This window comes from Neodiprion pinetum, chromosome 3 (genome assembly GCF_021155775.2).
Source record: "Neodiprion pinetum isolate iyNeoPine1 chromosome 3, iyNeoPine1.2, whole genome shotgun sequence".
Lineage (NCBI taxonomy): Eukaryota > Metazoa > Arthropoda > Insecta > Hymenoptera > Diprionidae > Neodiprion > Neodiprion pinetum.
The window spans coordinates 43,083,616-43,370,247 of NC_060234.1; the positions used below are offsets into that span (position 1 = coordinate 43,083,616).

The 286,632-nt window shown below is 40.1% G+C and overlaps 22 protein-coding genes and 6 long non-coding RNA genes across 50 annotated transcripts; 12 read left to right on the forward strand and 16 right to left on the reverse strand.

The window, feature by feature from the left end:
- Window positions 1-9,539: 9,539 nt before the first annotated feature.
- LOC124215603 (protein FAM151A) lies at window positions 9,540-19,566 on the reverse strand. 2 transcript variants are annotated; one of them, XM_046619189.2, is made up of 5 exons: window positions 19,356-19,566; window positions 11,801-11,938; window positions 11,388-11,614; window positions 11,157-11,305; window positions 9,540-11,071 (listed from the first exon to the last, which is right to left on the reverse strand). In XM_046619189.2, exons 1-5 carry the CDS (start codon window positions 19,414-19,416, stop codon window positions 10,690-10,692), a joined length of 957 nt encoding a protein of 318 aa, XP_046475145.1. In that variant the 5' UTR covers window positions 19,417-19,566; the 3' UTR covers window positions 9,540-10,689. The 2 variants fall into 2 exon arrangements, with proteins under 2 accessions (XP_046475145.1, XP_046475146.1); XM_046619190.2 differs by lacking the exon at window positions 19,356-19,566 and adding an exon at window positions 14,893-15,021.
- LOC124215610 (uncharacterized) lies at window positions 19,544-29,688 on the forward strand. Its single transcript, XR_006882403.2, has 4 exons — window positions 19,544-19,919; window positions 20,462-20,520; window positions 20,645-20,894; window positions 28,951-29,688. It is a non-coding gene; the product is annotated as an uncharacterized lncRNA (long non-coding RNA).
- LOC124215596 (protein croquemort) lies at window positions 25,016-51,157 on the reverse strand. 5 transcript variants are annotated; one of them, XM_046619175.2, is made up of 10 exons: window positions 51,073-51,157; window positions 38,885-39,196; window positions 37,109-37,272; window positions 33,129-33,273; window positions 31,670-31,873; window positions 30,731-30,942; window positions 29,484-29,826; window positions 27,234-27,307; window positions 26,108-26,339; window positions 25,016-25,450 (listed from the first exon to the last, which is right to left on the reverse strand). In XM_046619175.2, the coding sequence occupies exons 2-10, from the start codon at window positions 38,999-39,001 to the stop codon at window positions 25,295-25,297; spliced, it is 1,647 nt and encodes a 548-aa protein (XP_046475131.1). In that variant the 5' UTR covers window positions 39,002-39,196; window positions 51,073-51,157; the 3' UTR covers window positions 25,016-25,294. The 5 variants fall into 5 exon arrangements, with proteins under 5 accessions (XP_046475131.1, XP_046475130.1, XP_046475129.1 ...); XM_046619174.2 differs by lacking the exon at window positions 51,073-51,157 and adding an exon at window positions 49,468-49,600; XM_046619173.2 differs by lacking the exon at window positions 51,073-51,157 and adding an exon at window positions 44,578-44,979.
- A 1,430-nt stretch (window positions 51,158-52,587) lies between these two features.
- Window positions 52,588-65,246, reverse strand: LOC124215594 (protein croquemort). 7 transcript variants are annotated; one of them, XM_046619171.2, is made up of 11 exons: window positions 61,799-61,861; window positions 61,408-61,471; window positions 59,536-59,640; window positions 56,524-56,653; window positions 56,240-56,403; window positions 55,944-56,085; window positions 55,468-55,677; window positions 55,148-55,359; window positions 54,769-55,063; window positions 54,459-54,532; window positions 52,588-54,289 (listed from the first exon to the last, which is right to left on the reverse strand). In XM_046619171.2, exons 3-11 carry the CDS (start codon window positions 59,610-59,612, stop codon window positions 54,010-54,012), a joined length of 1,584 nt encoding a protein of 527 aa, XP_046475127.1. In that variant the 5' UTR covers window positions 59,613-59,640; window positions 61,408-61,471; window positions 61,799-61,861; the 3' UTR covers window positions 52,588-54,009. The 7 variants fall into 7 exon arrangements, with proteins under 7 accessions (XP_046475127.1, XP_046475122.1, XP_046475120.1 ...); XM_046619166.2 differs by lacking the exons at window positions 61,408-61,471; window positions 61,799-61,861 and adding an exon at window positions 64,673-65,246; XM_046619164.2 differs by lacking the exon at window positions 61,408-61,471 and having other exon boundaries at window positions 61,799-62,501.
- Window positions 65,247-65,414: 168 nt separating this feature from the next.
- On the reverse strand, window positions 65,415-68,898 carry IFT57 (intraflagellar transport 57). Its single transcript, XM_046619185.2, has 7 exons — window positions 68,405-68,898; window positions 68,047-68,328; window positions 67,564-67,732; window positions 67,254-67,362; window positions 66,908-67,104; window positions 66,650-66,794; window positions 65,415-66,550 (listed from the first exon to the last, which is right to left on the reverse strand). The coding sequence occupies exons 1-7, from the start codon at window positions 68,560-68,562 to the stop codon at window positions 66,384-66,386; spliced, it is 1,227 nt and encodes a 408-aa protein (XP_046475141.1). The 5' UTR covers window positions 68,563-68,898; the 3' UTR covers window positions 65,415-66,383.
- Window positions 68,899-71,130: 2,232 nt separating this feature from the next.
- LOC124215609 (uncharacterized) lies at window positions 71,131-80,944 on the forward strand. Its single transcript, XR_011176691.1, has 2 exons — window positions 71,131-71,269; window positions 79,884-80,944. It is a non-coding gene; the product is annotated as an uncharacterized lncRNA (long non-coding RNA).
- On the reverse strand, window positions 71,225-76,814 carry LOC124215600 (XK-related protein 6-like). The gene is made up of 4 exons (XM_046619183.2): window positions 76,363-76,814; window positions 72,269-72,590; window positions 71,930-72,088; window positions 71,225-71,844 (listed from the first exon to the last, which is right to left on the reverse strand). Exons 1-4 carry the CDS (start codon window positions 76,645-76,647, stop codon window positions 71,360-71,362), a joined length of 1,251 nt encoding a protein of 416 aa, XP_046475139.1. The 5' UTR covers window positions 76,648-76,814; the 3' UTR covers window positions 71,225-71,359.
- Window positions 77,095-79,584, reverse strand: LOC138190668 (uncharacterized). Its single transcript, XR_011176690.1, has 3 exons — window positions 79,073-79,584; window positions 78,858-78,911; window positions 77,095-78,769 (listed from the first exon to the last, which is right to left on the reverse strand). It is a non-coding gene; the product is annotated as an uncharacterized lncRNA (long non-coding RNA).
- On the reverse strand, window positions 79,601-81,791 carry LOC124215604 (uncharacterized). Its single transcript, XR_011176692.1, has 4 exons — window positions 81,484-81,791; window positions 81,125-81,268; window positions 80,211-80,659; window positions 79,601-80,118 (listed from the first exon to the last, which is right to left on the reverse strand). It is a non-coding gene; the product is annotated as an uncharacterized lncRNA (long non-coding RNA).
- Window positions 81,792-93,929: 12,138 nt separating this feature from the next.
- LOC138190637 (uncharacterized) lies at window positions 93,930-95,492 on the forward strand. Its single transcript, XM_069134411.1, has one exon. The coding sequence runs from the start codon at window positions 93,930-93,932 to the stop codon at window positions 95,490-95,492; it is 1,563 nt and encodes a 520-aa protein (XP_068990512.1).
- Window positions 95,493-100,277: 4,785 nt separating this feature from the next.
- On the forward strand, window positions 100,278-101,615 carry LOC124214454 (uncharacterized protein F54H12.2-like). The gene has a single exon (XM_046616726.1). It carries the CDS (start codon window positions 100,278-100,280, stop codon window positions 101,613-101,615), a length of 1,338 nt encoding a protein of 445 aa, XP_046472682.1.
- A 3,321-nt stretch (window positions 101,616-104,936) lies between these two features.
- Window positions 104,937-109,877, reverse strand: LOC124215597 (XK-related protein 4-like). Of its 2 annotated transcripts, none has more exons than XM_046619180.2 (4): window positions 109,265-109,877; window positions 106,039-106,360; window positions 105,705-105,863; window positions 104,937-105,621 (listed from the first exon to the last, which is right to left on the reverse strand). In XM_046619180.2, exons 1-4 carry the CDS (start codon window positions 109,631-109,633, stop codon window positions 105,137-105,139), a joined length of 1,335 nt encoding a protein of 444 aa, XP_046475136.1. In that variant the 5' UTR covers window positions 109,634-109,877; the 3' UTR covers window positions 104,937-105,136. The 2 variants fall into 2 exon arrangements, with proteins under 2 accessions (XP_046475136.1, XP_046475135.1); XM_046619179.2 differs by having other exon boundaries at window positions 109,109-109,874.
- A 2,072-nt stretch (window positions 109,878-111,949) lies between these two features.
- On the forward strand, window positions 111,950-112,896 carry robl (dynein light chain roadblock). The gene is made up of 3 exons (XM_046619193.2): window positions 111,950-112,107; window positions 112,171-112,249; window positions 112,360-112,896. Exons 1-3 carry the CDS (start codon window positions 112,105-112,107, stop codon window positions 112,569-112,571), a joined length of 294 nt encoding a protein of 97 aa, XP_046475149.1. The 5' UTR covers window positions 111,950-112,104; the 3' UTR covers window positions 112,572-112,896.
- Window positions 112,897-113,140: 244 nt separating this feature from the next.
- On the reverse strand, window positions 113,141-117,377 carry LOC124215599 (XK-related protein 6). Its single transcript, XM_046619182.2, has 4 exons — window positions 116,493-117,377; window positions 116,077-116,419; window positions 115,785-115,937; window positions 113,141-115,332 (listed from the first exon to the last, which is right to left on the reverse strand). The coding sequence occupies exons 1-4, from the start codon at window positions 116,868-116,870 to the stop codon at window positions 114,836-114,838; spliced, it is 1,371 nt and encodes a 456-aa protein (XP_046475138.1). The 5' UTR covers window positions 116,871-117,377; the 3' UTR covers window positions 113,141-114,835.
- Window positions 117,378-118,198: 821 nt separating this feature from the next.
- Syx16 (syntaxin 16) lies at window positions 118,199-120,737 on the forward strand. 2 transcript variants are annotated; one of them, XM_046619186.2, is made up of 5 exons: window positions 118,199-118,660; window positions 118,785-119,003; window positions 119,258-119,465; window positions 119,953-120,218; window positions 120,343-120,737. In XM_046619186.2, exons 1-5 carry the CDS (start codon window positions 118,580-118,582, stop codon window positions 120,550-120,552), a joined length of 984 nt encoding a protein of 327 aa, XP_046475142.1. In that variant the 5' UTR covers window positions 118,199-118,579; the 3' UTR covers window positions 120,553-120,737. The 2 variants fall into 2 exon arrangements, with proteins under 2 accessions (XP_046475142.1, XP_046475144.1); XM_046619188.2 differs by having other exon boundaries at window positions 118,799-119,003.
- Window positions 118,588-120,877, reverse strand: LOC124215607 (uncharacterized). Its single transcript, XR_006882399.2, has 2 exons — window positions 120,672-120,877; window positions 118,588-118,895 (listed from the first exon to the last, which is right to left on the reverse strand). It is a non-coding gene; the product is annotated as an uncharacterized lncRNA (long non-coding RNA).
- LOC124215598 (T-cell activation inhibitor, mitochondrial) lies at window positions 120,855-125,322 on the forward strand. Of its 3 annotated transcripts, none has more exons than XM_046619181.2 (9): window positions 120,855-120,989; window positions 121,154-121,329; window positions 121,418-121,532; window positions 121,777-122,168; window positions 122,813-123,125; window positions 123,216-123,316; window positions 123,359-123,520; window positions 123,609-123,740; window positions 124,054-125,322. In XM_046619181.2, exons 2-9 carry the CDS (start codon window positions 121,307-121,309, stop codon window positions 124,286-124,288), a joined length of 1,473 nt encoding a protein of 490 aa, XP_046475137.1. In that variant the 5' UTR covers window positions 120,855-120,989; window positions 121,154-121,306; the 3' UTR covers window positions 124,289-125,322. The 3 variants fall into 3 exon arrangements, with proteins under 3 accessions (XP_046475137.1, XP_068990615.1, XP_068990614.1); XM_069134514.1 differs by having other exon boundaries at window positions 121,231-121,329; XM_069134513.1 differs by having other exon boundaries at window positions 120,889-121,153; window positions 121,231-121,329.
- On the reverse strand, window positions 124,788-125,792 carry LOC124215608 (uncharacterized). Its single transcript, XR_006882400.2, has 2 exons — window positions 125,310-125,792; window positions 124,788-125,238 (listed from the first exon to the last, which is right to left on the reverse strand). It is a non-coding gene; the product is annotated as an uncharacterized lncRNA (long non-coding RNA).
- On the forward strand, window positions 125,538-129,959 carry Ced-12 (engulfment and cell motility Ced-12). Of its 2 annotated transcripts, XM_046619162.2 has the most exons (7): window positions 125,538-125,909; window positions 126,222-126,512; window positions 127,116-127,544; window positions 127,626-128,042; window positions 128,140-128,577; window positions 128,677-128,983; window positions 129,104-129,959. In XM_046619162.2, exons 1-7 carry the CDS (start codon window positions 125,778-125,780, stop codon window positions 129,265-129,267), a joined length of 2,178 nt encoding a protein of 725 aa, XP_046475118.1. In that variant the 5' UTR covers window positions 125,538-125,777; the 3' UTR covers window positions 129,268-129,959. The 2 variants fall into 2 exon arrangements, with proteins under 2 accessions (XP_046475118.1, XP_046475119.1); XM_046619163.2 differs by lacking the exon at window positions 127,116-127,544.
- Patsas (palmitoyltransferase Patsas) lies at window positions 129,838-134,118 on the reverse strand. The gene is made up of 9 exons (XM_046619172.2): window positions 133,885-134,118; window positions 133,389-133,639; window positions 133,140-133,257; window positions 132,509-132,634; window positions 131,967-132,412; window positions 131,178-131,427; window positions 130,925-131,097; window positions 130,553-130,718; window positions 129,838-130,472 (listed from the first exon to the last, which is right to left on the reverse strand). The coding sequence occupies exons 2-9, from the start codon at window positions 133,565-133,567 to the stop codon at window positions 130,266-130,268; spliced, it is 1,665 nt and encodes a 554-aa protein (XP_046475128.1). The 5' UTR covers window positions 133,568-133,639; window positions 133,885-134,118; the 3' UTR covers window positions 129,838-130,265.
- A 1,209-nt stretch (window positions 134,119-135,327) lies between these two features.
- LOC124215605 (protein phosphatase 1 regulatory subunit 42) lies at window positions 135,328-136,960 on the forward strand. Its single transcript, XM_069134515.1, has 5 exons — window positions 135,328-135,443; window positions 135,600-135,834; window positions 135,943-136,065; window positions 136,198-136,335; window positions 136,454-136,960. The coding sequence occupies exons 2-5, from the start codon at window positions 135,600-135,602 to the stop codon at window positions 136,582-136,584; spliced, it is 627 nt and encodes a 208-aa protein (XP_068990616.1). The 5' UTR covers window positions 135,328-135,443; the 3' UTR covers window positions 136,585-136,960.
- Window positions 136,936-164,774, reverse strand: cora (erythrocyte membrane protein band 4.1 like coracle). Of its 5 annotated transcripts, none has more exons than XM_046619157.2 (15): window positions 164,698-164,774; window positions 154,244-154,422; window positions 153,985-154,132; window positions 153,532-153,826; window positions 153,066-153,404; window positions 152,829-153,001; window positions 152,434-152,576; window positions 150,543-150,629; window positions 149,775-150,008; window positions 143,245-148,134; window positions 142,769-142,876; window positions 142,293-142,403; window positions 141,735-141,839; window positions 140,947-141,156; window positions 136,936-140,880 (listed from the first exon to the last, which is right to left on the reverse strand). In XM_046619157.2, the coding sequence occupies exons 2-15, from the start codon at window positions 154,403-154,405 to the stop codon at window positions 140,701-140,703; spliced, it is 7,185 nt and encodes a 2,394-aa protein (XP_046475113.1). In that variant the 5' UTR covers window positions 154,406-154,422; window positions 164,698-164,774; the 3' UTR covers window positions 136,936-140,700. The 5 variants fall into 5 exon arrangements, with proteins under 5 accessions (XP_046475113.1, XP_046475112.1, XP_046475114.1 ...); XM_046619156.2 differs by lacking the exon at window positions 164,698-164,774 and adding an exon at window positions 164,282-164,421; XM_046619158.2 differs by lacking the exons at window positions 150,543-150,629; window positions 164,698-164,774 and adding an exon at window positions 164,282-164,421.
- Window positions 164,775-167,706: 2,932 nt separating this feature from the next.
- LOC124214083 (centrosomal protein of 104 kDa) lies at window positions 167,707-175,213 on the forward strand. The gene is made up of 16 exons (XM_046616074.1): window positions 167,707-167,995; window positions 168,997-169,161; window positions 169,370-169,581; window positions 171,370-171,556; window positions 171,703-171,914; window positions 172,007-172,217; window positions 172,449-172,596; window positions 172,658-172,787; window positions 172,882-173,108; window positions 173,251-173,520; window positions 173,603-173,816; window positions 173,929-174,107; window positions 174,256-174,401; window positions 174,518-174,619; window positions 174,707-174,832; window positions 175,003-175,213. The coding sequence occupies exons 1-16, from the start codon at window positions 167,956-167,958 to the stop codon at window positions 175,071-175,073; spliced, it is 2,640 nt and encodes an 879-aa protein (XP_046472030.1). The 5' UTR covers window positions 167,707-167,955; the 3' UTR covers window positions 175,074-175,213.
- A 523-nt stretch (window positions 175,214-175,736) lies between these two features.
- Window positions 175,737-180,944, reverse strand: Nsun2 (tRNA (cytosine(34)-C(5))-methyltransferase Nsun2). Its single transcript, XM_046616075.2, has 11 exons — window positions 180,523-180,944; window positions 179,770-180,252; window positions 179,587-179,671; window positions 179,233-179,395; window positions 179,054-179,161; window positions 178,744-178,931; window positions 178,458-178,602; window positions 178,045-178,374; window positions 177,566-177,933; window positions 177,310-177,486; window positions 175,737-177,158 (listed from the first exon to the last, which is right to left on the reverse strand). The coding sequence occupies exons 1-11, from the start codon at window positions 180,586-180,588 to the stop codon at window positions 177,007-177,009; spliced, it is 2,265 nt and encodes a 754-aa protein (XP_046472031.1). The 5' UTR covers window positions 180,589-180,944; the 3' UTR covers window positions 175,737-177,006.
- Mulk (acylglycerol kinase-like protein Mulk) lies at window positions 180,894-183,579 on the forward strand. Its single transcript, XM_046616076.2, has 8 exons — window positions 180,894-181,335; window positions 181,435-181,554; window positions 181,738-182,128; window positions 182,294-182,409; window positions 182,583-182,770; window positions 182,904-183,044; window positions 183,135-183,268; window positions 183,435-183,579. Exons 1-8 carry the CDS (start codon window positions 181,226-181,228, stop codon window positions 183,555-183,557), a joined length of 1,323 nt encoding a protein of 440 aa, XP_046472032.1. The 5' UTR covers window positions 180,894-181,225; the 3' UTR covers window positions 183,558-183,579.
- Window positions 183,580-185,237: 1,658 nt separating this feature from the next.
- On the reverse strand, window positions 185,238-189,613 carry l(2)dtl (lethal-(2)-denticleless). Its single transcript, XM_046616359.2, has 8 exons — window positions 188,992-189,613; window positions 188,347-188,591; window positions 188,081-188,261; window positions 187,714-187,942; window positions 187,317-187,522; window positions 187,004-187,206; window positions 186,695-186,911; window positions 185,238-186,429 (listed from the first exon to the last, which is right to left on the reverse strand). Exons 1-8 carry the CDS (start codon window positions 189,032-189,034, stop codon window positions 185,720-185,722), a joined length of 2,034 nt encoding a protein of 677 aa, XP_046472315.1. The 5' UTR covers window positions 189,035-189,613; the 3' UTR covers window positions 185,238-185,719.
- On the forward strand, window positions 189,210-194,586 carry LOC124214192 (uro-adherence factor A). 2 transcript variants are annotated; one of them, XM_046616358.2, is made up of 4 exons: window positions 189,210-189,504; window positions 189,593-189,660; window positions 189,752-189,854; window positions 190,181-194,586. In XM_046616358.2, the coding sequence occupies exons 2-4, from the start codon at window positions 189,593-189,595 to the stop codon at window positions 193,634-193,636; spliced, it is 3,627 nt and encodes a 1,208-aa protein (XP_046472314.1). In that variant the 5' UTR covers window positions 189,210-189,504; the 3' UTR covers window positions 193,637-194,586. The 2 variants fall into 2 exon arrangements, with proteins under 2 accessions (XP_046472314.1, XP_046472313.1); XM_046616357.2 differs by having other exon boundaries at window positions 189,210-189,660.
- Window positions 194,143-196,297, reverse strand: LOC124214194 (thiol S-methyltransferase TMT1A-like). 2 transcript variants are annotated; one of them, XM_046616360.2, is made up of 3 exons: window positions 195,727-196,297; window positions 195,402-195,664; window positions 194,143-194,930 (listed from the first exon to the last, which is right to left on the reverse strand). In XM_046616360.2, the coding sequence occupies exons 1-3, from the start codon at window positions 196,001-196,003 to the stop codon at window positions 194,667-194,669; spliced, it is 804 nt and encodes a 267-aa protein (XP_046472316.1). In that variant the 5' UTR covers window positions 196,004-196,297; the 3' UTR covers window positions 194,143-194,666. The 2 variants fall into 2 exon arrangements, with proteins under 2 accessions (XP_046472316.1, XP_046472317.1); XM_046616361.2 differs by having other exon boundaries at window positions 195,368-195,664.
- Between the last annotated feature and the right edge of the window lie 90,335 nt (window positions 196,298-286,632).

The window sequence follows — 286,632 nt, forward strand, 5'->3', positions numbered from 1 at the left end:
GCTTCGGCGCCATTCAAGTTCTGCCAAGGTCACCTGACAGACGAATCGCGAATTCACGGCTACACCGCAACCGTGCAGAACTCTCATTCGGGTCCATTCATTCGCTCGTTCATTCACTCACTCACCCATTCACTCTATCGCACGTGTCGTCGTAGTCGGTGTCAAAGTGCCGCAAAGATAGAAAGCTAGAAGCTATAATGCGCGGAGATCGCGTGGCTCGATTCGCGCGTTGATTTTTTCACATTTCGCCCGAGTTTCCTGCATTCTACGTCGATGCCTCGCGCGTAATTTATATATAATATAATAATTTATATAAAAATGAAATCTTACATTCGACTGAATCCACATCTTCCCTAACGGTAAAAGTTAATAATACGTTCGACTTGTATTGCATATAACTAATATACATATGTAATGAAAATACCCTGCGATATTGAAGGTTCCAATATCGTGTATATCTCTTGTCATAGGGATTCGAGCCTTGTGCGTTACAATTAATAAAGGTATGCCGTCGGCAGTACAATATTATTATAATTTAGCGCTGTATAAACATATATGTATACATAATGCATATAATGGGCTCGGACAGCTGGCCGATAAGCTCGCCGCTCTGTCGTCTGTTCCCCGGTAAAAAGACGGCTCAGAACCGAGTTTTGAATAACGTTCCAAAAAGTTTTTAAACACTGCAGCCAGAGCTGCTCGGATTACATCAGCGCGTGCACCGAATATCTTGAATGCTTGCACTCTGTGAACGGCTGCTACTGCAGCTTTCATAGATCGGCACGAGTCTATTGAATAGTTTGCCCTTTTCAACCGCACCTAGGGAATTGGGTTACTAGCGTTTTTGTTGAAATACGGAATCGAGCATCTGACGCACGTCTTATTACCAAGTTTCAGATTCTGGGAAGGCAGCTGCTGATCTTCAGTCAACAGGACCAAGTCCATTTTTCACATCGCTGCTAATGCAGAAAACTAACGCAGGTCTGCAAGACAACATTTTTTTTCAGTCGCATGGGATGTTATCGGTAAATATTGCGTTTTCGAGTGTGCTGAATACAAAAATGACCAACATTTCCCTCCATCACGTACAGTATTCTTGCAAAATACATGGCATTTGCATAAAAAAAAAGCATAACAATAATGAAAAGACCACCATTTTATTACAATAAGCAAAACAATGTTTCTTATAAAATTAAACAAACAATTTCTCTATGAAATGCATTTACATTTCGTGTTCATTCCTTTCGCCTGTGAAACCTCTTCTTCTTCTCTGATACACCTCAGAACACGCTTCTGCTTTCCGTTTTCTATCTCTCTGTTTCTATTTATTCCTGAGTCTCACACTAATACATATTAAATTGTAGTAAGAAATCAGTTTTGCACAGGATTTTCATAATCAAGAATAGGATACCAAATTTCGAGTTAAACGGGAGTTTAACTCTGAATGAAACTACAAACACGAGTTTAACAAAAAACCTGACGTGATGATACTTTTTTAGTATTTTTCCAGGTTTCAGTGAGTGAAAATATATGATAAACAGTATAAAAAACATGTTCAGTTTTGCAGTTGCAGACGTGTGTAACCACGGAATGGAGCTTGATTCACTAATAATAATGCCGAACCGCTTCATTTTCAAGTTGTGTCTCTGATGCTGATTTTTTGAAAAATTATCCAGGTATTCGTTGAATGATTTCAAGAAAAGACAAGCGGAAAATATCGACCGGTCTGTAGGAAGAATGCGGAAATAACAAGTTTTGACAGACGCGTGTTTATCTTGAAAAAAAAGAAACCCTGAGATGACCCAGCCGAGTTTTCTCAAATTCTGACCAGTTCTAAGTTTAACGAAGCGAACCAAACGGACCAAATATCATCTGAATCGTGCCACGCGTTTCCAATTCTCATCGGACAAAGAAACGTACGTTTTTACAAAGAACTCTACAAGTTACGAACAACAAAGTTACAAGTTATCTAGTTTAAAATCATCAAGCCATTCACATACACACACGCACAGCATAAATCTGTAAATGATATATCGAAGGTAATTGATTAGACTTTAAAACGTTGAAACGAAGTGAAAACTCAACTTTTCATACGATGTCTGATTGTAACAACTTCTCGTCTCCTCTGAATCCAGAGAAACGTAATATCGAAAGAATACCGTGAACTACATTCGTCTCTACAGCGTATAGAAATGAACTTGTGCAACAGCAGCACGATACTCTCTTATCTACGACGACGCAGCTTAGGACGTTGATTACTGGACGTAGATCGCAGCATACAACTCATGATCCCGTCACCTATAATATATAACACATTGCACACACGGTGCGTTTGAGCGGTGAGAAGCAAAGAGAATAGATCCCGTCCCATACATCCTCTTTAGATGAAAGTGCTTGAAGAGGACCGCGATATGTACGTCCGTATACCTCGAGTCAGGCACGCGTGTCTACGAAGCTATAAGACATTCTAGACGCGGCACTTATGGTGTAGATAATACCTATAAAGGGCGAACAGCGATGGAGGTGACCGAGTGATAATTGCGCCCGATTTGTCATCGTCGGAACAAAGGGCGGAGATCGTTAACAATGCGAGCTAAAACAGCGATTAAATCGGCCACGCTTATCGGATCGGCCCGATCCGGTACGAAGCTGAAAAGCGTCTAATTTCACGGGCGTTTTGCCGTCGAGCCGCCGAGCTATGAGCTGGAGACTCGAACGGACGAACTGTTGTCCAAGATAAATAATGATGTTCGAATAAATTAGGCTTGTTAATGTTGTTTGCTGTACCCGCGGGATCGAGGAACGCCAAGGAGTCCTGTTGATTGTCTAACGCTTCGAGGCAAAATTCCTCATTTTATATAACTGTATTTTTCACCACTACACGTTTTACTGTACTTGCGTGTTACTTGTTGGGATAACACGTCTTACTCTTTTCTTCCTTTGTCGTTGACACGTTTTTTCGTTTTAGAAAAAAAAAAATCAACCCGCACCGCATGATCTGTACACAGTAGGGTGTTTGGGAGAAAAATAATTTTCTGTTTTTCACCGTGGCAAAATATATGGGTTTTATGTTATGCGGAAAATTGAGCTCTGTTGATTTTTCAATTTTGTATATTTTTTTTTTTTTACATTTATGAAGAATCGTGAATAAAATTTTTTTTATTGCTTACAACAATCGTAATATCAATTTACGTCGGTAAGGAGACCCACACTTGTAACATTAAGTCTCCGGTTGATGTTTGAGAAGTGTATCTGACCGTCTTTTCATTATTAATTCAATCTCGCAAGATATAGTTGTAATCTAACATAAACTTTTAATTTAGGAGAATAATATTCTCAATTGATACATCGTTGTGTTATGGATCGTGATCTTTGGGTTCAACCCATAAATGTCAAGTAAGAAATAATAATTGAAGTGCTACAACGTGTTTCTTCGCTAATTAAAAAAAAAAAAAAAATGTAAAAAAAGTGATTTTTGAGATGAGCGTGATCTTCCACCAAACGGAGAACGCTAATATATTGACAGAACCTTTCTTTTGACCTAAACAAACTTTTTAGGGATGCCACGGTGAAAAATCGTGAATAATTTTTTTCTGAAACACCCTAATACACAGTCATAGTTATTGTCCGACACCTATAGTGGGCGAATACGATAAATCGTTTGCTATTACCACGCTTTGGACTAATGATAATAATTTACCGGTCAGCCTGGGCGTCGCTGTTCATTTTGCAATTAGTTATGACCGGCATTAGCGTGATAATATAATGCACTTAAGCAAATGATGGCCGTATATAGTAGCTAATTATTAACCTGTTAAGCCGTTGGCTAAAACACCTCAAGAAGATAAATCTTCATACGTCTAAAAACTTAACGCGTTACCGATTTTCCACCCGATCGATTTGTCTACTTCACTACGTTGCAGCCTTGAATGATGCTTTCCACGACGATATCCGGGTTTGCAGCTAACGAATGGATTTATACATATTTTTTTTTATTTTTCATACAGATTCTACCAACGATAGGAATAATCATTTTTCCGGACTTCACAGGACTATCGATCATATTCACTTTTGCTCGAACCGTTGCCGTCTGAGAGTGTTCTGGCAGATGTAGAAACGCTTCGCATTTAGCAGACGAAGCGAAAAATATGATGAGGTATACGTGAGTGAATGATAATAAAAAAAAAAAGAAAAGAAAAGAATAATAAAAATGGAAAAAATTCACCAACATTTAGTTCTCGCCGATCAGGCCTGCGGCTATGGGCTAAGAAGAACCTCCGGCCGCTGTTAACCGCAGGCGTAAAGATACTTACTCGGTTCCAACGTGTGAAATACGCTGCGACTTTTAACTGATCTCCGCAATTTGGGTCAATGCGCGGACGACTCCGAGAGAAACGCCCTTCATGTTCCTTCGATGTACGAGTTTCAACCTATTGCCAAAGCTCCCGGGGTTATCAATAAAGATTATGCTTGTAGGCCGCGTCACCGTTTCAATAGTTGGTAAGTACCAGACTAGACGATGGCCACGTTACGAGCAGCCTGCAGCTGTTGTTCCGCATCGTGTACGTATTTCAACCGATAATACAACTCGAATTGTTAATCTAACGGTTCTCAGCAATGCGATCGTCGTGGTACGAAGGAAATTGTACACACAAGCATCGATCGGTGCGGATTGGCGGTTAGAAATAAAGAAAGCAATCCAACGAATAAATTACGTACATATAATCTAAGAGGGCGATGTTCCGGATCATCTCTCTGTTTAGGTACCTTGTAACGATATTATTCGAGCCATCGTCGATACGGGAATACTGCAGCTGGCACGTGTCGGATCAATCTTGAACTCTCTCGCAAGGCCTCGAATAAACGCCAAAGTGAAAAATGATATCGCACAAAATCGCTGCCAGGTGTTGAACGGCTTTTAGAAAGCCATTTCCTGCGTACACGATAGATCACTTTGTACCTGCCTAATCTCGTCTTCGAAATTGTCCGAAATGTAAATTCGAACGAGCAGTACCGCTACTTGCGGAACTGTGAATAAGCTGCTCGACTACTCGTATTATGTCCCTTTATTTTGTGAAGGAAATTCGAAGTCTGAAGAAACCACGGTGCTTCATACGTCGTTCGTTATCGGACCGAAATTTAAAATAATTATTTATGTATCGTTGATCACCCTGATCATTCGCGCATGTCGTGCTTACCTTACGAATGTTAGGAACTGGAAGATATGTCATTCATGTTTTCCAGTGAAAAATCTGTGACGAATTCAAGGTTATTAAAAATAGAATATTTCCAGGACTATTGAAGGACAAGCAAACTTCAAGAAAATTTCCAGGACCACAGGACACCCTGTGACACTCCTGATATCCTGGAGTAGCGAAAAAGCGGTCTCTTTACTGTACCTACTCAGAGCCAATCGTCTGAGAAACATATGAAGCAATAGAAAGTTTCCATCAACAAATGCATGTTCAGTGATGAAATAGGTAAAAAATCGGATAATCGATGGATCTTCGTAGCGCGAAATCCGTGTAGGTATACAGGCTGAATATAATGCAACGAATGAAAAGGCAAACATCCGTTTGCGGTAGGAGATGCGAACGAAACCCGTGGCACTGATAAACTAACGTTACACGGACATGTTTCGATCCCAAATCGATGTTCCCATCCTGAGGAGGAAGAGTAATCGTGAGAAGCTGAAATGCCATCAGGCGTTATAGGCAGATGTTGCGCGTGTTTTAGCCGCAGGGTGTCTCGGCCATCCGGTCAGCGGACAAAGTGAAGTAACCTTTGACATTGGATCGAAGAATGACACCTCCCACGTCTGGTTCTATTCGTCTCGAAACGAATCACCTCTTCTTCAATCTTCGTCGTTTCTCGCCGAGCTGGATAAATTTTTAGGTCGCGGTTTCGTCCGACGCGCTGCACCAAGCACGAGAAATTATTTACTTTCCGTTGACTTGTGCAACGACGCACGCTCGTCGACTTATCTTGTTCGATGTTGATTAAACGCGCGCTTACACACTTTGATATGCAGCATCGATGCCGGAATTAAGGGCCGCCATAGTTCAATATTCTGACCGTTATCAGGCCGGCTTGCACTTTCCGACTTGGTACTGGTACTGACCTCTCGATCAAATACCTCCGCCGAATCGGATCATCGTTCGTAGGTTTTCTGGGCATTGAACGATCCGCAGAACCGCTTCAAAAGTGAAACTCATCATGCGCAACTTATCCTCGTAGGCGTCGGTGGATCGAAACTTGAAGACGATTGCCCAATTTTCACTGGAAGATTTGAACTCGCGTTCTTTTCTCCAGCTCCGATCTTCACCAGGTTGATTTCGCAGGTTTGTTCGTAGATCGTATTTAAATTTGTCTGTAACTATCATCGTAATACAACGTATAAGACACTTGGCAATTGAATCGTAATAGAAAAAGTGAGAAGATAAGTGAAAAGTGAGATAAAGATTTATTAATAATGATTCAATTATGGCTGTGAGCCCAACATGTTAACCTCCGGGCGAATGGAGCTGATACGTAAATATTATATAACGATGCTCCTCGGGCGATATTAAGAAAGTACGAGCGCATTAAAGACGGATCAAACATTATACAAAGTAAAATATTACCATAAGAATAGCATCCATACCAAGCGAGTAGGGAAAAGGTTGTGTGAAATGTAGAAAGTAGGATAAATCAAGCCTGAATGTACCTTCACAACCTTCAGGCTCGCACACATGAAAGTATAGATTGCCTCTGGAAATGGCATGAAGGTAACTATCATTCGAGTCTTCGCATGAAAAGCAAATAGGTAAAAACGCCCATTATTTCCTACTCTTGAACATCACGGTGATAATTCAAAAAGGGCGTACAATATTTTCTTTCAATATTTAGCTTGAAAATATGTGTAAGGAGCGATTGGCAACGCAATAAAAGAATTTTAAAAAATTATACGCTCTTTTGGCATTGTTCTAGGCATGTAACGTACCTGCTACAATTCCATCACGACGAAAATGCCTCGCAGATCATAGTCGTGGACCACTTGTCGTTAGCGTTGAATACATGAACCACCCACTGACCGCAAAAGCAGCGGTTTTTCTCTCTCATAATTGTTTTCTCAATCCTTGCGGTTGTGTAATGACGAGGAAAGTATAACTGCGAGTCAGTCGGAAGAGTTTCGGGGATCTAAGCGTCGTTGAAACGTAAACAAAACGTATAACGTTTGCCTGAGGGAGCCGCGTCGCGGCGGAAGAGTCTTGAACGTTGCTGTAAAAAAGGTGCAGGAAGAAGAGGAAGAAGAAGAAGAAGAAGTTACCCCTATCATCTCGTACAAAACCAACATAGGGATTAACCGAGTCTGTAAAGCGCAAACAGGGGAGGCATGGTGTCGGGGCAGACAGTGCGGGCAACGACGCGACACTCACAATCAGCCTCCTCAACTTTATCCCGTGGGACAGGTTACGGTTTGTCACGTTTATCCCGTTTCTCCTTCGCAGCCTGTGCGCCTTATGTCTATGTGTACGCTCTTGAAACTTTCGTTACACGAGGATGTTAGTGTTGTTTCGAGCAACGTTGCCTGCGCGTTTGTTTTCCCACATTGTCTCACTCCAGCTATGAAGGGTGCCACCATGTCGAGCTTCCGCCGGTTATCATCCACCTCCAACAATTCGAATTAGACACTGGTCCGTCGTTCCGTCCGCACCAGACTCGATTCGGTAAAATCCCAGGAGCACCCCACAGGACCCATCATGTAATTGAATAAGGCGAAACAATGCGCGTACGCTTTGGTTGAACCGATCGGAAAACATAACCAAGGTGACGTCATATAATAGGCTTGATATTTTCTCATTCAGTGTTTACATTATTATTTTTGCAACACTTGACCGCAGAAATTTGCATTTTCAGCAAACGGTATGTACGGAAATCAATAAATAACCTCGAGTAACCTATTTGCGTGATTTTTGTGACGTCATCTTGGATATGAGCAGACTGATCGAAAATCGGTCTGTAACAGATGTGACACACCTTATTTCCTTACATCGTGACAGGAACCAAAAAATGTTCGTTACCTCTTACAGTATAATATGTAAAATCTGGTAGAAAAAACGATCGCTCTGAATCAGGGTACAGCCGATTTCCTCTGATTTCCTCTCTTTTATTCTCCGTGACCGCATGCTACGCGTCCAAGGCCCTCCTTCAGATTCTAACAACGGCTTACCTTCAAAGGTGACCGCTGCCGGTCAAGCACTGGCCCATAAACAGCGATCGCCTTTGCCGATACACATGCAGGATACAATGAAGGGCTCGACGTGCGTTGGCGGCGAAATGTTCGGGTGAACCCTCCGAGGTGGGCGGAGGGCGGGGAGCTCGTCGTAAGAGCCGTGTGACACGTGTATTCCTGGACACGTGCTACCCGGGAGAAAACCTGAGCGGTCATCGTCGAGGAGGATTACTTATGCTGAGCCACCCGGTCGGTCGAAGAAATACCTGTTTCCAGGCCATTCGTCAGGCCCTGAAACGGGGACCGAACAATCTGGTCGTCTCGGGCGCCGCCTCGAAATTACCGAATCTGGCTAATGGATCGGTGAGTTATTGAATCGCCGAATTAATCCCTCTCGATGTTGAGCAATTGCAACAGTTGGCGACTGGATTTAGCTGCTGCCTAAATTCTTATCGCTCGGCGATGCGGAGCTGTTCGGTAATTAATACCGTCATATTATCCACTCGATTAATATGCGTGCTTTTAACGCACAGCCCCGCTGATAACGCTAATGAAAATTGGCCGTTACGTCGTCACAGTCGCGTTGGCTGTACGCAGCGTTGCGTTGCTTCAATAAAAAAGTAGAAAATTAAGAGGTAATACTTGTTAGGTATTAATTCGGAAACTTGTTCCAAGGGTAAATCGATGACGCTGAAACGAATGGTGATAATAATGTTTCAACCAATCCCCGAGGTCATTACAAAAGAAGGGTTAAACGGTTCAATTCCGATTCTAATAACTTTGTATAAAAAATGTGTCAAATAATAGTTCTTGGGGGAAGAAAAAGCGTAAAAAAGTACCCTATGTTCATCTTCGTATCTTCAAAAATAAGGGAGAAAAAAAAAAGAAAAACCATTCAAATCGGCGAGCAAGGGGGGGGGGGGGGGGGCGAAAACCTAAGTTTCAAATAATAAAAAAAGTATTAAATTCGTATGTATGGCAGATTGTTTGTTACGTATTTCTTACGTAAGAGTTAGTCTAACTTTGTTCAAAAATAAATTCTCACTCACATTTTTTTCGCTTATTTTTAAAGATACGCAAATGAACATGGGACACTTATTTCCTTTTGGAAATATGGTCTCGGGGGTTGATTACGAAATTCTTAACACCATTCTATTCGGCGTCATCAAATTACTCTTCATTCAATCCTAAAAAGTACTACCTTTCATGCTTATTTATTGAAGTATAAGGTGAGGTCGCAGAGCTCAAATGCTTTCCACAACCTTCGAGCATCTCTGTCTTCGATTTGGTTGTGACACACAATAAGTATTGAGAATAGTGCGAATTTCGATGCTTTATGTCCGTCAAGGGGTGAAAATATATTGACAATTACCGTGAAAAAGTGTCGTCGTCTATATCAGCAGACACTTCTTAGAGGAAAGAATCTTTGGTGATTATTCTAGTTTCATAATTACAGGGTATAAAATAATTTTTATAGCACTACACGCTTACGCTATCGATCTTATACATATTCCTATGCATAACTTATAAGTATATAGTAAATGTACATCACACGTGTGACAAGCACGTCAACAAAGCACTTTTGTGTGTAGATAACATACAATATTTACTAAAATTAGATCATGTATGTAGGTATAACATGTATTTCTTGTCTTGGTTTTATATTTGCGTATTGTAATAGAATGTATATGTGTTGTATAACCACAATTACGATATTACGATGCACTCGAAATTCATGATATTGAATAAAGATGATATTGAGTAAAGAACGTATTGAAAAATCGGGTGAAGTTTGCCGAACGATGCGCAAGACTTTTATAACAAATTGAAATACCATACAAATTTATCAGTTAATAAAAGGACCAAAATTCTAATAACAGTCGGTGATTTCGATCTGACGACAAACACGAAGTTTCTTTTGCTCGTTCTCTTTTTCTACTCAAATTTTGTGAATGCAATGTATCTTTATATGTGGCCGGACAGTAACGTAAATAAATAAATAAATTCGACATAGAAAATATCGCGATATCGCGAATCCTGATACTCTTTATACCAGTTCATTGCTTCGACACTTATTACACATTTGCGGAATTCACAGTAAGATTTGATTGAGTGTTTAAAGTAATTGATTGCCGAAATTTATCATTCTTTCGCAATAGAGTAAGAAGTGTAAAAGGAAGGAGTAGTCCGCTTGTATTTAATCATTAATGTAAAATGGTATGAATGGTATGACAACTGAAATTTATGTCAGAAGCTTCTTCGCATAATATTTTCAACCAGAATCAAAATCTTATTCTCAAAAGCGGCAGTTCTCACCGCATCAAATACATCGCGGTTGATCTGCAATAAAATGCTTATCGTGCAAACCTGCAGACTCGAATCGATTTTCTGCAACCTGAGAACGTGAGACATGAAATTACTTTCGTCGATTGCGAACTTGATCTCCATTATACATTGCATTCTATGCCGCACGTTCAGAAGAATTTTGCAAACAAGAGTGCGGCTAAGAGGGTGCCGAAACAGATCTTCATTCGAGAACTTGTAGAAGATTCGAGATGCAAACGATTCATAAGCTCCTCCGGTACATCGATGTAGACTCTTGATACGCCTATCTTTTGAATCACCTCGGAAAGCTTTACGTCATCGACGGTGTCGTTGTCGCTTGACCAAATAGTCACGGTCGTCCCGCTGGCAGATTCGTTGAGTAATTTGTCTATCGCGTCCCAGCTATTCGCTACAAGACCGGCCCGCATAGGGTAAGTTATTGGCTGACTAACGTTCTTGATAGTATTTATCATCTCCTCTACGTTGGCTTCGGAGTAACTGCCGTCGATAATATTGTAGTCGGCGCCGTACCTGAAGCAAGCAAAATCAAATCCTGTAGTGAACCGTCGATGATTCTACACCGACAAAGTTTCCGTAAAAATGAATCTTTTGGTACCTCGTCTTCCATCCGAGCGATAACGTGGCGTTTGGAAGGGTTCCGGCCGCCAATGATAAAAATTGCGCAGCGTCCACGGGCTCCCCGTTCAAAGACGAGTTCACCGGTCCGTCGAGAATATCCGCGTTCAGCCAGACCGGAAATGTCATCTAGGAGGAGAATGGTGCGATATGTTATAGACACAGTGCTTGTTTTAGCGTACCAACTTCTGCACGCTTTTTCGAAACTTACATTATTCATGAGTTTCTGGAGGATTACGCAACTAGCATTGAAAGCTTCGAGTGACTTGAAATCGAGCTTGGCCCCTTTACTTTGGTCCGCCATAACCTGACTCAGGAAATCTTCCAGGGATAAATCACTCGTATTAGCTGGTGGATGCGCCATCACGGGAAGTTCAACCGTGGGCTCTGACTCCAAGGTTCCCCAAACGACATCTGCCTCGAGCATCATTATATCGCCTTTAAAACAAGTTACACGCTTTAATTAAATACCCATATTCTCACCATGATGCAGCTATCGACTGAAATTGGATATATAGCCATGTTAAATCTCGGCAATCAAATACTTGGAAGATTTTTTACACATTTTCCTTCCGACAACTTCAAGTATATGTATAACAGATGTATTGTAAGAGTTGACGTTACTTGAATTGAGAGCGTTCGTTAGAGCTTGCTGACTGTTGACGGCATGATCCCAGGTTACTTTTGTCAGGTTGCCCTCGATGCCTTGGAAGAATTCGGGAACCGATGGTAAAATAGAGCTTCTCGTCGATGGCTCCTCTCCTGAAACAGAAATAAATTTATTTAGTACAACCTGTACGGTAGCTTCATTCACGTTGCTTCAGGTGGCGGAGAACAATACAAGCGCGAATAGATCCTGAAGACTCTTGACCCAGTATGCAAATCAACCGCAACCGCAACCTTGCTCTAGGTGCAGAGTACATTCAGAAGGACGATACGGTTCAAAATTTGCACATATGGTATTATTCCCCGGTGCAACAATACATATGAGACATGAAAGGCTGTATGCAAACATTTACATACACTCGGTGTAATGTCAAGTAGCTGTCATCCAGTCGGTAAGTTTATAAAATTCCTCTCGGAATGCGGATGAAATCGAATAGATTCCAACTGTTCTTTCGATTGATTTTCAACTCAAAATTGTACGCTGATTTTCTGCAGGCGTTTAAATTCGCGTGCCAAATTGTTGACCGTAGAGGTATGTAATATTTTCTTTCTTGACCTTAGGTACAAGCAAGAAATCCCAAGTTGATCACACCGATTTGATTACTTCCGTAATATGTTATAGTAAATTAAAAACTAAGCAGCACGTATTTTTTTTAACTGCCATTAAACACTGTAAGGGGGTAAAACAGTCCTCCGAAAAAACTTATGTCAAGGGGCGATTTTAAAGTTTTTTTTTTTTTTTTTCAATTACATTTTTTATTTCTCGTTATGAGAAAGCTTTTCCAGTTGGATTGATTAAAAAATATTACGATCTTTTGGGTGATACTACAAAATCGCCCCTTGACACGACTTTTTTAGGAGGGTAGTTTCACCCCCTCAAAGTGTTTAATGTTAGATAAAAAAAAGTACGTGTCGCTTAGTTTTTAATCTACTTTAACATATTACAAAAAGAAAACAAATCGGACAGATCGACCTGAGCTGCCTTCCTTGTTAGTCAAGTTCTCAGTTACAATAGGCTAGACGCTATTTATCGCTGAGAAGATATATCGACATATCTCAGAATTCCCTTTTACTCCGTCATGTTTTTCGCAAAACAACTTTTTCCTTCTCCATTCATTCGCACTCTTATTCCCTGCACGAGTTTGCTTCGAGATGGATACAGCTGAAGCTTATGCTTGCGATAACTTTATATGAAAATAAGCCCGCGGTATAGCGTTATTGAGAATTAAGCGTACAGGCACAACAGCATCATGCAGCAAGGGGCGATGATGTTGTCATCTACAGTTTTAGTCACGACCTTCGGGGGCGGCTCGGGTATCCTGAAAATATTCGCGAAATTGCGCGCAAGCTGAGCTATGTTTAGGCAGACCCGACAACCTGCAGCATATTGCCTTTGGCTGGCCGAGATGCCATTATACATATAGGGCATTCCATACCACTTCGACCTGGGTCGGATCCTTTATCTCTCAGATTGGATCCGCGATTTTTTATACAATTGATCTCACTTTGAAAGGCACTTCTTTTTTTTAATTTTTTCGTATTGGATTAGAGTTTTCTACGATTTTTCGATTTAAACATCTGAAACAATTCTGGAAAATCGAGTGTCGGTTATGATTTACGAGAAACATTTTACCATAATAAAGTGACTCCCACTTCAAAGTTTTTCAACGTTTTCTTTTCCGGAATACGCTTGAAATCAGTAAGAGGGAAAAGTCTCGCCACTCCGGCTCCATGTTTAAAAATTTTGATACCTGACACACGATTTTTCAAAATTTTTTCAGATTTTTAAATTGTGTCGTTCGAGGAAATCGTTTTAAAAAATTGAAAAAATTTCGAATCAAGTCGGAAAAATTTCAAAAAAAAAAATAAAACAACGGAGTACCTTTCAAAGTGAAAAGAATCGTATAAACAATCGCGGGCCCAATTCGAGAGGTCAAGGGTTAGACCCAGATCGAAGTGGTATCGAATGCCCCGTATGTACGGTAGACAAGGTATAAGCACTGTTGATTACACTAACTCGAAGACAATCAGCCTTTGTCAGTCGAGACCAGAACCGCTGCTCACGGCCTGATTGTTCCGCTCGTATCATTTCGGTCGAAAGTGTTAATTCCTTTAATCAGCCCGGCACAGCAAGTTGTATAACGAGTTTATTGTGCGTGGGCGCTTGAATTTTGACGGCTTTGGAATTCACGAATTTCCAAGTACCAACGCACACTTGACTTCTCGCCCAGACGTTTCGTCATTATTGACGTTCTGCATGAATAGTCTATTTTTCGAGCATTTGTGCCATAATATTTATACATCGGTTTCATATATATAAGGTAGTGCATTTACAGTTCCTGGTCAATTGCTGAGAATTGCACGTTTTGCACGCGGCGTGTTTTCGATCAACAACATTGCAGCTGTCGTGCTGTTATACCGACCTTGGTGACGGTCGTTAATTGTACAATTTACCCGGCTATGTTCTTTTACATAATGGATACATTCAACAGTTCATACAACTAATAAAATGGCCAGTGCTCGCTACAAGTGATCAAAATTGTTAGAAAAAAAAAAACATTTGCTAGCTCTGTCGTTAAGATAGTGAAGAAAAGCTACTTTTATCAGATTCTAATATCAATATGTTGTACAGCATGAGCGTGATTCTCCTACGTTTAAATTGTCGAATGACAAAAGGATATAAATTCTGCCTCCTCACAGCTTCGTGTTAAAGACTAATACGACAACCTGCAATTTTCATAATTCACTCGAGTATAATAGCATCGTCTTAGAAAGTAGACCTAAATTAACCCTGGATAACTAATAAAGACTGATAAAAAAAGAACTGATGACTACGTTTTGCAGCGGGCTTGTTTTTTCACCCAGTTTACAAAAGGCGTGCGATACAATTCCCCGGAAGGTCGCGCATGCGCCGTGAATGAGAACGCGTTGGACGAAGGCGTTATCGACGATCAACACGTTTAGCATGCCGCGCGTGACAATCGCACGCGATACCGACGGAGCAACGAGCGAATTCAAGGTGTACCAATTTCAACTTCCCGGTGACTTACGTGACGAAACAGACATCATTAGGGTTTTCCTGTTCTCCCTTCTTCCGTTTATCACAGTTCGCGATACTCGTAACAAAGCCTTCTATACGCTTAGATCCCGGCTACCGCCAACGAAAAACTGTCGATCACGTTACATCATCATGTCCGCTCTCTCATCTGTTTTACTTCCATTAGGCACCCGAACTAACGCGAACATGCCCGATTGCGTTCATCCTGGTTTATGACGTAAAAAAAAAAACAACAGAGGTTCGAAAATTCAAGTTTTGAGCTGTCAACATTACGAAGAAGTAAAGCTGATAGACTGATATAAAACGTCACCAGTTGAAATGAATTTTAATATTCGGTATATGTCGTTGGGAGGTTACAGCTGGACGGCGTGTCATAAACGTGATCTCAGATCTAGGATCACGACTATGAACCGTAGAGCAGAATTCCAGCACGTGAGTATCGTGCCAGACAATTATCGCTAATCAGTGACCACAGGAGATTGGTAGATAATTTAAAACGTGCAAATCGCCTGTTGACTATTGCTGTATCGTCGGTTTTATTCGATCAAAGGTCAGCTATCCAACATTTATAAGCTTGGTATAGCCGTCGATGTATTATATTTATGATCCAAAGCCTGGACAAACAAACTAAAGTGATAATTTATCATTACAATTCTTTGTTATCTCATTTTGAAGCGCCTAGAAGTTGAAATCGGTTACCTCCTATTATCATGGATAGGCCAAATATCGGCGCTGATTTACGTTTCATTGTTCGTCCGACGCGAATGATACTTGATGTATTCCGCCGTGGGATTCTGTGACTAATTAACCAGACGACGGGAGTATGCGATTTAATTTGACCGGAAACGGAAGCGGAAACACCATTCATACCGCGATTATGCAAAAACCACAAGATTTTGAAGCGAAAAATTTCTAACTGTTTAATATTATATATTATACATATACAATTTTATATTATTATATAAATACAATATTTACTCTCAGTTCCCAGAAAGAAGTATTGAACCATGTATAAAATACCTCTAATATAAATAACTCCGTGAACAACTTGACGCCGGAGTTTATTGTTTCATCGTCGGTTCACTCCAGGAGTTACATGATGGCTCGTTAATGTTTATAACGATATAAATGGCGCGAACCGCAGAAGATTGATTTAATTGCAATATAGATGGTCACAGACGATATAATAATTCGAACAGCGTTATACGCACGTGTCTAAGCCTAGGGACTCCGCGCGATTTTTTGAAAACGATCGGGAAATTTGATTCACGTTGTAAATGCATAATAATTGTAATCGCGAATAATGTGGCGTCTGCAAATTATTGGCGGATAGTTATTATAGTTTAAAATGAGCCTGAAATGGTTCATAGGCTCTAAATTGCTTTGAAAATTAGACGGAGGGTGAACCATAATTTCTTGCACAAGCTTCAGCAAGTTTGAAACAGAGATCTGGTAATTTTATCGTACGTGTGAATATTACTTAGCCATTCACAAACGGTTACTTATATCGTTGCAGCGTGTTCGAATAACGTGAGTTAACCGAGTCGCAGTTATTCATCAAGAATTAAGAACTCAGTCTTGTCCCTTGTATAAGTGTTGAAAAAATGCTAAATTTCACATTTTATAGCTCTAGAAAGTTTCGGTAAAAGTGTGATTTAATCGTTGTAATAAAGATTCCGAGCAGATATTTCACTGCCACGATCTATTCTTCGTCATATCCAAGTTCAAAGTCTTTACAAAGTTATGGATAAGAGGATAAAACAATTTCTGTCGCATATTTGTTCAAAATAGTGACTGCTAATTAGCCATTTGCCATTAATAACATATTCCGTAACGATATGCAGCCACGAACGACTTTTGTACAAGAATCTTTCAATCCCATATACGATTATCATAATCATTTAAAAAGAAAGTGCAAAAATCGTCATTATAGCAATGAAATGACGAAAAAAAGTTTTTGTTACAACGATTAACTTTCGAAATACAACGACTTTTGACTTTTATGATTTTTTTTTCAGAACCTTCGGAGTGTCCCCTCGCACCCAAATTAATTTACATTACAGGTCTTTTGGCAATAGATACCCATAAGTTTTTTCATAACGATCCGTCAATCGAGTCTTGAGATAAAAAATTGTGCGCGTAAAACGTAATTTCTTACCCTCCGAAGAGGACGAGGAGATTTATTGAGTAATGAACCACTTGGCACATGTTTTTCTGACCTAAGAAACATTTCTGAACGGATAGTTTGAAAATCCGAGATGAAATGAAAATTTGAGACAGGGGCATTTGACACCTCTTAACCAGGGATACTTTTCTTCGCGATCAGTTGAATACCGGATGAACGTCACACCGATTGCGACTCTACGTTACGCATCGCGTAGAAAGAGGCGTTATCGCAGTTTGAATAATTCGCAAAACTTATAAATAAACCGACTATCACACTGTGTTAACAAACGGGCGGGATCGGTGGATGTAAAATAAATGCAGACACTCGTTAGTTTTTTCTAAATCAGGAAAATAAAAATCAGAGCAGCGTTGCTTTCCTGTATCTCATTACTCACTAAACTCGGGCTGATGCGTTTAAGCCGTGCCTGATTACGAGTTGAAATTGAAGTGATAATGAGCAAATGCATGATTATCTTTCGTATACACCTCCGGCGTCTCTACCGGGATGTGGTTGTGACACAACCGCTGCTGAAGGCAGGGATTAAACCTCTTTGTTCATTATCTTCAACTGTCGAGTACTTGGCATTTGATCATCTCGACTTAATCTGTACACTAATAGACCGATATCATATACCAGCAATTTATCGTCCAAGTACACGCCTGTATAAATTGAACGAAAATAATATTGAGATGAACTGTTGCGGGGATTTTCCCCCACGAATTTCAACTCTATCAATGTTTCATCTCATTGTCAGGCTCGTTATCCTTGAACAGATATTTAAGACAGATTTGGTTTTTTTGAAAGAATATCTATTTGATATGTGATCAAGATGACGTGGTGGTTCGGACGTAGAGAAAGCAATGTGAAACTTTCACGATGAAAGAGAAGCAAAATCGAGGTATTTGTTTTACTGAGGAAAAATGACAGATCTATTTCCATTTGTTCAGTTTTCTCCATACGTTATGAATACCCAAAAATGGGAAGGTATTTTTTGATACTTTATTTGAATAATGATTTCTTAAACGAAACAACGTTTCAGGGGTACCATACTACTTTGTAATTTCTTTTTTTGCCTCTTTTCTTTCGTCGGCTTAAGTGCTTCCTTAATTATGCAAAAATGATACCCAAAAGTCTAAATGTGAGGGAACATTTTTTAAATGGCCGAAAAGTCGATTTTTCGAGTGAGGTCACGATGATTTGCAGGTAATTTGAGAGCGAGCTTCGAATGCTCATTTTTTAAGTATTGAGTTTAAATGCGTTTTACTCAAATTTATGATTTTCATTTTTACGTTGACCGATCAACTTCAAATTTTAATTGTAGCTTTATAATGACTTTGTCTAGTGGAGTACGTAGGATTGATGAAAAATTTACCGATTTTACGACAGATTTGTGTTTTTTCCTTCAAATTGACGCCATTCTTGTGAAAATTAATATTTCTGGAAAATTTTACGCACTTCACTAGATTTTGGCATCATATTTTCAATTCTTTTTTGTTTTTCGTTCTAGATTGCAAATTGCGACTTGCAGGTTGTCACGCATGGAGGTCATTTAAAAAAATAGAGGAAGTTTCCTTTCAACAGCCACTTGACTACAATTTGTTTTAGAATAATTTTCAAAAAATTCTATCTTGTACTTCAAGCCTTGTATTAACATGTATGAAAAGCAGAATTAAAAAATATTAATTCGTTTTTCTCAAACAAATTGGAGAAAATGACCCTTGATTTCGTGTAAACAAATTAAAATTACCCCTTATCGCAAAGGTTTAGATACTTCTCCTCACTGTTTCAGACGAGTAACCTAATGTAAATATTCACACAACGAGGAGAAAGACGTGTTTGGTTCATCTTGCTTTAACGCGCCTTTAAACGTGAGGTAGTACCGAAAACGTTGCAGCATCTTTTTGTTTTTTATAGCACGAAATCTAGTTCAAGTTCACAGCAAGAATAAACAACCACCGGCGCAAGTTTTCAAACTGGTCACTATCGATTTCGGAAACTCCGGACCTTTCCAAATTCATGCAAAACGAAATTTAATCTTCAACATCAATAACAAATTGCGCCCAAATTCCCAATCGTGAACTATCGTGAAATTAGATTGAAAAACCTCGTTTTTTTCCACTTATAATTACACATTTACACGCGATTATCATAAACGAACCACAATTCAAAATTCGAGATTCGAGATTCAACGATCTAGTTATCGACGCAATCGCTTCAACCGTTTCAAAAAATAATAATTGCACTTCTCGGTTGTTATTAAATTCCAAGAAGAGAAAAGAACAACTCACCAAGCGTCGAGGCGGAAAAGAGAACAGCGATCAAGGTGAAAATGAGCGTTGCCCGCGTCATGTCGATGGTGAAGATGGAGACTGTTAGTTAGTGCGGACACGACTAGCTCGGGGGCCGAAATGCGACTGACTGACCGAAGTGATCGAGTGACGAGCACAAACGAATCGGGCGAGAGAGCGACAAGTATGACCGTTAGCGGTTTCGAAAAGAGCTTCTGTCCACTGCGTTCGCTGAGGCTTATCTTTCTAGTCACATCGCGAAAGCCTGGCGATTGGTCGAAAACCGTTCAGCGCGGTTGATTATTCGATTTTAAACTCGGCGCCGATGCATTACGGGTATTTCGCGCATGCTCTTTCCCCCCTTTTTGTACCCAAATTCCAATTTCCAAACGGTGGGCATCGGCAGGAATTTACCGACGCGCTGCGCGCGCTGTTTTCCAACCCCAACCCTCGTGACTTAGGAATGAGCCATTGACTCATGCCTGATAGCGCCGAATGAGTGTTCCTCGACACCTAATGTTCCTGACTCAGAGGGAAATTACCGCATCCTAAGGAAGAAGTAAGGTTAGTGTACCGGTTGTTGACTCTTTCCCAATTATTGACATTTTTTGGTTGCAATATCTGTTTGATCTTTACTTCTAAATTTATCAAAAATTAAATTTTTAGTGTCTAACTCTCTAATAATTCGTTTTATTCATCGAAAAATTCACAGTTTGTGCCGTAAATTTATAATTTTCGAAAATACAAGGGTCAACAATTGGGTCTAAGCGTGTTAATAACTAGTACTGTTAGCTCGTGGCTATCTGAATATCTCTTCGTAACGGAAATTTTCGAGCATTGGCGTTAATGCAATGAAAGCGATTCGTTTTCGCGTTCAACCGTTTCTTTGTGCCTTGTACGGTACGAAACTTGTGAGTCTTCGCAGGACAGAATCGTTTCCATACCTTCGGAGAAGAATAGTCTATGAAATTTTCAACGGTTCTTAGAAGTGAATACAACCTTTCGCACTCAGGTAGTATTTTTTTCTGGCAAACTGTAGGAGAGTGTGTAATATATACGTATAGGAGGGATATTTTAAAAACTCACATTGGCGAATGATCTTTCAGCTAACGTTTTACGTTTCGAGTTCTGCCGCAAACTGCGACCAAAACAGAATAACTCGTAGGTAAAAATTATTGTATAAAAATGTTTATAAGAAAATCTTTATTTGAGATTCAGTTATACGTCGCGATAGTTGTTGGTGCATTTTAGAAATCTGGTTGTACATCCGAATAACGATATATGTATAGGTACATGAACGAGGCGGAAAAAAAAACAGGAAACAGAAACCGCTGCTCGAAGGAAAACCAGCGGCTGGTGGGTACGAAGAAAACCGTACGTGGATCAAGCCCCAGATATTTGAGTGGAAATTCAACCGCTCTGTAAATCGGCGCAGCAGCTGCAGCACAAAAAATTTCCTCACCCCGCCAAGCGGGTCAGTTATTTACGTAGTATTCTTTGGTGGAGCTTCAAGGTCAAATATTGAGTGTATAAAACGTGGTGAGTTTTATTTGTAAGAATAAGCCCATGTGCAGTGAATGCGTTTCAAATTCAGCTAAATCGTTTAGAAAAATTTTCACTTCACTTGAGATGCACATGCTGGTTTGATGTGTTTCAAGCACGAGGCCACGTGACCGATTTAAGAGTGCTTACGAGAATCCATCCCATTTTTTCTTTATAAATTGGTATGACTCGAAATTTTTTTGTGATATGATCGGTCTGACGTTAATAGGTGCGCTATAGTTAACTAGGGCCGACAAATTATTCCACGATTTAATAATCGAATAATTTGTAAAACATAACCTCAAAGCCCGTCTCGCAGCCAAATCAACCGGCGAAAAATGTCTACGATATTTATTCAGCCTTACAACTGGCTAACCAGAGCGTATAACTTTCTGACAATAGCAGAATCATTTTACAAAAAATTCTCAATCGATTTGAAGTTTTTATTTTCCCGATTTTCGTAGATCGTACTCTTAAAATGGTCACGTGATACCATCCTCACACACCTTAACGCTTTTATGCACATATTTTACCTCACATGCGATTCACTTGAAATTTCGTATGTATTGGCTTTTGGGATCGCTGATTACGAATCTGAACTCGAAATTTGAAAATTCAAAATGGCGAATCCAATATAGCGAACAAACAAAAACAACAAGAAAAATTTTTCGGCGTGTGTTAAATTTGTGTGAAAATTCGCATTCGGATTTTGATGGTAGATTAGCAGAAAATACTTTTTTTCTTGAAAATGTACGAACTTTTACCATTTGTGCTATTTTTGCAATAAATAAATAAATAAATTTCATATATTTTTTAGACTTGGAAATATTTCAGGGACCATGTAGGACCAAAAAACTTGGGGGTTGTTGCCAAAAAAGTAGTTAAATGAATAAAAAGCTGCTGCTGCAAAAAAAGGTGGGACGCTGAGGATCCCAGCGTGAATTAAAGGGTTAATGTATCGATAACGTTATCGGCGGTGTGATAATATGTGAACACACAGTTGACTCGTTTACAAATCATTGCCACAAAAAGGGATCGAGATGCGACGCGCCGCTGCTATGGACATCGAATTTCGCGGCCAACGCCCACTACTTTCATAAACGCGTGCGTGACGCTCGTCATCAGCATGATAAAGTACCGATGTCCAATTAATTTGTTTTCGAGACCGTTATACTCAGTCTGCAGACCCAAGGACGCGATCCTTGGACCTGCAAAAAGGGGAATTCGCGTGTCTGTATAATATCTATAAGCATAAGACAGTTCGAAAATGAGAATACGCGGGGTGAGAATAATACGAAAATAAGAATCTATAGCCTCGCCTTACGCAAGGTGGCTCCTTATTTATACCGCCATAAATCGATACGGTTTTGTACAGGTTGTATGTTACAGATCAATCAAGTTCGGTAGTACGTCAGCCTCTATACATACATTACATCTGTCCATCTTTCTTATCAAAATGTGACAGTCGATCTTCTTGATAAAATAATCGAACACCCAGTATATATATTTCGAGATAAGATTTCAACATTAAATCAGCTATCGTATTATTTTAAGGTGAAGATCAGTCTGAATAGTGTTGTTTGAAAGTTTTGAGTCTTTCTCAATTTTTATCGAGATCAGAATAGTTTTACAGGTTCCACGAACGGTGCCGAAATTTCTGTAAAACACAAAATGTGTCAATTCAAATATTCTAGTGTAAGTTTAATACTAATGAAGAAGATAAGTTCAGGTAAAAATTCAATACTTTTATTAAAATTCGTAGTAAAAAATTCTACTGATTCTTCCATATTTTTTCATGTTATATCACTGTAATATAATATATTTATTCATCTTATTTTTGTATATATCTTCTTATTCTATCTTCGGTTTGCTAATAAGGCTACATGTGAGAGATTGTAAAGAAAAAAAATTAAGATTGCAAACACAGTTCTACAATTCAGGAAAATCACGACAATATTGATTGAAAAAAAAAATTAAATAGTCGACATCCGACTGTTTCTTCCGGAATCGTGAAATGGCTCGTATCATGCGGCATGAAAGTGAACTTACGCTAATCACAAATAATCATTAACCCCAATCGTTTACAGTCGTGAGTATAATTTAAATGCACATTAGAAATGCATTGTATCTAAGGGAGGGCAACATTTGAGCGATGGGGTCATCAATTATCAATCACTGCGTGATAACTTGTGGTTTTCCGCGTCATACGAAGCCGTTTATAATCGCTCTAAGAAGTCATCGGAGTATCCTTCCGAAACTTCTTAGCATCGTGACAAATTTCATCCCTAATCGAAGCTATGAACCGTTGTCTTTAACCTGTTTACCTATAATAACAATCGTCGTACAAGCAGGTGCATGCAATAATAAGGGTGCGAGTACTAAACGCCCGCTTATCATACGTGTGCACAGACATGATGTACGAAAATAAATGCGATAATTGACGACGGTTACATAGAATTGAATAAATCACTATGTCTAAACAAAATTAAATTATCAATTATCCCAAACAACCCTATTTTTTCCTCAGTCTGAGGTATGGCATTTTGTTGTATTTTTCTTGTTTTTGTTCTTTCTGAAGAACTCGCACACAGCTGAACATTTTTTATACGAAAACGTCTGCGTAATAACAATCACAAGAAAATTTTGTTCAACGTACAATTAATTCGAGGCTGGCAGTTAATTTATCGGTTATGCTCTATTTTGGTCCATATTTCAATCCATTTGTTCTGCCAACCTTGAACCTGACCCTCGTCTCGATCAAACGACGCAGTAGAATACCTTAGATATATCGTACAGAACATGTATACAGTTTCATCCAATTTTGCCACACATAAACGATACATTCGGTACCCTGCATGTAGGAACAATTTTAGACATGTTAATGACATCAATAAAAATCCTATCGATGACTGCGGTAACAATAGTGATAATAAGACCGACGTAAAAGTAACAAATTTTACCTGTTACATCAAATGTCAATAAATCATCCAGGCAATTATTGCTGAAACGATAAAAATTACAAGGTCACGAGTCTTCACCGATTCTGATTATGGAAATTGAAAGCAATAAAAAATAAATAATAATATACAAATAAAATACACACCAAACTTTGAACAATCAAGACAGCAATTTTTCTAAAAATTAAGAAGCACGCGTGCCCGTACATGCGGTGAAAAATAAGTAAATGAAAAATATAATGTCCGAGCGCATAAATTCGAGGACGCTTTGTTACTTGTTAGCGTGGTGGGATATAATTAGTACAAATTAAATGTAACTTAACCTGGCCATGAAAATAAGACTCGTACTTATAATTCACTTACACGCATGAATAGTGTCCGTGTTGTGCAAACAAATGGCAAATTGTTTACAGGGACTAATTTTGACCGCACTGTCGCTGTTGCACTGCGAACAATTACTGGACGCTTCAACGAAATATTATTACGTATCGCGTCCTGCCTAACTGTACGCTTTCGGCTGTACGATAGCGTGACAAAAATATTGAAGCAATGAATTCAGGGTGAAACCAATTGGTGCTGAATGAGAAAGACAAAAAAAAAAAACAAAAAAAAACACGTTCAGACCGTTGGACAAGATTTTGCGCCTATTGGTCGCTGTTACATTATTTTGACTATGTCAACTCTCACAATTGGACTAAAGTGTCGAGATACATGGTATCGTTCTACAATATTACTGTCTGCAACACTCATTCCGTTTTGGATATTGAAGACAAAAATTGACTGAATTATGTCTCAACAACTTGAATTGATTGGCGAAAAGGTAGTACGAATTGATATGGTTGAGATGAAAAACGATATTGTTTCCAAAGACATTTCAATATCCGCATTTCCATAAAAAAAAAAAATAATTCGGTAGCGAAAAAATGTGTCGTCACTGTATCTTCCGATTCAACTTGAAATTGCTCCAGACGTTGACGAGAACTTGTTGAGTTGAACATTTGTCGACAGGGTCTGATTAATTTCATACAGTTTTGTGGAAGCGGCACTGCATTACTGTATAAAAGATCAGTGACTAATTGGTTTGCAAAATGATGGCCGAAAGAAAGAATTTTTTTAAAATTAACAAGTAAGTTGATATCGAAAGACCCGAAGTTCAAGGAGCTTGATCAACTTGGTTTAGATATAATTTAACAACGCAGGTACAATTCTGTCGTAATAACTTATATACAATTTCATTCAGCTGTATCTACAACCGCACGATCATTCCGGAATTAATTACGTATATTCACAATAAGGCGAAACCTACCCCCCGTATTAAGTCTTGGGCGTAGGCCATTTATCCAGTATATTATCACCGCGGTGACGTAAGAAGAGATAAATAATCACTTTGGGTAAAGCACACAGTCCGGGCGATGTTAATCACCGTTTTAAACCTCCCCGTTACAAATCCTGCAAGTTATCTCCGACGAGTTTCGGATACAGCTGCCGGTTCAGCCGCGTTTGGGCGTCGCGTTCGTCGGTGGCTACCGTCGTGTCTAGATAGATAAGCTCCGTCTTCTGCCCTGTGGGAACCGTGAATCCAGCCGACATCGGTTTCTGAAAATTTGCAATATTTAACATTACGGAGGGAAATTGGGATGTGTACGAGGGGTTAATCACTCATCGATTTGACGATTTCAAAAGACTTCAAAAGATTACAACACACTTTATGGGATTTCGAAGGAATTTTCAAAAGATTTCAAGAGATTTCAGACGATTTCAAAAGACTTCAGGGATTTCAAAAGATTTCAGAGACTTCAAAGGTTTTCGAAGGATTTCAAAAGATTATAAGAGACTTCGTGGGATTTCAACGGATTTTTTCAAAGGACAATTTCAGAGATTTCTATAGATTTCAGAAGATTTCAAGAAATTTCAAAGATTTCAAATATTACATACGATTTCAGGATATTTCAAAGATTTCAAGAGAATTCATAAGATTTCCGGAAAAGTGTACATCAGATTTCACGAGTGATTTACCCTTAGGATGTACATATGCCATCGCGAAGTCCAGGACTTTACGGGAATAGACAATTCATGCTCTCGCAGACTGACACTAGTACATTCATTAGTAGGCTAGATACACCAGTGAATGAGCGCTTACAATGAAATACCGTCAGCGGATGACAACCGTGTTAAAATCACTAAGTACACTTATACTTTACTGCAGTTTCTTTGTTATCGGTGGCTGTTTATTCACTGGTGTACGGTCATCACATTTGACATTGTCATTACCACGTCTACTCTGCCCCGCTTGTGTAAGCAGTGGAGAACGCCGGCGGCAAGGACGATCAGTGATCCAAGGACGAGTATGGCGATGCTGGTGTAATGTCCGAATTTCGAGAGTTGGATAAGTAGCCTGAGTGGAGGAGCCAACTCTTCCGTAATACCGGCGTGCTCGTTGAACCAGAACATCGGGAAGTACGTTCTTGGCACCCCGCTGAAAAGGCTGCATACGCAGTGAGCGAAAATATTACAAAGAAAGTTTTATTGGGCGATCAGTCTATGGGTTTGGGTTGGTCATTGAAATTGGGCTTTTCGTCCAAGGTGTAGGTATGTGATTGCAGACGGTCTCTGCTAGCATCACTCGTTCCCGCGAATGATGGTCATTTTGTAATTGCTTCGTAATATTACGTAGCTCCACTTTTCACTCGTTCGGCCATGTAATTCATTAATATTTCTATATCTATAACACGAATCTAAACGCGCTGCAAGGAGTGCCAGACATAGGCGAGCCACGGCCGCACAAATTATAGAGTATCGTAATGCTCAGGGACGAAAAACACGATTTCTGGGTCAGATCAACGTCTCACTCTCTGTATTAGGTTGTGTAATTGATCAATCGAGCGTTAACATTTTCACCTATGCAGGAGAATGTTCGTGCAAAATTTAAAAAATAAAGTTGCTCATTTTGCCAGTTCTTGTGTTACAGACTTTTGCGTTTCACAAGAGACCCGGATCCTCATCAGAGTCAGGAACCGGACATGTGCGAGTAAAACTCGCGCCCTAAGTTTTCCCTACAAACTTAATTCTTTTTTTCATGCAATATTACTACAAATTAACTATTTTCGAACTTTCTAATTTACTTCTGCTTTGAGATCTTGCTTCTCTCCAAATTTCATAATTCTAGGTCAACCGGTAGTACGCTGATTGTCTTGACGGACGGACAGACGGACAACGAAGTGATTTTAAAGGGTTCCGTTTGTTCCTTTTGAGTTACGGATTCCTAAGAATCGCTGCATCACGTGTCTGAAACATCAGTTTCAACTTCGATCGTTTTAGTATCATTATCCGTAACTCGAGTGACAGCACATTTGTATAGATCTTTAACGTAGTTACCTACCTTAGGGAATCTGAGGGCTGAAGGAGGATATTGACTTGTAGACGAGCTGCAACATCGATGGGTATTCCAGTTGTCTGGAACAGAATTTATCGTAATGTTACACTATATGTTAATACATGCATGGTATACTCTCTAATCAAGTTTTCCCGAAAACCACCTTAGTGGCATTCAAATGGACGTTCCATTTTACCGCGTGAATAGTAACAGTGGTCAGGATAATCGAATACTATTTCGGCAAATGAAGTTTAATGGTCGGGTTATATATTAAAAGTTGAAGGATTCGTCGCAAGAGGCACAGTTTGAGACAGTGTGTAATCGTAGCTTGTTTGCGAATGTAACTCATTACACTCCTGTATTAAGCCATTTAGATCGGACCCGGCCGATCATTAGAATGATATGAAGAAGTCATATATTTTTACGCTAGAATAATTCGTAGAGAATGCAAATTCGAAAATTTCAGGTGACTTGAAAAATTAACGAGGGAGCCAGGAATCGAAATTTTCGAATTTGCATTCTCTGTTATATATTAGGTGTAATGAAATGAATAACCTAGCATTGTTCTACGACGCAACAGCTCTTGAAACCGATTCTTTGCGACGTTGGACAAGCATATCTGAAGTCTCATATCCTGTGGTTATTCTCGTGGACTTCCCCGCGACTTTTTTCCGCTTTTCATATTCGTAGATGGACATGTAGCAGTATAATAATTATCAGCTCGCCATTCGTTCTCTCCCCACACGTTTCAGCATTATCTTTCTCACTCTTTCGCCCAATTGAGTCTGTTTCTGATAATACTTCGGCTGACGGTTTTCTCTAATTACTGTTACAGAACCTCGAATTCAACAATGTCTTGAGCTTCGCGTTACGCATCGCCGTTTCCTTCGCTTTGACCGATAACAACGTTTCCGCTGGAATTCGTCCCGCACTGCCTTTCGCCTTCTTTTCCAAACTGTACGTTCTCCATTCTCACGCCAGCCATCCTTTTTCCATTATCTTATCTTATCTTACCTTTCTTGGAAGCTGAGCGCTCTTCTCACTACCTACCCGACTCGCATTCCATCTTCTTCTACTTAAATCTTCCTATCTAACCGCACGCATCCCTAATTTGTCCTGTATTGCAGACCGGCCATCGTATACAACCTGCATGATTTTTCCGTACGGCGATAGTCGTGGCTTTTGCCTGTTAGTCTTTTTTTATTTTGTTTTTTTTTTCATTTTTATCTAATTTATATTTCCGGATACGCGTTAAACTTTTCTGCCTAAAATTTTATCTTTATAGTGCTATATTATTCCCGTGTGGAATACATCCTCACAGAGGTGGAATAAAACCGATGGACGAGAACTATTGAACGATGCGTTAATTTCAGTTAATTAATCCTCTCTTATCTCTCTTTTTGTACTTCCAAATATCCATAAGTACAGAGTACAGTACAGAGACTTGACTGTATATCATTTTTTCGCAATCATATGCAAGAAATATGACACGTTTAAAATTTCAAGCAGTTACTGATTATGCGCTGCTATTTTTAACTTCTGCAGAGCGTATCATCAATCGCATACAGTTGTCATGCATTTCCTACCACTGTCGCTTCTATTATCGTCACAGCTTTAACAACGCACTTGAGACTGTAGCAGACCAACGTTCATTCCTAATATACGTATGTATATGCAATGTTGAATGGATTCCATTGATGCAAATATTTTCTTTATGTCCCAGAATTAGGTCTCCAGGTATGCAAAAAACTGTCAATTCAACAGACACGCGTCACCGTGCGGCTCAACAATGACGAATAAAATAGATTCTGCACGGATGAGTGTGAAGTTTGGAAAATGAGTTCAGACAAGTGCTGTAATTAGGCGAGTGAGATATTGCCCATCTGTACGTTTGTCACACGCTATTGTTTTGCAATACCCGTGGCGGAAAATTTGCTTTTAGAGCAACAAAGATTAGATCATTTAGACTCAATGACGCAGTGCGTAAAATTGAGTTAGTCGACAAAGCGCACGCGCCAAAGTGAGCCTCGGTTTGTAAAATCTATCATTCCGGTTGTGCGCATGCGTCAACATCGTTTTACCTCACTGTTTGGAAATGGGAAACTTTACGCACGCTTCACAGGCTCTTCAAGCGGGTTTTGGATAAAAATATGAACAAATGTAAAAAAATATAAACATAAAATGAAGATGAAAATATTTCGCGGCGCACATGTCAAACCAGCCATGCTATGCGCAGAATGAATAAGTGCGACTCACCGGTTCTAGCGTGATGTGAAATCCGTGTTTTTCGTCGTCGGGGTTCATTCCGGCGATTTGTTCGCGAAGGATGGGATCAGCCTTGTGGAAATGCGGCAAACTGACGAAGGCTGGCGCCCCGTAGCGACATGCCGTAACATTGATGAGGCCTGAGGGAGTGCATTCGCCATTGCAAAAGCACTGACCTACGTTCACGACGTCCGGATCCTGGGACTGAGAGTTCGCCTGCCTCTTGGTGTAACGCCTCTTCGTACTATTGCTCAGGGTCTTGTCGCCGATAACGTATTGCTTACCCTCGATACCGTTATACGTCATCATTCCATTATATTCGTAAGTAAGCGGCCTGGATTTGAAAAAAAATGTGATTGTTGTAATAGTTCACAGTAAACAGTAACGCAGATTTGCATCCGACAGCGGATTCTAAAAACGCTAGAAGACATAAATTGTGGAGTTGACTGATCGGTCTATTGTAGTCATGTACGGAATATTAGAACACTTAACAATTAGAGGAAGAATTAGACAGTTGTTGTGTAACATTTCATTGTACACGAAATTTGGCATGAGTTTTTAGAAGCTGTGGTGAAAGCCTCGAGCCTATCTTATCATGACTTTGATATTCGTTAGATGCACGCGGTTTGATGCTGGAAGCCTTCGTTCGTTGCATGATCTTATCATCTCCCACAATCACGTTATGATCGAGCTTTGCATTATTGCAGTGACTGACGTAAGTCAGAACTAATTACTCTGTATAGTATAGAATAAGAAGAGGATGGAGGGTCAGTACACTCTGCAAAGTGAAAAGTACTGCGAGCTAGTCCAGAATATCGTGCAGTCAATTTATCAAGATGTTCAGTTTCGCTAATCAAATTAGATGACTCTTGCACTCGTAGTACGGCTGTACTTACAAATCATTTAACGTGTGTATTGGGATTGTCACATTGCAACGTGTGATCTGGTGGAAAAAAATCAAACTAATAGAACCAGGCAGCAGGCTGACAAATGACCGTTGATCGTCTTTTTCGCGCGTGGAACAGCTAAATTATTGATTACGTTTAATTAATTTATGTGACATGAGTAATTTGAAACCCTAAGAGTTACGATTTTCCTCCGTTAAAATTAAAAACTTAGGTTATGTGGTGATAAAATGGCGCCAACGACCAGGCTGTGACGTGTGATGTGGACATTTTCTAGTATTACGAGTTACATGCAGTGATGAGATATTACGCCACACATTGATGGTTAACCACCTGCAAATATCGGCTGAGAAGAGGGTGATTTCATCGAAGTTCCTGTCAGGTGGCCAAAATTCTCCAGCACTTCCCTCTACCGCATTGCATGGTGCATCATAGAACGACGTTGTATTTCTGTAATTCCAATTCCGCAGAATACCGATATTCATGATGCTGTCTTGACCGGTCGCCATATTGAAGTGGCCGTCGAACATAGTAGATTCATTTCTCTACGAACAAAGTAATTCCTCATTAAAATTTATGTATAAAGAATGATTGTGTAACAGCCGAATGGTCCGTTGTACTGCTACAGTGCAATACGCATGCGCTAAAATCCGAGAGCAGTTGCTTGTCAGGGTGACCAACCGTCATAAATTCAGATGACGGATCGATGCGACGTTTATAACAGTTTGACAGCTGTCGGTGTTGAGCACAACTACCGCTGACAAATGTCGAAATCTTTGAGGTTACGTTCATGACGGTTGGTCGCCCTGGCAAGGATCTGCTCTTGGATTTTAGCGCATGCGTATTACATCGTAACAGACGACGGACTATTCGGCCATTAGATAACCACTCTGTATCTGTTGTTCCTCCAACAATCTCTCCACATTTCGTTGCAAAAATAGATCGGTCAGACTTACAGTCATTTTGTAACGTATTCTGGGCACTCAAAATCGATGAGCAGACGAACACCACATGTAGCTCACAGATGTAAGTAAGGTTCTTATGCAAATGTGTTTGTGTGAATTGGAAAATGAATGATCATAAATAAAAATGCTAACGTAGAAAAAAGATGAAATTATCGTAAACTCAACGTTGGAAACCTTGATTAATCGACCGCAGTTCCGTATAGTTCATCCGTAATGCGGATTACATCGCGGGGTTTGCGGCAAACTTTTTTGCAACCTTGTTTTTTAGCGCTCGCAAAAAATAAATATACTGTGAGGTAATAGCTACCATGTAGAACCATCCGAATTTATCGAACGGCGGAAGGTCGACAATCTTGGAAATTTTCCCCATGTTAATCAGAGTATCTTCGTAGCCGGTGAAGAGAAGCTCATCCACGGTCTTGGTCAAGTGGATGTGTCCGATTTTTATCAGCATCAGCTCGAACATCGTATGCCAATAAAAGGCCCAGTTGCGAATTCTGTGCACCGCCGACTGCGAAACAGAATAACTTTTTTCATACCGGGAACGTATTAAGTTGGTAGCAATGAAAGAAAGAAGGAGGAGAAAATCGAGCATATTATACGATTCCAGACCTTTGTAATTCAAACTTACGTCCGGTTAGCGTATATTTTTTATTTTTTTTTATACTTGTAGTGCCAGAGAATCTATGTATACGATATTTCACACTGATATTAGGCCAAAATTGCGACACATTTTTGTCGATTCGTACGGAAGTTTTAAGCCTCCAAATGCCGCCCGTCCTTTAAGGGTTGATCAAAGATTGAGAATATTGGAAAATTCGATGGGCAGCATTTTGTCAGGTTTACCCATATTCAATTGTTGTTATTCATGAATATTATAATCTGTCATTATTCGTGTGCATTACAATTTTCGCAGAATATCAAAATGACGGTTTAATATCAATTATAAATGCATATGTCGATGTAATCGCGCTATTAAAGATGTACTGACTACACATTCTCAACCGGAAGTAACTCTCGTTGATAATACTGAATACTTTGCAATAAGCTTGAAATCGGAAAAAAACCAAACACAATAAAGACGATGAGTAAATTAAATTTGAATAATAATAATATACAAAAATTATCAATAAATTGTTTAAACATAGCATTGCTCAACGAATTTTTGGGGAATGTTTTTTTTTTTTGTCATGCAAAATGAATTCGTTCACTTTTCCGTTACACACGAATTTTTAAAGAATTTTCTCATTGTTTTGATATTTCCGTTTTCGAAAGTTGTTAATCTTAAAAAATGAAGGAAACATCGCAAAATTCGAACAAGTTTTCGTGAAAACGTTGTACATTACAATTCAGAAGTTTCCGGGGCATTGAATGAACAGTTTCGTAAATACAGCCTTAACAAATTTTGAAAACGAAAATTTCAAAATAATGACATTTTTTTTTTTTAAATCATGTGTATTCAGAAAAATTAACGAATTCATTTCACACTACAGAAAAAAAAAAAAAAAAAAAAAAAAACATTCCCTGAAAATTTTTTAAACAATGTTTTGTTCAAACAATTTATTGATAATCTTTTGGCATTATTATTATTCAAATTTAATTTTCTCATCGTCTTTATTCAGGTTGATTTTTTCCCGATTCTTATATTATATTGAAGTATTCAATATCGTCAACGAGACTCCCTTTTGATTGAGAATGTATAGCCAGTGCATCCTTAACCCATATCAGTACACCATCAGCTTAGAGGCATAAAACCAGTTACTCACTAAAGCGACAACATTTAGCTGGGTAACATTGTCTTTCAGAGTTCCGTTGCTCCTTTCCACGTCAAAGTACCAAGTCCGTTTTAGATCGAAACTGACCGTATCGTTCTCAGGATGGAAAACGACGTTGACTTTCTCTCGTCTTTCTCTAGATAATCAACAATGAAAAGGTTGTTATTCTCAGCGTTGTAAATGGGTTATCGATACCGCCTTTTCAAACCAATGTCTTCGTCAACGTCAAGCCAACCATCGCTTAAAAAACACATTTACATACTCATTTTCTCTTACCAGTTGTCGGCTTCAGCCGCCTGCACGCATCACTTCACTTTACCGAATTTTCGTTACCGTATAAGATATGAACTACGACATTTGACCAACGATTGCATATCTTTTGAAAAAAAGTTGAACATAGTAAGACAAACAATGACGATAAAAACCGAAAATTAAGTGCTCACGACTATTCAAAGTTCAGATGAACGTCCTCTTATCCCGGCGGAAAGTGTCAGGCTAAATCGTGATAGGGCCATTTCTTGATTGCGACATTGTGGAGAGAGAGCGTGATATTTTTTCCAATCTGAATTTAATGATCATTTTTTATTACACTCGACCAATGGCTCGTCGACAACGTAACAGTTAGTGGCAGATAGCCACGTGAAGGAGGGTTGTCATCGATTCGGATAAAACCGAGCACGAGAGAGTAAACAGAGTACTTCATCATTTCCAAGACACTTTTTGACACAAAATCGTGAAAGAACTGGATAAAATGCAGTTTTCTCCATGCTGCGAAATCGAAATTTCAATTGGAAACTTGTGCAGCAAGTGCGGATGAAGTAAATTATATAACTTGTTTACCAATCTTTGAAGGCTGACGTCGAATTCATCACAACGGACGAGTTACTTGCTATCATCGATTCTTAAATTTTACCCAATCGTTTGAATCATCGCTTCAACATCTCGTTTCAACGCGGTTATTTGAAGTATTAAATAGATTAAAACTAAAGTATTCATTTCCATATAAAAATTTGGCGTATATTTTAACGTGTTTATTTTGATTGACAGGAATGAAGATGAACGAATGATTTTGTTCCTTTCTTTGGTCGTAAGCCTGCTTAAAAAACGTTTTTAATATTTTTTAAATACAGTCTTCGTTTCAAGTTTAATGAAATAATATCGTGAAATCATTTATCAGATGGATATTTATAGTTTAAAAAGGACAGCACGTTGTACGACGGCCAGTTGACAATCATATTCAGAGCTACTGCAGGCGTGTATAAGGTACCAACTTCGAGACGGCCTACATCTCTTGATTGGAATTGATTTGAAAATTGCGAGCTGAGCCTACGATGTAAGCTAATTCCAACATTTGTGCCAGCCGGTGCGTGTTTACGACAAGGAACGCGGCGTGATAAGAGTTTCAGAATCGCTACAAAATCCAATCCACGTTCGTATGATGCATACGATGCAGCCTTTTGTTTGAAAAACTGTGCCGCGCTCGTTTTCACCACGACTTCGGTAAAGGCATCCTCACTTTTAATGTTTTAGAATGAATTTTCATTTCGGCTATAGTGCAATGATTCAAGTTTTACTCGATTTCCTTATTCACTTTATACTTAGGTATCGTTAGATAAGAACCGAATTAGGATCTGACTGATTTCGACTGGACGATTTCAAAACTGTACAAATGTGTTTTCTGTACATACGGAGAGTTGTTAAATGTTCGAATAAATGTAATAATTTCGTTTTCAACGTAAGAACGAGCCAAAACGGGCAATTTCGATTATAGTAGGAACGGGTTTGGACTGACCATGAGACAACCTTTCAAACTCTTTTTATACTGAAATAATGATACTAACAATTATAATAATAATAATAATAATAATAATAATGATAATAATACTGACGTAATGAATCTATCCAATCTTTAAAAAAACTTTACCATATTTGACCTGCTTCTATGATTAAGATACAGTTGTTAGTCAACTGACCGTGGACTAATCATCAGCGACCATAAAAGCCTCGTATTATCAATTGTTATGAACCTCAGTTCAACCATTCTCACGATATCATAATTTTTATTTTCTTATATAATTTATAATAAAATTGTAAAACATAGACTTCAGAGCGTCGAGATCTCGTGGAAACTCAATCTTTCATTTTCGAGGTGATTGGAATAATTTCCTTTTCTAATACCCGTCACTTTTTTTACCATCATTTGTAGGAAAGCGGAACGTACATATAATTCTCAGCTCGTGTATTGATGCAAGAAAATAGTCAAGGGAAAACAGTATCAATGAGGTTGAGTCAAGGTGCAAGGTGGCCTATGCACTTCCAGAAAATCCCCGATATTTTACGGTGACACGGATATACCTGCTTATAGGTGCGAATTTGAACGATTTTCTTGCTATTGGAAAGAATGTCTAAATTCAGTCAAGAGTACTGTGGAAGATAAGGTAAGTATATCAAGTTATTGACCCTACTTTTTTTCCGAAATTATAAATCAACGGCACAAATTGCGAACTTCCCGATTACTAAAACAAATTGCTAAAGAGCTAGACGCTAGAAATTTGTTTTCTCGTAATTCAAGGACCAAGCATCAAACGGATACAACCAAAAAAGGTCGATAACTGGTAGAGTTACCTCGATGACGTTTTGGCCTAGACGTAATTCGATGTGAACATAGCTGCAGTTTAGTCGTCTTAACGATCATTCGATTCGTCAAATTACCGTCTATCTAGAGGCTCACCTATCAGCCACGAGTAATCCTCGTCGTCGAAAAATTTTGTAATTAACAGTGATAACTTTGTGCGGTAAAACTACTTCAAAAGAGGCAAAAAATTCAACGGTCACGTGTAAAGTAGCGCACAATCTATATTTCATTGTTAACCGACAACGAGATGAGAAACAATCGAATTATTTATCACGAAAGAAACGATCAACGTACGACATAATAATCGAATTTCAAACCGCGATGGCGATGGTGTTTAACCGGCGTTGCAGCAGTTTCAAATTACCTTCGAAGGTATCAGATCTCATAGAGCACACCTCTCGGCTGCACCTCGTGCACAGTTTCGGCTTTTGACGTAGCTTAAGAAGGCGCCTAAAAAAAGCTCGGTAAGCTGGTTCCAACTGAGTTCAAAATCTTTCCGAAATTGAAACCTATTATTTGCACACTGCGTGGAGCTCGGTAACCGATACAATCATCGACTAACTTCCGACGACGCTTAGTTTTATTCTCACTTTTTTCATGCAAAACCGCAGGCGAAAACATAAGAACAAATAGCCGCGATATCGGTCGTCGGTTACGAAATAGACACACGAGAGTCGCTGAACTGGCCGCAAATATTTTTTTCGCGTCGTTCAAGTTTCAGTGTCAACTGCGCAGTAAGTTGCACGTGATGCCTGGATCGCGATACATTCGCTAAACACGTAAGATCCGCTGAATTATATTCATTGTAACGCATAAGCGTCCGTGGATGTTTGAAAAATGTTATTTCAGGCGGACATTCTTACCTAATTAACTTGTTAATCGCGTTCGTTAGGTAATGGTATTTGTTTTTTTTTCTTAAATCAGAAAAAACAGACAATAGTATAAGTTATCGAAATTATACCCGGAGAAATTTTCAATCACGCAAAAGTGCAGGACCCGTATCGTGTCTAGCATCAACAGGTTCCTCGGTTTGCGAGTTATTCATACTTTATTTCTTTTTATAAAGACAGTCAATAAGGACTTTGAATTGAATTTGTTTCTTTTTCACAGGAGGCAAGAATATTATTTAAAATTGATGATATTTGACGTACTGATATATTATACCAATAACTACTTGTAATATACGTGTAATCACGCGATTGACGCAAATCTGACGTAATACCAGAATGGCCGATCATTCGATTTTAAACAAGTTTCACGTGTTAAAATCTGTTTGAATTCGGAGCCAAAAGCTTGAGAGATTCGGTACCCGAAACGAAATTGAAGCGATACTCACAAGAAAGTGTAAGGCCCGAGTTGAACGAAGCTCGGCTTCTTCCCCGGAGTCCTGATTTCCTCGGGATTCGTCCAATTGAAGAAATAAATCTCCAAGTGCAAGGGTATCGTCGTTGAATTATTCCAGACGTCGAAGCTCGTCGAGGTCGGCGACAATGACAACTCCTGAAAATGATGGAAAACGAGAATTTTCACAATGATATTCGTACGATTTTCGTCAAGTGCCTGCAAACAGCTCTTAAAATGCAACGTGAAAAGCTTTGAAAAAAAAAAAAAAAAAAAGAAAAGTTAAAAACAAGCAAGAAAATGCAGACAGCAAATCGTTGACTGATAAGCATTCACACGAGCATGTATTCAAATTTCGTTTCTCTTATGGCAGCGTTTAATTGGAGATTTAATTGCATTAGATTTCTCGAAGCGCGTTTAATCAACGAGTCGCACGGATTCTACCGTATGGATTTTCGCCGACAGACTCGACGGACAAATCTGCCGTAAACGTGAAACGTGCAAGCGTGCGGACGACGTAATTTATTTCGCAAAGAGTTACGTCACCGCAAAGGCTTAGAGCAGGATGGATGGGGTAAAGGGAATTCGATAAACAGGGGTTACATAAGAAATGCGATGAGTTTTTCATGCCAGCATTGTAATCTTGTCGCATATATGTATATGCACGATATACCGGCACTGTTATAGGTGATAACAAACGATTAAAATAGAAACTAATATCGACAAGCATAAGCCATGCGGACAATATAAATACAGGTATTTCCAACGCGCAAATTTTGCGTCAGGCTTCATAGATTTTTACTTTCGATGAACAGTCCTTGATCTTATCTCCGTTCGAAACACGTAACGTGTAATATTATTTATATTACGTAAAGAGTGACCGTGCCTAAATTTTAATACTCATCAGCGAAACGATTCGAACATAAAATCACGACGTATGGATCTATGAATACAGGAACACGATGATTGCTGTGAATCGAATCGGAATTCCATGATCAATAAGAATTAATCACTGGTTGAAGTTTTAAATTGAACAGCATTCGTTAGACTCCTGGAAATTAACCATATTTTTTGTACCGAAAACTTGTTTCCTTCAAGTCGAGGTAGGCATGCTTCTCTTGAAATATGCGCAATATTTCAAAAGATACGATAACTGTTAAACATACAAACTTCGTAAAGTTTTTGCAAATTTTACGCTGACCGTGCAGATTTGGAAATCATATCGATCATTTTATAATGGGAAACTCCAACGAGCTCAAAGAATTTTCGTAACCTTTTACGACTAAGCTCAGAACCAATTTTCACGTGAGCAATATTTTCAACGCAATGAAATCAATAGCGGCATTGAAACGTTTCTCGCATCATGTCCGAAATACTTCGCATCTAATTCGCGCTAGCGGGTATTCGTATTGAAAGATCAAGATGTAACCAAAATGTGAAAACAATTGTGAAAAGACGAGAGCAAAGAAAGCGACACTTGCTTGGATCGTCATTGCGAATAGACCCAACTTTTCAATTTTTCATCTACCGTTACACAAGTAAATAGACATTGAAGCATCATCATCGCTACAGTACCACACCTTTAATACAAAGTAGGGAAGACCGGAGCAGGTAAAAAATTCGATAAACTACATACATGTATTGTTTTTACCCAATTGTTTGTAAGTCGTGTAATACATACCTATACGTACGTTTTTATTGGCGTTCTACTTCATCGTACGTGTAATTCCTGAGTTACGAAACGGTAAAAATGGAAAAAGGGGGGGCATACCTTGCTCAGAAGTCGAAGAAACACGACGGGCCAGAAGAAACAGAGCAGAGCGCCAAGGGAGAGAAGAAGCGTTCCGAATATCGCCAAGGTGAGAGGTCTCTTCCTGGAGGGCGTCATGGCTGCAATCCCAGGGTCCTCGACTTCCTTCGAATCCTTCGGCTCGATGGCATCTGCGAGTGTCCGATGAGATGGCCCAGCTTGCGTGCGTCTCGGTGTCGCGTCGCAGGGTCGAATCCAGTTTCAGTTCCCGACTCGGAGACCCTGCTGGCTTTGCTCCCACTACCAGATAAGCCGGAGCTTTGATTACTCCCCCTGAGACGCGATTATCGGTTGGTCAATATTCGGCGGGCAGACGTAGCGCCGGATCATGCGCACCGCCCTCGGCGTCTTGGCTTTGCGGGATTGGCGACAAAAAAAAAACAAAAAAATCGGTTTTCGGTTTTTACACCCATTAACGACGCAGAACGATGTATCGATTTGTGGGATTGACGTACGGATTTGTATTTAAATGAATAAATTTGGATTATATACTTCGAATAACAATAAAAATCTTCATTTGCTAGTCTGAAAGTTTGCGCATGTCTTTTTTAGGTTGACAAACAAGTCTTGATGTTTCTTTCGGTGGATAGTATTTAAGCAGCGGTTAGCAGCGGGCTGATGTAAAAAACATACTTCATCTAATAAAACTAGTTTGTATTTTATTAGTTACGTCGAAGAAAGCAAAATTTCACATCTAGTTATCGTTGTCTTGATTACCGCGTGCCTATTTGATATAATTATTGAAAGTTAAATGAATATTTTTGCTTGTAATACAAAAATATTTTCAATCGAACTGTGAATTATAAAAAAAAAAAATTTTCCGCCATTAAGACCACGTACGTAGGTGATGAAATTTACAAAATTTTGGTTTCAAATGCACCGTTTCAAAAAAAAAAAAAAACCCGAAATAATCGATTAATCGATTCGTGTTCGATACATTTTTTTTTAGACTCAATCAATCGATGCCATCGCTACAGTTTATCGGAACTCGTGTATGCATGTACACTGTCCGACTGCCGCATCTGGTTGTGTAATTCCTTAATGAATAATTATTGTTTATAAGTGGATGCCGTCCTGCGGCTGACTAGACAGGCGAACGTTATCTTTCGTGGTACTCCGAAAACACTTATTAAGTATCCCTGAGTATCCGACAACTCGATCATCGTGTGCCTGCCTTTTTCAAATCTTTGAAAGAAAAAATTCACACTTGAACGAGTCTTAACGCGATGAAGTTGGACATCCTCAATATTTAACGATCCACAAGTTCAGGAAAACGTGGATTACGTACCTATTTTGTCTCCTGAGATTCGAACCTTGGAGGTGAATTATTTGAAATTTTGTATATAATTATACCAGTTGGAAAAATGACGAACAAGTACAAGAAATTTATTATAAGCTTGAAGCGAGTAAATTACAAAAACCTTTCATAACTACCGTGCAAACACAACTGCAAGCACTTTGATTTTCCAAAATTTCAAACAATCTTGTTACTCACTAGAGGAAAGTAGCCGGGAAAATAGTTGTTTTTTTTTTTCGATACTTTTCATCGCCATGAAAACGAAAAAGTTTGTCGGTTTATCGGACAAGCTTCCGGAATTATCTCGAAAACGGTTGGACGAAAAATCTGAAACTGACGGGAGTTGAAAAATTGAAAAACACAAAAATTTACGACAAATTTTTGGAATATTTTGTTCGTAAAAAGCAATTAATGAGGAAAAAGTAAAGGTTTGGCGGTAGAACATTAAAAATAGATGAATTTCCAATTGAACCGGAAGTTCAAATTGAACGGGACTTGGCAATTTTTCATGCCCATCATTTCGTTGTAAAGCCGTCCAAGTTTGAAATTTTTCCATCGCGCCGTTTCAGAGATCATCACAGGAGTTTGTAAAGGAAATTAATGAAAATCATTTTCGACCGAAAGCAATACTTTTTTTTATATCACGAAAGATGATGTAAAGTAAAACGTGCAGTGAGGTACGATTTGTTTACCCACAATCGGACTGGATACCGCGACATCAAATCAAGCGATAATTATGACTAAGTAAAGAATTCAGCACCGATGATAAACGCGAAAAATATGCGGGGATGATTTATGAAAATAAGAAATACACGAAAGCCCGAATCCAATGCAAATATCGCAATTACAGAAATTCAAGGGGACACGATTGATCTCTGCAAGTTCGTATAAGTTTGTCTTCGGGGTTATCTGAGAATGGTAATGTTGCTATTTCGGAACCTGTATTGAAAGAAAGAAAGAGAAAAAAAAAAACATCCACCTTTCGCGTACGCAATTATATTTACAAATACGAAATTATACATATAATTAAGGATTACATCTTATCTGCGTTTCGCGATCTTTTCGAACTCGCGACGACAAGAATTTAACATTTTGAGGAAGAACCATTATTTCGCGATTTTAAAAATGTTGAGATTCGGTAAATCGTGATAGAACAAGACACACTCGTATTTTGAAATCTAATTATCTGCAAGGGTATTGAAAATTGGAAATAAGTGAATTTCTTTCCAATGCTTTGCTGTGATAACGTTACCAGTTTTATACTCGTGAATTTTCATGGTAATTTTTAATGTCCTTACTTTATTGAAAAAGAAGTCGCGTGTAAATGACAAAGCTTATCACAATGCGTTCCAATTATTGTGACCAATCGTCATTCCTTACATAATTTTGGGAGAATTTATTGTTTTTTACGACAATCGTCTCAGTCATTTGGACAGGAGGACTGAAACAATCGCAGCAATTACTTTATGCGATTAATAATCCAGCAGCAATGCCTCGATGCTCGATGTCTGTTAAGGGTTTGACTGGCTACACATTCTCAACCAAATCTGAGTCTTCTTGATAATATTGAATACTTTGTGATTAGATCAAATCAGAAAAAATCAACCGCTATAAAGACGATGAGAAAATTAAATTTCAATAATAACATTGCCCAAAGCTATCAATAAATTGTTTAACAAATTTTTAGGAAATGATTTTTCTGAAAAATGTGAATATTTAAAGAATTTTACTTATCGTGAATTTTGAGCACGATTTCGTAAAAACGTTTTAATGGAAAATTCAAAGTAATGAGAAAATTCTCTAAAAATTTATATACATTCAGGAATATCAACGCATTCATTTCAGCTGACGTTGTTAAACAATGTTTTGTTTAAAATCTTTATTGATTACTTTTGGACATCACTATTACTCAAATTCAATATTCTTATCGTCTTTATTCTGGTTGAATTTTTTCCGATATTCATCTTATAATAAAGTTCATCAATATTGTCGACTAGATTCACTTTTGTTTGAGAATGTACATATAGCCAGCATATCCTTAACAAGTTCATAAATTTCCTGCTCGTATATATTTTCAGCTAATGCATCGAAAACCCGAAATAAATAAGATACATATACCTAGATGTTCAGCTATGTCCGAGTAAAAAATTAATCGAACTATGATGAACGAATTCAGGAAAGGCACTCTCTTGATTGGGACCAAACTAAGGAGAATAAAGGCTGTCTTCGACCATCGTACAATTGAAAATTTGTTAATAATATTTGACCCGATATCATCCCTCATCTACGCGACAAGAAGATCTACCTGCGTTTCGTTTACGCGCAATAGAACGGAAAATTTTTCAATTGTGTTATTCTACCGATAAATCATGCAACGAACGTCGGAATAATTCTATACCCAATGACCATCGCGATGAAACAAAAAAAGAAAAAAAAAACACACACACACACACACGCAACAAACAGTAATCTAAGAGTGAGGTACGGTGGAAAAAAGAACACACGTCCTATCAAGGCAAACAAGACTGAAGTAGTAACTGATACGGTGGCATGACGCTGGTGAAAATAAAGAAAAGGAAACCCGGCGATGAAAGAAATGGTATGGAAAGAAGTTGGGGATGAACGTTTCGTCATAATCATGAAACACCATTAATCGTTTAAAAACGCAGCAAACCGCCGCACCAGCAATAAAATGACGTTGCATGATGTTTGGTAATTCCATTGGATGTAGATTACACTACGCGATATGGTGCTAGGATTGAAAACGAACAGGCTTACCGCTATTTGTTCGTTATCACACTTTATGGTCAGTATCGAATAGAATATTCCAATTATTGGGAAAACTATTGTTTGCATTATTACCTACGTGGAAAGTGAATCGAGGATATCTCTGCACTTTTACTTATCTTCCAGAATTATTCCCAGCGAGTCAAGTCCCTCTTTAACCCGTCAAAACTCTCGCAGGTCGCGTTAGATTATCTCGCATTATTCTCTACATTCAGACACAACAATTAGCTAATCTTTTTCAGATTCACGGACGACACTCGTTGACGTTAGACTGATAAATTGTCACTTCGAGATTTTGACGAAAATTCTTCTTCTTATTGTTTCATATTTTCAACGTAATGGTATTATTGTCGCTCAGTCCAGGTTTGTATGTTTAACATCGAATTGACGTCAAATGTCCGACGATAAGTGTCAAATTTAAGAACTTAGTTGTACGAAGTAGCGCAAGGGGTGCGAGAATCGACTCTCATACGTCTCGGCTCTTCGTACAATTTGAAATTCAGAAAAAAAAATGTTAACGGCAAAAATGAAGTGAACGGAGCAGAGTATTTGAACAGAAAATTACATACACAACGTGTACATCAATAGTTGAGAAATCCGGCGATGCAATGACGCCATCTTCGTGTAAAAGTGTGAAAAGTATGGTTGGTTGTTGCTACGATTATTGTATCAACAAATTTCACTTCATCTATATTTGTTCACAAGTATTTCTTCGATACGTTCTACGTATCGGAGATAAATTATTGTCCAGATAAACGGCACATCCGGGTTGCAGCTACTTATGGGTATTTGTACCGATTCGTGAAAATTCATAAAAACGTTATAAAGAGATACCGGCTTGAAATATGAGACAGTAAACCCATCTGACTCTCATATCAATAAACGTACCGCTAAACCAGGGCAACAATTACAAGACGGTAAGACATAAATCACGATACGGTGAAAACCAAAATGTCCGACATTTTCACACGAACGAAGCTATTGAAATATTGCGTAGGAAATATTCCAGAAAAATATCATCGGCTTACTTCCGGTCGCTTTAGATTTAAAACGGGATCAAATATCGGCAACATTTTTTCAAAAGTATATAAGATGAGGTACAACAATTCATATTGAACAAAAAGTTACGCAAATATCCTTGTTTATGTCTATCTCGGAAAAATAATATAAAATAAAGTGAAGCTACAATTGTGAGTTTTTTTCAAGTGCCAACTGTCTTTGAAAATTAACGATTCTAAATTCCGTATTTTAGCAAGATTTAGTGTCAGAGGAAGAGTCAATAAAAATTGTGCAAGTTAATATCTTCTGTTTCAATTCCAACCTTTCTCTTGCAAGTTCCAAACTCGAAATTCTCTGAAATCGAATATTCTAATCGGTAAAACGGCGCCGAAATTCTACCTCGAAACGATGCACAGAGTGTGAAATTTTCAAGGAATAATGACGTTTCAACAACGGCCAAAAAACGAACTCAAGATTGACTGAAGAAATTAGCTTGGTATAAACAAGGAAATAGCAAGCACCAAAAAATTACAATCGAATAATCCAAATGTAAATTGTCCCGTAAAATTACCTTGTCACGAATCGTCGATAAACGAATTATTGTCACCTCAATTTATACCGACGTCCTGGAGATTAGCGGTTCAGAAATTCAATTTATACACAATAAATTTCAAGCGAAAGTTGCACTACGGTTAATTTATCCAAACGCATTCACTCGGACTTCAATCAACCGCGAACAAACTCCGTTGACCATCACAGAGCCACAGCAGATCCAATAAATTCGCGCGTAAAAGTTTATCTGAACCTGTGGCATGTGACCTTAGCGGCGCACTGGCACTTGAAATGGCTAGGAAATTGACAATGACAGGCGGGTGAATTGCTCTCAACAACAGAGAGAATCGTGAATTTTGAACAGCGTGGGAGGAACAAAGAGAAGAAAGGCAAATTAGATGCCCCGCGAGAGCCGGAAACCTCTGAGAGACGCGCGACTGTTGCGCAGTTAATGATGTCTGGAGACTGTAAGATCACGTACGTGATCCAGGATTGGTTCACGAATGAAAGAAGTTTCGGTTCACGGACTGGTACCGGTTCTACTCGTGTATTTTTAGTGACAATTCTAATTCTAAATTAACCGTCCTGAAGTGACGGCTAGCCTTAGGCCCTATTCACACTTAACACCAAATGACTGCAGCAGTGCATATTGCCAATAAATATGTCGCGTTTGATCCGAGTATTATTACCGAAGGGTATCGGGCGGAAGATCACGAGGCTGAAGTTGGTAACGTTATTGTAATGATTGACGTCTTGTAATTTTAAGAATATCTGAAATACGGTAAATTATAATAAGGCAAAATGGTAATTCATATTTTCGAAACTTAGCCGCTTCAAAGTCACTGCGAAATTCGAAATGTAGTCATACAAGGGAGTTCTGCGCGCAGATCCCGATACCAACATCTTACCGACATCCTTAGCCGCTTCACAGCTCAGACACAAACCCTTTTTCCGACGATCGATAAAGTCGACCGGAGTAAGGTTACCCTCGGCTGATAAAAGGGGTTTGTGTCGGAGTTGTGAAACGGCTAAGGATGTCGGTAATATGTCGATATCGGGATCTGTACGCAGAACCCTCCTTGTATTACCACTTGCAAAAATAGTAATTTTTTCCCCCAATGTTTCGTTACAACATCCCCTTTGACTATGAAGAGTATATTCACTTTTTGCAAACATACCTGGTGTTTACCTCGGAATTGAAATGAGAATTCCACGCGTAACAATCGGTTGAAATTAACCGATGATCCATGATGAATTTGCTACACTACGGATCATTTGCATAAAAAAAATGTATGAAATCGAATTTGCTCTTCGAACTTCAACGGGATGATAAGATCGGAAAGAACTCGAGAACATCACAATGACATTTTAACCTTCATCTTGTATTTGTCACATGTGATCTTTTTTCTGTACTATCTAAATAAGTATAATTCAGACTAATCAGTTAATTGAGTACATACAGATATTTCAAGCCAATTACAGTTGTTAATTAAACACACACTGTTTGCGAGAAATAAAAGTCGTTTAATCTACTAAATGTGCGTTCACGGGCGGCGAAATAAAAGCACATTTAGTCGATTCAGCGGCTTTTTTCTCTCGGTGCAGGATTAACAATGACTCGTCCGCTTTTTGATTAATGTTGACAGATCTTATAGCTCAAATTTGCTGTAGACATTTTAGTCTCTTTCCTAATTTCCCTTCCGTTATTTCATGCATCGATTAGATTTCCATCGACGTCTTGCAGAGATTTTCGAGCTTATACAACACATTTAAATTTTGGAATAACGCGATCGGCGATAATTTGTTTTCATATAAAATATTACGATAGATGAAATTGGAAATGGAAATTCACGGCAAATTGGAGGAAACTTTTATCAAGAGTCGTTAGTCAAAAACATTTTTGGGGGTAGAAAACCTTCAATTTGTGCGAATCTTTATACCGCAACTCTTTGAATATTCAAGCTTTGAATGTATTTTTCTTCACTTTTCATTCTTCCTCCTGAAATGAGGATCTAACGAGGTAAATTTTCTCCAACAATGAAAGATGTAAGAAATGCATACCTAAAACCTCTACATTTTTTGAAACTCTTCCTGCATGAGAGAAAAATTTCTTGAAATTCCTGTAAACGCCCCCGTAATCTCAAACGCCCAAATCGTTCCTCTTTAAGCAAGATCCGCAGTTCTTTAGCCTCGTGATTTCAGCGTCAGGCATGAATGGATGCGTTAAAAACACATTCGTTAATCCTTGCACCGAGGCATAGTTGCATTTGACCTTTGATGGCGGAGCGAGAACTGCAGAGAAGCAACGCACATGACCTCAGGTTCTGATAGCTTAATTGTCTGACTTTTTCATTTCTCATTTCGTTCACGGAGCGCATCTTTCAGTGTAGATATGCAATCGGGACTTACACTTGCAGGCACGCATGGAAGCCCAATCGCCTTTGTGAATAATACAGAGTTGTAAATAATGCATTCAATTTTTTAACGCAATGGCATTTCCATCAATCATTAATTTTCATTCTGATCCCATTTTTTGAAAAATGACATTCTTCAGGGGATGTAGCGGAAAAACATGGGGTCTGAAAGTAAAATTTTATTCAAACAAAATATTCAGTTCGGTTCGAAGTATTATAAACAAAAATTGTGAAAAAATTCACAACCCCCCCAAAGGTGATTTTTTTCTTCCTAAAGTAAGAAAAAAAATTAAATTTTCGTCAAGTATTAATTACTGTTTCGAAACTATTAATTGCTCATCACTTCTGTGAAGTCACGAATAATTTAATCAAATTCAAGAGAATTTTACTCATGATTTTGTTCAATGTTGCAAAGAAAAAATAAAAAATTACATTACAGGCACCAATGTATGAAACAACGGATTAAAATCAAGAAAACTTTGATCGTTTATAAGAAAGAAGAAACTATTCGCGGCTTTGTGGAAGCGATGAGACATTTCTTCGCGCCGGTTAAAGTTTCTCAAAGTCAAATAAAACTAACTGATTTCGTATCATCAAAGACACACGGTCAGTGATTTTTTTTTTTTTTTTCTTGTATTAACTTTCTCAGAAGTGCTATAACTCGATAAACATATGCAGAACTGCGATGAGAGAGAATTAATTATACGTTTAATTACGAGCTGGTAATTACATTTCCGCGCAATGATTGCTTAGTTAAATACGTAAACAAAAGCGGGCGATGACTTGAAATAATATTTATTTTTGTGCAAATTATCTCGCATTTGAGCTGCCCAATGCAGAATATGTGAAAAATGTGATCTCGATTACAAATTATCAGGTTGAATGAATACAGGTTGTTAATTATAAGCCTCGGTTTATAAGTTATCAGGTCTACTAAATACATGGATATTATTATGCATACACAGAAAGAGCACACGATAAAACGAACGGGCGTTGTTCTTAACGTCCGTATAACCAGATCTCACAACTGCACAAGTGAAATAATAGTAATTAACCAGTTAGCAAATTGGCAAAACAATCGTCTTCAACCAATAAAGCCTTGAAACATGCGCGTCTCGTCAACCTTCGACAAATTCCGGACAGTCACGAGGTTAATAGTTAAAAATCCAGTCTGACAATCATAAATCAGTGTCGAAAATGCAACGTTCTTAGGTGATTATTTATACTTTATACCTGCAATCATTAAAGAGTCCGTATAAAAAGGGTGTAAAAAACTAGTACATGTTCTTTCATGTAATACGTGACGTCAAAGGAATTTTTATAAATTTCTCTATAGTCTTTTATAGCAGCTGCACAGCGCATAACGAAATACAATAATTGTATGCAAGAAAAAGCTTAGAGATCACAGATCCCCGGATACAATCATAAATAAAAGGTAACGCGATAACATGAAATTATCAAACGTACCATGATGACGATTCCGGCATGCATTGTAATCAATAATAAATACAACCGTCGATAAATAAGAAACATTAATTGATCTAAACAAGACTATAAAACGAATTCATCGATATTTGTTACATTGAATATTTATATGCCCGAAAATGAACTACCAGCAATCATAATTTCTACGGGATAAATAACACTGTGCAACAGTAAAAAAAAATACCAATATCTCGAACAGTTATTCACATTAGATGTACCTAGTAAACAGATGAAAACAAAATTATATTTAGATACGACCTCTTAATACGTGCTCAATACATAGAAAGGTCAAGTTTTACTTTGTGAACTCTTCGCAACACTTGTTTGAGGGTAGTCATAAAAATATATCTGATGCGTACAAAATTCATGGAAACATTTAGAATACTTATAAATCTACAAAATGCCGCGCATTTGTGTTAATTTTCTTGTCTTATTTGGTCGTGTTTTTTGGTCAATTTACTCCTAAAAATGAAGAAAAGTAAGGCCAATTTCCCCGTTGCTTGAGGAGTGTTGTGAAGCATATTTTTAAATTGTAATCGAAAATCAAGACAAATCGTTAAAGAAAAATATAAGTTTTTTATCGAAAAATAAAGTCTTCTGTCGCTTAATTATGTGATTTGAAATAAAATCCCGTAAATGCTTTTCGCCGTGAAACCTGACGTGATGTGACAATTTTATTTATAAACGTCAATGGACTAACATAATTACATTGCTGTAAATCCAATGAAAAAAAAAAAATTAATTAGTTTGTTTTATAGCGTGATCGTTAATGCAATTTACGTAAAACTTACGCTCGAAGCCGATTACGCAAAAAAAACGAAGATTAAAAAATATAAAGATTAATAGAGTTGATATGTTAATAATCTTCATAATTGCTATTAATGACCTTATTTTTTGTTCGTTTGTTTTCTGTTTTCTCTCTTTTTGTTCCTCCTTACGGACTCACGGATATGAGATGTAAATGTTTTGGAAAAAATTTTTTTTCTTACTTTTTCATAACGAATACGTACTTAATTTCGGACTGTAATACCTCGCTAATTGAATCGGTTTGCAATATCACTGTATAAGTAAACACACTGATACGAATTAATAGTTTCGAGCGCAGGTCCTCCAGCACAGAGAAGATTATAGCACTAGCTTATCGCGATCAACTCTCGACTACCAGCATTGCTCAATCACTGTCTTCTGGATCCCTTTGTGGCAGCACAGATCTTGTTTGAAACTGATTGGCTCCGATGCTTGAGCCAATCAGGTCAGCAAATCAAAGATACTTTACAAGTGATTTTCAGTCCCTTTTTTTTTTACATAAAATCTTTAAAGTGATTGGCCTCTGTTATACTACCAGCACTTGTTGCAACTTTGTAACTGAGTGTTTCACTACACGAGCACTATATATGCATATAATTAGGGTGGTCCTTATTTGAGGGTAGGTACAATTTTCTTTGCGATCTGTTCCGAATCATTAAAAAAAAAATCTGTGTAAAGTTTCAAGCCTCTACCTCAACTGGAACACATTCCTCTAAGCTCCGAAAGTTTTAACTGTAAAATACATCGTTTTTATAACCAGTCATTTCGTATAACGCATGACTTGGTATAAATTATAAGAGACCGATTTGAAACTTTGCTGCGTATAATAATAGGAAAAAACCATGAAAATATCAAAATTTATTTGTATTTATTTTAATTATTTACCAAAGGAGATATATTATAAAATTAAAAGAAATTTTCAGACTTTGTTGCTATCATTATATGCAACAAATCTGCCAAGTTTCGAATCGGTCTCTTAATTTATGCCACAGTCATACGAAACGAGATAAATGAATTTTAGGTATTTTACAGTTAAAACTTTCGCAGCTTATATGCACGTGTTCCAGTTGCCGTATCTTACGTATTTTACAAATTTTTTTCTAACTATTCGGAACAGATGTGGCGGGGTGTCTCTATTAAAATTTTACAGACCCCCAAATAAGGACACATATATATATATATATAAATATGTGTGTGTGTGTGTGTGTATGTGGGGTGGGAGTATGTATACGAGTCAAGACTAAAGGACAAGAATAAAAACACAAGCGTAGCGTTCGATGTGTACAGAAAGATTGAAAGGTAATAACATCGAGGTATGGTATGGAATATCTCGGGCAAAAATTTTGTCGCGATATTTAAGTGAGGTAATATTAGTGACTTAGCAAATATTTACACATAATTGAAAGTAATTCAAAATATCATATAATAACATTAAATTGTAACGAATCGTGAGAGAATAAAAGTTGGAACGATAGTTTGAAAATTGAAAAAAACCAATATGTCGAAGTCCATTAATCCTTACACAGCACAACGACATGTCAGCGAACTGATACGACGTGCGGCGTGAATTCTAGGAAGCGATATCGCAGTATGCATTATTGATGATATTTATGCAAATCCGCACCGCGCTCTTGTCCGACGATCGGAATTACACAACCTGCGTAACCAACCCCGCGACCTCGATTATGTCCCTCCCCCCCTCTCGTTCCAATTACCAGCTTCGACTGCTCCACGCGAGAACAAACGCGACGCGACTCCGCAGCTTCTAGATTTTAACGAATATGAGAATTAATGCGCAAGGTACGTACCTTGACACGTCTTTCGTTCCTCGTCCACCTCGCGAAGCCCCCTAAGTGTTCCCTTCCTGTAAATGCTGTGTGGTAACTTCCCCTCGACGTCGCGACGCCGCCGTCCTGAGCAAATAGCTACGTTACGGCACACACGCACACACGCGCGATTTCATAACTGCGTCGATGGTCTTCGACGAAACTTGCAGAGGATCTGTATCACCGTGATCACCGTGTACGTTGACCACGTTCGGTGTAAATCTATGCTCGGCGTGTGTGTATACACACTACAGATAATTAATTTACCCATTCATGCCAGTCGTACAATAATAATAACACGGGTGAACGCGAATTTTGAGTCTGCGTTATAGATGTCGAATTTTTGTTTCTATCGCGTAAGTAATGGAAGAAAAATAGTTTTATTAGATAAGGTTTGCTTTTTTAGATAACAAAACGATACATGTTACGAATTTTAAGAAAAATTACATATTTTCTCAAACATTTATTGAAAATAATAACTAAACAAACTTTAGTTTCGCATTTAAATCACTTGTATTGAAAAATTTTTATGCGAAATTGAAGTTTGTTTAATTTTTTTTTACAACCAATTTTTGAGAAATTAGGTAATTTTTCTTAATTCCGAAATATCGTTATGGTTTCTACAAAAGCGTACTTTATCCAATATAACTATTTTTTCTTTTATTATTTACATGGAAGAAATCAAAATTTGAAAAATCGTGTTGACCAGTCATGTTTATCAACGTAAAAGAGCTAAATGCAAACTTTATAAGTAATAAATAAAGATGATGGTTATTATACAATGTATCGAATCACAATTTATTTATTTAAATACCAACTAATAGAAAAAAAATGTTGTTCAATCGATGGACGCCTCGCCCACTGTCTAATAAATATAAATTATTCTTCAATATTTCGAACGTAGGTTTCGTAATTTTGAATTTCACAATATGGTTCGACGATAGTAAATTTCGCAAAGAAGTTTGCAGAGTGTTAATCAAATCATTTTTTCTAGCAGGAATTGTCACTACGCTATTCGCATTTCAGTGAAACGATATGATTACTACACAAAGCTAATATTTTCGTACATCTTGATAAAATAGGTTATTCGGTGGCGCTGATTTACGACATGATAATCGGGAAAATTTGGGGCAAATCGGGCGTCAAAGCTCAAGATGCTAATTTTGGAGAAATTTGTTTGTATCCAAACCATATAAGAAATATCGAAAACAACGAAAAGAAAGTGACATAAATGGAACTGTATAATCGAGTTGGTTTAGATTCAAGTATAAAGTCTAAAGTAGTAATAATGAGAGCGAAAGTGAAATGTTAGAAGAAATCAATGAGCCGTACCAAAACTGACCAGGATAAAATCAAACTCTGTTAAGAACATGCAACTGAGTGTGAAAATATACGTACATGCAAGCCTGTTGAATTCTAGAAAGGTGGACAACGTTTCAGATTCTCTATGAGTATTAGTTTCGTACGAGTAATATTAATGTATAGAAAAAATGGGTGTTATATTTGTAAATAAATACATATTTTTATTTCAAACATATTTTATCACAATAAAAAATAGTTGACATATGTGCGAATGGCCTACTCTATTAATTCGCCATTCCAAGTCGTGGGAATATCTTTTTACTTGCTTGATTTTTCTCCCCTTTTCGGAGGTTTTCTTCTCTTGTGTCTTCCCACGGAGTATTGAACAGTCAGAATTAAATATAAGTAAGCAATAACGAGTACTGGTATATATTTTAACCTAATGTAACTTAGCAAAGCCCATTAATACGCAAAATTCATACAGATTTTCGACACCATTAGAAGAAAATCATCCGCACGTTCTCACGACTTCAACGATAACGGCACTACAAAAGTAATTGTATTTGGGCAATGGGCAATGTGTAACAAAGTCGGTAAGCTCTATTTTTAAATGATAAAAATGATGTACATAAGTCAACGTAAGAATTTCGAAACTTATTCGATTGACAGTATAACTGATTGATTAGTGTAATAATCAAGGGTTGCCATGTCGAAGACAAATCTTTTACGTACTAAACTGAACCGGGATGAACACTCGTTCTGGTCAAAAGCTTCGTTTTGAACGAGACACCTACAGTAGGTACACTGTTTACTCCTCAGGCACTTGTCTATCACATGGGATGCATTACATAATGCTATTGAAAAGAGTGTTCACTAGGATGGTCCTTAAAAAGGTCATTTTTGAATTGCGGTCGGCTCACCGCGCAAATTGACGCCACATCATTCAAAAATAATTCCCTAATTTCTTCAGATTTTTATCTCAACTTTAATCCGTGCTCCAAGGAGAATGGATTTCCATAGTGAACCCTTTCAGGGTAACATCAAATCTACCAAACAGATTTGGATGAAATTTGGCATAGGGAGGTTTTTTGGATCACTGATTTCGAATCTAAATTTCATCTAAATTCGTTTGGTAAATTTGATGTGCCCCCGAAAGGATTGAATGGAATCCACCCTCTTTGGGGCACAGGCTAGAGTTGAGATAGAAATCTGAAAAAATTATGGAATTATTTTTGAATTATGTGGGGTCAATTTGGGGGTTAAGCCGGTCGAAATTCAAAAATTACCTTTTTAAGGACCACGCTACACGATTCACTCATATGTAATCAACTGATTTATATTTACAATTGGTAAATTTAAACAAAAATTTTTTGACTTCAATAGATTAAAATATCATTACGGCGTCCTAATATCCGGATAAAATTGACCGTCTAATACATATTCAAATTTGTGTAATATCTTAAAGCTCATCATTTCCACAAGTAGGAGCTCAAGCTGCATCGTTCTGAAGTATTGCTTGTTCTCTTCGTGTGTATATTTACCAAAAAGGTGTCTAACATAGTATGTTAAACAATTAAAACTCAAAGATGTTTAATACGCTGTAAAAATGTTTTAACATCACGTTTGCACTGGGTCAGACTTTGACGGATTGTTGGAATCCTCGGCATCTATTAACGACTGATTCTCTTCACTTCGACATCTTCGACAAATACACAAACAGATACCAATGGAAAGTAGCACAAGTCCGATAGCACCTATAATAGTGAACCCCACGTGGCCCAACATAGGAAGCTTGAGCAGCATTTTCATTTGGCTTGCCAGCTCCTCTGATAATTGAGCTTCTTGGCTAAACCACAGCATCGGAATATACGTTTCTGCTGGGATGCCAGTGAGCAATCTGAAAATAAACACACAATAAACACACTCAACTAAAATCAACGACCTACCCAACTTAAGGATTTTATTTATCAATTATCCTTTTTATTATATTCATCTAATCTTATATTAACTAAGGAATATCAAGATGAAGTCTAGTCTATTCGCAAGCCAGAACAAATTTTACTCACGCTATTCCATTTACTGGTTCAACTAGAATATTAATCTGCATCTGCGCTTTGACATTGAGTGGAATTCCCGTGGTCTGAAATATTCGTACACATGTTATACATCGATGAATGTTTTCATAGATGGTAAACCGAACATTGAGAAAATCTTGAATTTAGATTGATGAGCTGCAAGTGAAAAGGGACTGAATGACAGTATAATCAAAACTGTACTTTATGAAGTATCCCCTGTTTCTATTTATCCTCTCAATGAAATCAAAGTAATTTCTATGGTGTAAGGTTGTTATTAAATTTGCATTTGCCAAATACGCACTGGTTCTAGAACCATTTCGAAGTTGTATTTTCCTTCTCTGGGCTCCATTCCGGTTATGGCATTAGCATAGTAATCGTCCGCCTGATAAAAATGTGGCAAGCTAACGTAAGCAGGTGCGCCAAATCTGCACTCTGATACATCCAGCATTCCGCTTGGCTGGCACGGTTCTTTTACACAATAACAGGCTCTGGATGGGACTGTACTACCATTATCGAACGTAGCTCTGTCAGTGATGTATCTGTGCCCTTCGACGTTTAAGATTTTGGTATCATTAGCACGCGACAATACTAGTGATCTGAAATGTCGATCCAATAATGTACGTTTTATCAGATCTTAAATGGTGTGGTAAAATAACTGATAATTCCATTATGACACCCACGTGCAAATGTCTGGGGCAAATATCTCTATGCTTTCGTCACGGTCGACTGGTGGCCATAGTTCCCCAGTCGTCCCCCTTATCATGCTGCATTCTCCACTCCAGAAATCGGTTCTGTTCCTATAATTCCAATTTTCTAATACCCCTAGATTTAACACATCTTCCACGCCAGTATGCATGTTAAACACGCCGTCGTACGTGTCTGAAAGATTACGCTGCGAAATTGAGAAAATGTTTTTTTAAATAAAATTCTTGAATCTATGTAGCACACTAGATTTCCAAACCAAATGCATGGCATAGATTTTTGATATAAAATTGCATACCCCATAGAACCATCCAAACTTTTCGAAAGGAATATTGACACCAGGGATATCCAAAGTGTGAACAAAATCAAGAAATGCGTTGGAATACCCCTCGAACAGAAGTTCTCTTGCAGTCTTGGTGACAAATAAACTCTCTCCAAATCTTTCCAACATAAGGTTCACTGCCAAGCGAACGGCGATATTCTCATTTCGTACAAAGTTACCGACTGTCTACAAACAAGTAAATAAATTAATGCAACTGCCAGGATTGTAACATGTTCCTGACTTATTGTTGTCATCAAATATTGTCGGTTAATTTTTTTTTCTGATTTTTATCCTTATTCTTCTTATGAGCATGCTAATCTAAAATCTTTTTTCATACATCCTTCTTTTTGTATACTATAGCGCCCCACAGCGCTTTTGCAAAAGATTACCCGGTACACAAATCTTTACCAAACTAAGAATTGCATTCTACAGTAACCTGGAAATAAACTTACCACACCGATAACATTTAAATTTGTTATCTCATCATCAAGACTTCCATTTGACATGGATTCATCGAAATGCCATATCCTCCGCTGTTGGAATGTTATTGTCCCATTATCGTTCCAAGTCTGGTTCACTTTTATATGTTCTTCTCTGCCGCATAAAATGAAATATTCAAAATTTTAATCAATTATGATAAGTGAAGCAACCAGTTGAAGTAAGCAGAGATTATTTCGTTCTGGCAGGTCAAAAATTTTTTAGTTATAAATTGAACATAGGTATCTGTACGGTCTGTGCGTTGAGTTACCTAAAAACATAAGGGCCCATTTCCACGAAATTAGGCTTTGTAGTAGCGTTATTAGAGAACTCTTCGGTATTGGTCCAATTGTAAAGGTGTAATTTCAGATACATAGGAATCGGTGTCTCTTTCCACATATCATAACTCGTCGACGTTGGCGTTAATATTAATTCCTGGAATTAAATAATCATCTCATCGATTTAGGTATACGCACTAATTTAAAAAAAAAGACAAAGATTCCAAAGGTATCGAAAATTCGCATAAAAATTCAACAGTAAAGATCAGCAACTCACCTTCAGGAGTATATGATTGAATATCCTCATCCAAGATAATCCAACTACGATACCTCCGATTAGCAATATTGCCCCGACTACGTACAAAATTATTATCGCTGTTTTGGATGGTCGCATTTTGGCTGGTTTGCTGGAACAAAGAAATTACTAAATAAATTCATGAAATTCATGAAAATGCAACAATCTCTTTGACCTGTAATGACAAAAGCTACGTACTGAATTACGACGAGATACGAAAACACAGTCTCAAATCGTGCCATTGTTATTACAATTTTCAATTAGCACATGACATTTAAAATTAGAAATGTCTCACCGTAATACATTCTGGTTTTTATTGTCATCGGCAGCTCGCCGAGCTCGATAATCCGCTAAAAGAGGAACGGTCGACATCGCAGAATCGTTTTGTTCACTACAAATTTTAATTCCTTCTCGCGTCGGAACTTCGCGTGTTATCATTGATTCTCGTTAGGTTCAAAGTTGGGCAATCGATATCCGATTAAGCGATATTGAATGAGTTTTAACTGCTACATATAGTTTTATTCTGATTCATACTAAAGCTCGCACACGTGACCTATTCTTACAATGGACTTGACACCGTTACTGTATTTTTACGTATCACGGCACTGTAAATCGCGGAGGAAGCTCCTGCCTCTGCATTGACGTGCTGTAAAAGAATACTGATATGATAATCGCATATCGTATCAAAGCGAGGCTCAAGCCTGACCGCAGTTTGACATCAGTTTGGTAAAGGCAGATAGTGCTCAGCTTGAGATAACCAATTTATCCAAACCAACGTGAGTCATACGAACAGCCATAGGTCAACAAATGTGTTTACAATAGTCGAGATAGGCCACCGCTAACGTTTACTTCTGTTTAAGAGTTCAAGTGTCCGTCCGTAATTCTGTAAATTTCAGCATCTGTCGGTAAGCGAAAACGCTGTAGAGTTTTTCTTGTCGATAAGTAACGCAGTCGGGCCGGCATTACAGATCGCCTACTGATCGGTCATAATTGTATATGTCGCTGGCTTACTACTCAATTTTTTTAGCCATAAGGCTTGCTCTCGTTTATAGACTAGAGTAACTCAATGCTTGCGCTCTGGATTCGAAACTTCAAAACTTCGACTCGAATAGACTCATGTTTAAAAGCTAAATTCAGGCGTTGCCGGAAGAATCAACGTCTCAGGCAAGTGAAGTATGTGTTTGTAAACTGTGTTCATTTCGTTCATTTAGTATACATCTCAATATTCATAATATAATAGATCCGTAACGTATATCATTGTTTGTCAATATGAATTATCTTAAAGATCGTCAAATATCAAATGAATTCAATCATTTCGAGTAGAATGGAATTTTTTTCCGTAACCGGTTCAGCATTTTCTACAGGAACGTAAAATAATTCAGTATTCTCCACAGGATCACGTTTACAACAGAATTAAGCTTTACTCCAGATCTCGAGACGAAACTGATTATCACGGTCATGCATCATAATTGACAATCAGTCGCAAGACTTTGAAATTAATGTTTAACTTTGACATTTAGCTTTTCCAATTGTTCAATTGCAACAAATAGTGCTAGATAGTATTAACATTAATGAAAATAAGATTTGTGGCACCGCACAATTAGTTATGTACGTTTAGAATTAATGGACTGAACAACTGTGACGTTATAGTTACTTTTCTCCAATTAATTACTATTGTTGAAAAAACACGACAACATCTTCGGTGGAATTATTGTGGCATATCAGTTATTTTCAAGTTTGTTTATAAGTTCTTTCATCGGTAAACAATTTCAAAACTTTATCCTAGTAAAGTAATTATATCTGATTATGGCGTAAATAGTGACATTGCTGTTTTATCACTCCGGCAAATAGCCTAGGGTTACTGAATATAATTTGTCTTACGAGCAATTAACGAATTCATCAAAGTATGTCACATTACATAATAACTGATGAAGTTTTCCAGACAAGCTTAGGATGGGCTGATCACTTTTCCTATATCTAGATGATATAGATCCGACTTGTCTAATATAAGTATACCATTCCGCAATAAATCTGCACAATTTTGCAGGCTTGCAATTATTTGAATAACGTAACTTAAATACCGGGTGTCCCATTTTAAACTTACGCCTGATTTATCTCGGAAAATACGACTCCTATCGAGTATTGAGTATAATGAAACTTTTAGAATTCGAAGGGGGACGTTCAAAAAAGAAATTTATTTTGTTTAAAAATAAAAAATGATGGCGTTAAGATGGCCAACATTTATCGTTTTAAACGCAAACATGACGTTTGTTTCACCAAAAAATTTGTCAAATCAAAACGAACAACTTTTGAGAGAAAAATTTGACCATTCACGTCCATCTTTGGTGCGCGTGTGCGTGCGGAACACTCACAAGGATTGCGTCTTTGCGGCTCGCTGAATGCTGAATGGGGGAATATTTGAACACCTTTAGAAAGTGTTCAGAGTACACTTAATTACATGGAGGCTTTGGAGTCTGAAAAGACTGCGGAAGTGACGAGCCGCAGAGACTTAATCCTTGTGAGTGATCCGTACGCACACGCAAACCAAAAATTGTCCTCACCTAAAAATTGTGAACTTGGATGGGAAAATTTTTCCCACAAAAGTTGTTCGTTTTGATTTGACAAATTTTTTGGTGAAAAAAACGTCGTGTTTCCAGTTGAAAAAAAAACATGTTGGCCATCTTAACGCCGCCATTTTTTATTCTGAAGCAAGATAATGTTGTTTTTTTAAACGTCCCCCTTCGAACCCTAAAAGTTTCATTTTACTCAATAGTCGATCGGAGTCGTATTTTCCGATGTAAATCAGGTGTAAGATTAAAATGGGACACCCGGTATAACGATGTGAATTTGACGGAAGTAGTAAATAAAATTATGACCAACTGTAATTAGTTCAAACATGCGTCAAACATTAATCATCGCTGTAATCACGAAGCAATTGCCTCAAATTTTTACTCCGATGTAATCGGATAAAGTGCAGCTCGATGCATATCTTACCCATTATTTCCTGCAGTTCCTGAGTCTTTAGGTGTTGCTGCCGCAATTCCTGCACGCGCTGATACTTCCGTTGTCATAATCGATGGTTCTTTCGCGATTTCTGAACTACAGCAAATAGAAACTTCACCATATTATACCGTGTCACAAGTGATGATTAATGACGTCACGTTTCATTTGCAAATAATTATTAATCACTGGTATACGTAAACGATCGCGACGTGTCACGATAACTGAGTGTAAGTATATTGATATAAAAACACGTGGAACAAATCGTTTGCATTCAGACTTTCGTCGTTATCAGGCTAAACGCTGCTATTATATAGCCGACGATCGAAATTCATTGAAAACGGCACATAGTTTGTCGAGTATTGTAAAAAATTCACAAAACCGGTATCTAAAACCAACTGACACCAGTTTTATTGAGTGAAAATTGATTTTCGATACTTTGCTTAATTCGAGTAGGCAATCTAATTATACTCGTAGTATACATATATTTAGAAGAAAAAAGACTTCTCAAAATACGAAAGATGAATTGCAAGCACGATACGAGAACTGAAGAACCGATTGAAGAAAAAAAAAAGATAGAAGTAGAAAATAGAAATACGGTTAAACGTAAAATAGTCGAATGAAAGGAAACGTTAATTCCAATAGTTCGTAGCAGACATTTAATCATTTCAAATGGCGATTTACTTGCAGCAGAAAAAGTTTATTTTAAATAAGATTTATTACTATTGCGACAATCAGACATTTTTTTGAATCAATGAATTATCTGCTAAGGACTATTGAAACAAATATCATCATGACATTTGTTGGATACAAATATTTCGTTTTTTTTCTCAGTGTATAAAGTCAATGAACCAACATCAGAAAAATTATTGTTATAAATTACAATTTTTTCTAATTAGAAAAGTTCACCGTAGTCCAAAACGAATATGAAAAATAATACTGCATGGAATAGTAGCTTGAGGTGATAAGCAGAAACTACAGATGGAACAAATGTCAGAGATACGTACAGCAATGGAAATTTCCGACCGGCCTGTAAAAGCTGCAGATATGTACTGCGAAACTTGAATTTTGATTATAACTAAAAGAGTTCGCGAACAGCGAATTAGTTCCTTAAAATTGATGAGGGAAAAATGTCATTTTTTGATTCATATGCCGGCTTAAATATATCGTTTCACGAAGAATACCGGTACTGATAGTTTATCATTGAAATCCGTGGACGGTTAAACTGTGAAATACATTATGCTTAAACCTCGACGCCTCTTCACAGAAAATCTGTTATTGCCATTTAAATGCGTGTTTAAAATAATTCGCATTTCACGAACAAAAAGTAAACAAGAACACAATTAGCCACGTATCTATTATCATTAATTATTTCTGCCACTCGAATATTAATAATTCCAATATTTCCGTACTATAATCCCAATACGACCAAATCCTTACGTCCGACATACAGCTCGTATCCTCTGTTGTAGATTCAAGAACACGGGTCATTGCAATAAATACTTAAATATTTTCAGTTGTATACCATAATCAGTATGAACAAAACCACCGAACCAGCCGTTGCACAATGAATAATTTTGCTATACAATAATCGTTATTACAAGTTATAATTTATTACAAACCGTAAGCACATATATATATATATATATATGTACATAGGTATATGTATCGAATCTTGCAATAGTGGATTCACGTTTACGATAACCTTGAATGCAAACGAACGAAATCGAAAAGGGTATACCTATGTATTTGCTGTACATGATCGATCGAATAATAATGAATCACAAACTGGGTTCAGTTTCAATGTACGTCAAATACGTTATCTACAATTACTAATTACGCTTGTATAATGACATTAATTCTTACCGCTTGTGAAGTGAGTCTCTTGTATATTGTGATGTAATAATGCAGCATATTGCTACAATTAACCCTATTCGAAAATGACCGTGTCTCGAATCATGTAATGTTATGAATTGTCAGATATACTAGATCAAGAATCGTTGTATAGACAACCGTGTATGATTTTTGATCTAGTATATTCGATGATTCGTGCTTTTGATAATTCATTACGTAATTTTTTTTTTCTTTGTATTCTCGTCTCGAATTTACAAGATAAATCATGTAATAATTAACACGTTGATTTCCGTCATAACGTTTTACGATTCATCATACATGAACATACTCAGCCAGGAAGCTCTTACAGATATATTATAATCTTACGACCATGAATACATTATCTTATTACGATTTGCCTTACTTGACGGAAGATGCGAAAATATTGTTATTTGTGTTGATCGTCCGCAACTCGACTGACCCCTTCTCGGCCAGCGCCATTACTTATGATGAAATTTTTATTGCTGATACACCAAATTTGCTTTATTATCGATCCTTGGATAGAGTCAGATTGATAATTTTGAGTTGCATAATATGCCGGGATTGTAGTTATCTATTTGCGATGAGACTTTTTCAGTAAGTGCCGCTTTACCGCCCGATAACATCAACACGAGCAAATTTTTTGATGTATCACATGTCTGCAATGCGGCTAAGCTTCACAGCGTCGGCTGATCTCTGTTATTCTTGCCATGTGATTGTGAGTTTAAATAAATTATGGCAGAACGGGGGTTTAGTCGTAAAAATACACTTTCTCATCTATATCATCAAATATCGAGAACTTGTCTTCGGCTTGGTTCAGTCTCAAGACGTTCCTATTCAGAAAATCGGTTTCGTTTTCGATAACTGGACACTTTCAACTGCAAAGAAGACCGTGTCATACGCGTATAAAGGCCGTCAACATCACCGCACGAGTGAAAACAAAAGAATCGATATACGTCATATTTCTGCAAGGCGGATATTGTCAAACAGTCAAGAGTTCCGTTTCATCCTTCGTAAACACGGCACGTACGCAAGCAAGTATTCACTCTTCGGTGAAACGTACACGCATCGACTGCTGGGATTCCAAAATAAAGATCCGCTTCTGGTTCTCTCTATATTATTCTTCCCTTTCTTCCTCCCCGTCGTTCGAGGTGTAACGTACATGCATGTATGCAGTGTATAATATTAAAGTCATCCGATAAGACGGTCACCATAATCGACAACAACGACGATCCTCAGCTACAAAAAACTGGGTGAACGGAGATATACGACCGATCTCGACGGAGAATTACTACTTCCACATGATTTCACGATCTCATGCCGCTCAAAGTCCGCAGACGATCTGCCTTCGTTATAACGCTCTCTCGTTTCATTTGCATTCTCGTAGCGTTACAAATTTGGCGACTAATCGCGGCTTGAACACGACCTAACGATGTTAAGTATCCCTGGTCAATTCATGAGATAGAGATGCGTGTATCACAGATGTACGCGTTATCAACTATACTCATCGTCAGTCTTTAGGCTCGTCATTCCGTATCTACCGCACGCCCTCGTTTTCCGGCTCTGCCTATCGATCCTTTTTTTCCTCTCTTTCTTCGTATCTTATTCGAAGTGAGTACCCTGGTGAAAATAATTTTATAAATTCGTACGAAAATTTTTACCAACTTTTAAGGAAATTTCTTTGCAACGGTGTAGGATTTGGATCGACTCGTAGTTTTTGAGCTCAGATTTCGTAACGATTCTTAGTTTTTCGTACTTTTTACAAAAGCATGAATTTTTTTGTAAATCTAAGTTCAAAAACTACGAGTCGTTTGAAATCCTACACTTTTGCATAGTAGTTTTCGTAAAAGTTGGTAGAAATTTTCACAGAATTATTTTCACCAGCTTACATAATACGCTGTGTGAAAAACTTTTGTACCTATGCTCGATACTTGGTTGGGAAATTGATTTCAACAATTTCTCGAAGGTTTCGGAGCACGTCGTCTCGAAATTAAAATATGTTTAATGAATCACGTTGCTGTCATTGAGAGTGACTCGAGTATCACGCGATCGTGACTAATTAACTCCGACATTGTGCAGAAAAGAATTAACGCATCTAATACATCGGTCGTTGGCCGATATTGTTATACTTTGTGAAGTCGAGAAAATTGTCTTGAAGGTTAATCATCGTAACCCTGATTAAATTTCAATCCATATACAATGCATGTGAAAACCTTCGACAAATTGAGAACTTATGTATATAATGAGTTTTTAATCGATAATTATAATCACTTTTCCTATGAAATTGATACTTGGACATCGGCGCATCTTTCGATCCATTTCAATGTCAAGAAATTGAGCATCAGATACGGATAAAAATACAGATATATATCACTTGCGTTAAAACATTTTTACAATTAGAACATTTTATTTATAGTCCTTCCGTATTAGATATCGAGCTCTTGTAGCGTATAAACATTATTTTAAAATGAACACGTCGAAATTACTTTCACCCGTTTATGCAGACGACGTCGTTTATACGCATAATTAATACATTTACTTCGCAATATTTTTTCAATCGTTTCCCGAACGACATTCGCCACAAGTAGCAACACTTCTATCATCAGAAAATTGTTATACCAATTCAAATTGTTTTGTGTTGACGAAAAATTTATATCGATCGTTTCTCAGCCGTGCAGCGAAGAGAAAGCTGTATCATTGCGACACATACATACATGTGAATAGGTACGTATTATTTTATGCGTATGTGGCAGAAACTGTGATATTATAGTTCACAGCGAAACGGAAAAGTGAAAAGTTTCACATCGAATGATCTTCAACGCAATAACTAGAAAATTCCCATACGTGTAAACGCTGCAAGCGTGAGGCATCCAGCGTGTTATTTGTCGTGAATGTTACGACTCTTGCGGTAAAATAATTGACAAGAAAAAAACGCGGTTTTCTTAATTTACTGCACCGTCGAGAACTGGATAAATATACAGTGATAAAAAAAATAAAAAAAAACTTCAATCAGAATACACGGAACAGCGCAAGAGCGCGTGACGTCCCATATCAGACAGTTGCGCGCTTTAACATAACAAGTTCATTATACACAAACCATAATCGCTTAGATATGATTAAATTGTAATTTATAATGAACCTGCCAAGGAATGGTATACTTTATATTCAACTGTAAGAACCGCTTTTAAAAACTTATCGTTAGTATTATTACAGTCTAATGTCCATCCACCATTATTTTCGATTGTCGATCATTTATTACCTGCGGCGATAGTTGGACCGCGTAAATCTTGAGGGAGGAAACGGTAGCTTCGATTAATCCGAATTACAATTGGACGAGGAAAACCACGGGGAAGCTTTATTGCTGTAGTATAATTATCTACACGTCGTTTTACGGTTTTCGCGCACTCGATTTATAAGCACCTCCAAAGGATAGTTGCAAAACAGCGACAAGAGAAATGTATCTGTACACTCGGAAACCGCATCACTGAATGCTTTCGTAGCTCGTAAAAGGAATACGAGAATTAGTGATTTACACTGCTTACGAGCGGGAGAGAGCGTGGAGAGAGTGGGAAGTTGAGGAGGGTGACTTATGTCTGAATAATATCTCAGGGCCAAAATCAAACTGCAGTAACTAAAAAAATTTCGTTTCTTCGACACTTCCGTCAAAACTTATGTAGTACCATTTAATACTTTAATTTGAACATATATTCGTAAGGAAACTTTTTTCCAAATGTTACGGTTTTGGTTTCGGCATGCGATATGTATCTATACGGCGATACTTTGATGGGTGATTGACTGCTCGATCTCAGCACGTTCCCGCGTTTATGTAATCAAAAATATAAAAAAACTGTAAACCCAAGAGACTGCAGAAAAAAAAACAATAATTCAATCAGAACTATGAGTGAAAAAAAAACAGAGAAAACAAAGAAAATGAACGCCCAGTTACGAATGTGTTAATATGGCGATTTACAAAAAACGTAAAGAACTTTTTTAAAATACAAAGTTTTGCAGGAATTATGGCTATTACACAGTATCGGAAGCTGTTTAGGGTTTGGTATCTTCTAAATAGTTACACTCTAAATACGAAAACTAATAATTTTTGTGACAAGTGCGCATAAAATAAGGATGTCTTGACGAGCGTAAAACACTAGTGCGTAGAAATTGACTTTTAAGCACTAGTTTCATCAAAATTTTAGTATATTCTATCCACTGCTACTAGACGCAACGGAATAAAATTTGGTAAAAGATAGGTAATCATAGATTTATAACTAAATTTAAAACTGCGAGTTCGGAACTTTGTCATAATTTAATTTACAAACCTAGTTTCGATGCTTGATGCATGGCTATAGTGTTTCACAGCAAAAACTTCGTTCATAACTCCTACAAGTGATCGGTTATCGTATAACTTTTATGTAAAATATGAGCGGCGAAAGACTGAGAATCATTAATTTAATAAATACATTTATGTCAAAGGAATGATAACAATTTATGCTGACTAGTTTATAAGTTGCGATGTGTCTTATTACTAACCGTGCAATGATCTTTACCTAGACACGGTTGTAGTTTCCGTTTATAGTTATAGCTTATCAACTATTTCGGTGGGATCTCAGGTACTGATAACGGTGGTGAACAAGGCACTATGATAGCGTCAAGGAAACGTCTTTCGGATTAATTAATAGTGGCTATGATCAATTTGTTTTCCGTTCTTTTTCACCCAGAGATTCAGCTACCGAAAAAATTTTCTTCAGACATATTATGGAACGAAACTAAATACTCAATAAGAGAAAATGAATAATATGCAGATATGCTGTTTGTAGTACTTCCATTTCTAATACCAAGTATGAAAAACCTAGGTAATAATCCAAAGACAGTAATATTAACTGATCGGATAGAAAAGTTCCCCCGCAAATCTTTCAGTCGCACACGAAAAATATGCACGAACTTTAGGTATCTATGACCTTGAATTTTCCTCAAATCATCAACGAGCTGCTTGTACTGTTCATATCTTCCTGAAGTTGAGTACGATCACGAACTCTGGTGCACATCAAGCTGTATTCAAGAACACCGATTCTGACGTTCATCTCCGAGATTTCGTTCTTCATTTTTGTAATCGTTTTTTTGATATTTATCAAGGGAGCTGCAGGAAGAAAGTTGAAAAATTTTTTTACATCCACACTCAACGATCCATAATTAACTAATTCAAATTGTTTAGTATTGAACTGCAATTGTTACTTACTTCCATCTGTCATGCTTGATCCTCTCTCATCCATTTCTCGCTTAACTTGCTCTAATTCGTCAGTTAATTTATTTAGAGTTCTCGTTCTCTCAGTCACTCCACCACTGACGTCTCTGTACTGTTCCTTCACTTTCGACATTTCCTCCTGATCACAGAGACAATGCCAAATGATGAAATTCAGTAAATACCTCTGTAGTCTTTATGGCTTGTGTGAACTTTATCACATTGTCTTAGATCACAGTAAATCCATTTGCTTACTTGCAATGTTTGAAATTCGTTTAGGACAGGCTCCAGTTGTCTGTTTACATACATTTCTCGTGTTTTTATCTTATCCAACGTACTTGCTATGTCGGAATGCAACCTCTCTAATTGGCTCTTTGTATTGCCAAGATTCGCATAAATGTTTGACCGATGTTGTTTCATTTGATCCAAGTGAGCTCTCCAGTCTCGGGAATCTGTAGATGATGAACTTTTTTTATTACGAAAGTTTTATATATTTCTGATACAGAAATTGAAATAAAAAACGTTTAACAACCAGGAAAGGTTTTGAGAAAAACCACGTCGCTATACATGAAATCAATCAATCAATTATTTGAATACTTACCAGTTTTTACAGTTACCTTCAGCTGAGGTAAGACTCTCTCTAATTCGAGTTTCCATTCTTCCATGTCTGTTTTAGACTCAAGGATATTCTCCGGCTTCTGAATGTCAAGCTACAAAATATTGTATTAAAAAAATTAGGATTTTTTTGCATTCAATTTTCCATGCACTTTTATTTTTTTTTAATCATAGCATTTTCGGTGAAATCATTTGAGAGGTAACAGAATGCATTTACAGTTTTTCTGTCGACCATCTAAATTGACGCTAATGTACAAATAAAAATTTGTCAAAGTCTGAATTAGTTTACTAATTACCATATTTTGTCCATATAATTTAGTTATGTCATCTACATGTAAAACGTCATCCTCGTCCTCCTCCTCATACTCAGCCAACATTTCCTCCTCAACTTTTTCCAGTATCAACTCCGCATCGTCATCTTCTATCTCAGGTTCCGGTGTAGGATCTTCTGGGGGTATTTCAACTCTGCATCAATAAAGACACTTGAAATATGCGATCTACTTTCATCCGTAGTGTTTCAAGGGAAACCACTTTGGGCTTTCGATTTGGCATGTTGACTATCATTCGTGATAACATTACATAGAATAAATGGAAGCATATAATTTAACGTATTTGTGAAATCTGAAAATTACAAAACGAAAGGCAGATCTTTGCAGGTTTGATTTTAAACTAGAGCACCCAAATACAAAATGATTAAGACCATGAATCAAACATTAACAATGCCCTTTGAAATAATAATGTAGGTATAATTCAAGCCTGTTCATATCATTCCTGCTTACTTTTTCCATTTGAAATTGACAATTCTGATAGCCTGATCAGCGAGGCAGTCCAATACATAAATAGCATGCTCGCCAGCGCCCTGCTTTAATTTGTTTGGAGGAAATTCGACGGCAACGTCGATAGCTCTGAGGTGATCGAGAATCATGGATATAGTTGAGTTTGGATCATCGTATTCCTGCGGCTGTTCAAAACTCGTTCCACTTTTCCTTATCAACCAGGCAGCAAGCGAAGTAAACATGTAAAACTGCTCCCCCGAATTGGTCGCAACAACAAAGTAATGCCTGTTGGATTAATATCGCATGGTGAAAAAATTACGCAGGCAAATGAGTAGGATCCTAGTTAGTAAGAAGACCGTACCTGTTTATAGGTTTCATTTTCATATTTTGTACGAATTCAGTGTCGTAATTGAGGATTTTCAACTTATCAATTAAATCCTCCATGCGTACGCTGGGCGCGTAAGCTGCGCTAGGCGCCGTCGCATCTTCAATTACGATCTTTGGTGTTTCCCGAAACATTTTCACCTGTTATCAAAATATGCGGACGTTCCTGATCGTTTTGCTTTAACCAAGTCCGTGGCTTTATCTGGCTGTCAGTAAATGTATGACAAGTAAACAAACTCGCGTCGTTTGAGGATCGGGATCGCAACTTCGGTGGCTCTCTTTAGCATGAAGATAATGAAGTTCGCAACGTAATCCGCGTCGGTAAGACTCCTTTCTGTCGGATTTGTCGGTTTCACGCTTACCACACAAAATATCACTGACAGTGGAGCGCGTACGATTGCTTAGAGCATACACCATGGAGAAAGCTTGGCAGCGGAAAAAGCATGGAAAGTGTCCCCGAGTGCGAAAGAGAGGAAAGCTAAGACTCCATGTATGCGTTGAGCTCCGGCAAATGCTGCGGTGACCAATCAGGAGCCCGGCGCAAGTCCGGCAGCGGCAACCTCCGGCACGCCGCACCGCACTGCGTTGAGATCAAAATATTTTAGTTTTTCCGCAGTGTTACGTGCCAGCCGGTATCCACGGCGGCGCCCTCCCTACGCCCTACCTGACCAGCGTGCAGTTACCATAAGAGAGCCTTACGTGCTCTTACCGATAGTCGTAGATTAATACTAACACACATAGTCACCATCATAACGTCCAAATTCTTATATCGATAGTCCTCATACGCTAGATTAACCGTTATTTTATCAGTCATATTCATAACATACATGGTATATATTTTTTCCCATTTAACCGTTATACCTTTCAACATTAGCTTTCACATAAAACCTTTGATTTACGATCTCAACCGTAATAACCCAAAGTAATAAACACCTGCAGTAATTAAGATAATCGAGTAGACTAAACACCGGAAACATGGGAAGAGAAATCACGGATAATTCACAAATAAAGAAACCCCTATTCCCAGAATCCAGGATAGCGCCCTTATTTTAACGATAACAAGACCAATCAGCGATTCGCCGCTTGCTTCTCTAAACCAACTACCTCGCGCTAATCCACCACCGAGATCTCATGCACGAATCAGAAATCTTACCCTCAATTATTTCATCATCCTTAACCAATCATCCGAGACCCGCGAGAAACCGCGACTCCTTTTGAACTCCTCCTACTTTTCCTCTAATTCAACCTCCCCAGAAAATAGAATACATCAGAAGAACTTCAGACATCATAGAGAACAGATCAGATCTCTACCAAAATCCTAGAATAAAATCAATATAAGTCGTTCAGAACCTTCGAGACTTGTGACAGTTTGTCACTGCGATAGTGATTAACACCAATCTGTACCACGATTGTAAACCTGCCATCGAGAATTGGAAGGAGACCGTTAATAAATGTGTAATTAACCCAAGTGTTGTCATAAACAATTATTTCAATCACGCATAGTGATGGTTGGCACGAGCCCTACCTAACGAACTTTCAGAATTGTAGGCGAGTTCAACGAGAAGATCTGAGGAGCTGATCAGCGGATTCCCGAGATTTACATACACCAACTACGTAAGTCAGGAGAACGATTTAAATCACGCGGCGAATCAGAATCGACTCGAAACGTTCCTCTCGGAACATAACAGCAGTACCGCACGTCATTCGGCTAAAGTCGAGAACCTTCGGGGCCATTCGGAATCTGGCAAAGCTCAAATCATGGCTCAAATAATAGTCAACGCGACGTAGGTTATGTCGTATAAAACAGTTTATGAAAACAAACCATCAATAACATCAATTAAAGATTCCACTGTGGAATATAATTGTGATGACGTGAATGAATTTGTAATTCATTACGTGAGAAACCGCCCGGAATTATGCGATAGAGTATTCCTTTCTTTTAGGTAATGTAGCTATCGTTTGTATACATTTTTACGGCGCATCTTCGATTTCCGTACGTGGCGTGGCGCTAAAGCTGCCGCGTGCATGGAGTCGCCTTCCGCATGCGTTTGCCGGAGCTCAACGCATACATGTAGTGTTGGCTGAAGACAGAGAAAGCTGGAGAAAGGTACTCGTCTTACTATTCCCCTCTCTCTGCCGTCTTCAACCCTTCCATGGTATATGCTCTAAGATGTTCATCATGTGCACGATCTTACTTATCATGTGTATTCTTTTTAGTTCCCCCACCGTAGTCCTTACCCAGGTTTTAACAATATTTCAGAACATCGAATGCAGGTATAGTGAGATAAACACAAATCAAACTCTTATTTAACCGTGACGGAAGGTGTCCGGATTCATGGAATACGTTTGAATCGTAAGTAGACTACGTATCAATCTCTACATTCTAAATGAACGCCCATATTTTGTAGATATTATTGACCTAATTGTAAGAGCGTAACTCGTTGAAGTTAGTAACGTTATCGTAATGAAACATTGGGGAAAAAAATCACTATTTTCCTAATTTTACAATGATTTTGAAGGAACAAAGATTTTGAAATATGAGTATGTTTTGTATTATTACGGTTTACTGAATTTCAGATAACTCGAAAATCCTGAAATAACGGTTTTTTCTCAGCCTGAATCGTTACTATAATATTACTAACTTCAATATAATGAATATGCGGTGTTGGAATCATGTATGCTGTGTCGTCTGTGTTACGCAGTTAGCTACCTTTGAAGTAGATCGTGGGAGTTGGGAAGCATAATTGTTCGTAGATAAGAGATATGAAACCCAACAAAAAACGATATATAAAAAACAAAAAAAGAACAAACTTTATTCAGTGTGCTGACATAGGTGATGAAGGTATGTAATATTGTTGACAGAATGAAAAGTAGATTTCAAATTCAAAAATTAGCAAAGATTGTCTGCACTGAATGTAATATTAACAGTGACCTATACTGGGCAGCATGTTACTGCGTAACATTTCACTTTTGGATGGACGAACATATAATATATTAACATAGCAACAATGCCAGTAATAAATAATAAAATAGAGAGAATACGAAATATATACAAATATGTCACTGAAAATTCATCAGTCGAACTGCCAAAATATATGTCAAGTATCAACACTGTTCCATTTTGCAGTGTCATTAGCACGTAGTAAAAGCAGTACCTAAGGAAAGTGGACCCTTCTTTGAAATTTACTAAAGTGAACGTATAGACTACAGCTAAGACGGGCGAAAAAAGGAAAGTCGACAAGTCTAAATGTGCCGGTTCGGTTAGTTCAGATCTTGTCAATTCACGACAAAAGTTATGCGCTCCATCCTTCTGACTGTATATCCAGTAAGTCCATGATATCCAATTAAGCATGCAACCGAGAAATGTGGATAATGGCCATTGGCTTGCTGCAATGGCGATTAGAAGGATCCGAGCCCCTTGAATATTGATGATCAGTTTATTGTAAAAAAAATACGGTATAAGTCCCAGTTTCATCTCAAAGAGGATCAATGATATTCTTACCAATTGTACCCGAATACCACAGCAACATGATACCCAGCCCGAATATAGTTATTCGATGCTTATCCGGTTGGGCCGAGCGCACCGCGCATTGATATCCTATCATATTCGAGGCCAGGCTGATCACGGTAAAACACCAAAAAAAGATCGTCGAATGTATTTCTGCAAATTGAAATATCAATCAGTAGGGGTTGAGTAAAACAGAAAAACTAATAAAAGTGTAAATCAATCTCTGTAATTTAGATTATAGCACAAAAACATGAAGAGTAAAATTTCATACGTTTGATTGATAAAAAGTACACTAATTAAGAATGACATGCAGCTCTGAAAGGTAGACCATACCAGAATCCGAGCCTTGATTGAAGAAAAGCGTCATTTTTAAAATGAGCAGTAATGCTGAGAACAGAAAACTTCTAATTACGATGAGCAGCGTTAGATTTACATTATCCTTGACCATTGCATTATAGTAACGAAGGTTATCCTCATTCCCGTTGATTCTGTACATTCGGATTTTGACTCCATAATACATGCGTCGAATGCAACGTAAAAAAATATCTGCTTGTAATAGAACAGCCAGCCAGAGGAATGGTACCTTCAGGTTGGCTAGTTTTTCCCAACATCCTCTTTTCTTACGTTCATAGTCAGTCTCCGAAGCTGGTGTTTCCTAGTGAATGCAAATTATCAATGAAAAAAATATACACATTTTCCATATAATTTTTTTTTTTTTTTTTTTATATATCAAAGTTCAAACTGTCACTCGGGTCACACTGCCTTATCCAGCCGATGTGCATATTTGTTTATAAGATGATATTTAGGAATATTTAAAATTTGAAGAAATCCTTCACCGATGATAAAAGAAATTTTTATTTGATCGAATTTATGTAAAGCTTGAAAAGAATGTGTGACGTATTTATATGAAAAAAAATATATAGTAAACGAATCCCTAAATTTCCGCGAAAACCCCTGCTTATTCCAGAATTTCAGAATTCCATGACATTTCTACGTTTGCCAGAATTCCCTGACCAGTGGGCACCCGGTATTTCCGACATCTTCGAAATCGTCATTTTGATCAAGAATTTTCAACCATCTTACGACTAGATATATTCCTCCAAAAAGCACCTCTGATGCAAAAACATTTGGCCAAGTACATTAAATGCCGTGCGTACAAAAATACCTTTTTTAAGCAAACATGTACGCATTCAATCACTTTATCAAAAAATCTCATTTCACAAGAACAGTATAAACAAATGAATATCCTGTATCGGCAAAGATTCGAATTTTGTACTATTTTGAACGGTAACAGAGACCGTGGGCGAACTTGACGGCAGCGCCAAATCGACAGTATTTGTCCCATTGGCGCTACTCGACTCGTGCTCGGTAAAGTAATATTTAGGAAGGTATAGTCGAAACATTCTGTCCCGGTTACCCAAGATTTTTTGCGATTCCCGTGCCATCTCTAGAAGACTGCTAAAATTCTGTTGAACCGTCCCCTCGTCTCTCACCGTCGTCTCAGCCGACAAACTGTCAGCTGTGAGTTCAAAAACTATCAACTAGGAAATGTGTTTTTTTTTTAACTAAATTTTATGAATGCACTTCCTAACGGATACATAGGCATTCGTTGAAACTTCAGCGACTTTTGTCCAGAGCCCTTTTATTTACAATTTAGTAGAAGTTTTACCTCCAATAAGCTCGCCGCGCATCGCATCTTGGATAACCGGGGCACTTGTCCTTGCCACTGATCTCTACACCTTCCTAAATTGGCCATCGCACGAAATCCTATGCGGAAATCTGGCTGCGAAATTTTTGATTTTGTATACTATGATGTTATCACATTATTTAGGTGTCAACAAAAAGATATCTTAAGTATGAAAGATCTCTGCCTTTAGTTGATAGGGGTTTTCGTAATTATTAGATTTAGCTTCGAAATTTTCCAGTATAATTAAACGGTTGAAAAAATGCCTTTGAAGAAAAATTGCAAACACGAATTTCGATCAGAAATTTTCTGAATTTTTCGAACATGATGATTTGTTTATCTCTTCATTTTCCGCGCGAAATTAAAAAAAATCAAATTTAAAATGCCTATCCCACCATATCCCCCATAGTTTTTTGAAAATCGTATTTTTATTTTCTGAAAACTCGGAAAATTTTCGATGAAAATCATGTCTAAAAATTTTCTGCTCGTTTACCTCCAAGTCACAGTTTCGGCTTAAATAAAATTTGTGGACTTAGCCGACTTGTCTTTCAACATTTTTCACTGATATTATACACAGTGACATAGGAGAACATAGTAGAATTGACATTTTAAGTTTTACATTTTAATTATGCTGAAAATGAAATGTGAAAATGAAATTAGCATCGTTTTCGAAAGTCAGCAAATTTCCAATCGAAATCCGTGTTTTCAATTTTTGTTTTATAAGGCATTTTTTGAACCGTTAAATTAGAATTGAACATTCCGAAGCAAAATCTAATAATTACGAAATCCCCTATTAATTGAAGTCAGACATCTTTCATGCTCGAGGAATCTCTTTGATGACCTCTAAATAATGTGATGAACTAATCTCTCTATCTAATAAAAAAGTTTCAAACAAATGAGCAGGTAGAAAAAGATTATAATAACAATAGTAACAAAAAGACTATAATAACAATAGTATAAAAAAGATTATAATAACAATAGTATACGCATGAAGTTGGCGGTGGGGTGAGATCCCGAAAACAAAACAAAAAGCATCTAGCAAACCCTTTGACAGCTGTCATCGGCTGTTTATGACAGTCTTTGACAAATATCTTTATAGGTATCTGTTTCTGACACGCAAAAAATGAATATGCGAACGAAAATTATTAAGATGATTCCCGACGGGAATTGTCTTTTTCGCGCATGGCGTATTGTGTATACGGCACTCAAGATCGACACGCAGAGGTGAGACTGAGTATCGTTTCAAATATAGCGGATAATTGGTCTACATTTGCGGCTTTTATTACAGGTAATGAGTCAAACGGTGCTGTGATTAGGTCACCTGGTGATTACAAATCACATATGAATAAAAATGGAATATACGGGGCAGAAGCAGAATTAGCTGCAGCTGCGGACATTTTTAAGATACGTTTAATCGTGTATTGCGAAGAATAAATTCATCCACACCGGATCGGATCACAAAATGAAACACAATTCTCGCTACTCTTCAAGGGCGACGAAGACAGTGGACACTTTGATGTCTTGCAGAACCAAAATAAAATTCAGATAGTGAGTAATAAGTATGAAAAGTAACAATCAAATAATAGTAAATCTAAATATATCACCAAACAGTCAAAAGAACAGCCAGGATTTACGATGACAATGGAAAAAGGACGAGTTTCAAGCAGCAGACAAGGCGATGAAGATGGTGGATGGTCGGAAGTATCACAAAAGAAAGAGGAAAATAAAATTGTAAGTGCGAAGAACCAAATAAGCCACAGAATAAGATCCATCAAATATTCGTATAACCAGGTAAGAGGACGACCAGGATCGATGTTGACCACAAGAGAAAGAGGTGTTTTGCGGAATGAACAGCAACGCAAATATAGAGAAAAAAATAATATAAAGACGGTGATTTTGGAGAATAACCGGCAGAGCGGTAGTAAAAATAATTCAACGAAGGGTGTCGAAGAATTAGAAGAATCGATTGTGATTATTGATTTGGAAAATGAATCGAGAGGACGACCAACCAATGTGATGCACATAGAAGAGCGAAAAATTAGACGACGGGAACAGCAGCGAAAATATAGGGAAGCGAACAAAAAATATCATACTGGCTTTTCAACCAACGAACAGAAAGGAGGAGTTTCAACCAGCAGACAAGGCGATGGAGATGGTGGATGGTCGGACGTATCACAAAAGAAAAAGGAAAATAAAATTGTAAGTGCGAATAACCAAATAAGCCAGAGAATAATAATAAACAAATATTCCTATAACCAGGCAAGAGGACGACCAGGATCTATGTTAACCACAAGAGAAAGAGGTGTTTTGCGGAGTGAACAGCAACACAAATATAGAGAAAAAAATAATATAAAGAAGGTGATTTTGGAGAATAACGAGCAGAGCGGTAGCAAAAATAATTCAGCAAGCCAAGGAGATAGATCGATATCAATAGAGAAGGAACACCAATTTTCAACCAACGAATGGAAGCTTAGATTGATGAAAAAAAGATAAGTAAGCACAGAAGGAATTGAAGTGGACAGCAAGTGCAGACCTGTCATCAAATCAACATGAAGGAATTCGCCTGTCTACTAGACAATGCGTAAGGAAATAGTGAGGCGCGAAGCGCGCAGGGGCGAAGCCCCTAGTAGAAGAAAAAGAAAAAAGAATCAGGAGGTCGGATTTGCGTGCAGGATTCGGTGAAATGGTCTAACTATTACCTTACGTTCCCCCCGTGCAGCAGCTTCTGGAATTCGTGACTTACCACGTCGGAATACTGCATTTTTGCACTGACTCCGGCAGTTGCTACCGAGTTCAGTATGATCAGCCCGATCAAAAAAATAAGTTCTATATTTTTATTCGATGTCGAATAGTTGATGATATGATAAATATTTATGCCGAAGTGGATCACATAACCCACAATGGACCAAGCATTAGATATCAGTGTATAAATTGTAACACCAGGCGTTTCTTCAGCGGTGTCATTTGATGTTGCGATCTTTGTTTTTTTCTGAGGTGCTTTACTGTCGTTTTCTTCTTCGGTTTCCATGGTTTTCTATTTTTCTTGTCGTATGTTGAGCTCCGCTTGTACTTTATTGCGTTTTCGAAAGAACACTCCAGAATATTCTGCGAGCAGTTCCCGCGCTCTTGGAATTCTGCCTGCGCGGTCTCGGCATGGTGTTCACTTCCGGTGTTGATATGACATCCGGGACAATCTTTTGAAACTATACATACAATGCGCATGCGCGAGGTTTATCGGCTGCTCGGGCAGGCTGGCCACTCCGTGCTTCCGCTGTCAAAGTCTGTTTGTGGCGTCGATGTAGTTCATACAAATTTTTGAGATTAGAATCTCAAACAGTCGAGGTAGTGACTGGTAGTGACTCGGAAAGTTGATGCTAATGCTCTTTGAAAATTGGCTTCATTCGACTGAAATGAGAAATCTGTTTAAATGTTGGGTGCTTGGAAGAAACGCAGCAGGTAGGTAGGAACACTTTATTTGATCACTTTTATTATTTCTTACATTAGAAATAACAATGAAATTTTTTTCTTTCAACAGGTGATACGGCCAGAATAATTACATCTCTAATGTTTACTGTTATCTGCCTGTTCAATTTATCACACGTACAAAAATCATCGCCACTTTCAAGCGACTGAGCAACTTTCTCACTCTCTTGTGATTTCAGGTGGTAATATTGAATTTTATCACTTTTGAAAATAAGACATTAAGCCGAGCGTTCAGGAAATTTTTAATATCTCACTATCTGTAATAAAACTGTGAATCTTTTTTTTCTCGAAAATAGTTCAACAAAATTTACAAATAGTCGATAGTCAATGTATTTCTTCCGATCAATGAATTATTGCTACTAGTATTAAAAATTTTCTAATGATCATCAGAATTCATTTCGCAAATTTTCAATGATTTTCGATTAAATAAATGAAGGGAACCTAATACTCAAATTGAAAATTCAACTAATATTAGATTTATTAAAATGATTTTGCATTTCATGTTAGTGCGGTTCGAAACAAAGAAAATCTAATCTGAAGCGCAGAACTCAGGAACGTAAATCACATCCTGTGACACAAGTTGAAAATCAACTTTCTCAAAATGCGCCCAAACATCACAATTAGCTTCAAAGACAATCGTGTTTTAAAGTAATGTCAGAACATTATTACGAGGACACAGACTTATCAGATTCAAGATTGTGTCCCTTGTTCCATCAAAATAGATGAATATCTGGTTTTTAACGAAGTTCATGAAGATTTTTTTCCAAATAATGTTATCCGATACAATATCTTGTGCATAGTCCTCCGAACATCACCTTGTAACAAGGATATGTGGAAAGAGTCCCTTTGTTGCAGGAACCATTAAAAAATTCTTGGTATTCAATTTGTGCTACTGAATATCTTCTGCGTTTCATATTCCATTTCCAATCTCTAAATGAGATTTTTTTTGCTCAAGACAATGCTAACATAAAACGCAGAAATAATTGCGGTGAATAGAGATTCACAAGCTTTCAGTCTTAGCGTAGGACCCTATAAAGAGTGTGAAATTGAATTTGGTTATAAGTTGTCGTGCAACTAGCTAGCCAGATGACACCGTCAACTAAGATTAAATTTAAAGACATTTTTAGATGAAGTTATTTAACGATTCTAGATTTAGATTGATTCAGTTTGCCTCACAAAATTCAACCCTACAATCTAATTGAGGACTTGAGAAACTATTTATCTGAATTTAATGCCAAAGAGAGTGAAAGTAAGCGTCAAAATAAGATACCAAATTAAATGGTATAAAGTTTGAAAAACAATGCTGGTCAATAATAATGCTTGAATTACAATGGTGCACAGAATGATTTCTTGGTAGAATGAATTGGCAGCAACGGTTGACTAAAAAACTTATCGCTATTGGCTCGATCAAAGTGAAATGATGGGATATTCAGCCATTATGATCTGTAGTATATCCCGCTCTTCAATTTTGCCTCAACTGATGTTAAAAAGGTCGCCATGGCCTGATGAAATTTACTCTGGAACCTGATGTCTGACGGAACAACCAGGTTCGATGATTATAATGATTGCACCGCTCGAGAAACCAGGATCCTTGCCACCTGAACGTTTTAACTCTCAGGTAAGGCATAATTTTCCTCGTGTTAATCAAAGTTTAAACTTCGAGCCTGCTGAAAAAAAAAAAAAACGAATTTTATCATTGAATCCATGTTAAAATATTGTAATAGTCAAAGATCACGTAATTAAAAATTTACGTACATGCTTCTATGGCTGACAAATTTAGTCCCGCTTTGACAATGAATTATTTCGTACCTGAAAATATTAGAAGCTATTATTATCAGACAGGATCTTTTGGTATTTTTGGATACAACTAATTTCCAATAAAATGCACAATACATAAATCGTTAATGAGACGCATTTTTAATTTGATTTAAATAAAGAATCTGTTCACAATAAACGTTGTTTTTACTTACCTACCTGTTTGTCCAGACTCCCACTTGTTAATGACATTTCGCATTGAATTTCAGATTTTTTCTTTCAATAAATAACATCCAATTTCTGTATCATTTGATATTTGCTTTTCCGAACAAGTTTTATGCGTGCTCGTTTTTAATAGCTTTGAGGAAGTTCTCACAGTGCAACTTTTGAGCTCCTTTGTAACTCAGCCTGAATAGCTCGCAGGAAGCTCTACCGAGTACCGAGTTTCTCTGAAAGTACTGTGAGCTATTGATAAATCTCACCTACTTGTAATAAATGTTTCATTATTCGTTGAGAACGTTTCATGTGAAATTCATTGTCCCTTCCCATCTTAATTAATTTTTTTATCCGACTATAATTCTTTTCCAAGTTAACACTACAAATTGACACCAACTTGGAAAAGAATTGTAGTCGGAAAAAAAAAATTAAGGTAAGAACGTTTCATGTGAAATCCATTGTCCCTTCCCACCTTAATTAATTTTTTTATCCGACTATAATTCTTTTCCAAGTTAACACTACAAATTGACACCAACTTGGAAAAGAATTGTAGTCGGAAAAAAAAATTAAGGTGGGAAGGGACAATGGATTTCACATGAAACGTTCTCAACGAATGATGAAACATTTATGACAAGTAGGTGAGATTTATCAATAGCTCACAGTACTTTTAGAGAAACTCGGTACTCGGTAGAGCTGCCTGCGAGCTATTCACGCTGAGTTACAAAGGAGCTCAAACGTTACACTGTGAGAACTTCCTCAAAGCTATTAAAAACGAGCACGCATGAAACTTGTTTGGTTCAAAAATTTCAGAGCGCTCTGGGGACTTATTCAAATAAGTTCCCTGGGAGCTTCGTTGGAGGTTTCTGCTGTCTGGGTGTCTTCGCAAGTCGTTCTCTCTCGCTGGTTGACTCGGCTCACGTCAGCTCCCTTCGGTTACACAGTGGCGTTCCTCATTCAGACGGCTCACACCAGCCGTCCATCGATATCACGAGAGACGATTAGATAAAGATATCGCGGTATACTCGACGATCGATCCATCATCATCCTATACACCAAAAATTGTTAAAGAAGGATTTATTTTAACAAGGCAGCTATTTTTCGACTATTTTTTCTATTATTATAGGCTGTGATTCGTACCTATCGTAGCCCATATTTTCTCCTGGATGTTCGTTGGAATGCTGAGTGCGGATTAGTTGTAATTATAACAAAATCGGTTTCCGGTTCTTTGAAGCTATCGCGATTCGAGATGCCGACCCCACCCTCCACATCTTGGTCTAAAGGCATCGGGTTTTGGATCGTTTGGACTTTCGGAATTTTAAATCCCATCCGAACGAAAGTGCACATATTCTTAAAATCCAAGAAAGTGAACATGTGTACTAAAGCTAGGAAGGCGCAACAGAAGAGCAGAGCGACATCTCTCCAGGCACTCCATGATGAGGCTTTGTTTCTACAGCTGAAGAGTTCCATAATTTCGCAGTTTACGTTACAGATGTAAATAGTCCATATCATCCATATGAAAACGATGAACAACAAAATGTATATTGGCCATTTGCACACTATAAACGTGGTCGCTGATATCCAGCAGACTGAAACATTAATAATAATCTATTGAGTACCAGTTTTTTTTCACCACCGATTAGTAAAACAAAATTTCGCGTGTTGTCATCGTTGATTTCAAATCATGCTACAATTTAGACTTTATTATCAAAAAGAGCCACCTTCAAAACTTCCGGATACTTGATTTTATGGATAAATGCTTATTCGAACCTCAAGAAACTTGAAAATGCTACCCTCTGTATGGAGGATTCCTAAAAAGGACTATCCGACTTGAGTGAGTCGAATAACTGACATGTTGAACGATAGCATAAAACCACTAATTTAAACCATGATACAGAGAAAAAATTTAGAGAGTATTATACAGTGTTGACCGTTCGTGACGTCACAACTTTTTCCACAGCCAACACAGAAGGCAAAAATTCAGGCCTGTGCTTCGTACAACAAATGTGATAAAAGTATAAAACTTGAAATTCACATACATTCTGTTTACTTACCAATGCTGATGTAACATTGCAGCCAAATCCGGAAAACATACCATTTATTTAGTACAGCTCTATGAGAACGACCCGAATATATATAAAGATAATAGGCTTGCGAATCCACAGCGACAAATATTAACGCAGTCATTCTGATCCACACTGTAAAATTTAAATACTTTCCGATAAGTTCAATGTTGTGAAAATAAGATTTCTAATAAAATGTCCCAGCAAACATTTCATGTATTCTGTTGCATCAAACATTACGTAAAATATATGTGACTTGGTAATTTTATGTCTAGTAAATTGTAGAACACAATTCTTATTTATAAGTAGTTAAATATATAAATTATAAGTAATAAAGAATTATACCGTACTTAAACATCCTATCGGTGTCTCCTTCTGGATCATGCCTGCTAGTTGTACAGTCAGCTGTGGTACGTTTTCTATAAACGATGGCATCAGACAGAGTACAGATAGGTTCTCAATCTTTTTCTCGAGTTCCTCATCATAACTTATACCAGCAGCTTCGTCGATTTTTCCCGACATTTTGGATTTTCTTAACAGTTTCACATTCATTGCGTAACTGAAACGCTCCCAATAATGGCATAGTATCCTCAGATCAAACAGAACGTTAATCATGGCGAAAAGGAAATCTCCTCTTCTACACGAAAATATCTGTTCGTTTTCAGTCAATAGCGATTTTCATTAGGTCAAAGCTGCGGGGAGCATACTTAATATTCATGCTATGGGAAAATTTATTTACCTTTTCAGTCTCCCGCTGCTTTCGGTGGTTCATCATGGAAGAAATTAGAAGACTTCCGGCTCCCGATAATCCAATGAAGGTCAACGTTATGCAGCCATACGCAATTTCTTGGTGCGTAAAGTAGTCCTTTGTAGACATAATGTCGGAAAACGTGTCGTATATGTGACAAGCGGGTGAACACGTAAAACAGAAAAGCCTGAACCATGATATGTACACTTCGACATCGCAGCCTATGTCGCCGTCGCGTGCTTCGGACGGCATCGCAATACACGTGGTATCAGTACGTTTTTTACCGCTTCGATAACCGTCCATCGCATCTGGTAATCGTCGATCTGCCAAATTACAAATTGTTGACAACAAGTAGTTAATCAGTAGTTTGATATAATTTAATGTGAATATTATTTCTTTATAAACGATTACAGGCTGATTGTTTGAAATATATTGTTCAATTTTGTGCCTCCCGGAATTTCAATTTGCAAACTCGTTGGGATAGAAGTATAAAAAAAATTATTGAAGCACTTCAGAACGTTTTGCAGTCAATACTTACGAACATTGACGCAAATTTTAAAAGGCATGAAAAAATTTAACCACCGTACGGACACTCGAAATTTATAATTTTTTATTTACCTTTCACCGGTAAATTTAATGACCAGGTACAAAAACCGTTCATAGAAACCAAAAAAATGGTAACTTTTGATATAACAAAGGAACTTGATGCAAGTATCAACTCACAAAATAATTTAATATGCAACAAACGAACGTTAACTAAAACTTGCATCTCAAATCAGAAAATTTGAAAATCATTTGAAGTCCGAAGACGTGGATATGTATTCTAAATTTAGAATTACAATCATATTGAAGTTAGTCGAGGAAGAACCGTTATTTCGCAATTTTCGAATTGTCTGAAATTCACTAAACCGTAATAAAACAAAACAGACTCATATTTGGAAATCTTAGCTCCTTAAAAATCATTGTAAAATTGGGAATGTAGTGATTTTTTTCCCGTTGTTTGGTCAGAGATGTCTCTGATTTGGTTACGTTAACGATACTAACTTCAGCCTCGTGAATTACAACGGGCTTCTGCAGGCTTCGCTGCTTACTCATATAACTGCAGGCTGCCGCTATTTTCAAATTTAAGTGATTCCGATAATCAGTCATTTGACCGAATTTGCAAATTATGTCGAGTTGTTTCAAAAATATATATGTTGAGAGGCATAAATCTGACCGACGACGGCCACAGGGTGCATTTTAGTCGAACCCATGATTACTTAGTTTTGACGACCGTCTGCTATGTTGAGAAATGGTTTTTTCTTTTCATCTTTTGGTGTTTTGACTGTTATTAATAAATTACGAATCTCTCATTTCGACCTCATTTCCAAAATTGCGCACCTCCAACGCAATATATCATGATATTACTCATTGGTATAATCATGGGTACGTTACAGAAAAAAAGAATTCATCCTGTTGACAAAGTGTGTTTCCTCGAAAAGAGAGGGATCCTCAAAACTTTTTCACGAAGTTCTAGAGTGTTCTAAATACTAACCTTAATAGTGCAAATGAAGCCAAAGATTCCGACCAGCTCGTAATTTGAACCTTTTAAAAACTTACTTTACCTACAACACTTGACAAAACGATAAAAGTGTCGCACCCAACAGTCCCCGCACGAGTGCCAACTGATATACTCGGAGCGGAAGTCCTGTGGGTACCACGTCCTCGTTACGATTAGTACTCTGGCGCAGATTCAGGAGATATGGCTCCTTCTCACATCCCGCTCCGAAGGCTCGTATGGGAGTAATTATTTTTCTGCGGCTTCGAAACAAATCAGGTCTTCAATTACTGTTAAGGCGCATTTTGATGAAGCTATATTGCGAAAAATATCTTTTTACTAATCTAACATTGCCTAAAAATATTGTAAATCGATCAAATAACGGCCATATGGGGATGAGCGCTTATAATTGAATCGAATCGTATGTGAGCGAAGAGTTTTTACCTAAAATACATTTATTTATACGTAGCAATAGTATTTACTTTTGTGTTGATATTAATTTATTTCCTAGCGAAATTACCAATATCACTTGTTGCTTAATTTCTACCGGCTTAGCGTTGGTCTAGTGTTATGCCACGTGATATCCCTATGGATTTTTGTGTGGGGTGAAAATCCAGACGCCATGTGCAGAATGCAGAGACCATAGCGCATGCGCTATGGCTTTTGCGTTCCGCTTATGGGTTCCGGAGTTTTATGTGCTTCGGTCTTAGAAATGCCTTTGATTAGCTGTCGCAGAATTAATGTGCATACGTGTACTATTGAAATTAAGGCTTTACTGGTGCTAGAATTCTTTGGGTCGGGAAAAATCTATTAGTTCCGCGTCACGGTCCCGAAAATCTCGGGGTTCATGAAAGTATCAGTTTTGTCGAAATTTTCGGGATTCCCAGATCTCCCGATGAAAGATGATGTACTTTTTACTGAAAATATTGATGCTATTTAGATACACGATTCAATATAAGTATTTAGTATTAAGTATTTATCCAATATCATAAATTTTAGGTAAGTTTGGTCACCCACGGTTCAGGTTTCTGAAAAAATTCTGTTTTACCGATCATTCCGGATTCGTAAAAAAACCCGATCCGATACGAACCCGAACTTTTTTCGAGACTTGGAGAACCCGCACAGCCCTAATTAAAATACTGTGACCCTAAAAGCATCAGATCTCAACCTATTGGTTTTTGATGGAAAAAATAAAATAAGTTACAAAGAAATGAAATTATTTTTTTCTTAGGATTGACATAACCGATTTGATTGAAAATTTAATATGTTATTGTAATGATTACGGTCAATTTCATATTTAATGGAATATTAACAGTCTCCTTATGATGCCTACGAAATGGCGAGACACTTTAATTATTGTTTATTACCTAATTTTAAAGGTGCCCAGGGCAGAGATATGTTGTGCAGGGTATAGGTTTACTTGTGAGTGAATAAAATAAAAAACTCGAAAATACGAATATATAATATATTTATTTAATTTGTATGATACTTTTAATTCGTTTCCATATACTTTGTATAATTACATATATAATGATTAGACTTGTCGTTCCATATACTACCTGAGATGGAATGTATAAAATTAATTAAAAATCTTGGAACTCAAAAGATTCCTCAACATAACGCAACATAAAATCATCCCTCTCTTGGATTGTACATAAATATATACACATATATATATATTTTACTATATACGCATCTCCTGTTCATTTTGTATTTCCCCTGTCATATGCCAGGGGAGAGATGTTTTTACAGAAAATCGTTGATTGTTTAAACTTGCACAGGACTATCTGTGAAAACAAAGTGCAACGACGTTCATCCGTCACGTATTGCCAACTTTGTCCCGAACTCTTAACACGCTTACACGGTATTAATGAGAAAGTTCATTGTATTCGAAGTTCATCGAATGTTCGAAATTCAGTGCGCCACAGAGAACACATTTTGAAACATAACTGCAGTCATTCTAAATAAAATTATTCTTCATTCTTTACTACTTTTTTTCCAAAAGACACAAAAATAACCAACATCTTGGAACTAACCGTATATATTGCTGCTATATTCTATTTAAGAGTTATGTTCTTAACTTTATTTGAAGGTTTTTGTATTCAACTTATTCTGTTAGTAGTATAGGGGCACTTTGGGGCGTCACAACAAACCCCCCTCGCACCCCTCTCCGGCGCCAGCCCCTCGCCTAGGAGTGACTTTGGGGCGCCTTCCCCTTCCCCCGCCGCCCCTCGCCTAGGAGTGACTTTGGGACGCCTTCCCCTTCCCCCGCCGCCCCTCGCCTAGGAGTGACTTTGGGACGCCTTCCCCTTCCCCCGCCGCCCCTCGCCACGGAGCGAATTTTGGGACGCCATCCCCTTCCCCCGCCGCCCCTCGCCACGGAGCGAATTTGGGACGCCTTCCCCTTCCCCCGCCGCCCCTCGCCACGGAGCGAATTTTGGGACGCCATCCCCTTCCCCCGCCGCCCCTCGCCTCGGAGTGAATTTTGGGACGCCATCCCCTTCCCCCGCCGCCCCTCGCCACGGAGCGAATTTGGGACGCCTTCCCCTTCCCCCGCCGCCCCTCGCCTAGGAGTGACTTTGGGACGCCATCCCCTTCCCCCGCCGCCCCTCGCCTCGGAGCGAATTTTGGGGCCCCTTCCCCTTCCCCCGCAGCCCCTCGTCTAGGAGGTATTTTATTCTAGAAGCTTCTCCGGACGACCACCCCTTTCCCGCAACCCCTTACCAAGGAGCGGTTTTTCCGCCTCGAAGTTCCGCGGCTCGTCAGCCCTTCGCCCGTGACCCCCTCGCCGCGTGGTGAATATCGTGTGACGACCCCTTACCCCGGGTACCGTTGACCGCGAATCAGATTCCGGACTCTACGGGATGGCCTCTGGGCCTGTGCACCCTGACCATGGGACGATCCCCTTACCCTGGTGCCCCTGGCCGTGCGGCCGATTCTGGGGCCACCTACCCATCTGGCCCCGCTACCTCCGTTCACGAAGCGAACTCTGCGACTTGGACGTTTGGGGTTACAGGTCCTCCACCCCGGCTCTCGTTCTTTCTCCATCCCTGCTCTCTGTGTCGGGTGCTCGTGTCACTGACCTTACCCAGCCGTCAGTGTTTATCCTAAGGTTTACGTGCGCTTGGAAAATATAGACCTGGTCACTCTCTCTCTCTTTCTTAATGCAAGACTATAGGCATACTTAGATGTACGAGGATCAGGGTGGGTGGGTGAGGAAACAGAACTCAATGGTGGATTGCATAGAAAAATCAAATCTCATCCTCGCAGGTTTATTCGGTTAACGCAGGTGCAAATACATACATGGTTATTACTATTTGTTTGCTTGTTGTTGGAGCAGGATGTTTTTATTTGTTATAGTTACAGCGCCCCACATCACCACTATACTTATAATAATTATAGCAATCACGAGTATAGACAGTACCACCCATGGATAAGGCTGTTCTTCGGGCACGTACAATGGTTCATCTACAGCATCTGCGTTCGCTTGGCGGGGTGTAGCCGTGTTGATCCGAGTCTCTTCACACGAAAAAATTCTCAGGGTAACACATACGTCTGATATTTCCTCTTGATTAATTTCGAGTTGTACGGTGCCCTTGGTCTTCATTGCGAAATAGCGGACAGGAGGTTATCCCGATGCTTGATGATGGTAGTGTCGAAATAGTTTGTTCAGAGGCTGGCTAAGGCTTTGTCCTCAGTTTCGATGGCCTGCTTGATTTCAGCAGCGAGGTATGATGGAAACAGACGGGTAATTTCAAGGAGAACAATACTGAGGTAATTCTCGGCAAAGGCAGGATTCGCTGACGACGCGATGTGTTCTAGGACAGCGCCGTATTCCTTCTCCGCTATTTGCCTGATGCGATGAAGACTCGGTTCCTTGAGCTGCGTCAGATTCACTTTCTCGGCTATGTATGCGACGTATGATTTCTTGCACTCGTTTACCGAATGGGCTAAACGCTGAAGCCTTCGTAGCCGTTCGTCGACACACACAAATATAGCTTTAAGTCCGTTGAATGTGGATTTCTGCATTACAATGGTGGGTTGATACACTTTCTGGCGTTTGGCGGGTGACTGAAAGTTCTCATCCTGGGTGGCCGTGTCTGCGCAGTCTGATTCCTTATCTTCTGATTCGGTGACTTCGGATTCCGTAGGTATTTCAAATCTGACGGCTCGCTCACCGTGTGCTGTTGACAATTCGACGTTGCAGCCACCAAGCTCAATCCGATTAAAATACCATTGGGCATCGGTGTATCCTTCTATGTCAAGGTATTCGGAGATATTGTCCAACTCATCTGCGAGTCGCGACCAGGCCGCTGGTGTCAGACGCACGCCGCCGGAGGAGTTGTTGACGAGTTTGATGACCGGTTCAAACTGATCGTCGAGCCGTAGACCGAGACCGATGACTATTTTCTTCGTAAAAGAATTATTTAGACTATACGTTGTCGACAACAGCAGATTTTTCTCAGTCTTTTTCAAAGCCTTCGTAAATGTTTTATACATTTTATTCACGTTGCCCATTGGTGCAGAAGATTTGGATGTAGCCATAGTTCACGTGAGGATTCTTCCGTAGTTGTCGCAAGACTGACGCTCTTTTGTATCTCACTTGAATATAGAGGGTGTAACCCCCCACTCTACAAAATGGCGTTTACAGCGTGACTAAAAAGAATTAACGAAATTCTAATGCCTCGTATGATTCAGGCGTTCCTTACCAGACTATATCAAGCTTACGCCGTTGATTATATTTCGTTTCCACGATGGGGAGTAAGACAAATGTAAATATGTCGCCAGAAAACCCAACGATCTCGATAGGCCTGTATCAAACTTGCATTAGGTTTAGAGCTCGAATTCGGAGCTATGGTCGGTGCAAACAGTTGCAGTCTATCGAGGTATGTATACGTAGACATTGCAAGAGAAGAAAATAATGGGAAGGGTTACGGGAGTAGACAGCATGGTTCATGTTATACACGTAATGTTTGGGACTTGTGACGGTTCGTAGGCTGGCCCGCGCTTTTCCGACGTACAGCCTTAGGGTATGTTGTTTGTTATGCCTTAGTGGTCGACGAGGAAATACAAAGGGGCCTCACCGGGTGTATCATTTCGTTGTCGCAAGATGAGTCTACAATCTCCGTAGGCCTGCATTAGGTTTATATCTCGTTTCCGTTTCTGAGGCTGGTGCAAACAGTTGCAGTCTATCGAGGGACGTATACGTAATCATTGTAACAGAAGAAAGATGATGGGAAGAGCTGTGGGTGTATACAGCATGGACCGTGTTATACTTGCAATGTTTGGGCCTTGCGTCGGACGGTAGGCTGGTCCCCGCTTTTCCAACGTACAGCCTTAGGATATGGTGTTTGTTATGCCTTAGTGGTCGTCGCGGGAATACGAAGGGGCCTCACCGGGTGTATCATTTCGTATTCGCAAGATGAGTCTACAAGCTCCGTAGGTCTGCATTAGGTTTATATCTAGTTTCCGTTCCCTAGGGTGGTGCAAACAGTTGCAGTCTATCGAGGGACGTATACGTCATCATTGTAACAAAAAAAAGATAATGGGAAGAGCTGTGGGTGTATACGGCATGGACCGTGTTATACTTGCAATGTTTGGGCCTTGCGTCAGACGGTAGGCTGTTCCCCGCTTTTCCAACGTACACTCTTACGGTATGTTGATTGTTATGCCTCAGTGGACGAAGGAATACAAAAGGGGGTCTCATCGGCTGTACCATTTTGATGTCGCAAGATGAGTCTACAATCTCCATAGGTCCAGTATGCATTAGGTTTATAACTCGTTTCCTATTCTGAGGGTGGTACAAACAGTTGCAGTTTATCGATGGCGGTATACATAGACGTCGCATGAGAAGAGTATTAACATTATTCTCAAATTCACTTGTTTCTAACCGTCACCAACCGCCGAATCAGCTCCACGATTTGAGGTAGGAATTGCGAGTGAATCCATCGGATCGTTTTCTATTTTATCTCTAAATTTCATATGTCTCGACGAATACCCGTTCTCCCGTTAATCAAAGTAGGCTTTAGGGCATGCAAGTTTTTCAACAGGATAAATGACGTCAGCTGTACAACTTTGTTTAATTATGAAAAAACCATGATTATCGCTGTCAATAGATTTGTTTTGCCATATGTAGCAGGCAGCCTCCGCGTTGGGTCCGGATGGCTTTGGTTTATTTTCACCCTGGCTGCGGGTGTCTCACCGCGAACCGCCGCGGAAGGTTTACGCTAGCGGACCATAGTAAAATTTCGTATACTTAGCTCAAGAAGCGGCGTGGTAACGTATTGTAATAGCATTTGGCCTAAACAAAACCCAACCTGTTGAACTTATAAATGGTTGTGGGCCCGGAGATCTTCTCAGTTAGAAAATCGCAGTGTTGGCGAAAACAACGATTCTGTGTCAATTATTGCCATATTTTTTAAATAATGCAATCAATTAACGATCTCCGTTACGCGGTGGTGAAGGCAGCTAGCCAGGCTAGGAGGGCTAACGCGAGTCTTGTGCGGGTGTGCCCTGTTTTTCGTCGGGAGCTGTTGTTCCGCATGTCACATGCAGAATTGCTTCGGCATTTGCGAGAGCTTCTGGCGGTCTGCGGGGCACGGGCCCTGGCGCACCTCCACAGCACCGGTGCGTTGCGGGGTTACGAGTGCCTCAGTGTAGCCGCGAGTGTAATTCGTCAGCGGGGTGCCACCCGCTTCGCCGTTGTTCGGGCGCTGATGGCTGAGTACAACGAGCGAAACGGTAAGTTGTTATTTGTGTTGTGCGCAGTGTACGTTTGTGTGGAGTTTGAATTACCGGATCTTCAGAGTGGGGTAAAAAGATAAAAGAAAATATGTAATATGGAAAAATTTAGATCAAGTTTTCCAACCGTTAGAATTCCGCGCGATGCTGGAGGACTCCGCGGAGAATGAGGCGGCTCTTTGTGATATCGTCGTCGACGTCGCCGATGAGACGATTGCGTCGCAAGGAGTAGCGCTGGGGAGGCCCACCGAGGAGCCGGTTTCTACCGCTCGTGACGGTAAGTCCGGATGATTGTCCGTACGCTGTGACGTAGCAGGGAGTTGTCGCGTATAAATACGTTGTGCGCGAGTGGTATATCAAAATTTCTTTGTGTTAGAATTCATGATGGATACCAGCGAGAACGAGGCAGCTCTTCTCGAGGGCTGTGTTGCCTGCGAGGAGCTGGCGATTGCGGGGGAGGCAGGGGTGAATGAGACGATGGTTAACGATAGGTCCGCCGAGGAGCCGATTTCTGTCGGAGCTCGTGACGGTAAGTCCAGATGATTTGTCTGTACGATATGCCGTATATCATGGAGTACCCGTGTGTAAATACGTTGTGCGTGAGCGGTGTTCCAAGAGTTCTAGAATTCTTCTTTCACGCGTGTACTGAAGGTTATTGTGTCCGTTGCAGAAATCGATTCATCACAGGCATCGACCTTAGTGTTGTCACGTCCAGGTCCGTCAGGAGTGTTGGAAATTCAAGGTATATAGGAAAAGTTTGAAAACAAAAAATGCAGACTAGGTATTTTGATATGAACTCACGAGCAATTTCTTCTCTGGTGGGGGCGGGTAATTAGATCCGGTCGATGCTCATGAGCCGGTGGTAGCAGAAGAAGAAGGAGACAATTATTCCATATCCCCAATGGATGAGGCGATAATATTCTCGTGGCCGCAGACACCCGAGAGTGGAATATTCACTCAGATGAGTTATACTCCGCCGGCGATGGACGAGGATATTTTTTAGGGGACCTAATCACGCGGGTACTCTAGGGTGTGCGTTTCTAGTAAAACCGCGAAATTCAACTATACTTGCGGATTGACGACGCTTTACCATGGGGGTTTAGTCTTATTTTTGTTTTATATGTACAACAGGGGGTCTTATGCAAACTGTTGGTCCGTTTCGCGTGAACGACGGCGCCAGTACCTCGGGCATACAGATCGGCGGGGGTAGGGCCCGGAGGGCTCCGAATTACGATTCTGACGTGACATTAGAGTCAGACGATGACGAGACACAGACAGCTTCCGACGTGGCAATTGAATTCGACGACGATGCTGACGACGACGAGACAGAGGGTGCATACTCTGGAAATATGGGGAGAGAATCGGGGCTGGAGAGTGAAGCCGCGAGCGAGAAGGAGTCAAGTCAGCCACCCGATGACGGGGCTGATTCACTGGGTAACCGTTTCACGGTTATCGGTGAATCAACGAAATTCATTCGTAAATTCGCGGTCACAGGGCGTGAGTTGCGAATGAAGATCGCGGCCCCTGAATCGGGTGTTAATCTAGTGGAGTGGCTGGAGGACGCGTTCAGAGACCTGCATGCTTATGCCGTAGCAACGTGTCGGAGTAGCGACTACGTAGGTTTCACGTTTAGCGCGGAGAGTTTTAATCATGGTCCTGCGTGGTTATCGTTCCGGCCGGTGAGGGATTCGCGGTACAGTGACCTCTGGAAGTTAGTTTTCAGCGTAGCCCAGAGCGCATCAGAGTTTGGCGTCGACAGCGTCTTCACCGTGACGGTACACAGTGTTGGAGTACCGGAGGGTCGCGGAAAGCCGAAGCCGATCACGCACGCGGGGGTACTCAAAAAATCTGTCGTGCAGATTGTCAACAGTGACGGGTTGTGTTTACCTCGTGCCCTCGTTGTAGCCAAGGCTCACGCCGAGAGAGGCCCGAACCGCAGTGGCGCTCTGCACGAGCATTACGAGATGGTGAGATTCGCTAGGTCCAGTTTCCAGCGTGCAGAAGCGCGTAATCTTGTTGCGAACGCCGGTGTCGAGATTCCGCCAACGGGGTGCACAGTGCATGAAATCGCACAGTTCCAGAACTATCTGGCACGCGAGGGATTCCTCATCACAGTGTACGAGTTGGGGAGGCTAGGTACCGGCGAAGCGGCATTTTACGACGGTACTGCCGTGGTGAGAGCAAACGGAACAGGCGATGTCAGGCACCGATTGAATCTGCTGTATTATCCCGAAGAACAGCATTATTGCCCAATTGTAAATTTAACCGCGGCGGCAGCAGGGGCCTTTTTCTGTCAACCCTGCAATAGGAAATTTAACAACGGGTACGAACACCGATGTTCCGTAAAGTGCCCACAGTGCCTCGCATCGCCACCGTGCAACAGCCAGTCTCGCGAAATCGAGTGTCCCGATTGTAGACGCGTGTTCCGCGGTAACGGTTGTCTGGAGTACCACCGCAGGATCGGCTCCTTCAGTCCGCGTCGTTCCGTTTGTGCAACGCTGCGTATATGCCGGAATTGCGAGCGATTCGTAAATCTTTCGCGGAGGGCACACATTTGTGAAACTCGGTTTTGCGTCACTTGCCGCTGCAACAGACCGTACAATCACTACTGCTTCATGACGCCGCTGAAAGACGCGACAAGACCGAAACGTTATATCTTCATTTTTTATGATTTCGAAACGCAGCAATGCGAGACGGTAGACGGTGACGCGACGACAAACATACATGTGCCGAACTTGTGCGTAGCGCAACAAGTGTGTACGCAATGTATCCACGATCCCGATATATCGAACGGCTGTTCCGCTTGCGGGCTCGTGCGTGAGTTCGTTTTCAGGAGGGAACCGGTGAAGGAGTTGGTAGACTTTGCTACTCGGCCCGTTCAGGACTTTGCCCGCATCGTATGCATTGCGCACAATGCAAAAGGTTTTGACGCGCAATTCATACTGCGGCATATGGTTGAGCGGGATGGAAACCCGCCGCAGGTCATCCTAAGCGGCAGTAAGATCATTATGCTCGAAACGGGTCACACCCGATTTCTGGATTCCTTAGCATATATGCCTATGGCATTATCGGCGCTACCGAAGGCTTTTGGACTACCGACTACTTCCGTGAAAGGTGTATTTCCCCACCTTTTCAATACCCCTGAAAACGTGGGTTACGTGGGACCGCTCCCCGCAGCGAAGTTTTACTCTCCGGATACCATGAGTAGCGATGCGCGAGCAGAGTTTTACTCATGGTACAACGAGGCTGTAGCGAACGACCATCTGTTCGACTTTGACGCGGAATTGTTGTCGTACTGTCGGTCGGACGTGGATATTCTGCGACGTGCGTGCGTAGCATTCAGGGACATATTTCTGGAGTGCGGCAGAGTGTGTCCCTTTACCGAGAGCACGACAATTGCCTCGGCTTGTTCGGTGCTGTTCCGTAAAAATTTTTTACAACCGGAGCGAATAGGTATCCTGCCACCGGGCGGCTATCGTCTTGCCGATGCCCAGTCTCGTAAGGCTCTGGAGTGGTTGGTCGTGAAAGAGCGCGAGCTGGGTATTGACATCAGGCATGCCGGAAACGGACGTGAGTTTCGGATTCCGGAGACGGGTCGCAAGGTGGACGGATACCATGTCGCGGGCGACGGTACGCGACACGTCTACGAGTTTCACGGTTGTTTCTGACACGGCTGTCGTAAATGTTTACGAATCAACCGCGATAGGCGTAGCGTCAACGGCGAGACGTTGGATAGGCGTTACGAGGAAACTCGTGCAAAGATCAGCCGTATGCGCGAATTGGGTTACCGCGTGACGGAACAGTGGGAATGCGAGTTTGATCGGAGCTTGAGGGAGAACGATGAGATGAGGGAGTACGTGGCAACACACCCGCTGATCGCTGGCACTGCCACGAGCGAAGCACTCAATCCGCGTGATGCGTTCTACGGCGGTCGAACGGGGAACGCTTCCCGATACTACGAGGTGAAAACAGATGCAGCGGGCAACGCGTACGAGGAAATACGATACGTCGATGTTTGCTCGTTGTATCCGTTCATCTGTAAGAATGGAAGGTTCCCTGTTGGCCACCCGACGGTCTACGTTGGAGAGGAGTGTAAGCTCTTGACAGGGTCGAGCGGTTGCGACATCACGCGAGTTGAGGGGCTCATCAAGTGCCGAGTTTTACCGCCTCGCAATCTTTATCACCCTGTTTTGCCGGTGCGCATGCATGACAAACTCATGTTTGCCTTGTGCCGCTCATGTTGTCAGAGTTTGAACCAGGACGAGTGTAGACATGATGACGAGGCTGCGCGAGAATTCGAGGGCACGTGGGTGTCGATCGAATTAAAAAAAGCCGTGGAAATGGGATACAAGATCAGGAGCATAAGCGAGATCTGGTCGTATACGGTGACATCGTTTGACCCGACTACTCGTCAAGGTGGGCATTTCGCCGGCTATATCGACACCTTCCTCAAGATTAAGCAAGAGGCAAGCGGCTGGCCTGCTGAATGCGAGGACGAGTCGGCTCGAATGCGCTACCTTGATGAGTATGAGCGGGTCGAGGGTATACGGCTAGATCGCGACCGTATTGCTAAGAATCCCGGCATGCGATCAGTTTCCAAATTATGTTTAAATTCGTTTTGGGGCAAGTTCGGGCAACGCGAGAATCTGGTAAAAACAGAGGTCATAAAGACGCGTCAGCAGCTGCTCGAGCTTTTGACCAACCCTGAAGTCGAGGTGTCCGGTTTGCTGCCCGTGAACGACGAAGTGTTGTACGTGCGTTGGTCGCACGCGCAACACAGCGTTGAACCGTCAGCGCTGGCAAACGTCGTGATTGCCTCGTACACCACTGCCCAGGCTCGGCTGAAGCTCTTCTCGTTCCTTGAGAAGCTCGATCGGCGCGTGCTCTATTACGACACCGATTCAGTAATTTATACCCGAAACCTCCGAAGGCCAAACGAGTATGAACCTCCCACGGGTAACTTTCTTGGCGACCTGACGGACGAGTTGGTGTCTTACGGCCGTGGGAGTTTTATACGCGCTTTCGTCTCGGGAGGGCCAAAATTCTATGCTTTTATCATTAAACGTCCGAATGGTGAAGAGGTGGAAATTTGCAAGGTGAAAGGCATATCACTGAATCACGCAACGAGCTCGAAAATCAACTTCGAGGCCATCAAGCGGATGGTGGTAGAAGCCGCTGCACCCATTCCCTTGGAGTATCGCGCCATTCGCCGAACGGAACTGCACGCAGTCGTGACGCGCTCCGAGCACAAAACGTGTAAACCGGTGTACGTGAAAAGGCGTTGTTGCATCACGAGTTTCGATACGCTGCCCTACGGTTATCGCACTGGATGATGACGAAGATCCCAGACTCCGAGCAGTTGCACACCACAGCTTCCGTCTTCTCACCCTGCGGTAGTACAGACACCCGGACGGCAAGCCACGCGCGCGTTTGAGCGACAGATAGATAGACAGACAAACAAATAGACGGACAGACAGAGGACACCGAAGGGATTCTTACCCCAACCGTCTGTTATTCCAACCGGCGAGACGCCAGGCCAACCCATCAGATACTCTCTTGTATGTGTCCCGCCAAACTGTATAAAGGTTAGTACCACGCTTAAACCCTACGCATGAAAAATTGTGAAAAAATCTCGCATTGCTCGTAAAAATTCATCTCGTAAACCGCGGCGGGGCGCGCTGTTTTCAAGCTGATATCACTGCGCGCACGCGTACGAATAAGCTCATGGCGTACGCGCCTCACGCACAATCAGCTCGACCGCGACCGCGCCGATGAGCTCGTACCTGCGCGGTTACGCTTCCGCGTGCGCTTGAATAAGCTCATGGTCAGCGCACGAAGGGAGTGCCGCCGCCGCCGCCGCCGCCGCCGCCGCCGCGAGCAAGCTAGCGTAGTAAAAGAACGTGTTTTCAATTGTTTCAATTTTTTATAGATCCCGCATTATCCATGGATTCTTCTTCTTCTTCTTCTTCTTGTTCGATGACGGACACACGTTGGAAACATCCGTTTTCGGCCATTGTAGCCGGGCCATCAGGGTGCGGTAAATCAAATTTCGTCAAGAACTTTCTGCGTCATGGAACGTCAATATGCGACACAAGATTTAGTCGTGTGATATGGTACTTTGACGAATGGCAGCCGTTGTACGACGGGGACAAGAGTATAGAGTACCGCGAGGGGTTACCGCAACACGCCGATTACGAGGGTGACAAAAAACCGAAACTTTTGGTAATCGACGATCTGATGCGAGAGGCTTCAAACAATGTCGTCGTTGATCTTTTTACCAAGGTCTGTCATCATAAGAACCTCAGCGTTTTCTACATAACACAAAATCTCTTTCACAAGGGCAACGGTCAACGAGATATTTCCCTCAACGCAAACTACATAGTCTTCTTCAAAAATCCACGGGATCGTGCCCAAATTCAACATCTTGCCAGACAGGTGTATCCCGAAGATCCGAGGTTTCTTCAAGAGGCCTATCACGACGCTACCGCAGCGCCACACGGATATCTGCTTTTCGACCTGAAGCAATCCACTCCGGAGAATTGCCGTTTCCGATCAAACATCTTCCCTTCGGACGATAATCACTATGTCTACGTTCCGCGAAAGGATATAAAGGTCACCAATGCGCACCGGGTTCCAGTCGTTCAGCTGTGATGCCTCGAATACGCCGTACCGCGTCCGGTCGCAGAGCTCGTGCCGATTTCACCAAAGCAAACGCAGTAGCGCTGCACGCTCTGCAGAAATTGAACCCGTCGCAGAGATCGGCATTGCTACGCACGGCCGACAATTCGCTGGTAAAGACCATTTGTGAGTGTGCATTGAACACCTTGGAGGGTAACGTAGCACTGTCCAGAATTCAGAAAAATCGTCTGGCACGTCATAAACAGACATTACGGCGGTTGGCCAGCAACCGGGGTACCTGGAAGTCCAAAAAACGTTTTCTTGTTCAACGTGGGAACGGATTTCTCACCCTCTTGCTCGCTCCGTTACTCGGGACTTTAGCCTCCAGCCTCTTCTCCAAGTAGCAAAATGGAACGTACAAAGAAGATGGTTTTAATTCCTATGGAGAGTATGGAGAGATTTCAACAACGCGTCAGCGAGGGTATAGCCACTACGCTTTCACCTGGAAATACAACTACCACACACACCGATCCCGTTTCAAGACTCGACAACGAGATGAAGGACATCTTGAACAAACCGTCGAAAGACGACGCAGAAAAATGGAAACTCTATCAGCAGGTACTTCAACGATATTTGTTTTTTGCAAACGACGCACGCAAACCCATGAAATTAGACGTTCTCGAGGAAAAGGAGAAGGAGGAAGAGGAGGAGGAGGAAGAAGAAGACGGAAATACAGCCGAAGAATCAATGATATCTCCCACCGTAGCTGCGAGTCCTGGCAACGTTCAAGCGCGCGCAAAGAAAGTCGCGTCAGCGGTACCAAAGAAGTATCGTGCAAAGGCCGAAATGCTGATGCGCGAACTCGGCAGCGTACCGGAACGATTTTCTTGGGATGCCGCAGGAACCGTCTCGTTAGACGGCGTTACAGTTCCCGGCGCAAACATCGTCGACCTCGTCAATCACGCCATGCCATCTAGGAAGACTTTTACTCCTACAGGGGCTGGTCAGTTTGCACGGTTTCTTCAGACGATCAACGTACCCCGAGAATACGTGGGGAACGATACGCTTTGGAAAGACATACGCACATTCGACACTCCGGGTCTACCGACGGTAACATCGCAACAACTATCGACACACGCCAGTAGTTCCCCGACGAAGCGACGAAGTTCCGCAAACGTTACACCCGTAACCAGCCGTTCTCACGACGCAGGATACGCTCTACGCAAACGCGCCACCGGAGCAAAATCCGGTTGGAAAACACTTCGGCTGAAGAAAAATGACGACTCTTCTTGAAGAAACGTATTACAATCCCTCGCATACTGCCGGTTACGCGGGAGCACGAATTCTGGAAGATGTTGCACGCGAAAACAACTCTCGCGATTCGGTGAGAAAATGGCTGGCAGCTCAGGATGCCTACACCTTACACAAACCCGTGCACAGGAAATTTCCGAGAGCAAGGTACAACGTTTCCAACATAGACGACGTATGGGAAGCTGACCTGGCTGACCTGAGTTCCATGAAGAGCCGCAACAACGGTTTTCGCTATCTCCTGGTGGTCATCGATGTATTGAGCAAGTACGCATGGGTGGTCCCGCTGAAACGAAAGACAGCCGCAACCGTTGCTGAAGGTTTCGAGCAAGTGTTACACACTACGCCGCGCAGACCCGACCTACTGCAAACGGACAAAGGTAAAGAATTTGTCGGGAGTGCTTTTCAGAAGATACTTCGCGACAATGAAATACGATATCGTGTTACTCGTAATCCCGATGTGAAAGCAGCTATCGTGGAGCGATTCAATCGTACACTCAAAGAACGCCTGTGGCGTTACTTCACGCATAAAAAGACGCAACGCTACGTCGATGTTTTGCCACAAATCGTGCAAGCCTACAACAATACAGTTCACTCGAGCATCGGCATGGCGCCGTCGGAAGTGACGCTTCGCAATGCTGCTACAGCACGTGCCCACATGGAAAAGCGTTATCCTCCGCGTCCAAATGGCAAACCGAGATTCCATAAGAATGATTTTGTACGAATTAGTAAAACCAAGGGAACATTTGAAAAAGGCTACGCGGCAAACTGGAGCGAAGAATTATTCAAGATCCGACGAGTGCTTGCACGTTCACCGATAGTCTACGTCTTGGAAGATCTCAACGGCGAAGTAATCGACGGCTTGTTCTACGACCCTGAACTTCAGCGCGTGGAGGGGGAAACACGGGGATGATAAAATAGCGTGTTATTGCAGCATGTCTCGCAGTCGTTGAGTGTTCACCGTTCGTTTCGTGCATCAAAGAAAATGTCCCGGGATCAGTTTTACCTAACTTTACCGAGCAACAGCTCGATGCAGTTTTTTCCGGAGAATCGGACGTGCTGTTACATTACCCAGTTACCGCGTCAGATTCAACTAACGGGAGACTGGGAAGTCGGGCTGGCCGAAATTCATTATCCACTCACGTTTGAACACCCTCGGGGGTATGCGCCAGTGAAAAATGAAACGATACCCTGTGTCACGCATTACAATAGTCCTGGGGAAGGTGCAGTTGAGGTATCAGATTGCAAGCTATCCGAAACCAACAAATCATCAAGGATCCCCGGCTGCCAGATGTTTATTTATTGCGATCTGGTGGAGCCACGTATCGTTGGAGATGTTTACGCCCCGCTGTTACGAGTCATTCAAACATGCGGCAAAGACAATATCTTACAAGGCGAATCAGAGATGAAAACACTATCGCCACTGTACTACGTACCACTGATGCTCACGAACTTTCAAACCATCGAGATCGATATAAGAGATCAATTCGGTAGGCCAGCACCATTCACGAGCGGGACACTGACGGTAACGCTGCATTTTAGACGCGTTCAGTAATTGACTGGAATCACAGGAGTCGCTCAGCACAAGAGAGAGGGAAAACATACCAGGTACGACATGGCTCATTATATACAACATTACGAAAATCAGCTCGGCGGTGGAGGCATTGAGACGGTTTACCGAGGAGCACCGCATCAACGCGGACACGGAATCGGCAGCTTCTTGGGAGGCCTGTTTCGTCGAATACTACCTCTGCTGTCCAGTGGTGCTCGCGCGGTCGGAAGAGAAGCACTGCGTGCAGGGATGAACGTCATGACAGACGTAAGAAACGACACTCCGTTCAAACAGGCAGTCAAGAGTCGTTTCATAGAATCAGGACACAAATTGAAAAGAGCTGCTGAAGAAAAAATTGATAAACTCATGAAGGGCAGCGGTTATAAAAGCCGAGCCGGCGGATTAGCGCGTCAGTCAAACATTGCCCGCGTCAACAGACTTGTCGGCGCGCACCGAGCAGCTGGTACTACGAGAAAAATTAGACGAAGGTCGAAAAAGAAAACATCGGCCAAGATACCCAAGCGTACCGGAACCGTCAAGAAAACTAAGCGGAAAAAGTGTTGTAAAAAACGGGACCTTACAGACATATTCGGACCCCGGTAAGCCCACGCGCCGCTCGTCTTCAATCTAAACATCAACAATGGCCTTCCTGCACGCGCACTCGGGTGAGTGTATGAAGTCGGAACTGGATTTGTTTTCTCTACCACCAACGCAGACGTCTATTGAGGCTGGTCAATGGGTACACTACAAGCCCGTATCATCTCTAACCGACGATTCCCCGATTGAATTTGTTGTACCTGGAAACGGTGATGAGTACATCGATTTGGCACACACTATGCTTAGCGTACGAGTGAAGCTACAACCGTCTGCTCCTACCCCACCGGCAGGCGAAGGCAACGCGGCTACTCCGCATGCCACTCCGGTAAACAATCTGCTTCACTCGATGTTCAATCAAGTCGATATATTCTTCAATCAAAAACTAGTCTCACCAGCCAACAACTCTTACGCCTATCGAGCATATATAGAGACTCTACTGAATTACGCACCCCCTGCCAAGAAATCTCATCTTTCTTCGGCTCTATGGTACGACAGCGAGGATGGAGTATCGGATGTATACGACGCCGACGCCGTCGGTGCTGACCGAGGTTTCATCGAACGCAAAAGGATCATGAGCAATGCACGTACCGTTGATCTGATTGGACATCTGCACTGTGACGTATTTAATCAAGACAAATTTTTAATCAACGGTGTGGAACTGCGTCTTCGACTTGTGAGATCAAGAGACAGTTTTTGCATCATGGAAGCCGAAAATCGCCACAAGCTGCACATACTGGAAACTTCACTGCTCGTTCGCCGAATGAAGATCAGCCCTGGAATCTTGCTGGCGCACGCACGGACGCTAGCCAAAGGTACGGCAAAATATCCCGTAACCAGAGTCGAGGTGAAGTCTTTCACCATACACGCAGGAGTACAGGCAGAAACACTGGACAATGTCATACTCGGACAACTACCGAAACGAGTGATAATCGGTTTTGTCAGCAATAAAGCCTTCAACGGCGACAGACAGCGCAATCCGTTTAATTTTCAAAACTACTCTTTGAATTTCCTGTCGTTGTACGTCGACGGGGTGCAAGTCCCATCGAAGCCGCTACAGATGAGTTTTGGCAAAGACGAACTCTACGTGGACGCTTATCACACCCTCTTCTCCGGTACGGGGATTCATTTTCTGAACGAAGGAAACGGTATCGGCCGGCAGCAGTTCGCTAAAGGAAATTGTCTATTGGCTTTTGACCTAACCCCCGATCTCTCAGCCAACTGTACATCGCACTGGTCGCTCATCAAACATGGAACTCTCAGGGTCGAAGTGCGGTTCGACGATGCTCTCAAAGAAACTGTGAATTGCCTAGTGTACGCTGAATTTGATAATCTTATTGAAGTTGATGCTGCACGTCAGGTCATTACAGATTTTTCGGGCTAAGAAAAAGAGGGAGATCACGCCCCTCCTATCACGGCCGCTTCTATGATATACCAGGTGGTGATTTCCGTTAGAGAGAACACTGTGACTACACCACGCCAACGTCTTCAAGGGGAGCAACAGACCGGCTGGAGACACCCGATAAACAAAAATTGAGACGGGGATTGTAACACAAGGCTGTATATAAACACCCGTAACTACGGTGCCGAGCCAGTCAGCATTCAAACTACGTCACTGCAGGTTCGCTCTTCCAGCTCTCTATTCATTCGACTACATTGTTTCAAGTTCAAGTATGGATTACGTGATAGATATTCAAGGATTTCGAAATATCTATGGTAAATTTATACCGAAAGAGGTGGCAGTCGTCACCATCGATCACCGCTACTCGGCGCATTGGTTAATACAACCGCCATATCCCTTCACGGATCTGCCGCTCAAAGAACGTGGCGTGAACAATTACGTAACCTGCTACCATCATGGCATCGAGTGGTTTGAAGGTGATATCTCGCTGGTTCAATTAGACGTTAACCTCCGAGAAATCGCACGTAACGCTCATCGAATCTTTGCCCGTGGACACGATAAATGTAAATATATTGAAAGTAGTACCGCGCGTCAAATATTCAACTTGGAGGACATCGATTGCCCGGCGTTCGACAAACTGGAACGGTCTTCGGTATGGTGCTTCTTCCACGGTGTTAAGAAGGAGGAATTTTTCAAATGTGCGATGAACAACGCACTCAAACTGAAGAAATGGATCAACAACAACGATATTCTAACTAAATACGATTATACAGAAGCATTGTCAGCCAGTAAGCCCAAAATCACCGGAGAGGAGAGTTCGACTAGTAATCAGCCACTGCAGGTACCAAAAAGAAATTTCACGCTACAAGCAGTAATACCAGAGTCAGTCGCTTCACTGAAAATCTCTCCTGATCCGTCTGCGCCTACGTCAGACGGCGAAGTTACCGTTCCCTACGAAATACTTACTACTGCGATTGACTCACATACCTCCTCACAACCTTCTACGAATGGTATGATTATCTCCGATAACGAGGGTGAAGAAGAAGAAGAAGGAGAAGAAGACGAGGTACAAAATGGACAGTCTACAGATATGGAGCGCGATGCCGGCGATTCCGAACGGGAAGACCGGGGTTCTTGCAGCGGATCAGATACCCCTCATCTGGACACGCCCGACAGCCTTTGTGTCAAACACGAATGATCACACACGCCCCGGTAGCCACTGGGTGGCATTTTTCGTCAGTTCCTCCGGACACGGTACATACTTCGACAGCTTCGGATTACCACCATTCGTCCCTCACCATAAGCGGACTTTACGAAGAAATTGCAGACGATACGACTGGAACGATAGACAGCTTCAAAGCCTCACTTCTGATGTATGTGGACAATTTTGTATTATGTTTATGCACTTTATGGCTGCTGGTTTTTCTCTGCGGGATTTTCTCAATATATTTACTCCTGACCTCGAAAGAAACGATCGTATCGCAGAATTATTCCACAACCGAATAGCCCATGTCACAAAACGCAAAACTAACACCATCAATTCAAATCACATTTATCCTATAAGTTGTCTTCAATGTTGTACCTCTAAGAATTGTAATGTTGCTGATTATAAGGCTGGTAAATAAAAAACCTTGATAACATATCTTGTGTAATTATAAGAACATTGTAATTATCTCTTAGTCGTTATCTGTAATAACCATGTATGTATTTGCACCTGTGTTAACCGAATAAACCTGCGAGGATGAGATTTGATTTTTCTATGCAATCCACCATTGAGTTCTGTTTCCTCACCCGCCCACCCTGATCCTCGTACATCTAAGTATGCCTACAGTCTTGCATTAAGAAAGAGAGAGAGAGAGTGACCAGGTCTATATTTTCCAAGCGCACGTAAACCTTAGGATAAACACTGACGGCTGGGTAAGGTCAGTGACACGAGCACCCGACACAGAGAGCAGGGATGAAAAAAGAACGAGAGCCGGGGTGGAGGACCTGTAACCCCAAACGTCCAAGTCGCAGAGTTCGCTTCGTGAACGGAGGTAGCGGGGCCAGATGGGTAGGTGGCCCCAGAATCGACCGCACGGCCAGGGGCACCAGGGGAAGGAGATCGTCCCGTGGTCAGGGTGCACAGGCCCAGAGACCATCCCGTAGAGTCCGGAATCTGATTCGCGGTCAACGGTACCCGGGGTAAGGGGTCGTCACACGATATTCACCACGCAGCGAGGGGGTCACGGGCGAAGGGCTGACGAGCCGCGGAACTTCGAGGCGGAAAAACCGCTCCTTGGTAAGGGGTTGCGGGAAAGGGGTGGTCGTCCGGAGAAGCTTCTAGAATAAAATACCTCCTAGACGAGGGGCTGCGGGGGAAGGGGAAGGGGCCCCAAAATTCGCTCCGAGGCGAGGGGCGGCGGGGGAAGGGGATGGCGTCCCAAAGTCACTCCTAGGCGAGGGGCGGCGGGGGAAGGGGATGGCGTCCCAAAATTCGCTCCGTGGCGAGGGGCGGCGGGGGAAGGGGATGGCGTCCCAAAGTCACTCCTAGGCGAGGGGCGGCGGGGGAAGGGGATGGTGTCCCAAAATTCGCTCCGTGGCGAGGGGCGGCGGGGGAAGGGGATGGCGTCCCAAAATTCGCTCCGTGGCGAGGGGCGGCGGGGGAAGGGGAAGGCGTCCCAAAGTCACTCCTAGGCGAGGGGCGGCGGGGGAAGGGGAAGGCGTCCCAAAGTCACTCCTTGGCGAGGGGCGGCGGGGGAAGGGGAAGGCGCCCCAAAGTCACTCCTAGGCGAGGGGGTGGCGCCGGAGAGGGGTGCGAGGGGGGTTTGTTGTGACGCCCCAAAGTGCCCCTATACTACTTCTGTTGTACACTTTATACTCATTGTATTCATTGTATCTTTGCCTTATAGTCCTTAAGGGACTTTGTCCCATGATCAGCTAAATAAACATCACATTACATTACACTACATTATTATTATTTTCATTCATTTATATTATTTGTGCGAACATTCTTACGAAGAATCGCAGATCCGAGATTCTCATGTTCGAGTACAGAAACGTTTTTAAGCAGTTTTTCGTTGGGGGCGACTATTATACCCAAAGCTGACTATCAAAATCTGAAAGTAACGGCCAAAAGCTGAAAACACAGGCTATAAGCGAATATGTTCCTTTAAGCAAAAGCAACAAAAATTAATATAACTTTTCGAGAAAATGCAAAAACGTAGAATGCACAAACAAGTACGCATTAACTCTGCAAGCGTACGTTACCACACAAATATCGAAATACGATTTTTATCTTTCATTCACAGTTTCGATACAAAATTTATACATATAATATATTCATTTATTTTTGGTGTAAAATACACATGTATAAAAGTATTATCAGTATTAAACGTATTATCATTCAATTTTCTAACATTTTAAGAGCATTGACAGTGGTTAAAAAAAAACTTATACATAAAAAACACGGGTAATAATACAACTGGAAAAGTTGCATTGAACACGAGACTAACAGTAGCAATTTATACTGGAGAGCATGTTACGTATGTGATTTTCACTGTTGGTTGGAAAAATAGATAATACATCATCATGGCAGCAATGCCAATGAAAAACAATGTCATGGCGAGAATACAAGACGCATCTAAAATCAAATAGTTTTCAACAGGTGTACTGCTGAAATATATGAAAAGTATGAGCATTGCTCCATTTTGCAGTGTCATTAGCCCATAGTAAAAGCAGTACCTAAGGAAAGTGGACCCATCTTTCAAAATGACTGCAGTGAACATGTAGACTACAGCTATGACGGCTGAAAAAAGGAATGTCCCTAATAATTCTAGACGCGTCGGTTCGGTTGGTTCAGATTTTGTCCGATCGCGACAAAAGTTCAGCACTCCATTCTTCTGTACGTATATCCACGTTGTCCATCCCAACCAATTGACCGTGCAACCGAGCAACGTGTATGATGGCCATTTGCTTGCTGTGATGGCGATTAGAAGGATCCGAGCACCTTGAAAATTCATGATCAATTTATTGTAAAAAATACGGTTCAAATCCCAGTTTCGTCTTAAAGAGGCTCAATTGTACTCTTACCAATTGTACAACAATACCACAGGGACATGAAAACCTCTCCGGGTTTAGTTATCCGACGCTTGTCCGGTTGGGGCAAGCGAACCGCGCAATGATATGTTTCCATTGCCAAGCCGAGGCAGATCACGGTAATACTCCAGGTAAATATCTTCCACAAAGGTACTGTAAATTCAAATATCAATCAGTAGGATTTGGGTCGATCGGAAAAATTAAGATCACCTCAATCTTCGTAATTTAAATTGTAAGACGAGAAGAGTGAACGGTAAATTTCGTAACTACAGTCAGTAAAATGTGCATTAATTAAGAATGCCACGGAGCTTTCGAACGTAAACCGTACCTGAATCCAACCCCTGGTCGAAAAAAAGCGTCAGCTGTAGAATGAGCTGCGGTGCTGAGGCCACGAAACTTCTGATCAGGTCAAGCAGCGCTAGATCCGCATTGTCCTTGAGCATCGCATCGTACCAACCATATTGCTTCTCCAAATTTCCCTTCGCCCCGTACATTCGGACGGCTAATCCATGACACAGGCGGCGTACGCAGCGCAAGAGCACATCAAGTTGGAAAAGAACAGCCAGCCAGAATGGTACCTTAAGATTGGCTAGTTTATCCAACCGGCTTCTTTTCTTTCTTAGATTTTCCACCTCCGTTGTTGATGTTTCCTGGTAAATGGAAATTATTTTCTTTATCTACACGCACTTTTGAAATAGTGTCAATAAATTTAAAAAATTACTTGCAGGTATAAAGGAGAATGCAAACATTTACAAAAATTGATTACTCTCAGTCAATCATTGAAATTGATGGGCACTATACGTGGAATTGGTACAGTATGTATCGAATTCGCAAGTATAAAGAATTTACAGGGTTTTGAATTTCACTGTAATACGGCAATTCTTTCACAAACAAGTTTCATAATTTTTAAATATTCTAAGTTTCGGAATAGTCCTTTGACAATTGATCCTTCCTTAACACATGCATGTTTTCGATCACCGTTGCGGCACTGGTTCAGTTCTCACCCAGAACCACCATCAAACTGTTGTACCTTCTGAACTATTAACGATATAGTAACAAAGAAATCATGGATAAGCCTTAAGGTCTTTAGATGGTATTCAAATTCATTATCACTACTAAATTCAGTTATGAAATTAAAATTCCGATAGAAATCCAATAAACGGCATACTTGACAAAATTTTTCAATGCTGTCACTCGTGAAAGAAGAGGTTTTAAAAAAATTATTACTTTTTTAACTTTCAATATTTTTAGCTAAAAATTTATTCTATTATGTTCGAAGTGCAGCATAGAAAAATACAAAACGTCCTCGGCTGACTCGGAATAACGGTCACTGTTTTGTGTAATAAGTGTACAGTATTTTTCGAGTGGCTGCAACAAGCGCGTCGCGATAGCGAATCGGCCTGTTGTCATAGAGAAGATGTCTCATTATTTCATTTACCAGAAAGATACAGAGCGCCAAATTCAAGTAATGGGTGCCTTCCATTAGTAGTTTTCGAATTTGATCGTACAAATTATTTATGATACGAAAAAAACTGAACAAAAGTAGACGAAAAACATAAGAATGCGCCCGTTTTTTGTTCGATACATGTTATTGCCACTTGTCACTCTCCTCGAAAGAAGTTTGTAGTGTAAAACGTAACGTTCTGTATAAAATTTAAAAATATAATACGAATCTTCCAAGTCTAATAGCAAAAGACGTCGGGATACTTACACTTGAAATTGACTGTACACCCCAGTTTGAAATCAGTTAAAAGACGCTCGATGTGATAAAGAAATGACAGTTTATTGATATACTATAGGTCAGCAAACACCTGAATTGAGCTGATATCAGCTTCAGTGAGTTGAAATTGGTTCAAATCAACTGAAATCAGTTGAAATCACCCGAAATCAGTTGAAAACACCCGAAATCAATTGAAAGCAACTAAGAACAGTAGATTGAAGTCAGCTGAAATCAATTCACAACAGTTGGAATCGCTTTGGAAACCTCGTCGAAATCACCTTGATATGACACCGAAATCCGCCTAAACCACACGAAGTCAACTCGAAATTGGTTTGAAATCATCCTATTCACACCCACATTTTCGAAATTGTAAGACGCACAAGGCCTGCACTAGCAACAAATACTTACTCGAATATACTGAATTTCGATTTTTTCACCCTGATAGTGTTTTTCTCTATCTACAAAGAAGGGTTGGCGTGGTGGAGGCGGGGCGAATGCGAATCGGCAATAATAAGTTACTTGGTTGATTTGTAATTAAATATTATTCGTCACTTTTTTCTTAGCCAATATTCGAATAGTGCTTCTGTCAAGTTTTGAATTGTTTTAGTAGCATCAACGCACGAAGCTATAATTTTTTCATCGTCAGTGATAATTAGCAGTTTCCGTCCAAATTCAAAACTGAAAATGGATTCATGCTCACCCCTTCCAGTTGAGTTACAACGCTCAGGTTTAACACAAATTATTGTGCATTTATTTGGAACCGATTTGGGGTGTAACCCGTTCGATATTCAAAAATGACCTTTTCAAGGACAACCCTAGTGACTATAGTAAATATTACAATTATTTTCATCGTATTCGAATATATGTACGTGTATTACAAAGAAATAAATGATTTGGGTAACAATGGTATTTTGACTCAACATTTAAAATCACGAAAAAACAAAAATACAAAGGACATAAAAAATCAGTAAATTTCATAAAAGCCATTGACTCTCAATTCGGAGTGCGAATAGAAAATTTAATTACTCGTGTGTGAAATTAATCGTCGAATTATCAGTCTGTACTACTGTGACTAATCTAGAAAATTAATTATATTCACCTGTAATACCTATACAAAAGTAAATCCAAAAATTTTATACGGATAAGGATTGAAAACATGTATTTTTGCAAATACATGGGGCACGGTGAAAGATGTGAAAGGATCAGAAAATAGACGGGTAGCAACGACGAATATTGAAAAACGCGAAAATCTGTTTCAGAGAAATTTAAAATATAGACAGGTAAAGTATATACAAAACCAAAATACAGAATCGTTAGAATCATCTGAACGTTCTCTTTGATACGTTGCCGGGTTTCCCCTTGATAATAGAATATTGCATCATAACATTCAGAATGTGAATATAGATACGAAAAGCAATTGAATCAACTTAAGTATTTTCATAATGATCCAACGAGCTTCGCTGCAACGCACAATACGAGATTTCTTTTGCATTATGAAACAACTGTATGTCATACCGTGCAAATTCTCGGAACTGGATCGAGTACTTCAAATTATATAAGCATACTGCGATGAGAAGAGTGGATCATTTAGAATGTATTGCGAAACATAAATATTGCATCAGAAACTTGCACTCTTCTTGCATCAGCTTTCGTCGCAACGGTAGAAATCGTGACTTACCACCTCATAATACTGCATTTTTGCACTGACCCCGGCGATTATTGCCGATGTCAGTATGAGCAGCACGATCATAAAAATTAGGTGTTCCTTCTTATCGGATGTCCAATACTCGATCACAAGCCGAATATTGCCGGTTAAGAAGATGAAATAGCTCACAATGGAACATGCATTACACGCCAGTGTAAAATTTGAAACGCTGGGTGTTTCGTCGACGGCGTTATCATTTGACCTTGCATTATCTGGTTTCTTTCTGGGTGCGAGAGGATTGCTCTCATCGCATGCATTTTGTGGATCAACTACTGTTAAATTCACGGTACTTTCACTCTCGTTGTTATTGCCGTCTGTGTTCATTGTCATTCCAGTCATATTGAATTTTACAGAGTTATCCAAGTCCTTTTGCTCGTCTATTTTGAATTGTTGTTGCACGTTCGTTTCTAACTGCTGTTGCACATCTGTTGTAACGGCTCGTAGTACGTCCGTTTTAATCGCTTTTTGTAGGTCCATGCCAATTTGCTTATCTGACATGTTGGAGTATGGTAGAATAATCGATCACGGATCAATCTCATATTACACTGTATTACACTGTACTGTACAAACTTTTCTGATGGTTGCGACGCTCGAAGTGACTCCGAGTTGCAATAAGCCGGTATATATATATCACCAATACTCACGAAGTGAAAAAATATCTCGACAAATAACTCTCGCAATGATACGCTATCTGGTGTAACGACGTTTCTTCGAAATTCATCCAGAAGCGTCTCACGCAACCGACACAACCAAATGGTTCGCGATCACAAGTTTGGCGGCGCTAACATTCACGAATACGTAATACTGCAGAATTTATCCGCTAACTCAACATTTCAACATTCTTCGACCGCGATCCAAATTATTTAATTTTCTCCCAATGAATCAGCGATCACTTCGACCACTCTGGATAATAAAAACACAATTCGCAGTGCTTTCTGACACATGCATCAAACTCTTAATACCTAGAACAGCACTTATATTCTTAGCTGGAGCGGTCGACTTGAACTACAACATAATCATATGTTTAACCAAGCCAACGCTCTTTAGCATTCTACTGGCTATTTCTACTCGACTCTAGCTGTGATCAGAAGTAATATCCTCGCACAGAAGTGCTTGCGTAGAACTGCTCATCGCGTTATTTGTCGTAGACTTTCGGTATGCGATCGGCATATTGATTATAAAGCACTGTGCTGACCGTACTGCGTCTTAATCTTCATTGAGAGTTATTAATAATTTTAAAAAATTTAACACTAGGCTTGTATTTTAACGAAGTTAAAGACAGTAAGGTGAATAGTATGGCAAAGGGCGAGAATGGGTTCCAAGGGAACCTCAAAATCGATCGTTCCAGAAAATATAGGTATTTAGATATTTCTGTAACAATCATTTGAAAAAAATGTATTCTAACAGCCACCGGCATATTACGTCCAACGGAATAAGTATCGGAAGAAATTTTTCATTCATCGATTAACAAATCATATACAGATGATTATTCGAATAGATTCTTGACTACAAAGTTCTGTTCAAAGCAGTTCAGTGAATAAAATTGAGTAGCTGAAACAGACAAAAAAATTATAATTAGCTTACAATTAGATGGGATAAAATATATAATTTGCAAAAAAGGGGAAAAAATTGATTAGCTGACATAGATAAACGGATGATTAGCAATAACGACGGAAGTGCCTAAACTGACGAAACCTATGTCGAGCCCACCATATCATTCGCGGCAACAGTCTTTCACTACATTATTTCTACTGATAGATACGCTGCGTAATTAGACGAATCCCAGAGAAATACCCTTACCTAAATACGTGCAAACTTACTAACTGACATCATTTACGATAAAATCGATTATTTCTTAATTAAAGTACATACCTTCTAGTTTCATTCGCTATAATGGTTGGTCTAGTTTTCACTTTCTTCTCAGAGATCAATTAATCGGGTTACTTCATTTGGAGCATCGCTAAATGCGATCAATAGTGATACAATGTAGGCTGTCCCTGTAATCAGGTAAGAGAAAACAATATCTGATTACTATTTCACCTTCCAAATTCATACACGGACCATTGGAAATTGACGATTGTTTTTATAAAATATAATCAAGGACTGAATAGCAATAAATTTCAACTCAGAGATAAATTTTTTAAATTGAAAGTAAAAGTGGTGTGATAGTATAATCGGGAATGATTTTAAATTCATACCTGTTTTTTATTCTACCACAACATTGTGACCTGTTCAGCTTCTGCATTTTGTTTTCCAACATTTATTGCCAGAGATCAATTGAGATGATCACTAACCTCGATCAATATTGCTGTAGTTTAATTCTGTAATCAGATAAAAGACCACAGCATTTTATTAAAATTTCCTGTCCAAAATCCATCTACTCAGTATTCAAACAGGTGCAATTGGAGTGTTTTATGTATTGTGTCAAGGCTTGTACAATGTTATCGATTACATAATCGAGTAAAAAATGATCGAAATGTTTTATATCTGTTCCTTTTTCAATAAATTCATCAGTTCCTCTCGAAAGTAAGTTTTTACTCGTCAGAAAATCAGGCGAGCTGCGCACTAAACAGTCAAATTTTACTGAATTACCGTTGCACGCGACGTCATGGCAGTCAAGGCGTAAACCCTGAAATCTCTGTAAGATAACGTTATCGGCAACGCGTTTTTGCATCGGTACATAGACAAACCGGTATTACAGAAAGCTATTATATCAGTCTCCTCGGCCATAAAATCATCGTGAAGTATAGAAAACAATCATTAGCCGCGTGGAGCTTGCCCGTAGTAAATGTATCCGATGCGTTTACGAACACTGGCTATCTTACTACTATGACGTCATCGTAACCTAAGCCATTCTGAAAATATCGACTGGTAAGACTGCCCGTTGCCTTGGAAATATACCGTAAAGACGGAAGAGTTAACACTGACGTTTAACAGAAAAATTGCGGTTTGAAATTTAATCTGTAAAGATGGTACGTCAATATAATTCAATGAGTAAATAAATGATGCATCTATAATAACTTCTTTCTCTACAGGCACAAGAAGTCGAGGAAACCATGAAGCGTATTCAATCCCACAAGGGAGTGGTTGGAACGATTGTAGTCAACTCTGAAGGTTAACCATTTCACTGTCTTGTGTATTTTAATTTATTACTGAAAGAACAAAACAAATTCGGTTACTTCTAAAATCAACTAAAATTATATTAAACGAGATAATGATTGTAGGAATTCCAATAAAATCGACGTTAGACAACACGACAACAATTCAATATGCAGGGCTGATTAGTCAGCTATCCGACAAAGCTCGTTCAGTGGTACGAGATCTGGATCCCACTAATGATCTCACTTTCTTGCGAATCCGAAGCAAGAAGCATGAGGTGATGGTCGCCCCGGATAAAGAATTTATACTTATAGTTGTGCAAAATCCTGTCGATTGACAGAATAAATAATTTTTGCATTCTTTTTGCGCCTTGCATGCAATTTTGTAATACATAATTTATATGAGCAACACTGCTCTAATTAGATACTAAAAGTTAATTTAACTGAGCACGCTGCTAAAAATTTAATACCGTTCTTCTCGTCATCTCACATTCTCTACTGCTCTTGTCAAACTGTTGGCACAATTTTAAATAATTTATATACATTAATTGTCCATTATCTATTGTTTATAATTTATTTCAATGTAAAAAAATGTTGGTGAATTTAAAATTGTTGAGTGTATGTCGACGATATTTGATATAAATAAAGTTTATTATAAATACATTTGTTGTTATTTGCGTAATGACTTTGAGTATGTATCAAAACGACATGCACTTACATTAACGATATATTTACAATTCACTAGATTCTTTAAAACTGGGTAGAAAGTAAAGTTTCGTCAAAATTGACAAATACTTGAGCTTTGAAATGCGATGGAGATACAAATTATAACTGTTTCAACCTTTAAAGTATTCATTCACATTACGATATTGTTCAAAATGACCTACTATGGCATTTTTTAATATAAGCTGGACTAGATTCTATGTAAATCATTAGTAAAATATCACTCAAGAAAAATAAATCAGATCAACAAAAAAAAATTATTCAAACACTGAAATGCAGCTGGGTATGATTTTTACCCATATCAATGATTGTACGAATAAGGCATACTTCACAATATTATTAAGAGTTAGCAGGAACTTGATATTCCAACTATTTATACCATTATTGTAATCACCTCACACAAGAATATTTGTATAATATAAATATATACATGTGTACTGAACGAGCACGTAAGTCAGCCTTCTACTTAATCTATCAATATTCCACCATCCCATCTTTGTGCCACTTTTTGCAAAAGGATATAATTTTATAACTAGAGCTTACTAGAAGAAGTCTTAGGTTTGCATGTTTTTATGGGCTTCAAAGATAAAATTCTTAAAAAATAATTCTTAAATAATGTATGTGTAATAGCAGAAAGAATCTAATTAGAGCCACCCTATATATTTATATCAGAACATATGTCACGTTGTAGATTCAAATACCGTAAATTCGATTTACTGTAAAGTGAGAGCGCTTCAATTTTTGAAGTTAATTTTCTAGGTGTTCACGACCTTTTGAAAACTAAATCCTTCTTCAATCCAATTATCATCCAATCAAGTTATGTAATATCAATCATTTGGACATATTGTTCGATTGTGAGATTAAACTTCATTGGAGTTCAAGAAGAAGATTGATGGCAACTAGGTATACTTGTTTCACCATATCTTTCTGCAACCAAATTTCGAAATGATTTGATGGATGAGTTGCGATGGTACTAAAACTAAATCGCATTATAATCCATGCGTTTGCTGGGACATGTATTACTGGCGATACATGCCCTGTCTAATAGTAAATAATATACAATCTAAAATACGCTGCAGCAAACGTATTAAATAATACAATAAGGTAACAAGAGATTCTTTAATAATACTACTGCTGCTGTAGCGGCCAATAGCGGCGATGATCTGTTTTCCTTGTTAGACATTCAGAACGTATCACACAAAAAATCCCCATCTCTTTCCGTTAATAAATTCTTCAATAATATAGTACATCAGTATAGTGAGTAAATTACTAGTTTTTAAAGTATACATATATAAAACTACATTTAATTTAAAACTACATTTCACTACCTCAGGAAGCCATTCTGCAACCTTTTTCATCAACTAGTATTTGTTCGCGGGGTTTTGGTTTGTTCGAAAGAAATTTTTTTTCATGAGTCAAAATGATCCGTGCTGAACGTCCTGAATATCAATCGTTATGAAAGGAATAAGTACTTGCTAGGAAATTTAGAATGCCGTAGCTCTAGCAAATGCGAAACGTGATAGATGGGCATATCACAGACGTGCAAATTTTATAACCTGACAAAAAAACAAAAAAGAAATTCTATGTTTGAAATATTTACTATATAAATAGGTAATTACTAGGAAATTTAGAATGCTGCAGCTCCAGCAAATGTAGAACGTGATAAATGGGCATATCACAGACTTGCAAATTTTATGATAATCTGATGAGCAAACAAAAAAAAAAAAAACATTCTATGTTTGACAGATGTACATAGTCATGTGTTTAGATAGAGAGAAATAGAGATTTTCGAAGCGTGGAGTATACATGTTATTTCAAATAAATTGCATGGTACAAAAAATAAGATCGATGAGAAATGAACGCTACTACGAATAATGTGTCAACTGACTGCAGTGACTTGTTCAGGGGGGGAATTTTTGCGTTTAGTTGTGGGGTGAAAATACACGTAGTAAAGAATCATGGCTGCGATACCTATACAAAATGGTACAGTACAAAGAACTATCAAAAATTCGAAATACCAACGATCTCGGAGCTTCTGATTGGCTTCCGTAGCCCATAAAGCTGCGGCAGCCCCGTTCTCTACGGAGCATAATGCATAGTAAAATAAGTGTCTGACAAAAGTATGACCATCGGTTGGATTCAGGTATGTGAATACATAAACGGTGCCAAGCACAGCAGCAAAAAGTGCAGATCTTATTCTCTCGAGTACTGTCAATGGGGAGAGTGGCGAGTTATTTACGTCACGGCAAAATTCTGCTGCTCCGCCAGGCTCTGCAGCCAACCAGGTAGTCATGATTGCCCAATGACAAGCACAGGCTAGCCCTGTGTATAAGGGCTGCATGCTTGCAACAACGCTGATCGACAAGATGCGTGACACTGCAAATAGAATTGAAGAAATGTTAGAATTGCGATTTTTACGACTTCATGCTTCAAAACTAGTATTTTTAATTACATATTTGCGTAAAATGTATAACAAAATATTAATAATTAATGTTTTTCCTATGTCCCTCAGTTATTGTTTACCCGAACAAATGCACACGACTATTTACAGCAGATCTTTCGTCATCTCTATGAATTTTGTTCTACATTTCTCACCCTCTATATTGCAAAATAAATCACAAGAATGACACAAAATTTACATCATAAACTCAATGGACACATATTTTGAAAGTATATCAAACTAACGAAAACAGAAATGGAGAACAAAGAACTGTCCAATAATATTCTTTCACTGATTTTTAATATTTGTATTGAAAAAGACTTTCAGAGTTCATTTCATCCACCCACATTCTCTCTCAACCGTCATTAATTTATGAAATCATTTTTACCAGTAACACAGAAATGCCACAAGAATTGAAGAATTGTTCCAACAAGGTCAATGTTTGGTTTGTCATGTTGAGCCAAACGGATTGTTCGATGATAACTCGCCATAGACCAACCCATGCTCACAAGGGAGCTGCATACGCTGCCTATCTGCAACACTGCAGATTTGAAAAAAAAATAAGAATCAAATATAATCCCAAGTGTAGTATGAAAAAATGTAAGTATGATGAAAAAAGTACATCTTGAATAAATGATACATCGATGCTACATCTCTGCACGATATGTATCTATACGTACATTGAAAAGTCAATTCAGATAAATCATCGTCTTTAAGCAGAATGGTAAGTTGAAGGATTTGCTGAGGTGCAGCCTCGAGGAAACATTCGAAAACTCTGAGCAGTGCAACATTCTGATCTTCCTTAATCATTTTCAGATAATATCGCCGTTGTCCGACTAGGTCCCCAGCTTTTTTGCACCTTCGTGCTTTCATCGCATATCTAAGACTATCCCAGTAGCGGAGAACTGGAGCAAATTGAAACAAAAGCACCAAAATGCACCATGTCTTTCTCCTTGCAGCCCTAGTTGTTGCCGTTATCATACCACCTTGCTTTCCATCCTCGTTGACAGGGATTAGGCCGAGCTATAAATAAACATAAGAATAAATAACAGATTTTTGGAGACGAATGGTAGACCGTATATGCAGCTATATCCACCTGGCGGTCCTGGTAATTTATTCTGAAGCTGATGAACGTATTTACAAATGTCGGAAAAATTATGAACACGACAGTCCAAGCAAAATACGTTATCTTGTTATAGATCAGATATCGAGCCGCTAAGTTGATGTCAGCTCCGATATCGAAAATATGGGTAACGATAGAGAAACTCAGAAATATTATATCCCAACGTGTTACACTGGCACTTTCATCTGGTCGGTCGGTTTCATCGTCATACTCAATGCAACTCTCTGGATTGTCAGTGTTCTCAGCGCAGTTGTTGCCTAACCTCCCTCGCAAACTTTCCACACCTTCATGTGTCCTCCTGGCTTCATGGATGCGCACCGGTGATAGCATGTTCAAATGAATTCCACGCATTTGTTCGAATTATATTAATATATTTATAGTTGCTAGAAAAAAGAGTTGCACTGAAATTACCCTGAATACCAGACGTTTCGCTTTTAGCTAGCCACCCCTTTTTCCGACTTCTACGCCCCCCCTCCCGCACGTTTTGCCAGAGGCGACATATTACTGCGACAGATCAAAATTAGATCGAAAAAATGTCAAGGTCTTTAAACTTTGAAGCGTCTCCGCGTGGACTCTTTTGACAATCATTTTACACCAGCATCGGTATTACGTATCCGCGAAAAAGTATAATTTCGTTCGATGTTTTTTAGTTTGCTTCCAGCCAACAAAATGGTGAAAATTGCAATAAATCATCTTGTCAAAGCACTGATACCACCCTGTCATCTCGTTATACTCATTATTTAACCACAATACACACCAATGCAACCAGTGAAAATATGTATGCCATTGGCAATATAACTATATCAGTGCCTACGGCGTATGAAATTATTTTGTGCCATTCGTGCCAGCTACGTCACGCAACTCTCATGCTACCCCATTCTTATCATTAGCTAGCTGATTTATCGGTTCAATGAAAATTAAAATCGGTCTGTCTCTTCTAAGCACTTTCCAATGGCCAAAGAAAATTAATGTGTTTTATACCAATTCAATCTAATTCTAAGTCCTTAGGTAATATTCTTTATACTTTTCCCATGTATTTTATTATAAAGTGGAAGATTTCAAGGACAAAGAGTGCAATTGCTATATAAAACCAATTGATTCGTATCAACGTGTATCTGAACATTTTGCTTGAAACTTACAGACTTATCTTTTACGGAATGACCATTCGAACGGTTCGGCAACCCTGTTTGAGTCAGATAGGAATCATGCGAGAATATCACATCGTATGTTGCCTTCATAGGATCAGAAAATCTAACAGAGAATTTATGGTCGTGCCTGTTAGAATGTTACGTGACTTTACATCTATTGAATGCCCCGTGCACGTTTGCACCGTAGTTGGCATACATTTGCATGATTTTCGATCTGATCGTGCATGAACTCATTGCTAAAATCGTTATATGAACTTACACCCTTATTCATAGTCCTTCCTTGAGGAACAAGGATTCCTTGTTCGTGAAACGTGAAATGAGGAACAAGGAATCCTTGTTTCTCAAGGAAGGACTATGAATACGGGTGTAAGGCTCGCCGAAAGTGTGGGCTAGATGAGCCTGAATACGGTTAATATAGAAGTTTCCTGCAATTACCAACTATTCTCTCTCACCGACCCATTAACGTTGACTTCAGACGGTTAACATGCCAACATTCCTAATCTACGTTTTCATACCAAATAATGAAGTTTAGTTACTTGTCTTGAAATATTTATTTCGTCTATGCCCAAGTCAATGTTCGGTATTATAAGTCACATAAACGGATAGAAACCAAGATAGGCTCGTCGTATACTCTATTAAATTTAGATAAAATGTTACATGGCCAGCAATGAAGGTGGAACTGATACTTCAGAAAGCCCTTGAATATCCCAATTAAGAGAAACTAAACGTTTCGCCGTGCATGTTACAGAACAATGGATCGATTCGTTGAAAAATAAAAATTCCGTGGTTAGAAACATGACAACTGCGACTCCCTGTTGATGACGGCTCGGTCTTAGAGCTGTCAAGGTGTAAAAAACGAGAGTGATAAATATTTAGAGTCAGACTTAATAAAGACTGTACTGTAATAAAACAATGGCGACTCGAAGTTTAACAGAACCTTTTATTCTTATGCGTAACAATGCATCACAGACTCGACACATATACTCTGAACAAGTAAGAAAATTTTCGTTAATTCATTTACTGATGTTAGCCCACAGTAATTTCTTCAAACTTGGTTTGATTAACCATATGCCAATTGACAGCAAATCATCATGCGATAATTACTATTTTAACACAGAATTTGTCGGACAGAATGGCTCTTGTAGCCCCGGAATCAATGACTGGAGGTGACGTCGAGCTAGGGGGTTTGAATTTGGCTGGAGATGCACCACCTGCATGGTCTGATGCTCTGGAAGAAACCCAATACATCCTTAGTAGACTGCGAGCAAAGCTTGCTGAATTAAAGGAACTTCATGCAAAGCATTTGACCAGGCCAACGTTGGATGACACGTCTCAGGTATGACTGGAGCTGGCATAAGGCTCTAGTCAATTCATATTGAAATGTAAATGGAATATCTAAGTATCAGCATATTATTTGCCTTCCACCTTTTTCCGCCTCTTGTAATATATTATTGCCTGAAATAGATTTCAGCGAATAATCATGTTCTTTTCAAATGAAAAAAATTAATGTCAGGGGATTTTAAATGTAAATATTTGTAATAAATAGCTCTATTGAAAAAAGTTGAGCATAATTTTGTATGGCATGTGCAGGAAGAAAGGCAGATGGAGCAATTGACCAGAGAGATGGGAAGAGCATTTACAAGTGGCCATCGGCAAGTGCAACTTATCAAGACAGCTGCCAGACAAGAAAGTAGAGCAAGTGAACGTCGACTTGCAGCCAGTGCCGCAGTAGCTCTTTCCACTGCTCTCCAGGAGCTGGGGTTATCCTATCGAGCTGCGCAAAGCCACTACTTACAGCGTACTATCACTATTGATATAATTTTATCATCTGTTCAGCCAGAATCCTAAACCTGAAGATGTACATAACACTGTGTTAAAATTAAACTAAAAGTCACGATGTTCCAAGTCAAGTAAAAATTGTTATGTTCAAGTTTGATAAAAGTCAGAATCTTATTCATTACTAAAATGCTGGGGGAGAAAACATAAAAGAAATAGGTTCAAAAGATCTCTGTTCAGTGATGCATGCTCCATTTTATCGATTTTACTTTTATTCACTCAATGCAACTGCAGTTCTCTCTTGGGCAAATTGACATTGATATGTCTATATATTTTTATCTAGGTTTGATCGCATCTAAAAGAAAAACTCAAATTTATGTCAGTTAAGATCGTGGCTTTGTTTAAATATCTGAAGGCTGAAACACAGAATCCGATTCACAACATAATCGTGTAAAGATTATTCAATCGTCATCCAGGCTTTATCTAAATGTAATCCATGTTAATGACAGAATTGAATTCGAGAGAAGAAAGAAGTCGGCAGTACTTTGAGGAAGATCAAGAGTTTGTTTCTGTTGAACCATCGGATTCATGGGCAACAGATTTAAAGTTTGCTCAGGTTGGTGGAAGTAACTATGAACAACAACACGAACGGCAGTTGCAGCAAGAGGTCCTTTTGGAATTTGATGACGAAGAGCGGACCAGAGAAGCAATGATAAGAGAACAAGAAGTCGGACATATTGTACAGAGCATATCTGATCTAAATCATATATTTAAGGTAGAGATTTACCATGAAGTTATTTCCTTGCTTCAATACAACAATACTTGTAGATTTTTGATACAACCAAATAAAACAAACCAATGGACAATCGTTACTAACAATCTGCTTATGATTTTTGTAGGACCTGGCACACATGGTTCAGGATCAAGGTAGCGTATTAGACCGAATTGACTACAACGTTGAACAGACACAGATACAAGTGCAAGAGGGTTATAAGCAATTAAAAAAAGCTGATACGTACCAAAGAGCGAATCGCAAATTATACTGTATTATGGTGCTAACAATTAGTATAATATTCCTCAGCTTCCTCTTTGTTATATTCAAAACCTAGTACAATTGTATTAATAATATCACTGAATTAAGTAATTATCGTCCCATGGTTATTTAATTAATTAATCACTACAATGTCGAATTTATCCATAGGCAATTCATGTGTATGTATGTTCGTACCTATGTACAAGTATAATAATGATATGTAATGCTGACAGCTAATAAATTATCAACTATTTATTTAAATGAATATAACCAGTTACTTGGCGTCATTGTGCTGCTCGCTGAAATGAAAATAAAAGTTGTGGAATTTCAAGTATCCACCAATCAGATGTAACATATCCTAATCAACCTAACCTTACATCTACAGAAAATATGCATGACTGCTGTGTGTTAGAGGCTTGAGCCAAGTTCGAAGTTTCATCTTGGTGATGACGCTGTATCAGTTACTGTATTTTCAAACGAATCACCGGTACTAAAAATTCTACGGGATTAAAGGTAGGGTGTATTCCGTTGTGTTCCGAGATAAGCTGCCGGTCCTAAAAATTTCTGAAGACTGAGAGAGAGCTCAGGAAAAATCGGGTAGAGCAAGAGAGATAAAGACAGCAAGCTGAGTTCAGAACACAACACATTTTATTATCCTTTCACGTTCGTTGTTCAAGGTAACGTGACGTACGCGACGATTCGTGTTCCGTAGATTTTCGAAAATATTCAATAGTGTACTAGATAATTATCCTAGGAATAAATACAGAGTGCACCACAGAGTTCACTGAAACATGAAAATATTAAGAAACTAGCAGAATTTATTACTCAAGATGTATTGCACGTTAAAAAAATGGTAAGCCAATAGATATTCGAAAAATACTGCAATTTGAAATTAATTTCAAATTACTTTTTGTCTAAAAATGATTTTTCTTAATATCCAGCATCCGCAGCCAAGACGCTGTAAGGGCCCTAAGCACAGGTGAAGTATCTACGGCTTTAAGACCCTTCTATTTCTCTGTGCATCCCGACTTGTTTGGCCAATTTCCCACACAAAGGGTAAGTCCTTGTTTTTAAATTTTTGTTTTGTATTCTGTGATGACATAAGTTATACTGCGTGTGTTTCTAACATGGATAGGTATAGCGTTAAGATCTGGCAGATTCTATGTTATTTATATCGTACATACTTGTGCGTGAAAGAGTTTCGTCAATCCTTTGTTCATTCACCGATTTCAAGTGCTATACAAAAATGCCAACACTGGAGCAAATATTAATTATAAAGTTTGCTTCATTTAATCTCCAGACTGTGAATGAAAACTCCCTGAAGCAGTTGAGTTCTTTGATTGAAACTCTGCAGCAACGGAGGCCAATCAGGCCGACTACGCTGCCCTTTTATCTACGCTCAAAAGACGAAAAAGAAGTCAAGGCTGGAAAATTTACCTTGGTGAAAATACAGTTGGCAGATCGTGATGTCAGAGAAACAATTCTGTGCATACTTAAGGCATGCAATCTTTCCACAACTTTCGTTGATAAAATAGAAGAGAAAAAACCACCAGTTTCAAAGCTAAAGTCACAATTTTGGCAGAGGTATAGAGCACATGATGGCAGAATTGATTTTTCTGAACTTGAGGATGATCCTATCTATGCTTCCATTATTATGAGGAGGAAAATCAACTTGGAACCTGACACGTTCAAGTAAGTGTATGTATCAGCCCTAAACGCGATCAACCTTTAATAGAATTCAGCTCTTTCTTTGGTTGGTTTTCACAACCGTCACCTTCAACGTTCAAGACAAGGTTCACGATGTATCAGTGCATAGACGTTGTGAAATGTATATGCAAAGCACAAATAAGTCTTTAAAATTCTGTCATATCTTAGAAAATTTGGTAGAAATCCATTAATTACTGATGTTATTATATATTTCCACAAGTAATCATCTAATGCACGCAGCAAAAATAAACTGCTTTCAATTTACTTTGATAAATCAATTATTTTTATAATGATCCAGAACAAAAAAGATGAAATCAGGATGATGATATAAATAAATAAAAGATGGGGTTTAAAAAACGGCTGCGACCACTTTTCATACACATTCAAAGAAAAATCAGCATTACCTTCAACTAACGAAGAAGCATTTTCTTTCTAATCAAGTATGCTGATCGCGTTATTATAGGTTTTATGCATTCTATACATTGTGTAATAATAGTGTCCAGAAAAAAATGTTGAGTGCCTGGAAATGTCAGAAAATTAGTACATAATTATATAAAAACTTATACATAAGTATATTTTGGTTTGTACTATGGATTGTTAAGAGTCACAAAGATGTTTTGGTGTTTCAGAGCATATTTAGAAAAGCATAGCAATGAAGCCCTTGTGAAATTAGAGGCATGTCGACCGATCCGTGAGGAGGTGGCCAAACTAGAGAAAGAATTATGTTTAGACTTGGGCTTGAAGAAAATAGTTTGGGACTGCGGCTGGAATATTGCTCACTATCGCGGTTGCTTATTAGCCTTTCTAGCACTCTCCAAACACCATCCTGAGCCCATGAAAGTTCTCCAAGGTAGAATTCTAGTCTTTGCTAATGACACAGGCATCAATTTGGAGGGAAATGTAATGTTGAACTCTGGTGAAGTGCGGCACAACTGGCTTGATGTAAGACATGTTAATAGATACAAAATTTTGAAGTAGAAATTGAGTGGTAGTCGTTAAAGTAGTATGTGGTTTTAACGGTTAACATTGCAGCTAGTGAAGAATGTGAAAAAACAAGATGCTGTTCTGCTGCGGCTCCCGGCATTTGAAAAGGCTGTCTCTCAAGTTCTGCTTGGCATCAAAGTTGGAAGACGGTGTGTAACGTAGAGTAGGTAATGAGTGACGGTAAGGCTCAGGGTGCAATTTATGTGCAGGAAATTCATGCCGAAGGTCATGGTGGATCAGTACGAACAACAGTTGCGTCAGTTAACTACTACTCTGAGTGACTATCGTAGCCGTAGAAAATACCCGACAGATTGGCCCGAAGATCTGAGCGCTTACGAAATTGTAGTCGAAACGTAGGTTCTTCAGAGTCTTGTGCTAATTTTTTTTCGAATTTCGATGAAATTGAAGCAATTATCATTAAATATCTATTCTTTTTAATAGCGAAGCTGGGCCTCTGATGCTATCACCCACAGGACAATTCATCGTTCCATCATCCTGCCCTAGTTTTCTATTAATTAGCTTCATCACAGAAAATTTGAATGCAGCTACTGAGAGATTAAATCATTACAACAGGTATGTTTCTTCACAAAATTATCAGGGGTTTTACAAATCTAGGAAATTGAAAAAACTGCCAAAAGTCAATGAACTCAATTACTGACTTGGACTTGATGACACAACAGCGAATCATTTTGGAGTATCAGCTCAGCTGCTGTTAAAAAATCTGTGCGAGAATATTTCCTTGTGGCACAAATGTCAGATCGACTATGTTATGCCCTTATCATTTGTAACTAGTTGTGTTGCAGACAAATATTTTCATTACACTTTGTGAATAAATTCGTTTTATTGAAGGTTTTCAAAAAACTTAACAGTTTAATGTATTTTTCAGGGTGAAACACGTAGAACGAGAGCTTCATAGAAAAGTAGCACTCGAGCTAGAGCTGGCAGCGCTAGATAAAGATGATAGCATAACACCAGATTTGATGATAGAATGCTGCGAACACCTTTTGCAGAACAAAACTGTTCTAATGCCAATGCTTTCTGGGATTAGGCTATGGGTCACTCACTACTATTCAGTTATGAGCGATGGAGTCTTATGTATACCATGGGACTGGAAAATATGATATAACAAATGTTTCATGATTTTCAATATCTTTAAAAAGACTTCAATAACGGTTCAACTATAGCGTATATTGTTGTAATTACAATTTTTTTATTTTTCTTTTGAATTTTATTTTCAATTTCGAAAGTTTACCTATTTTGGTATATTCTTTTAATGTATATTAAGCAAACTTGGAATGTTAAACTAGTATAGATTAGTCAACGAAGGTTCTTTTCATTCGAATCGTAATGAGATAATTCTGTGCCATTCTTAGTAAGCAAACAGATTCTAATTCAACACTAGCGAATTATATTTATATCTAATTTAGCAACGAGACTGTAGTACTATAGGTAATAACTGCACAGACAGTCTTGTATCACAGTTTTAGTCAATTATTAACAATCGTATTTGTACAATATCGGAATATCGATCACATTCTAATCAAATTTGAATTCTAAAGGGTGCAATTATGGTACATGTAAATACATTTTTATAAATAATGACAATATTTTTTGTCAGTGTCGCTATGTAATCTTGCGAGGAAAGTACATGCATTGGTTAGTATGTTTCATTTACTACTTATGCGTAAGAATAAAAACAAAGGCTGTAAAGATTATGAAGAAATTATGCATGAAATTTAATTTGAAATATCTTCTGCAAGTCCAAAATAAGACCCAGTCTTGTCAAATTTTTCATCTAAATGATTAAAAACGCTTTATTTAGAGTACAGACTTCAACAACTTTCTTATGAGTCAATTTTTTTTGACAGTGCTGGGTAGGAAAAAACACAAATATACCACATATATGTATGCCTGCGCTCGAGATCAGCAAATAAGGATTTTCAATACAACATGAGCAATAGTGCCAACAAATATTAAAATAATGTAACTTAATTTTTTTCTAAAATTAGATAATAGCTTATATTTTTCTAAGCTTGTTGTAACAGGCTGTTGTATAAAATGTTGTTTGCATCTAAAAATAAGTAGAAATAATGAACAATTGACAATAGCCATATGACATTATTATCTTGTAAATAAATTGACCTTGTTAGAAGAATTCGTTTATTCTTTTGTCTTTTCACACGGACCGTGGACAAACAAACGCCAGTCGATTCTGAAGAAGTCTGAAGGGTATATTCCGCAACTTGACAAAGATCTGCTATGATAAACAAGGATAAAACAGCGAATGAGATTAGTTCGGAATACATCTTACCAACCTTACCAACTAAAGTTTGTGAACGCAGCCCAGGATTTCATTGTCATTTTCCTAAACGTCAAGTTCGTGGCACTCATTGAGTTGTCGCGTAGTCCGTTGTTGGGAGTTGTGTTTCATGTTGCGGATTCCAGATAAATAAAGTTGTGAACGTGATTAGTGCGTAGATGACTAATAACGGCTGCACCTTGATGCACAAAGTTCACTTTCACAGAGAATAGCAATAAGCTATTCTCTGTCATTTTATTATCAACCAAAATTGACTGCGGCTGACAATCACCACTACAGTTCGGTGTCCCATGTATACAAAAACAATAAAAATGCCAGCCACGAAGGATTCGAATATTGTTAAAATAGCCATAGAAATGGCCGATCAACAAGCACAATTAATTGAATTTAATCAAAAGCAGCCTTTGACCGGAATAATTCAGGTACATACATACTTTAATTAAATGAAGATTGAAGAGCCTATTCATCCAACCTCCAGTTTACTTTTCAGCGAATTATCGACTGCCAATAGTACTGAATGCGGATATTCAACCTAAGGATCAAATTAATCTAAATAAAAATTCAATATCTGCTATGCTCTATGCTTGTTGCACATCCTTAAAATATTTTGACTTGATAAAAGTATAGTTTGTTGCATAAATTGAATTCAAGTAAAATCTTTGGTCATAGCGACAATATTATTTATAAATTATCTATTTTCTGATGAACTCATCACTGTATATTTCGTCTTGCAGGAACTGTGCAATGCTTGGGATCTCTCAGATCCCGACACGTATGCTCTGCAATTTTCAGATAACAACCATAACTATATAACAGAAAAAAATCGGAATGAAATAAAAAATGGAAGCATTTTAAGACTGGAACATTCACCTTCAAAAACAGCCAGCGACATACTAGCTAAACTAAACAATGGCAATAACGATGAAAAAGTTGCAGCACTCCAGAAATTAAGCACTCTTAGCAACGACGTTACATTTGCTTTGGAATTTATCAATAAACAAGGCTTGGCTCTCATTATTTCACAGGTAATTTTTAACAATGTGACTATTTGCACTGCAGTGTAAAAGTATTCAGGCATTTTGGACACCCTTGATAGGCTGAATATTTACTTGTCCCTATTATTTCAAAAGCAATTAGAGTTTTCGAACAATTATTCAATTTACATGACAGATGTTAAATTAGGGTCGATTACCATTCGTAACCATAGAGAGTAAGTTTCTAATAAATTATATTCACATGGAAGTTTGGTGTGCCTCATCAAAATTGTTTTCGAGTTTTTTTATCTACAAATGAATCTGGAAAAATCATGACGTGCACACTTGGGTTATAATGTAACTTCAACTTCAAAGGAATCGAAGAACGATAAAGATCCTTCCATGATCAAACCTTGTCTCATCTCATAGTTTACTATGCAATGTGTATATGATGTAACATTAATGTTTAACCAAAAACCAATCCCTTTAAAATACAAAAACTATTCATACCTTGTATTTAATAACTAGGAATTGCTGCTTCTTTATTCTTCTAGTAAACAGCTAATACTGCTCTTACAAATCTGTAACTCTGTTTCTTGAACGATTTGTTGATCCAAATCCAATGTTCTTTCATATGTCTTTTTATAACGGTAGGTTGAGGCTGGTAAATCTAAAAGTAACACACTAGCCTTTCTCTTACAATCCTTTGTGGAATTGATGGATCATGGGATTGTATCGTGGGATATATTGGAATCTCCGTTCATAAATAAGGTGGCTAGCTATGTGAACAATCAAGCGACTCCGCCGGACTCTAAGGTCGTCGAAGCATCCTTGCAAATTTTGGAAAATATTGTCGTGAATTCTTCGGGAAAATACAGTCAAGTTGAAAAGGAAGTTACTTTTCCAAATTTAGTCATGCACTTGCAAAGTCAGAGCCCTCAAATCCAACAAAATGCTATGTCCCTCATCAATGCTCTATTTCTCAAGGCAGACTTGCCTAAACGGCGAGCTGTCGCTGCTACTCTGCAATCTAAACAATTACGGCTCGTCTTTGTTACCAATGTTATACAATCAACAGGACAGGTAGGATTTAATAATAAATTGGTACTCAAACGTGAACATTTTCTCATAAAAGTTTTCTTAAATTGTTCAATTTACTTCCAGGTTGGCAGCGAGATGGCACATCAACTCTATGTGCTGCAGACACTGTTGCTAGGACTGTTAGAACAGAGAATGATGACTAAAATGGATCCCCAAGATCAGGATGCACTTGACAAGATCAAAGAACTTCGTCGCATTGCATTTGATACTGAAGGGTCCGTAAGCGGAGATGTAACAGCTCGAAAACAAGGCATTTTTGCTAAAGATTACAAGAAACTAGGCTTTAAGTACGATATAAACCCAGCCATGGATTTTACCGAAACTCCACCAGGAATGTTAGCTCTGGATTGTATGGTTTACTTTGCCAGAAATCATGTGGAGAGTTACACAAAGGTGGTTCTGGAGAATTCGTGTCGAGCCGATGAGCATGAGTGTCCATTTGGACGAACTAGCGTCGAATTAGTAAAACTTCTCTGCGAGGTAAGATTTTTGAGCGATTGACAAGTATTTGACACAAAATTGTATTCAAGTAATGAAATATGCTATGACATTCCAATATTTTTCGACCTTCTTTTAGGTATTACGAATAGGTGAAGCTCCCAGCGAACAAGGGCAGTGTTATCACCCAATGTTTTTTAAACATGATCATCCCTTTGAAGAGTTTTACTGTGTATGCATAGTTTTACTGAATAAAACATGGAAAGAGATGCGGGCGACGACGGAGGACTTTGTCAAAGTCTTCTCTGTTGTTAAAGAGCAAATCACTCGAGCACTTCAGAGCAAACCGACAGGACTTGATAAGTTTAAATTGACACTGCATCAACTTACTTACTCTGTAATCACAAACCTCTGGCAGCAAGAAAGGACCAGCCGCGAGGAGTGTGAGAGCCATGCCAAACCTATCATTGAACTTCGGGAACAAATTACCCCTGAAATTATGGATCTTATACGCCAGCAGAGGCTTGGGTTCTTAGTCGAAGGTACTCGTTTCACCAAATATGGTCCCAGAGGTCAAGTAAGTTGAGCTTCTTTCAGAGCTGTTAGTTTAATTTCTCATCAATAACACTGTACTCTAAAATTGCAATATAAGGAATATGATGATTTGTGACTTTAGAGAATGAAAGACAAATTTCGGTACGTTCGACTTTCACCAAATCACAAAGTGTTTCATTACGGTGAATGCGATGAGAAGTCTGTGCCAACAATTGACGAGCTTCCAGCAAAACTTGCGGTTGTCGAGATTCGTGCGCTTTTAACCGGTAGAGACTGTCCGCACATGAAGGACTTACAACGGCGAAAGACTACCCATCAGCTTGCATTTTCTTTGGCCCTTGATTCTGTCGAGGTGAGCAGTCTCGACTTTGTAGCACCAGATGAGCAAGTATTTGATTACTGGACTGACGGGATCAATGCTTTACTGGGTAAGCCTTTCTGAAAAATAATCATTAGTTTACAATGTAATCTTTGGAAATTAGAAATTGTTTCTTCACTTTTGTTGGAAATCAAACTGTACCATCACCTGTCTATATTCCGAACTTTAGGCAACAAGATGACGAGCAAGGAAACAGAAAAGGACCTGGAAACCCTCTTGTCTATGGATATTAAATTGAGATTATTAGATGCAGAGGGTATAGACATTCCGACCGAACCTCCACCGATCCCAGACAATCCACCGCACTATGACTTTTGTTACGAACTCACATAGACTTGAGAATTATATTGTGGGTTTTAATTTCATTAGTTTCATTATCAGGTATCTCAAGATTTTACATACAAGATGTTAGTGCAATTTTTTATTTCATGTGCAAATGGTTTAAATGCCGCAATTGACTCATTAACTATAGGTTAATTTCTATAAATCAGAAATCGCATGCGAAAAGTATTATTATTATTATTATACGTGCAGAATCTTTGAGAATAGTCGCACTCAAGAGACCAAATTGGAAATTTCACGATGGCGAAATGGCGTAAATCTATAGTATGCCAAAGATATTGAAGAATGATTTATATATACATATACATATTTTACAGATTTTTACTTCATTTTTTTTTTTTTCTACAAGTTACCACCAGATGTGGTCTATCTATTGAATCTCTACTTCAGAATATTTATGTAATCAAAGGCAACAGTTTTATAGTGCACGAATCTACACCGCTTTTAACGTAATTTATTTCATTCATATTTTTTATACTCTTTCATAAATTTACGTAAACTTAATTATTGTAATTGCGATATTAAGGGTGCCATTTTTTTATTCTACATTTTTATCCGTAGTTTGTAATGGCGCAATGATCTTTATTGAATAAAAATAAATAATTTATTTAACAATATTGTGTAGTTTGGATCCAGATATCACTACAGAAATTTGTCTAAACACTACTTATAAGAACAACGTATTTTTTAAGTAAAAAACTCTACTTCGCGAGGCTCTAATTTGCACAGTGATCATAGAGAATTTTATTCATGAGAACATTTTAGTCGTGGCAATTTGAAAATTAGCACGGATGAACAAAAATTGTATTACTATCAGCATATTGTATTTTTTACCGTTAAACATTGCTGATTATACAACATGTATATTTTGTTGATGTCATCATGCTACATCGAATCACTAAATATTCAGTTAGGATTGAACCGAATTCAGTTGAGTTCGCGGTATTTATTTTTGTGGCAAAGCTATCTGCAATTGAAGATTTAAAAAATCACGTGCCGATGTCCTCGTTCAAGATATGATAGTGCTGAGGGTCATCGGCATAGTGGTCAGGAGGACAGAGGAAAAATTCCATGAGGTTCAGCACTGGCCCTCTGCTGAACGGATTCAAGTAACGTCCTCGTTTGTCCCTCAGATATGAGTATCTCTTATAATTGAACATTTCGTTTGTTGTGAGGTTCATGCAGGCGTGAAGAACCTGCAGTTTGTGAAGTAAAGAAGGGGTTTTACAGAGCTATCGAGAATAAGACAGTAGTTTTGAATGATAATGTGTCTTACGGAAGTGCAAGTCAATATCCATCCAAGTCCGCAGAAAACAAAAGCCTCAAGAAGACCCAGTACATAAAGCAATTGAATCCCTTCAATCGCGATGCAGTAGCAAGCGAAGTATAACGTGAATGAACAATTTATTGCGATGCTCAGGACAAAAAGGAAGAACCACATTCTGAAACAGTGGAAGAAATGAGCTCGGATGAAAAAACTATAGTTGAGATAAATTAAGGACTTGTCTGGGCTCTGTAACTTTGTAACGGATGATAAAGGAGGTTTTCCGTCCAAAGCTGATCGCTGGTCTAAATGGTGTTTATCACTTTCATCACCGTGATACAAGTTGCAGAATCAGAGGCCTGGGTTCGTTTTGTATGTACAAACCTGTTCCTAAGGCCAACACAATTGTAGATAAACGGACAATGGTGATCGAAGTACGTTACGCATCGATTGCAGAGACGGCAGTGTTTCGCTCTGAGTGGTCTGAAACACCTGCAGCTGTGGCAAAGTCGCGACAATATCACGTTCCGTTTCTTCCACTTGTCAAAGTAAGGAATCTGCGGAGAAAAAACACATTAGCTTTAGTTTTATTTTTGTAAGAGGAAAAACGTTCAAGTACACGCAAGGATCACAGCACCTGTTTTATGGCCCTATAGTAGGTCTCGCTGTTTCGAGGCACGTATCCAGGGTTCCGCCGATTGGCTACAATCCATGAAATCCACATCACCATGTTCCAATAAATAAAACAATAGTGGCTACCTCGGAGAACATCCCACGTCAATGGAATACACTTCAGCATATACATTGGATAGCCCCAGAGTAAGACAGAGCCCATGAAAAGAAGAAGAGGCCCTTTGCTGTTACCTGCGCCTCCAAATAGCAATGCCCTAATAACCGGATTAATCATTTAGAAAGTGTGAATAAGAACGAAAATTTCATTATTTTAGAGTGCGATGATTTCGCATAAACTATTCTTAAGAACCATATTTTCAAAGTTTAAAAGCACTCCATTTCTCGAAATTATGCTTTCGAGTGAAATTTCTTCTTCCAAAAACTTGTACGATAACTTGAACCGGAATTTCTGAGAAATCCCAGTTCTATTGACTGCCTAATTTTTTTCTACTGTCATTGTGATCAACGAAATATCTGGATGACATTCCATCAGAAGAAGGTAAAAGATATTACCTCAAGACTAACGTCAAACCGATTATTGTCAGACTCTCAAGATAGCATCGAAGCTGATACCATAATAACTCAAACCCGAATATTTTGCAATATTTTAGTACTTTTCCAGAGTCTTTTCAAAAAATGTAAGAACAAAAAAAAATGGGATTATTTCTGTGGATAAGGCAACAAGCAATCGGTAAATTAAGGAATTGAGGCCAAGGCGTAACAAGCGACGAAACCATAAAAGACTGGGACCGACCAAAGTTCGTTCATCGGTGGAATCCACCGAGATCTCCGTTTCTGTTCGGCCTGAAGAATAGCTACAATGTCAGCATGTCGATGAGCTCGAGCAAGCTGAAGTGGCGTTTTGCCGTTCTTGTCGCGCGGCTCAAGCTCGATTTTACTCTTCTCGCAAAGTATCCTCGCGCAGTTTACGTTGCCGGATAGACAGGCGAGGTGCAGGGGCGTCGAGCCGAAGTAGTCTGGCTTCTGCAGATCGACGCCGCTGTACATCAAGAGCCTGATTAGCTCCGGGTGGCCTTTGTATGCGGCCCAGTGCAAAGCTGTGTCCCCGTTTATATCGGTCAGGTGACACTGAGCTCCGGATCCTAAAAGGAAAGCTGCAGTTGCGGCTTTTCCAAACATACATGCCGTCATCAGCGGCGTCAACCCCTTGAAATCGGCCGCGTTCACAGCCACCCCGGCCTGTAAAAAAATTCATCTCTTTCTCTTTTTCTCCCTCACAGTCCATCGTGCGCTATGGAAAACTTGTTCACTGCGGTAGTGAGACGTTTTTACAACCTTCAGCAAGGTTTGTACGATTGCACTGTGCCCTTTGCGGCAGGCCCAGTGGATGGGCCTGGGCCCCTGCGTTCCCAAGCAAGAGAGATCGACGGGTCCGTTCCGCTCCACCAGGTAACGCATCACCTACAAGGAAGAGTTTGGAAAATTGCTTTTCACAAAAGTAGCACCGAATTTTATGATAGAGGTAGCGACTGACGTGCGTGAAGAAGTACGAATAAAAAAGGATATCAACCCTTTGAAGGAGAAAGTTTTTCAGAGAAAACTTCTCGGACATAAATTGAACAGAGATTGTGATGAGTTTTGAAGTATTGTAATCAAATATGACACTTATAGCAACAACACGAACAAGAAAAGAATTGCTAGCTCAGAAATACAAGAAAGATCAGGGATAGCATGAAATTGTTGTGGCATTCACCATTATTTGATAATTTTTTACCTACTATATAATTGCGCTGACAACGGCTGAAATTATTATTGGTAGAATGTAGAACATTTTCATGCTTTACCTATTTTACCGCAATTGCAGTACTCGCACCGGCAATTCTTTTTTCTGAAAAATTGAAACTTATGCACGCAGTTAGGTTGAAAATATAAAAAAATCTCAAATAAGTAATCTCATCTAACGTACCTCAAGGTTTCCGTCCAAGGCAGCCCAATGGGCAGGTGTGTATCCCCATTCGTCCCTGGCGCTGAGGATGCTGGAGGTTCCATTGATTTCTATGAGTGTTTCAATAGCCTCGACCTCCCTATAATCAATCATACACATCCCATTTAATTATCGAAAAATGATTTCATCGCAGAAAATATCGCAATGAGCATACAGTGCTGTATTATCAAAGCGTAAGGAACTGTAACGATTCTTCTGAAGAAGACTTACCCGGCCCGTACCAGGTCAAATATCTCCTTCGACTTGTCGCTGGTCCCTCCGGAAACCTGGCTGAGGGCGGCGTCATCCGCGTAGACGTCGTCGTCGGGGCTGTTTCTTCTTCGGGTCCCCTTGCCTCCGGCATGAGCCGCCTCCACGGACAACGGACTGTTCGGCATGTGTCCCACCATGTCGGGGTCCGGGCTCAACTCCCATACCGACCTGGCAGCGCCCGGGCCCGTAACAGGGCTCACCGGGTACACCTGCAGGAGGAAATCACAGTCTTACGAATTTGGTGGATGCAAATGGTCGTGGAAAATAAGTGCAGTAATTTTCCAATGAATATCTTTTTTAATTGGTACACTACGTCTGTATGCACAGTGTTTTTCTCCATCACGTGTAAATACTGAAGATTCTTTTAAATAATTAAATTACTCTCTCAAATTACTCTTCTTTGGTCTCATATGCGCTACAGCTAGGAGTTGTATATTTGTTAGGTGGTACTTGCCTTGCAAAGCGTTGCGAGATCCGTGTTGAAACGCTCAAACTCAGAAGGGGATCTTGAGTTGGTGACTACGGCTGCAGGTACGTCTGGGACGGTTAGTCATAATGAAAATCCAGGACCAGACATGTTTCACGTTTTCACGTTTCACCCTGCGATTTTTTTAAGAAATGTCACGAGAACCAAGAGTTGACCTAGACTTGCGTTCAGATCAATAGCAACCGCGGGCCACTCATACCTGTTTGTAACATTATAGGTACAAGGAGTGCTCGTCAAAGTCGAAGCACGCCTGCGTCAAGGAATTCGAATTTTGTATTATCAACTTTCAGGAAACTACCCCGTCATTTAGGCTCCCAATTTTTCACAATACCTATTATGTAAGAGGAACGGCCATTTCAAGGGATTTCCAACGAACTGCAGATGCTTACGTGCAAATGTGTTTGAACAAGTTGCTAATTGGGGCAGATATTTTTTTTTCATTTAGTTCAACGAGGGTTAACGAGACGACAAAGCATCAAGAAATAACCATAATCATAATGTCATCATGTATAAAAACATATAACATAAAATAAGAATGTAATGTAATAAGTATAGAGATATGATTAAGTTACAAATTAAGATCCGAATTTTCAAAATTTCGTATACCAATTATATTATACACTAATGAAAAAGAATTCTTTTCGGGTCAGATAATGCATTTCTAATTCATTCGAATCCTGTATAAATAAAATTAAGAAATGCATTTCAGTTTACTGAGTTGTTAATATCACGAGTAATCCAAAGTTTTAATATTGGGATCGAATATTAATCTCATTTTAAATCACGTGGTATCACCGCGAGAATTGTTTGATCAATGCTTGAATGTAGCCGTGATGCTAAAACGCGAGCGAAAGTAAAGAAGGCAGAATAATGTGATTTTATCGCAGATGTTTGTGAATGAATTGGAATTTATATCGATTAAAAAAATGGTTAAATTAACGACTGCCTACGTGGAAAAAAAGTGTTCACAGACGCAGGCATCGAAATCGCTTACGAAAGAATTAAAAAAGGATCATCTGAGAAAAATCACTCATCTTTACATGAATGACAAATTCATCAATGCGATCGTAAGTGTGTTCAACAAATTCATTATTAATGATCGATTTTCTTAAATTGAATTGATTACAAATGACTTGAAAAAACGTAATAGCATAAATTATAATAATATTATACGCTTCGTGCATTTATCCTTTCATTCGACATGAAATATTTTAATTAAGGGTAACTTTGCGATGTGTGGGAACCTGCGCGTAATTTATCTCCACAATAACTCGATAAGTAAAATAGAAAACTTACATTTCGGAACGAACATCACGCATTTATATCTGCAACACAATAATATATCAAAAATTGAAAACTTGGACTGTCTGCAAAATCTTACATCACTGTTCCTGGGATATAACAACATTGCCGCAATTGAAGGGTTGGGAAATCTGGAGAACTTGACAGAACTGCACGTGGAAAGACAGAAAATTTCCGCGGGGGAATCTCTGTATTTCGATCCCAAAAGCTGTCACAATTTAACCGTAAATATATGCTATTATACTAACAATAAGACCTTCTTCGAGTGAAAAATACTCTATATCTTTTCAACTCTTTTATATTCATTAAAAAAAAAAAACTGATTGATCCTCGTTCACGATTCTTATTATAGGTATTATAAAATACCTATGTTTCCTTAGATGTCATTGAAGGTTCTGAATGTAGCAGGAAACAGAATGAAAACTTTGAAGGACATCAATAATTTCGAAAGGCTTGAATCGTGCGACGCAAGATGTAATTCTATCGAAGACGTTAAGGATTTGACGGAAACCGTACAGAGTTTGAGAAAGTTGAAACAATTATTCCTCCAAGACAATCCAGTAACGAAGTATTACAGATACAGGGAAAACATCATCGCCAATTCGGACTCGTTAGGTGTGTTGCAACAATTCCAACATCACAAGATGATTAAAAGATAATCAATCTTTGAAGGCTTATACCGTATTGAAAATGAAATGTTACACTCAGATTCTTATCTCACAGAATGTTTAGACGACAAGGACATAAGTTCGGTCTGCCGAAAATTTATGAAAAATTTCAAAATCGAACGGCACCTTCAGCAAACAACTAAACAATCAAAGATGACTCTTAGCGATGACATAACGAGTGAGTACACGAGTATAATATATGGATAATTACCCGATCAGCACCCTCGTGCAACTCAGATTCGGTGTATTTGTGTAATAATTTTAATTGCGGTATAACCGAATATTTTTCCGACTAATTCTGTGTCGACAGGTTCGTTGAATTTACCTCCGGCATTCAAGAGATCTGTCACTCGAGCTATATTGCAGAATTCAGGACCGAAATTATCAGTATCTGTGACATCTGCGTCGGGTCAGCTGCATCCACAGATTTTCCCGTCTTGGAAATCGGGCAAGTACTTAATATTTAATTAATTGGTAACTTGTGTCATTCCATTTTATCGAGATGATTATACGAATGCTAATTATGATTGCGATTACAATGTAGTACTTTGAACGTATCTTTACAGTGTCTTCGATCAGAGGCTTGAGGGATAGTCATTTTACTCCTAGACCACTTTGGAGAAGTTCATCGAGAGGTCGGCCAAGTCTAACGTTTGCAGCTGCAAGTGAAAACACGATAGCATTACCACCGATCTAATTGCGAGAAGAATATTTCACGGAAACGTTGATTGTAATAATAGGTAGCTGTGAACGTACAAGTTGGCTCGAATTCGTCGTGCGTCTGCTTCTTTGCGCGAAGCGTGCGACTTACTTACACCATTAACGCTAAACTTATGCATTCGGAATTGAAATGTAATTAATTAATGCAGATGTTGTTAATAGTAACATATATAACACATTGAAAAGGTAATCAAGCAATAAATTAACACCGAACAATAAAATGGTAGCAAACAAAACTAAATAACCGTAACAAAAATTTGTACGCTATTCGGATATGTCTGAGACAAAAAGGCACCACTTGTAAGATTTTGAAATAATCATAAATATCTGTAAAACGAGTTTTGCTAAGTATATTTTTGACTAACAATGAAGAGCAAAATGTACATAGTAATTTGTGGACTACAATAGCGCAAATAAATCATGTTAAGTAATGAGTACCTAGCAATTTCACCCAGCTATATAAATAAATGGTCATTCTATGATAAGTAAAAGTGACAGATGTAAAATGGAATGTATTGACATGGGAGATACTTTTTCCGAGTATCAATTCGAAGTTAAAAAAATACTCGAACTTGAGTAAGTAATTCAAAAATATTTCGAAACATCATAAATAAAATATATTGGCTTCCGACTAAAATAATTTTTTTGAATTGTTATATTATCATCATGGACAAATTTTGATTTGGCAATATTGAACAGTGCGTGTAAATGTAATTTACTGTCAGCACTCTAAAACGGAATGTTAACGATTATTTTTTGAACATATTACTTCCAAGTACGCACGACAGCAATAATTATTTATTGATCCACCAGATGCATTGTAGAAGGCAATCAAGAATTTCAGCAACCTCGTTCTAAGGCAAATTGTGCGAGATAACCAGACCAAATGAAAGTTTACGGGAAAAAGAAGAAGAATCGATCGTTTGTAGCCGCGTGGATATATAAATTGTGAAATAAAAGGATATTCAGATAGAATATATCATAATCATTGACCATCGAAAATTGATTAGATACTTATGTATCGTGTGTTATGTCCTTATGTATGCTGGGTAAGAATGACAAATATGAAATAAATGAAAACAATATAAAAATGAATAAAATTAACAGATATTTTGTTTAATACGACAATAATTAATCATTCGTATATAAAAAAAGCACAAATCCTATGCACCATGCATTAAATAATTGATCATAAAAAAATAATATGTATACATATGGTGTGTGTATATATGCGAAGTTTAAAAAATAATTAATTACATCAAACATACGGATACTAGAAATGTATATTTTGTAAATGTAAATTTATAAGGAAATTTAAATGTAACGCACAGTCATTTGTAATAAGCAATACTCTTATTGAAAACTTGACACAAATTTAAATTCATATCGCAGTTACGGAAATGCAGTTTGTAATGATAAAATAATGAAAACACATTTTGACACATATGATATACCTGTCTCCTAATCAGGATGATTTATAACTCGTTTTGGTTCGTATGCTTTACATTTTGTTTCGTCGCAAATAGACGACTGAGATGTTACGTGCAACATATAATCTTATAATAGTTTATAAATAGGTATGTACCCGGGAAATTATTATATTAACTGCACAATTATAAAGAAGAACAGAAACAAACAATGAACTTATAATTGTATATAGTCAGGTAAATAATGTAATTAAATAAAAAATTGTAAATCGTTATTCTCATACGAGTATACAAACTACAGATAAGTTTAGACATATACGCTGACCAAAGCATAATCAATGCTATTGGTATGTTATTTATGTATATTTATAATTTATTATTCTATTATAATAATAATAATTAATGTTGTACTTAGATCAACAAAATTTACACGTTTCAAAAGAAATGTTAATAAAAAAGCAAAAAAGCAAGAGAACCTCATCACCCGTTCATCTTATCCAATACCATGGATTTTTATAGTTTCGCAGTTGTACTTACATTTATTTATTATCGTAATTCTTATGTTTCAATTTATCAAAACATACTTCGTCGTGTTTTTTATAGTACAAGAAAAAAAAACGTGATGATTTTGAAGATTTAAGCTATACTAATTAATAATACATAGGTATTTTATATATTAATATATATATATTTATATATATATATTTGAATTTTTTTTTAATGATTTTCTTTTTTTTTCTCTTTTTTTAAGCAAGAAACCTCTCACTTCGTAGTATTTTATATTCGTCTTGTTATTCTAACCGGTCTATAAGTCACATTAACTATATATTAAGAAAGTCTTGTAGTAGAACGTGTAAGAATAATAATAATTATTATTACTTACAGGCGGTGCGAAATAATATATGTACGAACCATTCGTGGATGAAGTGAAAAAAAATGAACGACCATATTCATGATGTTAAAATGAATAACATAGTTGATTTATCTCAATAAGCTTAGGTAAATGTGCATTTAGCAAATTCATGTGCAGCAGTATCTCACAGTATTCTTTACACAAATTACGACACATTACACTCAATCGAAACTTGATGATTGATTTCATCTTTGCACCGAACGATAATTCACATTCGTTCGGTCGATTCAATGTTTGATAAGAAAAACAAAACGTTGATGTGATAAAGGTAATGATGAAAATGATGACAATAACAGCATGTTTCGAAAAACGTGTAAATGTTATACAATATATTATCTAAGTTGAAATGGTAAAAATTCATACGGACAACAAAATGTTGGTGGAAAACACCTTCTCATCTCATAGGGCATGGATTTACGTGAAAACTATGAAGTGCCGTAAGATTCGGTGAAATGCAATTTTTATGCCTACGGTAATACATTAATGCGCTGTTAACTACAGATAAGAGGCTTCTCTGCCGCTAGATACGATTTATGCTTAGTCATGCCTTTTTAATATTTCAATTTGAAATATTCCACGGGTGTATCAAGTTCTACAAACGAATACAATAAATTCCAGATTTTTCAGTGAGTTTGGAACTAAGATATCTCAATGCAATGAGTGCAGGTGAAGTATTTATTAGATTAACCAATTTCTGGAATCACGTTGAACGTTTTATAGTACTTGGAAGACATAATAAAAACATGTCATTCGGATGCTTGATTTGGATATCTGTTACTTTCGTCAATATATCTCCTTATACTTTTATTGTTTTCGTTTGTTTAGCCCAATATTTTGATTACCTTACTACAAACTGTAGAGTACCCTTTGCCCACAAGTCTTACCATTTATTTATATTAATAAGTATATTAATAAGATATTAGACTCGGTATGTATATTTTATCATCTCGAGTATGGTCAAATTCACATGTATATTGGAGCTTTCTTTTTTCTCTTTCTAATTTATTCAAACTTTTATATTTTTTTTTTCATTTTTAAAATATTACCTTAAAAACTTCCTAGTGAACATCGTTCCAATGTATAACTAATTCCATATCGCAACCAAGCATAATAACGTTAGTCGATAAAGATACTTGTTTTTGTAATCACATATTTTATGTTGACATCATAACACACAGTTGTACCGGGATTATTTGGTGAAAGTTACTATTCGCATTGAGGAAGGGAACCATCTTAGGCGGTGGCTCAGAACACGAAGTCACTTCGGTAAAATCGAAGGGCCATTTTTACTAAATAACTTTTGTATGACGTTCGTTATCGAATTCAAAGTAATCAGGCCTAATTATTAATAGTCTTCAAGTGGAAATGTAATAATGATGTTTCTTTCACACGATGCTCTACATTCTTTCTATACTCTAAAGTATAATTTGTAAAATTATCGGCATTGTTGACAAATGATCTTTTTCAAGCCTCAAACATAAAGTTTTCTTCTTCCTCAAAGGCGTCATGGTGTAAAGTTGCATATAATTTATATACATAAATAAGTAGGTGCTTGGTCGCTATCGATCAACTATGCATGGAAATCACATTCCAATTTGATTCATTAAAATGCTTCGGAATTTTCAAATTTATATCAATATTTTACAAACAATTAGTAACATTATTTCATCAACATTTGTACCTAAAATATGATCAAATTTGAACAATATGGTCAGGGCACTCTACAGTTATGCCTAGTGCTTACTCAACGCGGTTACTGCGCAGTCTGCTGTTGAATTTCAATCTTTTCAACTGTCATGTCAGGATTCATATCTGTAGCTTCCTGAATAGCTTCCGCCAGAGCCTTGTCGTGATCGATAGGATCCCCGTCTGATTGTATTGTAATTTTCTGTTCCACTCGAGTCTCAACAACACCGTCTTTTTCCGTCTTATACTGAAAGGAGGAATTACAGATTAATATAATTTCTTCTTTCATCTATACGTAATCGATTACACTAACCGTAATTGTTTCCACGGTACGAGTCTTGCTAGATATTGTTTGAGAGCTGACAATTTCACCGGTCGCGCTATAATTGCCATCTTCGCTTTCCAAAGCTACTTTTCGTGACTCAGTTGCAACCAGTGGTACCGTTGTTGTCGTTGTTACATTGTTATCGGGTTCCCCTGTGTAAACGTGCGTTTCCGTTGCTACTATGCCAGCTTGATCTCCCTGTAAGTTTTCAAAACCAAATTGAAACAGCTTTTCATTTGCGTGCCGACTATATTTCGGCTACAAAATGTGATAATTTTCACAAACTGATTTTCAAACAACATATAAGTGATATTAAAATGTATGAGCCTCGACCTCGAAGATCTGTTGATGTCTTTATTCAATAAATGCTATATTTCTTCTCTGAGCATTTTATTTTTGTTATTAAATAGGACGAAGAAATAAAGATGCTAAAAAATTCATGCCTGTACAGATGCAGTGAAATCAATGCAAGAACAACGATGCCAGTATTAAACTCACCTGCTTTTGTAATTTTGAATTTGTAGCTCGTGTACATAGTTTCATATATTTACAAAATGAAATTATTCACAGGATATTCATAAATGCTTAGCAAGATCTTGAGTATAAACAGATGCATAATTGAAATTTTTCAATCTGAGTATCGTTTGTGAAGTATTGGAGATTTAAAATTGCAAAATGTGCTGCATAAATTATTACAGAATAAAGTAGATAAGATATCAGTTACATAAAATTCGTTACGATTTGTATTTCATTACTCTGGCCGTCGTATCATTTACCTGATAATACTGATTGTAGATCGCTTGTTGGTCATCTTCGAAATCAATCGGTGTACCGGAATCACCGCTGCTCGAACTGGAGGTACTATGACGACGTGAGCTCAGCTACGCCATGCAATGTTAGCCAAGCCATTGAAATTATTTACAAATGAACAGAAACGAAAAATTATGAGATAATTGATCTTTGTTCGGTTAATCAATCAAATAATTAGGTAAAATGACAAACAACTGAATGATCTGTGCCAACTCCATTTTGTATACTCAAAATGATTATCGAAAGAGTGACTTTAAGGTTTGCGTAAATTTCATTTTTGGTTAATTAAATGAGTTACATGAACAAGGCTTGCGCGGGCAGAATCTGGATTACCTTGTTCGAATATTTCAAATAATCTCAGATGAAATGCGCAATAATTTACTGGACAAAAAATGATTATAGCCAAGTGCAAAATATGAACTGTTTTTCAACACAATGTGAATGGAAGTACATGCCCGATTAAAGATTGCAATTCAAGGCATATTAAAAAAAAAAAAAATAAATAAATAAATTGTAAACATTACCTGTTCGCCGGAAAGTACATGACTTGTTGTTCTGACTTCCTGTGTGACGACACGCTGTTCCTGCCATGTTGCACTAGTAGCAGTTGTATGAGCTACCGTTTTTTCTTCCACCTAATTTGAAAAAGAGAAATAATAAGGCTAATAAAAAACTAAAATGATAATTGGGTTAATATGGTAATATTAATTGAAAATAAATGTTGACCACATATTAATGACGACAATTTAACTTTGATCAAAATTATGACGATGGCAAACAGCTTCGATAATTATCATCGTATGAAGAAGAAAACAAATTTGTTCTGTGTAAGGTTTTGAAAACTAATCGGGTTTCAGTTGTGAATTTAAATGAGGAAAAAAGGAAAATGAAGTCTCACTTACAAGTAGACGTAGAATCTCTGCATTTTTATTGGGCTCTCGCAAGATGCTAGTTTAAATTGCATGACCAACTATCAACACTTTATTTTACTTCAACAAACCTGGCTCGTTTTCTGGTTCTTTTCCAAGTCTTCGTGCATCGTTGCTGTACGGGTCGTAACAGCGGTTGCTGTCATATACGGTGATCTACCATCGTCAGCTGCTTCAGCCTAAGTACAACTACTGTCTTACAACGATTCTCAGCTAAAACGTTTATACCTATGCTAAACTAGGTTTGGCTCGGAGATAACTATTAAATTATACTCCCACTCTACAGATAATAATCATCACTTAATGGGGAAAACTCTACTGTTTTCAATAAGTTAAAAATGAATGTCTAAAAAATATCGACACAATGACAACAAACACTGAAACACATGCTGACAGGCTAGTATTGCAGTGGAAATAACATTGACATAGCAAGGGAAGAAAATTTATATCAATGGTTTGCTACTAATAAATGATCACTGCAGGAATGCAGTTTGAAAAACGTCATGCATCTGTTGTAGATAATGAAAACAAAAAAGGAATATGTCACCTTGTTCACATGTGTAGATACAGTGACTTGGCCGGTACCTCCTGGCGTAAGGTCCTCTACTTTTTCTTCAATGTTCTGTGTCACCCCTTCATGATCTTTGACAGCCGATTGTTTAGTTGTAGTTTTAACAATTGTTGGTGTGGTCGGAATTGAGGTCTTCTTCAAAGCGGGAATATTGATCTTGGCAGCACCACGCAACTCCCTAATAACGTCACCTTTTCCCTCTCCGTACTGATCCAAATCATCATCGCTGTCATCTCCAGAGCCACTTTCATACGCTCCGCCTGATGTTGGGTAGATCTTGGCGTCTTTACCGAAAGAGCTCATTCCACTGAATTTCTTATACCGTGGATCGTCATAAAAGCCTTGATTAACTGCACTGACCAAATTCGCAATATTTTCTTCTGACTGAGCATTCGGTTCGATCGTAACAAGGACGGTTTTGTACATAAACGTTAGATTATCTTTACTATCCAGCTTGCCATCACTGGAGTGAATTAAACCATCCTTGACATAGCTTCCGTCATTGACAAACAACGTTCCGTCAAGGGGTTTACCGTTCTTTCCATAAATTACACCAGCAACAACTTTACAACCTTCTGGACCAAACGGATTTTGCGTCAGCGGCTTTCCGTTCTTTGCATATACTATGCCTTCGCGAACATAGCTACCCTCTGGTCCAGTTTCCCGATCATTCAACGGCTTTCCATTTTCGCTGAAAATTACTCCTTCCCTTATGAAAATACTGTCAGGACCATAGTATCGAGCAGTCAAAGGTTTGCCATCTGTGCCGTAGACCTTTCCATCCTTGACAACGTTTCCGTCGTTATCGAAAGGACTATCCTTCAAAACCTTTCCATCCTTGTTACAGACGAGTCCACGTTTCACAAATGTGATAGTGACGATCCTCGACTCTTTAGTGAGTGGTTTACCATCTTTTGCAAAGATTTTTCCTCCTTTTATTGTGTTGCCATCATTATCAAAGGTCCCAGATGCCAACGGTTTCCCATCTCTTCCATAAATCACACCATCGACTACCTTGAAGCCGTACGGACCATATGAGTCAGTTGTAAGCGCTTTGCCACTGATATTATAGATTTTACCATCGTCTATATACGTATGCTGATCTTCGTCCGCACCAACATCCTGATCTAAAGGTTTTCCATCCTTGGAACAGATAACTCCGTTTTTGATGTAGCTACCATCGCTTCCGAATGAAGACTGACTCAAAGGCTTGCCTGCCTTGTCATATATTTTACCATCTTTAACATAACTGCCGTCCGTGCCAAAAGGTCCATGAACAAGCGGTTTACCATTCTTGTCGCAGACCAAGCCTCGCTTAACAACGGTGATCGTAATAACGGTGAATTTCTTGAACAGAGGCTTTCCGTCGCTGCCGTAAACTTTTCCATCCTTGATTACCGCATCGGATCCAAATGTTCCTTGCTTTAGTGGCTGGAAATTTTTATCTACCACAATCCCATCGACTACTCTGTAACTTTCCGGTCCATACTTTTCTTGGTTCAACAGAAGTCCGTTAGATCCGAATATTTTACCGTCTTCAATGTACGAGGTTTCGTCAGAAATTGGGTCCTGATCCATAACTTGACCATTGCTAGCGTAAATCAGTCCATCTTTGATGAAACCACCATCGTTTCCAAATATCTCTTGGTTCAATGGCTTACCACTTTTGTCGTAAATTTTACCATCTTTGATGAAGCTGCCATCTGTTCCAAATGGTGCTTGCAATACAGGTTTACCATCTTTGTCACAAACAAGACCCTTGCGTACCAAAGTAATAGAGATAACGGTATATTTTTTGTCCAACGGCTTCCCAGTTGGCGCGTAGATAAGTCCATCTTTAACCAGGTTGCCCTCTGCGTCAAATTGAATGTTCTTTATCGGAGTACCAGCCTTATCAACTACTACTCCGTCAATAACTTTTAAGCCTTCCGGACCAAATGCTTCTTGTGTGAGCGGCTGTCCAGTAGCGGCGTATACTCTTCCGCTCTTGATGAAACTCGTCTCTGCAATAAGTGGCCCCTTTTCTAAAGGTTTACCATTCTTGCCATAAATTAAACCATCTTTAATGAAGCTACCATCTGATCCATATACACTTTGATTGAGAGGATGTCCATTAGAATCATAAATTTTTCCCTTCTTGATGAAACTGCCTTCAGAATCGAATATCCCAGATTCCAAGGGGTTTCCGTCTTTATCACAGACCAAACCGTAGCGCACTAACGTGACAGTGATGATTGTTTGTCTTTTATTCAAAGGCTTACCATCGGCACCGTATATCAAACCATTTTGTATTGTGCTACCGTCGTTTCCAAAGGTTCCACGATGCAGAGGTTTCTTATCCTTTCCATAGATGAATCCGTTCTCTATGGAGTTTCCTTCCGGTCCAAAGGAACTGTGGTTCAATGGTTTGCCATCCTTGCCGTACAGTCTACCTTCCTCAACGTAACTACCAGCTGGGAGTTCAGCACCAGAGTTCAAAAGCTGTCCACCCCAGCCATAGATTAAGCCATCTCGTATGTAGCTGCCATCACACTTGAATGCACCTTCCTTCAAAGGATTCTCGCGTTTATCATAAACCACGCCACTCTGAATATAACAACCATCTGGTACTAGAGAGCCCTGATTTTTGGGATTTCCGTCCGCGTCAACGATTTTACCGTCTTTGATGGCCATATTGTCAGGGCCTTTATCGTCTTGGTTCACTGGCCTGCCATCTCTGTCAACGACCAAACCGTTCTTGATTCTGTTGCCGCCGGGTCCAAAGACACCGTCAGCGACGATTTTGCCGTCTTTTCCATGAATCAAACCAGCTGCAACGTACGAACCGTCGGAGCCAAAGGTATCCTTATCAAGAGGTTTACCTGTAGACTCAAAAATCACACCATTTGCGATGAAACTATCATCTGGAAGGGCTGAGCTAAGATTCAACGGCTTGCCATCTTTTCCGTAAACTCGGCCATCTCGAATATGACTTCCATCGGGCTTGAAGAACGCTGCCTTCATCAGCTTTCCGTCCTTGTTATAAATCAAACCGTCCTTTATGCTTGCGCCCTCGGGAACTAGAGAATCCTGATTCAGAGGTTTACCATTCTTAGCATAAATTAGACCCTTCTTGATGTAGCTTCCGTTAGGCGCAAACGTTTCGTTCTTGGCAGGTTTACCATCTCTTCCAAGAACCATTCCATCCTTGATTGTAAGTCCATCTGGTCCCAGAAAACCTTCGGCTAAGACACCTCCGTCACTACCGTGTACTACTCCATCCTTAATAACTACGTTGTCAGGCTTGAATAAGCTTTGATTCAAAAGTTTTCCTTCTTTGGTGTTGATTACCCCTTCCTTGACAAAAGCACCAGGGGCAATCAAGGGAATTTGACTCAATGGTCTTCCGTCTCGTCCGTAAATCACACCGTCTTTAACAAAACTGCCATCAGGCTTGTAAAATGCATGTTTGATAGCTTTGCCATCTTTGCCGACAACTTTACCATCCTTCAAGTGAGCGCCATTAGGAAGCAGCGATCCTTGGCTGAGCAAGTTGCCATCTTTTCCATGCACTATCCCGTCTTTTATTACCGATCCATCCGAGCTGAAAGATTCGCTTTTAACAGGCTTGCCGTCTTTCGAGTAAACTTTTCCGTCTCGTATTAAGTGTCCATCGGGACCCAGTTGGCCAGTACTCAACGGTTTTCCGTCACGATCGTAGAAGAGGCCCTCGCTGATGAAAGTTGAGTCGGGAAGCAAAGCAATTTGACTCAGAGGTTTGCCATCCTTTCCATGCACAGCACCTGAGACTATGTAGTCGCCATCTGTGCCAAACGAGCCTTGAGTCAACGGTTTTCCATCCCGACTAAATATCAGTCCATCTTTTATGTAATCTCCGTCTTTTCCAAGAGATTCATAACCGAGAGGCTTACCGTTCTTGGACACTACTTTGCCGTCTTTGACTAAAGTGTAGCCTGGTCCCAGGGCCCGATCATTGACTGCCTCTCCGCTTGGCTCATAGATGATTCCATTTCTTACAGCATTTCCGTTAATGCCCAATGTTTCTTGGTACAGAGGCTTGCCATCTTTGCCTGTTACTAATCCATTGGCAACGTGTGTGCCATGGGGACCAAAATCGGATTTCTTTATCGGATTGCCGTCTTTCCCGAGAACTTTGCCGTTGATGATTGTACTGCCATCTGGGCCCAGTGTACTCTGATCCAAGGTTTTGCCTTCCTTTGTATAAATTATACCACCAATGACTTTGGAACCATCTGGTAAAGGTAATATCCTGTAGTTGGGTTTGTTTTCCACCGAACTGGGTATTATGACACCAGGTTGAACGGCAGCTCTTTGATTCTGCAATTCACCGCTGATAAAAGCACTCGAAGCTTGTTTTCCATCATCTGGAGAAAGAGTTGCTGCTTTCTGCTGTTCTTTCAGTCCAGCAGATTCCACATAGTTCAATCCCGGTGTACGTAAGCCTGCCGGTGTTTTGTTGGCGTCTGTTTCTTTGGTTTTTCGTTTCTCAGCTGTTTCAGCAACTTTCTTCTCTTCTCCAGGAGCATAGTTGAATGCTAGGCCAGTGGCTTTTCTACCAGCTGACGTGGGTGATTGTTGATCCGATGGATCCTGAGAAGAAGGTTTGTCTTCGTACGAAAAGCCTCGTGTCTTGAAATTTTTTCTAGTTGGCGAAGTTTCATCTTCAACATAATCGTATGGTTTTGTGTATCCTGGAAGTTGCGGAGAGCCAGGAGATCCTGTTTTGTCATCTTTTGATTCAGAGTCATCTTTTTCAATTGACTCGTCAAGGTCTTTTCCCTTTTTATCTTTTTTCTGCTTGGAATCTTTGTCCTTCTTGCCAAACAGGAAACCACCGACAGGACTCTTGGATAATAAATAAAAACATGCGATACAAAAATATGTAAATACTATCCATACTTACTACAACATATTATACCCTTAAATGTCGAATACATTGGCAAAGCATTTCACAACATTCTTACTCTAGCGATACTGATTTGAATTCAAATGTGGAATTTTTTTATTTATATTTTTACGGACAATTTCTTACACCACAAACAATAATATACATTACACAAACACAAAAATCTCCATTTCATGATTTTCTTTCTTATATCTATGAAGAGGTAAACTCCGAATAGCAACGAGAATAATCGCGACATCAGCCGAAAGTAAGCAAGTTTGTAATTAGTTTTAAAGGACGCTATTGTGCAACCAAATAGTTTGAACCATTTGTAGTTTATGTTCAAAGCGCGGTAAGTCTTCCTGTCACCGACCTACAGCCAAAATTCCCAGGGTAACTTGCAGTTGAGAACTGCTCATCATACCCCCTGAGAAGCCTGTCCGGAACATGGAAATTAAAACTACCAACAAGTTCAACATAGTCAACCATGTTGTTGAAAATTTTAAAAAGCAAAATAGCGTCGGTGTAAAAGCAAAGTAAAGCTCCTGTAGTGCTTTATCTCTAACACATAGCAGATGAGCGTTAAAATTGAGGCGACTATCAAACAGTTCCCTGCAATCTTTGACAACAACAACACGGGTCAATGGTAAGTCGTCAAGTAGATAATCCGTATTAAAACCCTCCGGCCTAAAAAAAAAAAAGATGTGACCGATGACTTCTCACATTGAAACTAAGCTCATTAGCACTGCACCAATGAGAGATGCCGTTAAGATTGCTCTAGAGTCGGACGGTAACTATTTGTGAATTGTTAGTTTAACAAATTTTGAGGTCGTCGGTTAAATTTAAATTTAAATCTCCTGCCCAATATCATTAATAAAAATTAAAAACAGCAGCGGCCTTAGATGGGATCCTGGGGTACACCCGATTGCACGAGACTTTGACTTGATACAGAGTTTTTAATTTTTACGTGCTGAGACGTTAGTAAGACATGACCCAATCCAGCGTAACAAAGAGCCTCCACCGCCATAAGTGTAATTATTAAATAATCCTTAGAATAGTATTTCTCATAGGTATACAAATAATTCGAAAATATGTTTGGACTGTTTCTATCCATGGTAGTAAATGCAAAAGGAATCAGTGTGAAATATGCTCTGCCAAGGTATGTATATGTATAATACATTAAACAAAATTTACATTCACCAGTATTTTCTGAATACCTAGTTTCTACCGGATCTAGCGAGTTAGTGTCAGCGCCAAATGCTGGTGTTCCAACATACAAATCTGAATAGGAGGAATGAAAATCTATCGAATGTGTATTTCAACTATAATAATCTAACTCTGACGGAAATTAATGAAACTGCATGCGAGTTACTGTGACAAGACGTACTTTGTGATGAATTACATTCAACATAATAACATCCACTTGACCATTTCTTTGAAATATCGTTAATAAGGTATGGTCGTTTGATTTTAAACGCATTTCAAATCTTATCAGTTTGCTATACAATTATCCTAAATTTATTCTCTCTCTACTTCCGTACAGCGATATCATATCACTCTATCAAAATTCTATTTGCTCGTTACTCCGTAAGAAACTTACCTTGATTTTTTCCTTCTTTTCCTTGTCGCGTTTTTCGGGTGTTTCCTTCTCTTTTTTTTTAGGCTCCTTTTTAGTAGGTGACTTTTCGCTGCTAGTGTCAAGCAGTGCACTTTCGTTTATTAAGTCAGAGTTATTGAAGTCGTTGCGGTTTTCTTTCTCATTTTCATTCTGCTTGTCCTTCTTCTTCTTGGACAAGCCGCCAGGAGGAAGAACCGCGATACCCCCAATTGGTTTCTACAATTAGAGCGACACAATCACAGAGGACATCATGCAATAAGCTGTACTAATTTTACTCTAAGCTTGGTAGCACTATAGGATATTCTCTTGCCATTTCGTAATTTCGTGCTAATTCAGTTGCGATAGAAAAGATTTTTTTAAGCAACACCTGTAATGAAGTATCAACAAATTTTGGATTATACAATATACATGTATGTATGAACACACGATTATGTACATCTAAATAGAATTAAATAATCGGTTCCAAATTTTATACCTGTGTGTGCATCACACATGCGTGCGCATACCTGAAAAGTGGATCTAAAAGAAATATGATAAAAGTACCAGACAGCAAGCTGGGTAAGTATGACAATGTTACGTTGAAAGTTGGCCAACGCTGTAAGGAAATAGAAATTTATAAGCATGCATAAATAAATCGACAGACACCAAATAATTACATGTAAGCACATCAATAATACATAGACGTATATACATATATGTATGCACAATAATGAGGTAGTGCAATGATGAGGCGATTATGGTTTTTTATACCTTTTTCCCACCTTCAGCGTCGTACTCTCCTTCCAGACTGCTGTTACTGCTGGCTGAAGTGGTTCCAGCACTTGTCTTTCGTGTTAGCTATCGGTGTTAGTTACGTGTCAGTTATTTATCATGACTAAGGTTCTAGAGACGGGGCAGGTTTGATTAGAAATCAATATTACTAATTTGCTATTTAGAAGTGGAAATTGGAATAACTTTTGATCTATTCGCTATTTTCTCTTATTGTTAGTGAATTTGGCTCAATTGCAGCCACAATGAAGCTTATTCATATAGTTGCGAACAAAACTAAACGTAATAAATCCTGCCCTGAAATCTGTAGGACCTTTTTTTAAATGATCGAGTTGTGAATGGGAATGGGGTTTCATTTGAGGTTCGAAGTAATATGTTTGTTACAATGAAGTTTGAACTGTAATATGAGGCTTATATTTGTATTTATAGGTAGGATGTAGTGTTTATTCTAAGACGGCATAGCTGTGTTGGAAAAAAGGAGATGATCAATGAGCGTAAAAATAACTTTCAAGATTTAAGTATTTGATTGTAAAAATATGTATATATACTTTGTATTCTGAGCATAAATTGATTGTATTACTGTAGCTACCTTAAAAGTTTTCTAACTTCAAGTTCTACCATTTGTAGAAATTCATTTGAAAGTTGATGCTCACGAAATTCCCTTTCCTACGATTACAAACAATGAATATCGAAAACAGATCCATTGAATAACTTTTTCAAAATAACCGAAATAAGAGGAATCCTAAGAAATGTGCCAGCAAAAATCATTTCACGGAGAAGTAACTTCTCATGCTGAGGAATGATGTGTGCAAATTTTGTGCATTTAGTGTTTACTAACTCCTTACTATTTTGAACATGACAGTTAGTTGACCAATGAGTTCCTTAACACTCACATAATTTTAGTATCTAATGGTTGTCTAAATGTTGTATAGTGACGATGAAATCTAGAACTAAATGATTTACCTACATTCAATATTATTCCTGCGCATTAACCAGCGGTATGAAATTAGTAAATGCTTCGATAATGAGGTGCCACTACATGTATGTTTTTATTGATCCTAGAAGCGTGAAATGTTTATCGATAAGAATTTAAATGAGAAACTGATCAGTGTCAAGTATTGTTTCAATTCGGAACTCTGATTTGTAAATGATGCAGTGAGCCTGATGCCGTGGCATGCAACTTAAATGCGATCACTTCACTTCATGTCTATCATGCTCTCCAACGTTATCAACAAAACGCAAAGGTTACAATGTGTACGATGCTCGGACAGGTATATTTATTTGGAAATAATAGTGATTGTGCTTTTTTTTCTGTCTTCACTTCTACAGAAACTGTATTAATCTTTTTCACGTGGAAGTTGAATTTTTAATTCTATAAAGACAAAAAAGTTCAAGTATGGGTCAGAAAACTGCAATTATATCACTTAAAATTCACTTTTTCCCAGCTGAAATACATTGGGGAAATATTTTTCCTTAACAGTCTGAAATGGAAAATTTACGTGACACGATGTAATGTAAATATTTTTAGTGACACATTTTAGTACCAACGAGCTACAATTAGAATAGTAATATTTATATGTATGATCTATTTACTACAAAGTTTCTCACTTCAGAAGAATGATATTCTATTCTAGCTATGAAATATCAGCTTCATTCATACTTTGACCATTGCTGTTAAACACAAAATTAATGTTCTATCTCTTTCTCTGCGATCAATCCAAAAAAAATCCGTCGGTACGTATGCCGTTGTGGGAAAAAATATTAAATAAATAAAACGATTGGACCACATTAATTTTATAGTTACACCCTCGAAACTAATTGTAATTCAGAAATTGCAGCGAGGTAAAATGCGTACACCTTATGATATTCTTACCTTTTCCTTTTTCTTCTTTATAGGACTCGGCCGTTGTTCAATATATTCAAGATCAGGTATCGTTTCAGGTTCGTAGCTCATCATGGTATGTCTCTTGCTGGGCTCCGATCCATAAGTCTCAACAGGCCTTGGTCCACCCAAGGCTACAGAAAAAGTGTCAAAATTGGCTCAACAAAGTGTACTGCGTTATGAAGGTAACTTAGAATGAGGGGGGAGTCAAACAACGTAAGAGAAATATTGTGGGAATAATTTAAGACATAATAAGGCTTGCAAAATAGGAATTTTCAAACAAAAATTGCATCTCGTATTCCCGCCACGAAATGTCGAGATGATTAAGCGAGTGTAAAACCAAATTTTGACTGTCATTTTCAGGCTGTAATACTTTGAATTCTTACCATCCATACTGCGAGATGTCAGCCGTCGCCCACTAAGAGATCTCTCAAACTGCGGCGGTTGTCTTTCAATAGGAGTTTTCTTAGTCTCATAGTGAGTTCTTCCTGAGTAACGGAAGCGAGATCCAAGACGTGGGAAGAGTCCAAGTTTTTGAGTCGGTTCAGGGCTCATCAACCTGAGAATAAAGAATATTAAAAAATGAAGCCGATATAGAATATTATAAAGTTTGTAAAAATTACCTAAAGAAAGTATGATGTTCGACGCAGACTTTCCACAATTTTTTGGCAGCTCTATGATTGGCCAATTTGAAGCCAATGGTAGATTCGAATTGTTCAAATTCTCCCGGTCGAATTTTTATGTAAAAATTGTGCCTCTTGTACGAAATTTTCAATATTTTCGGCCATGCAAATCTGTTTATTCTCAAACGGTCCCTGTGAACGAGTAGACCAGAGGAACAGACACCCAACATTATGTCTACACCTTCTGAGTCCTTCGCAGGATGGAGATCTACACCGTACATAGCTAACTTCTTCGCATTCTCAAGGTAATGAAGTTCGGCCTCTGCCGGAGTCTGACCTCTGAAAAGTTTGATTTGGGTAGTAAATAGAAAAGTAGATTAAATTAAACGATAACGAACTGTAAGAATTAGCAAAGGAAGAAAGATTGAGTTGCATATTATATCCAAATGAACTTGAAACAACTTACTTGTGTGTTTTGTGGAGATCCATCACTTTTTCAACAAGTTCGGGAGTTTGATTTGGAGCAAATTTGAATTCGTTTAGATAAGTTCTTTTGTGCTCGTCAGGGTCATAGTCTCCTACTTCGGATTGCACAAGGTAAGAGCCCAGCAAAGCGTGAGTGACAAACGAACAGGGCAGACGACCTGTGACGATATCGTTTCTTATTTGCAAACATAACTGATAGCGAGTTATATCTTCTTGGAGCTGAGCAGGGTCTGGCGGGTAGAATTTCACTTCGAAATTGAACTTCCACGGTTCATCTACAAAGATTATTTCAATGTTAAACTAATCATCATTAATATTGCAAGATTTTAATTCAAGAGAGAAAAATAACATAAAGAAAGTATATATTATCATGTATGTAGTGAAGTAAATCGTGCAGAGATTAGATATAAACGAGGCATTAAATTACACGCACTTTTGATGAATTTACCAATCCTCTTGTCAAGATCCAGCCAGTTCCTCGGGTCGTGCCGGTCAGCATATATCAGACCAAAGTAATCTTTTTCCAACAAGTTCATACTTTGGCATATTTTGTCAAGAAGCTCTTGGCCTCTAGCCTTTCTCTGTAAAATGTTGAAAATTAAAATGCGATCCAAATTGAGCGAGTTAAAAGCGACGAGTCATGGAATTTAGTCTGTCGCCATAAAAAACATATGCATCGAAAGCTCGGTTACCTCAATCGGGAAATCTTTGACAGTGCCATCAAGAAGAGTTATTCTGGCCAAGACAGTTTTTCCTTTGTTAGAGGGACTTTTGCTAGGCGAGCTTGTCCTGGTTCCATTTTCAGCCGCTGACGCCTCCGCCACACTGCCACCTGATTTAGGTTCTTCCGGCATCGCGTGCCCAGTATTATCTGGAAAAAGTAAATCTGCATTAGATGTCTATATATGTCTCTACCTGTAAACTAAAACGATTTTCATTTTAATCTCACGTAATTTTATGCAATGCAAAATCCTGAGAGCACCCTCAAAAATATAGGTACTCATATTTGAAAGGTTGAGTTTTATTATTAAAATCTTTCTTCAAATATCAACAGAAGAATAAGAAATCTGAATTGTCATCTTTTGTCAATGTGTGTGGTAAAATTGTTCTATTTCGCCAAAATAGGAGAGAAATAATGTTGCCTATGAGGTTCAAGTTGCAACAGTTGCAATTTGCAATGACCACACCTCTAATCAGAATTGAGTGATAAAAGGCACTTTAATGAATGCAAATATCACGTACATATACATGTCGTGAATAGAAAGGAAATTAGGAGCCCAGCAAGGTGAAAAAAATGAATTGTAAGATAGTAAATTGGGCTGTGAGCAATTCACAAGTAGCAAGTGCCAAGCTCCAAGCGCCAAGTGGCAAGTGGCAAGGGGCAATTGGTATACACAAGTTATAACGAGGTTCAACCCAAAGAAGACTGTATTAGCCGAGGTGTTAGCATTATCATGCACATATTGCATCTGCTGTAGTTCGATTTCAAGGGTTCTTTTTAACGTAAAAATTGCACATTTAGAGGCATATAAAATATAATCGGTTTCTTCTGCCTAAATATATCACTTTTTTCTTTAACATACTTGTATGGCGATTTTTAGTATAAGCACATTACTGGGCGCATGTTAAAATCAGCACAACCTGAAGAAAACGGTAAGTTATTTACCAAGCAGAAATCGATTACCAGATTTGAATTAGAACACGAATGCGACAACCTTTACAATTGTTTACGAATTATTTACGCGCAGAGCTAATTATTTGCTGACTGTAGAAAATTCAGTTTATTTCCCTTAACGTGCTCAAAATTTATGTCATATTATTTCCTAACTTAAACACAAGCCGCAATTCCTCTTCGGACATTAACGATGCTCGAATTAATATTATGGGAAAAATCGCGCGATATGCAAAAAGGTATTATATATTATAATTAGTTCCACAGTTATTCGCATGTGCAAATAAATTACCTACAACTTCCGGCGAGAATATATTTACAACATTGAGACCGATATTCACGGGGTTTTTACAGTTCACGACCAAATTATCATTCAATGTACGTCCGGAAAGAAAGAAAGAAAGAAATTATGATAACGCTAAATTAGTCATACTTTGCCGTTCACCCCATGGGTCAGTTATTTGTTTGCTCTTCTATTTGAGTGCGCCTGAAAGGAAAATTCCGCCCAGTCCTTCCGACGGAGAAACAAGATGAAAAAATTACAAAAATAGAAACTTTATCATGGCAGAAATGTATGCAATAAATAGCCTAAAGTAGGAAGATAGCCTAAGCTAGTCGTATATCGGCTTGTTAGTAAGAACGATAGCGTCATCGGACCAATAACGGACATTACCTCATCAACGCCGTAAGCAGAGAGTCAGGCATATAATACACGTATAATGTCACTCCTGGGTATAATGCATGTCGCACATACGTGTGTCAGGAGGCTATACGTAGGTATAATGTGCAAAGAGTGAAATGACGAGAGTGCAGTTTTAACTCGTTTGCTTTAAAATGAAAATATTTACTCAAAATGCCTTTATTTGAGTAAAGATTTTGAAATGTTGTTGACGTGTTTGAAAAATTGATATTTGTTTTTTTTCATAATTTGCTTTTTTATTTCTCACAATGTGAGAATAATTCCCTAAAATAAATAGCGGCAATAGATTAGTCAGAAAATTTTACCCCTGTTTCATATACTTGACAATTACTTAATACGCAGTGTATGTCGAGAAGATCGTAAAAAACGAAAATCAAGATTGGATACTATGGTGTATACAAAAAAGTGTTTAGGTTAAGTAAAGATCGCGGATCCGTCGAATCCACGAGGTTGAAGTTAGTAAACGTTGCCCGTAACGAAACATTGGAGAAAAAAATCACTATTTTAGTGAAACGTGAGTGTGTTTTGTTCTATTACGGTTTACTTCGAAAATCGCTACTAACTTCAATATGATTCGAATCTTCCGTCGATCCGTTAGACACGTCGCGTTGATGTAACGCGAGGAGATCTGCAAGTGATTCGACTACTGATACGCAAATTAAAAATACTCGTCCCGTTTGAGACGGATTATTTTCACTGCAGTTGAGGTTTGTCTGTTGATTCTTACGCAAGCGTAAAAACTTACGGTCAGCAGTTATTCCACAACAATGCAGACAGAGTTACACAACTACACAACGATTATTGCAGCCGATCGTTGATTTTAAGAATTTCAGTTTTTCTAACGATAATTGAAATCTGCGGTTAGATTAAATTAACAATATCTCGACTATCACGCCTTTCGCTCAGAAAGCATTGTCACAATTGACAAATAGTAGCACCTCGGTATTTTACTGTTGTATATGTACAATATCAATGTATGTATACAATATCGATGTACAATACAGGCTTAACTGATTTACAATAAGACGAAAAACTTGACATCATGGTAAGAGGATGAAATAAATAATTAACATGCCGTCGATTTTTGAATACATCAAATCTGAAACAGTATTGACCCACTTAGAAATTATTAGACAGAAATAAAAAAATTAACCATCAAGATTTATACGCAGATTGTCAGACCTTTTCTTTTAATCAGATACTTTATTTATACTAACGCATTATTGCTCCTCAATCATTTTTGCGATAAAGAAAAAGTGATTTGACAGTGAAACTAACGTTATAAAAATTACAAATTTTTTGAAAATCCTATACCATGCAAAAATAAAACTTATATTATACGTATAGGTAAACGATTTTATGCAATAATTGCATCGATCGATAAGTTTATATAAATACATAGATCGAAAAAGGAAGCCAGTTAATGTATATTTGTATCCAACGTTGTATCAAAGCTGTGCCGGGTTTATAAATAACACCGGCCTCAAGTGGCGAGTAGAGTAATTAGATCTTACAATTAGGTACGTATGTACATACATATCACGGCCCGAACGTACGGAAATTGATCGCTCGGCGTTACGGTGTTTAAATATGACGCTAGAATTAAATTCCATCTTACGACGTTTCTTATAAAGTTACCTGACCTGTATCTAACGATTAGGAATTTCCTGATAATAGGTACAAGATAAATGTGCACCTTCGCAGCGAACGAGTAGCTACAATATGGGGGTCAATACTAATATGGGGAGTAAAGGAGAGTCATCTCTAACGGGAAGCATACGAAAAATTGGCCGTCGAAAATTTCTTACAACGTGCATCATAAATATTTTAAAAGTTTTATTTACTAGTTTGGAATAGCTTCAGTCCTTTTAAATTAGTATAAACTGGACAAAATTTAAATGGACATTTTATTGTTTGACGGTAAAGGAAGTGCGGTCAGATAATACAATCGGTGACGAGATCGGCTATAATAAACGTTTGATAAAATTTTCCTCTTATAATGCGATCCTGAATGTACAAGTTTGCCGATTCTGAGTATATGTACCGACGGTGAAATTTCACAAGTTTTACGCCGTATCGTAGGTGATACACCTATACCTGATCAATTGTCAAAAACTGTGTAACGCAGGTGCAGCCGTTATACATGAAAACTACTGATTTTACCTGCCGCGAGACTCACAACATTGAATTCTCTGTGTGACCGGAAACGTCAATAATTGAATAAGTCTCTTGGAACAAGTGTGAGTGAATTGCGTACGCGTGTTTTTGTATTTGTGTATGTAGCATTTTTCCTTTTTTCCTATCCGGGTTCGTCATTTATACGCAAATCTGAAATAAGGCATTGACAAGGCACTGTCATACCTATTTCCGACATTTTCGGCATGACTTTATTTTTTCTGTTTCTTCTTCTTTTTTTTTTTTTTTTACCATGATCAGCTTCACTTCGCAGTGTTATAAATATTGGCATATTACTCACAGAAAGAGTAGGGGAATATTTTTTGTAAAATGATTGGGAGGGTGAAGTTAGTCAAGTTAACGTGTCGAAACGTAACAAAAATTAAACTACTTTGCACCTTTAGAATACCTGAAGAGTTTGAATTTTCAAAATCTGAATTTGTTGATGCTATAATATTAACAGTTTACTGAATTTAAAGTAATCTTAAAGTCGTATGGCAACGAATTTCTCCAAAGATGCATCATTACAATATCTCAGCAAACTTCACAGCCGGATGGGTGTTTTAAGGAAGGTCATCGATTAATCCGTAAGAACAAAACAATAGTTTCGTATAAAAGTTTTTCAGAGTTTTACAATGTCATTTGTACGTTATACGCCATCATCGAGTTGGGGAACTTTTACTCGTCGAGACGAAGTTGAGAGCATACAATAGTTGAGTGCATATACATGGTATACTCGCAGGGGTTGTTTGGTCGATATAACAGAAAACGGCGACGACGCCGCGACGTCACGACGCCACTTAAATGCGTCTAGGATAAAAATATGTCGGTACGTTCAATCGAGTGCAAATATAATCAGAAGACGTACTACGTCAATGGGGTGGTGGATCGAAATGATTTACACAGATTTATCCACGACGAAACACCTAATGATAAATATCTAATGATATATATATATATAAGATTCGACGAACGTATTCGGAGTATCATAATTCGTACAACTGATTTTTTAAATTATAGATCATAATTGTTCTTTAAAGCGAATGGAAAAAGTGTGATTATCGGTAGACAATAAATTTGAAAAATTACTGAATTTCTATATATAAGATAGAAAAGAAAAAAAAAAAGAATAAATCCTTGCTTCATCCCCCTCAGATATGAATCTGCCAATGAGTAATTTTTGATCGGACGTCTGATATACGCATCGAACAATGATTTTCGTTACCGAGGACTCTTCATGTCTCGCATATATAATTATATGAGTAGTATATCATTATTAGCAAATGTAAAAGACAATGTTAGTAATAATAATTGAAGTTCACGATGCAAAAGTCTAATCGGCGATCGAATCAATCGAGCGTACGCCTCATGTTTTACCGCTACACGTATCAGAGCGACGCGAATAAATATTGCAGGTTTTGTCACCAAGAGATTTTCATCGTCAGACGCACCTGCGCTGCAAATCAACTAGTGTTGTGGCGAAAACATAAAACACTATTCTGACTTCCCGTCGTTAAAAAGAAAAGGGTTGATAAAAGGGTGATTTAAATCCTTATTTAACGTACACGAGACATTTAAAGTCGGCAATTCTACCCATTCCCGCAGCTTTTACTCCGAAACCACACTCTTAATAAGGTGTACCCAGTACCTGAACATTGTTAAACAGGTATACAGCAACTCAATACCTACCTAGTTAGTACCGACATTGTACAGTAATCGGTGTACGTACCGTTGGCTCTTTGCAAGAATAAACTGCACCTACCTAGGTATATATACCTATTATATATAGGGCATTCCATATCGCTTTGACCTGGGTCTGACTCTTGACCTCTCGGATTGGACCCGTGACCTTTTACATGATTGTTGTCAGTTCTCAAAATTTTTGAGCTTATAAGCCTTTTTTAAGTTTACAAGTTTTTTTCGAAAAAAAAAGTTAAGAAAATTAGAAGCGAGATTCGTTTACCATGGATGGTTGCGGAAACTTTTTCATATGTCACATCAAATGTTAGAAAATTATAGACAATTTTTTGGAACCAGTTTGTTATTTGCAAATTTTTTTTACCTTGTAACATTTTGAAGATCGTGGTAAAAACAAAGATATCTCAAAATTTTTTTAAAAATCCGATGTGACATATGAAAATCTTTCAGCAGCCATCCATGGTAAAATAATTTGCGTTTCTAATTTTTTTTAACGTGTTTTTGTTTTAGGAATAAGCTTGAAACAGTACGAAGAAAAAATCACTCCGCTCCGGCTCTAAGCTTAAAAATTTTGATGCCGACAGAAGATTGTTCAGTTTTTTCAGACTCTCGAATTGCATCGATCAATAAAAATCGTTTTAAAAATTTGTAGTAAATTCATATGGAGTTAAAAAAAAATCTAAAAAAAAATACCGAGCGCTTTTCAAAGTGAGAAGCATCGTATAAAAAATCGCGTGCCCAATTCGGGGGGCAGGGGTCAGACCCAGGTCGAAGTCGTATGGAATGCGGGATATGTTCCTTGCTTCCTTCACATCTACGCAAGTGGCTCCCTGTTTTAGCTACCGCTATTGGGGATTGCGGTACGTAAATTCATACGTACATCGGTATCGACGATGTTACGCGTGCGATTGTACGTGACACGAGCGTGTCGTACGGTGCATGGACGGTGTACCAAAGTACGCTTCGAAACGAGCGTAACGTGTGACGAAGGGCATCGCGGCACGCCCACCTTCCTGTCGCGTCACCGTTCAACGGTTCAATTTCAACTCTCAACAGCTTAAAAAGTTGTGAGGAATTTTTGAAAGAGATTATACGAAGTAATATAACGTGAATTAACGAAAACGGGGAGAACGGATGGCTAATTCCAAACGAACAAACCAATGAAAAGATGACGAATATAAATACGTGATGCATGGAAATCGGAGATTTTTCATGCATCTATTCTCTCTAATCTTTTTCTCATCAGAATCTTGGTTTTACTAAATTTTTAGGGATTCTAATTTTAAAGAACAATTCCTCAAAACATTCCAGTTTATATGAGTGATACCGTTTTTTCGCTACTTTATAAGTACTCGGCGATCAAAGGACCGTCTTCTCACAGAAGTCGAATATTCGTTTTCTCAACAGTGGCGCGTATAAGTCGAGAAGCGTTGAACAACTTTCACCTGTTAACGTTCTTCGCACCGCCATTTTCACGATCGAACGTTTGGAGAATGCATTCTAAACATTTCTACGTACGTGAATGCGTCAAACGAAAAACATGAACGTGTATATTTATTAGGGTGGTTTTTATTTGCAGGATCATGTCTGAATTTCTTTGCGCTCACCACCGGACAGTAATCACGTTGTATAGAAAAAAAACAGGCCAAATCTAAAAAAAATTCCGATAACTTTAACACGCCCGGTCAAGCAGTCGAACTTTTAATTGGAAAAATTCATGAATTTGAATTTTTTTTCAGAAAACTCTTTATTACTTTGAAACTATAATACATTATTTAAAAAAGAATTCCCTTGCCTATTCTGTAAAAAACTTAATGCTCTGCAAAAAAAGATCTCTTGCAAAATTTTCGTATATCTAATATTTATCACGATTTAAATCTATCGCCATTTTTTGGATAATAACGTGATACATATAAGATTTACAAAAATTTTGCAAGAGATCTTTTTTTGTAGAGCATTAAATATCCTACAGAATAGTAAAGAAAATTTTTTGTTCATAATATATGTATAGTTTCGAAGTAATAAACAGTTTTCTGAAAAAAATATCAAATTCGTGTATTGTTTCATATAAAAATTCGACTGCTTGACGAAAATTCTTTTTGGATTCAACCTGATTTTCTTCCATATACAACACGATTACTTTTTAGGGGTGAACGCGTGGAAATTCCGACATGACCCAAATACGAACCACCCTAATATCTATAGGTATACATGCCCGTTATTATTACACTTAAGTATATGTATACACGAACCGTAAAAGCGGAGTCTCACAGCGCAAGCCTCACCTTCCGCTTGGATTATGATGGTCATAAGGTTTGATCTACATACATATCGTACGTGTATACATATATATTTAGGTTCGTAACACGTGCTTTTACTATATTCTACTACGTGTAGGTACCTCGACATGCATCATCTTGAATCAATAAAAACATACTCATCAATACACGGCGATATTGGCTTGAGTTCGAGATCGGTACAAAGCCGACGAAACGAGTAAAATTGCACTTGTTGGCTAACCAGATAATACAATACTCCAAAATTACGTTATAATTTTTAATTCCGTGTCAACCGAAACCTATATTCGAAACAAAATGGGAACGAAGTGCTTCGGGTGTGTGTCAGTTTGGCAGCAAATAGGGTGTAGTCTATCGACGAGGGTAGAATTCCTTATAACAGCATAGCTGCATGCTTGAGGCTTCACCTTATCACTCCCGTTATCCCTAAGATCTCGAAACAAACTCTTGCGACAGTGGTATTATAGTAGCAGAAGCCGATTAGGCGCTAGAAAACAGTCCGTCTCTACGTGTGTGTTGCGTGTTTTTGTTACACCCACGTACGGCACGTTTCATTATATTCTTTTGTATTGATAAGCTGTGGCGAGATATTTCTTTAGAAAAAGAAACGAAATTCAAAACTTATTTAATATTCACACTCCAGTTAGCGGTTATAGAATCGTTCGACGAAATGGATGTCACCGATTTGTCTTGCACGTTTCTCGTTACTAAAAGGTAAACAACATATATCCCCTAATTGGAGATTCGCAGTTGCAGGTGCGAAGAGATGTGCGGGAAAATTCGAAAGTGCGTACACGTATTTTCCGCTTGTAAAACGTTTATCGAACGAAGAATAAGTAAAATAAAATCCCGCATTTGGCATAGCGTTATATTATACATATAAGACATCACATACCGCAGGAAAGCTTGCGAGATACGATCCTTATTATTTGACGGTTCAAATTACCGAACAAGGTTAATTTAGCGTCGTTGTTAAATATTAATTGAACGGAATGAGGCGACTACGAACACTCGAAACTGGACTACACCTTTTCCTTATATCGGTTATGTATGTACCTTAAACCTATGCAGAGATTCGCTCTTGAATAGTAAAATTATGAGTGAATTGACGGTGCTCTGTTTTCAATTTATACACACGCTATGGATGAATCATTGACTTCCATCAATACCAATCGGTTTATTGATGAGTGAAACGAAGAAAGAAATGACTATAACCGTTACGATTGTACATATTATACTTTTCTCTTCTTGCAATCGCTTAAAGTAACCTGCAATTGGGACGTGAAATTGGTATAATAATAATAATAATAGTAATAATAGGTACTGCGGAATGAATTGATCAGTGTCGTTCATCGACGTGTGTGTGCATATATACATATGCAACACCTCTTGCAAGTTGGTTAAGCGAAGGTTTATAGAATCTATAACATATATCCAAAGATAAAATGCCGTTTGTATGATGTGACAGGCAGAATCAATTTTCACTAATATTTATGGGGGTGTCCATAAATTATACACTTTCCTTTGAAACGCGTGCATACAACTAACAATAAGGTATACATTACAACTTCGGAACCATAAAAGATGTACTATCTAAACATCGGGAACATTTTCGTATACTTCAACGAAGCTATGGAAAAAATACACAAACTGTTCATTTTTCGACTAAAGATCATCCAATAGAATTACACGCGATGCGTGGAGCCGATATGAAAGTATATGTATATGAACGGGAATTTTACAGCACAGTTTCTAGCATGAGAGATAATAACAAGACCGATAATACTGAGAGACCTTTAAAATCCAGAAAATCTTACGTACCTAATTACATTTTAAGTATACCGCCAGTGAATAGTGTCAACAAAGGTAGTTAAACGGTACATACGTTCAAATATCGAACGAATGAGCGCGTCTGAATGAATGAATAGCGAACATATTTAAACCGGTTCTTGAAGTTGCCCTTTGGCTGTGCAGATTTTTGAAAATCGAATATAGAGAAACTGAAACGATGAAACTTTCCGTAAAGCATAATTATCGAACGTTGTATAGTTAAATGACAAAACGGTAAATGCGGCAGGTTCGAAAGCCGCAGCTCGAACGTAGTACCTACTATAATGCCCCCGGTGCACTCCTCGTCATATGTCAAATAATTAAAGGGATATGTGGAAAAAAAATTGTACAGACTCACCAGCGAAATGCGGATGATATTAGTGTGAAAGATTCCCTGGGTTATAACTGCGGAAGCTGTAACGCCAGGATATCGTTAAGCGGAACACTGAGAAATCGGCGAAAAAAACTCTTTTTTCCACGACTGTGGGCTGGGCACGTAAACAACTCACAACTTCTACAATACAACACGATAGCTACGAAACAGGTTTGTTGAATAGGGACGCATCGGGCCGCAGAACGTAGTGGAGTACGTATACGAGCTATTTTGAAATAGTCCCTCCGTGTCTGACAGACCGTTTTTTTTACCGCTTGTTAGAGGATTTTATAGATCAGCTCAGTTCGATTGTGTCATATAATTGAAATACTGAAAATTAAACAATTTTTAATCGTCAGACACATCGTGTGTTAAATAATTTCTTGAATAACTGTACGTACGTCACGGGTACAGGGCTTTAGTAATCCTACGCACTGTGAGCTAAGATGGCTGATGTCAATAAAGACAGAGAGAAAAATTCCTCAACTTATGACGCACCCAGCGTACACGCCCGTTTCGTTCGAAATTTCTTCGCCAGGTTGCGTGCCTCTGCAGTCCCTCTCCGACAAAATTGTTAAAACTGGGACGATATCATGAAGACGATCTATTTGGGCTTCCTATCTTAACGACTGAAGGCAACGTCGATTTGGGACAAAATTCGATAATCGATCGGTAACACAGAAACTAAACAATTTCTCGCGGTATATTTAGATTTCTCAGGATACGGAAAATATTCAAATGAAAATTACAATGCGCTGCTATTTGCCAAATTTATTTATTGGATTGCTTGGCTCAATGAGTGATAGTCTCTGTGAAAAATTCAGTTTGTGTCCATACCTATAACGAGAAACTTATTTTACGACAGATTTCCAGCAGAAAATATGTAGGTATTTTGTTGGTCGTTATGTAAGGTATCTGTTGATCATTGTTACAGATCTTCAATCAGCTCAATTAAGAGATAACGTATCTGTTCGTTACATCTCGTGTATTGTTGTGAATCAGTGATTAGCGTACCGGTCCTCATCCTGGAATCGCAAAAGGATTGCATAGATTTACCAAAATTGAACGAAACGACCATGCCTGTAATGTACGTGTTGTAATTGGTAATAAAAAGTTGAGATCCTGTAAATTGTACTCTCTGAATTGTATTTTTCAACCCATCGAAAATAGATTTTACTCCAAGTCCATCATGGCTTACAATTGCACAGACGCGTGGACATACATGGATATAACATAGGTAGGTATCGTCTGGTCGGGAATAAGAGCCGCCGCACCCTCGGCGCACCCTCTGACGTCACGTGCCTGCCATTTATTGATCCATTACGAAATTACAGGGAGCGTTTCATCCGAATTATTAACCGAAGATGTCGAATTTGATCCGAAACTCCTGTACATCCATACATACTATATACAAGAGAAAAAAGGAACGATCCCGCACATTGTGTTCAACAGTTTGTAATTTCAATTGGAGCTCTCAGAGACATGCTTCGGAGATTTGCAGCCAGTTATGAGCTGGTATTTGCCGTTTATAGCATGTATAACTATAACAAGATTTCAATCACTTTGTTGTCACTGGATAAATTATAAGTATTTAACAAAAAATTATTTTCATAATTCTACATGTATTTTCACTTATTCATATCACGACTTATGTAATACCGCAAGCTATAAGTATAAACCTCTTTAAATGATAGTTCTCGCTTTCATTCCGCGGTCATGTAGTACGAAATTGTATAGTTGCCCACATAGCGAAATCTGATATAGATAAGTATATTTTTCGTGCTGAATGACTCTGTCGTTCCTCGAGTTAAAAACTTGTCCCGTCTTCTATGAATATTCGCGATATATATCTTATGCTTGATAGGGAAGCATATACCACACGGGTCGCACGCAAAATGTATGAACACGGGGTGGACCAAAAAGTTATACTATTCGTGTTGCGCCACTCTCCCACAAAAACAAGTTCGTCAAGTATTTCATTATCAACACGATACACTGTTGAATAAGATTACAGAGCTGTTTTTTGGTCGACTGGATTACATTATGTAGTATCAATGAAAAAGGACAGCTCATTTTACAGTTTGGCTCGATCAGTTACAATAGCGTTTACTACCGCAACGATTTGGCCCGAAACATGATCCGCTGCAGAGATTATTTCACTTTTCAACCGTTCCAAGAACTCTGAAATTGTTTTATTCTGGAGTTGGACAAGATTTACAGACCACGTCGGAAAAAGAAAGAAAATGTCTCAGTCGCATTAATTCGATTCTCCTATTGCCAAATCAATTTAGGTATGAGATTTGTAAGAATAAAAATGTTTCTAAAATATGAATAATTGCGAACGACAGAATGAATGAAAAGACGCCGAAAACTCACATTTATCTTTCAAATATATTACGATCTTATTACACGGGTCTGATATTTAAAAATTTTAATTTGCTATTGAATTAGGTACTAGATTATCTTATAGAATACAAGACCTGTAGAAAAAATTCCATAACCCACAAAAGGTCGAGATAACTTCAAAATCAGGCGACAGTGAAAATGAAAATAAATTTCAAGATTTTATCACAACAGCCCCACGATTCTCGCAAGTAATTAGGTAATTAGAATGGGGAGCACACTCCTGCTGACTCTCGGCAACGTGACAACTGCTAATTACACTCGACATGGAGACCACCCTTCCAAACGTATAAACTGCATATGTATGTACATTATTCTAAAAATCAATGCCGATACAGTCGACCGAATACAATATATTATAGTTTCTTGGTATCCGAATGTTATGCGAATTTACGCAATATGCATTATACAAATAAAATCTCTTTTTTCTTTAACAGTATATCGTGTAACGAAGAGGCAAACTCGGTCTTTTCAGGCCGAGTGTATAAGTTTGCAATATGAGTCGTAGCTAAGTCGAATATTACGAATATGCGATATGAAAAGACCGCTGCCTCCTTGTTGGTCACGATTCTTTATATAACGAAAGAATGTTACGCATTTTTTAACGAAGCACGAGATTGAGGTTAGGGCCGCGTAATGTCAGAGTTGTTTGCGACAGTGCATGCGCGCAGTACAGAAAAGACCACTTTCTACTCCTGTGACTCAAAAGTGGTCTTTTCTGTACTCCGCGAATGCGCACTTGCCGACTCACTCTACCGTCATAAGAACGGGTACTTTGTGCACGGAAAATACGCATGAAAAAATGCGTAAAACATGCTCGCGTTATGTATGAATAATTTTTCTTAGGCTCGAGAATCGGGGTTTTTTTGCGCCACACTGTAGACAGGAAGATACAGACATCGGACGGAGAAACGTCCATAGTCACGGTGCTGCCGCGGTCCGTCGGCTTGCGCCGTTCTGGAGCTGAACTTTGCCTTTGCGATCAGTCTGCTCGCGAATGACCCGCCGCATCGCAGCGACGTACGACGGGTTGCGTACTGAACGGAACGAAAGGGGGATGATTGGCCTCAACGGCGTACCAGTCAGCCCCAAGTTGCGCTTTGAAATGGCTGTGCGTTTTCAAATTTCCTGTTTTGATTGATAAATTCGTTATCTATTTTTAACTCTTTTTTCTTTTCGAACCGTATAAGTTGTCGCAGTGGCTTATAAAGTGCTTGTCTCACGGTTCGCCCGGAACCCTCACTCATCCGTCCATAATGCCGAGGAAAATAGGATTCACCGTTGTTTATGCCACGAGTAAGTAAAAACTTGCAAGTTCGTAAAATTTTTTTTTGTGATTTTCGAAAATTGAAAAGAAGATTAAATATAGAGATTGACTATGAACCAACCACAAAACTTTTCCATCGGTTCGCATTATAGGTACGATGGTTTGTAATTTCTTTTGGGATTGTCATGAGACGTGAGGATTCTCGATGCAACCCTTATATCAGCCACAGATTTGGTGACATTGATTTTCCCGCAGTCACGAGGTTCTGGAGTCTGCCTGAAAGAAGTTGTTTCGTGATTACCGGCCTCGTTTTTTCTCAAGCCGGAATTTGCAAACATTTTGATATGTTAAAATTCAGAGACATATTCTGACAGGGAGCGTAAAAGAATGAATGTGTAACAAAAAAAAAGCATGCCGTTTTCTCTTTCCACGTGCACCTCTATTCTCACATTGATTCATAGCTACATCTGCATATATACACGTACATTTTCTTCCACCATCCTCAAAATCCTTCTTTAAAATTAGTGTTCAAGATGAATTTCAATTATATCAAAGTAGGTACCAAAATTGACATTAGTTTTGGATTAAGACGATCTAATATTAATTGTCAGGTTTATCCGGTTACACAGTTTTACAGTTATCCAAGCTACTCTATTGATATATGTATAATATTCTCTTTCTGCTACGGATTGAGTTTTAAATGGTGAAATCGATGTGTTCCATAGACTATAATAAGCGCCTGTCCACATCACGTGACTACCGTTCAATGAATTTCAGCTTTATGTACGAATTTTCACTTATCTTAAATATTTATCAACGACATCATCGTTCCTAGTTCTACCGTTTTCTCATTTCCCGATCGACCGGGTACTTTTTCTCTACGTCTGTGAACAGAAATACATCTGTGCACAATATTTACCATACATGATATAAAAACGTAAAGCGGGCGAAAAACCTTTTAGCTAAAAATAAAGATTCTTTTCAGAAATTCTGATTCTGAATGTGGAAGTTAAAGCATGATTCCTTGCAGGTGAGGAAGATCGACACTCTTCCTTGGAGCTTAACGTCCACGGACCGACGGTGCGCGGGTGGCAGAGCGGTCGAAGATGTGGATACCCTCAAGAACTCGTTCTTAGACTTCACGGGCCGACCAAGCTCTCGAGAATACAAGTTTTGGCTCATCAATACCTCATACGTGAGTCCAATTCACACGCAGCATAAAACAAATGAAGCAACTGAATTTTTTGCGAATAATTAACGAACTCTATCTATGAAATTCGCGAAAGTCAAGTCAAAAGAATCAAAGGGTACTTGGCATCGATCAAAATTATAACACAAATAGTTTGAACCTCAACGAACTACGGACGTAGAGAACTGAAGTAAAAAAAAAACTTTTCTTTCAGCGGAGAAATTGGAGATATGGACGTCACAGGAGACGAATGGTACAAATTCAACGGACTTCAATTATCTGGGGTACATTACGTTGTCCGATAACGCATCGACTCTATACAAGAGCAGGGAGTTGAAGAGCGTCGCTCTTCCCGAAACCGACGCTGCCACTTTGAAACTCAAGCTGCATAAACCGCACAAGAATGCCCACAATGTTCACGAGCAGGTAAACTCGACAAAGTGCAGCGGGGGCGTTGAAATGAAATTTCACTTATCGTTAAATTTACCGCGAACAGTCGTCTACGCGTAATCGCTATACCGACGGACAAATCTAAGATTACGAATGACCATGGGTAGCAATAGTGACGACACGCCTGCAATTTAATTCTTATTTATTCATTCAACCGTATAAGGTATATCACGCGTACCTATATAGGTATATACGTACATCCGTATCTACGCGGTGATTGTGAAACTGCTATAATTTTGCATTGCTTTTACCGATAAAAGCTATTGTCAATTTATTGCCACCTGAAAGCCAAACATACAGTAAATTTTTCATCAAATATAACATCGGTGTTGTAAAAATGGAAACAATAGAAGCAAATCTTGTCACGGTTTAAAAAAAAAGATACCTTTTTGCCAAATTCCGTTTTCAGTCTATCTTAAACATACCAATTGTTCGATTAGTCGAATAAAAATTCACTAACGATAAGTTAAATAGCTTCGAGATCAGTACGTGTAAGACTTTCTTCTCAAGAAATATTAATATGTGAAGATAGAAGAAAGTTGTACTTTAATTTCCACACATTTCTAATTCATTGATTCACAGTTAAATATGCCAACTTTTTACATCACAACTATTCCTATGGTTACTAAATTTTAATCGTGTGAGTAATTTGTTCACAAACACCATGTTAATCGTAGGTGAGGAAGCATACAATACGTGCCTATGTAGTATAATATATACGTTTATTCACGTATATGACGTTACAAGTAAATTGTGAGCTATAAGGATGAGCCAAGACGCTCTGTCATCTCAGGTCGTTTTAATAATCTTATATTTACATTACCTACCCACTGGAGATGTAGATAATGTCATATCATTCATCTTGGCAATGAATTAATCAATCGACTTAAAATAATACGTCGAAACCGTGAAATTAAGAGAAAAGAAAAAGTCATATATTTTTTCAGGCACAGCACTAAAATAATTTTCAAAATAGCCGTGTGGACTATAATATCTACTCTTTAAGTTCCAGACTAATCTATTTTTCAAAGAGTGCTACAGTGACTGCGAGTCTGCATGGAACCTCGTATGTACAGGTCCAGGATCGATCGATAAACGTTCAGAGTAATTCAATTTTGAAAGTGATTACTATCATATTCCCGAATCACGCGCTACGCAAATCTTTGAAAGATTTAAAACCGTTTGAATTATAATAACTCACTTACTATAGGTATGAATTTTAGCAAAAGCGATTTGAAAGACAATCTGAAAACTGATACGGCATATTTTCGATGGTATTTTTTTTTCGAAAATCGTGAAGTCAAATAATAAACAAAAATTTCTCTGAAATTACTAAGCTGCATTAAAATATTATAATATGTACCGGTTAAATGTAAATTCAGTCAACTAAAAATTTCAGCCCGTGATTTCCAGAGATAAAAACATTTTGACTTTCACTGAAATTCTTAGACGTTCTATGTATATATATTCGTCATTTTACGATTTCTATGTTTTTAAGAAAAGATATTTCCTCACACCACAAAATCGTAAAATTTTACTGCAATATTTTAACGGGCCAGTTTACAAACTTTCAGTCCATTTGTTAAACTTCGGTAAAAAATGGCAGATATTTTTCAGAGTAACAAAAAAGAAATTTTCATCAGTGAATAAGTATAAATTTACACAGTATAATTTCTACAAACTCTGCTAGATCTAGTACAGACTTTGACGTAGGTAGTGTTAATTCAATCAGGTTACCTATTGCATTATATTTATATTTTTCAGGTGGGTCTAATAGCGATAAACATCCTTGGTGAACCCTACGGCCAGGAATACTGCGGTCAAGGTGATGCACCTTACAACCCGCACTACACTTCACCCTATGATGACCTCGCTTTTGAAATGTACGTTGACCGTGAAGTGGCGAAAATTATACGACAAATGGAAACGAAAAAGCTGCAGGCGGCTGAAGGTAGCCTTGAATATACTTCAATCTTACAAATAGAATTAATATAAATAATATTTTGAACCTACTTTACATGCATTGTGTATCTCAATGTTAGTACTTCTGAATTACTTCCTGATTATTACAATTTTATCATTGTTTCTAATCTTTAGAAGAAAGATTTGAATACGCGTCAAAGTTAAAAGTGGCTATGGAGAATCTAAGGAAAGCCGGGGAACGTCTTGGTAAATATGAATTGGAAAAGAAATATGCTATCGCACTGGAAGATTACGATAAGGCAAAAGTGAAGAAGGCTCAAGCGCAGCAGTACAGACAGCAGGTCTATCAAAGTTTAGAAATTGAAGATTTACTCGAAGTTCATGGCGTACGTAATCTTTTCGACAGTACAAGAAATTCTGCAAACATCCGTAAGCTGTCAAAAATAAAATCAATAACATTGTCACACTATCCACCTAGCCATTGGAAAAAAATGACGAGTCCATCATAGAAGGGAAAGAGCCGGTGTCAGCTGATGCAATTGTATCCGCAACGGCAGCTCAAGTGGTTGAAGACATTACTTCGCCACCAAGACTAGTCGTTCCGCCAAGCCGAGACGGTGCCCTGTCTCCTACCGGTCCTGCCCATCAACAACCACCGTCACCGCTTCATCAAAAGCCTAGTAGTCCGGGTAAGAATGGAAAACAATGCTAAGATTCAACAGATAGAACCAGTTATTGAATGGTCTATATGAAGAAGAGCTTTACTGTTTCTACATTCTGAAGAATTTCGCAAGTCATCAGAAATATTAGTGATATCTTGGCGCAGTTATAAATTTGTGGATAAAAGTGGTTTCCACATTAGCTATTTTCTTTGGATACATTTTTGCCTTTCTTGCTATAAATCAATTTTATATGACCAGAGGTGCTGGATCACCCGACAAGTGGTGTATTAGAAAGAACAAATGGTTGCACCAAGGGCTCTCTCAGAAGAAAAACCAAGTCAGCTGGACCAATGCTTCGATCCAGCTACGAGGCTTACGAGGAACGAACTATACCTGCGCTAAGGCAGTGAGTATCCAAAAAATAGTGTTGTTTATTCAGAATTATTAAAATTAATACCTTCTTTTAGCTCACATACAAACGAATTTACGAGAGAATGTCACTTGGACAGTACAGACAGTACAAAAGTAACATCGAAACTTAATGACAGAGAGAAGAAACAGGCTGCGCTACCAATATCCGTCTTTGGAATGGAAATGGTAATTCTTTTATCTTCAGTTACATTTTCAACCGTTTGAAAATTTTTCAAACAATAAGGCCTATTATAATCACAAACCCCTTCATTTTATTTAGGTCGAAAAATTTTATTCCAAGCAATTTACTGATAAAGAAGAGGGATTAATGCAACTCAAAGAGGAATTGCGGACATTTGATTCTGAAGTTTCAAAAAATTCAGCAAACAAAACAGCAAGGGCGGCTATTTTGCTGCTGCACAGAGCGCTTAGAGACAAAGTTTTCAGTGTCTACAGTCTAGCAGCTCAGTTAATCAGGGTATTCTTTACCGAGTTTGCTGTGGGTCGGTAAGCACAAAGAGTTAATTTATCAGCAACAAACTTTATTACGAAAATAAAGAAATGTGATTTACTTTGATAGCTGACGATACTCACTCCCTTATAGAGAGTGACATACCTCTTTTCATTAGTTTATTTTTTCTTACTTCAGAGTATCATCTGCTGAAATTGCTCGCAGTGTAGATCGATTGCTGCCAGAGCTCCTGACAAAATCAGGCGATACTACTCCAAGGATCCATAACATGGCTGTTCACACTATTCTCAGTATGGCAGACTGCAAGTGTGTCAGAGAACTGCATATTATACCGGTCCATCTTAGCAGGCCTGTGAACAGTAGTACGCATCAAAGATTAGCTCTGAGTAGACTAGAAATGGTCGAGCAGCTAATATTGAATCACGGAATATCTACGGACAAACAGAGGTAAGGTGAGATTGAGCACAGATAAAATAGTTACAATTATTGATGATTACGTAATTGGTAATCTTCAAATTAATCCGTTTAGCGGTTTGACTTGCCGAACATTGTCGGAGTTTGGCCTGTCTGGACTGCATCATCCAGCAGAAGCTGTGAGAAAAGTATCGGAAAGAGTATTGGTATTGGTTTATAAAGTGAATCCAAGGCTTGTGAGAAAGCAGCTACCACCAGACGATGATATCACTAGGAGAAATCTCCTTTACAGACAATTATTCCATGAATTTGATCTAGTCGATCTTCAGGTAACTACTTTCCGCATTTATAATGTTATAAGCGCGTAGGAAATCTGCAAAATTTTTTTTGTATTAACTCACCAACTCTCAACGTATTGGTTTTTTGATTTTTTCTTCACAGAGAAAGAAAGATGTAGAAACTAGTCAGAAAACCACGACGCCAGTTCACACAAAGCTTGTAGAAAATAACGAAGCTAGCATTGCTAAATCTCCGCCAAGGTCTAGTCCCGTTGTTAGTACTAGTAGTTCTATCAGCATTACATCACCGTCGGACAACAGCAGCGATCACAAAGGGGACAAGTTAGTATTTTTTGTTAGTATATCGAGTTCTGAGTTTTGCAAAATAGCAAATGAGTTATTCGGAATGTTTGTGACATCTTGCTTAATGTAACAAAATACTGCTTAAATTGGCAGAACTGATCGAAGAATGCTTTTCTTTAATTTTCAGGATGTGCATATTTTGTTTGTCGAAAGGTCAGGTATATTCAGAGGAAGGTTTGAATATACATTATTGGAGGACCTGTCCAATGTTGACGAGATGCGAGGCTTGTAAACAAGTTGTCGAAGTTTCGTACGTCAACCTACATTTACTAAGTGAGTATACACAGTATGTGTATTTGAAATCTGTGACAAAACTAAAAAAAAAAAAAACAGGTTGAAATGAGATAAATTGCAGAACATGCGAATGATCAAAACAATTTCTTTACCAGACGAATGCGATATGAGAAATAATTACAGCAAATGTGATACATGTAAACAAGCAGTACACATAGAAGACTTGAAGCGACATTCAAAAAGTGACAAATGTACTAGTGAGTATAATTGTTCCTCCAGATATATGGGTTTAAGATAAAATTTCGCATGCACAAAATACATAATCTGTCTGTACGCTCTCGCAGAGCCAATAGAAGGATGCGAAAGATGTCCACTATGTCAGTTACATATTAATCGGAATAAATGGCGAGATCATCTCATGGGAGATCAACCCTGTACAAATAATCCGCGGAATAAGACAAACAAAAGCTGTAAGTTAACGTTGAATATATTAGTTGAAGCAAACGAAGAAAAGTACGAATGATGTATAAACTTATATTACCGTCGCGTGACATTGGTATTTACCTATATTTATTTAATTTTTTTTTAAATTTACGTTTCAAAATTTCCAACTGTGAAGATTGGTCAATTATTTTTACAGGCTCGAAATCCCCATCGAACACGCAAAATATTGGCGGAAAATTGACTTCGCCAACTAGCAGGGATTACTAGCGTCAACCTTTGCCTCATGTATAGTAGTGTATGAAGAGTTTTCGAATCTTGTTTATTTTATAGTTTATGTATTTGTTATAGAATTTTAATGTTTCTACGCTATATTTGTACGTATACATTAAAATATCTCGTTTACAGTAGATCCCGTCTCGTACGTTGTACATGTATGTTATTTATTCTCACAGTTGAATGACAGGGAAATCAGTCAGACCTTATGAATACTCACTGTTGAAAACTGAGACGTATGAAGCACAACGCTTTTCTGTATGTTAGGTAGAACTTTATTGTTAGTCCAACATGAAATTACCGATTTGGTACTTTCATTTCATAAATTCATAACACTTCCGACCATGCTCATAAACTTTTTATAACATTCTCGCAGTTGCACGTACATAATTATACATACGTACGTACCTTTACGCTTGTTCAAATATTGTGAGCAGCAACACAGGCTGATTAATAATTCGAAAGGGTAATTTGTGCTCAAATGATATCAATTAAGGATGAAACATTGTTAATATTGTAATACAGTTTCCTAAAAATTGTTCACAGAAAGTGAATAACGAAAAAACCATTGTGTTTTGGTCGTTTGACCAGAGTTCTTCTCTAACTTCAATCGGGATGGGATGAGTGAGTGAGAGGGTGAATAAATAAATAACACAATTTCGCGGGAAAGACAAGACGCTTGCTTCGGCATAAAAACCCTCACGATGCAGAGGGAAAAGCCGAAGCAAGACCAGTGTTTATTAACTGCCAATCAGATCATCATAAAACAGGATAATACAGCCGCTGGTGCGTTCCTTGTCAACTATATTGAATGATCATTCAATGATCTTAAGCCAACTTATCTAAGTCTCCATGAGAAATCGTGCTCCGCAACTTCCACGCACTCGTGGAAGCAGGGAGTGGGGAGCGTCAAGGTGGCCCAATGCCGTGCAAACAGCGGTCCCGACGTCTCGGGAACCAACGCTGAAGCAATGACGCTCGCCCAGGGAGACGCGACACCCCCGGCCCAACCGGAGGGTGAAACACGTCTCCCCCGACCGTGTTAAACGGATAAATCTTAAAACTACGCGAGACGAAATAATCGACGCGCGTGTCTAAGGAAAACCTAACGCGTGCTCCGCAACTTCCACGCACTCGTGGAAGCAGGGAGTGGGGAGCGTCAAGGTGGCCCAATGCCGTGCAAACAGCGGTCCCGACGTCTCGGGAACCAACGCTGAAGCAATGACGCTCGCCCAGGGAGACGCGACACCCCCGGCCCAACCGGAGGGTGAAACACGTCTCCCCCGACCGTGTCTAAGGAAAACCTAACGCGTGCTACCTATTCGAGCGCTCGAGACTAACTAACTTGCGCTGCGCCCTCACCGGCCAAGCGAACGTACGTAACTGCCGATTCGAGTATCGGCCCACGAATTTCTGACGTAGGCAATAAGTACGTAATTTGAATTACTATAACGTTGGACTACTCGTCATGTGGAATAAGAAAGTAAATCTACTGTTGTGACTCTTTAGTCACCTTATACGTGGTAAATAGGTGCAACATACAAATATAACGAAACTAAAGTATTTGCTGTGATAAGTTTACAAACTAATATAATAATAGTAAAGTGGCGCGAACACATTGTCATTATCAATTATCATCACGTAGTTTATTGTTTTTAAAAAACATCCCATATACGAAATTCTGAACGTTATGGAGAAGTTTCTCTGCCTTATCCTTTACTATCCTGCATTCATTCGATTAAAAAATAGAATTCAAAGTTTAGAATACAATATTAAAACTAAATGAATTTAGAATAGAAACAAACGATATTGACTGTCAAGTTAACGAAAAACTGTCAAAATTCAACAATATTGAAACCTGGAATAATATGCTTTTTCCCAGTCGGCATCTCATAGATAACAAATGATATATGCACAAGATCGTCTGTTAAGATGTATTGTTGCTTGACTCTTCCTCATTCTTATTATCCTCCAGTTCTTTTCCATTTGCAGTCGTATCGTCTTTTTCCATAGATTCCTCATTGTCGAGTTCTACGTTAGATGTCTCTGCATTCTGATTCTCTTTGAACTTATTCTTTTCTGTATGTAAAGATTAGAAAACGGTAATTACTGCTGTATAGGTAACTTCTTATTCTTATTATTATTTTTTTTTTTTTACCATCGAACAAATACGAAATATTAACGAATTTACACATTTTAGTTTCTCATGATATGTCTGATAAAATCTTACCAAATTTAGAGCAATCTGCTCCTAAGAGTCGAAGATAATGTATTGCGTCATGAGTGGGCACGTAGGCTCTCAACGACATGGTACCTCGCCACCCAACCATCTCCAACTCCAAAGGATTCAAGTTTTTGTCTTCTTCGATTAATTCTTCTTTATAAATCAGTACACAGCTTCCAGTTGCTAAATTGAAAGATATTCCAACTACAAATTAATGTTTAAGGTAAGACGTAAGTCTTTAAATACATAGTATAATGTCTACCAAAATCTTGGACTCGACTTTGTGTATCTGGGCTCAATTTTGATATCTCAGGTGGAGTATTGGGGTTGTCATTTTGTAAAAGCATCACTAGATCGTCCTTTGAGATTCGAACCTTTCGGCATTCGCCGATATAGTCAAAGAGACTGTTTAATCCTTCCTGAGCGAGTCTAAAAGCACACTTCATGTTTTTATTGTCACAGCGAACAAAAGTTTTCACTCCTGTATTGATCATCTTCACTTTAGCTTCGTTCAATTTTACGATATCGCGTATAGCTGGTGAGGTAAAGTATATGTTCTTTTTTTTCCCCTCGTGACACCTCACCAACAAGCATGTTGGGTCCAGCTTATCTGATATATTGTAAAACTCTCTGTAATTGAAAGAGTATTATCACTATTTTTTTTCAATTTCGCCATCGAAATTCATCACACGTTCAAATTATCTCTACTCTGTTATTCCTATTACTTTTGTTAAAACTTACTTGATTGATGGCCAGACATCCTCCTTATCGCCTTTGAAAAAAACAAAAGGATCTTCACGGTATCCAACCATCCTTTTCCTCTTTCTTTGAGGACCCCACGGTTTTTTTTCTGCCTCTAACGGCCTTTTGCCATCAGTAGCTTTGAGGTTTGCTTCTTCTTTTTCTGCTTCTTCTTCCAAACTCAATTCAGTATTAGCATCATTGGTTGACGGCTTTTCAGAACCTACTTCCATTTTTTCCTCTTTATTCTCCCATGGAAGTGGTTTAACTTTTTCCAATACTGCCACAAAAAATCCACCGGTATCTTGATGATGTGGCAATATCCTCATACTGAAAGCGTTCAGTTTATACAAATTGAATTGCAGCTTACCAGTGGATTAGAAAACGAATATCGAAAATTTAGGAGTACACACCTCCTTTCAAGGTGAAACTTATCTACATCTGCTGCATTTGGAGGGAACATATGAGGTCGGATTTGAGTTTGCCATTGCTCAGGAACTTCTTCCCACGTTTTGTAATACTGTAAGTTCTTTGATGCAAGAGTCCAATGGCTTACACCTGACAAACAAAAAAATTACTATCAGAATAAATGCAGAGAATAAAACGAAATTAAAAACTATTGAGGGTGCTTTTATAAATTGTAAGTAATAATTGAATCGTTTCAAAGATAGGTAATACAGGTCGCAAGATAATATTAACCTGGATTGCATTTCAGACCAGGTACTAAATTTCTTCCATCAACTAATCGAACAGAATCACCAACTTCGGTAAGTATTCTATGAATAACAGCTTCATTTTCTATCGGATTAAGAGAACATGTGGAATAAACCATTCTTCCACCAACTGCCAAGAGCTCCAGTCCTCTCTGGGCTATTCTGTATTGAATTCTAGTGGAGAACAAGAATTTGTTTGACTCATGAAAACTCGAGAAGTAAACGATGAATGACAAAATTTAATTTCAACTTTAAGGCTATGCGAGAAAATTCGTGCAAAGTAAGTAAACATTCACCCATGAAGATTGTTTCCATTCGCAGGACTCCACTTGCACCAAATATCTGGATTTTTTCTCATTGTTCCATCCCCGCTGCAAGGTACATCAGCAAGAATTCTATCAAACCTGAATGGAATCGAAAAGTGTATTACTCAGATATGCTATTGGAAAGGTATTTCTGAGACAAGTCTATTTACTTTAACTTTTCTGTCGTGCCATCTGGTTTGGCAACATTGAAATTAGGCATTACTGACGAGTCGTGATTTGTAATCAGAATATTTGGGCTGTTCAATCTCTTAGCTTGATGCACCAACATGTAGCACCTGTTGTTGTCCACGTCATTGGCAATTACAAATCCCTCTGTTAACAAGGGACACATGGATAACATTGTAAAAAGTATTAAATTCCACAACTAGCGGTGACAATAGAAATTCAAGAAAAGTAGCAAAACTATTGGTTAATGGAAGGAAAAAAAAAGGCAAAAATGATAAAGCCGACTTGCTACTATTCCTAAAATGACTTGATCTCATTGTGTATAAGCATATATTCACCAGGATGTGGGTTGCTCTCATCAGAATGTATCATTTCAATTAACTGAGCTGTCTTTGAACCTGGTGCAGCACACATGTCGAGAACCTGAAAGATTGCAAACGTTTAGAGTTGATTGAAATGCATTCAGCTGAAGGAATTGGTTTACTTCATAAGTGTATCAGCAAATGATGATAAAATCAAACCTTATGTTGAGGTTTGACTTCCAAAACGAGGGGAGGAATCATGCTCACTACTTCTTGGCGACTTATGTTACCGCTAGCTGTTTCAGCAATCAAAAAATTATGTAGCCTAAAGTATGCCTCAGACCTTCGAATGTCCTTACGAGTCAACTGAAGCTGCCAAGCCAAAGAATCTGGATAAAACGGAAGGCATTTTGGATAAAGTTTTTCTTTCTCTTTGACTTCTTCCTCTTCATTTTCTCGTTTTATATTGATGATCTCATTGAAAAAATCCCCTTTAATTATATCAAGCAGTGCCTTCGTTTCTGCCTTGGAACCAGTTATTCGAAAGGCGGCCGGCAGGTTTTCCCGCATCTTGTTCATAAAAATGTACCATTCTTCGCTAGGAACGATATTTTGGGTTTTGTAATAATTTTCAAAATCAACATTCTCCCTGATTATTTCTTCATAGCATCTCTGCGGCCTTTTATCCCATTCATCTTTGTTCTGCAACAAGTTGATTTAGCTCGTTATAATCTATTTCGAAAATCCATCTGTCACAGCGATTGTAAGTTGCTGTTGGGTAAAAAATGTACAGCTTCCAGAGAAAAGAATTGTCATGTCAAATATTCAATAAAAATTAATTCTAATAGCAACATGCTTGCGGAGGGTAGAAGGATGAATTTTAGTGACATTTGCGGAATTCAATATCGAAATACCGTAAACTTAACCTCCAAATCAAATCAGAAACCGCATCAGTTCTGAAAAATTTTTTACCTTCTGTTTATCGCGGCGTTTTTCAGCAAAATTCTTCTTTGGCCTATATTTTCTACCTTTACCCATTATCACTTGAAATTACTGAAATATACTGCAAGGCCTACCGACTCGCATTAAACCACAGATTCCTATAAGTTGTCTGTGATACGCTGTATTAATGTCACGTGTAAACGGAAACCGCGCGGACACGATCACAGTCACCGATCTCTATAAGTATAGAGTTGTAATCACAGCTTAAACTACCGGGGCCACTAATCGTGAATGCGAGCGATGCGAGTAATGAGAGTACCAATTTGCGTATTCAGCGGTGACGATTTTGGCCACGCTGTTTAAAATCAGTACTCATTGCAGTCGTGTCCGATCTTCTAAACCGTTCAGTAGGTAGTTGGAGGATAGGGAATCTGTGCTATGGTTCGCAACCAGTCATGACTGAACCGTCTTTGAGGAAACAAGGTGTGTTCTTGCGCATCTATTGTCGTTTCGGCTATTGAAAATGTGCCCCCCCACATGACGTCATTTATATCTAACTATAATTATCTGGCGTCATGCAGGGGCTATCACGTGACCTTGCTACTGCGCATCTCTGTTTAAAGCACACGAAGCACACCAAAGAGCACACCGTGTTTCCTTATTTCATAATCAGTGGCGGTTTCGCCTATCGCCGGACGCCGAGACCGCCGAGACTGGTATTTAAACATAGGCTATGGCCCGAATTATTAAGTTCTTTAAAATTATAAGAAATAATTGGAAAAAATCCACCTTCGCTCTAGCTGCGATATCGTATGGTGGGTCCTATGGCATAGAGTCTTATAAGTGAGTACTTCCTTGCCTGTCAAGCTGGAAGTTATTTCTACCAAACAAACATAACCTTAACGGATTAACCTCTCGATGCTGTTGAATTTAAAATTTCAGCAAAGAGCAGTTGATGCGAAGGTATTGCGAGGATGCGGTCAGATATGGAGATATGCCACTGCCGGTAAATTTAAAACCGCGACACGTTACTGTCATTTTAAATCCAGCGGCTAACAAAAGGTATGTTCAAATTCTATGGTCATATGATTGGTGTGTGAGCGACAAGATTATTTTGATTACTACTAAAGTTTCATGGAAGTACTTCATATAAAATATTTTACTGATCCAGCGATATATAACAACTGCTCCAGATTTCTGGAACTGATATGTAATCATCGTTACCATTTGACGCTGTTGATCTAGAAAAGCAAAGGATTTGTTAGAAAAGTATTGCGCACCACTGCTACACCTTGCTGGAATAGCTGTAACGATCATTCAAACTGAATCTGAGGGCCAAGCACGAAGTATAGTTGAGAATTTGAATTCTCATACAGATGCCATAGTTGTAGCAGGTGGCGATGGGTCATTGTCGGATGTCGTTACTGGGGTGATGCGAAGGTGCAACACCGATGTCGAGATAGTCAAGCAATGCCCAATTGGCATTTTACCTCTCGGGCAGACCAACAATGTCGCAAAATCACTGTTTAATGGATACACAGATTTGCCACAGATACACGCTATGGCTGAAGCTACCATGGCTGTTGTCAGAGGCACTACTAAATTAGTTGATACTATCGAAATTGAGCCTCTTGAGGTAATTAATTAGACCGATCATAGGTCACTTGGTGTTTGCTAATTTTTCATTTTGCGAATTGTTTCTTTTTTTTTTTTTTATCATCAGACCTTAAACTCGGGTAAAATGTAAGTTTTCACAGTGTTTGCGGTTTGAATTTTAGAACATTTATTCTCAATCTTACAGCAAGACCCTGAGAATATTATCAAACCAGTTTATGCAGTGGGCACTGTGGAGTGGGGTGCATGGAGAGACGCAAATGCTAAAGCCAACAAATACTGGTATTGGGGATCACTTCGTAGGTAAACAGTACAATTTTGGTGTATTGTAAATTTCCTGACATGGCCAAAAGCTTATAAGATGAAAAAAGTTGCTTCAGCCATGTATTGATTTGCACCAATTGCTAGAACTTCAGTTACAAGTAATCTAATTGCAGGATCCAGTAATTCGGTTGTAATCAACTCTTATATTACAGATATGCAACTTATGTATTCAATGGTTACAAAAGTGACCTCACCTGGGACTGTAGCGCTGATTTACGATACTCAGAACCATGCAACGGGTGCTCTCGTTGTCGCCACAGCAGGCAGAGTAGTCATTCATCTTCCAGTGACAGACGTTGGTGGCATTCTTTTGTTCCAAGGACGAGGAGTGCATCTTTTGGTAATATCGATAGCAATTGTTCTCTAAAAGTATTCTCAGTACCAATCAGATGCACACTTATATAGTACAATAAACGATAAGTAAAATTTGGCGTAATTAAAAGTTGATATTCATCAATAAATATCGTTTTTAGAAATCGATTATAGTAAGGTGATAAATGAAAAATGTGGATCTCTTCATGAAATTCCAATAGTCACAACCGAGTTGAAAATGATTACCAGTAATCTGGACTCTCCAACCGATCATAGTGTGCCAGCAATTAAAGTCCATTTAGGTGAGTTAAAGTAGCCATTGAATAGCTAAACCTATCATTCAATCTTCACATCAACAAATCCAAAATATTCTAACAATCTTCGATCAATAGGTCCAGAAACCGTGAGCTACTTAGATTTTGTTAAGGAAGGATGGAAGCGAGCAGATGGTCACAAAACTGTGAACAAACAAACCATTGAGGCGAAGGATATTGAATTACGACCTCGTGAAACTGTTTCAAAACCGGTGAGTGAATATTTACATCATATTGTTATCTCTACTCGAACTTCCCTTGTGAATTTTAAAAAAGGGAATCGAGAATTTTAACAACTATGCGAAGTCATGTATTGTATTATATATAGTTTAAACCCTGGAATGTTGACATGTGTTAAACGTGAAATGTTTATTACAGGAACAAAGCAAAATGTTTTCCATAGACAATGAAGAATTTGAATTGAAGCCAATCAGAGTTAAATTACTACCAAAAAGTGTAACAATGTTTTGTGCGCAGCCTATGGATAGTGCAGTAAGCTAGTATAAATAAAGAGCTAACAGTACTTTTTGCGCCTTTCTTTTATCCTTTGCATTTAATACCGATGACGGATCATTTCCATCGGTGATTCTGTAAAAGTCTAAAAAATTTGAATATACACCGCCAACCAAAAGTTTGGGTACACCAGTCGAAATTTCTTGCCGCACTAAAAGTTAAATAGCGGACTCAAAAATAAAGATAATCAAACGTTCCAAACAGCGTTTTAAAGAGGACATATTTACCTTTATGTTTGTTTTTTCGAAAATTATTTACAATTTTTCTTGGATCTGGTACGTATTTTTGAACATGGCCGTTTTTCCGCCATTCTTTAGTCTCCAACCAACATTTTCGTTCTTCATAAAGTATCGTATGATTTTTTTTCGCCCAAGTATTGAATTTTCAGCTCAAAAAGTTATGTTTTAGAAAAAAGCTGTAATTCAACAATTAGTGGATTTCAGAGAAAATGGCAAGAGGATAAAAAATTGCATAGGTTTACACTCGAGTAGCTTGAACTTTGCCAGCATTTGGGGGGGATTTTAATGGGACTTTGATGAGTGGAGGGGCAATTTTTGAGGCCAAAATTTGGAGAACCATCGTCAGTAGAGAATTATATTCATTTTTTCGCGATAATTAAATATGATATACCTTGATTACGTAAAATAAACATCATGCCTCGTTTTTTTAATACAAAGTTCTTTATATTCAGTCCATTTCACACGTTCAAACTTTTCGGAGCAAGGAAAATTCAGAAAAATTTTGACCACGTATTAATCGCACGTATCAATCACATATAAGACTGTTGAAATGAGTCCAAAATACTTTGTGTGACTTTCATACGATGTAAACACAAACTCCAGATGAAAAATAAATACTTTTAAGCTTCGCATTGACCTTATGAAGGTAAACAATTGCTCTACACGATCCTGTCGATTTTTTTTTGTTGTACGAACATTTCCAGCAACTGCGTGGTATAATTTTTTTGAATTTTTCCTGCTTTGAAAAGTTTTCACGTGTAAAAATGGCTAAATATAAAGAAATCCATATTTGAAAACGAGTTATGATTTTTGCTTAAAGAAATAAAGATATGTCATGTCGCAATATAGCGAAGAAAGTGAATATATCGATAAATATGGTCTTGGTCGGCGCAAATGTAATTTTTTTTTACAACGAAATCTCGTAAAGATGAGCTCAGAGACGTGATTGACTATTTTTTTGCGTCAAAAAGCAAGTTCAAAAGCCTGAAGTTTTTTCTTTTTAATATTTCGTCTTAAATCTGATAGTTTTTGAGACACAACAACTCAACTGACGATGGTTCTCCAAGTTCCAGCCGAAAAAATTGACCTTCCACTCATCCGAGTCCCATCCCAAAATTGTAAAAAAATTTTTTTTAATACTGGAAAAATCCGAGTTACTCCAGTGTGAACCTATGCAACTTTTTACCCTTCTGACATTTTCTTTGAAATCCCCTAGTTATTGAATTACAGCTTTTATCTAAAACATTGCTAAAAATAAACTGGGACAAAAAAAAAAAATCGTACAAAACTTTGTAAAAAACGAAAATGTAGGTAGGATAAGGGAAATATGTTAATAAGGGGAAATGTCTCACCGGTTTTCGGCTTTTCAACCGTATTTTCTACATACAAGTTCAATTTCATTTGGTAATAAGAAACAATTTATTACTTATATTTGAAACACGTTTTTCGTATAAAAAATAATGTATGACTATTTACAACAACAAAACTAACGATTTCGTTGAACCGGCATTTTCATTACAATTTTTTTCATCCTGGGTATTGTAGAATGGTCTTAAATGAGATTATACGCCTATGTATCGATATGAATTGTACCTCCAAATTATTCTCGTAGTGCACAATATCCTACAGGTTAAAATAATTCGTACAAAATGAACACAAACATACTGACATTAGTAACAGAACAAATATTAGCTGCTATAACAACGGGTAAGAAATAAAATAGGAGTTCACCTTGAGTTGAAGCAGATCATTACGACCAGGTGTAACGGATACAGGATGTATCACGACAAATTTTTACATAATAATACTGGCAATTTTGTACAAAAGAGTATTGGGTTGGAGCGTTTCACTGTACTGTAATGTCCATGTTTTCATATTTCGTTGAAGACGATCTTAGATCTGTCACTGGTTTCAACTTGAAGCATTTTCCGTTTCTATTTTTTGCTTCGCGTCATCGGATGGCACAGATTGTGAAGAAATTAAATTGTCACTTGTAACGCAGAGTTCCTTCTCGCACTCCTTGCCTGATACTCTAAAGAAATTAAGGAGAGAAGGCTCCTTAATCGTTTTCCGTGGTTCTGTTGATCGTGATCTTGCTGAGCGTCGTACTGCCGTCGCGGTTGCTTTAGGACTAGTCAGTTCCCCTATACCAGCTTTCGACTTCTGTTCGAATTTTTCTTTACGTATTTTTGTTAACCAGTCAACGTTTTCTTTGTATTTTTGTGGGGATATTTGTAGCAAGTGCGGCGCAGTACCGTCTATGACGTAATTGGGCAGATTTAGAGTCGGGGAAAACGGAACTTCACTGTTACTTCGATCGTTTACCGTAGACGAACTTGGTCCAGGTTCATCTGAGTCATAATTTGCACTCAGTGTTCGTCCGCACTCGTTTGCTGAGCTGAATAGTCTTCGAGCTCCTCGGTTTTCTATGTGCAGACGTTTCGCGCTACCACCTTCGAGATTTTCCTCAACCGGCGATAAAACTGATTCAAATTTGAATCTTAGCTCATCGGCTGTCATTTGTGAGTATCGTCTCTTGGTCGACGGCGTCAGAGCCTTTTTTTCACTGCAGTTGTAACTTTCAACTGATTCAGTAGAACTTGGAGGACCCGAAGAAGGACCTGGAAGAAAACTGTTAATTATTGAACTGGCCCCTTCAACATTAGCACTTACAATCGCAAATTTTATCATTCCTTTAAAAAGAGTGAAGGTATCTTCCAATTGCCGAAAAAATGCAATTTTTCGTGAATAAATAGAGCCTCTCAGTTACAATTTAAGCCAGAGATGAACGGAGGGAGGAAGTTAGAATAGCAATTGTGGCTAAGTAACTGTTTGGAGTGGTAAAATTCTTTTGTTGCATTATATTATTCAAATATTTTCGTATACCAACGGTAGTATCAGAGCCAGGGGTCTGTTGTTGACAATGAATCCATTGGCAAGATATAGTTGGTGTTGCTTCCAAGCCACCTACAAGATGGCTCAGAGCGTCTTCAATTGGTACTGGGTTTGCCTCTCCTTGTATTTCTACTTCTGAGTTATCACCTTTATGTTCCAAACCCACTCGCCATATTCTATGTCTGGAGTCGTCAGAACAAGTAACGATCTGTAACACGTATAAGTAAGTAGTGAAGAAATTGACTATCTAGAAAGTTTTCTTTTTCAACAGAATAGGATTTTCAATTGCGCAAGCTATACTTTTGCTTCGCCGATGCTGCACCACGCAATGCAAGTCACTTCGGCGGTATGCCCTGAAAGTTTAACCAATGGGCGTCCTGGTTTGCTGGTATTCCAAATGTATGCAAATTCGTCACTAGATCCACTGGCAAGGTAACGGCCATCTGGGCTTAAGCAGGATTTGACATAAAAGGTTGAATTTTGATGTCCGTAGAATTCTGCAACTGTGATGCACAAAAGTGAGCTGTTGTTTCAGAACAGAGCAATCTCAATCTGTTCTACTGATTATGAGTTATCAAAGCATGGAATAGGAAGTGTATCGATGTGGTATTACCTGGCTTGGGATTACATGTGGCTATGTTGTACGCATAAATAATGTTATCCATGCAACTGGCATACAGCACAACGCCTGCAGGGCAAACAAGTAACGACGTAAAACCGTTTCTTGAACCTCCACCAGTGTATTGTAATATATTTTTTGCCACTGGGTCTCTTTTGTGCGACGAATAATTCTTTCGAAGATCCCACACCTTTATGATCCTGTGTATCAGAAAAATTTCAACTCTCATTAGATATGAATCAGTTCCACCAATTGTCAAGCATCGGACATATTCTTGAGTCAGAAATTAAAGATTCATCAGCAGCGACTTAAACTGTAATAATGATGACTACTTTGCGTGCAATTTGGATAATATGAATAAATTGATCCAGGAAATGAATGTCATGCATACCCGTCACCAGCAGCACAAGATATCAGTGTGAAATCATCCTGAAAAACGAGGCTGGTAATACTGTGGGCGCGCGAAGCTTGGCTACGTCTCTTTCGCGATTTTGTCCCACCTGCAGACACCATGCTATGCGAGTTGTATATACAGTTGTCTGGTCTGGGATGGTGCGTGTGGTTTGCTCTGATATCCCATATCATAATGGCACCGTCTCGAGCTCCGGTTGCAAAAACCGCTGGTTTGAAAACAAATATCGTTCATCGATGAAGTATGATATGCTTAAACTGAATCTACATGAAATATAAACAGAATTTTTTTTTTGCACCATTGACCTGAAACGCATTTTCACTATTCTCTATAGATTTTAGCAAACCTTTGTCTTGGTGTCGAAAAACTGCAGTTTTAACACTTCTTGTATGGGCTTGAAAGCACTCCATCTGCTTGATTTCTTCTTGCGATATGTCCCAGAGTTTCGATGTGTGGTCTCCGGATGCTGTGACCAACTTCATTTCACCCGGCATCCAGGCAACATCAAAAATTGCATTGTAATGAGCCTGTAGATATCACACATAAGTTTAAAAATAGAAACAGAAATTCATATTCAATTACATATCATTTAAGCACAAAACTTGACATTACCTGTGTTCCCTCTAGTCTTTCGTGAAAGTTTCCTGTAATGGTTGTGTTTTGTAAGGCTATTTTGCCATCTTCATTAGCCAATGCAAGCACATGCTCGTTATTACGTGTTGTGCTGAATTTGCATGCAAACACTGGTGGTTCTGGATTAAAATCTGGTGTTTCAAGACTTGGAGATATTCCACAATATACGTCATTGTGATAACATTTTAAGCGACGTAATGCGATGTCGTAATCGCTCAAAGCTCCTGAAGAATTGAAATTATATCATTAAATTTGTTAGGCAAAGTACTGAGATATTCTATGCTAATTAAATATATTCTCTGTTATACGAAGTGTCATTCTCTTGGATGCGAGTTGTTAAAAATGACATGGTCTAGTTTGGCTTTTTCACAATTAGTACCCACAAAGGTGAAAGACCCTGTATAACTCTGCATGTAGTGAGATATTGAAATTGCTGGTTTTATTCAATAAGTTGCTAATCATAATGCTGGAATAGTATTTGTCAGAGTTTTCGAAAAGTTGAGAATTCTGATTCGTAATTGAATCCCGATACATGTCGCCGGAAAAAAAGGTTATGATCAAGTTTCGAAAGATTATGAATATTGTACGCAAAATTATGATAGTGCATTAGTTTCTGTAGCTTACCAAAACCTTCCTCACGCCTCAGGACAGACTTTACAATATTCATTGTGCAGCCGCACGAATAATACACAAAATATCAATGAATTCATATAAATGTTTATATCTTACAAAAAACGCGGGAGATTCCGTTCCGTTCCTTTCGTCAAACCATCTCTCCATGCTCTCCATAGCTGTTTCTGGTTTTTTGTAAGTTTAGTTTCATTGCCTGCCGTGAGAGCAAACAATGGCTTGTCAAGGACTGGCGGAAAATAAATGTTTTTTTTTTTGCAAAAAAAATTTCGGCACTGTTCGAAATTAATAATATTATTGCTCCGTTCCAAACACCAGATTTAATTTAGCACAGGATTAATGCCTCACGACGAAAGAACATGTTACTGCGTAATGTAATTTCTTTTTAGGCGTGTTTTAGAAAAAGATGAAGAGTGTCGTAGAATATCACTGTTCCGAATGTCAACTTGATGTCAACGACGTCAAAATATTGAAAACACGATTGAAGAGTCGAGTGTTTGCTGTCTAGTATGTAATTCGAAGATGTGAGGGAAGTTTATTTATATTTTCTAAAGCGATCTACGCTGATTTTCTGTATTATTATGTTACATATAAGATGGAAATCGATCACGGCTTACGCAATACTAGCATCCTCTCCAAGTCCTACATGCGAGGGATTGAACGGTAACAAAGTTTATCGATACTTTCAGGTTATGATAATCTGCAATCGTTGGTTAGAAGTTTCTTATTTCAATAGCTTTGCTATTTTTTGCAGAATTACGGGGAATCAAAACAAACAACGGGATGCATTTGAAATACCAGAAGTCATTCAGGCACGTGAAGAAGAGTGGGCAATGCTATTTGAAAAATTCTCTCAGGTAACCTAACCTAAGCATTGCTTGGCCTCCTTCACAACTCAGACTATCCTGGAAGCTATATACAGAATTTGAGTACACATACAGAAATCCACACACACAAACATACAAAATTAAGCAAACATAAATTATCGTTCTCGATCAGCTAGTGCATTTTTTGAACAGGTGATATATTTAATAATGATCTTTACTGTCGTTTAATTGTTGCTACATACGTGTGCAATGGACACAGTTAGTGTATCTGGTGCCAATTTAAGAAGCTCGCTATCACTGAAGCAACTAATAAACGACTACAATAGGAAAAACATGAAGCATCTTTAATTTTGCAGGTGTCTGACGATCTGGAATTGTATATCCGCACCCTAAATGCAGAAGCTGAGTCAAGTGGATCGTGCGAATACCGGGTTCCAGTTCGTAAATCTGCAGCAGAAGTTCAGTACTGGGTTGATACAGGGAATCCTCCATGTCAGGCTTTTGAGGCTTTAGCAAGTGATTCGGATGTAACTATTTCGATAAGCGAAAGTGAAGGCGCAGGCTTGGATGAATCCCAGTTATCAACTTCAACATCGTTGGTCGTTACTAAGCAATTTGCAAGCAGTAGGGAGCAGTTGTTTGGGACATGCTCATCAGGTAGCTCGGTTGATACTACAGCTTATATATTGTCAAATGCAAACATGACAAGGAAAGCCAATCTTCCCTTCGATAAGGACCCTCGTATCGCAAATATAACTAACACAAACAATAATCGTATTGGTCGATTCGTTAGTAACAGAATCCCAAAGGTTGTGCTGACACGGTTAACAGGGATTCCTAAACAGACGTCAAACTCAGACAATAATGCAATATTGCAGAAAAATATGCCTCTGGATCTAAATTGCATTAGCAAAAGAGAATCCTTTGAAAATGATAAAATAAGTGCAATGGGTGATATGTCTTTGGCTGAACGCATAGGGACTATTGACAAACGGTGCAATTCCAACGAGCACAAAGACTCTGAAGTTACTTTGGAGTCTAAGAAGTCTGCCGTAGATAGTCTTCCCATTGAAAGTGAGAAGGTAGACGAAAAAAATAATAGCGGAATATCATTCCATTCTTCAAACGTAATTGTAACAGTTAGTCAAAAAAGAAAATCAAACTGGAGGAAACTGTACTCAGTCAACCATGATGTATGTGATGAACTTACGCCGATGATCAAACACTGTCAGGATAGCAGGTCTGGCCGAAAGAGTATTCATCCGGCACTAGTAGACAGTTCTTCAACACGTCGACCTAGAAAATCTGTATTCAGACCACAGTTGTCCACTTTGACAAGGCGGTCGAAAATCCGAAGGTTTAAAAATCGCTCCATCAATACAAGCTCTGCCAAGAATAAGCTTAAGAAAAAATCGTCTCTCATTAAATCGAGGGATGCCGAGGATTCCCAAGGGCTGCATAGAGATTCGCCTGACAGTATGGTTATGAAAAGGAATGACGAGATCTACCTTGGTCAAGAAAAAACAATTGATTCTCCCACAAAACAAACTTTGCTTGAAGCATCGCCAATCTTGCATACAAAATCGAACAAAGTTATGAAAAGTGATGACCCAGCTGCTGCTTCTTCCTCTCTAAGTTTGCAAGATGTTTCAGAAATTATAAATGAGGAAATGAACAGGATTCAGGAAACACATAATAGCGTAGCTGGAAAACACTTTTTGAAGCAATCCTTTCCTACGGGAAGTCAGCAATTTGAGAATAGACATAAGGAGGATGATCAAGGCTCTGTGTTCAGACCGCCAGCTGATTCGTTATCCGAGATGATGGACAGTAGAAGACAAAATATATTTGATGCAAAGAAGAATTTATATGCAACAGATTTGAAGTCATGTTCTGACACAAACTCTCCTTTGGCATCGAGTCCGAGTAAAATTCAAGTTGCAGAAGATAATGCCAGTGAGGCAAGCACATCATTGTTGCATAGTTTCAAGCAAAAAATAAAAAGAAAAAGCTTCTCTTCGCCAACGAAAGTAAAAGCAACCAATATTTGTCTTGGTTCAGAAATTACTGTACGGAAGCCAATAATTATCCTGCATGATTTTCTGCACCTGAAAAATTGTTGTGGTGAACTGGAAAAACAACATAACAAGAAATGGCTCAGTAAACAACATCAGAATGAAAATTTACACACAGTTGAGAAAGACATGGATGAGAAAAATTCGCTGCAAGACAATTCGGTTCAAGAAGATAATGTAAACTTCAAATTTACGCAATCATTGAACCACAGAGACTCTGAGATGAACAAAGCAAAGTTGAATAAGAAATTGACATCTTTGAAGAGCAATAATGATATTTTAACGAAGAATATAGATTTAGTTATCGACAATCTTCGTTTGTCAGATCAAAAATTATCGCCTCTGAAAACTCACGAGCCAATTGAAGATATTCATTGCGCTTCTACTACTGGAATCAGTTGCCGTCCTGAAGCAGCAACGAGTATACAATTATCAAAGGATAGAAAGGCAACGGTTAAAACGACCAACAGAAACTGTAATTCACAAGACTCATTATTTCATCTTATATCTTCAGACGAGGAAGATATTTTAGAAACATTGACGCGCCGTTTGAAATCACGATCGTCCAGAAAAACGAGATCCGTCCGAGAAACGGGAGGAACGGAACTTATCGATCGAGGTGAAAACCGTACAGTTCAAACTCCAAAGAAATCTCAAGGCGCAGAGCTCAATAGTGCACGTTATAAAATAGTCTCTAGCAGTTCAGAAGATGAAACGAATATCATGAATGGGAGAGGTTTGCAACACAAAAAAATTGCTAGTTCCAGGACATTTACAAAGCTAAGCTCCAAGAAAAATAAGGGGAAAAGTTCTCCAAAATCTGAACAAACGACATCTCCAGTACAAGATGAATGTGTGGATAAGGCAGATAGCTTTCGAAGTGATGATCAAGAATTAGATCGCCAATCTTTGGATGTGAACAAACATTTTGAAATGAAGAAAGGTAATCCGGCTAATAATCAAATACACAATTATAACGAGTCACATGAAAGGATGGATGAAAATATCCCCAAGTCTAAGCTACCAATTTCTCACAAGACTGACAACACCAGGACAACTGTACTGATGTCATGTACCAAAGAAAATTTCACAGAAAAAAATTCGGAGCACTCTATAACACCCATTGATTTGGCTTTGAATGATAGATCAAAACTACGTAAGAATATCTCGAAATCAAATGTATCGTCCGAAGATGAGAGAAGAATATGTACAAGAGAGCACCGGGACGCGGTTGGAGTGGTGAAGAAGTTGGGTAACACCCGATTGAAGAAGAAGAGAAAATCGAATTCTCAAATTGACGACAATACAAGTGCTGATTCCGTCAGGACTGAAGGAGAGCTGGAACTTGGAAGGGTACCAAATTACAAAAATAGGAGAAAAAGTTTTTGTGAGATGGATAAGGTAGACGAGGCGATCGATGGAAACTTGGCAACTTCCAATGGTTGCGAAAGATTTCTGATAATTTCTAGTGACGAGTCATTTAAAAATGATGATCCGACGATTTCCCCTTTCATGAATTGCGCTGGTACGAATTCTCAGAGGAAAAAAAATGAGAACAACGATGAGAGTTACAATTCAAATTCATTAAAAGATTCTATGAGTCCTACAAAGCAGGGACTTGTATATGAAAAAGACACGCGTTCGTCATTGAAAAAAATCTCTGTAACTGGACAAAAAAATTCAAAGATTATTTTCTGCACGAAAGAATACTGGGAATCAGATTCTGATTATTCATAACTTATTTTGAAACTACACAAGTTACAGTAATGCTTAAATAAAACAGTTTACTGTTGTGACTATTTATACATAATTACTGGATATTGTTATTAATGTTTCGTTGTTGAGACTTTACAAAAACAGCATGATATTCGTACGCACTTATAGCATAAAACGCACAGTTACAAAAGACTTTAAATCTATGAATTTTGTGATATTTCGATTAAGAGTGAACCACCGTGGCCATCATATTTGTGGTGGACGGTAGAGTTAACTGGTGGTCAACGTAGGAACTTCCATGGTCAGGAGCGCACATATATGCAAAATAATTTATGGTGCCTTCGAGGTCGCAAATTTCTACATTTTTTTTTGACGAGAACATGTGCAGAAAATTGGTATCAAAGACTGATTCAGTTGTAACGATTTATAGTTTTTTGCTTTTATTTCTGCGTTATATTCCGAAACCGAAAACTACTTCACATCTAATCAACGCATGTAACAGCATAATCAATTCAAAAGAATAAGTCAATAATTTGTGCCACTGTTGCCGATTCGTCAAATAAATAAACAATAAAAGAGAAAAACTTTTAACACCACGTTTTGAAACCACAAGCAGGACGTTTAATTATGTGAATACAATTAGTTTCTTGTTCTATTTAATTTTCCTTAATGTAAATAAGAACATTAAATTCTTTGCTAATCAGGTTTACTGGTCCTAAGATCTATTAATATTTAGAAGTATAATTGTTAAAAGTATCAGTATACAATTAAACATAGGTATATAACTTATGAATAAATTAAGGGTATCTGTAATATATGTTATATATTTTTCTTACTAAAAATTATCATAACGATAAGTTCTAAAGTTTTAACAATATACTATCGAAGACTCGAATTTTTTTTTATCCTGTAAAATAAATTGTATCGTGTCCACGGCAAGTTATAGAATTATTTACATAATGCTGTAGAGTTTTGCACAAAAAATGTCATCAGATTCGTACACGTGCAAATTATACATGATCAGCAACTTCAAATCACAATCAATAATCGCTCATCGAATTGCCGTACCGATCATGTGATGACGAGTAAGGGCAAGATGATGGGGTTTTGATACGTCGCCGTGTAGAGTTGCCCTACCCCAGCGAACTTCCTTGAAGCCAGCCGATTCAATGCTTTTAATTGGGTCGAAATCTGGTCGACAACCGCTGTAGAGGTAGGGCCAAATTCTGGATCGAGACCAAAATGCTTGTAGCCAGTAAATAAGCGTGCCTCGTTCAGGGTCTGGCGTGTGTTCCATAAAGAAGTATGCACCGCCCTGCAAAACAATGATTTCCTCATACATTAAAGTAATTATTCATAGAATCGGAAATCAAATATTGCCAGTAAATAATAAATGTACTTCGTGTTCAAATCCCGTCGAAAAGAAACACCCTTTTCGCGCATGTCAAGCGGGTGCAAAATTGCCGTTTTCACGCACGCTGTAGCGGGCGCAAAATTTCATGTCAGCCTGCTCGTGAACTGCGCATGAAAACATCAATTTCTTGAAACCGCGTCGCATGTGCGAAAGGCGAATTTTCAAAGGGACTGTGACAAAAAAATAAATTGTGCAAATGAGGAGTGGAAGACAATTTAACTCGTGTGGTCAACACTCTCGCTTTGCTCGGGCGGTAAACGTCACACTCGCAATATATTATTTGGTCTACTATAACATATTACAAAAGAAATGAAATCGGAGAGATTGACCTTGGATACCTTCCTTGTCAGAAGAAATATATAATCCAATTACCGGCACTAGAACTCGCCGAATCTCGCGAAGTACGGCAGAAGGTGATTTGACCGAGCACAATGTTCTAGTTGTCACAACGGCGTCGATACTTTCGGAAGGTATCGCGCGGCTGAGACGACTTCCGTCGCCGACGAGAGTACGTTCGACGAAGACGTGTTGGAAGCGCCAGGCGTAGTCGTCGTGAAAGAGATAGTCGGCCAATTTTCTGTTCCAGTCCACCCCTATTAGGTGACAGGCTTCTGGGTAGAATGGGATATTTTCACCTGAAAAGGGAACACACTCGTGATCGTGGCCGGGCCCTTAAAATGAATTTGGGATCTCGAACCTGTCTTCACGCCAATCTCAAGGATCCGAATTCGTCCCAAATCGCGAAGAGCACTGTCGGCCGAAACTAGACTATGCAGAGGCTCGAAGAGTCGGCGTTTGTGGAATCTGGCCAAAGTCGAACATTCTGTCTCGAATCCGACGAGGTGATCTCGGTACCAAACCTTACGAACTTTCGACCATCTCGAATATGCCCACGTAGCGATGACGATCACGATGATCAATACAAGCCCGTATCGTGCTCCTAATTCTCTCACCCACAAATCGGCAGTGCTCATGTTGTCCGACTTAATTAACCCTTCGTTTTTCCATGTCTATCGGTCCGGTAATCACTAATTGTACGTAATCGGGAGCTGCGAGTATTTGAACCCTTATTCGAATTAGTAACGTCCTGCACTGCCTCTGAAGTATAAAGAAAACGTAACGCGGCACACCATAGCTTTTGTCATAGTGACTGATCTCGGTCCACACCTGCGCAGATTACTTTTGTGAAGAATGATCGACGAGGAACGAGTATAAAATAGGTATTTCCAATGTGGCCGCAAAATGCAATCGGCAATGGTTCGCAGTCCGAAGTTAACTGTCTGATGCCTGACCGGATCGCGACCCGTGCGACCCGGACTCTTATTTACGTTGCATGTGTGCTCAAGAAACGACAATCTCACCGGATAAGATAAGTGCAGTCACGTACGTCTCTCTGGTGTACAACTTTTGAATAACGGAACCAAGAATGGCGCCTTTTTTTTAGAATGAGTTCCTAAGGGACGGCGATACATGATGCAGCCCTTCGTGCTGCCGATGCCGATATTTGGGGATACTTAAAAGCGACATGTGTTGACGATATTACGCACCCGAAAGTGTCCGGAAAAATAATGACAAATGATCGGCGGTCGGATCGACTGACTGCATCTGTAGCAGACACGCTGATGGTTTGATAGGTGTCGTTCAATGTAGGTAATACTAGTCAGGTGCTTTCAGTATTTCCGTTAGTCATGTCTGTTGGATACGGGCGATTTTCGATGCAATTAAATTGAGACTATGCTGTATCACGCGTTTGTATTAATGGAACCCTGAAACAATATCTTCGTGGGGCAGGGTTCAAGTTCCGAAACTGAAAAGTTTCGAAAGCGCCTAATTACGAATTATTCCGAGATGTAAGATTCCAAAAATTCCAGTTACGATAGAGCTAAGTTCCGAAAAGTAAATTTCCGATAGGGCAAATTTACGAAAAATAAAATTTCGATGGACTAAAACTCCGAAAATTAGAATATACTCACACAGCGTAGGTTACTCAACGAGTGGGTTTAAAAAATCAGAAAAACCGAAAATCGGAATGATCAGGATTACGAACGTGAAAATATCGACAATCCAAAACAAAGAAAGATCCAAGTGGTGAGATTTCACCAAGCCAGAAACTCACAGAAGCGAAAATCTTCGATAATTTGGAATTTCGATGTTTGGGATTTTAAAATTTTCTCATTTTTGCACTTTCGGAGTTTGATTTCTTTACTTCAACTTTCGGCACCAAAAATTTCGGAATTTGTCGCCTCTGGAACTTTTCAAATTCGGGATTTCGACCCCCGCCCGCTGCGTAAACTAAATATACAAGTGAATAATTAGTAAACGAGCGATTTGGGGCATAATTCTAACCGTCCTGAAAATTTTTGTCCCACAGGAATAATAAAATACGGAAATGAACACCGCGGCTCTTACGGGAGTTCGTACACGTCACAGTACGTTATTCTAGTGCGCATCGAGGCGATGCGCTGTGAGAAAAAAACGAGGGGAGAAAAGAACGAAAAGCCATGGCGGATCGGCGAGTAGGTATTTCATGTTAAAAACAGCTAACAAAGCGGGAATCAATCGCGCACCCCGCCGGCACCCCGGCCAGCGCACCACTTAGGCGAAGGCGCACCCCGAGCTTACCATTCTTCGTGCGAATTGAGTCGGCTGAAGAGTGACCACAAACAACAGAATCGCACGTTACGGCTAACCGGTTGCACCGAACCGGGTGCATTCTCTCGTGGGTACGTAAAATAGAACCCGGCTTCAATTCAAAGTCATATCGTCGATCCCGAAGGCGTTTTGTTTTCAGGATTTGGGCGGGGAGAGGCAGTCCTGCTTTGGTAATGGGTCGCTGAGTCGGAGAATAATTAATACCTGATATGCTAGCCTGCATACCGCGGTCTGTCTGCACATCGATCCGCATTTACCAACTAGCTGTGATATAAAGCTGCAATACGAGTTACTTCATACTACACGGGGTGAAATTTGTAAACCCGTCCGATGGATGACACGAGTCAGCAACGAAATCCTGTTGCAAAAAAAAAAAAATAATAAAAATACATTATAGATATGATGGTTTTAATGTGCCAAATCTATATCTGCTTCCCATTTTTTTCTGTCACATATATGTTAGGTACATGATATGATTTTTTTTTTATTTCTTGTTCAAAATCCAGAATTTGTTGTATTTTGTTTTTGCATTTACACTACTTTAATATACTTGAATAGTGAATCCAGGACATATTGCACATAGAAAGACTGTACAAGGAATTTTTTTTCAGTCGATTCGCCGTGATAATCCAATCAATGATATGAAAATAAAGAAAACTACAAAATAACCAGAATTATGCCTACTTGACACAGATAGATTTTTTGACGATTTTAACTCGTAAATTTTTTTACTTTATAACTTTTTTTTATGAATCTTGTTCCTATCATTAGTGTTTGGTTATAATTTATAAGCAAAAATAGCCTTTCACTGAAAAAAACCATTATTACATGACAAATATCCGTGGTACATATTTGTTATTATTATATTTCGATTCAACAGCATGAAATCTATTATAATTACACATAATAATTGGAAGGATAAAAAAAAAAAAAATGTTTTGTTTGCAGAACAGTGTTATTCTCCGATTTAAACGAAACTATTTCACCGTCGCTGTACTATTGGGATTGTCGCTTTGCAATGCGTCATCTGATGGAAAAAACTCGAACCAACACAACCAGACTGACAGCTGACCGATGAGCGTGTTTTTTCGCGCGTGGATGGTAGAACAGGTATATCATCGATTACGTTTCATTAATTTATGTGACATGAGTAATTTGAAATCCCAAGAATTACGAATTGCCTCTATTAAAATCAAAAACTTAGGTTATGTGGTGATAAAATGGCGCCGACAACCAGGCTCTGACGTCATTTGAACGATTTCAAATACATGCGGGAAATTTTACGCGGCATGTGCCGGACTTCGCGTGTCGATTTACCGGGCGAACGCGTGACAGCCGGTGAAATTAGCCGCTCTAAATGTCGCCACACTTCGTAGATACCTACGTATGAGCATACGTGAAATCGGCGATGGGTGTTGGATGCAGTGGACACGGCTGTCCGGCCTGCGGGTGCCTCGAAACAGGCAAGTCACCATCTGGCATTTGGTGCAAGCTGGGGGCTCGGTGCGTGCGGTGAAGGTAATTGAAGGAGTAAAAAAAGGCGGAATATGGAAGAGGAATTATTGCAATTAATAACCAACGACGAGGCGAAAGACAAATTTAAAGAAGAAACGATCGCGGGCGTTTTTCGTCCACGTCCCCTAAAAAAAGATGGCCAGGAAATTTGCTTCCTCCGTTTCCTCCGGGACTTGTAACAACGGAGGGCGTCAGCAGATTTCTCCGGATCGGCCGCGAACCACGTTCAACACTTCGGGGTAACGGGCCAGAGGTACCCGCAAACCGTTCAAGTACTTTCACAGCTTATTGCCGAGCACGAAGCAGTCGCGTACTTTATCACCCGGATCTGAAAAGGGTGAAAAATGTTGAAACGCAAACGCTTTCGCAACGCACATACGTTTATAAACTTTGTAGAGGTCTGCTTTACGTTTCGATGTTATGTGCATACACGTTTGTTCGTTGAAAGGAAACACTGAAACGTGTATTTTCAACGTTTGCTATGTTTGTGAAAAAGTAATGTTATTTTTTTATCGAAATTAAAAATTGTCGGTGAATGAATTTGGTAGAAGGGGCAAACAGCGTTGTTGGAAAACGGATAATAATTTAAAATTAGCTCGAAAAAGTTTGAACCTTCATTGAAGTAAACGATTTTCTCTTTCGAAACCAGGTGTCAGTATGAATCAGGTTTCTGGGGGCATATAAAGCTTTGTAAGATCTCCTGCAGTGTATGTAACGTATATGTACTCGAGTAAGTAGGAAGACGGTGTTCGAGGATAGGAGCTATTCGCATTGTCTCCATTGTTGGCGAACTCTAATCAATATTTTCACAATATGGCGGCATTGTCCGGGGCACGAGCGCCCAGGCGAGAGTCCTCCACGTCTTCGTGACTCGCGGCTACCGCCCCTTTCCACCTCTTCGAACCGCGAGCTCGGCAAGCATTTTAAAAATATCTCCTCACCTCCTTCAGCTCCAACTCCTCCCCTTCAACTTCCGTTGCTAGAGGGCAAATCGACAGATTTTTCAGCGTTGCTTCACCGAAATAAATATCACTACTTGCAGAGCAGGATGTTGGAGAAAAAAAAACATGATGCAATTCTTCTACATTAGTTGTTTTGCTTGTGTGAGGAGAATTGAAGAAACGTATACGAAAAATTGGCGTACAATTTATTTATTTACATGCTGTGTATCGTTGCACCAGTGAATTCTGGCTATACGTCGTTTCAAAAATTAGGAAACGAATGGAGATAGAGAATTGGAATAAAGTTGTATCGACATATTCAGTTTGCATCGGATTACTCATACATTCAGATTCAACGGTACTTGAATTCTGTCTTTTTGACGCTGACTGTCATATTACAGACGTGGCATGTGCGCGTGAAAGCTGATTGAAAAGGGTCGGGACTGCCTCACGTGATAATGCGGGAAATATCTGCAGGTTACAACCAATAGCTTATATGTTCATTGATCTACGTGTATCCATAGTGTACGTGTATCTTGTACTATACTAATGGCATCGGTGAAAAGCTATATGAGACCATAAAATAATCTCATGATTGATTGATTGATTCACCTGTACGCTTAACAATTTGGCGCTATTCCGACAACGACCGACATTTTGATTGCACTTTTGCAATTTTTTCATCAAGTATTCTCGCAGCTGCCGAATCGTGGTTTCATTTTAGCTCTTTATTTCTTAACCCTTCGAGTAAACACCTATTTTTTCGATCACCGAGTACCTATACTCTGGGTCTATAGTCATTTCAGAACTACTGATTCCATCAATTCGAAAATATTCTTAGCCATTCTTCAAATATTGTAGAATCAATCCTAGGTAGTTGAAATGCTTCTTGATAAATCATTTTTTTTTTTTTTTTCAAGAAAAACGAAATTTTTTGACGAAGTTGTCATTTCGAAAATTATTCATATGTTGGGTGAAAATCTGAAAAAATTTGGGTAAAATAGTGGTATAATCAAAACTCGAAGGGCTTAAACGGATTTTCGACACATTAGATCCTCGGAGTTCTCAACGAAAAAGTCCAGGCTGTCTGTAACATCAATGAAACGCAAGTTTGTGCAGTCCGAAGGATCGGAATCCTCGCGTGCCAAGAGGGTGCCGAACGTGAGACGTCCTTCGGTGAGTTGTTTTGCCGTCAAGTAATTTATAGATCACAGAGAGCATTGACTTGATTGTTGGGTAAGGTGAGAATCGCGTAGTTCGTAAATCAGCGACGCCGTTTCCAGCGCGTCGTCGTTAGGTTCTTGTTAGTTACTCCCCGAGTCGTTGGACTTTCTCTACGCGTCTTTCAGGACTCGCATCCTTGCGTCTATCTGTACCTAGTGGCGTATCGGTTATTATGCACGTAGCCGTCGAGGTGGTTGTCGTACGCCTAGATGTATACGGTCTGCATTGTCAGGCGTTACGACTTGTTGACGAACCTCGTTGTGAACTGGTACTTAATGCCTTTATTATTTTACGATACTATAAATTACCGGCAGGAAATATCCTGGCTACATTGAAGACCGGATCAAGTGACCAACGCCTAGTTCTCTCGTCATTTTCTAAACTCGCACTGGTACCTGAATACCTGAATTCGCTGTCGATAACTCCTTTATAGTCAATGCAAAAAAAGACTTCCCTCGATTTGCGGAATGAAGGGTAGAATTGGAGAAAATGAACGAAAAAATTGCGCGAACGCAAGGAAAGCGTGGCAGGCAGCCGTCATCCGTCATCCTCTTCCCCGGGGTTGTTCCGGAACACAGTGAAGATAGTAAATCACCGAAGTCGAGAGCGCATGAGGTCAGCGTCGGGTGAAGTCCTGTAATTGTTTTATGACTGCAACGTAAAACCGGAAATTCCTCCCAGGGAGGATACTTATACAGTTCTGAGATAGATTAAAAATTCTGAACTCCGTGCAGTTTGTACCCGGCATTTCTTGAAATATCAAGGGATTATTTTTCTCTCATTTAATATTTCATTTTAGATTCTTCATAGTTACAAAAAAACACTTACAAAAAGCACAAGTTCGCAATGAAAACGTAGATCATAATTTAGCGCAGGTGCGTCCCTGTACTTTTCTCGTAGGAGTTCCCCTGGTTTCGAAAACCTTCGTAAGATTAGTGGTAAAGGTTGTTACTCCAAGCTTTGTGTCGGATATTCCTTGGTTGCTCCTCGTTCTGAAAATAAACATTAGGAAAAATTCGAAGTGTTAAGAAATTCATCTTTAAGTGGGAATAATTATTGCAAATTAATTGTACCTTTCAGTTAGTTTTAACTGTTTACCGGGGTGTCCGAAAATGTCTAATGACATATGGAGAGAGCGCTTAAACCAGGAAAAAGAAATATTAAAGGCTATTGGAATACTGCGAACTAAAAAAGAGGAATAGTCAGGGCTTTTGACTTGCGAAAAACGTATTTATTAATGACAAATGGGTGTGGTCATCGTAAATACCCACATTTATGTATTAAAACTGTATAACTCTTCAAAATATCAGAGTAATAATCTTTCAATATTAAGCTAAAAATTTTTTCTCCCGTCAAACAATTATTATTCAACACTTACGCTATTATTCATGCGTACATTGAGCTGTAGTTTGCCATCAATTTTCATTAATCAATGTCTCGTTCAGCGTCTACTAGGTCATACTATACATACATTCACCGAGGTTGATTTTGTCACTGATAGATGAAATTGCCGTTTGAACAACACAGTAAGACTAGCTAGCATGTTTTTTTCGACAATTTTATGGCGACAGCTTCGCGTAAATTCATTAATTATTGTAAATGTAAGCAGCACTTCTGTCATCTTTATAGAAATTAATTATTTAAGCGTTTCAAACACATATAAGTTCTATAATTATTTGATATCCACAAGCTTCCATATTATTCAAACCTCTTTGTGAATATAATAAATTACGTGCCTAATCTAAAATTGTGCATTACTTAAACAGTTAAAATGTCGAAGTGACCGCGATCATTCGGTCACTCCTTATACATATATACAAGTATTTCTACGCGCACCCCGCTTCGTCATGGAGGAATTTCATAACGAGTTCTTTACGACCATATCTTTGTCATATTCGCCACAGTACCAATTAGTGCCTTTAAACAGATTCCGAGCCTGGAATTCCGTCTCAAGGGTCCGATAGAATCGGATTCTAAACAATTGTCCGCCATATCCTGAGACCGATGGATGTGCCGTTGAAGAAATAATAAAAAAACTTTTTCCCTCTCAATCCAATACATTATGCATGCGGGGCACAAACCGTATCTACCAAATTCTGTCTCGATAATATTTCCGGCCGTGTAATTAGAATTTCGAAAGAGAAATGCCGAAGCCGAAACGTTCGCACGTTTCAAGATAATACGTAAATCAGGTCGGCATAACGTCTTGTACTTGTGTCACCTTCTTTCATACGCTACTCTTTGTAATTTTAACAGTCATTTTATTCGATATGCAATCTTGACGTCCGCTTTATTGTTCGCCATCGAAACTGAGAGAACTCTGTCAGTCAAGCTACGAATAGGCGATGTAAATTACAAATTCAACCGAATACTCTCCGAGTTTTTTTACCTACTTGTTTTCAAAATAGTTGCAAATATTAACCACATACATAAGATTATAAATACACTGAGAGAAATTTTTAGTTCCGGTTACCGCTCAGTCCTTGACTATTTTCATTTTTTACCACGTTCGAAAAATATAGTTCTAGGTAGAAAATGAAAATTAGTTTTCTAGCTGTTACCAGATAGTCTAGTATCCGTTACTATTCTTTCTCATTACGATCACTGTTACTAGATTTTCTTGCAACCGTTGCGAAAATTTGATGCTTGTGCAACAATACATCGACGTTAAAGCCTTATTTAACTAAAAAAGTAGAGTAAACCTCGCAAACTGATTTTGCGTTGCAATTACCAAAAAAGGATCGACAATAGCGTTTTTCGTAATTCCAACAATATTCAGGCAGTTTTTTTAACGATACCTGTTTTACTGAATTTTTCTAGTTACCGTAACAAATGAAACTTCTCTCAGTGTATAACTCGTCAATCAAGTACGCGTGTCTTGTGCAATCCAAAGTCGGTCGTCAATCACGGTGTAAGGTTTTCGTTTCTTCCGTGACGTTTCGTATCCATGTTTATTTACTTTCCCTGCAAATTCCGCCAGTATAAGGGCATGCACGGAGTCGAAATGAGATCTAAGCTAGGCGTGTGTAGGTATACACGGCGATCCTCGTAGCTTATACGTGTGTACCGCTTAGTTTGGCGTATTTTGGCGGCACGACTCGGCAAATATTTGTAAATTTGAAAGGAGAGACGTCTCAATCGGGGCGACGGAGGGTCTCGCTGTACGTACGTTGCAGCAGCCCCCCAGGCAAGAGCCACGCCTCCGGTTGCCTTTGACGGATTTTCCGAAAACGCTCAACTGCCAGATGCCGCTAATTTCGCCGATTCGCCGTGACGCCGGCTGAAAGGGCTCCGGGGTCGCCGATCCTCGACGCGGTTCCACTCTCGGCAACCATGAGCTGGTTCCCACCCCGGACGACGAAAAGATCGGTCACACTCACGGCGGGGGTGTTTTCCACCGATAATCTATTTATTGCGTGCATAATCGCCTTCGACGGCTCTATTCTAACGTTCCGCCACTTTTCTCCGGCTCTCCTGCGCCGCGAAATGTTCGAACTTGTTCGTCTCGAACCGTCTCACATTTTATGGCTATGTACGATTTACTGGACTGCAAATAGGCTTTCTGATTTCTCGAGTTATTTTTTTTTTTTTGCCGGGAGTCGAGAATTCTCGACTAGCAATTTCCGGGAATTCATAAACTTTCGAGAAATTTTTAAAACATTTAAAAAGTTATAAAATTGTTCATTTAATGCAAAGTAAATTTACGCTTATTAATTATCATTCATATTTGTTATTTATTCTGTCTTGTTTTAACTAAGATTTTAATTGCTTGCAAACTTTTCTAACCAAATTGACTAAATTAAACTTTGAGTATCTTCCCAGAAAACTTTTAATTTGTCTTTTTATTGAAAAGTAGGTACTTTGAATATGTGTTTGAATATTTTGCTTCCTTCCTGAGGTTCTAGACACTTTTTTCTCGTTTCGATTAGGGCCAGATTTCCCGATAATTCTCGCTTCGAGAAGTCTCTACCATAATAGTACATTATGTAACAAGGGAATAAAGTCGACTTTTATTCCTGTGTTGACATATAGGACTTTATTTCCGAGTCAACTCTGGCCTTAATATTTATTTGCAAATTGGGAGTTTTAAATTGGCCTCATATTCCCCACTGATTAAGAGATGCTGGAAATATGATGTCAAATGCGTTTTAGGAAAAAATATGCCACTTTCGTCTCGCTTTCGAGGTCAAAAAAGTTAACTTTATGGTCGAGTCGGGAATAAACCGTATAACTGCAACCAGCCAAAGTATGAAATGTCATCGGTTGCATATTCGGTACATGTATCGGGCAGATCGTGATCGCAACTCACGCTTCATTGCCCCCGCACCAGAGATTCTGCTCAAACGTTCCTGGAACGGGGAATAGGAATACATTAGTGAAGGGGTTGCAGGCGATAATGAGACGCAAGACCTTGCGACACCGGGGTTTTTGAAGTGAGTGACAACCGAGCGACCATTACCGTCTAGACGACAAAGCTGAGGACCACCTTGGATCGTTTGATCTTGCGCAGAAATAATCGTGCGGAGAAGAAACGCAAGGTTTTTGCGAAAGACATGGCGGGATGGGTAGTATAATAATACTGCAATATTGGACTCAAGGGAGCTGTTTACTTGTTGGCCATTGTTGACCGTTATTCACACTGTCACTCGGCGCCGTTTTCCATCCTGGCCCCCGGGCATTGTCCGGCATTGTTTCCTATCCGTGAAACGCATTAATCTCGTTTCGACAATTCCTGGGGGTCCGGCAATGAGTCCCGTCCGTCCCACCACGCCCAACACTCCGTTAGACGAACCTGCGCTGCGTTCTTCAACATCGGTGGAATGCAAATCCCCTTCGGAACTTGGAGAAAATATTCATCGACAGTTCTTCAGGCCGCAAATACAGTTTCACCGTGCTTGTCATTCTCCGCAGCCTATAGTTGCTGGTTTACTTGCACTCGTTGTACTATCGCCACACCGTAAAACGTTTCGTACGTTGGATCGAAAAAGGGAAAAGTGCGAATATGAAATACATGTATTGGGGTGTGTTTTTTAAGGGGGGTGGGGGGGCGCTTCGCTACTTGTCATACCAATGAAAAAATTCAAAAATATTCTTGGAACTACAAATAACAAAGCCCTCAAACTCAAATTGCTCCGAGTGTTTTGATTTTCTTAAGGCAAGTCGGACGCACAGGCAAAGTCACGCGTGAACGTAATGTAATTACTCAGGTCCAGACTAGTCACCGGGGGGTTGGCGAAGGTACGAAGAGCTGCGGAGTTGAAGGGCGGAGTGGGCGAACGGGGCACGTCGAGGAGAGAAATGGTTGTAAATTAGTAATCTTCATTGCGTCACGGTTAGATACGCAGGGGCATTCATCCTCTTCCGAGCGCCGTGAGTGGCCTGGAAAAGTTTTTCCCTCACCGCGTTGGCGGATGAAAAGTCGCCGGAAAGAATGGCCGGCTCAACGGTGGCTATCCGGTCTCTTGGCACTTAGTCTGGGGGAACCGGACAGACTTGAGTCGTGTGACTGACCAACAACCTCCGACTTTGGACAATGGCAGGTGACGCGCATGACGATTCCCTGCAACGCACCGTTGTAAAACACTAATGCTCGATCACGAGGATTGCAGGGAACTTGGAGAACAACGCGGGAGGAATCTTTAAGGAGGATCTTGCCCCTGGATTCTGTAGGAACTTCTCATTGTAGGTCCGGTACCCTTCGATTCATGAAAACAGAAATGGATCGTTCGGCTTCAAATGCGTTGGTTCCGGAATTCAGAAGCTTGACTTGAACTGCAGCGACACTTTTGTCCTTTTGTGATTTCTCAACTGTCCACTAGCGCTGTTCAGAGAAGGGCATTTTTTTTTAGATTTCGCTCTTCTACGAGATTCTTGCACTTTTTCACTGAAGAATAGATCAAGCGAAAGGGCTGGGCTGAAAATGAAAACTCTAAAAGGCTATTTTTCGGAATTTCCAAATTGAGATATCCTTAAAAATTTCGATGGCTATGTTTTGCATGACGAAACAAAAGTTTTTGTCAAACCTCAGATGCGTGCGATTTTCTTTTAGTACCGAAAAATCTACGTTGAAATTCGTCAAAAATAATTTTTTTTCAACTCACATCTTGAAAGAAAAACTGAATAAAGCGATGAGGCGGTATATTCAATACTAGCTCACACTCCTCCAGTTTCGCGTGAGGTTTTGTCACCTATAAAGTAATGAGAAAAATATAGAGCAGTGAAATATTTTAACATTTGAGAGTTGAAAAAATTAATTTTTACGAATTTCAACACAGTGTTTTCGCTATTAAAAAAAAACGTACGCATCTCAGGTTTGACAAAAACTTTTGTTTCATCGTACAAAACATAGCCACTGAAGGATTTGAGGACATCTCAAGTTTGAAAGTCCGGAAAATAATCTTCTCTTGGTAATTTCAACGTCGTTGAAGCAGCATTCAAAATTTTTTTTCACACCAGCCCTTTCGCCCGAACTATTTTTTAGAGAAAAAGTACAAGAATCTAGGAGAAGAGAGAAATCTAAAAAAGGGCCCTTTCTGAACCACCCTAATAGTGTCGACGCTTCAGCAATTGCCAGCTATTCTCATGATAAATCAGTACTACATTACTCGCAAAGTTCGTGAATCTTTCCAGATTCTTGTAGTCGGTATATTTTTGAATCTAATTGTCGAAATCGGGAGGTGTGAAATATCGTGGATTTGGATGCAAGGAAAAGGCTTAGGGGGAGCGTTGTAGCGGGTTGAAGAGACAAAGAAGCGGACAGATCGAAAGGTACAAAGGTGAAAGAGAGATTGGAAGAAAAATGGAGTAAGGAGAAGCTGGGGAGTATACACACAGGTATGTGGGTAAGAGAAAGAGAGGAGAGAGAATTAGGAGCCAAAGCGCTCCGCCTATTCTGTAACCCCACCGAGAACCCTCTTTGGCTGGAGCCTCAACAATGGATGGCATGTTTTTCAATATTTAGCCATCGTGACTCTTCGACGGGGCCCGTTCGGGGAAAATCTCCGCGTCGAATTGGAAACGAGATAATTCAATTATCCGACAGCTGCCGACGTCGTTGGCGTTGTGCGGGTGACGCTTCAGGTATAAAGAAGAACTCGGGAAGGTGGTTGGTTGGCAGCGGTGATGATCACTTCGCAGTACGGTACTGATGGGAGATCAGTGCAAATCCCGAAAAGCTAAAGGATCCTAAAATAAGAGTACTTTTCCCCCTTTTCTTTCATTTTAACCCACTCAAAAATTGACTATTTCTTCTTTGCAACAGCAATGGAAATATATTATATATAAGGATAATTTTTTTCAGTTTTTTTTTTCATTTTTCTTACGTACCCTTTGAAAAGTTAGTTTTTAGCTGCAAACGAAGCCTCGTGAACATCGGAGAACTTGGTAGCAACATTCTAAAACGTGGATCATCCGGTTTGAATTTTTCAAATGCTCTAAGCGAAATACTTAGAAAATTATACAAGCTGGGAAACTGTTTTTGCTTTCATTCTGTAGATAAACGAATTTTCTATAAGAAAAGATCGTGACTACTACACACCTAAATCTTCATCTTGTATGCGATACGAATTTTTAAAATTGAGTGCATTGAATAAATGAATGAAGATGCTTATTGACTCGTAAATTTTTAACTCACCCGTGTTTTAATCGGATCTCGAATTTTTTATAAAACAATACTTGACGATCTACAAAACGAAATCAAGAATAGCTTCCTAACTTGTATAGTTTTTGCGATATTGCGGTTAGAGTGTTTGAAAAATTCAAACCGGATGAAGTACCTTGTAGAATTTTGCTACCGAGTTCCGGTTTCACGAGGCTTCGCTTGAGGCTAAGAACTGACTTTCCGAAGGGTACGTAAGAACAAAAAAAGTTTAAAAAAACCACCCTAACACATATATACACACATGTACAATTCGTTCGACTATTCTGGCTATGTTTCGACACCAGCCTACCGTTTTCCTCGATACCAGCGATCCAAAAAAAAAAAAAAACGAAAAAAAGAACGTCCGATCAAAAAGGCGTGCGCGCAGCTTGAGATGCGTCAAGATGCGTGGTTATATCACATGCAGGTGTCGCGCGACGGACTTCGGAAAGAGATCAAAGTTCCCTTTGCTAGCTGCGAGGAGTGGCTGTGTCACACCTTTGGTTTCCGCCCGGAAGTCCCCGACGCCGTGGGTGAATGGGTTCCTCTGTGCGTAGGCGTCGGAGGGTGGAGGCAACGCGCGATTCGCCGCATACGCGTATCCTATCCGCGGCGTTAATGGGGAGGGAGTTTATTACCGGAGCTGACGACTGGGAACGAGCGAACACAGGGGTGTTTTATGCCCCAGAGCGAACCACAATGCACTCCATTGACAATTCATCCTCGACACACGACGCCGCGCGTTCCTACGCTCCGCCCACGATCCGGCTACAGAGGGCACCGACGCCTCGCTCACGGCTTCTCCAAAGCACAGCGGTACCATCGCTTCGCCAAAGGAAGCGCACCCGAAACGGACTTCGGAGGCGGGGGCAGCGTCTTTACGAAGGGATACGAGGGTACCTACTGGATGCAATTTACAGGCTGCGGCTATGAGGGGACTCTGGAGGTTCGAGATTTCAAAAACTTTACCCAACTTTGATTGTTTCTAACGATGGTGGATGTAAACGTAACCGGCTCGTACTTTCAGTGATGTTTACTGGCTCTTTCGCGAATAATTATAATTTATGGCACGGTTTGCAGGTCAAGAATGTGGACAGTCCAAAGTAATTAGTCCGACGAGGTAAACGATACGAAATGGTAATCCAATACGGAGTCTCTTTGTATGGATATCTTTATTTAACCAACATCTGTCGCTTCCTCCTGAAAAATTGACAATAGAATGAAAATTACCAAAATAGGGACCGAAAAATGAAATATCGATTGAACGAATACGTATCGACGTAATATAGACGTAAATGAACGTCTTGGAAACTTGATTATATATCGACCGAAAAAGGATGACACATAGCTTAGCATCCGTGATTCTGTAATCAACAATCATTGCACATGGTTCAGAAGCCGTAAACTCGAGAGCTTTCGCTGACGCAAGTCACAGTTAGTTGTTACATTAAGAGGCAATGCATCAGCAACATTTTAAAATATCTACAGAAGAGTATATTTTTCTTTCAATACAATGGGAAATAAATGAAACTTGGCAGTTCCTCATGACACCCTGGGGATGAAGAGCTGGAAGAAAGCATATAGCTTTCACAAGTGCCCAATCGAGTTTTCACGAAGCTGGGAGATTCGATTGTTCGTCATCTTTTTAGTTGGGTCTGAAAAAAATCGTAACGTCGTGGCGAATTTCTTGACTGCAGGTTGAGTGGCGCCTGTGGAATGAGAGGCCAGAGAAAAAAAAATGGTGGAAGAAAGCGAGTTCTTTCGGACTCATCACAGTTTTCAACGCGTCATCGCATCGCAGCGTTGATAAACAAAGTAGCCTCTCAGTGGAAATTTCGATGCATTGATGGAATTAAAATTTCTTCGTTGTTCGGAATTTCGATGATATTGCAGGGCTCAGTTTCCCAAGCAGAGTGAAAAAATGTTGTGTATCTACAGTGTTGGTGAGCTCTTGAGTTCAAGGCTGATTAGGATTTTTCAGCAGCGTTGCACTCGACGCTGCACTTGGTCGAGGACTCCGTGCCCACCCTGCAGCTTACGAAAGCAGAAAACAACCCGGAAAGATGCCGAGTCTGAAGATGAAACGCGCCGCCATACGGGCCACCCCTGGAGTCAACCAAGAATCCTACACTGGTTGAAGAACTTCAGAGCGGGACACACGTCCGCAACCTATTAGCGGAGCAGAAGTAGCACCGCCCGCAACTGCTTGGAGTAAACGAACCAATAACTCTCCCCTAACAACCTGATAACCAGAAAAAGGGCTTCTGGTCTGCCTGAGCTGCGAGACCCTGTGATGATCAGGAGCTGAATCTAGGGAGCAAACGAGCAGCGAAAGCAAAAATGAGAAGCACTAAACTTTTCCGTAAACGTAAACTGCCCCATAGTGTAATTTTCAAAATGAGAGTGATGTGGTATACTTCTACGGTAGGGTGGTTAATTTGCTAACTTTTTTCTTCCTTAGATGCCACTCGAAAAATTCATGACAAATACTGAAAAAAAATTGTCGCAAAACCTGGAGGAGGTAGGTAAATATTTAGAGGTCGCTACCAATTATTGTAATATTTTTTATTCATTCTTATGTCTACACGTTACGGACTTTTATATGTATATGTATTAGTTTATTTTTTTCGTATCGTGGTCCGATTAATCATTGTTCACAGAAATCGGTATTGAAAAGGAAATAGGGACAGGTGATGCGATATTCCTATTTCATTAACAAAACATGTTATCCAAATTTCTCCGAGGCGTTTAGTCTTTCGGATAAAAGACGAAAACAGCCAACTGCGGAATTGTTAGGCGTAGTTTGCTGTTGATTGGTAAACGATGAATTGGATCACGGATATATAAGAAAAAAAACTGATATATGTAAGTTCGTACACATAAAAATAAATAAAAATATTTCAACAATTCAGTATTTGTCACAAATTTTTCGAGTGGCATCTTAAAATAAAGTTAAAAAATGAGTCACCCTATTCTACGGATTTGGAATGATATTTCGCACGTTGACGCAAGATTTACGGTTTATCGGTCTGGCAGTTATTCTTCTTTCTTAATCCGAGGGGTTTTATTATAGCTCGTAAAATACTCGCTCAACGTGCGCGAACGGTAATTAGTACAGGAACCGAATGTACCTATACCTGCGAATTACTTAAAAATCGTTGTTACGCGTGACTTCCGTAGTGTTCGAGGTCCGTAATCCGAATGAATACCCCCAATGACATTATACTAATAGAAGGAGGTACACGACTACCAGGAGAAGCGATAAACGGTGAGGTGCGGAGAGCGGAGGAATCTGTTGGGGTCGACGTTTGAGCTACGCCGCTGGGTGACAAATGTGTCGGCGAACTGAATGTCCTCTGTGATCTGTTGCGGCGACAGGCCTAAAATGGCCACGGTCGCATTTTAGTCATATATAGGATAGGTATACCTGCCCGCCGTGCGTACATGCCTTAACACACGTTTTTAGGCTGCGGGTTGTTGTTGTTATTATTATTGGCTGCGGCCTATGCCGCACTATGGCTTTATTGCCTCGGTATAGAAACGCTCGTTCGTCGCTACATGCCCCGGCGAGTGCGCGCTGCAAGGACTCATGCCAGGGTTCCAGCGGGGTCCAGAGGGAACCGCAGGAGACCAGAGGGGGACCAGGGAGCGTCCGACCGGCTCGTGTGATTAATGACAACGACGACACGCTCACGGATTTTTTTACGGACGGATTCGAGTTGGTTCCGAATCCGCGCAAACACCTTCTCTCGAAGTTTCCCAAAAGCCAGATAACGCGGAGCAAAAAGCGAACCAAGCTGAGAGTTTGCGTCGAATTTACGAAAAAATGGTGTCCCTCGTTAGGAATTTTCGACGTGAAAGCACCGTCTCGCATCGCACCGCGCTGCGCGATCAAGCATCGGTTGCGTCGACTACTCGAGCCCTTCACTCTTGGACGCGAGCGGCTTACCGATTCGGTTGGCGGCGTTCTCGCGACGCGTTGCTGCTTTCCGAGACCGCGTTTGTCGTCGATTGTTGCACGGTGTGCCCCACAAGTTTACACACAACAGCCTGACGTGCAGTTTATGCGACTCCATTGTCGGCCGGTTAGTTTGCCGCTCAGGATCAATGATCACGCGGTGGGAGAAGCAACAGCCGCAAACCACCATCGGCCACCACCGCTCGTGTAAAAGCTTACGTCTCACTTATCCAGGTTCGTGGAAAGGAGAAAAAGTTCCTACCGAAGTGACCGTGTCTTCACCTCGGGCATAATCAAGGCGTCACCCGAGTAGAAATTTAGTGCCTATTTCAAGCCCTACGTATGAGCTCCGTTTGAAGAGGGTAAGGTAGGTTGTATTTCAATGCAATATCAAGCCTTGGTTTGACGCTAAAAATGTTCGAAATTTCTCGATTTACCAAGCTTAGGCTGAAAGTAGGGTCTGTTTAGTACCTTCTTTTACCCTCCAGAGGTAGGGTTACACTTGCTTCCTTGAAACCTTCCTTCAACGTTCGAAACCCTACCCGACTGATAAAGATTCATCGATTCTGATGCAATGATTGTATTTATTCTAGATATTCGATAATCGATTATTTTTAATCAGACTTCTACGTTTATCATTAGCGACACAAATTTATAGTTTACGACCATCATCTAATTCCAGTTCAGTGTATTAATAAATTTTGGAATTTTTTATTTATATTAACTTGAAGCTCTTTTCGTTAAAAGGCTTATCGTATTCCTAAGAACGTTGAATAACTACCGTTGAAATGCAACACTTAAATTTCAAATGTCATTGAAACTTATCAAAATCATGTCGAAATAGCCCTTGGATTATTCATTGCGAACACTTGAACGTTACTGCAATAATATATCTATAAGTAGAGGAGGAGTTACAGGTCCAATGGAAGAGCCGTAGATCGAATAGCATTGAATTAGGTTCGATCGTCCACCGAGAGCGTTGAAGCAGTATTTGTTCTTAAATTTTAATGAGTTGGAGGGTCAACGTAGGATTTCTAGGTTCAGCTTCCATGGAAGTAGGTTTATACGAACGTTGGTATATAGGGTCAAATGTCGGCGCTGAATTTCGACTCGGACACTCTGTCGCAATTTAACCGACACTGGTAAAAAAGACCGGTCCTTGAGTCTCACGAGGAGATTGGGTGCTCCCGCAAACAACCATCCACTGCAACCGCGAAGCAACAACAATGTATCCATCAACGTCGTTATCCAACACCGCTCGTCCTCCCCGCGCAAATTAGTCCTGCAGGATCCAGTTGATCTCAGTGGGACGTACTCCTGTCATTTTCAGTTACGGTCACAATGGCACGTCAACGTGGCGTCACGCGAAACCGAGCATGCGCCCGCGTGAGAAATCACTGTCACAGCTTTCCAGCACACTCACAAGGTGGAATGTGTCACGGGTGTACAAGCGTACACGGACACGTCCACCAACCACTGAGAGGAACCTTTGCGTTCTACGGGGTGTTGAATATCGTGGCCAGGTACCTGGAATATTCCATTTTTAGCGCCTAAATACGCGTGCGCTGTAACCAACGCCAAAAGTGACAACGTGGACGCTCAGGATCGTCGTACTTCAGCCTTGAAATTCAACACGGCGCTATAAGAAAGTTCTCTATCTCTCTCTATCTCTCTCTTCCTTCTGGCTTGGGGATTTTCATCCATATCCGAACTCTGGGCAACGCGTACTAAACCTACCTAAGCAAGCTGCGTGCAGGGCGGTCCAGGTCGTCACTACGAGAATATCGAACTAATGCGTGCGGAACCGTCGAGGTCGCCTTACGCGCATTTCGCGCGCAATTTCACAAAGAACCCTCTTAAGTGGGCCATTCTCACCTGAAATTACACCGCGGATTATCCTCACGAGACCCGGCGACCTATAGGGATTAGTTATTCTCCGCCCGGTACTCGAGGATCACTCGAAACTTGTGGTTGAGCTAAGAATGCTACATATAGGTTTTCCCATGCAGGAACCGTAAGTAAAGATCTCATGCAAGATAATCTTCATCGGAGCCTGAGAGACGAGCAAATAAAAAATTTACAGTTGATCAATTAAATTTGCGGAATATTGAGTCGGGATGAAGCTAAACATTTATACACGTATATATATATGTATAAAAAAAACATCACGTTAGCTGCCCGACCGATTCACGCGACGACGGGTGGTTCGAAAATGTTACGTGCCTGTGTAAATTGTAAAATTTACTCGTATCGAGGAGATACGACGAGGGTATGCGTGTATGCGTAAAGACATTCACACAGCACAAGGTACATGCATAAAAACAACTGTGAAATCCGATGCCTGGTGCCTCAGTTTCCCTGGCCCGGTTTCACCCCCGGAGTTTCGAGGTCTGTGCAGGACCAGGAGCAGCGCCATCACCGCATCATCTATTGACGTTCTGCTCTTTTGTGGGCAGTTGCTTGCAAAATCCGATCCCCATTGTGTCCTGTGTTCGCAACAACTTGCAACAAAACACGACCCACCATTATGGAATTATGTAACTGTAAATTGAGCAAATACAACGGTTTCTGGATCTGCGCGCGTTCCTCTGCCTCGGCTACGCTCTGTCCCTCCAAGACGCAGAGACGGCTCTCTCAGGTTTGCCCCGTTTTTTTTCTTCTCGGAATAATTCTCCTCCCGTGCCCACCTCATACATACACATTTAACAGCGGTGTAGAGTTACGCGATTGTTGCTAAACTCGGTACTTAAATACTTATCTCGCCGGACCATCTTTCGTTCCGCATCTCTCCCCGCTCCCAGCAGCTCCCTCAGCCACCTATTCAAACAGTTGCTCTATGCCCGTGCATAAGTTTTGTACACGCAGGGCATAGAACTAGAAGAGAGAAGGAAAGAGTTGCGTATCTTTTGTCCGTCATTTTATACGTAGCTATACCATCGTATCGTACCGAGTTAGATATAATTGTTACTCTTCTCTATACTCGCTCATTGAGCACGGGGACGCGACTACCATTGATTCGAACGAAACCTGACAAATCACTTGAAACACGTTGTGCGGTGTCCAGGTGCATCGCCTACTCTGGCTATTCCTTCTTTCGTGTTTTTATCTTCAATATTTTTACGTACGTTTGTCGTGTTTATCTTTTTTGTTCAAAGGTAGAGATGTACGTGTTTGCCGGGAGGTTTGTCCGCAGATGTGTGTGGGTATGAGGTGTGTAGGAAACCGTTCTTGTTCAAGGCCGGGTATAGAGTGTAAGGTATTATGAAACCGAATGAGTAATCACTTGGTAAATTACACGCCTAGCGAAGTGGAGAACGAAATAATGAAAGAATGAGAGAATATAAAGGAGTGCATAGTCGAGCCAAGAGGTGTTATTTTAAGGCTCAGGCGCGGGTCGCCCGCTCAATGCCGAAACTACACCCATGGTAGGGTCAGAAAAGCGAAAACAGAGCGTTATAGAGATAGAAAAAATAATGAATAAAGGAACGAAAAGGTATAACGATGCCCAAGGATCAAGGAGCGAGCTGCACCCCCAGCTTTCCCTGTATCCTGCGGCACTCTGCTTTTCACGGTTAAACAATAAGCACGCGTGTACATGTCCACACTTACATAGTCGAGTCACAACAAAACCGGTGCGGCCCGGTTCAAAGCTCGCGTTAATTTGGCGGGCCTCTTGGCCCGGGTTCCCCGGGCATTCGTGTTATAGAGATCTCATAGCCTCGACACGGAGAATTACGAGGAGAAGAAGGCGTCAAAACGCGGCGTTGAAAAATTCTGGAGAGGAGGAGGATGATAGGGCACATCGTGGCATTTTTTGAGAAACACGCGCCTTCTTCACAGGCCGTACAGGGCGTTCGAGCTAGGCGAGAGCAGCTCATCGCGAAGGTTTACCTACTGCCTACCTTGGTCATGGCCGAAGGGAGAAGGTGCGCGAGAGGCTACGGAGGACGACCGTGACTAAAAGGGCTAATCATGACAAATGCGGGTCTGTATTGCTGCCGCGCGGTCGTCAACGCGCTTTCCAGACACGAATATCTCCCGCCCGGCGTCTTCATCTCGCGGCCTCTCTTCCTTTACGGCATCGTTAATACATACATTATACGTATATTCAACAACCTCCCGTAACTACACGTTCGTTTCGGTACGCGGAGAAATCTTTCTCCTAAATATTGTCGTGAAAATATCGTGGAAAATTTTATTCCGGGAACGCAAATTGGGCCGGGGTTGAAATTACGAAGTTGAAAAATTCCAAAAGCGACAAATTCCCGATTTTTTCCAGGCGAAAGTTCAAGTAAAGAAATCAAACTTTGACGGAACATCAAAGTTTCGAAAGTGCAAAGTTCCGAAAGGATGAAATGCCGAATGAGCGGAACTGATACAAAAATTCAAAATCTGAAAAATCGAAATTCCGAATTATCGACGATTTTCAGTTCTATGAATTTCTGGCTGGGTAAAATTTCACCACTTTGATCTTTTTTTTTTGTTTCGGATTTACGATATTTTTATGTCCGGAATCCTCGTCATGAGATTTTTGATTTTTCTGATTCTTTACACCCATTCGATGAGTAAACTACGCTGCGTGAATGTATTTTAATTTTCGGAATATCACCCCATCAAAACTTTATCTTCCGGAACTTTGCTCTGTCGGAATTTTGCATTTCGGAACTTTGACACGTCGGCTTTCCAACCATTCGAAACTTTGTTGTTTCTTCAAAGTTTGATTTCCGTACTTGAAGTTTCGCCACCAAATACTTCGTAATTAGGCGCTTTTGAAACTTTTCAAATTCGGAACTGCAACGTCGTCTCTGCAAGTTGAATTAAACTTGAAAGGTGAATCAAAATTTTATGACAATAAGAAATTTATTGTTAGATTGAAACACGTGGCGTTATACAAGTATAGTTATAATACACAATTCCTGTCCTCTTTCCTGTAACTTCACCGCGGTGCACGTTATTCTGCATGACATGGAATTTCCGTTGTGTAGTACAGTTTTTTTTTTGTTCTACGAGACGAAGCAGTTTATTAATTAGAGTCAGTGAGCGAGTAGGGCCGTTAATATGAGAGGTGGCTGTCGGCACCGGGACCGATACTCTAAACCCAGGTATTATATCAGCGATCCTGACTCCGGTTCACGCCAGCTGCCGATCGTCGGATCCGATCGAGTCTCGCATATTTCGGCAACCAAATGTTCACAGGGTCGATCGGCGAGGGGCGTGGATGTCTTAATTTGATGATATCCTAATTGGTATAACGAAGGAGTTGAAGGATAACTCCAAGCGTCCTTTCCTCGTCGCGGAGCTGAAGACGGTTTAGACACCGGGCAAGAATTCTTGCGGCGCAACAGATGCCGTGGATACCTTTTCCGCAGGGTAAGCTTTTCCTGCGGTCCTTTTTTCCGCATGCTGAAAGGATCAGGCATGCACGTGAATAAACACCTCGAGGACTTCCGAACGGATCCAACAGCGAGCTGCACGCGCCGTGCAAAAATCCTCTTCCTCCTGTCCCTTCGCCACTCCAAACAAAGGATATGCAAGTTCTCGCAGGAAAAGGGTTACAATGGCATCGGGGCTGCAGTGTGTAAATCGCAAATCACTTTTTCGACCATATTATATTAGAAAATGTTTATAAAATCCCTCTCTCTTTCTCACACGACAATCCGACACTGGCCGTTATGTTTCCGTTAATTGGCTGGTATGTAATAACGTATTAAAAAATGTTCAGCTATTTGAGACACGTATTATATTTCATGGAATGTGAAAATAACGACAACCTGAGAAATTAAATTGTTGTAAAAAAATCGACAGATACAACTCGACGACTGTAAACATCCCAGAGAGCCATTGATATACTTTCGATACGTATGTTAAAAGGGGTGAGGGGTTCGATGCAACCTCGTGAAAGCGGGCAGAGTTTTGCGATGTTTGTGTAGTTGGCGCTGAGCCTGCGGCATCCGAGAACAATGTCTGCAATGTTGTCGTTCCGGATTATATATATTTTCGGGGTACGTGGTATAGTTAGGAATTTGTTCTACGCTGAGGGCATTAGCGTGCTTGATGGACCGTTTGTTTATTTTCATAGCGGTAAACGGTCTACATGCATATATACAATATACGTATACCCATAAAAATATTGTATCTACAGGGCGGTGCAAAGTTAAACGACGCGGTTGGTACTCACGTCGAAATACCACGTGACTCGGTCACCGACGGATCTAGGATGTTTTCAAGGGGGGGGGCAAGTCCTGAGGCTGCCGCCCTCTACTACTGACTTAATCTAATTGTCGACTCAATTTTCTTTTTTCAGAACTGGAAATTCATTCAGGTATTTTAGAATAGCAATGACAGTACGAGGTTGAAGAAAGAAGCAAATTATTTATTACGCGAGTAAGTCACGTAATAATATATTTGAGAAAACAAAAAAGTCGACGACTTGTAGTAGAAATAAAATAAAATATTAGAACTTGATTGATTGTTTTACGAATGGCAAACATTTAAAACCTCACACGGTATTTATTTTCGCTATATAGTACATGGGACGAGGTATCGTTGATTGAATATTCTGCGATATTCCATGCAGCGTAGATGCCGCGGTAACTGCTCAGGTGGCAAGGGTTCAAATGAGAAAAAGAAGTGAAAAATGGCAAGAATATCTGTTAAAAAATGATTTGTCATATTGTGGATGAATAGAATCGAAGTACTCCTTGAAAATCTATTATTTTTTAAATTCTTTATTTGTGAATTATATCTTTAACGGATAGAAGTGATTCATTCAGAAATGAACTGGTAGATATTAATTGAATATTCACAATCTTCCAGTTTTTTCTCAAATATATTTGGATAAACGGCATGAATTCTAGAAATAAATTTCTCTTCAACGTGATTTGCTTGAATACAAAATCAGACTACACGAAAATTCTGAAAAAATTTGTTATGGGTTGGTATGTAAACACACGTTCATCCTAAGAGAACCCGGTTTGTCCCCCTCCCCCTCCCAGATCCGGTGCTGGACTTGGTTTCCTTTCTTATTATTATTATTTTAAAGTACAAGAAAATGGTAAAGTTTACGGTCATGTAACTCGCGGACGATCTGATCATATCTTCCGCGTTTTATGTTGCGTATCTACTTGTACGTGCAATTCCCAATGTAACACCCTGATGCAGAAAGCACAGTTGTACTCGATGCGGTAGGGGATGCAGGTTTACAGTAGCATATGGGTGGGGCTATCGGATTGCACTGCGTTTGTCATCATCAGCGTGTTCATTGTTAACCACAAACGCGGTCACCGGGGGTGCTTCTCCCGACGGCCACTCGTTCAAAGCCCAAAGGGACTCTCTGCAGTCCAAGACTAAGTGCGAAGAGTGACGGGTTGGCGGGAAACGGACGAAATTATTATTCCAAAAACACGAAAGTATGCCAACTTTTATTCAGTCGGTGTAAAAAACGAACGGAACTAATGTTGCGACACTTTGGGACCACATAAATGAACGAACAGGTTGGAAACAATCACGCTTCCATTTATTATACGGAGAGTGGTTGGTTGCCTCAACACTGGGTTTTGGCGTACAGTCAAAAGAGTGGAACAACATTCCCCTCGTATGACGCGTCGAACGATTGCGCAAGCCGCCTTTTTTGGCTGTGTAAGAGTTCGTAGTTTCGTATACTTAATGATCTTAGTTATAACTTCCTACATGCCACCGTTCTGTCAACCTAGTGTTAACCTAAAGCAGCGTGCATGTAGTGCTGCTTACACTTTCTGTTCTTTCGGTAGTACGGCAGGTATTATTGCTCCTGAGGTGTCTGCGGGCTTTTATGTATTGTTTGTTATGAATACATTGACATCATGGTACGAACAGCCATTACTTATACAACTAGCCGTGTGCCGGACGGCTTCAGGAAGTGTTTTTACCACGACGAATGCCCAAACGATTTTTCAGATGTGAGCTGATGTTTTAGCTATAAAAATTTGTCCACGCTGTATTTCGAGCAGTCGATACCGCGTCACGAACGACATGACTTTGTCATCAGGATTCAATGTGTTAAAATCGAAGACAAAGCAGAGAATTTCTCTGTACAAGTCGGGAGTCCGCATCTGAACGTCAAATCTACGTACGAAGATTATTCCTACCGCATTCTTTACCTCACGTATCACAACTTCATCTGAATTCTTGTTAGCTCTTCTCCTCCCACAGATCCCTACACATGTAGGTATCTCATACACATCTCCAGACACTTATCGAATTCCAACCATCTTACAAAACTCACGACATTCTTGGCTTGATTATTCCGATTATTTCACTTCAACTTTCATCAAGAATCATTGCATGCAGCGATGGTCAATGAACTGAAATGACTTGGTGGTTCACCGCACGTCTTGCCGTGGAAACCTTACCAAACGGCAAAGGTTTACATCCCCTGATGTTCGGAAGTATAATCGCGTTGATCACTGGGTAGGAGTACCCAACCGGTAGTCGACAACCGGTAGCTGCGGGTATTCGAGTGGCAGTTACCGAGGACCCGAGGCTGGGTAACCCGATCCTCGGGTTGGCCTGATTGCTCTAAATGAAATTGACGATTAGGCGCAATCAATCTGCCCGACCGCGACGCGTCCCGAAACGGTTGTGCAGGTATGGTGGTGGTCTACCTGCCGCGGGCGCAGCTGCGCCGTTTTACGATGTTTTGTGGTAAATTAGGAGGGTTTTTTTTGAAAATTTGAGCCGCTTTTAACCCCAATTTGGAAACCCATTGAACCCGGTGGGTGAGTCTATTGCGGGCTAATGCGGGCCGCGATTCGTGATCCGTTCGGTCCCTTCTGCAATGCATCGGAGGAAGCTTGTCGGGACCAGAGGCTGCAAACGGCTGTAGGGGTTGTGGCAGAGGAGGATCAGTTGCGATCTGTCAACTTTCGAAACGACTTTCTTGTGCTCTCGACATCGTCGAAGACGAACCGCTCTGTTATGACTGATTACAACGAGAGTTTGAACAAGTTTTAAGAACGAGATTCGAGTTTCAACGTGAGGCATAACTGAAACATTCTTTCCGTCGTGGGACTGCAGAAATCTTACCAATCAATTCCTCGTAAGCGCTCAGCTCGATATGTGCCTTATATATTTATAACCCTTTACACCTATGTCCGTTGATTTTCCCAGCTCTGAGTAGTTTGGAGCTCGCTGTAAAACCGCAAGCAATAAATATGAACCCCAACAAGATGTTGGGGGTTGGTCATTGAATCGTTGGCCCTAATTTACAGCCTCGGAAAGGTACTAAAAAAGCAGGTAACACATGGGGGAACTAGGAACATTTTCCACCTCTCCATGTATCGACGGATAACTATGAATATAGTGGGTATATACCTCTCGACAAGCCTCACTATGCTACGTAAGCCACAAATCACGCGCCTGACAAGCTACAATCGCTCTGCGCAGATCCGTTGCCAAAATCCTCACGTCCTCACCGCAATAAATCCGAGGGCAAACGGGCATTAGGGTTGGGCGTTACCAAGTAACGTTCCTTGCCTTGTCACCTGGCATTTGCGCGTGCAGAATCGGATGGTGAAAATATGCAAAATGTAATGCTTAATATTAGAATTTGTGCAAGGCAGATAGCGAGGAAGCAGTCATCGTTACATGAGACGAAAGCGCAATTTAATTGCCGTGTGGAAGAAACGTGATTTCAAGGTGTCTTGAATCCGACGCGCATGCGTTTCCAACGAGTAAAATCGCACCATCCTAGAAGATGGATGCGCTTCGGATGCGACCCAAGGGAACGTACCGGTTATCGATTCACTCAAATATTTCCTAGGACAAGCGTTCGAGTCTTTTCTGGTGACCTTCATCCATCCGCGTTTCGCCAACGATCCTTTCTGCCGATTGCTCGAGGTTTCTTCCACCCCCAAACTGAGAGGTCTGGCCTTCCCGAGGCTACGGAAATTCACTCCGAAGATTGAAGACGACGGAACTGAGGATGGAGGACACGCGCGCTTTTGCGAAAGGCCCATCAATCACCGTTCGTTCTCGGTCATGGAAGATGCTCGACAATCGCGAAGAAGATCGGCAAAGGTCAGTGCAGTGATGAGTATGGTTAAAGAACGTGGCTGTCCAACGTCGGGGGCGTCGTAGAGTCTCGCGGGACTCGCTGTCGGATTCAGGAGAGTCTAGGGCGCGTGTATCCTGAGAATAAACGCCTCGTTTGTATACCTAAACGGCTAAGTCGACCGGAAATAGACTCGCCGAGAGCAAAAGGGGATCTGGAGCTGTTTATTTCTCTGTGGGACAGCTGAGACCATTTACCATTTTCATCTTTTTTTTTTCGCCCACGTTTTGTTTTATTCCTCTTGGTTTTCCTCCTCTTCACTATTAGTCTTAAGGTCCCGCATTTTGGGCGATTACTGCATTTAAAGACTCGTTCACTGCAGCAGAGATATTACGCAGGTCAAAAAAAAAAATAAACAAATAAAAAATTTCTACTCAGTTGAATATATTTCGACTCTATACACCGAATAGTAAACAAAACCTTTATTTATTACTTACAAAGTTTGTTTTTCTCATTTTTACGTTGATAAATAAGTCTTCAAGTTTTTGGTTGATAGCTAATGTGGGTGCCTATTCGGAAGAAAAATGAAAACGTTTTCAACAAGATGTGATGAACTTTATCGTTATTAACGTTATCAGGAGCAATATAATGAGAGCATGACGGGAGAGATTACGTATGGGGTTTGATATGGGAAAGTCTATGCGAAAATATAAAAACTCCGCGAAATATTAATTTTTAAACTTTGTTTATCAATTATTTTACATTTGTAGTTTATTATTAATTATCATTTTTTAACAAAAGAGATTTAAATGCAGAACTGGGATTTGTCTAATTTTTATTCACAATAAGTGTTTGAGAAAATGGGTAATCTTTCTGAAAATTCGAAACATCGTTCTGGCTTCCGCAAAAACAAACCTTATCTAATAAAACTATTTCTTCACTTACTAGTTACGCGAAAGAAAATCAAATTTCGCATTTAGAACCCAGACTCAGATTTCCGAGAGGAACGTTTGTTTCTTGATGAAAACAAAATTCTGCCACATCGCGAAATTGATAACCCGTGTTTCCTTCGCGCAAGATCCACTCGCGAAATCTGTTCGAGTTCTACGAAACGGGTTGCGGGTCACCACGGATCTTCCGCAGCGTTTTACGAAGCGTCGTGGCGTCGCGACGCGGCGGGGTGCTAATGAGGATCGATTACCGTGTACAACTTATGGTGAACGAAAAGCCGCGGCCTTTCAACGGGTCCGGTGCGATGGACGCGACCGCTCTCTGACTTATCGTTCGACGCATTAGACACAGAGACAACCGGCAACGTGACCGTGGTATCTCTGTGTATACACCTCAGCCTCGTACCTTTTACATGTGTATTCCTTTAACAGCTCTCAGCCCTTAAACGATCAGCCGCGTTGACGTATTTTCACCTCAGACACGCAGGACACGCGCGTTTTTTCTTCATCCTCAATGATTAAGCGGACCTGTCTAGAATCTGGGACGTAATGTTAATACACAGAGGAAGAATTTGTTGACTTTAACAAATCTGACGGAAGAAATGTTTTCTTTTTCATTCGCAGAAATGTCATTCGATTCGATTCCAGTTACATACAGCAAGTGAAACCACATTTACTTGAATTATCGAAACTTTTGCCTCGCCATATCTGGCTGTGATAGTTTGCCAAATTATAAAAAACTTTGCCTCTTCGCGTGCAACAAGATCAAACGACACAGGGAGTTTGGGCGAAAATCACTTCGGTTCGCAGAGCAACTGACGCGAGGAAGACTTTTTTTTTATTCATCCTGATTTCAAATTTCATTGACGACGAACAGATTGTCGAGCTACCGCGAAGAACGCTTGATGATAAAAAGGAATTCTCTGTTTTTGTCGAGTATGACGTTGCATACGATATGTATACATATAGGATGAGATGTTCGGCTTAGGCTTCACCGGAAACGCGCGAGCTTTCGTTCGCCTTTGTCTCGTCGTTCCTTCTTCTATTCCTCGTTTCGAGCATGTTTTTCAAGATTCGTTAGGGTTTTAAAAATCGTTTCATGGAATACGTTATACGTATGCGTGCCGATTTTGAAGAAATGTACATACATTTACCTCCTCATTCTTATAAAAGGCTCGTACTAATTCTTTTTTCACGCGTTTCAAGCACCGGCGAAACGCCTCCACGCTCTTCTAATCACTTAGAAAGTGATCCTCGCGTTGAATATTTAACGCAACAGCCACGCTGGCAGGTATACAATATCTGTAAGCTGTCGTATTCGACGATTTACGTGAAACGCTAAAGAGTATCAATTTTCACACGCATTTACACCGTCGTATTCCTCAAAACCAAGTTATTTACTGAAATGATCCTATCCCATAAAAAACTCTTGATCCATGGAGATTTGAAGAATAGAAGTTCGGATGCATTGAATGAATATGTATATCGTTATGCAAAAAAAGAAAAAAAAAAAAAACGTCACGCTGGTTGTATTTTTGCTTGATTTTCTCCTCAAGTTCTTTTTAAGGAAAAAGTGTCACTGCGCCACCTACTCGCTAATATTTTTCTCAGTGGTAACTTGCAGCATATTTGCAGCAGTTATTGTAACGAGAGGGGGGGGGGATCATAAAGACAAAGATGCTATCCAAGTTTCACCTCCTAATATTAATATTTAGAGGTACATCATCGCGATTTTCTATTTCCCGTTTGAATAATATGGGAAATTTTTTTTTCAAACTCTGGAACATTATAACTCGTCAACGCATTAGTGTACCGATAACATATTTTTTGTGGGGACTTGATCGCTTTATAAAAAAGGTGTCGTATCATTTTATGATAAATCTACTCTTTGAAAAAGTTATTTGTGATCCTTACATACTTTTTGCCCGTAAGTAATTTTTGAAAGAATGGATTTATCGTAAAATGATGTTGGATCTTTTTTGTAGAGCGTTCAATTCCTTACAAAAATACGTTAATGTCTTATAAATACAGTAACGCGTTGACGAGTTGTAAAATTCCAAAGTTTGAAGAAAAAAAAAAAATCCCCCATGTTATTGAAATGGGAAATAGAAAATCTCTATGACGCACCTGTAAATGTTATTATCGAGAGCTGAAACTTGGACAGTATCTTTTTTCCCTAATTTGTAACAATATTTCCACCTTGAATTTTGTGAAAAAAAGTAGTCCATTTTTTTCACACAGTCTAACCATACATCAATGCGTGTGCAATGTTCACGGACGCACGTATAGTGTTTACACAGTACACAGATCGAGTCAGGATAAAATTGAGCTAGCGAGTAAGTGAGCGAGTGAGTGAGTGACGGGCGAGGAGCTCGCGAGGTGTAAAATAATGAAACGAACGGACGTGTATACCTATAGAGAGAAGGGCGGATGTGTGCGCCACGTGTGAAGAGAACACAATGTGCGGGACGACGAGTGTGAGGAGCGAGTTTCACTCGGAGGGCATACAACTCGCAGGTAACAAGCGGCAACAATTATTATCCGGCTAGCATGGCCACCGCCCCTAGACAATTGAATTTCTAACAAAATGGAGTCGTTCGCCGCCGCCGCCTCAGCCGTGTAATTAGTGGGAATGGGGCGAGATTATAATGGTACGTTGCTGCATTACGGCTGCTATCTCGACACACGTCACTCTCGAATAAGAACAGCCCTTCCTTTCCAGCCCCGTCTCCAATCCACCCCTTTGAACCGCTTTCTAAACACGGTATCGAATTGTCGCCGCTCATGCGATTAGATTGAGACGTGGAATACAAAATGTACCGGAAGTCGAACAGGGGAAGGAGAGTCTTGGTCAAGTGGCTTGCAGGAAATGGGAAGAAAAAATGCGAGAGTTCGTTCTTGCAGCGTTGCAACTTGTTTCCGTGATTTTCGAACACGTTTAATTCGACGCATGCGTCATCGTTCCGCCGCGTCGGCTCATGGTTGTTGGTGATCGTTATGGTCGGACAGGTGAATCGACAAAGAAGGAACAATGGATCCTGACGCTGAGCTACCGCAGCCTTTCAGCATCAAAACAATTACTACTGCTTCACGCGTCTTCGTAGGTATGGATGACGATTATGATGCGTGTGGTGTAACCGATGATAATAATATGCCCCGCGGCTTTGTTGCTTCTATTAATTACCGCCTAACCGGCACTTTCTACATATATTCTAACCGTTCCTTTTGCGCAAAATTGAGATTTCAGTTTTCAAGGATAAACTGTAATACGTACTATCGTAAAACTGTACGGAAAGAACAAACATTTACGTAGAGTCGCGGTAGGTGGATCGAAAATGATACGGGTTTCACATTTTAAACATTTAGCTTAAATTTTATTAATAGCCTTTCGATACATGTACCGTATCTTTCATTTATTATTTATGATCTACTTTTTTTTTGTACCGATACATATGCCTATGGTGTGTTATTGAATTTATTTTTTTTTTCTTCTAGAGTATACTTTTTAATCTAACTTAATATGATATTCTATGAGGCAGCATCGATTTCCCGACGAATATTTGCGACGAATGTATTATACGTTTATGGCCATAAGTCACATGTTGTTGCAACATATTCTTGGTCAAAATCTGGTAATATCAATACAAATCTCAACTCAAAATCTCTTTCGTCCTTTGATCACACATTTTCGTAATTTTCGTCATTTTCGTCACATGGTTAATTTGGGCGTTATTACATTGTTAAATGAAAACAATTCAAAAATAAGAAATATACGATCCTCGTTTAGCAGATTTTGTAACACTCTTAACATATTCCTACACAATTAGCTCATTTTTAAACCATTTTAAACCATGAAATTTTTCGTCGTCATCGTCACACACTGAATGTATGACTAGACGTCAGCTCAAACATTTTTAATGCCAAAAGAAGAAATATTATTGAATATAGCTTACCTATATCCATACATTACAGTGATAAATTAGCGCGTAATTTTTTTTCACAGTCATCAGCTTCCAATAAGATTTAGTCATCTTTTCCCTCACCTCTGTCGAAACAAGTTTGGAAGTTTGAAATTAGTGACTACTGTGGTTATATGTACATTAAAAATGATTCGCCGAAGTTGGTCATGGTAAAATACCTTTTTATTTATTATTTAAAAGGTTGCAATGTTTCGATCGGCTACGGCCAATCATCTTCAGACAATAATTATTGACGATCCTACGAGCTTAACGTGTTATTGTCTCGCCATGTCAGGAGGTAGGAGGAAATAAATTTCGTTCAATCTTGGAACAACATTTTTAATTATTTCCAAGCTCGGTTTAAAACTGTAATTTGTGTTAGTTGAGTGCAATTTAACTGTAAATTTATTGCTTCAGGAGCATGAAACAGCGTTGCCAACCAATGTTTGGCAAAATCTGCGTTGGCAGCACTGGTTGTGCAATATATCTAATTGCGGCAATTGGTTGAACCGTTCGTCAGTGGTCGTATGAATAGGGTAGTCTGAACGTAGTTCACGCAGTCAGTGAACATCGCTTGTACTTTTTCAACACCTCCTACGCTACGACAATTAGGTCTCAGGACATTCACCGATCATTTCGATTACCTTTTCAAATGTAACGGGACACGTCATTTATTATGTTCGTGCTATAACACCCGTCGAGATAATCAGCTTTTCAAATGAACTGCAGAAACCGAAAACCCGGTTTCTTTAGAGACGAACCGACAACGAGCTGATAGGAATACCGGTAAAACAGTGCGGGTTGTGACGAGGATTAACCGTTACCGCCCATGGTTAGGCATTCGTTTTCTGAAAATTTCATTCTTGTTTGACAAGCTCAAGGCTATTATCCAGGCGTAATCCGCCAGGAGGATGACAATATTTTTAATTCTCGACAGAACGTAACAGGATCAAAGAATCCAGCGTAATGTTATACCTTGCAGGCGAGCCGAGTCCAACTTGACTTAACCTGATCCTTCGACACCACCGCGAGCTGCACAGCAGCCTTTGCTAATCTACTTTAAGTTTTAAACTCGAACACAAGTCGAATGGGTTTCACCTTGGGCCGAAAATCTTAATCGGCTTAACCACACTTCGTGCTGGGTAGTGCGGTTAGACTGTACTTTCGACGTAGGCATAATCGTGTAATATACACATGGACGGTTCTTAATATGACAATCCTTAGAGTTCGGGAAAGCAGCATCTTGTTTTCGGTATCAAATAATGCCTAAGATGCTTAACAATGCAGCCCGGGTTAACCCTTGCAAATTGTCATTTACAAATTCCTTGAAACATCAACAAATAGCCACCTTCAGGTTTGGGTATAATGCTTATCCAGTCTATTCTAATCCTCACCGTTTCCCGGAATCCAACCGACCAAACCTTGCGGTTTCAGTCACACTTATTTACCCTTTTATTCATAATCTTCAACAAACCGTTCCATACAAACACGACAATTACCACTCCTCGATTTTCTACAATCCACAACATCACGAGTTCTCTACAGATAACGATACAACTTTCGACACTTGTCACCGAGTTTCTCTGCGCTAATCGTTAGTTTTGCAATCAGTCTTCATGATGATCCGCAGCCTCATGCAGATTTTCATGCGTCCTTCGCCGCCAAATTAATCAGCCGTTTGCATGTTTCAGAAACCATTTCTGATTACGGTTACGTACCAGTTATATCCACAACACGTAACTGTACCAAACAAAATGCGGAATTATTATTCATCTGTACAGCCTATACCGTGAGTTTTCGGTGAAGACTCCCAGCGCCAACGATGCATTGCCGACCGATAGGCAGCCGAAGTTACATTTTACACGCTGTAAGAACCTAAGACGTAACCTCGATTGCCTATCTGCCGGCGATTCGTCTTTGGCGTTCGGAGTCTTCGTCGAAAACTCACGGTATAATGAGTAGAAAGCCAGAGGAACATGTCAAGATAAATACGCCAGCGTACAAATAAACATGGAGAACTGTCCACGGCAGATCGATGGGTCGATCCATCAGAGGAAAACACGGCCTACAGAGGCATTGGCATAATGCCCAGGTCCTCGGGGACGATCTTGTTCGATTTCGAAGATCCGTAGCGGTGTCCCACCTTCGGTTCGCGGGCGGCCATTCACGGCTAAATACCCGCCTACGGCGACCCTGCCAAAACACTCCGCGCCACATACGGCCACGTCCCGAGTGACCGAAGACAATTCTCCACCTGACAGACGATTCGGGTATCGATTGTACTAATGAAGGAAAAGAAGATGGAGAAGGACCAGCCCTCTTGGCACCCGCGGACGAGACGACCTCTTTTGCGTGGAACTGCTGCCCCGTAATTTTCCGGCACACTTGTACAACTCGAGGGTGTTCCGGCTTTTGGCAACTTCAGTGCAGGGATTCGATTCGCGTCGACTTGACCTCGCTGGAAGATTTTCCGACTGGGTGAAAGGTTTAGCGACATTGGTAGTCATGGTATCGATGAAGAATATCCGGCGCCGTTCGAGTAAATTGTTATCGTAGTGAGACCGAAAATAAAACCTCGATGTGTATCGTATCGAGTGTCGCCGCGCTTCCCGAAGAGTACGGAAAGAAGTCAGATTGACGGAGATCGTCAGGTGCTAAGAGCTAGCTGACGGAATGACGGGGGCCGTGGAGCGTCGAGGAGGGGTAAACGCATCCAGGGTGCCGTCGTCGCGGAGGGAAGAATGCGTTCTTTATTACCGCCAACAGGCCATTGACGCCGCTTAGAAAAACGGAAAACAAATCGTAAAGTTACGATTTCGAGCCAGGCTGGGAGTCCCGGGTGTTTGTTGTTTCGGTGCCTCGTAAAGCATCCGACGACGCTCCGTCGGAGTCTGCGCTTCGCGCTATCCGGCTTTGGAGCTAGACGACCGAGGAGGATGCGCCGAACGAAAATAACGTCCAGGTTGAGGAGAACCCGAGGAGAGAGACGTGGTTTACGAGGAGAGCCCGAGTTCAATCCAGGGTTGAATCGATCCCATTATTCGGCGCCTTGAGCTCATTGTTGAGTCTCGTTGTTGCTTCTATTTTACGAGACGCGAGGTCGCCGGGTCGTTTCGTTACTTACGCATGCGTGCGCCCATTATCCGTTTGTTTCTCTTCTTCGGCGAGGGACTTTTCCTTTTCCTCCGCTCAGAAACAGAGTTGGGGAAAGAGAGACGTCCTCCGATGCAGCTACTGCACTCGAGGGTTCGCTCGGTTTCAGGTATAACCCAGACTGCGGGATGTCTTCACTTCGCGTCGAGGAATCATCCCCGATGCCTCCGAGCTATGTAACACGCGTCTGAATCGCCTGGCAAAAGGCGCTTCGAGGGTTCCCTCGTTTTTACGTCTTTACCTACACCATGACTGTACTTCGATATGAACAACGAATTATAGATCTTAGTTATAGATGCTTAAGTTATAGATAGATCCTTCGGCTTGAAGCATGATGTAAGAAAATAAGATGAAACAATGCGCATACGCTTTGGTTGAACCAATCGGAAAACATATCCAAGGTGACGTCATGTAAGCTTCATACTTTCTCCCTAAGTGTTGATATATTGTTATTTTTACAACTGTTTACTGCAAAATGTCATGTAATGTGGTCAGAGAGACAAGAATTATTTGACATATGAGTCTTTTAATTAATATACCAGCCGTCATGTCGAATTTTGATCCCGAAGTGTACACACAAGTATATCAGAATTCATTTCCTTCTTTGTCACAAAATCCGGCTCCATTTCGTTTAGGATGGATTAACGTGTAGAAGAATTAAGTCTTCTGCTGAAACATGATAGCTATAAGGTCATTCACTTTTCGTTCGCCTTTCTTGTTTCACTGGCTTTTTTAGGATGGATAAAATTCCGTAAAGTCAAGTCCCACTGCAGTGTTATTTTCAGTCCATGAATTTAATTGGTATGATGTAAAATTGAGTAACCGAAAAATGTGCGATCTCGAAGTGATCAACAATACAATCGTATATTTCGGTGACAGTTTTTATATAACTTTTATTGCGAAACGGAGATGAAATTTATAAAATTCGGTGAATACACCTACAGGCGTTGGAAAATGGTCGTTATCTTGACGTGCGTGCGGAGATTGACTGTAGCTGCGATCCTCTTGACACCGTTTTTGCATCCTCGAAAGCCACGTGCGGCTCGTTTGAACACTTTACGAACAGGCGGTGCGGAGAAGTTCCGCTTATACGATCAGGTATCCCCCAGGAACCGCTACCAGATCCCGATTCGTTTACTCGTGCCCTATCTCGCATTATCTACCCTCTCTCCGTCAGCTTCCACCTTCCTGAAGCTCTAGATTGAGATCGCACCCCCGTGTGGTTTTGTTGCCCTCGTGATCGGAAACATACAACCGTAAATGTCCTCGTCGCTCGGACGAACGCGAACTTATTCGAATGCGGTTGCAATCGAATTCATCACCCGACTATTGGTTGAAGCACCGCATCTGTTGCGTTGCGCTGGTTTCCCGCTAAAGTTTTTAGGTCGGTACGTACTGCATGCGTCAGGCCTCGATTATGGCCTGTGTATTATCGATCAAAGCACTTTTTCATTTAAGGGGTAACACCACTCTAGGATTTTGGTAAATTTGATTTTTTTCGCGTAAACAATATTTTAGGGTCATAAAAACAATATCCAGTTGGTCCTGTAGTGAAAAAATAATTTTGAATGGTTCAATTCTTGATTATGTCGCAGTGCCTCGGACCGGGAGCCGAGTCCTCGTAAATATTTAAACGCATTTGTCTCGAAACCACTTTATTCGAATTGGGAAGACAGATTACTTGAACACCGTTGTATTGATCGATGTGAAATCTGAACAATAGCTTTACAATTACATTCTCTATGCGAGTGCGTAGCCATTTTTTTATTCAATGTAAACTGTTTTTTATAAGCAATTCACTGCTTATTTCGCAGCCTAAAATCCACCCATTTTTTAACAAGTGCACTATTTCTACAAAATTTGATTTAACAAAAAGCCCCTGTACTTCCACAGGCTATAATATATAGATTATAAATTTTTTTGATTTTTTGTGCCGGGTGTTACATTTTACGAGAACTCCGTCTTCCCGTGAAGGAGTTTTAAAAGAAGGTGATTGCAAGGAGTGGCTCTATCACCGGAATTTTACATAAAAATAATGATAACATTTTTTTTTGAACTTCAATACGTGTTAAACAAACGCTCTGAAAAAAATCCTATTCCTTTTTCCATAATCCCGAAATAAGTCGTCAAAGTTGGGCCTTTTTTTTTGCCGTTAGCCCTTAACTGAGTGTTTCCCTCAAATCGGAAAAGATGGGGTTTTTTTTTTTACTGAGGCATTAAGTTATTCTTTGTGCTCCTGATGCAGAATTTGGCACAACTCGAAGTGGTTGATCGGGTATAATAAATGACTGGTAGAAAGATGACCATATTTTTTTGTTTTTACAATATTCACGTTTTAAATAACAGGCGTTTGACCTTATGACCGGGATACTTCATTTTCCGAATTCTAACAAAAGCAAAGGCAGATTTTTACGCTCTTCAGTAAAGTAAAAGTCTAAAGTAAAGCAAGTGGCGGCATGCTCAGCCGGTTGATCCGTTTAAGGTCTTACCTCTTGGCACGAAACATCGGTAATTCGTTTATCAAGCAGCGTGCAGCATTGTCATTCACGTTGCGTTGAGTCGTTTGCGTTATAAGAGCCGATCTTTGGAGTACAATTACCGGTAAGGATCGTAAAATTTTCATCCCTTTGTTAGGTGACCAGTAAAAAAATCCGCCCGATCGCAATCTCATTTCTTCTCAAAAAGATCCGAGATCTTCCGTCTATACACCGTATTAGCCAGCTCAATTTTTGCGTCGAATTGCGCGGCCTTATTTAGCGACAATGCCGTGAGAATAGTAGTCGTACCTTTTTCAGTATTTCGTCAATTCTATACACACGCTTTCTGGGGAAGAAATTCTACAAATAACAACGTCAGTAGCTTCTCCGATTACCCATGCACCAAGCGCCATTTCTAAACAGATTTACGCTCCGACTGTGGTCCCCTCCAAAAAATCGAAAGATGTTGCAAAAGTTTTTTGCCTATTAGAGGGGAAAAAGTGTCATTTCAGGGCTATTAAGACATACAGAAAAAACCTTGTCTATATTTGACACTATTTGGCGACTATAATTCTTTTATGGTAAATGTGTTCACAATTATATCTATTGTATTGTATTCTTTACATACATACATATATGTGTTTGATATTATATACATTGCTACGAAGCAGAAGAGGGGGGGAAACGAAGAGCGAATAGCGCCGTGGAATGACGAAGGTACGCCGGGGACGACGAAGGCCGCACAGGTAAGATTTTTAGGGAGAGATAGCAGTTTGCTAAATATCGTTATGCTAATGTTTCGAGCCGGACGTTCCTCGGGACTTCGATCGAGAGATAAGGGTTGAAATTGCAGGTATCCCTCTTGTGGGACTTGCAACAAGGGCGTCGCATTGTTCGTTGCGTTGGTCCGTTGTGCAGGTTTCAATGCGGCTTCCAACGATGATGGAATAATGCCAGAATGCTCTTTTCATTTCGCTCTCTGTATACCAGCAGCCTTTTTCTCCCGTGTTACACGTATATACATATCTATCCAGATCAGTCGGTAGATAGTCAGTCCTTATTTTCTCTACGATTCTTCAAGTACCTGCAGAGTAGCCAACCTGTGTTTGTATCATAAAAGCGATCAGAGAAATCGTTGAAATAGGATGAAAAAATTTTTACCCTACGATTCTTAAACCGTACTGCAATAACAATCCATGTCCCAGAAGTGCTACAGATTTTCGGTAGGACTCGACGGTTTGCCAGCAAATAGAGACGTCAATTTATTACTTTTCACCGGGTCCCCCCTCCCTTACATTCTGCAACGTGGGTCCCTTCGGCAGTTGCCACCCCTCGGCGAATGGTGGAATTATTTAGTATTAGCCGTGCATAGACTGTGGGCATAGACTATGTGCCCACCGTGAAACCGCCCCGCCTAAACATCGCGTTAACCGGTGATTTACAACCATTTCCCCCCGCGATCTCCCCATTTGCTCTGCTACCGTTTCATTCTTTATTAGCCCTGTTCAACCCTTCCTGGGCCGGCCTCGGCTGCTGCTCCAGATCTAGTTATGCTGACATTGTTGAGCCCTGGGTTATGGGTATAATCCGGAAGGGTTCGCGCACCTATTAAGCATGTACGGCTTCGACCCACCTATGGATCCATCTTCTCCGTATGCTAATATCCGGCTGTCTATCTACCTGCCCTCGACGCGCCCAGAGGGAGACGCAGGCTCCGCTTTGACATCTTCCCGATCCCATCTCTCTCCCGTCTTTGTGCGTGTAAGCTTTGCGGAGCGAGCCTTCTTTAGATCGGCGAGAACTTTGTCCAGCGCTACCTTTTGAACTTGATGTACTTCCAAATTTCTCTTCACGGACAGTATATCTACCAAACTCTCTCCGGCGATCCGATCCATGCTGTATATGATTCACTCTTTCAGAATCTTCACTTCCAGCGTTTCCTCAGCGGGATCGGGATATCGGGATATTTTTTGTTTCTCTTACGGCCTTTGAATTACGGACAGGGTATAATCCAAATTGAAGAAACATGAATCAACTGGTGCAGAGATTGCAGCCGCAATTGAGACGTCCTGACCGGACGGCTTGATAAATATATGAAAAGCTTCACCCTCTGAATTGGCAAGCTCGGATTGGGGTTTGCAAAAGAAGGTGGGGAACGGCTGGTCGTTGGCGTCACGAGTCGAGGGCACAAAAGCCTTAGAAAGTTCCTTGATCGTGGCACCGTGAGTGCGAGCGCTGCGCAGCACGGAGCGTGGTAACGACTCTATCCATCGGGCAAGATCAGAGGAAAGCCATCCGAGCGGTACCTTTGTATCATTTAATATTTAAAAACAAGCTATAAATATGTCGACGCCCAGGCCCCTGCAAAGGCCCAAACTCAGCCCCGGACCCGTAGGAGGTGTCGAGATCTCCATATCGGTCCTTCTCCAGTCCTCCGTTAAATACCACCTTCGAGAGAGATTCTCTTCGTTCTTTCAAAGCCGGGGGGATATATCCGTCGAGGAAAGGATTAGCGCGTTTCGTCGTGTGGATTGTGCCCGCAGTAGGTAGACGTGCGTGTGCAGGAGATGGACTCGTGCACACCGAAGTGTAGAAATACCCTCCGGTTCGGGAATGAAGGTGTTAACGGCTCGCGGTATTTAAAGGTCGATTTAATACCTGCTCGTGTTGGTGCGCAACGAGATATTCCTGCACACTCTTCTACGATACTCGCCCACATTAGTGTGCGTATATTTATTTATTCACGTAGGAAATTCTCGGCTCGTCAGTTATCACGGTGAATTATTTTCCACCTATTTGGGTAATCATCAAATTTTATTCCACGGCTGCCCCACTCCAAGACCCCGAACTTTGGAAATACGTTGTAACTTTTCTCTTCTTGTCGCAGCAGAGGAATGTCTCACAGTTCCGCCCGCTAATCGCGTAGCTTGGAAATCTTTTCATATCAACACGGAATTTCTCGGCACTGAAACATTTCTTGTTTCACATCGTCCCGAACACTGCAAGCTCGTTCGTTTATCCAATCACGATTCTGGAGCTCCTGTTCCCGCAACGCAGGACACGATACTTTTGGGCTTCGCGGGTAGAGTCCAACATCGCGGCACAGCACCGGCGATCATGTAGTTCAGGGACGGTGATCCTTGGTCTCGGTAGCTTATGGGAGTCAGCCCACCTGCGTTGACCGGCACGAGCATGACGGTACGATCCCCGCCTCAATAAATACACCCTTCAATCCACATTGTGTATAGCTGTACCTAAGACACCAGATACACCGCGCAATGACGAGTGATATTCGCCGTATATACATATGTCTATATATTAATGGCTAATGTCGAGGTCCGAATTACACCCCTGTGTCATGTGCGAGTACCCGGAGTTCACGTGAGGCTTCCTTTGCTGCCACATCGGGTCTCAGCGCGACATTTACACACCTGCAATACGGTTCGTGGAGCATTTGCATTATCGATGAATACCCGGGGCATGCTAAGGAGATGGAGTTTTTCTCTTCGCGTCTATAACAGAGTGGGTAAAATTCCGTGCCTACGAACGTCAACGTCAAAGAAAACCTAGTCGACGTATAGTGAACAATTTCCGTCGATGCACGCGAAACGTATAGACAGTTACGGCAACGATTTGACTACCTATCTTCTTTGGTTTTTAACTTTTTCCGATAACAATGTTTCGGCATGGAAATTATTCGGAATCAAAGCCGAATCACTTCGTTGTCTATCGTAAGATCTCTGTGCAGGAAAGTTCGACTATTTTCAAACGGACAAAGTCGTATAACATCAAGAGCTCCCTAATTTCTTTGTGAATGTCAGACAATTAACCTTTCACCGGTAATTAAGAAAGGTCGATGTTACACATTTTGCATTTAACGCGGGTATGCTTGAGTGTAAAGTTTTGCCGGGGTGTTTAGGCTTGTTTCTTTATTTTCCCAGCACGCCTGCAGCCTGTTCTGGCTTTGTGCAGGCAGATTGAAATATAACCGTGTAGGTACAGTGCCTAATCGAACATCCACACAGGTCTGGCACGAACAGCCTGCGCAGAACTCTTCGGGAACGTAGTTTGCGTATACGAATTATTGATGGGGTCGTATCACGATAGCCCGATAATTTACTACGTTCAGTGCAGTGCACTAAAAAGGCGATTTGTATTTCGTAATGCGGTATCGGAGTCGGGTTTGTAGAAAATCTTAAGATACTTTCAAACGTGAAGAGTACATGGAACAAAAAGATTGAGGTGCATTTTGGCCCAGTTATTTCAACTTTGAACAGCAATGATTATCGTCTCAAATTTTACGACTACGAGACAAAATTTACACTCGCTCTTACATACGTACTGTGCACACCAGGGTGGTTAATTTAAAAAAAATTTTTTCCACTCCAAAAATTTGTGACAAGTACTAAAAAAAAATAGTGGTCGTGAAACCTGGAGGTGGAAGGAAAATATTTGGAGGTCAACCAATTATTGTAATATTATTTATTTATTTTTATGTCTACACCTTACGGACTTGTACGTATATTATTTTTTTTTTATCGTAGTCCAATTGATCGTTCACGAACCAACATAAAACTGCGCCCAACAATTCCGCAGTTGGCTGTTCTCGTCTTTTGTCCGAAAGATTAAATCGTCCCGGAGACATTTGGCTAACAGTTTTTCCTACTCGAAATAGGAGTACTGCATCACCTTAATGTCTCTATTTCCTTTTCAGTACTGATTTTTATGAACAATGATTAATTGGACCACGATATGGAAAAAATTAACTAATATACACGTATACATATAAGTCCGTGAGGTATACAGATGAAAAAAAAAAAAAAACTATTACAATAATTGGTAGCGATCTCTAAATATTTTCCTACCTTCTCCAGGTTTTACTAGAATTTGTTTTCAGTATATGCTACAAATTTTTCGAATGGCATTAAAAAACAAAAAACGTCAAAAAGTGAACCACTCTAGTGCACATTTTCATATGGGGGTCTACGTAGCCATACTTCCAGGTGGCCATAAATATGGAATGAAGATAACCACTTACTGCGTATTTCCATACACCAACAGTTGATAATACCGCGACATTACGGCGCGGCGTAAGGAAACTGACCGCGGTTTTCTACGGATTAATATTTAATCGCAACAATGCGGTGCGGGACCTGAACGAATACCCTGTCATCTCCGTGCCTCTTCCTTTCCTCCCACCCCCTCTAGGATTCGATCGCCATACATCGTCTCTGTATATTGTGGATATTATACTTGTATCCATTACAGTACGTGACGACTGGAACAATTTGTACAAACGCAGTTTTACCCCTCGTATTGTGGAACAGTTGACCGTTGTTCATGGTCTGGGTTTTCAATAAATTGATTACGTGTTTCAGCATTAGGGTTGCTGGTCGAGAGCTCTCGAAGCGAGAATTCTAGGGAAATCTAGCCTTACTTGAGACGAGAAAAGGGTGTCGAGAAGTCGAGAAATCGCGTCTAGATTGTATGTAACTTTAATTTGAAGATGGTTTTTATTAAAGATAATTTAGTTACCTACTAATTTTTTTATTCAAAGAATGTGTGATTAATAATTTTACTCATCTCAGGAAGGAAGCTAAGATACGTGTTCAAAGTATCTACTTTTTAATAAAAAGACAAGTTAATAGTTTTATGGGCAGAGAGTCAAAGTTTAATTGTGTTAGTTTTGTTAGCAAAGTGTATAAGTCATTAAAATTTTAATTGAAACAAGACTGGATAAATAATAAACATATGTTTATGATGTGCGTAATTTTATTTTGCATTTAATAAAAAAATTTCTGTTCTTTCAGAAAATTTTTAAATTGCACGAAAATTCGGGAATTTCTGGACGGGAATTCTCGAACCCGAGAAGAAAAGTCAGTCGAGAAATCAGAAACCCTGTTCAGAATGATCAAATATTCTTCGAGACCATTATTAGAAATTTAATTTTACCACACCGAGCTCTAACCTGTTGCGCACTTGAGTAACGCATTGCAATAGGTAGGTGTAAAACGATTTGACATGTTTTTCAGAAACCTATCACTTCCTTGTAACTCAAAGTTACTAACAATAAGGTCGGAATCATCTTTTGTGAACGAATTTCACCCGATGCATGGTATAATTCTTGGAAAAGAGTCGATAAATCGAAGAAGTATTTGATACGTTGCTGAAATTATAAGGCTAACGCCAGCCAAGAGTCTATAAAATAATATTCAGACAGAACATGTGTTACCCTGCAATTGCATGTACGTACAAAGTGGCTGAAAATCCGTCATGAATTATGATACGTAACGCGTTTCCTTACGTCTTTACAGATGACTGGATTGAATTTTTTTCTCATTTGCCTGAAAATGAAAAAAAAATAAATAAATAGTTTTCAGTTTCCTGTATGAATATCCGTAACGATTGTTGCCGAAAATTTTTCGGATTCACGTATCAACGCGTGGGACTTGAATCGCGAAGCGTAAATCGAATAGAAGAAATATAGGGATGTACTCGGCTGGAGAAGTGGGAGGGGGGGGGGGGGGGGGGGGATGGATGGATGGATTCATACCCTAATTTTCGTTGACACCGCCGTGCGGACGCGTGTTATTCTAACTAAGCCATTATTTGGGAACTTTTGACTTTCCGAGGACCATCTGCCCTCGTTTGATTTAACGTTTCGAAGCCCTCGTCGAAGCGAGAACCGGGCCCTCAAGAGCGAGCGGCGCGGCACGACGGGCCCAATAATCGTTCGCTTCGCCCCTCGTGTCGTGTAGTAGTGCAGGATCGCAGCATTAGGGAGCGACGCTTAAACACCACGCCGTTTCTTCCGCACCCGACGACGACGCCGCCTGAATTATGCCTTTTCGATTCAACCACCTTCGTGCATGCCCTACAACTACGTACGTATACATATATAGGTGGGTATGCACTCGCCCAAGGGTCTAGAGACTACAAATTGGTCTCGGTCAAGTACATTATTGAAGACTTACTCCTCGTAGAATGCGGTGCGTGGATAGAGGATGTGAAAAAATCCGAGTCAAACTGGTTTTCAAATTGAAAATCGTTCTTACCCACTGTGCGCCCGGAGCTCGGGACGTTGGGTCGCGGTACTTGAACATTAATTTCGTCGTAACTCGATTGCGGATAATTCTTACCTGCGAATCAGCTGGTGGCAATATTTCATCCCTGTTGTTCTCAACCTTCGTTCTTCCCGTCAAACTTGTTCTATCTATATAGAAAGTTGTCGCAGAAGGAATAGCCGTATATAGATTGTTGCAAATCAAAGATTTGAACAACATCACCGATGCTTTCTTATTCTAAACGAAAATGAACGGATAATTTCTTTTCTCTGACTTTTCAGGAAACTGCTGTTAATTTTTATCGATTTTCTCACCTTGTTTCACCTTCTCCTTTGCACTCGCAGAAGCACGCGGCACGCTGATCCCGCGTACATCCTGCGTAAGTATATAAATATGCGTGCATAGGTATACCTAGGTACACTAAATCAATCTTCCTACGGGGTGTGGACGGAAGGGGGTGCATAGGTACGCGGGATAGGCGTATATAAACGTTAACACAACGGGGAGAGCGGATTGAATGTTTTCGCACCCTCGAGCGCCCCAGTTTCGCCAAGTCATCAAGGCACCCGGGTTTTCTAGCCCTAGGGTAGCTACGGGGGTCGCCGACCCGTCCATTATGCCGTATAAGTGTGTCCATATGCACACACATGCGTGTACTGCTGGTGCAATATGCACGGAGAAGAACATAACTATGGTTACGCGTTTTAACCAACTAAAAACATCCCTGGGCACCCCGCAACTTTTCGTTTGCCTGCAATATGTTTCGCTGTCTGATGTGGTGTGCGTTGTTTTTATACCGCAGCTGAGGCAAGTTGCCGCTGAACAAAGTTCTACGTTGATCGTGAGTGGATTTCGAGGGTTTTCTATTTTTAGCGTCGAGGAAAATGGCAAAAAATTGGTAAATTTTGTGTAGCACTTTTTTACAGCATTGAGTATAAGTTTATGTAATGAGAATGAGGGTAAAACGTGCTCAATTATAGGCACCTAACAAGGAAGGTATCCCTGCTCGATCTCTCCGATTTGATTTCTTGTGTAGTATGTTATTGTGGACTGAAAACTAAGCGACACGTACTTTTTTTTTATCTGCCATTAAACACTTTACGGGGGTGAAACCACCCTCCAAAGTAAGGCATATCAAGGTGCGATTTGGCGGTGTTTTTGTTTTTAATTGAGAAAACTACATTCCACATTTCTCGTTGTGAGAAAACTTTTTCAGTCGATTTGGTTATAAAAATATTATTTCATGTGGTTGAAACTGCCAAACCGTTCCCTTGAAATGCCTTAATTCGAATGGTAGTACCATCCCTTTAAAGTGTTTAATGGCAGATAAAAAAAAAAGTACATGTCGCTTAGTTTTTAGTCCATACTGTAGCATATTACAAAAGAAATCAAATCGGAGATATCGACCTGGGATTCTTTCCTTGTAAGTGCCCAATGTATCGCAAAGTCAGTTGTGACGATCCGGTGACGATGAGCAGCGGCAGGGGAAAACTTTGTCGTATGAAGTATGATTCGCGGCGATGACAATGTAGACGGCTGCGGTACGCGAATTATCATGGCGTCGGAATGATCGTGACAATGAGGTGGATTAAATAGCTTAATTCCGGATTAAATTGAACGTGGGCGTTGTATTTGTTGCGGTCACCGATCAGCGCACGCACGTGCGTCTGTTATATACGTGCTTTACGTTCTCTGTTGCAGCGCGATATGCGACCGACCGCAGCTTCGAAATATCCCGCACTTCCGCTTGTCATTCTTTAAAAAAGTCCCACTGAGCATCCCACGCAGCTCAATACGATATTTATGTTTTTTCACAAACCAAGTTTCGGATTCGAGTTTGCCAAATTTTTTCTCACCTTACTTCTTTTCTCTACTTGTCAAAATTACAGCTTTGAGTTTCTTTCGTTGAATCAGGTAAAATGCGACCTGTGCAGTATGGACGAATGTGCGGTAGCAGGATGTTGGCAAAAATCTAAAAACAGTAAAAAATACGGGCCTTGCTGAATTGGCGTAGTTCTTCTAATTGTAAGAGAGACCAGGAATGTGTATAAGAATTAACTCTGACGGACGGGAAAAATCGTACAGCTGATTCAGACACGTGGTAATTGCGAATTGGTTCGTTGAAAAAATCAACTTTTTTCACTACCGAAACAAAAAGTAATGAAATGTTTTACCGATTATTGGAAATTGATCATAATACAGAATTCACCTTTGACATTCAAGTTTTTGAGATGAATAACAATAATAACCAGCATGAAAAATGCAATTTTTCCTGCATTCAGAAAAGTAACTAATGGAATATAAACCCACATGCCTTGGTAGCTGAGAGAAAGTATATCGCCTACGCGGTTAAGAAGCGTATAAGTTCTCGACGTCGAATCAGTGACAACAATTGAGAATAAAGTTACTAGTTTGATCACAATTATCGTCAGAGGAGTTGATCGCTATCTTAACGCACCTTCTCACTTTGGATACTAATTTATTGCGCAACACGTTGAGTTCAATGGATTGCAGATGTTGAAAAGTTTCAAAATATTGTTCCTCTCCGCTAAACGTGCCATGTGATAATGATAAAAAATGAACGCACATCTTGCGAGGCAACGGAGCAATCGCGTCTTTCCAGGCACCGAGTAATTGAAAATAAGGAATGTTCCTGATAGCGTATGTCGACTGGCCGTGATACCTATGCCTATCGCGACGCGTACGTAGGTGCAGGATTATTATTGGATCGAGGCGGATCTAGGCGGATAGAAGCCGGTCTCCTCGACCGTCTGACAAGTCAGTCGAGCAGTGAGCTCAGCGTGAGTCTTTCAGGGTTCCAGCTGACAAAAGGCTGCTCTTATGTATCCCCGGTCCGTCGAGTCGTTCCTGGTGCTCTCTCACACCCGTGAGGTAAATCCACGTCAAACCTACATGCGAGTCTGCCACACACAGCTCAACACTCTAGGTCCCGATGGATGCGTGAGGTTTCTTCGTCCAGATCCTGCGAGACTTTGCCTCGCGGGTACGACGGATCTCAAGGCGCAACCCTTCCCGAGACTCGTTCATCCGGGCGAATCTTGCATTGTACGTTTTACAGGATTTCACAATAATAACAAATAGGCCGCACTGTGTAATCCAGGATTAGGGGGACGGGCACGTTACACATGCCGTGGCGACGAGTCGGTCAATTTTTTGCCCCTACCTTATAGCTTGGGTCTAGCGGTACGTATAACTTGTAATGCCTCATTCCATAGCTACCTTCCGTAATATAAATCCTCCGTTTTTGCTTCTACGACTCGACAAGTTGCTTCCGCTGGATTACCCGATCATACGTGTTACACCCATCGACTTCCTGCGGTATTATGGGTCCAAAAATGGAGTTGAAAATGAGAGAAGATGGAGAAAGACATGATGAGAAAGGAATGCTGAATACCGAATTCCACTAATTAACTCTAAGCGCACGTATAACAGAATCGAATAAATAGATTTGTACAGCGAAGAAGTTCCGCGGATTATGATTGGCGCGCAGTGAATTCCCAGGCGGAGACAAGTGGACGGTAGATTTGAGGTCTGCACCGAAAAATATTTTCTGTATAAAAGCCAGGCAGACAATCCGCGTCAGATTTCGTTGATCAGTGACAATGAACCCGGCCTGCGGCTACGAGGTGGATGCTACAAAAAATCGAGTCTTTTCATTTCCCTTCAGCATCCCGCCGATTCAAACTCACTCCAGCTTTGACAGCGGGACTTTTTACCATCCCGCGGAGTAGCTGCACGTCAAAGTGACGCCTTTCTTGTTAATTAAATAAAAAACGACGCACGTAAGAATCAGAGCGGGCAGGCCGCAGGCGAGGTGGTTTATAACCGCAGTTATACCCATACCCACTACTGGAAGTCCCGTCTTTTTACGAACACCAACGTGATCTGCCTTGTCGCGGTTAAATCTCGACGGTTAAGCTGGATACAGAACGCCAGTTGAGCGTTTTCATCCCACAGGGTGACATCCACCTTATAGGCTTAATTTAATAACTCCCACACGTACCGGGTGACCCGTTTCTTCTCGTGAAAACACTCGGACCGTTGAAGGTATCGCTTCATTGAAATGCGGAAAATTCTGCACTATATCTGTCCGACTCTGGCAGCAAATAATGTTCCCACTGTCCAAGTATGAGCATTCCAATTCAATTGCTGAATTTACCTTGACTACTCCCTGTAATTTCATCGCTAGAATTAATCGAGAACATAATTTTAAATCGTCCACTAGGTACAAGCAGTAACAGGCATAAGGGTCGAGGTAACCTGGCGTTCCCACAAATCAACTTTGTCCATCACGCACCTCGGAACCTCTCGCGAATGCGTCGTTCCAGAAAATCCATGCGATGTCCATTTGTTAGCACGTATACGTCGATGCTTGGAGTATTATTTTGAAGCCCGTGTTCTCCATCCTCTGCGTCCCTTATCCGTGTAAGGTATTTTATTTCCTTTTGTGCACCAGGTCGACGAGGACGCGGAGCCGGAGGGAATTTTTCCACCAGAGATTAAATTGAGTCAAAGCGGCAATTATTTCCGCATTGGCACCTTGCACCTGGGACTTTGCACGATTTCTCCTCTCGCGCAGCCTCCGTCCCGTCCACTCGAGCTCCCGAGTCCTTGAAACGGGACGGGATCTCACGCGCCCTGCAAGTCTCGCCCGGCAAACGGACCGCGCATCAAGGACTCCCGAGGGATGTCCACCCTCTTGCCTGTTCAAGCACCAACTACGATGCTTTCGACAATATGATGGGATTATTACGGCTTATCGACACGATTGCCAATTATATTATAGGTAGGAACTCCATTCTCACACCTCTCTCTCCCTCTCTCTCTCTCTCTTGTTTTCGATCACATTATTCAAGGACATTAGCTTTCTTTTCTTTTCATTTCTCAGTTTTCTTTAGTCTTAGTAATATTAATTAATAAATAATCTCTTCTGTAATCTAGTCCGTACTCTACTTGCTTGTACGTTAGATTTAAGTTAATTTTAAGCACATTAGATTTAAGTTTATTTCAAGTTTGAAATTGTAATTCTATGCTCTCTATTGGTTTGTCACTTTAAACTTCTGGGTTTATTTTCCTAGTATAATAAAATTTGTTCTATTCTATTCTATTCTCTCTCACCTCATTCATCTCTCTCTGCAGTTTCTCTTCCTTGGCGGGAATTAAAACTCTTCTTGTGGATAAATCATTTGTTCCTTATTTATACCAAAGGTTAAATTTAAAATTAGGTTAATGATATTTTCTCTCAATCTTACCCTGTCTGTATTTTTTATGACAGTTTTGTTCAATGAACATAGTGCTATAGTATACCGAATTCCGTTCGTCCCTGAATACCCCATCATAATTCAGCTGTATCGTTGTAAGCAACGACTCGGTATCGTCGGTTAGAATTGGCAGGTTGAGACCGGCATCTGATTTATGGTGTTTACACATCAGATCGACTTGATGCTCAATTAATGAGGAATCACCGGGGCCGCACCGAAGGGTCGTGACCACACGGAAAAAAAAATTCAGCTCGTGGAACTAAATATTAGATAGTTACTTGTAAACAGTTCGTCGAACTAAACGTTCTGTTATTGGAAGAGCACTGCATGGTTCGTATAACTGACTGTTAGTCAGCTGTCATAGCTGTACGTTGTTCAGCTCTCTCAGCTAAACAAGTTCGTTCGAAGAGCTAGACCAGAATTTTTCGGCTCCGCTCACAGCGCTTATTATTAAATAGTACAATTATATTGCTATTAGTATTATTTTTCATCATTATTATCATTATTTATTCAGTGTCATTTACATATTTGAATGGACTATTTAAACAATTATCTATCAACTGTATTTAAATCATACTCATGAAATTTGAAGGTTATGAAATATGTCAACGCACCAGAGCACAGCGCAACTTACAGCTCTTAGAGCAAAACCATTCAGCTGTGAGAGCTGAACAACTTGCAGCTATCAGAGCTGACTAATATATAGTTGCTGTAACTACAAGATAGACCGTAGAGTGCGTATAGTTACTGGAGCTGTAGAATACAGCTCGCCGAACAGAATTTTTTTTTCCGTGCAGGGTCGCTTTGTAGTATGCAAAGGAGTAAGGGATGGAGTTGTTCAGCGTCTAGACGGATTAACGGAAACACATAAAGGACTAATTAGTGAATTTATTACCAGTGTTTCCTGATAAATTCGCAATAACGGTCGAAGACCCTTCGGTAGTAGCACCGCCCACAAGTAGCTGTGGGTGGACTCGTGCTAAGCTCCAACAGTCATAAAGGACTCGAACGGCTGATCCCTGTATATCGAGGCACTGCGTCGAGACCGCATTGGAATTACTAGAGGCTCGTCGTATTGTGCGAACGTCATGGTTGAGTGGCAGGCAGAACGAGCTGCTACGATACGATGAGACGAAGTGATGACGATGCGCTGCATGGGTTAACACTAGTCGGCCAATAAATCTTCCTGCGGTTTCACCGTGTCATACTTGTTTGGCCTTCGATGAAAACCACCGACTAATGGGCTTCTCTTCGCGTTGTAAATTAACCTCGGGCACAGCGCACCTTAAAGCTGTACCACCCGGTAAATTAATCACGAAAATCAAACGGTCCAACCCTATTATCATGCAGGCTCTACCCGCTGCTCCTGCTCCTGAATCTCTATTATCGATGCCCACTCGGTCAGCTGTGATTGTGCAAAAGGTTGAGAGAAAGAGTACTCAGGTCTCGATGAAGAGGAATTCAAGCTAGTCTTTTCAATCATGGAGTTGCGATAGATCTATGATCTTTGTTTCGAAACTAAAGACGAACTGTACGTAACAGTACATAGAATAATATCAACTTGTACAGTTTTCGATCGACAGTGTCGTTCATCAGGTACCTTTTCGTGGCCCTGGGAATCTAGAACCTACTGGAAACGCTGACTTCTACTTGTGGCAGTGTGAGAATTACTACGTTATTAACACTCATCACAATGCTCTGCCGATTTTACGGTTGGCGATATAACTGTAATTATAGCGCTGGTTACCAAACTTGACATAACTGTGTTTGATATAATCGCTGTACAATGTGAAGCTTTTGTTCTGTCATTTATGATACATCTTTTTTTCTGACACGTGAAGACCATTCTTTCTTGTAAAAGCGAACTTTAATTCCTACGTTTTTCAACTCTAATCCCATTTTTTGGTTCCTTTCCTTCAGAAGAATTCATCACGTGGTTAACAATTTTGCTCCACATTACGCTTCACATCCGGATGTATATCGGTAAGATAGACAATTTGATAGAACGCTTCGTGCATGGGTGTGCGTTTCAGGTAGGTAGGTATTACTTGTGTAAGGTATAATACCTGCACAATGGTTTGGAAAATATTCATAACAGTCCTCAGTTGTGCGTGGTAAGTTAGAGGGGAGATTCCGTGTATTTATTACAACATGTGCGCACATCGTCTATACTGTGGAACCAACACACGTTGGATGAAGAAGATGGGGCTGTAATTCAGGGATGACGCTTGATGGTGACTGGTGACACGATCAGCCTGTTTGTTCGCTCTCAAAGCCGCAGTTTTGGTTTTTACCACGGGGTTGTCGCTCCGTCCATCTGCTCCGTTTATTCCGCGTTATTAAGCCCCGGCGGAGCCTCTTTTCATTCACGTTCGAAGATCAGCCTTTCGAATCTCTGAACCGCGATTCAAAGACGTGCCGTAATACGTGTCGCCGAATAGATGGATTCGTACTGCTAACCGCAGGGATCAATTCGTACGGCCACATCCGATTGACACGTCACATCGCATTCTCGTACCTAATAGCTAAAATCACCTTGAACCTCTGTAACCACTTCAAGCGAATATTTTTCAATCGCGAAATCGATGCTAAGAATATCGTACGCGATTCAAAGAAAGCATTTCACAGGATTGCGGATATAGAGGGACATCAGAATATGTGAAGAAATCGAATTAGAATTTATTTCTATACCTACCCATGACAAATTATAGAAGGATGAATAATCGAAGCATTAGACATAGACAAATTTTTTACTGCGGTCTGTTCAAGAATTATCATTTGATCGAGCATCGACGAGATTGTTTTGAATGTCGTCAGCACGATTCACCTTTGTACAGTGGAAGCAGCGAGCGATGTTTTGACTGGATTTCCGATCACCTACCATTTGCCGATCCGCACCTGAGGCGAAAATGAAGAGATTCGATGCATTCCTCGAGCTGTCAGCGAACTGTGCTTGGTACCACAGAGAAACCGGATCGCGAGAAGAACACCTCTCTGTCCCGATTCGTCGTTTCCTTGGTGGAACGCGGTCGGCGGGGGCGTTGACGCAGGTGTCCGCATCCGGTTCTCGGCTGGATCCTCCTCCTCACTTCGCCTTTCCCTCCTCGGACGATGCTCTGTCCTCTTCTCTCCAGTTCGCTGTTGGCCGTTGGGCGTCTTCGTCGTCTTCTTCTTCTTCTTCTTCTTCTTCTTCTTCTTCTTCTTCTACTTCTTCTTCGACCGCCTCGCGCGTCGCATCCCAGCGAAGTGCTCTGCCCACTCTCCCTGTATGGATTCCCCACCTGACGAGTCACGTACGCGTATTCATACACATCGAACAGCGACTACATACTACTTGTACATCTCACGGAAAGCGCCATATTTACGAAGACTAGCACCGGATCGGCTCGTGAGCTCATTGCTCATGTGTATTGAGGCACGTCGGTGCATGTACCAAGTAACTTACCTATATACTTGTCGAACTCTAGAGCAGAGCCTCACTGGGGCAATCGTGAAACTGTAAGGAATACGCGCAGTTGAGACATCAATGGATAGAGCAATTAAGTGGTAAAGTATAACGGTAACAAAAGACTTTATGAGAAGAATAATTTGAATAACATGGTGCTGTCTAGCTTATTGTTGGCCTACGTCAGTAATAGTATACGAAAAAAAAACAAGTATATCCGAAAGACCAACTAAGGAGCAAAGATGCAAACTCCTCGATTTTGAAACTAATGTGTTTCTTTTATTCCATGGCTTAATGCCGTGTTTTATGATGACCCAGCCACGTCTACATGCCTTTCGTTGTTGGATAGACGTAGGTAACAGACTGCAACGACACTATTGAATGTAGTGTTTATCCTAGAGGTCTAAGAGAGGCCTTTCTTCCAGCACGCACGCGTTGTTGATGACTTTGGGTAATTTATAACAGGTCCTGAGATCACCGTCCATGTGTGAAAAAAATTCGCGACACAAATGCCGATCCATCTTATAATGTGTTGTGCATTGCGTCCTATGACGTAGCTTATATAGCGTAAATATGGAACAAGCACAGCCGACGTCTATATTAGTAATGCTTATACAACGTCCTTGACGTACGTTATGGCATTATTTCGAGTATTCGCACAACTCGTACTTAACAATTCGAGTATGAGATCTCTTGCTGCAAATTGAGTTTAAAAAAATCAAAACTCCCACACACACTGGACTCCGTCTCCTCATGTGCTACTAGCGCAACGTTATTTTTTCTTGAAAAACTGGTGAAACTTGCTGTTTGGTGATCGGAAAAAGCAAGAGTTTCTATGAAATTGACAAGTTGAGAATGTATCGGCCAAACCTCTGATTACAGAGGTCTGAAACAAAATATTGTTTTTCACCTGCATGGGAAGTTTTTGGTAAATCTTATGTTTTCGAGTGTCCTGTATCTAAAAATGATTTCCATTTCCCTCCATCACGTACAGTATTTTTGAAAAATACGAGGTGTCTGCATAATAAAAATTGTAGCAATAATAAAACCCCACATTTTATTGCATTCAATTAAACAACACTTCTTAGGAACAAAGAATTTCTTTATAAAATATATTTAAGATTCCGTGTTCATTCTTTTCGCCTAAAAAAGCTTTTCGTCTTCTCTTTGATACACCTCCGAACATACTGCCGCTTTTCATTTTCTGGTTCCCTGTTTCTATTTATTCTTGAGTCTCATTCTAACACATATGAAATGGGAATAAGAAATTACTTTTGCGTGGGATTTTTAGAATCAAGAATAGAATACCAGATTTCGAATTAAACGGGAGCTTCACTCTAAATGAAACTACAAACACGAGTTGAAAAAAAAACCTGACGTGACGGAAGTTTTTGAGTATTTTTCCCGGTTTCATTGAGTGAAAATCTATAAGAAACAGTACAATAAAATCTGTGTAGTTGTTGAGCTGCAAACCTGTGTTATTCATGTCGTTGGTCAAACCGACTAGTCTAAACGCGTGGCAGTGGGCTGTGAATGGCGAACGTTGCACAAGGCATGTGAAGTCGACAGTTTCACCTCCCGAAAACTTTCCGCTATTTCAATCGCAAAAACAACGAGATGTTAGTCTCTCCATCCGTAGTCGGTTCGTAGAGCATTCCGCGAGGGACGAGGCTGGTCGGATCAACGATTGGTGTGGGCCGGTCGGTTGACTAGCTGCGCCTTATTGCTTTATCGCTTTATTGCTTTATTGCTTATTGACCACTGTTGACTCGTGTTGACACCGCAGACCTCGGCTATACGCGCGGAACAGACGGGCCGTGGAACACGCTGCACGTACACACTCACCCACTTATATCCATACAGACGCCTTCGTCTGCACGTACATCGCGCCGCGTACACACCTAGGCTTATAATCATGTCAGCGCGTGACGCTGCGGAGGGTTAACTCCATCGTCATCCTATGCAGTTGTACTCGGAACCGTTCGGATTGCTTCCACCATCCTAGCAGAAGATTCTTCTTACTTAATCGAGCTTTCAGACACTTTGCCATGGAGTTTGGACTTCGGATAAATCGTTTACGAATACTCGTTACTCGAGTGGAGTTTTTAACAATGTGTTGAAAACTGTAAGAAACTTTTATACTTTTGCCGAAGAATATGGGTGACTTATGCAGTACATGAGGCTACGTATTACGTACCTATTAATTTGCAAATCGTTCAATTTCGGAGTAATTTTGAACTTTTAATCATTGCTGGCGAGCACTCTTCACGTGAGTGATGAGTTTCGAAAGGACATACGCCGAATATTATCTTGACGTAAGGTTGCTTCAGACCACTAGTCGTCTGCAGCTGCACGATCAAGGTAATGAGAGGAACAAAATTTCCCAGCCTCATCATAATTGTTTCAGTGAAGTATCAGTAGCCTCTCACAATGTCGAACTGTACGTACAAATTCGGGGGACGGCTATTGAAAGAGATCGTATATCGAGGGGTGAGGAGCGAAGGACTGGAGGCACGAAGCATGAAGAGAACATCAATCTATTTGGACGCTCGGTGAAGATGGCAATTATGATATTTGTCCCCATTAAGGTGGAATTGGGTGGGGTGGCGACTTGCGTGACCCCAACTGATCGTGGCTGTCTAACTGGCGCAATGGGCCCGGGGTCAAATACGCGCGCCTCTCTCGCGGCCGCGGCCGCGATGGGGTAACAAGAGGAAAAGAGGGGCTGCCCACGCGAACCTCGGTATCCAGGCTCGTATCTACGTACATACTTGGCTACACTAACTAACTACTTGAATGATTAGGAATGCGTCCGCGTCACCGTCAGCGCATCTACAGCCTTCCACGTAGTTGCTCAGCCCAAGTTGGATATGGCGCACAAGAAGAACCCTGGACCACGCTGTATGTACGCTTCACGATTCTCCGTGATAGGTACATGCTTTTGGATGTCACGTTGAAGTTGGTGCGCCACGCGGTTTAACTTGCCACTTGCTTCTTTCTGTTTTTCTTCTTCATCCTAAACTTCTATGCAACTCGCGTTACGGTGTTGGGACTTCTCTCTCGTCATCAAGTGATCGTTCTCTTTCTTCGTAGTGACTATATATTTACCCTGATTAACGGCGTTACCTGCGCCACCACGGAGGTTTGCCTTCTTGATTGACTTTTTCTTTCTTTCACACCACTGTAAACCGGATACCATAGCTGCAGTGGGTGCGACGAGGCCCGCACGGTTAACCCTGCAGCACCCCGGTGTCATGCGGTTCACGTTAATTCGTTCGAATTAATAATCGTCGGGCTTTAGAGAGACGCGAAGTGGAGAAAACGAGGAGAGGAGAGGAGATGCTCGCACAGTGCCCCGGGCACGGATTTATTGAATCAATTCATTACCAGGGCAACTGTATTAACGGCTCGATGTGTGTACCAACCGCCTTCTTATGGTATCGTACACTTTGGGATATTCATATATCTTAACGAGACGAATTGACACGCAGTACCTACTCTTCCTTCGACGAGATTATACTTGTCCTCTTCGACAGTTGTTACTCCAACACATACCATAACATCTTGCCTACGTATCGACAAATGTCATGGCCCTCTTGAATTTCGCTTCATTGTTGGAAAATCAATGTCCCCCTAACAACTTGACACTTGTTTACGATCAATTACCTGATATAGATATTATTCAGCTGGAAATTGGATTCGTTATACAGATTTATACGGATTTGCGAGACAACAGAGTTGATTTCTCTTTACGATTATAAAAGATTTTCTATTGGAATTCTTGGATTCACTGTATTCGGTTAAAGAAGAACATCGTAGAAACAGTGGTTGAACGGTCAATACCGGCGCGGCATAAGGTATATGAATATTGATTTTCGCATGGATCGGATTCAATGCACATTCCATGCGTCGTCTTCTGCAAGGCATACGACCGCACTTACATAGCCATGAGAAGCAAACGTTACAATGGTAGGTATATTGTTTGCCATTCAGGGACGATGAAATTTGAGCGACCGGACAAACAACTTATAATGTTTGCAGAGAGGACCGTTTATAAATAAATCATGTGGACAAATGCCACCTGCCACGAACCGTAATTTTCGTGCTCAGTACACACATGTAGACGCGTAATAAGTAGATACGTATACTTATACCTGCGTTCTAGATACTGCGCGTATGAACAAACATTCACTTGGTACAATGTATGCGTTACGCGTAATTGCATACGCACAACCGTACTTTAAACGCCGCGTGTCCTCCTCAGACCTTTATATCCTCGTACCAAATACAAGAGTGGATGGATCATATGCGTAACAATCAACGAGACCAAAGAAATTACAGTTCTTTCGAATTCTTACGCTTTATAAAAAATTCATAAAAATTTAACAGAATTGCATATGTTTGGATTAATTGCAGTATAGTGGAAAAAACAACAATAGGTAAATGTCGCATCTCCGGAAAATCATAGGCTTTAGTCACTGGAGAATCGGACCCAGAGAGAATGATCAGAGATCGGTACATCGCGATGAAGAAGGGTTCGATCCTCGACCCCTTGAGCACGTGAAGTCCTTCTCGATCGGTAAACTCCGTGGGGCGTACGACTCACAATCAGTAATTTGTCGCAGTTTGCACGATCGAGGGAAGAAGAGCAAGGGAATAAGTAGTCGAGACATGGGTTTAGCGCGACGAGGGGTCAGCGGTGATTCCAGCTGCGTCCTCCCACGACCTCCGAGTCTCAGATCATCAATGATTCAGAGGAACGCAACCAGCAAGACGACCGCGGCCACGATCCCCAATGCCGTACGTGCCGCTTGGGGCACAATTTCGTCCATGTATGCAACCCGTAAGTATGGGCTGGTCCTTGCACGGCTTGTACCTATCGGTAAACAGGGTATCGCATTACTGAAACGCTCCAACGCGATCGTGGATTTTTCTTGAATTATCGAGAAACCGGAAACGATTTTTCGGCAAAAAAGATCTATATTATATTGCTTTCCGTTCGATCAACGATCAATCCACTTACGGCGATGACGGAACTTAAGATCTCTTTCCGCAAAACCCGGTGTAGTTCCTTCTATGAGTTATGAATTCAATGTGGTATCAAAATGTTGGCTATTTGGATAGGGGTAAAAAATTTAATGAAGAGAGAGAACATTTTTTTATGTGTAGGGTGGATCAGTGGCTAGTGTAAGTACGTCGTATAGTGGATTTGAAATATAACTAGTCGTGCTCGAGCGGTTTGAGCTTCGGAATGGATTTTCGACTTCTGGAACTGACCGAGCGCCAATACCTGTGGTATACATAAATAAATAGCTTACGTGTATTCATATACATAAACTTAGTATACCTGAATAATTTATGCGCACCGACCCGTCGTGAAGTATAGAATTCCGGTGTGTTGGGCGATTTGCCCAGCGGACGTCGCATTACCGTCAGCTTAGGATAACCTCAAGGAACATCTGGCTCCTCGGAAAGATCGGCCAGGCGTTGCCGCAGCTTCGATGATGCAAGATGGCGTACTTTGTGAAGAAGGACGCGAGATTAATCAAAACCGCTATAAAATTATAGTCATCAAAATTCCAATTTTCGATTTTAATTTTCGCAAATCAAACCTGCTGGTTATTCGTACTTTATCACATTACTAAGCAGTACAGCCGAAACCATGAAAACTATGAAACGTCAGCAGTAACAAATCCGTTTTGGCTCTGCCAAGGGCAAAAAAGCGATGCTGCGGAGAGGCTGCGGGTTCCAAAGATGAGATGGATGAAAAGCGAGGTGCGGAGGTAAAGATAGAGGTCATTGAACCAACAGAGAGACATTCTGGCCATAATAGTTGAAGAAATCCGTTTAATCTCAAGCCTCGAGACACAATACGGGATCATTGCGGATCGGCGAGCACCGATCTGCTTACGTCGAGGTTCTCCGCGGCGCGGCGCGGCGCGGCGCGCGCGGCTACTCGACTTGGTGAAGGCTGCAGAAGTAGGTGCAGGAGAAGAATGAATAAAGAGACGGAGAAGAGGAGAAAAATGGTCCAGCGAGGGAGGAGGGTGAGTCAGTGAGTGCGTCTACGTCAACGACGAGCTGTCACGAGGAGCGTCGTCGTCCCCCGTATCGAGAAACTCTCGAGATCTTCTTAGCCGAAATAACAACTCGGCTTAGTGTGTCTCTTGCGGCAGCGTGAGCGTTGTGCTCGATTTACGAAACCATCAACCTCAAACCTCAAACCGTCGTACCAAGAAATTTTCGGATCGGGTTGAAACGGATTGGATTATGGCTCGACTGACCGGACTAACGGGGCTACCAAGGGGTAATCTCTTCGTAATCTGTTTAGCAGGCTTAGAGGTATACAGGGCCTTCAATTCTTACCGCGCATTCGGAACCCTGAACGCTGCGTCGAGGATTGGACTGTTGCACGCAGTTATTCATAATTACTTGTAATAAAGTATCCCAGGTCGGTCTCTCCGATTTCATTTCTTTTGCAATATATCATAGTAAGTTAAAGACTGAACGATACGTATTTTTTTTTATCTGCCATTAAACACTTTAAGGGGGCGAAACCGCCCTCCGAAGGGAGGCATGTCAAGGGGCGAATTGGCAGTTTTTGTTTTTTTTAATTTTTTTTAATTTAGAAAATTGCATTTTTTAGTTCTCGTTGCGAGAAAACTTTTTCAGTTGGATTGGTTGAACAATATCGTGTTCTTGTGTGTGAAATTACCAAATCACCCCTTGAAACGCATTGCTTAGGAGAGTGGTTTCAATCCCTCGAAGTGTTTAGTGGCAGATAATAAGAGAACGCGTAGCTTAGTTCCTAGTCTACTAAAACATATTACAAAAGAAATCAAATCGGAGAGATCGACCTAGGATACCTTCCTTGTAAGTTACTCAGCATCCCGATGCTTCGGTAAAAACCCAGTTGCAGTCCGATTCGACGGGAGGTCATTAAAATGTGCAATCACGGTTGTACGTTATTTAGAACATTCACAAACGGAGCGTTAACAACTATATTTCCACCCGCTGAAATTCGTTACAATACGACACAGATTCGAATGTAGAATCGAACGATCGAAGGAAGAAGTTCGAGTTACGATCGCATTGAATCGCGGTGCATGTTATGTTCAGAGGATCCCCGGGGCTCGGATCGTGACAACCGTATCTAGCATCTTAATGCCGGAATTGGAGGTATTCGGAAAGGATCGGTAAAGTAAACATCGAGGAGCCCCCGTCAGTCGACGGTGAATAGCCACCACTCGACGTATCAATGCCGTCAGCGCGACAATCCAAATATTTGCTAGTCAGATTAGCCCTCCTTCCCCATGTGGACAGATTTCACGTACACACCGTGCAGTTGAGGCTGGTTTCCTGTTTCGCCAACGCGAAGGAAAGACGCGCATCTGTCCCTCCCGTCCTCGTTCGGGGTCTGGGTTGCCGCTGTTGCTGGTGCCGAAACTCTTTTTGATTTTTTCCAGATAATGCGCGGGTATCCGTAATCTCTACGAGTGATCTTATTTTGCGTGAAAGGTGAGCTTATGTTTGGGGTACCGATGTAGCAACTATTCGAGCCACCTGGCCAGTCGGCGAGCCGGTGAGTTTTGCAACGGGGAAATCTCCGGAATGGAATGAAAGGATTCGGATCATCGTCCAACGCTCCGGATGCCGTATCCAGGTTTTTCTTTCGGCTTTCACGTACCCCTAATGTGATTATACCGCAGGCTAAATAGCCAATAGCTACCATGAAGACTCAAAAGCCTGGAAAATCTCGAGTGGCAAAAAGACCTTTCAATTACTTCCTGCATTGTCATCGCTCCTTCCATAAGGATGAAGACGTCTCTCGTACGACGCTGTCGATGCCTACCCAGCGCAAACCTTCTGACGGAATGAAAGGTGTACTATACTAATTACGTACCTTCAATTAGGATCGCATAAAAGTAAGCTCTGTCATTCCGGTTAACAATAATTACTATTCTACGTATTTGAAAGATTTCATTGACAGTACTGGAAAAGATAGTATACTGCACTAATTGAACCAAAATTTGCTGCTAATTATGTTTACTTTGCACTTTTGTCTTGGCCATTTTATCTGCTTACGTGTCACTGACTCGGGTTGGTAATTTTTCTATTCCGTAATATTTCGCAGCCGTATGTGTTCTATCCGTCTCAACGATAATGACTAATGGAGAGCAGACGGTGCAAGTGATTATAATTATTATTCGGAAAATTAAATTCTTCAAATCAGAAAGTTTAATTTCCTCGCCAAGTAATAATAACTGTATGACATTGGTCGTTGCGCAACTCGGGAAATGCAACGTGGCAGCGCATGCAGCTGTTACTATTTGTTGATTTGCTTTGGGGATTATTCGAAAATAGCCGTGGGGCCGACAAATATATCGATGATCCCGAAACGCAATACTTGACGCTGTACAATAACATCGTAGGTAATCCATTCGCATTAATGATCGTACACGTGATTTCATCTCTCTCGCGTGTTTGCAGAGCCACGTTCCTGCAGTCCCTTTCCATGGAGCTACATCTACCTACATGCCGTCTTTTTCTCCGCCTTTCAGTTCATCATTGTCCGAGGTGTCAGCCATGCTCCTATGTACGTATAAAACGTTTCGCTAGCGTGACTTGATGTCTCAATTCTCTACATTCTCTTTCTTACGTGCCTCGAAGTTTATGGCTCACATATTTCACCGGATAATCCAGAGCCCAGCTGATCATATAGCAAAATGCAGACTGCGCCAACGTACGGTTGTCACTAATTTTTGGCAAAATAATAGACCTATGCAGTAGAGTGATTCATTTTTTAACTTTTTTCTTTTTAAGGTGTCACTCGAAAAATTTGTGACAAATGCTGAATAAAAAACTGTCGCAAAACCTGGAGGAGGTAGGAAGATATTTAGAGGTCGCTACTAATTATTGTAATATTTATATATATACTTATATGTGTATAATATATATATATATATATATATATATATATATATATATATATATATATAAGTATATATATAGATATTACATATTTTTTTACGTATATATTATCCACAGTTATATACAAGTTTATAACGAGTGCACATAAAAATAAATAAAAAATATTACAATAATTGGTAGCGACCTCTAAATACTCGTATTTTTCTACCACTTCCGGGTCTGACGACAATTTTTTTTCAAAATTTATCACAAATTTTTCCAGTGCCACTTAAAAAAAAAAGTCACAAAATGAACTGCCCTACTATACAGTATAAGTAGTACAATGTTGCCCACCGTGACTGGTTTATTTTCAACACTTTTGCTAGCGTGCCCTTTTTTTTTCTTTAATGTCAATTAAAACTTAATGATGCTGTTTTCCGCAGGTGCAGAGACGGGCCGATCCTACTATACGTGCTTTTTTCGCGTTTCTACCGATTATTATTCGCATAGACCACGAGATGGGCTGAATGCATGCAACGACACAATGTTTTGATAAGGCGGACGGCATGAGGAGAAGGAGAACTGGTGGTCCCCGGAGGATTTACATAATTAGATTTTCCATTATTTTCACAGCCTCCCATTTGACAAGGGTTTCTTTCTCCAACGATAACTTACCACTGCAGACCGTATTTTTCCCACTTGGTTTATGGTATCTGTATACATAGGCACCCATCGCTACTCGGACACGTGCGCGAAAACCAACTAACCACTTCAAAAACTTCTCTCTTATACCTAGATCAGATTTTACTCCGTATCGTATGTACATTATACATATACACTCCGCGCTCTAGTGGCATAATATAACAATCGCCCCGTGTCTACCGGGTGGCAGGGTCCATTCGGCATTTAAATATGGAGAAAATATGCTTCTATTGTTAGTGTCATACTGATTCTCGAGATACATACGTGATTTTTGATCAAGTATCGATTATAATCATCACCATCAACAAGTATTACGGCTTGCGGAAGTTTATACTTATTTATTGCTCATGAGTGGGCTATTTCGTAAGTACATGAAATGAACTCATAAACGGTATATATGGGACATTCCACGCCGAATCAGTATACGGTTGACGACGGCATTTTTTTATTTCACCAATGAATTTTCCTACATTACTACGACCGCTGAAAGGCTTCCGGAAAAATTTCAAATATTTTTAAATCCCTTGTTCTCACCCTATGATTTTTTAAACCCATCTCAGATAAACCTGAATTGATTTTTATGAAACAAGAAAAAAAACATTTGCTTACCGAAACAAAACATTTTCATGTAAAATTCAGAGTGAGACATCGTTTTTTTATATGTTTTCAATCCTTTTTTCTATTTTCATGACTGATTTTTCTTATTGTTTCTCTGGTTCTAAAATACACTCTCAATTTTTATTCAATATTTTATAATGAATTTTTAATACAGGTACGAAAATATAAAAACGATTAAAAGAAAACAGAAATAAACGAGGTCCCATTCTGAATCTAGGTTGAAAATGTTCTTTTTCTTGTTTCATAAAAATCAATTTGGTTACTTTCGAGATGGGTTTGAAGAATCATAGGGTAAGGACAAGTGATTGAAAAAAATTGGAAATTTTTTTTTGGAAGCTCATCAAGGGTCGTACCAACGTAGGTTAAAATCCTTGGTAAAATTAAAAAATGTCACGGTCAACCGTTTACCGAGTTGGCGTGGAATGCCCCATATGTAGAGAAAAATGTAGGTACATGGGTGCTTGTCATATCTACCTGTTATACGCGTACCTCGTACCACCTACGAGAATCAGGCAAGTGAGGCGGGAGGCTCGACTAGTTGAAGTGCGCGCCTAAAGCGGGGGTCGTCCTTTGTCTCGGCACCCTCGATTTCTGATTTCTGTTTCCCTGCTCCATTGGCGTTCCTGTCGGTACCACGTGCGTCCGGAAGGAAGGCATCCCTGCTTGGCCACGTGCCCAAGTGTTTCCGTGGGTTCGCACCCACGCGCCAATCCGGAAGCGGATGCGGCCACTCGGAGGCCGCGGATCTTCTCCACGGGGCTTGTCCTCGTCGTATCGTTGCCCACGTATACGGGCCTGCAGGAGCCACTCTATCAGGCCCTCTCGAGGCTTCTCTGGCAAGGCGAAACCCCATAGCCTCGGAGTCGTTCATCGCCCTGCCGAATCTTGCGGAGATCCGGGACACCGGGACTCCGGCGGGGGCGGGCGAGGGCGAAATTGAAGACTCGCGAAAGAGCGAGAAGGCTGGACACCGCTGCGCTGCTCAGCGCCGACCGATCTGATTTGACCCCCAGAGCGCCGGGAATTCGCACCTTATACCTGAGCTATGCGGCCGACGCACGAGACTCCCCGGGGCACCCGGACAAAATAACAACCACGCATGGCCGGACCACCGCAGGATCCTAATCGTGGAAGATTCTGATTCGAAGTCGTCTTGGAATTGCTGGGATCGAGAATTTCAGGTGTAAAAGTCCGAGTGACGTTAGCAAAGACTTTCGTCATGTTGATGCTGATTAAACGCTCTTCAGAAAGAATACGCCCGAAGCATTGGTAGAGGATTGACGGATGTCAAAGTATCGAACCTGCAGGCAAATCATATTTCACATTTTTCTCTATCAACAATGATTAATGAATATCTTTCAAAGATTGAAAAATTATAGTACTTGCTTGTTGTCCCGTTTCTGAAGTCAATAAGATATGTTTGGAAAGAAGAGAAATTTTTCGGGGAACTGGAAATAATATAGTTGCAGCTGATTCTCACTTGCTTTGAGGTAATTCTACTATCTTACAGGTGAATCCCATATTTCTGCTAAATTTTCACCAATTTTGCGAACTTTCCTTACCGATCACACACCAACGATTTCATTCCTCAGTAAACAGAATTTGGAATTTGCAAAATGCGATTTACTCGTTTGGTATTCCGACCGTGTGCTAAATTTGATAAATAACTCCCAATGATCTTGTACATAAATTGAATTTCGAATCTATCGGAGAGATAAAAAAAAAAAAATAAAATGTCCGGCATGTGAGAATCGAATGACGAAACGAGTCGGAAATATCGGCAAAGTTTATTACACGGCGATAGGCGTGCGTTACAAGCTGTGGTAGTTGTCAAGCCTATTGTCATTAATACAGTGAATATGGTATTCGTCTCGGTAAGGCCCAATTACGAGCTGACGATGCGTAAAGGGCAATCCAATTTGCATAACGCGGTTCGCGCCACAATGATATCTCCATTACACGGGTTCTCGGCTGTAGATCAGCCCGTGGATATTTATGCCGAGCGTCGCCCGCGAGCTTCGGGCCAGCACGGGGTGTCGAGGGGCGTCCCTACGGGGGGGCCCTCGTTTCTTATGACGTCATTTATTCTCGCGAGGTGGAGCATATCCGTCGCGTGCAGCGAACGCTAATTGCAAACAGATTTATTGCTCGTTGAAAATTATTATTACGGAATTAATGCAAACCGCTCCATCGTCGCGTATCTATGGAGGTATATGGACGGTGTAACCAACCTTCTTCTTCCATTCCCGTAAGTATTATTATTCATGCCTCGCGAAATGAATCGACTATTCACTATTATTCGTTTATTAGTCCGCGGTAATTGAACCAGGAGTCGGGATATGGTTTTGCTTTATTCGATGTGGCTCTTCACCCACCATGTTAGAAGTGTTCGTGAGATCGCTGCAAAAATGAACAGCAGACGGTTACTGATGATCCGTGATTACATGCACATCTATTTCGGGTTTAAGGGGGGGGGGTACAGCTTGGACGGTCTAAAATCATCATACCTATGACGAGGAGTTTTTTTTTTTTAATTTTTTTTTAAAGAAAATTTTGATTCAAATATATACAGTTATAAACAAATAATTAAATTTTTTTACGGAAAAATTGTTAAAAAAAATTGTATAAAAAATACCGGGATTGAGACTCAAAAATCCAGCCACGAGCTCGAATCGACAAACAAGTTTTAAAGATTGTGTCAAAATTTCAAGTCGATCGGATAAAAATTGACCGAGGATTCTGCGCCACCTGATCGAAATAATTATAGTTGCTTCAATGAATACCCCAAGGAACTTACAAACGTCGTAGGTAACAGAAAATTGGATCCCAAAAATGCGTAAATAAATAGGGTGGGTAAAGAACTTTGAGCTTTAAGACTCAACTTGCGATTTGCTTTAATGATTTCGGAGTGACGATGATTAGTGGCGCTAAAAACTGGAATCGACTGGCGAGGTAGTGAACGGATTTGCAATCGTCCGTCGACCGATCGATCGATCGATCGATCGTGGGGGGAGGGGGCTAGTTACACGAGAGATCGTTCGTTTGCATTCAGAGATGTGTTCGACGGTTCATTTGGTTGGAGGTTGAGTGACAGGCCGTGAGTCTGATCACTCCAAGAGTGGACGGAGGGCCAACGATCGTCGAGCGGCACATCAAAGCCGCTAATGCGCGCGTCTATTCTTCTCCTCTTCTTCATTCCGCCTGTTTTCTCACTCCCCTCGCCACTGTTGCCCTTCCAAGTCACTTCTTAATAATCCCCTCCCCCTCTTCGTCAGCAGAGAAGCAAAGAAATTTATTGCTTTCTTGTCGCATGTTGGGCATGGAATGCAATCGCTTGGTGCACGTAGGTTGCAGATCCCAAGCCATGTTGCCTTTTGATAGATTCTTCCCTTAGCTCTTCCGGCGCAGCTCGGTTATTCGGAATAATCAATAGATCGTTGCATTCGTTTCACGTTCGTTAACTCCTTAATTTGATAACTCACCTGGCCGTCATTCCGGCACGCTTCACCCGCGTATCGTATCCCCCACTCGTACGGTGTATCTTTTACAGTTTCTTTTGTGCCTCGGAACCACGAAAGGACTGCGCGAAATGAATAACGGATGAAAGGTACAGGTATGTATGATAATAGCGATGAAAAAGGGGGCGAATATGATTTTATAACAAGGTCACGCGGCTGAGTTAACCCGCGCTGCTGGATATGTACAGCACATTTTACTTCATCTTTGTCGAGTTTAAAGGAGTTTCGTTCGCGCCCGGTAGGTTTTAGCTGGGTTAGGTTAAATAGGAAACGGTTTTTGTGCCAGCCAGGGTCTCGGCGGCGTTTTTTAAACGGCCATTGAAAGCGCTGGGGGGGTTGCGAGGGCGGAGGAAGGTAGGTACGCCGGAGCAAAGAAGCGTAACTTGATCGACTTATCAATAACCGCGTAATTATTTGTAATAAAGAGTTGGTAGCGCTCAAAACAAGCCATAATAAGACGTAGGCGTCTTTCCCACAGTAACTTTATACCCCTGTAGCTGGTCTCCGCGCCGTCCCGGCCTGCGCTGCAGCCAATGTGCTTTCAATTCCGATCCTAAGGCCTCGCAGACTCTATTATGAACTCTTTTCTCCCTGTCCTTAATCCCCGCTCCTTGCTCCCCGGTCCTCCGATCTTCACCTTCTACCTACACAAGGTTTGGCTAGATCTGGTATTATCCCGCGCGTATTACGCGTATTACAAAGACCCGCGCTCAGCCACTCTTTGTTGGCAAATTAATTTATTACGGACCAATTACCAGCCTCCCACTCGACGTGTCTTGTTTTCACTATAACCAGGGACGCCGCCGGTATACACGGTGTTAGGTTTACTTGCGTCGGTACGTTACACAAGCACGCATTTTCACGCAGGCAAGCCAATTCATAACGTCGTCCACACATTCGTACCTACAACATGCAGCGTCTTCGAGCACGTAACCCTAGCTCTTTTGTGATAATCAAAAGTCTTGTACCATCCCGAGTCGAAATTTAGCGCCTACTTGAAACGCTACGTAGGGTTTAAAGATAGTAAACTGGGTTGTATTTCAATGCAATATCAAACCTTACTTTGACGCAAAAAATTTCCGAAATTTCTCGACTTACCGAGTTCAAGCTGAAGGTCGGGTCTGCTTGGAACCTCCTTTAACCCCCCGGAGGTAGGATTAAGCCTGCTTGCTTCAAACCCTTATTTAGTGTTCAAAGCCGTACGCCGCTGATAAAGGTACATCGATTCTGGTGCAATAATTGTGTTTATTCTAGATATTCGATAATTTATTACTTTCAACAGGACTTCTATGTTTATTGTTAGCGACACAAGTTTATAATTTATGACCATCATCTAATTACAGTTCAGTGTGCTAATAAATTTAAAAATTTTGCATTTATATTAACTAGAAGCTTTTCTCGTCAAAGAGGTGTTTGTATTCGTATGAAGTTGAATAAATACCGTTGAAATTGTTTGATTTATTGTTCTATTGAAATGGAAAGCGATAGTTTTATTATAATAATAATATATTCTACGTAATTTACATATACGGAAACTTCTTGATTGTTTGGTAAGCGCGCGTCTATTTGACCATTTCTATTTTGAGTTTCTGATTCAACTGAAACGTTTCTCCTCCTATGTTCGCACACACCTATAGTTTCTTTCTCTTATTTATTGTACTTTCATCTTGACGCTAAGGAAAATAAAAGTAACCAGGCTAATTTAAGGTGAAGATAATTTGCTAGTATTCCAACAGAAATGAAACACTTAATGTTAAAATGTTATTCAAACTTATCAAATTCATTATTCATTGCGATCACATAAATGTCGCTGTAATAATGTATCTATAGAGGAAGAGTTACAAGTCCATTGGGTAAGCTGTAGATCGAATAGCGTCGAAATAGGTTCTATCGTCTACTGAGAGTGTTGAAGTAGGGTTTGTTCTTAAATTTTCAAGAGTTGGAGGGTCAATGTAGAATTTCTAGGTTCAGTTCCCTTCCAATTAAGTAGGTTTATACGAACGTTGGTAGGATCAAATGTAGGCACTAAATTTCGACCAGGGATATTAGTCATTTCCACTACTACCAAGGTGAAGTTACAGTAATGGCGTATGAAAAAAATGCATTCAAAGGGACGGTGCAATTCACTCGGTATTGTCACAGACAGGTAGGTCTCGTTTCAAAATACAATATTGACTCAAATTTCAGGCACTTATACCAATTATTGCACCTAGTTCTTAGACAATTCTAGACGTCGAGCATAAAGGAATAGGCACAAAGACCGCAGCTGGCATTCATTCTTTGGATACTTAAAAGGATTCGTCTCTCCTTTGTTTTATCTTTAAAATAAGTATTACAGATAGCGTACGCAACGGTGCGTCTTGGCGTGGCGAGATATCCATCCATCTGTCAGTCCAGATTCGTTGATGTATCATGGAGCCGAATTCACATACGGGTATATACATGCGTATAGTGATGTTCTATTGATGAATTGGATTGTATAACGATCAAGACCAAAAGGGTACGCATCGTGCAGTTTCCTGCCGCCTTGTCACCTCCTCGTACACATGTCATATTGTTGAAGATACGGCAGTGTGGGTACGGGAACATGTATAATTCACTGGCTACACTCTTTTCGTATCTCCGTCGCTGCACGAACAACGCGGTTCGATTCACCTGAGCAGCATGGTATCTTCGCCATTGATCGAGCGGGCGATCGGCCAACCGCAAAGTGATTCTTCGTGGCAATATCGCGGTGTCCACGCGATGAAAATCGAAAATGAAAAATGTGGAATGTAACGCAAAGACGCGAGTAAAAAAGGGCAGGAGAAACAAAACGAAACACAAACGAAGCGAGCTTTACTACGGTGTTTGCTACATCGTCTGGCAGATCGGTTTCAGCAGTATATCCTAGTTGGGGCGGGGTTCAAGTTCCAAATTTGAAAAGTTCCGGCAGCGCCTAATTCCGAATTATTTGGTCGCGAAAATTTAAATAAAGAAATCTCACTTTGAAGAAGCAATGAAGTTTCGAATGGTCGGAAAGCCGACGGGTCATAGTTCCGAAATGCAGGATTGTGAAAATTCAAGCTACGATAGATCAAAGTTCCGAGAAATAAAGTTCCGATAGAGCAAATTTCGACAAAATAAAGTTCCGATGAAGTAAAATTCCGAAAATTAAAATATACTCACGCAACGTAGTTTAACTAGTGGGTGTGAAAAATAAGAAAAACCGAAAATCAGAATGACCAGGATTCCGAACGTAAAAATATTGAAAATCCGAAACAAAGAAAGATCAACGTTGACTTATCGAAGTTATGCTCTGTCGGAAATTCGCCTTTCCGGAACTTTTCACGTTTGGAACGTTGAGCGTCGGGTTTTGGACCATTTGAAACTTCGATATTTCGTCAATCTTTGATTTCCTTACTTTAAGTTGCGCCAACAAAAAATTCGGAAATTTGCGCCTTCGGAGCTTTTCAAATTCGGAATTTCAATCCTATCCCGTCGTAGTTGCCGCGCTCTTCTCGTCCAGGATATTTTGGAGCAAATGCTAAATTTGTAGCTTATTAAGTTTATCCATGCCTAATCATAGGTTCAGCTCGTAAAGAAGACGTTGAATTTCTCAGCATTGAGAAACGAATGCAAATACTAACGATCTCAAAGGGACTAGTACGTTCACCATTGCCTTGTAGGAAATTTTGCATTCATCAAGTAATATAACGGTGTAAAATATCGGTATAGTAATTTTTCAGTTTTGTCGTCGTCACTCGTTTTGTGAACATACGAGGCACGATAATTACCCTTTAATTTTCAACACAAAATTTCGTCGTCCGTACGTAATCGAGTCTTGCGGATTCTACCCCAATCAGATTACATCTGCCATGTAAACTTAACAAGAACGAAAACACTTGTTGCGCTTGGGGAGAGACACGACGGATAGTAATCTTAATACATCTGTCATATCTATATCAACTTCGAAATCACGTGCTTCTAGTCACCTGGATAATTTCAACATTTTAGAGCAATTTAGCTTGATAAAAAAAGCATGGAGAAAGCGTTTGTATTTTGGGATTAATCCACGACCAGCAACGGTGATGTAATACAATTCTGCATTCGAACTAGCATTACATGAGTAAGCACAGTAATTCTAAGGCAGTGAAATTGGAACAATCTATACTAATATTATAAAGAGGTAAAGTTTGTTTGTATGTAGGATGTATCTCTGGAACTGCTGAACTGATTTTATTCTTTATTCTTTCTTGAATTCTTTCACTGATAGAAAGCTAAACTACCCTGAGTAACACAGGCTGTATGATTTATTTTTATAAAAATCATCATACATAGTATTAAAGTTCGAAACCAAAGTTTGGATGTCGGATGTTCGGATGTTCAGAAGGTGACGTCACCCAAAATTTTTCTGCTCCCGAAACAACCGCGCAGTAGAGCGGACGGATGAGAATTGCGCTCCGCGGATTTCGAGTACCTGGTTCTCTACCTCCTGGATCCTGCGTTCCGGGTTCGCTTCTTGGTGCAACTCGAGTTCCAGGACAAGCGCTCCGTAGTTTCTGCGCTCAAGGTCCACTATCTGCAGGAACTCGACTGCCAGGACAAGCGCTCCGCGGTTTTGGCTGTCCAGGTCCTTGACCTGCTGACTGTCGACTTTCAAGACTAATTTTCAAGTTTACAAGTTTAATTGTTGAAAACGTCATGTATTGTACTATCAAATCAATATGCATGCTTCAGATAACATTTTGAATCCGAAAACAAACCGAACGACCAGGATCAAAAATTGCAATTGGTTAGAAGTTGGCAGAGTATACATAGGAATACATGATAATAACGTCGTTCAATTAGAGCTAAAATTGCTGTGCGTCGTGTTTCAAATCTATTGGCACTTAGCTGATTGTTCTGTGATATTTTTTGACGAAATTTATTGTCATAAAATCAGAATACGTTATACTTACATGCATGTGTAAGCGTGATTTGTAACATTATATAAGAAAACAGTCACTATCACAAAAACCAGTTACACCAGGCATCCTACCCCGAACGAGCTTTAGCGAGCGAGGGTTTTAAAGCTATTAAGTATTTACTATAATTTCTCGATATTTTTAAATAAAGTCGGCAGAAAAAGCACCGCTTGACCGCTTTGTCGACGTGCGCTAACCAAATGATTGGATACACGTGAAATATAACATTGGTGTGATGTGATAACTTTACTTTTCGGGATGACAAAATCCATCTTTTGTGGATGCTTCAAGCCGAGAGACACTTACGTGATTAAGTGTACACTTAACTCAGATTTCTATATCCTTACGAAGGCGGGCCGGGTCGGCTAGTGAGTGAATAAAATCACCGATCTACCGTTACAAGGCTCACAACTTCTAGATCACCCTGTGTCCGTACATGAAAATGTACCCGTGCTCCGCATCCAAGCACCCGAGCTGATCTCTGGCCCTCGGAATATCCGTGGCTCAGAATCGGACACCGACAGAGACGAATCACAGGTGCCGGCGCTTTTGACGCCTACCGAACTGAGTTCTTTCGCAACACGGACGTACGTACCATTCAGGCAGACGCCGAGGATCCACGGCGCGATAGCTGTAAAGTCCACACACATCACGCACTCCAGATGACGAAGGAGACGCTTTCGGCACCTTTCTTTTCTCTTCCGCGAAAGTGTTTTCACTTGTTGGATTTTTTCGCCAGTTCTTCGGAAGGTGCGACCGCCTTCGTGCGGTGTCTTGAAACTCGGAGATTCATGGGGATGGTGTCATTCCACGCGGGGGTGTCGTCTCACAATTGATCCTGAGGGCGGAGGGGTTGCCGGGATGAAAGAGGCCGCCGCGACGCTCCCACGGGCAACAATGCAAGACCGTGATCTCCTAACGTCTACATCTTCACCCCGATGCATGCTGGATGACGGTCCGGTCGCTCCGCCACGATTTGCCCACCCGTCGACAGAGTTGTGACTTCATTTAGCGCAACCTGACGCCCCCGTAAAAACAGTGCAGAACCCAGTGCCGACGTTCTTTGTACCGAGATGTTTTTTTTTTAAATTCTGTTGAAAGCTTCGTTACCTCTGTAGGTAGCGTAACGTCGCTTTGTCCTCACGCGTGCTTGGAAATTTGGAAAGAAAAGCACAAATGAAGCAATTTATAAAGTTATTTATGCCAATTCTGTTATGTCACAACTGGTATTCGGCGCTAAGCGTGGCCGTAATGGACAGTTGATCTCTGACGTTTGCTAAAAAAATCAAGTTTCGAGATATGCGGTTAGTAATCGCGATTGCACTATGCTCTGCAAAATGAGTTTCACGAATAATCGAATGTGTTAATTAGGTATTGCGAGGTGGAGTGATTTTTGACACATGTTTTGACACGCCAAACCTGTCCGTCAATTTTACAGCCTAGTGCTTATATAATTCTGATATTGTGATTCGGCGTTCATGTCAAATCTATAATTTTTTCAACCAACTACGGAGTCCGTCGATCAATTCATCTGCGGTAACCGGTATAACATTGAGCGAACGGCTATAGATACGCGTCACACTTTTGCGGTGGCCAATTTCCGGGCTCCCAAAGTGAATTTCTTCATACGTCCAGTCGATTCCCACGACCTTTAGTTATAACTCTGCTGTTGGACGATCGGACGACAAATAAGCAGACAATGCTCGTCGCCAAGTAAACAACCGGTAGCAAAATTTCCCTTTGACCCTTCGGTCGCCGCAGAGCCGCAAAAGATCTTCAGGGCAAACGTCCCTCGTTTTGAAAACAAGATTACCTTGCGGATTTTAGCATTGCATTCGGCCTGCGCCAAAGTCCAAAATGAGCTTACTTACTTCCGCAGGAATAAGATTTTCAGGATTCCTCGGTACCGAGTCGAACTCTATCGACATCACATTCTCTCGGTACGCAAGCCGAGTAATCCAAATTGTCCTGCGAGTTCGATGCTCGGACGAGATCGCGCAGCGATTGGAGAGATCCGGAAGAGAATAAAGAGTGACGTGTACCTGGAGTGTGCGGGACTGATCGGTAGAGATCGTTGTTAGCGTCGGACAGGCCGAGGATGATAAGTTATTGTCGCGTTACGGGCACTAAAATGCGTAGGGTAATGGAGGCATTATTGCTGTATCAGGCACAGGCTAGGAACTGTAAGGCGTTGAGGATGACGTAACTGTAACGAGTGGTACACAAAACCAGACGAGTGTGATATTTGAGCGAAATGAACATGGCGTCCGAATCTGTGACTGATAATTCCATTAGGCGCGCGGTGCTATTGAGCCGTTGGATCTCTCGATCCGTCGATCGATCGAATCAATCGGAATCGATTCCGAGTACCGATTGAGAGGTGAGACTCGCATCGTTGCAGGGCGGGATGCCCGCCGCCACCAATTGGTGAACAAACCAGTCTATAGGCCGCATTGTCAGCCATCAATCTTTACACACCTGCAGTAGATCGCTCTCTTCTCTTCTCCTCTCCTCTTCGGTATACACGCCGTACGCACGCGGGGCTTTTTTACCGGTCGAAAAGATCGCCTCGATATCTCCTCGCCCTCGAGGATCTGCGAGTCATCGTAGTCCATTGTCCTTTGGCGCGAGAGCCTCGCTCCTCCGAGGAGAGTTCCTCATTGTGCCAGCGTAGTAACTGGCAGATATAGTGGCCCTGCCTCGTGCACTGTTGATAAACAGATAAACCCGCCCCGCCATCGAGGAGCGGTTCCGAGACGATCGAGCCACGGACTTTGAAGCGTTCACCGACGATCCACGATCTGGACACCTGGCCGATCGACCGGCGATCGACGCCCCGCGAAGAAGAAGGAAGGATTGTACGTGAATCGGAGGATGTAAAGCTGACAATTGAAATAAAATGCCCTTCTCCGTTTCGTTCGTCTTCTTCTCATCGAACAAGGCAAATCTCCAGCATAGTTGACACGGTTCCGGTTCTTCGTGTACGCCAAAGATTCAAATTAGCGTAACACATGTTGATGCAGCGTTTTTGCATCACTACGTTGGCACATCGTAGTCGAGAGGATCCGTTCAAAGTCAATCCGGTAGACGCGATTTCTGACTACATACATATTTTCTAATATACTTTCGAGTGATGTTTTTATTAGTGTGCGACTGCATGGCAGTTTCACTTCTTCTTGGCGATCTCGTGCATCCTAGTTTGATGTATGGTTTTTGAAATCGCATGTTTCGAAGGATCTTTGATGTGATTCTTTGAAATATCACGTTGAAGAGAAAAGCTTTGTTCAAGTATCAATCCAAGTCAAGATCCTCTGGCTAGCGGATTTCTCAATTGTACTCCACCTCCTTTCCCCGACGAATCGGACGAATCGGACAGCTCCGCATCTCCGAGGTAAGACAACGAGGATCGCGACTGGAGCTGATGTCGGTGAATTCTCGTTTTTCCTAATCGAGATAATAATATGTAGGGACGCTAATAATTCACTCAAAGCTCGAGGAGCCGCGTCCGCGAACGAGACGGCGAAAGAATAAAGAGCAGAACCGTTTTGGAAAGATAAAAGTGTTACAGTGTAACAGAGCGAAGTGGCGAGGATAATAAAATCAAACATTCCCGACGTCGATCGAAAGACGGACGGTTAAGGAGGGGGAGGAGGGCGATGGTCATTAGCGGGTTGTGACGTGGCTTACTAATAGGCAGCAGACAAGTGAAGATGTCCGAAGCTGGTCCGAAGCTGGTCCGAAGCTGGTCCGAAGCACGGAGCACCGGCCTCGGTGATATGACGTCGACCGCGGGCGGCACCTTTGAGCTCACCGCGCCTCGCTTCACAGACCCGCGACAGATACACCTCCGCTCCTCTCCGGTATAAAGGTCTAAAGTCCGAACTAAAGGCCTAACAGTCGATCCCGTCTCAGCCCCTCGAGCTCGCATGCACCGGCATACCGTCCCGTCTCATCGCTTTCCACTACACATGTACATTCCAACCCTCCGCCAGGGTGGATGCCATCGATTTGAGGAGTCGCCACGCGTACGCTTCCTATACGCGAACCTCGAGTCCTTGCGTCTTTTACGATACACCTCTTTTTCTTCATTTTATCTTATTTCTTTATTTCATCATTTTATAATGACTCGACGTCGGACCCCGAGAGCCGTGAGGTGATCGGCAATAATTTTATAATTATCACTCCTCGTTTCGTACGGACTCGAAGTTTCGTGACCGTTGAACTCGGAACTTGATCGTTTCAAATTCACCCTCATTCATGCGGAATGTTTTTTCTTTCAGCGCGTTATAACTAATAACATAAAGTTTTTAAACTTCACGGTTCTCTGTAGTCGGAAAAATTATGATGGTAATGACGCTGGAAATAAAAATTTGAGTTTTTACTCGGGCTTCCACGTTTCTGGTTCTGCATAATCATCTGCGACCATTTTCAGACGGACGTCTGAGTATGTGATGGATTTCTCGTTTCGAAAAATGAGAAATGTTTTGGGGGAAAATTATTATTTTACTGTGTGAAAGTTGTGAAACTGATCGTTTCAAATTTCGAACTCCTCGAATTTGTAGTTTGTTTTTCTTTGCGTTAGCTTGCATATTGATGAATTCAGAATCGAAGGTTCGAATTTGATATGAAATACAATATCTCTCTTGGTTGAGACTTTATCGGTAGTCCCATCAAACTTTTTATCGAATTCGAATGAGAAAGGCCAAGATCAAAGTTCATGTATCTGTAATTCAATCAGCTACCTGCACCTCTAGCAGAAATCTGCGAGATGAGATCTTGAATTTTGAAGAGGTTCGTGCTTCTTGAGATCATTCTCATTACGAATTACTTTCCAATGGATTTTTGAGGATCCCTTCAAGGACTGAAAGGCTGCTCCTGAAGAAAACCACTAATTACAACAGTTTGGTTGTCAGAAGCTCTAATCTATCGAAAGGCATAAATGAAATTCCTTTCTTTCTCTCCTTCTCTCACTCTCTCTCTCTCTCTCTTTCTCATCTTTAAAGTATTGCTCCCAAGTTGAACGATCATTCAGGAGATCGATCAATCAGCTAACCATCGTTGCTCAACCGTTTATAATATTTCTTATATACATATGTACCTTCTATTCTGGTAGATCTGGAATCCACGATAAATCTGCTCCAAACAAAACATCCTTCCTCGGGGGATCAGAGGTCTCCTATCCAAGATAAGGAGATCTTCTACTCGTTATCTGTCACGAGTCAAAACGTTTCGTTATACAGTAGTAATTTTCATCTCAAACATTTTATCGGGGTTTCAAAGAAGCGTGAAACTTCAAAGAAGAGAGTGCCACTGTTTGAATGAAGAATCACCAGGACCGGGTGATACTTAAAATGGTTTTATGGCAATTTTTAATTATTCATTCCAAACAGACTTGCACATTCATTTTCCATTCTTTACTTCGGACCAGAAAATCAAGGATTCAATCGTCAGTCGTGAAAAACTGTCAAACTTGGACGAGTTTCTCGTTCATCAGATCGAGTTGGAAGGCGTCTCTAGGCCGACACAACAGACACAAAACATTCAGCATTCCGACTTTTGCCTATATTTCAGGCGTTACCGTTGCCCATGACAAACCGTTAACCAGCGTAGGCCTGACTTCCACAAGGATGACGTTACAGCCTCGACGAGGAGCTCGTCGATGAGGCCGTCGGTGTTCTTCGGTCGTGGGAACGCGTAGAGAGGGATCCGAAGGCCGAGCAGCCCTGGCGGAGGGAATCGAGGATATACCTTGGACGTGTCACGATGAGGATTCACCGAGTTGAGAGGCGGTCGCTGGTGACATTTTCGCCGAAAATATTTTAACCGTTTTTTAATTTCGTCCTGCGGGCAGGTATACCCACTCCGTCGCGTCTCCTGGGAGCGAGCCTTGGGGGTTCACGGACGAGCGGGCCGAGATGATGTAGCAGATAGAGGCGCGCGGCCGATGTCGGATAGTAAAAAGTCCTAATGGACGACAAGCCGGCGGATAACCGGGTTCGTATATACCGAAGTCGAGTCCTCCGGGATCCGTCTCCCCTCTCGCCTCGCCCTCCGATCCTCCCTCACTCCTTGCTCCAGCCCGGGGGTCCGACTGTAATGGATATCACCGTCAACGATTTTGGTAAACAGTTCATTTGTCATTTCGCTTCGGCGACGAAAGCCGGCCCTAGTATGCCTCCGCGTGTATCTATACGGGTATAGGTACACCCCACAGGCATACCGACTTCCTACTTCCAACATACGTTTATGGATAGAGAGACGCCACGTCGACGCCGTCTACGAGATTCGAACACGGTCAAATTATGGCTACCCAGCTTGCGTCCGCCACCGACGCCAAGGTTTTATTTTTCGTTATTCGAGAAACCATTTTTTACGTACAATGACCGTTGAAATCCAACCAACTTGTATACGCGTAAACGAAAGAATAATTTTTCATTTTTTCCTCACCCTAGCAGGGATCCTCCGACAGATTCCGATGCGGCATTCACGCGTGGTTCAATTTCACCGCGATTCGGCATCAAGCTCTACAATCTCGGTAGATGTGGTTTTCAAGAAAAATAAAGAGCTGCCGTTACGTACATGTGAAACTACTTATACACGGACTGGTGGAAGAAAGCACGAGGGTCGGGGTTAGGGGCGAGCAGCGTCCTGGTGTCAAAGGAACGCCGACGTTATAATCCAGGCCGGTCTACTCAGCCTCGCTGCAACGTCCGCCGCGTGGCCCCTTTCGAAAATATGAGTAAAAATATTTATAGGATTTATGCCACAAAGCCTCCGGGGTCCTGCGCCATTAGAAGCGATTAGGGGGACTAGGGCGATTAGGGCCACCGATATTGTTTGCCAGATATATTTACGCTAAAAACCCCTTTGCACCCAAGCGAGCAAGGTTAAACCGTTTAGGCTGCGCCCTCCGAGCCCTGCAACCAATCCTTCTCGACGTACTTGCATACTTGCTCTTCACTCTTACTTTCTTCTCCCTCGCCTCAGTTCCTCGCTTCGCCAACACTCTTCTCTTCCAGAGTCCATGAGAGCTCTGAGCTGGATCGTGGAGCTTGCGTGAAGCTCGAATATAGTGGCAGCCGCCCCCGGAATGAAAGGGTAACCCGCCGAGCGGCTGCACAAATATTTATCGTAATTATCGTATTCTTCGATGCAAACGAGATAAAGTTTGCAAAGAGAGGGATTTGCCGCCCGGATTGAAGAGGAACCCCTTTTTGCGTACCTGCGGTGCAGCACCGGAAACGACTGCAGCATTCTACTTCGCGTTTCAATGGAATCTAGGCCTGTACACTTTTCCTCTTTTTCCTTCCTCATTCAATCACTTGGAATAAATACCTTAAGGTAGTTTTACTTGAGAGCTGGTTTTTCCGTCTCTGTTGCAGGATTACCAATACCTTTCAAGATGTTTTTACAGATGCTTCGTAGGAGTAAACAAAAAAATTTCTACCACTTTCGTTCGGTATTTTCATTAAAAAAATATGTTAAAAGCAACAATTTTGCGACCTGTCGCTGGCTGATTTTAACTTTTTCCTCGCCTTCGTCCGTGCACTTCGGCGTGCAACGGCTGCAGATGTAATCTCGTAAAGTTGGGGAGGTTTCTACACGAGTTATGCCATCGGATATAGGAAACAGAGGAGCGTTTTGATCGACGACGCGCGGACTATAAGCTGCGCCACGGACGACCGAGCGATAATAAAATGTAACAGAGCAAAGAAAAACAATGATGATAATAATATGACGGGATGTATAGAAATATAATAATAATAGAGATATTCGTTGGCCCCGGTGGCATCGGCATGGCCGCGGGTCACTTTGAGGAGGACGAGCCGCTCAGTGATCCATCTTAGTTCTCGTGTCCTGATCACGGACTTGCGTCGCGCCCGGCTACGTCTCGTCTCGTCTGTGTAGGTGCTTGATGCATGATTTTTATATCCGGACCAAGAAGGTGAAGGCTCTTGTAACTCGCCTTCAAGTCTTCAACGATTTCTTCTGCTTGGCGAACTTGCGAAGGATTACCGTGGAGGGCCATCTTCGGGTTAGGTACGAATACTTGTTTCCTCGAATTCTTACCTGTCGCTAACAGAGTTACGGAATGCCGAGATAATCAGACTAAGAGGGGGGGGGTTTGAGCACATAGCCCAAATGTTAAAAAAAACATTCAAACATGTACGATTATGATCAAAAAATATTGTTAATAAAATTTGTATAAAAAAACTGGTGGGAAAGTAAAAAATCTAACAACGAGTCTGAATCGATAAACAAGTTTTAAAGATTGTGTGAAAATCTCAAGTCGATGGGATGAAAATTGACCGAGTGAATCTGCGCCACTGAATTGAAAAGGTGGTCGTTCGCTACTTATACGCGCCATGCCGAGATTTGGTTATTACTGTCGATGAAAAAATTGTAAAATGTTCTTGAAACTATACGTAACAAAGCTCTCAAACTCGAATTGCTCCAAGTGTTTTCATTTTCTATAAAAAAAACTCCTGAAAGTAGGTATGATTTTAGAAGATTCAAGTTTTACTCCCCCCTTTAAGGAAAACGGTTCGGAAAGAGGAGCCAGAATTATTACAGAAACAAAGATAAACACAGGAGTCATCTTTCCGCCACTTGCAAATCGAACAAGAGAATTCGATCGTTGCAATCGATTAGAATCGACCTTTGAATTCTTACTTCTGCAGGATCAACTTCTCTCCATCAAAAAGCGATGTGCAACCAATTCTAACGATTTAGGCCTCGGTGTAATTTTCATCACCCAGCGCTTTACGGGTTAATAATTTCGAAACGGATACAATACAGCGTGTCGTAGCGCTGTTATAATCGGCTACCGAGAAAGGAGCGATCGCGGTTCGATACAGGTAATAGCTGACGCGGTACTCGGAGGAACCCGAGACTGTAATTTTCTCCAATAAGATGACTCGGACGAGCGTCGAGCCGCCGACGACGGGGGCTGCGCGTCTATTTGCATAGGCGTCGGGCACGTATACTCTGCTCCAATTAACCCAATCAGGTAGCATTACGGGGCGAGAACAGATGACGATCTAATTCCCTTGCACCCCTCGTGCCTCGGGCCGAACTCCAACAGCCTCATTACCCACACGCCGCGTAATCGCGGATAGACACGCGTGCACCTAACATTAATATACATACGCGCGGTGTGTTACAATTCAGTTCTTTTGTAACCTCGCTTCCACGCCTGGTGTACAGGGTGATCCATAAGTGACGGTAGGGAAATTTCCTCGAAGGATTCATTTGTTATTCGATATTCCATACGCGTTATCGATCGGTCGTTGCTGGCAAATTGTCACCAAGGATGGGGGTTGAAATATAGAAAGATCAAAAAATGGAAGGACCGTGATATGGATTTCTCAAAGAAGATAAAATTTAATTTATAGAAGCCAAAAATGCAAATACGGAGGAGTGAAAGAATATAAAGGTCAGAATGTGAAATCGTGAAAATTCGCAGGCAGATTCTAGATTTTTTCGTTCCATGTTTTGACCTTTCTAATTTTATCTTTACGTATTTTGACTTTCCGTACTTTTAATTTTCTGTACCCGGACTTTTTTACATTTTTATAATTCGAAGAATTCGATCTTGATCCTTCTATCAATCGGCTATTCTAGGTTTTAACCCTCCCGTGACTAATTACCCGAATTTACGAAAAATAACTTTAGTCACCGATTGCTTTAATAACAAGAGTTATAAAAAATAATCGACCCTCCGTAAATTCACCAATTATTTTCCATCTTTCATGAACGATCCTGTACTTAGTTCAGTAATCTTTCGATACACACAAGCGTGGCATATCGATATGCTATAATACGTATGCGAACCTTATACTTATGTTTAGAAAAAGGCCACGCCGGTTTGATCGTTGGACGTTACATGCTGCCTATATAGCGAACGGCTGCAGAACTCGGAAAGATTGGCCGGACGGATAAGGATAGACGAGCGTGAAGTCGTCGCGCCCGTTGTTCCAATTACCAGCGCAATTAGTATCACGATTATTATTATAAGCCTTTCTGTTCCCGGTCGTAAACCCTCGCTAGAAGTCGCCGGCACCCCGGACGAGCTTCGTCCGGTTCCTTGCCTGACGATATTACAATTCAATACAGCTGATGTCGAGCGAAAGATGAAAAGATTTTTTTCAAACAACCGTGTAAACGGATTTTTGCTACATTTCGATTAGACTCCAGTGCTCAAAAGTTCTATTGCTTGCATTGACGTCCGTATATACGATCAGAAATGATACGACCGTAAACTGTCGAAAATAGCATCGGTCCGTACTTCTGTGTAACAGCAGTGACAGCTGAAATGGTCGGGTACGGTTCGTTGAAAGAACAGTTTTTAATTTGACACTCGACACCCTGTATAACGTGCATCGGGCGATATGCTTCTTACCGCGGACATTATCTGAGGTGCGATTCGGACAGAGGATCGAGCGGGTGATCAGAGGCGGGGGGATGATGGGGCAGTCGCGTGCGCTACGGCGACATGTGCGTCGTGTGTGACGCCACGGCGCGGCGTCCCGACGCCCCGACGCCCCGAGGCAACCCCTTCTGCGCAGCGAGTGCGGCCGATTCGTCTCTGCTGCCTCATCTATTTACCCAGCTACTGTCCCTTTTTGTTTTACCGATGTTTTTCTCCATACTGTTATCGAGCCGTGCCTATTCGTTGTTCGGTTTCAGAGTGAGTGATACGACATTTCCAGAACCGGCGCCTTCCACTCCACTCTGTAGGTTCGAAAAGCAATCAGAGCTGCTCTTGTTCTCATTCCGACCTCTCCAAACAACGTCGCCGTCGGAATCGTTATCGTGCGAGGAACAACTGAATAAACAGTGGATTTTGTCTGCTGCGGAAAGAGTCTTCGGTTGCAGCTTGTTCTTAGGAAGTTTAATGTTGGATCTTACACGGAAGGTATCCCGGATCGATCGCTCCGATTTGATTTCTTTTGTAATGTGTTGTAGTAGACTAAAAACCAAGCGACACGTATTTTTTGTTATCTGCCATTAAACGCTTCAAGAGGGGACACCATTCTCCAAAGTAAGGCGTATCAAGGGGCGATTTGCCAGTTTTGCTCACGCGAACATAATATTTTTTAAACAATCCAACTGGAAAAGTTTTCTCCTAACGGGAAATGAAAAATGTAACTCTTTCAATTAGAAAAAAAAAAAACAATAACAAAAAACTGCCAAATCTCCGCCTTACTTTGAAAACTGGTTTCACCCCCTCAAAGTGTTCAATGGCAGATAAACAAAAATACATGCTGCTTAGTTTTTAGTGCACTATAACATATTACAATAGAAATCAAATCGGAGAGATCAACCTGGGATACCTTCCTTGTTAGAACTGTCGACTACCGGAATTTATGGTGTAGCAATTCGAGCTACGGGAGTCGGGAGATATTGCACAAATGTTGAATGCGATCTCAGAATAAATTCGATGCAGTGATTAAGAAAGCTCACCTGAAAGAATAGCGCTCCACTTTTCTTTTCCAAATTTCCCGGACGACGAATCTTTTCTGAAATTCAAAGGATAAAGAAAAACAAAAAACGGTTGATAGTGTTGAAATGAAAATACGAAGAAAACAGTTTTTCATTGCCAGAGAAAATTGTTTTCATTTCACACAAAGTTACGTATAAGAATATTCCTGGGTACCAAAGCGTCTCGAGTTTTCAGCTGCTGCGTGTCGATGAATTTTTCCCTCGCGACGTACTTCGGCATTCATGCGGATTATTTCTATCCATTAGGTATCGAGAGGGTGTCGAGAGTATATCGAGAGTTTCGCGATACGTAGGTACGTACCTACGCCAAGTTCCAACAGTATATCGGAATTCAGCCTCAGGCTGGACTTGATCCTGCGGGGTCATTGATACCCAATGATCCGTGATTGCCGTGCTACAAACGCGGGAAATTCTTCGTTCGAAAACACTCGAAACTGAATTTTTCTCACACTCGTTCCCAGAATCTTGAAAAATCGCTGATGTAAAACGTTTTAACGATCGTTCGAAACATTACATTGTGTATATACGGAGGCATTCCTTCCCCGTCTGCTTGTAGCAGAATTTTGGCAAATAAGGAAAACAGAGATTCGGTGAAGTTGGAAATATTTCGCCAAAAAATCTGATAGTAATAAGGCGAATTCCGGTGCTTTCTCTCTCACTGATTCGGGCTGCGAGGGACGGGGATGTCGGAGTGAGAGAGGCGGGCTGAACCAAGGGAATTCATCGAGCATAGCCCATATCACATATTGACGGTAATCCGCTGGGACGAGATGGTGAGCAATCGAGGATTCCCATATGAGACACCATGGTCTGTGTCTGTGTACATAACATGCGTAGATTGAGGAGCCTAGGGAGAGTTCGAGCAAGAGATACCGCGCGACATCTCTACCGATCCTATTAGACCGGTCATTATTAACGGATTAAATCGAATTAGGCTAATAAACGTTGTGCCATGCCGGAGCGGGCGAGACTCGAGCAGGTCTTCTTCTTATATTTCTTTTTCCCTCTTTCCCCCACGTTCTCCTGCGTGGCAACGTGCTTTTCCGTACGACAATAATTTGTTTCGTCTTACCTCGAACGCGATAATTAACTGGCCATATACCACGCGATGCATCTACTTAACGAGTCAAGGAACTGATGACCGAGTCCAGAATCTAGAGGTTAGACGAAATCGTTTTCTCGTCCTAATGAAACTAGGTAGGAAATTTCACAGTAATTTCAGGCAGGCATCTGACAAGATGTGTGTGAAACAATTGAGAGAAGTTATGATTATGAAAATATATTGTACCGAGATTCTCTTGACAATTTTTTATACGAGCGTATGAAGTACTCTGTAGATGCGAATCAGTTATGAGTACACTACCGGAGAAAATTAGTACAACAATGGAAATCAGTGAAACATCGGTGAAAAGTCATTGAATCGTGAGTGTATATCCCCTGGTTTTTTCCAGTAGCATAGATACTCCTAACTGAATTTTCATTGATTCGAATTTCGAGAGTAGGTTATATTTTGGAAAGAAATTACGGAAAAGATTCAAATTAAAAATAGAATAGAATCAAGGCTTAGTCCCAATTCTGTGGATTCAAGTTTCGAAAGCAGCGTATTCCAAATTATCTTGTGGTAAAATTTGAAGTAAAGACATCTAACTTTTACAAAACAACAAAGTTTCGATTTTTGGAAACCCGACGGGTCTAAGTTCCGAAAATTCAAATACACTCACGCAGCGTAGTTTCCTCAGTGAGTGAGTGTAAAAAATCAGAAAAATCGAAAATTAGAATGTCCGGAATTCCGAACGTAAAAATATCGAAAATCCAAAAGAAAACAAGCTCGAAGTAATGAAATTTGACCGAGCCAGAAGCTCACAGAACCGAAAATCTCCGATCATTCGGAATTTCGATGTTTCAGATTTTTCAGTTTTCTCATTTTTGCTTTCGCACTTTCGAAACTTTCGACTCGTCGGAGTTACGCCCTTTCGTAACTTTGCACTTTTCACGTCTTCGCTTTAAATTTGACCAGCAAAAAATTCGGAATTTCAACCCTACCACATTGAGTATTTCCAAATTGCAAGAGCTCCAAATTATAAACCCACTATACGTACGGACGATAAAATACATAGTCGGACCTGTGAATTCAGCATGCGATAAAAGCAAAGGATCCCTAAGCAGCAAAAGCAGCCACTTGTTGCGCCGAAGGAGGAAGGAAGGAGGGCCGACCGCCCGCTGGTCCAGCAAAGATTCGGGCATGAGTTCGATCTCGGTTTGAGAGCGAACGAGAAGAGTGGATGCGTAGGTACGGGTTCCCCGAGTTTCCAGCTGCGAGGCTAACGGCGGGACGCGCGTTTCGGCCGAATAAACATAAATGTGAGGCAAACCTAACGGGAGACTGGCTACCTAATCGCGCGATTTATTGGGGGCTTAAGAACTGTGCGAGCTGAGAGTATACGCTGCGTGCACCAACAATTAAATATCGCTTTCAGATATTTACAAATGACCGGTTATCAGATTTTTCATTTTCCTTCCTCCTTCTCCTCGATCCATCGGTCTATCCATCGCACCGGTGCATGTGAACTCGCTCGGGAGGCGTTTCCCAATGATCGCCGGTCTCGCCGAGTTGCCTTTGAGCTTGCGACGCGATCCCTCCACCTCTTTCTTCTCCTTGCGTCGCTGTGTCCAAGCTGTCCTTTTTTCCGCGACGTCTCGCGGGTTTTTTACATTTTTTTTTTTCTTTTTTTGCGAATATTTGATCAATTTCACGGACGATTTGAAACCAAGTCGAACCCGTCAATCCCATCGGATGACTATCAAAGCTCACCGTGCAGGCACGTAATGGAAATTTGGGATTATCATTTAAATGCATTGTTAATTCGAGGTTTTTGTTTTTTTTTCACGAAACAGATTGACGCCCGAAATAACGGGAAGAAAAAAGTTCAAAGCTGCGGTCTGTCAGCGTATTTGCCAGATGCGTGCATTTAACAATAAGTTCTGAATCAACGCGACACGTCGCGTCATTAATGATTATGATTGAGAGAAACCGCGTCTTCCGTTAGAATCATATACGCACCTTTCGTAACTGTATACGCATATGAAACATTAGCTAATTCCGAATAACTAGCGCGAGCCGCGCTGTCCAAGGATATTTCGTTGTACGACAATGAATCATACGCGTTGAGAGTTGAGACAGCGTATGAGATTGAAAGAATAAGGTTGAGTCATCTTATAAACGGTAGATATATATTATTATATACTCTATGCATGTACGTATGTGTATGTATGTGTATATAGGTACTATCGTTGCGTATAAGAGACGTGCGCAAGCACGGCTATCAGCCAATTGCTCTGAAATGTAAAACGTAATAAAATTGAACACGACATATTGTGTGCGGTACCCTATGACCGCGAGCACGGCGCTCTTGCAAGACAAGAATTAGACGGTGCATGGTTAAATAATTTATACTCCGTTTATCGTGAGGGGTTCGGCTTTATGACATTTTCAATCAATAAACGATTGCTCTGTAATATATGTATAACATGTAACACCGGTCAACACGAATTTTTAGTCTGGGTTCTAGATGCCAAATTTTGATTTCTTCTACGTAACTAACAAATGAAAGAAATACTTTCGATATTTCGGATTTTATGAAATATTACCGATTTTCTCAAACATTTATTGTAAATCGCAATTAAACAGATTGAGAGAAACAAACTTTGTAAGTAAGAAATAAAGGTTTTGGTCCACGTTCGATGTATAGAATCGAAATTAATTCATCTCGATAGAAACTCATTGATAAAAAATGTTTTTTGACGACCGGTGCAACACGCGAAAGCGCGGAACATACGGATGAATTATGCAAACCGGTGAATAGAGCGTTGAAACGCATGAAACTAAAAGGACGTTTTCTTGAGAAGTAATTAGCGCAGTAGAGGCAGCAAGAGAAAAAGGAGGAAGACGAAAATGGGGAGAGAGTGAGATGGCCGACTGGAACACGCGACGAATGGAGGCAAATTAATATATCCGCTTTTTAATCCCAATGTAGAGGTCAACTTCGTGGTGCAGCCACGCGACGAGAAGTCGGACTGCGAAGACGTCGCGCTTTGTCCCATCCTCGAGCATCGTCGCCGCCTCTTGTTTTCTTCTCCTTTTCATTTCCCTTTATCCGGTCTACGTCCGCTTCACGTCGCTTTCACTCCAAATCCCGTTCCGCGAGCGTCGTTAACGAAAATGTTTGAAATGGTATAAAATAATGAACAAACGACAAATCTGTCGCAAATTCTCGCTTCCATGCAGACGGCAATATCTGATCACAGTTGGCCGTTTAACTTGCAGCATCAACTCGTATACTTCGTGTTCTTTCAATGGAAATAATAGTTACGTGAGATGAATTTTTAACCGCGAGAACTTAGGTTAGATCATCAATTGTTTCGAAACTGTGAAAATTCGATATAATTTTGTAATTTGATTCAAATGAATGCAAAGTATGAAACTATAACCGCACTGCTGGTCATAAAGAAATCGGTTTCAAGGGTATATCTTGAAACTATTTCGTTACTCGATCGGTTTTCGCTTTTTACTCCCACGAATGACGCAATACAATATTAATCGATGCGATTAAAGCATCAATTATCAACATTGCCTTACTTACTGAGTATCTATTCGATACAGTACATAAGTCGAAAATGAATGAAATCGTAAAATATTTCGAACGAAAGTACAAATGATCAAAAGACTTTCCCGCTGTCAAGACTACGTACTGAAATTTACGAAGTTTTGGTTTCAAATGCAACGTTTAAAAAAAAAAAATCCGAAATAATCGATCAACGGATCAATTTTAACCGATTCAATCGTGTCGCGTTCGATTAGTCTTTTGCATCGATCATTTTCATCTGAGAATTAGCGGCCATCGGTAGATCTTGCACCCTCCCGATGCCGAGGAAGAGGCTGCTCCGCGTTCCTCGCGTCACGCGCCGGCCAGTTAAGCTGATCGCGACGGGCGCGCGCCGATCTGTTCTCGTTTCCTGCGAGTGTGGGCGCCCCCTACGGCCCCCGACGGCCCCCGACGACTAACGCAGGAACATCTACGTTTCTCCGTCTGGATCATCGTGCGCTTACTCTCATGCTCAACAAGGTATAATCAGTACCCAGCAACTGCGCGTAAGTATGATATTACGTTAGATGTGTGCTGGTACGTATGCGGATAAACAAGTCGTGACGCTCCGCGTGCGATGACGTACGGCAATTGGCGGAGAACGGGGAAGGACGGTAAGTTTCAAGGCTCGCGATCGAGCCGTTAAGATAAGGGAAAAAATCCCGTCGACTTAGCATCCACCTAGCGTAATTCTTCTTTATATTCAAGCCGAACCGAGGATGAGCTTGAGCGTGAAACCCTCTCGGCGAGTGATCACAATCTTGGTTCTGATCAAAATCTTGCCAATTTTTTGTCTAGTACCTACGCTTTTGCCTTTAGTAAACGCTCACGGTCATTGTTCTTTCTGTTCACTGAAAATACATCTTATGGGAGGTTGCTGGAATACGCGTGTTGCGCAAACATGTATATATCAGGGTGGTACGTATTTGATTATTATTATTATTATTTTTTGTTAAGGTGCCACTCGAAAAATTTGTTACGAAAAAAAAAAAAAAAAAAGAAATTAAAGAAAGAACCACCCTAGTATACGCGCATGCCTAGGTATTTAAATGTGCACACATGCGCCGCATGCGGAGTAAAAATAAACACGCACCGTGCGAGGCGGATAGTAATACCATCACGGAAGATTAAGCAGGGCGATCGAATGACAAGGAAGAACAAACGGTCAACGCTGTAATCGCACAATGGGTGAAATTGAAGTCGTCATGGGAAACCCCAGCCTCTTACGGTCCGCCGCACCGGCGTTTAAACGCGGCTTCCCCATTCCCGACTAGCTCGCCTTGCCTAGGACCCTTTTGTCACGTGACCTGTAAACAGCCCCAAAAACCCACCGAGGATCCGTATCCCAGTCAAGCTTGCATCGTTCCTTCTCGCAAACGACGACAAGTATACACGTTCGAATTCGACGATGCACCAAAACTCGATGCAAATTTTTCTCCGGAATATTAGTCATTTTGTCGATGAGCTTTCCAACTTCTTCGTATCTCTTATGAGGTATCGCTCAATGAAATGACTGTCGGTCAAATTGTGTATAATGTACAAACAAACTTCGACCGAACGAAAATATGTTACAGTAACTTTTTCCGGATGATTTGTTTCATTGCATCTCATACATGGCCGCGTGTTCATCGATTAGTCACGATACCCGCGTCCTCTTGGATGCAGCTCCGCTCTTCATTGTGGTCGTGATCGGCGTCAAAGAGGGGAATGAGCGGGTCCGACCTGGTGACTGGTCGATTTCCCGCACTATTATTGTCTTCCGTGAAGCAGATTCGCAGTCCCGCGTTGATTACCGGATCTTAGTCATGGGTGAATCGGAGGATTACCTCACAGTCGGAGTAATATCCTGGAGTCCATTTTCGTTGTGTCAATAAACGAGCAAGTGAAACGAAATATATATCTCGTCCGATAAACTGAAAATTAGACAACTGATTAATTGTATAGCAGTAATTTGAGTCACGCAAATGGTAAAGGATACGCACGCGGCGTCCTCGTCTACAAGTTACGGAAATCTACCGGAGGACGTCAAAAGGCTAGAAGTCCCTCTTAACAGGCAGCGAGCTATTAAGCCGTAGGAATTAAAAAGGATGAAATTAACCAATTTGTCGTGAATTAGACAAGAATGCCGGCCGTAGAGTGTGTGCTACGAGTTAATTGCGGGTTCTTTAAAAAAGGAGGAAAATTCAATTCGGAAAAAAAGAGCAGGAACAATTTAAAAAACCCCAAGTCCACGGCACTGGCTGCCGATGTAACCCAGAGCTGGATGAAAGTGCCGACCGACGCGATGCCTCCGTTAGCAAAAGTCACAAGGAGGAAATTCGTCGATTCCTCGAAGTCGTGGGTGAAGTTTCGGGGCCGGGGATGAAGTTCAGAATTTTAAAAGTTCCAAAAGCGCCAAATTCCGAATTTTTGGCTGGCGAAACTTAAAGTAAGGAAATCAAGCTTTTACGAAACATTAAAGTTTCGAAAAAT

Bases quoted from the DNA above. Each gene is read 5' to 3' on its own strand.
- LOC124215605 (XM_069134515.1), top strand. From the start codon at position 135,600: ATGTCATTGAAGGTTCTGAATGTAGCAGGAAACAGAATGAAAACTTTG. The intron at 136,066-136,197 runs GTGAGTACACGA...CTGTGTCGACAG, and splicing joins TCTTAGCGATGACATAACGA to GTTCGTTGAATTTACCTCCG. The intron at 136,336-136,453 runs GCAAGTACTTAA...GTATCTTTACAG, and splicing joins TTTCCCGTCTTGGAAATCGG to TGTCTTCGATCAGAGGCTTG.
- LOC124215597 (XM_046619179.2), bottom strand. From the start codon at position 109,633: ATGTCAGATAAGCAAATTGGCATGGACCTACAAAAAGCGATTAAAACG. The intron at 106,361-109,108 runs GTAAGTCACGAT...TCCATTTACCAG, and splicing joins AAATGCAGTATTATGAGGTG to GAAACATCAACAACGGAGGT. The intron at 105,622-105,704 runs GTAAGAGTACAA...TGAATTTTCAAG, and splicing joins GTGGTATTGTTGTACAATTG to GTGCTCGGATCCTTCTAATC.
- LOC124215600 (XM_046619183.2), bottom strand. From the start codon at position 76,647: ATGGAAACCGAAGAAGAAAACGACAGTAAAGCACCTCAGAAAAAAACA. The intron at 72,089-72,268 runs GTATGGTCTACC...TTCAATTTGCAG, and splicing joins CAATCAAGGCTCGGATTCTG to AAATACATTCGACGATCTTT. The intron at 71,845-71,929 runs GTAAGAATATCA...TCAATATTCAAG, and splicing joins GTGGTATTCGGGTACAATTG to GGGCTCGGATCCTTCTAATC.
- Ced-12 (XM_046619162.2), top strand. From the start codon at position 125,778: ATGTATACAAAAACAATAAAAATGCCAGCCACGAAGGATTCGAATATT. The intron at 125,910-126,221 runs GTACATACATAC...TTCGTCTTGCAG, and splicing joins CTTTGACCGGAATAATTCAG to GAACTGTGCAATGCTTGGGA. The intron at 127,545-127,625 runs GTAGGATTTAAT...ATTTACTTCCAG, and splicing joins TTATACAATCAACAGGACAG to GTTGGCAGCGAGATGGCACA.
- LOC124215603 (XM_046619189.2), bottom strand. From the start codon at position 19,416: ATGACGCGGGCAACGCTCATTTTCACCTTGATCGCTGTTCTCTTTTCC. The intron at 11,615-11,800 runs GTAACGTCAACT...CTTGTTTTAAAG, and splicing joins AACGAACGCTCTCAATTCAA to GCGATATAATGATGCTCGAG. The intron at 11,306-11,387 runs GTAAGTTTCGAA...TTCTCCTCCTAG, and splicing joins TCCAGAAACTCATGAATAAT to ATGACATTTCCGGTCTGGCT.
- LOC124214454 (XM_046616726.1), top strand. From the start codon at position 100,278: ATGGCCTTCCTGCACGCGCACTCGGGTGAGTGTATGAAGTCGGAACTG.
- LOC124215598 (XM_046619181.2), top strand. From the start codon at position 121,307: ATGTATTGCACGTTAAAAAAATG. The intron at 121,330-121,417 runs GTAAGCCAATAG...CTTAATATCCAG, and splicing joins TATTGCACGTTAAAAAAATG to CATCCGCAGCCAAGACGCTG. The intron at 123,126-123,215 runs GTAAGACATGTT...TTAACATTGCAG, and splicing joins TGCGGCACAACTGGCTTGAT to CTAGTGAAGAATGTGAAAAA.
- Syx16 (XM_046619186.2), top strand. From the start codon at position 118,580: ATGGCGACTCGAAGTTTAACAGAACCTTTTATTCTTATGCGTAACAAT. The intron at 118,661-118,784 runs GTAAGAAAATTT...ATTTTAACACAG, and splicing joins GACACATATACTCTGAACAA to AATTTGTCGGACAGAATGGC. The intron at 119,004-119,257 runs GTATGACTGGAG...TGGCATGTGCAG, and splicing joins CGTTGGATGACACGTCTCAG to GAAGAAAGGCAGATGGAGCA.
- cora (XM_046619157.2), bottom strand. From the start codon at position 154,405: ATGCCGGAAGAACCTAAATCAGGTGGCAGTGTGGCGGAGGCGTCAGCG. The intron at 154,133-154,243 runs GTAACCGAGCTT...AACATTTTACAG, and splicing joins TCAAAGATTTCCCGATTGAG to AGAAAGGCTAGAGGCCAAGA. The intron at 150,630-152,433 runs GTAAGAATATCA...TAACACCGATAG, and splicing joins TAAAGAAGAAAAAGGAAAAG to CTAACACGAAAGACAAGTGC.
- LOC124214192 (XM_046616357.2), top strand. From the start codon at position 189,593: ATGGAAATCGATCACGGCTTACGCAATACTAGCATCCTCTCCAAGTCC. The intron at 189,661-189,751 runs GTAACAAAGTTT...TATTTTTTGCAG, and splicing joins TACATGCGAGGGATTGAACG to AATTACGGGGAATCAAAACA. The intron at 189,855-190,180 runs GTAACCTAACCT...TTAATTTTGCAG, and splicing joins TATTTGAAAAATTCTCTCAG to GTGTCTGACGATCTGGAATT.
- Nsun2 (XM_046616075.2), bottom strand. From the start codon at position 180,588: ATGGGTAAAGGTAGAAAATATAGGCCAAAGAAGAATTTTGCTGAAAAA. The intron at 180,253-180,522 runs GTAAAAAATTTT...AACTTGTTGCAG, and splicing joins AACGCCGCGATAAACAGAAG to AACAAAGATGAATGGGATAA. The intron at 178,375-178,457 runs GTGTGTACTCCT...GAACGCTTTCAG, and splicing joins AAGTTTCACCTTGAAAGGAG to TATGAGGATATTGCCACATC.
- IFT57 (XM_046619185.2), bottom strand. From the start codon at position 68,562: ATGTTTCGGGAAACACCAAAGATCGTAATTGAAGATGCGACGGCGCCT. The intron at 68,329-68,404 runs GTACGGTCTTCT...TTAATCCAACAG, and splicing joins AAAATGAAACCTATAAACAG to GCATTACTTTGTTGTTGCGA. The intron at 66,795-66,907 runs GTAAGCAAATGG...CTCTGTGATCAG, and splicing joins ACGAATTTCAAACATTGCAA to GAGGAAATGTCGAAAGTGAA.
- LOC138190637 (XM_069134411.1), top strand. From the start codon at position 93,930: ATGCGCGAATTGGGTTACCGCGTGACGGAACAGTGGGAATGCGAGTTT.
- LOC124215596 (XM_046619175.2), bottom strand. From the start codon at position 39,001: ATGACGCCCTCCAGGAAGAGACCTCTCACCTTGGCGATATTCGGAACG. The intron at 30,943-31,669 runs GTAGCTATTACC...CTTTGTTCGTAG, and splicing joins AATTCGGATGGTTCTACATG to AGAAATGAATCTACTATGTT. The intron at 25,451-26,107 runs GTGATGACCGTA...GCAAATTTTCAG, and splicing joins TGGTAATGACAATGTCAAAT to AAACCGATGTCGGCTGGATT.
- LOC124214083 (XM_046616074.1), top strand. From the start codon at position 167,956: ATGCCGAGGAAAATAGGATTCACCGTTGTTTATGCCACGA. The intron at 171,557-171,702 runs GTAGCCTTGAAT...TCTAATCTTTAG, and splicing joins AAAGCTGCAGGCGGCTGAAG to AAGAAAGATTTGAATACGCG. The intron at 174,833-175,002 runs GTAAGTTAACGT...TTATTTTTACAG, and splicing joins GAATAAGACAAACAAAAGCT to GCTCGAAATCCCCATCGAAC.
- LOC124215599 (XM_046619182.2), bottom strand. From the start codon at position 116,870: ATGCGTGGAATTCATTTGAACATGCTATCACCGGTGCGCATCCATGAA. The intron at 116,420-116,492 runs GTGGATATAGCT...GTTTATTTATAG, and splicing joins TAAATTACCAGGACCGCCAG to CTCGGCCTAATCCCTGTCAA. The intron at 115,938-116,076 runs GTACGTATAGAT...TCAAATCTGCAG, and splicing joins ATCTGAATTGACTTTTCAAT to TGTTGCAGATAGGCAGCGTA.
- robl (XM_046619193.2), top strand. The intron at 112,250-112,359 runs GTTAACCATTTC...TAATGATTGTAG, and splicing joins GATTGTAGTCAACTCTGAAG to GAATTCCAATAAAATCGACG.
- Mulk (XM_046616076.2), top strand. From the start codon at position 181,226: ATGGCCCGAATTATTAAGTTCTTTAAAATTATAAGAAATAATTGGAAA. The intron at 181,555-181,737 runs GTATGTTCAAAT...CTGTTGATCTAG, and splicing joins AATCCAGCGGCTAACAAAAG to AAAAGCAAAGGATTTGTTAG. The intron at 182,410-182,582 runs GTAAACAGTACA...CTTATATTACAG, and splicing joins TATTGGGGATCACTTCGTAG to ATATGCAACTTATGTATTCA.
- Patsas (XM_046619172.2), bottom strand. From the start codon at position 133,567: ATGGTGGGACACATGCCGAACAGTCCGTTGTCCGTGGAGGCGGCTCAT. The intron at 130,719-130,924 runs GTTTGTACATAC...CCACTGTTTCAG, and splicing joins TGTGTTGGCCTTAGGAACAG to AATGTGGTTCTTCCTTTTTG. The intron at 130,473-130,552 runs GTAAGACACATT...CACAAACTGCAG, and splicing joins GGATATTGACTTGCACTTCC to GTTCTTCACGCCTGCATGAA.
- LOC124214194 (XM_046616360.2), bottom strand. From the start codon at position 196,003: ATGAGCACTGCCGATTTGTGGGTGAGAGAATTAGGAGCACGATACGGG. The intron at 195,665-195,726 runs GTTCGAGATCCC...TTCCCTTTTCAG, and splicing joins TGAGATTGGCGTGAAGACAG to GTGAAAATATCCCATTCTAC. The intron at 194,931-195,401 runs GTAATTGGATTA...ATTGTTTTGCAG, and splicing joins TTCGGCGAGTTCTAGTGCCG to GGCGGTGCATACTTCTTTAT.
- LOC124215594 (XM_046619164.2), bottom strand. From the start codon at position 61,875: ATGGCGCTGGCCGAGAAGGGGTCAGTCGAGTTGCGGACGATCAACACA. The intron at 55,678-55,943 runs GTAAGTTTATTT...ACTTGTTTGTAG, and splicing joins ATTTAAATGTTATCGGTGTG to ACAGTCGGTAACTTTGTACG. The intron at 55,064-55,147 runs GTGGGTGTCATA...TCGACATTTCAG, and splicing joins TTTGCCCCAGACATTTGCAC to ATCACTAGTATTGTCGCGTG.